Below are 288358 nucleotides of genomic sequence, written 5' to 3'. Positions count from 1 at the left end.
ACTTTTATAGATTTGGATCCAATTTGGAGCATGCAGAAAGGTGAGTCCTTTTTTTCTTCTCCAACTTCGTAGATGGTGCAAACATCATCGTATTCGTCGTCATCAATGTCCACTGGTTGAACCTCAGAGAATCTGGGACGTCTAGAATTAGGATTAGAGTATTTTGATCTGTTGCGACTTTTGCACATTCTTGCGAAATGACCTCTAGACTTACAGTAGTTGCAGAATTGTCCTATGGCGGGACATCTCTTATCCGTTGCCACGTGGCCTGGAAAACCACATTTGAAACAAACCACCTCTTTTCTGAAACTTTGATGTGAGGTAGAAGGAAACATTGGTTTGTTGGAAGGAGATTCAGATGGATTTTTCTTGACATTTTGAACAACAGAAATATTGGGTTTTTCCAAAGAGGATTCTTTAGGCTTTTTATCGGATAATTCTTTGATGCCCAACTTCATATCTTCAAATCGGTGTGCAATGTCAAGTACCTTAGAGAGTGATAAATCCTTTGCATCGAGCAATTTCTCTTGGAGTTTCACATCAGAAACGTTATGCACAAGCTGGTCTCTTACCATTTGATCATGGAATTGCTGATAGTTGCACTTGGCAGCCAAAATCCTTAAATCCTTGACAAATGAATCAATTGGTTCAATGGGAAGTTGTTGTCTACTGAGAAATTTTTGACGTGCCACGACTTCATTGACCTTTTTGATAAACTGTCTATCAAGCTGCATAATTGCATTTTCATAAACGTCGGTTTCTTCTTCGGAGGAATTATCTAAAGTCAGGGGAGGAAGATGAGAAAGAATCTGTCTTCCTTCTGCGCCAAGTGAATGTTTAAGGATGGCGAGTTTGCGTTTGTCGGTATAATTCTCACCTCCAATGGCTTCTAGATATGCTTCAAAACCTTCACGCCACTGTTTCCATTCTAAGGGTGGTTCACCAGGACTCGCCAAAAATGGAGGAGGAGCATTGAAACTCTCCATGAATACCGGCACTCAATTATGGAAAATGAATAGTAATGGTGAAATATTATTTAGATGGTATAAGAATATGTTTTGGTAACAAGAGACAGTGATGTCACACACAACTGTGGCAGAAGTTCTTGAATAGAAAAAAAAATTATTATTTTTTTCCTTTTTTTTTTTTTTAAAGAGAGAGACTCATTGTGACATATTTATAGTCTTTTGTAGAATTAAAATAAGAATTTCCTTGAAGAAGGGCTTTGTGACGTCACAAAGGCGAATAGCCAGGCAGCCTAACAATGTCTCCGTGTTGACGCAGCTTGCTTGTGCTGACGCTGCCAGGCTAGAATGCGGAGCTCGAGCGCATGTGTTTACTCGCGCAGAGATTAGTATCCTGAGCGCGTGACAGTGCGCATGCGTTAACTCGCGCACGGAGAGGTTTTGTTACACAAAGGGATAAAATTGAAAATAGCCTCACCGCTTGTCAGGGAAAGAGCGGGATTTTCAGTAGAGTGCCGATAAATCCACGACGAAGGCTCCGCTAAGCTGACGGAGAAGATTCAGCATCTCACAATGGCAACGGTAATCTTGGTCCGGAGGTACCGGGGCTGCGGGCTCTCAAAACACGTAGGTTCGTTTCTTCCAAGTCGCCAGTGAAGTATTCTGATTATGAATAAGTAGTCTTTGCAGGATATGGTGATTATAGGAGATTTATTGAGTAGCCAAGAAGATAACCAGTAGAGCCCACGCCAACCGCTGCACTGGAATCCCAGGAATCCTAAGCATAGGATTCCACATTCCAGTGCATGCGGCGGGGCGTGCATGAAAGGAAGCATTCACAAGCACGAGGATACAACAGTAGGGCAGGCAGGGGAAGGGGGATGGGGTGAGGCCGGGCGAGGCCAAGTTTAGCAATTGTGGCAGTGGTTTTAAGGCTAAGGGTCCAAAGGCCTTGATAACGGTAAAGTTCCTCTGAGGGGTAAGTTAAAAATTGGGCATAGTGGGGTGCCCCTTGCCCCGGACGGCCGCAGACGGGCTTGCCTTTGGCGCGCCGCCGGCGGGCCCGCTGCGCGCGTCCGCTGCGCGTGCGCATTGGGCGTCGCTTTTGTAGACTAGGTGCGCGATGACTAGAGCGCTATCCTAGAAGTTACCACTGCCCCTCCAAAGATGGCGACCGCAACCCCGTCAGCCCTCCGGAACAAGCGGCACTCAGCCGTGCCGGACCGGGGCTAGGGGAGAGGTAGATGGATTAGGAGGGCAAGCAGCGGCAAGAATAAAGGTACCAACACAGTAAGTGAATATAAAAAGTCCTGCGATAAAATCTCAGAGGTGAGCCCACACGCGAACACAGCAGCCGCGAACCCTACTGCCACTAGGTTCTAGCGCGTCTGCTGCGCGTGCGCATAGGGCGTCGCTTTTGTAGACTAGCTGCGCGATGACTAGAGCGCTATCCTAGAAGTTACCACTGCCCCTCCAAAGATGGCGACCGCAACCCCGTCAGTCCTCCGGAACAAGCGGCACTCAGCCGTGCCGGACCGGGGCTAGTGGAGCGGTAGATGGATTAGGAGGGCAAGCAGCGGCAAGAATAAAGGTACCAACACAGTAAGTGAATATAAAAAGTCCTGCGATAAAAACTCAGAGGCGAGCCCACACGCGACCACAGCAGCCGCGCACCCTACTGCCACTAGGTTCTAGCGCGTCCGCTGCGCGTGCGCATGGGGCGCCGCTTTTGTAGACTAGGTACGCGATGACTAGAATTGCCAGCATGGTCATTTTGAGTATGATATACAACTGTTCATCCATCGAAATGGGTACCTGGTAGTTAGTTGGGTCCGCACCTCAATCTGAATTAAAAGATTCATGCATACGCCCTTGGCTTTCTCCAAACGTCCCCAGTTCTTCTAGGAAGGACAGAAGTGCTTTTAGCAGGTCTTCCAATTACACTATCACATTATCAGTGTAGAGGCTGATGGTATGCGCCTCATTCCTGAAACACATCCAAGTGATGTGTAATAATCTTGTACTCTCTGCGACAGCTTCTCCATTTACAACACGAACAAAAGGGGCAACAGTGGACACCCCGGCCTTGTCCACTTTTTGACAGAAAAGGAAGTGGAGGCTATGTGTTGTACCCTGTGCTTTGAGACACTGGCAGCCTTGTAGAGTAGTTTCAAATCTTCTTTATTATTTCCACGTCAGGGTGTTAACAATCATAGTGCAGCCATGTACCAGCTCCTACATCTCCTATATCAACCCCACCAGGAGCAGCCTGCCTAGCTGTTCAGCCCATCTCCAACTGTTCCCACTCCTCCACACAGGCACCCAGGCATTCCACGCATCACAGTCACACCAACATTCCATTAACATTTCTCACTCTGGCTGAGAAGCTAGGAGGGCCAAGGCTGATTACAATTAAATGTAATACTCAGGATATAACATTATCCCTTTCCTTTTAAAATGAAAACACAGATTACAATACTAAAGCAGAGAACTGTACACAAGAGAAGCAGTAATGTTCGTAACTCAGGAATGCAACTAAAAGTAAAACATCACAAAAGAGAGAACAATGCAAATCAAGAAAAGATGGGCAAAATACGACATTTAGAAACATGCATCAAAATCCCCATCCTCCCTTATGAAGATTAAATCATATGAAAGAGTGAAATACATTATCAAATCACAAATGATGTTAAAATGCAGAGAAGCAGACTAACACTGCGTACTTTTGGGAAGGAATAAGGACGAGGACTGGCCCACTGAGTTGAAGAGATGGAATCTGGTTAGTATCCCATGTCACCCGTGAATGTAGCTATATCAGCTGGGCTCAAACAGTCTTTGTTTAAAAACCCCTCACACACCAACCTAGTTGGTGTCATGCTTCATCATCGGGGTCCAACCAGGCAGCCGAGTGCTGCCTGGTTGTGCTTCAACGCCTAGCTACAGCGGAGCGGGTGTCGTGCAATAGTGTGAAGTGGATGAAGGTGAATGTTAAAATACACCTCTGGGGATCCTTGCCTTATAATTTATTCGTGGCGGCCCAGGGTGTCGATTAAAAACTATGTGTTGCAACTAGTAGTAAAAAAAAATTTGATTACTCAGTTGACTTTAGGTCGCGGTCTACATGTTTCAGTTCCTGTAGAATGTGGACGGGAATTTCTTCAGGACCAGAATAAGTGAGTGGCAAAAAGAAGAGCCACGTCTTTTAATCTCCAACACACACGCTAAGGTGTGTGGAAAAAGGTGGTGGAAGGCGCGTCAGCCAGTTACAGGCGCCTTCGTGGGAGCGAAAAAATCCTGTAGGAAAGAGAACAGAAAATGCACACCTAAGCGTTAAGAAGGTTTGTGCGAACGTGCATTTATTAGATTATTACAGGTGTTCTATGGCGTGCGTTGTGGTTGCTGATATCAAGAAGGACAGGTGACAGTAGGTAAAGCACAGCACGCTGTGAGTATTGGCATACCAGTGCTGTGGGCTAGTGGGGGAAGGGAAAAGCACATGTAGTATTTCCCCCTGAGGAGGTAACAGACCACAGGAGCGTAAACCCCGCCCAATCTTTGTGAGTCAATCATTTTCTAGTAATTAACAAAATGAGGTACTCCGCCTATTTCATGTGCTCACTGGAACCACCAACCTCTATGTATGAAAGCAGTTGGCACCCATGAAGCGCAGTCTCACTCTCCTTGATTTGTAGCACCACACAGAAAGGCCACACCATGAAATGTACACACTGCCTACTTTAATACATAAAGGCGGCCAGGAAACAGTTAAGAATGACATCCCAGCTACACCCTTACAGGTAGAAATAAAACCATGCGTTCAAACACTCCACGACCAGCAATTTTGACTGGGATAGTATTTTAGAATAAATATTGTCCGGTTAATTTCAATTAAGGCTGCTTTTAATATATGACTGCTCCATGGAAGAGCGTGCATTTTCTTTTAACTCTGTAGCTTGTTAAAAGAAAGCAACGGTTTGCTCTTTCGGGTGGTTGCATCTGTGGCAGCCTTTTTAGCGCTCCAAGTGTGTCTAATTGAGTTGAGGCGAGACCTGCAGCACGTGTATTTACGTGAAGTCGTGCATTCAGGGTGATGTATGCCAATAAGTAGACTGCAGGGGTATTGATGAGATAAATAAGTGCACATGTCAAACATGCAGGAAATTACTGCAGAGCCAACACACTACCCTAAACTCTGGGTAAAGGTGGTGTGCCTGATCGGTGCAGCCAACCAGCAAAACAGGTCAATGAAACACGTTAGCAAAGAGGACAGCCCCCAAAGTGTCTCCTGGCAGGTCTAAGCAGCTCATCTGGTGCTGTAGGCCTTTTCCTCAGGAGCTTTTAGGATTTAATTGCCCCCATTAAAACCAGGCTGCTAGAAAAGACACACCTTGATGAGCTACTAATACTTAATATGGTGCAAGTCACAGTAGGCCTGTTTTCAAGTGTGCGTTGTATGGGTCTATTTTGCATAAATGCAATGCGTCATTATGACTGGAAGTACGTGTAGCATGGCTCTTCTTTACAAAACATGTTTAGAATATGTTCACTTTACAGTAAACGATTTTCAGATACCAATAAACCACCCATTCCGCTTGTCTGTGTATTCTGGATACTGTAGTTTCGAGTTGTTTCCATTTCGAGAAATAACATTTGAAAGCACCAGGTTACAAAGGAAAGAAATGTGCCTAGTGTGTCCATTACTGGCACACATAAGAAGCTTGGTTACCTCCAAAGGCAGCTTGAGTGCAAGACAGTATTAGTGTACCTTAGACCGAGCAGAGCATATCTGAGATATCTGGTGCAATGTCAGCAGTGCGCACAGTCCTCAAAGTTCACTTTGCATTCTGGGACTTGTAGTCCCGAATTTAGTCAGTAACTAAAGCTATATGACACAGAATGCAAAGAAAAAGGTATGGCTGAGTTAATCACTCACACATGCCGTGGATCAGCTGCAGGGGTGCTGGGAGCATGCATCCTGTTGTGTCCTAAGCTCGGAAGTAAGTGTAGCTGCAAGGATGAAGGGTGGAGAACAGGCAGCCTGTGGTGTCCTCGGCTCTGAAGTAAGTGTAGTTGGAGGGGTGTGGGGTGGGGAGCAGGCAGCCTGTGGTGTACTCGGCTCAGAAGTAAGTACAGCTGCAGGTGTGTGGGGTGGGGAGCAGGCAGCCTGTGGTGTCCTCAGCTCGGAAGTAAGTGTAGCTGTAAGGTTGAGGGGTGGAGAGCAGGCAGTCTGTGATGTCGCCAGCTCTGAAGCAAGTGTAGCTGCAGGGGGCAGGCAGCCTGCGGTGTCCTCGGCTCTGAAGTAAGTGCAGCTGCAGGGATGTGGGGTGGGGAGCAGGCAGGCTGTGGTGTCCTCGGCTTTGCAGTAAGTGCAGCTGCAGGGATGTGGGGTGGGGAGCAGGCAGCCTGTGGTGTCCTCGGCTTTGCAGTAAGTGCAGCTGCAGGCGAGACGGGGAGGAGGGGTGAGGGCGACGAGAGAAACTGAAAAAGACGAGACAAGGGGATAGAAACGATCAGAAAGAGAGGAGGCGAAAGTAATGGAGGAAGGAAAAGGTTTGCACGCGAATGGAGTCGGTGGGAAATCGGAGGAGGGTAAAAGGGAAGAGAACAAGTTTAAAAAAAATGGCTGAGTCCGAGCGTGTGTGCAGGGAGAGAGAGGGGAGGTGCTAGCGGCTGGAGAGGGGGAGGAGAAATGCGAGTAAGGCTGTGCGCGGGGAGAGAGAAGGGAGGTGCTGGCGGCACCAAGCTGGGGAACAGATGGCGATGGCTGGAGATTTGATGCTGTGCACGCGCATTTTAACTCATTGCGCTTGCGCATTGAGCTAAAAGCGCACATGCACTGCACCAAAACGCCAGTCTGGTTAAACTCTGGTTAAGCCCCTATATTCTCGCAAGCTCAATGGGCATTCGCATTGACAGGCGAGACCTAAAAACATTTCTGGCAACACGAGTAAAACCTTTGCGATGTGTGCATCTTAGTTACAGTAGTTAAGCAGGACAGTGTTGCTTGACAAACTTCGATGACAAACAAGATCATCGAAGAGATAGTAGTTTGAAGCAACATGACGTCAACTTAAACTTAGGACGCAAATAATAGCATGGTTGGCAGTGGACAAATAGTATCCTACAAAATAAGAATGAGCCGCCAGTCACAAGATGGCGGCCCGCAACATGCGTCGCACCGGGTGGCTTTCAAGCATGTTGGAGCTCCACAGCGTCCCAAAGCAGATAGAGCTCCATGGAAATCCTTGTGAAAGGTAAGAGCGCTTGCGCAGCTCATGACTCGTGCCTCGGTTTTAAAAACAAACGCGTTGGTTAAACTGTCCTAGTTGGAAGGAGGCTGTGGTATCTGCTCCAGCTTGCTGCTCATCCAATGGATATGTGTGGAATGTTGGTATGGGTGTATGATGTCATAGAGTGTTGTATGCGTGGGTGAATGTCAGTTGAGAGTACGGCTGAGTAGCAAGAAGGCTGCTCCTGTTGGGGTTCGTTCTTTGTACCTTACTTTTTACCAAATAAACTACATTAAGATACCACCTGTATCCAGCCTTTTCTTCTGTTACAACAGAGGCCTCAAATGAAAATAAAAAAATTAACAGACAAAAAATGCTGCACCAGAAATATCCTGCTTCTTCAGTTGGCACTTCAGAGAAAATAAAAACGTGCCGCCAACACAACATGAAGGCAAGTCCCCAAGCTCTCCTCAGTAAGGTTCTTTGTGTGCAGGTTGAAGGAGGGTGAAAAATGGTAGATAAACCATTTCTCCCCCACGGCAGAAGTGAGGACCTCACGCTCCAAAACACACAAAAAATAGCACTTCCATTCTTATATCAGTAGGCAAACATTGCGCAGCGTAAGTGAATTCCATGGGTCTATTAAGTATTTCTTAGATTCAAATAGATCCCCAGGCACATTACTTCTACAGCGTTCACCGACAATGGTAGAATTTTCTATGTGCCAACAAAACACCAATCTTTGGAGAACCACACCTCTCCTGTGTGGCACCTGTAAATTTGTTTCACAGAGTTTATTTATTTAATTTATTTATTTAAACAGTTTTATATAGCGCTGGCTAGACCCAGAGGTATCAGAGCGCTTTACAGGGGTTGGAAGTCGAAACAGATTACAGTATTGTATTCATACAAAAAGGAAAACGGTGTAAAAAACATTATAATCCAAATGCAAAGAACAATAAATACATGGACACGAAGATCAGAAGTACAGAAAGTTCATCACAATGATTTGGATAATTGTGCAAGCGTAGCTAGCAAGGGATGATGGGGGGAAAATATGGGGGTAGGGAGGAAATGAGGTGGGTGACCTGAGAGGGGATAGAATGTAGGAGTAGCTGGAGGTTAAATGAGGGTTAGTAGAAGGAGGGTTGAAGTATATGTGAGGAAGAGAGGCGAGAGGACAAAAGTCAATAATAATGTGGAGAGGAGTGTAGCACTCTCATGAGCAGGTTGAGAGATCCTATAAGGTGGCGGGATTAAAGACCCCAGTATTTATGGAGAAGATGTTGCTTGAGACCTTTTTTGAAGCTGAAGTCGGAGGGGTTGCAACGTAGATATTTGGGGAGTGAGTTCCAGATAGTAGGGACATTACCGGAGAAAGCGTGAGATTGGGTTGACTTCTTGATAACCAAGGGTGGTATCAGCATGAGAGTATTTGTGCTCCTGAATTCTCTGGCACATCCCGCTTTGTGGAGTTTTTGTGAGAGATACAGTGGGGTTTGAAGATGCAAGGCTTTATGCGTAATGCACGCATACTTGTAGAAAGATCTGCCATCAATAGGAAGTCATTTGAGAACTTTGAGGACGGAGAGATGTGATCAAACCTCTTGCAATTGGAGATAAGCATTACCGCAAGGTTAAGGACTGACTTGATTGGGGCTAAGTGGACTTTAGGTGTGCCAGAGAGGATGGCGTTTCCATAGTCCAAACTGGAGAGTACTAATGATTGGACAACAGATTTAAAGTAATCAACGGGAATGAAGGGTTTAATTTTCTTGAGGTGAAGAAGAGAAAAGAGAGCGCCTCTAGCTGCGTTTTTTATGTGGGGAGAGAGGCTGATGTTTTGATCAATACTTATTCTGAGAGAGTTAACTGAGCTAGAGGTGGACAAGGAGCAGTTACGGGCTTTAAGATCAGGGATCCAATGTTGTATAGGGAGTCCATTATTTTTAGGAGCAAAGAGGATGACTTCTGTTTTTTTAGGGTTGAGTTTAAGGTGATTGTGATGGAACCATTTTTTGTATCTTAGTCAGGGCATCACTGAGGTGAAGAATGTCTGCATGGGAATTTTATTTTATAGTAGAGCTGGGTATCATCCGCATAGAGGTGATAGTTGATTCCGGCTTGCTTGTGAATGAGGGTTAGGGGTTTCATAAAGAGGTTAAATAAAGAAGTTAGTCCATAACTCACATCTTGAACAGCCGCAATTCCTTTACGCTGTTGATACATCCATGCAGCAGATACCAAAGGAAGTGGCAGGGGGAAACTTAGAACAGACACACCCTAACATACAGACCATATCTGTGGTCACATCCATGGAGCAAGTTCAGGCAGGATACAGGTTGTTGGGGCCGTCCGATGACATGGACGCTGGTGGGGCTGGCTTGCCTGTAACTTCATAGCGCATCATATAGGTGCTTCCTTTTCTTGTAGTTTTGCTGGTTACTGTGGTTTCTTTGTTTCTGCTAAGTCCTTAAGCACACTTGGGTCCAGGTTCGCTAGTCGCCAAATAAAATGTTGTACCCTGCACATTGAGACACTGGTAGCCTGAGTAGTTTCAAATCTTCTTTATTAGTTCCACATCAGGGTATTTACAATCATAGTCCAGCCATGTACCATCTCCTACATCTCCTACACCAGCCCCACCAGGAGCAGCCTGCCTAGCTGCTCAGCCCATCTCCACCTGTCCCCCCTCATCCACACAGGCACACAGGCATTCCACGCAAGACAGTCACACCAACATTCCATTCATCACAGTCACACCAACATTCCATTCATCACAGTCACACCAACATTCCATTCATCACAGTCACACCAACATTCCATTCATCACAGTCACACCAACATTCCATTTATCACAGTCACACCAAGATTCCATTCATCACAGTCACACCAACATTCCGTTACCATCCCTCACTCTGGCTGAGCAGCCAAGAGGACCTAGGCTAATTACAATTACATTTAATACTCAGGATATAACACTATGCCATTAACTCGCACTGTCCCTCATGGAGATTCATAGTTGCTAAGAGTTCAAGGCCGGAATCTGTCTTCGATGCCAAAATGGGCCATCGTCACTTTCAAATAATGCCAATACACTGGATGAAATGCTTTTTCAGCATGGATAGTGTTGTATATTCTTACTTGGTTCATTATGACTACTTGGTGTCTGTAGTCCTTTCTTAGTGTTCCTACCTTCTCTATCTCCCATAGTTCCTAAGTGTGTTCTATCTGGTGTGTGTGGATTCCAGCCTTGGCAGTTGGTCAGGCAGCTGTGGGGTTTTACTGCTCTGCTGTCTTATCTTATCTTGTGACTTAATAAAACCCTCTTAATAACTGAAGACGTGTCCTGCTGCCTACTTAACTTATTTACAACATTTTGGCGACATCTGAAGCTGACCAGACCAGAGGAGCAGACCCAAAGAGCAAACCAAGAAGAACAGCGCAGCATGAGTAGTACCTCACAAGAAAGAACCCACCTAACTGCGGTGAGGAACAAGAAGTAAAGAAACCAGAAACCTGTTCAACGTCAGAAAATAAGAACTAACTAGACGCAAGTTACTGGAAAGCATTTCAAGAAGAAGAATTAAAAGAAGTCTGCTGCAAGTAGTTGTAAAAAAAAACAAAGGAAACGAAGGAAAAAACTAACCAGGAGGACTTTTACACTGCTTTATAGGTGCTTGGTTGTCCGCCAAGTGACGCCTCCGCTTAATCCGAGGTGAGAAATTCTGCCCTGCGCTGCTTGATTCGTGTGTGAGGGCTGAGCCAGTCTGCCTTCCCGTTGCTGGTCAGAGAGATCCTTCTGCTGCGATGATAATTTCTCACTGATGATGTCATAGAGTTTTCGGGGGTACTAGCGTAGTGACTGCAACTTCCTTGTCACTCTTTCACGCGCCCAGCGTCTTTGCGTTGTCCTGGTTTTCAGTGCGTAATCGCGCAACGTCAAGTAACGCTGAGCGGCCATTTTGTGCCTTTGTTGCTATGGTTATGGGAATAGGCTTCGGAGCGCACTTCAGTGAAGACAAGAATTTATTGGTTTTATTCCCATGGTAACAGGTGTTACGGGGCCATTACTCGACATTGCCCATGTCCTGCTGTGGAGGCAATGTCCTTCGTGTGTCACCATCAGCCCTCATTACCTCGCCGAGCATCAAGTCAGTGCATGAAAGTCAAAAGGTGAGAGAACGCATGCAGCGCTATGTGGTGGGTGTATTATCAAAGCCCTAGGAAGTCCGTTCTTGAGAGCGTCTGTTTTATGATAGAAGAATACAGGGGCTTTATTTATGAAGGACTTGCGCTGCCGGTGCGTCACTTTTAACATGGGAAAAAGTGACGCACCGGTGGCGCAAGTCCTTCATAAATAAGGCCCCAGGTGCGCTAGTGAACACACATTTGTATCTACATTTTCAGTCGTGCTGTTTATGTTGAATTGCACTTCGAGTATAAGTTTCAGAAAACGAGTTGATAAGACTATAAATCTTTGTACGTGACTGCCACTGTTAAGTAATGCTCATGGAGACTCGCATAGGTTCTATTCTGTGTTTATTCCGGTATTAAGTATTCAGTAAAACACCCACAACCAGAGCCGTCCAGTCTTGAGGAAGCCAACGTCCAAAGTGACGTTCAAGGAATCCTCGAGACTGAACATAGGAATTCTAGAACAACATTGAAGATCTCTCGTGCCTGCAAGCACGAGAGGACAAGGAGAAACAAGCATATGAATATATAACATCTTCCCCACTACGAAGGGAAACAAGGAAAACACATGAGAGTAAACTTGAGCAAATACAAAATAAAGCAGAATTATTCTAAGACATAGTCTCTCAATCTGCATGATAACTGTTTTAAACGAAAAGCCCTTTTTGTTGCCACTTCAGAGGTTTCCTGTGAAATCAAATCATGTGATACGGGTAACTCTGCAGAAACAGAAGTCGGTGGTAAGGCAGAGGTGGAAGGCAGGGCATCTGGGATTTCAATAACTGGATTGGAGGAAGATTCAGCAATTGGATTGGATGAGGGTGTTTGATCATAAAGGAAATCAAACCAATCACAATGCTCGGAATCTGAAGTGGCATGTTCCCTGATGACATGGGCTTGAAGTGGAGAAATCTTAACAAGAGCTCGCTTGTTCCACCACCCACTGTCATCAAGAAGGGCTGAGGTTTTACTAACTTGTGTAACCAAATTTGGGGAAGAAAATTTAGACCTTCCTTTGGAAACCTTCTTGGGATTTTTGACAAGAACAATATCACCTTTCTGCAAAGGTTGATCAACAGAATGTTTACCTTCGTCAAAACGTGATTTCATTGACAATTGTTTAGCACTCACACGATCTTGAACAGAAAAAGAAGAATTAGGCAAACCACAATCCTTATGTAACCAACTAGGATTGAGAGCAGAATGAAATCCTCTTTTACGAAGCAGGCTAAAGGGTGAGACACCAGTGGTAGAATGTGGAGAGGTATTGTAGGCCCACACTTTGTCATGAACGAAAGCCAAAGGGTCAAGCCTAGAAGACAAAGCAGTCTGAACACCCTCCTTAATAATGCGATTACATCTCTCTACTAGACCATTCGAGGATGGTGAATACAAGGCAACTTTGAAGTGAGAAATATCGTGACACTTGAGGAAAGAGCACATTTTTAGTGAGACAAAATGAGTACCATTATCAGTAACGATGGACTTGGGAAAGCCTTCGACATCAAAAATAGACTGCAAAAATTTAATGGCATTGTCAGTAGAAGCAGAATTGCAAAAGGAATAATAGAGCCATTTGGAGTAATAATCAACAAGAAGGATAAGAAACTTGTGTTCAAAAGGTAAAACATCATATGGACCAGAAAAGTCCAAAGCTACTTTGTCCCATGGGCCAGCCGGTAAAGGAACAGGACATAAAGGAGTGGAAAGAGTTTTCCAGTGCTTATCAGAGAGAATGCACTGTGTGCAATTTTCAATCATTTTCCTAATGTGAGAGTCCATGGAAGGCCACCAGTAGAATTGTTTGATGCGTTGACAGGTTTTAACAATACCAAGGTGACCCTGATGGGCAGAACGAATGATATGATCACGAACAGACTGAGGAGGAACAAATAAATCATTGCGCATGACCATATCATTAACTAAGGAGAGTTCGTCTGCAACATTTGCAAAACCTCTTAGCTCAGGAGAAAGGGTTCTAGTTTCGGGCCATTTGTTGACAATGAAATCTTTAACCTTGGAAAGAACAAGATCATTCTTATAAGCCATATTCCATTGTGTTACAGAAATGGGTTGACATTCAGCAACTGCATCAACTGTGGCAACAACGCACTCAATATCATCATTAACAATTGAATCATCAGTTAAAGACATTCTTGATAGGCAATCGGCCCTGAAATTCTTACCACCGGGAATGTGTTTGATGACAAAATGAAACTCATGGAGTTTGGAGAGAAGACGAACAAGTCTGGCAGAAGCTCTATTGGAGGTACTGTCAGACAACATATGCATAAGGGGTTTGTGGTCTGTGTAAATCTCGAACTCCCGACCCCAAATGTAAGATTTGAACTTCTGAATTGCCCAAACCCAAGCCAGAGCTTCTCTTTCAATTGTACTGTACCTGGTTTCGGCCGGAAGGAGAGTTCTGGAGGCAAAGGCAACTGTGTGTTCTTTGCCCTTGACCCATTGTCCTAAAACGGCACCCAAACCAGTAAGACTGGCATCTACAGTAATAAAACACTTGGAGCCGTCACAAAAAGGATTTAAGGCAGGTGAATCTTTGATGATCTTTTTGACTTGGTCAAAAACTTTCTGCAAGTCTTGAGACCAAACGAATTTAACACCTTTTCTCAAGAGTGCTCTTAAAGGTTCAACAATCTGAGCGTAGCCATGAACAAACCTGGCGTAGTATTCAGATAAGCCCAGGAAGGAGCGAAGTGCATCACGATCCTTGGGGGGTTTAGCATCTCAAATGGCTTTGATTAAAGAGAACTTGGGTTTAATGCCATTAGGAGAAAGAGAGTGGCCCAAGTAATCTAACTCTTGAACACCAAATTTACACTTGTCGTGTCTAACAGTCATGCCAGCTTTTTCTAAAACTTGTAAGACAGTATTAAGAGTGTGATTATGCTGTAAAGAGTCGTTGGCATAGACCAAGATGTCATCCTGGTATGCCTGCACACCAGGAATGTCTTGAAACAGATTGTCCATTAGTTTTTGGAAAATACTGGCTGCCGAAGCTAAACCAAAGGGGAGTCTGAGGTACTTGTAGGCACCAAAGGGCGTGATGAACGTTGTTAACTCTTGAGATGTGGGGAGAAGGAGGGAGAAAAAATTAGCTTCACCCAAATTAGCCAAAAGGTCATGAATTTTGGGAAGGGGGTGGCAATCCACTATGATATTGTTATTTAGTGAGCGTAAATCAGCACACAATCTTACCTCTCCGGACTTTTTGCGAACTAAAACGATAGGGGACACCCATTCAGACGAGTCACAGGGGGCAATGATTCCTTCGTTGCAGAGACTTTTCAGGACACCCTTAAGTTCATCTCTAGCACTCAAGGGAAGAGGACGAACTTTGTGAACAACTGGCTGAGCATTGGGTTTAAGTCGAATTTCATGTTTAAAACCAAGCACTGTGCCAACCTTATTTTTAAATAAGTTCGGAAAAGAACTCAATAAGGTGTCCATTTTGACTATGGGAAAGGAAAGATCTGAAATATTGAAGGTCCCAGAATCATGACTAGTATAATAGTCATCAGGAATGTCGCCTAGGGCGATGGGTTGATCAGATCCAGGTTTGAGGATCAAACCCATTCTGGCTAAGTCGAACCAACCTACAATATCCCTGCCCTTAAGGGCAACATAGACTTTAGTAAATGTGTATCTGCCTAGGCAAGCAATGTCAGAATAAAAGAAACCTAACATATCGATGTCCTTTTCGCCAAAGGCCTTGGGATTGACGTCTGACTCTGAAAGAACAACATGACTCCAATTAGCATAAAACGTAAGGTCGGATAAAATGGTGATAGGAGACCCAGAATCAGGTTTGACCTGGATTGTAATTGTGCCTATCAACAATTCACACAAGGGACTCTTAATTTTAGTAAACTCGATAGAATCACATTCAATGGATAACATAACATCATTGAGTCTGGTAGAACAAGACTCTACATTTTCTTGAAACTCAATATTATTGACTCTAGTGAATCTTTTGCGACCTCTGCAAACAGAGGGAAAATGTCCAATCTTCTTGCAGGAAGAGCATTTTTTGCCAGAAGCAGGACACGTAGGAGAATTGCCAAGATGATTCCTGGATCCACATCTGTAACAAATGAGTGGTTTCTTGTTTGGTTGGCTTGAGGAATTGTTGACAAGGTCAATGGAAGTGAAACCAGAAGCTTGATCAACTAAATGGACGGAGGGTTGAGATAGACTTTCTTGTAGAATTTTAGATGAATAAGTTGCACGTTCAATCCCTTTTGCGATATCAATTGTCTCGGATAAAGGAGGATTTTTGCAGCTTAACAAACGCTCTTGGACTTTCTTCGAGTAACAAGCCAATATAAATTGATCCCTGATGTAGATATCTGTACTAGCACCAAATTCGCAGGTAGAAGCTAAGATTCTGAGTTGAGCGATATAGTCTTCTACACTTTCGTCAACACTTTGTTTACGTTTGAAAAAATTATGACGTTCTAAAACAATACTAGGTTCATCGTCGTATTGTTTATTGAGACGAGCAATGGCTTCTTCATAAGCATTCCAGCCGTCACCTGCTTCACCAGTGGGAGCAGAAATATTGGGTAAGTTTTCAAAAACTTGCTGAGCAGCAACTCCCAAACATCCATAAAGAATAGCGACCTTGCGAGGAGGATCATATTTGGTAGCATCAATGGCCACTAAATAGTTCTCAAAACTTTTGAACCAATTGCGCCAAGCAAGAGTAGGTTTTCCGGGAGTTTGTAGGAAAGGAGCTGGTGTTTGAAACTGTTGAGAAGAAGCCATGGTGAAATGTTTGTGATGGACAATGAATAATGTCTATCACTATGGTAAATGAAAAGGCTCTAAGTGTAAAGTAATAAGGTGAAGTAAATATGATAGGCAGTAAAGCGTGTCTATCGCTGTATTTACTTGAAAACTTGTAATGACAATGAAATGTCAAATGAACATGGTAGGCGGTAAAGCGTGCCTATCGCTGTAGTTACTAGAAGACTTGTAATAATGAAATGTCAATGAGGACAGTAGGCTGTGAAGCGTGCCTATCGCTGTGTTATAAATGAAATGATGAAATCAAATAAACATGGTAGGCAATGAAGCGTGCCTGTAGTTGCAAATGAAATTGACAGCGGTAAAATGTGTTTAACGCTGAATGCTGGACAAAGGTCGCTGAAAATGGCCGCCGGCGTCGTTGTCAAGGTGACAGGACAATGTGATTTTCTAGAGGCGGTGGGCTTGTCTGGCGGTGAATGCGTAGTGCGCGTGAAGTAGCGCGAGCAGGAAGTTGGAGCGTTGCGCGCGTGACTGAGCGCGAGGCAGCAACTGACAGAAACAAGCAGCGCCGGGGAAAATGCCAGAAATGAAGGAAATCCGCACCGGGAGCCAGGTGATGGACGAGATAGTGTCCAAAAGCATACGACCTGTGATAGGGCTGGACTGGAGGCAGGTTCAGTTGAAAAAGGTGGAAGACGAACAGTGCCGAGTTGTCCTGGTGAGTCTTGACTGGCGGTGGGTGCGGAGAAATCCCGATCGTCGCCAAATATGTTAAGTAATGCTCATGGAGACTCGCATAGGTTCTATTCTGTGTTTATTACGGTATTAAGTATTCAGTAAAACACCCACAACCAGAGCCGTCCAGTCTTGAGGAAGCCAACGTCCAAAGTGACGTTCAAGGAATCCTCGAGACTGAACATAGGAATTCTAGAACAACATTGAAGATCTCTCGTGCCTGCAAGCACGAGAGGACAAGGAGAAACAAGCATATGAATATATAACAGCCACCCAGTGGAATTTTGTAGGCACAACAGAGATTTGGAACTAGTCAGGAAGCGTGTCTAAGAGCCCATATCAAAAGGAAATGTAATTTGTATTGAGTAAGAAACCGTATTATTCGTCGTGATGCACATGCCGCCTTGGTATCACCCGTCTAAGTGCAACAGATATAGACCCTTTCTGCACCAAAAAGCCATCGCATTTACTAGCGCGTCAGTCACAACCACAATAGGTGCCTGCTTCGCATAAAGAACCCAATGACAGGGTAAAGAGTTGGATTAAGTCAAAGCGAGCACAAAAGCGGGTCGCTGGACCCAAACCAGAGACTAACGTTCTACAACTGGGTGCTACCACGTCGCATAAAAACAAGATTTGAAACTGTATTATTGTAGAGACTGCACAAAAGATGCAGCTAGATTCATCAAAGTCCCGTTTTGCGAGTCTGTAATAGCGATTCATAAGGAATCGCTATTAAGGACATGCAAAACGGGATTCATGTAGGAATTGCAAAAAATATTGCGATTCCTACATCTTCCTTAATTGCGATTAGCAAATTGCTCATCGCAAATAAGGAATAACTCCCCATTCATTCCTATGGGCTAGGCCCATAGGAATGAATGGGGAGTTATTCCTTATTTGCGATCAGCAATTTGCTAATCGCAAATAAGGATGCGATTTCAAGGGTGCCAGGGGTGTCCAAAGGACACCCTGTAGCACCCCTGAAAAGCAAATGTAGCCAGATGTTGCGCACACACATGTCCAAAGGACATGTGTGTGTGTAACATACCACTCAGAAAAATGCACTAAAGTGCATTTTTCTGAGTTTTCGCTATTTACCACAAAGTTACAATTCGTGGTAAATAGCGGCCAAAAATTACGAATTTTCAAATTAAAAATGGTTAATGAATTGCATTAAAGGAATCTCAAATAGAGATTCCTTAAATGCAATTTCTCGCAAAAATGCGAATTCTTAATTAGCAATTTTTGCATTTGGGATGATGAATCCCAAATGCAAAAACTGCACTCGCAAAGGGCTTGATTCTCAGAATCTGGCCCTTTGCGAGACGATTTTTCGTTCATGAATCTAGCTGATGGATCCCAGAATCTAACCGGGAAAGGATAAGGATGTCCCAGGACCGGAGGGGGACAAAGGTTCCAGAACTAGGAGGGGACAAAGGTCCCGGAAGTAGTCTCAAGTGGAAGTGGGCAAACGCTCCAGTGCCACGACAGTATGTCCCTAGACCTAGATGGAGACTCCTGTGGTCTAAGGAGACAAAGGTTCTAAAAAAGAGAACAAAGGAGAGATGACAAAGCAAATTCCAGGACCTGCAGAACCAAGAAATGGGAGGGGACAGAAGAATGTCCCAGGACTGGAAGGGGAAAAAAGTTCCAGATTTAGAACTGGGAGAGGACAAAGTACGTCCCAGGACTGGAGGAGGACAAAAGTCCCACAATCAGTACCGTGAGTGGACAGAGGAGGTCCCAGGACCGGAGGAGTACGAAAGTCCCACAATCAGTACCGGGAGTGGACAAATGGAGTCCCAGGACCGGAGGAGGACAAAAGTCCCACAATCAGTACCGGGAGTGGACAAAGGGAGTCCCAGGACCGGCAGAGTTCACGACCAAGGTTCGTGAAGGACAAGAGCTCCAGTACCACGACAAAGTTGTGACGAGGTGGTTCTCTGAACCGGATAAGTATTCCGCATTTTGAATCAGGCTTATAGCCCACAGTACTGAGACAGCTTGTCCACAAAAGTATTGACATTTTTAGGGGAACTTAGTGGTCCGAACTACAACTAGAGGCCCACAACCCGAGAAGACCCAGAACCTAGACACCTGGTTCAGAACTAGATTTTGGACGGTAAGAAGTCTGGATCCAACTTTTTCTTCGGGAACATCCTTCCAGAACTGTTGAGCCTTGTAGGCACTTGTTGATCTGTTCTGTCTTCAACAATTGGTGAGAAGCCGCGATGACGAACATTGTTTGGAGAAAGGGAACTCTCTATTTCTGTTTTTGATGGCCACAACGACGGATTGTAGAGAGTGGACTGGCTCTTCATGTTTTGTCGATCGAAGGGGAGAAGGTGGTCATCATCATTATCATCTTGATCCTAATTCGCTTTCTTGGAGTTCTGAAAGTTCATGAGGTCGCTGACCTCCTTAGTGTTATATGTTTCCTTCTTCGTGTTTCTCCATCCTTTAACTCTTAATATTTGTTTGAGTCTTTCATTTGTGTTTTGTCTGTAAGGGGAGAAGATGTGTTGTATATTCTTACTTGGTTCATTATGACTACTTGGTGTCTGTAGTCCTTTCTTAGTGTTCCTACCTTCTCTATCTCCCATAGTTCCTAAGTGTGTTCTATATGGTGTGTGTGGATTCCAGCCTTGGCAGTTGGTCAGGCAGCTGTGGGGTTTTACTGCTCTGCTGTCTTATCTTATCTTGTAACTTAATGAATCCATCTTAATTACTGAAGATGTGTCCTGCTGCCTACGTAACTTATTTACAACAGATAGCTAAGAGTGTTGACTCCTTGCATGAGGGCAAAGCCTTATCTACTAAATGCAGGACCCACTTGGTGTTGTCACAGCATTTGTCGTGCTGTATGAATCCCAATTGATCGGGATCCTCAAGTCCCAGCATATAGAGTGCCAACTGGAACACTAGGATACTTGTAATAGCTTTACATCCATGGTCAGAAGCACGATGTTCCCGATAAGAACAGCACTCCTTCCTGTCTTTCCCAGGTTTGGGTATATTTACAATGGTAGCCTCAAGCATGGATGGCGGGAGTGTGCCTATATCTGCGAAGGAGTTAAAGAGTCACGCCAGAATAGGGCAAGAAGAGCAGCTGCCCTATGTCCTGCTGCTGCTGACGACCGTGGAACCGGATCCGACGGCCCGCTTGCTGCTCCCGATCTCCAACAGACGCTGGCGCTGATGCTTTGCCTCACACATGGACGTGGAGCTCCAGTTGCTTCTGTGGCGGTGTGAGCGATACACGGGGGCAGATTTACAAGCCCCCTGCACCACCACTACGTCATTGTTCGTGACGTACTGGTGGCGCAGGGGGCTTCTCCATATTACAAGGAGAGGGAAAGCCACCCTTTTCCTCTCCTTGTAAATATGGCCCCTTGACACGGAGCACAGTGCGTGGAAGCGGCGTTCCATGGGTGTTGCTGTGGGTGTTACCACACAACACCCATGGAACAAGCACATCTCCAGATTTACGAGAAATCGTAAAACTTGAGATGCGTGTGAATGCTACACCACCCTAGAGGTGGTGTAGCGAGGCACAACAAGGAGAAATTTTTTAATTTCTCCTTGTTTTTTTCTCTTTCAATGCGAGCTGCATTCTACAGCATGCATTGAAAGAGGAAAGAGCCTCTTGTGGTGCAAGGGTCCCTGCGCCGGCGCATGGCTGCAGTTTGTGCACCAGCGCAGGGGAAAGCACAGAGATGCAACATATTCTTGTAAATATGTTGCATCTCTGTGCTTTCCAAACTAACGCAGCACAGCGCAGCAAAATGACTTGCTGCACCGTGCTGCGTTACTTTGTTGTAAATATGCCCTAAAGTGTAGTGGAGATTGATTTCGAAGCTGTTGCCTGGAACCACGTCTGGCTTGGCTCTATGAGAGGCAATGGAAAGGCATTCTGAGATCGCCGTTGTGAACTGCGGCAGTCTGTCACTGCGTGAAGCAAGGTGAAAGGATTCGGAGGTTGGCTGTTGTAGTTGTGGCAGTTTGGCTCTGCTGAGAGCAGACTGAAGGAGTTATAAAGAAGGCGAGACGAGATGAGAGAAAAGATCGATGGCGGATTTTTCAGCAAGTTAAATAACGAAGGAAGTCCACGGCTGTGGCTTTTCTTTAAGTTTGTGTTTCCTGGTCCTGATGAGAATCCCAGTATTGATCGGGGTTTGAAACGCGTAGACCTCTTTATTTACACTACCAAACAATTGTCTTTAGCATTTTGTGATTAGGGTCTGGTGCACACTGAAGATACATTATAGATCCTTAGTAACATAGAAACTGCATGGTGACTATTTTATGTCATGGTGTTTTGCATGTAGTCAAATCGGAACCTATTATTGCTTTGTTTGGTGGCTGCAAGGGCCTTCATTTAAGTTGAATAATTCATTTTGGCCCAAAAAGGACTTTGTGGTGTGTGATGAGTGTGGTTAGTGTTTTATTGTAGATATAATGCACGTGACAGTGTGTTTACAATAGTAATGGTAGTGATTGAAAATTGTAGTTTGTGAAGGTATTTATTACATGGTTTTTGTATTATATGTATGAATATGTTCCCTGTATGTGTTTCTCTATTGAAGAAATGTTTGAATTTTTTAAAATGAAGGCTACTAATGAGCTTATGGTTGCTTGGTTTGGTTATCCTTGCACTATTCATTTAATTGTTTGAAATTTTCCTCAGTATTGGCATCTTGGTTGTTTTTGGGTTTAGTTGACTCAGCCTTACTGATCAGAGTCAGGCCCGTTATTGTTATACATTGTAAATGCGGCGCATCCGTGGTGGCGCAAGGGTGGTTTTGCGTGTCGCAAGTTTCCTGGTGCATCCCTGCTGATTTGCTGGGATGCGCCAGTCCTTGTAGATCTGCCCCTTAATTTCAAGTGGTTTTGGTGCAATGAACGCCTTTATCTATTTAACAAATGGATAGCATCAAAATAATTTCATGCAACGTGAATGGGTTGGTGAATTCAAGCAAAGTAAGCCCAATGTTGACTTGGTTGCTTTCTTTTTCCCCACAAGTGTTGTTCCTACAGGAAACTTATTTTAGGGCTAATACACCTACATGTATCCTCCCTAAGGGGTACAATCAAGCTTATTTTCGTTCTGCATATATGTCAGTTAATGGGCTGGCTATTAGATTTTCTAATAACTGCAACTGCCAGGTACTAAACTTTAGTTGTGATGTTTAAGGCCGATGGATTTACATACAAATTAACCTTAGAGGTACAGTGTTTGATCTTTTGAACTAATACGGACCTATATTTGATGATACTTTGACTTTGCTTCAAATTTATGATTTATTGGTTGTTTCTGAGGGTTCCATAATTTGGGGTGGAGAGATTTTAACTTTATTCAGGATATTCATCTGTATATTTCTAATCCTGCTAAGAAGCAATTAAAACCTAAATCAAATAAATTGATGAACATGATGAAGCAAGATTTTGCTCTGCTGGATCCCTGGTGTCAAAGTCATCCAGGGCAGTCAGATTAACATGCTATTCCTCAACTCAGCTCAGCCCAAGCTAAAGCATATAAATCAGAGCTCCACATCCTGAGGTCGGCGAGGAATTCAAGGCTAAGACTGGAGCTAGGTTTGGCAAGGCTGAATTTCATTTGACGTGCCAGGGGGAGATCATAAAGCTATACCTAATGATTCTAAGGGCTCCAGTCAATTACCTAAAACATCAATTGAGATCTATCTTCGAGAGGCCACGCTCGGCCTGGCACACCAGCCTTGGCAAAGCGATTAACACACTGAAGATTGAGGAAGAGAGTATACCGCTGCTGGAAATTTCACTGAAGGCTTGGAAAAAAGCAATAAATAGACAAGTGCAAAAAATTTCTTTTGGTCTGAACTTCAAATCTCTCCACTCAAGTTCACACTTAGACCGGCTGAACAACTCCTACATTGTAAGTAAAGCACAACCCTACCTAAGCGAGACCCTCACACCTCAAGCCCGATGCACAATCCTTTTCATGAGACCAAGCACATTAGGAATTGTCGACTTTAACCCTGCATGGGCCCGCAAGGGGGAATCCACAAATTGCAGACTGTGCTCGTACATAAGGGAATCCTGGCTGCCCTTTTTAAGTTGCTGCCCCAACATCAACAACGAATGCCAGCGACTCCTGCACCCGATTTGTATCATCCATGGAATAAAGTCTTGTAGTGAAGCGTCAGCCTTGTGCTTTAATGCCACAAACACGATGACCCTAGCAAGACTAGGGAAATTAATGCATCAGATCAGGATCGGCCTGAAGGCTGCAAAGGAATAAAATGAAACTTCGGTGACGACCCCTGCAATTCCAGCGGAAGAAAGCAGTCTGGCCCCCAACATGCCCTAAGACTACTGTCCCCCATCACTCGCCCCATTAAGATTGCACTATTTAATGGACTGTACTCGAATTGCCAAGGCGAACGGTTCACAGACTTTCTAAGCACACTATATATTTGAAGTTTTTACCATTTTTTGTCCTTTTACCTTTCTACTTGTTGATTGTTTTTACTGTAATGATTTTAATTAATTGTACAGTCAATAAATAAATTCAATTCAATTCAATATTCCTCCAGGTACAAGACCGCCTGATTGATAATCTGTTCTGTTATCCTGAGGGGAAGCTGATATCATTTCCAATGCCTTTTCTGATGATTCAGCTATTTTCGTCAGAATCAAGATAAATGTAGTACGTCCCCTTAATAACACGTGCTGGTATTTTGATGAATGTCTTTTTGAAGATGTGAAGTGGATTGCTGCAATGCAGTCTTTTATCATGCATTTTTTGTTAAGTTAATGAGAATTCCGCTCTAGTTTTTGCTGTGTGGGAGGCTATTGAAACAGCCTTCAGAGGTCAGGTAATAGCATACACATCTGCGGCAAATAAACAACGTTCTCAGTAGATACTTTCTGTTGGACCTAGGGAACCCCCAGCCACATAGGGTAGCTTGGCACTAGATGGGAAGGCCTAACTCCAAGGAACATGTGCTAAGTTTGCTTCGCACCCATCAGTAACATCACCTCCATCCACTCAAAAAGGACACTACACCAAAATTTTGTAGGAAAATACGTGTCTCTTTATAAAATCATCTATAGCAATTTCGTTCTATTTTTATCACAACCTTCCTGGATTATAGCACAAATCACTGTTATCACTTTCTGGGCTAAATCCAATTTTCAATAAGCAGCATTAATATTTATCAAGATAAATGTTCTGGGACAATTCCTACATCCAGAATTCTAGATACATTTACTACTAATTTTACTCCTCAGTGTGACAAGTTTATTTTATACTCACTAGGCTCCAAGGCTATTGCAAGTAGAGATTTACAGGTTCACAGGGTCAATTCACTAACAGGCCCCTAGAATCAGGGCCCCCTCAGCTGGCTATCTAGGTAAAGACAGGCAATTGGGGTTACATATATTAGCTGACCATACACGTTTTACTTTAAGCACAAGATAACATTTGTCTCTCCCAGAATCTTACTCAGGCTCTAGAAGCTTCGTTTTCAAGGAGACACCCTTCTCATTTATTTCCCTTGTTTTTCCAAAGCAGCCCCTAGACCTTGACCTTCAGGTCCAGTACAGTAGTTTAGTCAGATACCCCTGTTTCTGGGCACGTTGTCTCGCAGTATTAGGGATTATCTGGGCCACGCGCCTCGGTACCACTGTCCCTGGCGCCGTTATTTAGTGAGATTCTCCCACCCAGTCACTCGATTCTGAAGTGACTCCCTCGGCGAGGCAGACTCCCACGCTACCGCTCCCAGGCCGAAGCAGACACTGTCCACTCTGGGAACTCCGCTCCTCCCTCCCGACCTTACCGGGTTTCCGCTGAGGCTGTCCCGGCCTGCTCGCTGTGTACATCTGACCCGCTCTGTGAGGGCTCCGGACCTTGCGCTGCCGGCTCTCACGCAGCTGACAGGGCCGGACTGTGGCGACTCTCTCCCGGCGTGCCTCGGTCTTCGGGACACGCCCATGCCGTAGCCGTCAGAGGCGGAGGAGGAGGAGGCTTCTTGGCTGGTCCTGGGCGTCTTCCCGCCCCCTTCTTCCGGGTTCCTGCGCCGCCACTCTGCCACACGTTGGATTCCGAACCTGCCGCTTGGCTGGTCCGCACCAGGCGCTCCGTCAGCTTTCCTCTCCAAAGACCCCCCCCCTTGTTGGGCAGACGACCGACAACAGGCAGTCCCGTCTCTGGCCCCGACAAGGTAGGATTGCTGCTCTTTGCTAATGTCAGACAGCGGGGATCCTGGGGATACGAGGCAATGACTAACTCCGGTACTTTTCAGTGGCAGTCCAGGCAGGTCTCTCGAGATGGGGAGAAGCAGATGTCTTCTCTGCGTGCCTATTCACTACGAACCTAGGGGATTGTTCTACCGCTCCTCAGCTAGTGATTTGGCACAGTTAGAAAGCTGGTGATGATCGGTGCTGTGAGGGCTCCGTCAGTAGGCGGGGGTTACATCAACCGGGCAGGGTAATTAACCTAAGACACAGGCTAATCCCTCCCTCAGTGCGCCTTCCTTCCCACGCTAAAGCTTAGCTCCTGACCAGTCTCCACCCAGGCTCTCTCTGGACACTCTTTCCACCTCTAAAATGGCCGCCCTGTTGCTGGCCTTATATAGGCTGGTTTTGGCTACCAGAACCCTCCAGAAGGTTCTAGTACCTTCTTAATGTAACCCTATGGTCCCTGATCTAGAGGTGACAGTTATGGCAGTTTATGGCGACCATTTTGTGGGTCTCACAAATCTAGTCAGAAGAGGCACCTAGGCCTCAGAAAAGAAGACTATGAGGGCAAAAAGAGCATCTAACCCCTGGGTCAAGACCTAAAAAATCCAATGAACATAAAAAGATAAAAGGGTTTTGAGGGGCAAAAAGGGAACAAAATAAATAATTATTAGGAGGGACTACCCAAAGGCAGACAGGTCTAACACGCGTCCCCCCAGCTGAAAGTGGGGAGAGCTACCCAACCCCTTGGGAGTCCTCATCACTAAGGCGGAAATACCTGGAGAGACCGTCTGCATTGGCGTGGTCCACTCCAGGCCGGTGTTCCACCCAGAAGTCCATTCCCTGTAGGGAGATGAACCATCTCAACAGCTTGGGATTTTCCCCCTTCATCTGCATCAGCCAACGAAGGGGGCGGTGGTCAGTCTGAACCAGGAAGTGTGAGCCAAACAGGTATGGCTGCAACTTCTTCAGAGCCCACACCACTGCAAAAGCCTCACGCTCAATTGCACTCCACTTCTGTTCCCGGGGAAGTAGTCTCCTGGATAGGAAAACTACAGGCTGATCCAGACCCTCTTCATTGAGTTGCGATAACACTGCCCCAATGCCATGTTCTGATGCGTCTGTCTGGACAATGAACTCTTTGGAGAAGTCTGGGGCCCTCAGGACCGGTGCTGCACACATTGCCTGCTTCAACTTTTCAAAGGCTTGCTGACAAGCCTCTGTCCAAACTACCCGTCGAGGTTGTTTCTTTGAGGTAAGCTCTGTGAGGGGCGCTACAATAGTGCCATACCCCTTCACAAAGCAACGGTAATATCCTGTGAGGCCCAGGAAAGCTCGGACCTCAGTCTGGGTCTTGGGGGGTTCCCAGGCCATGATTGCCTCAATCTTTGCCTGCAGGGGCTGCACTGTTCCCCTACCCACCAAGTGTCCAAGGTACACAACCGACCCCTGCCCAATCTGACATTTGCTGGCCTTGATGGTCAATCCAGCTTGTTTCAGGGCCTAGAGAACTGCTTGCAAATGTTGCAAATGATCCTCCCAACTGCTACTGAAGACAGCAATGTCATCCAGATAAGCAGCGGAGAAACCCTCCATTCCGGAGAGGACCTGATTCACCAGCCGCTGAAAAGTGGCTGGGGCATTTTTTAGCCCAAAGGGCATCACACAAAATTGGAAGTGTCCCTCAGGCGTGGAGAACGCTGACCTTTCCTTTGCTCCATCTGTCAAGGAGATCTGCCAGTACCCTGAAGTGAGGTCAAAGGTACTTAGGTATTGGGCAGCTCCTAGCCGGTCAATTAACTCATCCGCCCTAGGGATCGGATGAGCGTCAGTTTTTGTAACTGAGTTCAGTCCCCGGTAATCCACACAGAACCTCAGTTCTGGAGTGGTGCCTGGTGGAGCGGCTTTTGGCACTAGAACCACCGGACTAGACCAGGGGCTGCTGGAAGGTTCTATAACTCCTAGCTCTAGCATCTTGGTAACCTCACCATGGATGCTAGCCTTCACCTTGTCGGACAGCCGGTAGGTCTTTGACTTCACTGGTGAGCTGTCCCCTGTGTCCACATCATGGGTACACAGGTGAGTCCTTCCCGGGACAAGGGAGAACAACGTAGAGTACTGCTTCAGTATCTGGCGGCAGTCCTCCCGCTGTTCAGGAGTTAGGGATGGGGAGAGAATCACTCCCTCCACCGACCCATCCTTTTCCTGAGACGAGAACAAGTCTGGGAGAGGTTCGCTTTCCGCTTCCCCTCCTCCATCAGTCACCATCATTAAGATGACCTTGGGCCTCTCATGGTGGGGTTTGAGTCGGTTAGCATGTAGCACCCGTAGGGGCTGTCGAGGGGTCTTAAGGTCCACCAGGTATGTGGCCTTACCCTTCTTTTCTAACACCTCAAAGGGGCCTGACCAGCGATCCTGGAGGGCACTTAGCTCTCCAGGCTCCATCACCCACACTTTCTGGCCAGGCTCCAACTCCACCGGGTGAGCGTTGTGGTCATACCACTCCTTCATTACTGCCTGGCTGGCCTCCAAGTTGTCAGAAGCTTGCTTCCACAACTTCGCCATTTGGCTCCTGAAGGCCAGCATGTAGCTCACCACATCCTGAGGGGGTTTCCTGGGAGACTTTTCCCATCCATCCTTCACCAGGCTGAGAGGACTGCGTACAGGGTGCCCATACAGAAGCTCAAAGGGGCTAAAGCCCACTCCCTTCTGTGGCACTTCCCTGTAGGAGAATAGCAAACAGGGTAGGAGGACGTCCCATTTCCTCCGCAGGCTTTCAGGCAGACTTCTGATCATGCCCTTCAAGGTCTTGTTGAACCTTTCTACCAGTCCATTGGACTGGGGGTGATAGGGAGTGGTGAACCGGTAGGTCACTCCACACTCCTTCCACATTGCCCGCATGTACGCTGACATAAAGTTGGTCCCCCTGTCGGACACAACTTCCTTGGGAAAACCCACTCGGGTAAAGATCCCCATCAGGGTCCTAGCCACCACAGGTGCAGTAACAGTCCTCAGAGGAATTGCCTCTGGGTACCGTGTGGCATGATCCACCAGAACCAGGATGAACCTGTGACCAGCTGTTGTTGGTGGATCCAATGGCCCTACAATGTCGATGCCCACCCTTTCAAAGGGGGTGCTAACGACAGGAAGTGGTTGCAGGGGAGCTTTCAGCTTCACCCCTGTTTTCCCACTGGCTTGGCAGGTTACACACGTCCTACAGTAGGTGTTAGACGCCACTTTCATCTGAGGCCAGTAAAAGTGGGGGACAAGCCGAGCAAAGGTCTTGTCCTGACCTAAGTGTCCTGCCAAGGGAATTTCATGAGCCAATTCCAGCAGAAAGGCTCGGTACCGTTGCGGGACTACCAAGGCCCTTGATGAACCAGGTAAGGGTACCTTGGGTTCACTGTAGAGGAGTCCATCCTCCCAGTAAATGTGGTAGTGTCCCGCAACGTCCCCTGCTGCCTGGGCTTCAGCCTGACGCCTCAGTCCCTCAAGGGTAGGGCACTCCTTCTGGCCCTTACAGAACTCTTCTCTGGTAGGCCCCCCCTCCACATGCCACTCAGCAGGGAGGGGCAGGTCCTCCAGAGAAACTACTCCCCCCTCCACGGACTCCTGGTCCACCACCGCAGGTGGCCGGTCTGTCACATGGGGTGTGGAAGCCTAAGCAGGCTTCTCCTGTCTTCGGGTCTGTCCCTTTTTGGCAGCGGGTTGGGCCATTATTCCAGGCTCCAACCCAGGCGAACTCCCTCTCCGGGCAGTCGCAGACCTTGTGCTTACACAGGCCCAGTCAGGTGTACCTAGCATCGCTGAATGCGTCCGGTATTCCACCTCTCTCCAAGCGTTGTGCTCCATGTCATTCCCCAACAGACAATCAACTGGCACGGCAGGGCTTACGGCAACTCGAAGTGAACCTGCAACCCCTTCCCACTCAAAGGGAACCTTGGCCACGGGGTAGTGGCCCATTCTGCCGTCAGCCATCGCGGCGGGGTGGAGTACATTGGGAATCACCTGCTCTGGAGACACCAGTTGACTTCTCACCATAGTCATACTGGCTCCTGTATCTCTCAGAGCCTCCCCTCTCTGGCCATTGATGGTGATCCATTGCCCATACTTAGTAGTATTTGGGGGCACCTGAATCTTAGGAACCATCTCCCGTTCTCCCAAGGACACTAAGGTGACACCCGCCCACTCACCCCCCTTATCTAAGGGCAACTCCTCCCCAAGCGCTACACTAGCTACTCCCGGGGCTTTTCCTCCGGTGGGAGGGGGTGGTCTCTTTGGGCATCTGACATCTCCCTTATAATGTCGAACACCACCACACTCAAAGCAGTGGACAACCCTTGGCTGCTGGCTCTGGCCAGGATGAGGGTTTCTGGGCGGGTTAGCCTTAGGGGTGAAACCTGTTCCCTTTCCCTGGAAACTGTTTTGGGGACCTTTAGAGAACTCCCTCTTTTTATCTCCCCCCTCCTTCTTCTGAGGGGTGCCCTGTCCGGCCTTTTGGGAATCCCCTCCAGTCCCCTTTGAGGACACCCGGGTACTTGCCCAGATGTCCGCCTCCTCTGCAAGCTTCCGGGGGTTAGTCAGCTTGCTGTCCACCAGGTGTTGGCGCAGCTCGGGAAAACATGTCTCGAGTAGATGCTCTTTCAAAAAAAGATCATACAACCCCTCATAATCCTTCACCTCACTGCCCTGTACCCAGCCCTCCAATGCCTTCCTTGCATAATCTAGAAAGTCCACCCAGTTCTGGGTGCTTAATTTGTGGCTCCCCCTGAACTTTTGGCGATACTTCTCCGGGGTTAGCCCAAACTTCCTGATCAATGCTAACTTCATGGTGGGGTAGGTGGTCTGCTCCTCCGGTTCTAAGGCTAACAAGGTGTCCCGACCAGTAGGAGGCATATATTTGTACAACCCACCCCCCCAGTGCTTCTCCTGGATCCCATGGGCTCTTAGGGAGACCTCATAGGCAGCCAGCCACTTGGCTATGTCATCCCCCTGACTATAGCTGGCAATTATATCCTTAGGCAGGTAGGGTCTGGACTCCCTGGTTGATTCTCTGGTTTCGCTGCCACCATTTGGAGTTGGGAAGGGTTCCCGTTGCAGGGCCTGGAGTTCTAACTCTTTTAGTTTGAATTTATGAGCCATTCTCCGCTCTTCCTTCTCCTGTTCTAACCTCCTCCCCTCCCTCTTTTCTTCCAACTCCATTTTTGCTATTTCCCACCTTAACAGTCTTTCCTCTCTCCTGTCAGCTAACTCGGTTTCTGACAACCCTCTCGATGACCCACTGCTGCCCTCCCGTGAGGTTGCCTTGGGGCTGATTGACATCTCACCCACCCCCGGGGGACATTCCGCAGTCCTATCAATGACAGTACCTCTGTCCGATTCCTCCTCCTCCTCCTCATTGCGCGCTTCCACCCAAGCCCTCAAACTGGTCTGGAGTTCCCCCTTCTTGGCACCACGCTTAAAGAACACTCCCAGTAGCACTTACTTCCGGAATCTTCCGGGTAGTGAGTCCTGGGGGTTCCCATGGGAGGGGGGGTCACGGGGGGGAAGGGGGTGGTAGTATAAAAAAAAGAAAAATATCCATTATCGATAATGCTCCAGTCGACACATTTTGTAGTTATTTTTTTCCAATTGTTTATTTTTACCATAGGCAGATTTGTTTGCTAAGATTGATAATCAATTTTTATTTTAACCCCTTCGACGCTCATGACGAGCCCAGCTCGTCATGGTGTTTCCATTGATTTCAATGGAAATTGCATGAAAGTCCTAAAATAGCCTTAGCATCCAAGTGGTTAAGAAACATGAGCAGGCCTAGGATTCTGTCCTGGAATGTTAATGGTCTCCGCACCAAGCCCCGTGCTAACAAAATCATACAGTACCTTCGGGATGCGGATGCTGAGATCATTATACTCCAGGAGACACATTTAACCGAAAGTGAGATATTCGAGCTAGTAAAGAAAAATAGGTGGATAAATTCCTCTATCTCAACGTCTCAATCATTAAACACGCGGGGGGTTACTATCTTTTTTTAAAAATCTTCCACCTTAAATTTAAAAATTCTTCAACAAAAAGTGGATAAGGGAGGGAGATGGGTCATTACAGCTGTAGAGATAGGAGGGGCGGCTATAACATTGGCTGGTTATTACGGGCCCAATTGCGATGATCCTTCTGCGTTAGAATCCTTATTCCAACACCTCTTGAACTTCCCAGAGCCGGTGATCATAACTGGTGATTTTAATATTACAATCAACCCTTTATTGGATAAGTCTACAAATAGCAGACAACAAGTTCCCTCCAAATCAAGAAATTGTTTATTGGGTTTAATAAAACAATATGGCTATGTTGATATTTGGAGGCTGAGAGAGGGCCAAAAACAGTGTTTTTCTTTTAAAAATCTAAAATATAGACACAGCTCAAGAATAGACTTTATCCTAACAAGTAGATCGTTGGTAGACTCAATCATTTCAGTAGATTACATTCCATCTCATCTATCGGACCACTCAGCGATGAAGCTGGAAATGGAGTGGGGAACTAAGTCTTCTGCCCCGAAACTTTGGTCATTTGACAGGTCATTTCTTACATCAGTAGAAGATATTGAATTCCTCCGATCCGAGACTCGCAAATTCTTCACTTTCAACACGGGTTCAGCCTCAGTAGGCATAGTATGGGACACCTTTAAATGTTCACTAAGAGGAACAGTTAAGAACAGGGTAGCTCACAGAAGAAGGCAGTATAGGGAAGAAATTTCCTCTATTGAGAACAGTATGTCAGCTATCCAGTCTTGTATAGATACTGACAGATCTATAGACAATCACAATCTATCCCTGAAACTAGCAGAACTAAACAAGCTTAAAAATAACTTGTCCTCGATAATGGAGAAGCGAGTCTTGCAGAAATGGGAGGCAAGCAAACTCTCTCATTTCCAGTATGGGGAGGGTACGGGAAGGCTGTTGGCCTGGAAAACTAAATCAGACCGGGTCCGTAATAACATCGCCTCAATTACATCAGATAAGGGTACTTTTACCAGTGACGCTGAAATTAGAGAGACCTTTAAAACATTCTTCCAACTAATATATCAGGATGACCTCAATATCAGTACTAACGATATTGGCAACTGGCTGGAGGGCATTCCCCTTCCCTCTTTGTCATCAGAACAGAGCAAACTTTTGGAAGAGGAAATAAGTGTAGCTGAGGTAGAGCAGGCTATATGAGGTTCGAAAGGGGGCAAGGCGGCAGGAACCGACGGTTTACCGAGCGAGGTATACAAACATTTGATCTCTGAGATATCCCCAATCTTAACAGTCTTGTTTAACCAAATATTGAGGGAAGGGGTAGCACCGCCCTCCTCTTGGGATAAAGCCTCTATAACGCTTATCTTAAAGCCAGGGAAGCCCCCTTCCGACTGTGGCTCATATCGGCCTATTTCAATCTTAAATGCCGACTATAAAATCTTTGCCACAATATTAGCTAAACGGCTTGGTCAGGTCGCTCCTGATATACTTCATTCGAATCAAAAAGGTTTCATAAGAGGGAGGCAACTAAATGAGCTAACCTACGAGCTAATAGGATCCATTGATGTGGCCATAAAGGAGATTCTCCCTTTGTCTGTTCTGACGTTGGATGCTACCAAGGCCTTCGACAGGGTTAATTGGTTGTACCTGTCGGAGGCCTTGAGAAAGTTTAACGTTGGAGATAGATTTCGTAGGGCAATAGATCTCTTATATCGAAGTCCTTCTGCTTCAATTTTGATTAATGGGGGTCTTACAGCGTCTTTTAATGTAACCAGAGGAACCCGGCAGGGCTGTCCCCTGTCTCCTCTCCTCTTTGATTTATATATAGAACCTTTTGCACAAACATTAAGAAACAGCGCACTTATTAAACCTTTTATTTTTGGTGATTGGGAAAAAAAGGTGGCACTTTATGCCGACGATATAATGATCTTCACGTCAGACATAAATACAGCTCATCCAGAAGTGATAGATCTTGCTCTTAAATTTGGGAAAGTTTCTGGATACGAAGTAAATGCTTCCAAAACAGAGTCAATGACCTGGAACACAGTCTTAACTACTTTTAACGAGTCATCTAGTCCTCAATTACGTTACTTGGGGGTAAATATAGTTAAAGACATTGATCGGATCGCCTCCTTAAATTTTTCTTTAATAGCAGCACAATGTCGTAAAAATATGAGGGATTGGTCACATCTTCCACTCACTATCCTGGTTAAGGTTAACTTGGTAAAAATGTGTATTCTGCCTAAGGTTTCCTTCTTATTCAATCCCACTTTCTTTTGATCCTAAACTAATTTCTAAACTTCAAAGTGCGATTTCAACCTTCATTTGGAAAAGTAAAAATCCAAGAATTTCTTGGAAGAAAATACGACGCCGCAGAGAGAAGGGATGGTTAGCGGGGCCGGATCTTCAGATTTATGCATGGGCTTTTCAGCTCTCACACACTCGAATGTTACTAAAAGTACCAGCAGCAACAGTGGTCGGCCAAATGTTCTCTATGTTATTGAACTGCGAAGGAATTGGACAGAGCAGTTTTTTGTTCAAATTTGGAGACCCGAAATTTAAAAAAATAAATAAAACTAAAGACCTTAAAAGGGATAGCTTCTACATGGTATAGAATGAGGCAGGCAATTAAATTAGGTTACTATCCAGAGAAAGCTCCAATATGGGACTTGCCATCTCCCCCAGCCTGGGCAGAAGATACATTAACCCAACCATTAAGAGCGGCCGGCATTAACACCTGGGGCGATCTGTTTATGGACGGTTCACTGCTTCCTTGGGAATACTTAAAAAACAAGGTGGGGCCAAGTTTGTCTAGATTCAAATTTATACAAATTTCAAGCTGGTCCCACGCATACAACATACAGACATCCTGAAGCAGTAGTCTACCTATAGGAGCCAGTAGTGATTTAGTAACGTGTCTGCTAGATAGTCCCCCTGCAAAAAAAGAAATATCTTTGTGGTATAAGAAGATTATAGAGGAATTAGATGGTCAATTTTGCCTCCCAGCTACTTTATGGGCTGACGCATTGCCAGATAAAGATTTGGAGGAGCTTTGGTCAGCTTCGTGTGAGGTTCTGTGGGATCTGGTGAAGCCTGCTTGGTTGCGTCGGAACCATATCTTCACAATTCACAGGGCCTATTATTCCCCGTTGAGACTGTCAAATTTTTCATCGACAGGCCCGGTCTCGTGCCCGAGATGCCGAATGGTTGCCGCATCTGATATCCATATGTTCTATGAATGCCCAGAGATAATAACATATTGGAAGTTAATAGGAAGTGATTTATCTTTGGCATTGGGCTCTCACCTTTCTATAGATCTTGCTCTTGTTATTTTTGGCCTGAAGAATAAAGTACGTAATGCAGCTTCCAACCTCATATTCTACTCCATTTTGGCAGCTCGCAGAGAGATCTGTAGATATTGGAAGGATGCTCAGCCTCCCACAATTCATGAATGGCGAACCTCAGTACTCCAAATCTCCAAACTCGATCTAGCTAGAGGTGGAAATCCGAGTAGAAGAGCTTTTTGGACACAGTTGGCACGGTCATATTGAGCCTGGGTTTTTTTTTTTTTTCCCCAGGAGTCCTATGATTAATGCGAGCATTGCCAACCATTGTTTTCTTTCTTAAACAAGGAACAAATGGGGCTACGGTTTCACGGGCACTATCTTCCAACGAACAGCCCTAAATGGGAATCTCCAGGTCTGTGCGAATGTACTGATGGGATTTTGCTTCCACTCTCTCCAACTAAGATCTCCCTCCCAGCTAATGCTGAGCTGGTACTGAAACACAGCCGGTTTTTCCTATCTCTGTGGCATATTCCGGATTGGAAAGATTGGAGCTATGCACGCAAATGAGGATAAAAAAAAAAAAAAAAAAAAAAAAAAGAACACTCCCATTTGTTGACAGAAATCTTTTAGCTGGGCCAATGAATAAGTGTCCAGTTTTTCCAGTGCAAATTCCATTTTGCAACAGGCAACACAAGGTTAAGCACACAAAAAGAATAGAGTTGCAAGGGCAACCTGAAGCTACCTCCACCCACCACCAGGAATTAATTTAGAAAAAACAAAAGTAGTAATTAGGAAGTCCGCCAGGAGAAAACTCCAGGTGTAGGCCTGTGGGGTATGTTTTGTTACTTCAGAGTAGACGCAAACACAGTTTTTATCCCACCGCTGGACACCAATTATGTTGGACCTAGGGAACCCCCAGCCACATAGGGTAGCTTGGCACTAGATGGGAAGGCCTAACTCCAAGGAACATGTGCTAAGTTTGCGTCGCACCCATCAGTAACATCACCTCCATCCACTCAAAAAGGACACTACACCAAAATTTTGTAGGAAAATACGTGTCTCTTTATAAAATCATCTATAGCAATTTCGTTCTATTTTTATCACAACCTTCCTGGATTATAGCACAAATCACTGTTATCACTTTCTGGGCTAAATCCAATTTTCAATAAGCAGCATTAATATTTATCAAGATAAATGTTCTGGGACAATTCCTACATCCAGAATTCTAGATACATTTACTACTAATTTTACTCCTCAGTGTGACAAGTTTATTTTATACTCACTAGGCTCCAAGGCTATTGCAAGTAGAGATTTACAGGTTCACAGGGTCAATTCACTAACAGGCCCCTAGAATCAGGGCCCCCTCAGCTGGCTATCTAGGTAAAGACAGGCAATTGGGGTTACATATATTAGCTGACCATACACGTTTTACTTTAAGCACAAGATAACATTTGTCTCTCCCAGAATCTTACTCAGGCTCTAGAAGCTTCGTTTTCAAGGAGACACCCTTCTCATTTATTTCCCTTGTTTTTCCAAAGCAGCCCCTAGACCTTGACCTTCAGGTCCAGTACAGTAGTTTAGTCAGATACCCCTGTTTCTGGGCGGGTTGTCACGCAGTATTAGGGATTATCTGGGCCACGCGCCTCGGTAACACTGTCCCTGGCGCCGTTATTTAATGAGATTCTCCCACCCAGTCACTCGATTCTGAAGTGGCTCCCTCGGCGAGGCAGACTCCCACGCTACCGCTCCCAGGCCGAAGCAGACACTGTCCACTCTGGGAACTCCGCTCCTCCCTCCCGACCTTACCGGGTTTCCGCTGAGGCTGTCCCGGCCTGCTCGCTGTGTACATCTGACCCGCTCTGTGAGGGCTCCGGACCTTGCGCTGCCGGCTCTCACGCAGCTGACAGGGCCGGACTGTGGCGACTCTCTCCCGGCGTGCCTCGGTCTTCGGGACACGCCCACGCCGTAGCCGTCAGAGGCGAAGGAGGAGGAGGCTTCTTGGCTGGTCCTGGGCGTCTTCCCGCCCCCTTCTTCCGGGTTCCTGCGCCGCCACTCTGCCACACGTTGGATTCCGAACCTGCCGCTTGGCTGGTCCGCAACAGGCGCTCCGTCAGCTTTCCTCTCCAGGGACCCCCCCCCCTTGTTGGGCAGACGACCGACAACAGGCAGTCCCGTCTCTGGCCCCGACAAGGTAGGATTGCTGCTCTTTGCTAACGTCAGACTGCGGGGATCCTGGGGATACGAGGCAATGGCTAACTCCGGTACTTTTCAGTGGCAGTCCAGGCAGGTCTCTCGAGATGGGGAGAAGCAGATGTCTTCTCTGCGTGCCTATTCACTACGAACCTAGGGGATTGTTCTACCGCTCCTCAGCTAGTGATTTGGCACAGTTAGAAAGCTGGTGATGATCGGTGCTGTGAGGGCTCCGTCAGTAGGCGGGGGTTACATCAACCGGGCAGGGTAATTAACCTAAGACACAGGCTAATCCCTCCCTCAGTGCGCCTTCCTTCCCACTCTAAAGCTTAGCTCCTGACCAGTCTCCACCCAGGCTCTCTCTGGACACTCTTTCCACCTCTAAAATGGCCGCCCTGTTGCTGGCCTTATATAGGCTGGTTTTGGCTACCAGAACCCTCCAGAAGGTTCTAGTACCTTCTTAATGTAACCCTATGGTCCCTGATCTAGAGGTGACAGTTATGGCAGTTTATGGCGACCATTTTGTGGGTCTCACAAATCTAGTCAGAAGAGGCACCTAGGCCTCAGAAAAGAAGACTATGAGGGCAAAAAGAGCATCTAACCCCTGGGTCAAGACCTAAAAAATCCAATGAACATAAAAAGATAAAAGGGTTTTGAGGGGCAAAAAGGGAACAAAATAAATAATTATTAGGAGGGACTACCCAAAGGCAGACAGGTCTAACACTTTCCTTGCAGTTAGAGGTTGAAAAAGCTAGCATTAATTTAAAGACAGCTAGTTCCCAATCTTAAACAAATAGTTTTTTGCAAGATCTAGCTGCAGCCAAAGATAAACTGAAGCAATTTTTTAATCTAAAAGCAATCAAGGGGATTAATGCCTATAAACAAAAACATTATGAAGAGAGTCAACATATAGAACGTCACTTGGCCTGGGCCACAAAAATCAAGGGTAGTCAAAATACAGTCACTCAGATCAGATATCAGGTTTTATATGGCAGTAGATTCTAAAGATGAAATTGCAGGAGTATTTCTGCGGCATTTCAAAACGATCTATGAGGAGATGCAGGAAATTACTCAAGCATCACTTATACATTATTTTGAATCTTTGGAAATGCCCTCTATCTCAAAGAGTATTCAAGATTCTCTTGATAAACTTATCTCACAAGCAGAAGTCTGTAACGTATTAAAAACTACAGGTAATGCAAAAGCTGGCCTCAGGTAATGACGGTATATCTGTTGAAGTTTTTGAGACCTTTGAACCCTTGCTTTTACCCTTTCTTACAAAATGTTATAATCTGATAAAAAATGGTAAACCTATATTAAAAAATTTCAAAGAAGTGGTTGTGGTCTGTTTTCTTAAGAAAGACAAGGAGCCTACTGCTAATGACTTATATAGACCTATAGGTCTTTTAAACATAGATTATAAAATATTTATGAAACTCTCTGCAGCAAGGTTGGCTCCTGTTGCACAACAGGTGGTCCATCACGATCAGACAGGTTTTATATGTCATCGATCAATGGTCTCCAACACATATTTTTTGACTGAAGCACTTGACTACATGTCAGTCAACAAGTTCAAGGCAGCTCAATGCAGAAAAAACATTTGACCGTGTTGACTAGCAGGCTCTGTTTTTTATATTATTTAAGATCGGCCTGCCTGAGCACCTGGTTAAAAATATAAGAAAATTGTATTCAGGCTCAGAGGCTAGAATTGTGATCAATATGGAATCAGTAGGTATAGTTTTTAAGTTTCAAAAACCTTTATTGTATTTAATAGCATGGTACATCAATGCAATGTAAGCGAGATTGTATATAGCATATAACACAGCATAATAGTGGCATCTTCCCATGCAAGCAGAATACATCAGAATATAATTATCATGGAGTTTACAGTAGAAACAACCCCAACACCCTCCCACAGAAAAATACTCCCTATCGGAGTGCTGATTGGAAAAAACATCCGAAGTGGTTAAATATGGAATAGTCTGAAATACTCCGTCCAGTGAGGACAGCACAATCCATTTTCATATCACATAATGATAGCACAGTCCAGTGGGCCTAAACACTCGATAGCATTGTCTAAGGGGAATCACCAGTAGGCAACAGCAATAGGATTCGGTAACGTCAAAGGCCTCAGGTATACAATGATAAAACAAATAGCACAGAGCCTTGGCATACAGTAGTAAAACATGCAGTACTGAAATTCCCAGCCCGCAATATCTAGACATTGTCCCCTCCATCCGCCCCATCAGCCTCCTCCTCCCTCCAACGAAGCAGGTATGCTATGAATGGCGCCCAGATGTCCTTTGGGCGCGATCGTAAGGGCAGGAGTTCTGCATAGTCGTGCAGTCCTTCCTGCCACATAGTCATGGAGCCAAGCCAGCACTTAAACTTGGGAGCTCTCCCCCGCCCCCACCTACAGGCGACTAAGCGTTTGGCAAGTAACAGACTGAGGGCTAGGAATTTCCCGTGAACAGTAACCACGGATTGTGTAAGGCCAGGAAGCGCCTGGCGAGGGCAAGGTGGCAACGCCGTCCCCAGCATGTCAGCAAGGCCCTTAAAGACTTGTTACCAGTAAAGGGCGACTCGGGGGCAAGACCAGGCCAGGTGAAAGAAGCCAGCGTCGGCTGCTCCGCAGCGTTCGCAGAAAGCTGTTTCGCGTAGGCGAAATCTATGCAGCCTGACCGGAGTATGGTCCAGGCGGTGTAAGAATTTGTAATGGATGAGCCTTAATCTGTTGTTGCTGGTAACAGCGCTTGTGTGCATACAACAGTTATCCTATTGTTCATCAGTAAGTGATTCAGTTAAATCATTATCCCATTCCTTTCTGACCATGAGATGTGTGGAGGTGGGAGCAGCCTGTACATGTTTGTATAGCATAGAGACAACATGCCGCGGGGCCTCTGATTGAGTTATGGTATGGTGTGGTGCAAAGATATCAGGTTCAGTAGGAAACGCAGGGGTTAGGGCACGAACATTTTGTCGCAGTCTGGTGTATAAAAAGGTATCCATAACAGAAGAGGACGTATCTCCAAGGGGGTGTGGCTAAGGCGCCGATGGCGGAGGTCGCCTGAGCGCTCGGCTCCGCGATCGAGCCGCATTAATCCTGCTTTAACTGCTCCAGGGGCTCCCCGATCCCACACCGGGGTTCGGAGCAGGGGCGCTACGCGGAGAGCCGCGACTTGAGAGCTGCGGCGACGTGAGAGGTGCAGGATCGGAGCCTGACCGAGCGGTCGTGGAGCGAGCGGCGCCGATTCCATCATGGCACCCGCTCTGGCCCGGAGGTCTTAGAGTGCCCGGCGGCCCTCGTGGGTTGCGGATCCGGAGGATTCCTGCGCTCTGCCCCCTGTTCCTGGCGGGGCGCAACGGGTGCCGGCCGCCTGGATTTCCGGCGGCCCTGAGCGCTCTGTGGACATTGCCGACTGCGGTGGTCGACCGGTGGGTCCCCCCGGGGCACTGCGGGACGGCGGAGCTGGGGAAATCCTCCTGCGCCCCCGCCGGGCCTGGGATTCTGCTGCCTGCAGCTCCGTGCCCGTTGAGGACCTAAAGACCGGACCTGGCCTGGAGAGTGGGGCGAGAGAGCGTGGTGGGCTCGGGCTGGTCACCAGGAGCGAGTGAACCGGCAAGGCGGGGGAAGGAGGCCCGCGCTCTCAGATGGCGACGGAGGCAGCTTATGACGGAGGTTCCTAATTAGTGGCGAAGGGAGTCCAGTGAGGTGCCCGGCTCCCCTCCACGTCTGCATATTACCTCACCGAGGGCGAGGTCCTGACCCTTGCAAGGCTGGTCATGGCGAAGACAACTACACAAACCGACACAGAGAGCCCTGAACCACGTGGCCATAGAGGAGGCTTCAATCTTGGCGTTACTTGAGGTTGATTGCTGGTGAGCCCATTGCATTGACTGTCGAGACACGACCAGGATGCCCACTGATTGCTTGACCTGAGCCAGGGAACGGCTGTGTTGCTCCTGGCCGACGCATAGCCGCTGGCTGGGGATTCGCGCCGGGGCTGATCCAGGGTCGTGGACCGGCAGGGAGCCATCCGGGTGCTGGGCGACGCCACTTCTTGAGATACCAGACCGTCTCGCGGCTGGTGCTTGGGACCATCATGGGTAAACCGAGGGGCGCTAAGGGGAACGCGCAGGCCACCTCCGACACGGAACTACCGGACAAGGGTGACCAGCTGGACCCGGAGATGCCGACCGACCCGAGTCTTCAGCGGCAATTGGACAACATCTTGGCAGCCATAACAGACACGAGGTCAGCACTCCAGCGGGACATCGCCCAGGTGGTGACGGGCTTGGGCTTGCTCAGGGCTGACCATGGCAAGCTCTCGGACAGGGTCAAGGAAGTAGAGGATTCGGTTGGAACCCTAGAACCGGCGCAAAAGACATTGGCAGTCGTCATGAAGGATGCACTGACAAGAATAGATGCTCTGGAGAGGAGGGCGGAGGAGGCAGAGGAGGGGCGCAACAGAAGGAACAACATCCGCGTGGTGGGCCTGCCCGAAAAAGTTGAAGATGGCGACATGGTGTCCTATCTAGAATACTGGCTCAAGACGGGAAGTGGCGCCCTGGGGGCTTTCCTCCTTCTACACTCTGGAGCGGGCGCACAGAGTTCCATCCAGACCGCCTCAGCAGGGACGCCCACCGCGCCCAGTGGTGGCGAGATTGTTGCATATCCGCGATAGGGACCTGCTCCTCAATAACGCCAGGAAAAATGGGCCATACCAGGTGGACAACAGCAAGGTGAATATTTTCCCGGACTACACCTATGAGACTCAGCGCCAGCGGACCTCCTTCTTGGCAATTAAACGCGAACTGCGCAACAAGGGTCTTCAATATTCATTGCTCTTCCCGGCGAGGCTCCGCATCATCCTTGATGGCAAGACCAAATTCTTTGACACCCCTGATGAGGCGTGCGGCTGGCTGGAACTCTATAGGGCTGGCAAGGATGGACCTGGTTCTTCTTTCTAAGCTACTTCAGAGGTTGGACTGCAACGGAGATCTAAGAGGGTCCGCAACCGTCGCGGTGGTTTTGGCCGTCCTTCCAATGTGGTGACTACGGCGGAACGGCGTGGAGTGCTCGAGATGTTGTCCAGCATATCGGGTTCCCAGGGAGAACCACTGACCGAGAAACCAGAGCCTGGAGGTGGCGGAGAACACTCAGACACGGAGGACTCTCAGGCTGATAGCGTGACCCTCCCTGTGGTCACCCTAAATACAGCGGAAGAACTGCTTGATGGCCGAGGGTGAACTTGGGTGAGTCGTTCCTAGCGGAGCTAGGAGAGCTGTGCTGTATGGAGATACACAACCCCTGCTGAGACTGTTGAATAACTGGTTGTTACATGGGTTGGGGTTAAGCCCAGGACCTGTACCTGTATCTTACGGCTCGATCACCACTAGGTGGCCTGAGTGCGGGAGGGCCCTCCTGTCGGTGCTTGGCCCCTTCCTTTGCCCCTAAGGCATACCTGCGGTGGCTACCGTCAGGTTAGTTTTCTAGTTTTTGGGACACGGTTTGGATGGGAACTGGGGGGCAATCTCTGGGTCCTGTTCTGGGGGGGGAGGGAGGGAAGTCATGGTTAGGGGTTCAATTGTTCTGGTTACAGGGGAGGGACGCCATCGGTGCAGAGCGATTATTGTATCTTCTCCTGTTCAAGGGAAATGGGGGGGAACACACAGGAACACAGTGGGACAATGGCTGAACTATCCAACTTGAAATGCATTACTTGGAATGTACGCGGGCTGCACACTATGTCCAGACGTCACAAAGTACACGCTTACCTGAAGCGCAGGGGTGTTCAGATTGCGCTCTTACAGGAAACGCACCTCACGAAGGCGGAGGGTTTAGCCCTACAGCGTAGATAGAGGGGACAGATCTATAACACCACATATTCGGCTTATGCTAGGGGAGCGCTGATTTGGGTGCGAGCCGGGGTTCCCCTGCAGGTGACGAAACACACGATTGACCCAGAGGGGAGGTTTGTCGCTATTGCGGGTAAATTAGGGGGGAGAGAGCTGAACATGTGCAGTGTTTATGCGCCCAACGTGGACCAACTGGCCTTCTTCGCGACGCTCTCGGGTTCGCTGGCCCCCACTACATGACGGGGCCGCTCCTGATTGGGGGCGACTTCAATTCGGTGGTGGATGTGGATCTCGATAGATCCCATCCTCCCCTGGTGACTTCGCCTACATACCGAGTGGCTAAGGGTAGGTTGGACTGGCAGACTAAATGGGGACTGACGGACATATGGCGAGCCCAACACCCACACCCGGGACTACTCTCATTACTCTGGACTGCACGAGCTACATGTGCGGCTAGATGCTCTGTTGGGGTCGGTAGACGTGGTGTCCGCGGCTGTGAGATCCGAGTACTTAACAAGGACTATCTCCGACCACAACCTTCTGCTGGCCGACCTTAGGTGGCTCCCAGGCACCCCATGTGTCCCAACGTGGAGGCTGAGGCCCGAGCTGTTAGAGGATCAGGTATTTCAGACTGAACTTGAGGACAGGATTGCTACCTACTTCGAGGAAAACGAGGGTTCGACTGCGGCCAGGGCCACCGAATGGGATGCCTTCAAGGTGGTTGTAAGAGGCTACTGCATAGCTAAGAAAGTGGGGGTACGCCGGGTCCTATTAGAGGACCTAGACAAAGCAGACCGGACCCTTCGAGAGCTGGAGCTAAGACGCCCCGGCAGACCGGAACTCGGTGAGCGGGTGGCGGCCGCGAGAGAGGCGGTAGCAGTGGAGGTTGAAAGGCTACGCAGTTTTGATTACAAGGCCTTCCTCACTAGATCGCTAGCGGAGGGTGATAAATCGGGGGCGCTCTTGGCCTGGCTGTCTAACCCTACGAGGCGTACCTCTACCACAGTGGCCATGTGCGATGCAGCGGGAGTGGATGTCTACACCCAGCCGGAGATCCTGGACTGCCTCACGAACTACTATGAGGTATTGTACCAGAGTAGGGCGGACGAGGATGCTGACCCCATTGATACCTTCCTGAAAGATTTGCCAATCCCTATCCTGGAACCCGAACACGCCAAGGCGTTGGGGAGAGAGGTGGAGCTGGGGGAGATCCGCAGCGCCATCAAGCGGATGGCACGCAACAAAACCCCGGGTCTCGACGGACTCCCGGTTGAGTTTTATGCCACCTATATAGACCTCCTCGCCCCGCGCTTGCTGCTGATTTACAAAGAGGCGAAGCACCTGGGATACCTCCCGGGATTGATGCGGGAAGCCCTAGTGGTACCCCTACCCAAACCAGGTAGGGAGGCTAATGACCCGGCGTCGTATAGGCCGCTGTCGATGCTCGCGGTAGATTATAAGATACTGAGCAGCATCCTGGCGACGAGGTTGTTGGGGCACATGGGCTCCTTGGTACACGAAGACCAAGCGGGGTTTATCCCCAAGCGTAACACCACCATGAACATCCGCCGTCTGCTTCCCCTGCTTGAGGATAGCCATGAAGAGGCTTCCCAGCCCCTGATTCTATCGATAGACCTGGAGAAGGCTTTTGATAGCCTAGAATGGGGCTACCTCCATAGAGTGCTTGGTGCGTTTGGATTGGGGGAAGGTTTCTTGCGCTGGACCGCGGAGCTTTATGCCTCGGCGGTGGCGAGAGTGAAATCGGGCCCGTTGATCTCCTGGCAGTACTCGGTAGAGCGCGGCACAAGACAGAGTTGTTCACTGTCTCCTCTGTTGTTCGCACTGGCAGTGGAGCCCCTAGCGATATCGCTTCACACCGGTGCCCACTACGGAGGGCTGCGCACCGTGGTGGGGCAGCAGTTCATCTCCCTCTATGCGGATGACCTGCTGTTATTTCTGGAAAATGCTGGGGGTGCACTGGCTGCGGCCGATGCAGTGCTCACGTCTTTTGGTGAGTTGTCGGGCCTAAGGGTGAACTGGTCGAAAACTTGCTTGTTCCCGGTTCGTAACGGAGAACCCCGGCCTACCACAACTAGGGCGATTCGATGGGCGCCCAGCTGCTTTAAATATTTGGGAGTCCATATTTACCACTCCCCCGCCGATGTCCTAGAGGGCAACATATCTCGTTGCGTCCGGGCATTGAAGGGCAGCATGTCATTCTGGGCTACTCTGCCGCTGTCGGTGGCGGGACGAATAGCGTTGCTCAAGATAGTGGCACTTCCCCGACTCCTTTATTATTTCAGAACATTACCGATATGGATTCCACTGGCTGAATTCAGGCACTTAAAATCACTCAAGGTTACATTCCTTTGGGGGTCGGGCCGCCGCAGGGTGGCGCTTCAGACCCTTATGAGACCAAAAGCGGAGGGGGGGCTTGCGGTCCCGGATTTTGAGACGTACTACTTAGCTGCCCAACTACAGGTTTATACTCAGGAGGTGGCGAGGGAATTCCGAGGACCGGAGGAGAAGAGAGGCCTGGGTTTTCCCCGGCACGTCCTCTCTTATATTGCGCTGCGGCAGAAGATAGCAGTGAGGGACCTCACGCAGGAGGAACGCACCATTAGAATGTGTTGGAATCGTGCTCAGCGCAAGCTGGGAATAGGCCACCCTTACGCCCCCGAGATCCCACTGGGTATGCTTACTGCGCTCCCCCACGGCGGCGATTGGTCTCAGTTGCGTACCTGGGAGGAGGCGGGTAATCAGGTCACAGGGGACCTGTATGAGGATGGAGTACTCCTACCCTTCCAGACACTATTGGATCGCTTTGACATCCCCAGAGGGGACTTCCTACTACATGCGGCGGTCACGAGAGCGCTGCAAACACATTGGTGGACCGGACTTGAGGAACCACCGTTGTCCTTGACATGCCAATACGTGATGATGGCAGCCGGAACGGTTAAAGCCGTAACGTGCTTATTTACTAGGATGACCCAGGAGCAGATGACTCCACTGGAGGCGCTTAAGATCAAATGCGAGAAGGACATAGGGAGACCCATCCCGGAGTCCACATGGGCCCAGCTGATGCGCCGGGCCTGGAAGAGCACGCGCAACGCTAGGTTCCAATTGGTCCACTTTTACATTCTGCTCCGTGCATATCTCACCCCGGAGAAAATACGGAAGTATTTTGCCTCTGCCCGAGATGTCGGACGATCGGAGCGGACCTGGCCCACATGTTATGGTCTTGCTCTGCCTTGTCCTCTTACTGGACGATGGTTTGGGACACCCTTAAAGAGGTAACGGGGCGATCCCTCCAGTTTGACATTGCAGTGACGCTTCTGCACTGGTTCCCGCATACCCCTGAGACGCGGGTAACCAGCAAGTTTATAGACATGGGACTTATCCTGGCAAAACGGGAAATAACGCGTCGCTGGAAGGCACAAGTTGGTCCGACGGGCACTAAGTGGCGCACTGAATTACTCAAATGGGCGGAGGGGGAGAGCACCCTGCGTTACCAACTGGCGAGGAAAATTGCAAAAAACACAGTTGATGGACAGAATGTAGAACAATGTCATACATTCACCCCAGTACAAGGATCTAGGCCTAAATCCATCATTTTTTTGCACTCCACACCACCCTGGGTTAGACACTGGCTATATGCAAATCAGCTCTGACCCTGTGCCTCATGGGAACAGTCCAGTCCGAACTACCAAGCCATGTCTTTCCCAGACCGGAATCAAGCATCCAAGGACCGGTTTCTGGCTATCAGCCTTCATTCAGCCTGGATAGCTTGACTCCAGTGGTGTGGAGAGCCTGGGACTCACGTCTGAGCATACCCAGCCCATTCGGGGTGAAAATTGCAAAAAACACAGTTGATGGACAGAATGTAGAACAATGTCATACATTCACCCCAGTACAAGGATCTGGGCCTAAATCCATAGTTGTTTTGCACTCCACACCACCCTGGGTTAGACACTGGCTATATGCAAATCAGCTCTGACCCTGTGCCTCATGGGAACAGTCCAGTCCGAACTACCAAGCCATGTCTTTCCCAGACCGGAATCAAGCATCCAAGGACCGGTTTCTGGCTATCAGCCTTCATTCAGCCTGGATAGCTTGACTCCAGTGGTGTGGAGAGCCTGGGACTCACGTCTGAGCATACCCAGCCCACTCGGGGTGAAAATTGCAAAAAACACAGTTGATGGACAGAATGTAGAACAATGTCATACATTCACCCCAGTACAAGGATCTGGGCCTAAATCCATCGTTTTTTTGCACTCCACACCACCCTGGGTTAGACACTGGCTATATGCAAATCAGCTCTGACCCTATGCCTCATGGGAACAGTCCAGTCCGAACTACCAAGCCATGTCTTTCCCAGACCAGAATCAAGCATCCAAGGACCGGTTCGTGGCTGTCAGGCTGTCAGGATTTTGGCCCAGATCCTTGTACTGGGGTGAATGTATGACATTGTTCTACATTCTGTCCATCAACTGTGTTTTTTGCAATTTTCACCCCGAGTGTGCTGGGGATGCTCAGACGTGAGTCCCAGGCTCTCCACACCACTGGAGTCAAGCTATCCAGGCTGATGAAGGCTGATAGCCAGAAACCGGTCCTTGGATGCTTGATTCCGGTCTGGGAAAGACATGGCTTGGTAGTTCGGACTGGACTGTTCGCATGAGGCACAGGGTCAGAGATAAAAAAAAAAGTATCTCCAAAAAAGTGTTCCGAAGTGCGGAAGGTACCCTGTGTATATAAATCACCCAGGTCCGAAGTCCCAGCTTCTTGAGCAGGATATCGCAAAGGACTTTGCAGATAACTTGCAATCGTGGGTCGTCAGTCAAGGGAAGGTGTGGTGAATAGTAAAATGAGCAGTCCAGAGTGTGCGCTATACAGGTCCAGGCCTGAACAGTGCAGTCCACAGTGGAGGGGTCTCCTTTCCTCGATCGTACCGAGGTGTGGATGTAGCCCGAAGGGACTATTGGGGCCATGTATCCATCTTCGACAGCCAAGTGTGCCATATAAGGAGGAGGATGAAACCAGTAGACGGCGAAGTGCGCCTGGGCACAGGTGTAGTATTTTTCAAAGTTGGGCACCTCAAACCCTCCCTGATGAAAGGGCAGCATAAGTGTGGTGAGGCTGAGTCTAGCTTGTTTCCCACCCCAAATCAGCCTGATGATCAGGGAGTTTAGGGAGCGGAAGAAAAACCTGCCAGGGTTATATGGGATATTAACAAATAAATAAAGTAGTTTGGGTAAAATCACCATCTTGATAAGCGCGATATGACTTGCCATAGATAGGGGGAGATGTAGCCACTTTGAGACATTGTCAGTAATTTTATAGAGCGCCGTGCCATAGTTGGCCCTCATCATCGCATCTTTCGAGAGATTCGAATGCCTAGATATTTTAATTCGTCCTGTTCCCATATGAGAGGGTAGTCGAGTTGGAATGGGGACGTGTTGTCTGTGAGTGGGAAAATGGCAGATTTGGACCAGTTAATTTGTACCCCCGCTATACCTCCAAATTTAGTTATTTCACGGAGCACCGGATTCAGATTGTCTCGGGGTTTTTCTATGTAGAGTGTCATATCGTCGGCATATAGGGAAATAAGTAATTGACGGGATGGATATATGAGGGAGGGGGATTGTGTTTTTGTCGGAGCGTGGCAGCGAGTGGTTCGATCGCTATTGCGAAGAGGATGGGAGATAAAGGGCATCCCTGACGGGTGCCCCTTTGGACAACAAATGGAGCGGACCTGGCGCCATTAAGTAACACCGTAGCCGTGGGCTGGTGATATAGCAGTTTCACCCAATCTATAAAACTAAAAGGCAGTCCCATGTATTGCAGTGTACCGAATGGGTAATCCCATTCTAAAGAATCAAAAGCTTCTGTAGCGTCTAAAAACACTGCCACTGCGTCGCATTTAGGGTTAAGGTCTTGCAGCACAGCATGGATAGTGCGAAGGTTGTGGGAGGTCGCACGATTGGGCACAAAGCCCGCCTGATCTGGCAGCACCAGTCTCTCCATAAGGAGGTTAAGGCGAGTGGCCAGCACTTTAGCAAGAATTTTGGTGTCGCAGTTAAGTAGGGAAAGCGGGCGATAGGAGTCACATTGAGTAGGATCCTTGCCTGGTTTGAGTAGTGAGGTAATAAGTGCTTCACGCATAGTACAGGGAAGACTGCCCTCCTCAAACGCTGCGTAATATACCTGCTTCAGTATCGGGCCAGAATGTGGGCAAATAATTTATAAAAATCGATAGGAAGGCCGTCAGACCCGGGAGCCTTACCTGATTTCATACTCATAATAGCATCCGTTATCTCATCAAGTTCTAATTCCAGATGCAGGAATTTCTGTTGGGTTTTCCCCAACCAAGCTAGTGCAACCTCCTCAAAGTATGTAGACAGGTCAAGAGGCTCCGTTCTATGAGTAGAATACAATGCCTGGTAGTGGTCCCGAAAGGTGTGAAGTTGATCAGAGAGGTTTCTATGTATATTCCCTTCGGAGTCATGTATCTGAACGACATAGTTGGCAAATCTAGGTGGTTTAATAGAGTTTGCCAATGCTTTCCCAGGCCTGTCTCCCTCGCCATACACCCGGGCCATGTGAGGGCGACACAAGAATTTACACTCCCTATCGGCGAGTAGTGTGTATTCAGACAATTTGTCGCGGATTTGGGCATTAAGTGAAAGGTCCGCTGGATTGCTGCTGCGTGAATCTTCTAAATCTCGGAGTTCAGTTTCTAGTTTGTGCAGGTCTGAGCGAATGGACTTCAAAACTCCTCCTCCCTTGGCTATGCACCATCCCCTGACCGTTACTTTAAACGCCTCCCAGACAGTGAGGATGCTGTCCACTGAGGAGATGTTTCGTTCAAAGAACTCTGTCACATCTTGTTCCATCTCGGCCTTGAAGGCCGAATCTCGTAGATGCGCTGGGTTGAGCCGCCATGACAAATAAGGAGAGCAGTCTAAGGGGAGACGTAGTTCCAGAAGGACTGGGGAATGATCGGAAAATGTATGTGGCAGATGGGCGGCTCGGGTTAGCCAGGGGGTGACTCCAGCCGAGACAAAGATGTAGTCTAGACGAGCCCAGGTAGAGTGTGGGGAAGAGAAGTGGGTGCCTTCCCTAACTGTGGGGTGGAAGTGTCTCCATGTGTCAAGTAGTTTGCCGTCCTCAATAATGCCCCCTAAAGTTCGCTGTGAGTTTGTGTAGTGTGAGGGTAGAGGCCGTGATCTGTCTGTACCTGGGTTGAGGGCAGTGTTGAAATCACCACCCCAGATCACATGTGTAGTTCCTAACGTCTGGATTTTGCCCTAAAAATGAAAGTAGTGCAGCCGGATCATCTACATTGGAGCCGTAAAAACTGGCAAGCAGGACGTCATGTGTATGAATTCGCCCCCAAACCAGACAATACCTACCCTCCCTATCGGTTTCCATCCCACCTAGAGTGAAGGCAATTCCGCATTTGATAAGTACAGTCACCCCTCTGGAGTAACTTGAATAAGATGAGAAAACGCGCTAGTGGCCCATCGGGTGGCAAAGCGTGTGTTGGTGCGAGGGGCGAGGTGTGACTCCTGCAAGAGGGCTATATTAACTCCGTGTCTATCAAGATAGCTTAGAATTTGCCTACACTTCCTAGGTTCATTTAGGCCTCTAACATTCCAGGAGATTATTTTAAGATTCAGCTCTGCATTAGTGACCCCCATTCCTCATAACATAAGGTACGACCTGTAATCGTGAGTATACCCACGTGGAGGCTGTGGCCAGTATATTCGTATGGGCCCTGATTTCAGACTTAAAGCATGAGAAAGACATATTCCAATCTTCGGCATATTGTAAATGAGCAATACAAACCCCCCCACCCCCCCTCCCACACCGGCGACCCTAATTTGCCGGGAAAATAGAGCCCTCCCCAACTATTACAGTCCATTCCAACACTAGAAAGGGAAAAAGGGAAGTGGGAACCAAAAGTCTCACAGTAGTCCAATTTAGGAAACAGGGGAATGCCCTGATATGAAGGGGGGAGTAGATTCACTAGGGGGCGCTCGACTGGCCCGCCATCTCCTTCTTTCACCCACTAGTGCCAAGGCCAAAGCAAGGCACGTGGCAGTGGGACGGAGATGAACCTTAGCCGCATTAATTAGTTTGAGGCAAAACATGTACAACAAAGATAGCACGGTGGGAAATATAAACCATCTTATACGTTACCAAGGTGTAGCATGGCATCGGAGTCAGGCAGCTAGCAAAGCGTCCATGAAGGGTAGTCTTTGGCCAGCAAGATCAGTCTTGCTGGGATAGAGGAGATGGCGACCTGGAATGTCTGCCTGGTGCCGCCGGGTCAGAGGGGCCTTTGTTGCACCTTTTGATGTAGTCCTCCGCCTGCTGGTGCGAGGTGAAGAAGATTTGTTTTCCGCGGTGTGTAATCTTCAATTTCGCGGGGTAGAGCATGGCATATGGAATCTCCAGAGATTGCAGTTTTTTCTTCACTCCTGTGAATTTATGGCACGCTTCCTGAACATTGGGGGTAAAATCCGGATAGAAAGAGAGGGTGGTGTTGCCGTATTGCACCTGTTGTTTCTCCCTTGCTAAACGTAGAAGGGTATCTCGATCCCGAAAGTTCAGAAACCGCGCAATGATGGGCCTGGGGGGAGCCCCTGGAGGGGGTCGAGCAGCAAGAGAACGGTGGGACCTTTCGACTATTAGGTGTGCGGAGAACGGTTCTTTCCCAAATAAGTCTCCAATCAATTATTCAATGAAGTCTTCCCTTTTGCCTGTATTTGTCGATTCCGCCAGGCCCAGAATGTGGACGTTGTTGCGTCTAGACCTGGTTTCTAAATCCTCATTTTTTTCTGCAATGACTGTCAGGAGCCTGTCCATTTTAGTGAGTTGGCATTCAGCAGAGGTAGAAGCGTCTTCAAGATCCGAGATCCTCGTTTCGGCTTCTTTTAGGCGTGTGTCATGCTGGTCTACCTTGCGCACCACTGCATCCATTCTGGTGGACAACACATCCATTTTAGCGTCAATGTTGGAAAGGCTTTGTCGCATTCCCAGGAGTATAGTCTTCCATTCCTCCTCGGGGGGTGCTGTGGCACCAGCCAGTTGCTCCACTCTCGTCTGGGAGTCAGTCGTTCTACGAGTTTCGTAAGGCAGTTTGGACTGCCTAGGGTCATTCTTCCCCATCGTGTAAGTATAGAAATGGGATGGCTAAATGAGAGGCTTCCGGGGCGCGAAATCACCAGGCTGCACACAGCAAAGTACACGGTCTAGTCCACTGCCCTTTTTGATGTATGTTCCGGACCAGCGCTTGGGAGGATGAGTGTTCACCGATCACACAAGCCCCTCTTCCGCAGTGGAGGTGTTGCAGAGTTTGAGAGGAAAGGCAGTCCCAGTCCCACCTCAGGAGCGCTATGAGGAGGTGCCTGAGCGGGAAGTTCAATTTCACAGCACGCTACAGCAATTAGCAGAAAATGGCAGCATGCAAGGTGAACGGGCCCAGTCACCGGTAATAAGCCTTAAATCACCACGGGGCATCTAAACTTCAAACACCCAGGCCCCTGGGTGATAGGCGTTTGCAGGCGTCTTACTGTGCGGGCCGTCCTCGGGGGACCAGGATCGGCCCGTAATTGCACGTCTGTATGATCGGAGCGGGCGGCCTGTGAGCGGCGCCGGGGCTCGCGTAAGGCCTGCAGCAGCCCGGGGAGTCTGAGCGCTAGAGCGCGGGCGGAGATGCACCACTCACTGTCGCGGCCCGGCGGGGGAAAGTGTGCTTACTGCACTGCCCGTGCTCTCCCGTCCGCCACACCCGATCAGCATCCGGTAGCGGCTCACCCCAGCGAGGCAGCCCGTCCGGCAGTACCGCTCCGGCGATGTGGAGGTCACAGGCCCGTGCAGGCCCGAAGCCGCGGCGTTAAATTGGCAGCCACACGGTCCTGGGTCCAGGCTCTCTTCCCCGGGCCGTGCAGGGTCAGCGTATCTCGGCGTTCGGGACACCTGTAGCGACGTGTGTGGCAGCGACGTGTTGGGTGTCCTCACGAAGTCAACGGTGCCATTAAATCAGCGATTATATGCCTCAGGATGATCTGGAGGATAACATAAAGCTCAGGCGGGCTGGAGCCTCACGACAGTGTGGCCATCGCAGTTAAGCGCCACCTAGCGCCCCCCGAATCAGTAGGTATAGTTAAGATCCGCAAGGGACTAGACAGTGATGCTTGCTGTCCCCTCTTTTGTTTTCACTTTTTATAGAGCCTTTGGCAATAAAAATTCACAATAACCTCTATTTGCGGCTGTGACAAAGATTAAACTATTTGTAGATTATATCATTCTTTATTTATCAGCAGAGTCGTCTAATATCCTAAATGCATTTGAGGAAGTAGCAGGTTTTACACAAATGGGTGGTTATAGGTTAAATATAGCAAAAACTAAGGTGCTTTGTTTTAATGCTCCTTCGGTATCGCTGCCATTTCTTCCTCAACAGACTATGTCTAAACCTATTAGATAGTTAGGTTTATATGTAACTATCCATTATGATCAACTATGTAGGCTAAATTATGGAAACACATTGGAAAAACCTAAGAGGGTTTTATATTGAAGGTCACTTCTTCGTTTAACTTTATTAGGCCGTGTATCTTTGGTTAACCCCTTTTGTGCTGTTGACGAGCTCAGCTCGTCATGAGGGACGGTTGAGCTGCCCTCATGACGAGCTGAGCTCGTCACAGCCGTTGGAACGTTCACATGCGGGGATAATTACCCCGCTGTGCTGAATGTTCTAAAAACGAGTGTGGTGTGACAAGTTCAGTTCGTCACGAGGGCAGCTCCGCTGTGCCTCATGACGAGCCGAGCTCGTCAACAGCACAGCGGCGCCACGCGCGGCCCCCCTCCTGCCGGGGGAAACACCCCGCAGCCAAGGGGATAAAATGTATTTTTTACCACTATTTGTATTTTTGTTTTCCCACCTTCCGATTAAAATTCCTAAATCATATTTTTTGAGCTGCATAGATTAATTAGGCATTTTATTTGGACATAGAAACAGCCTAGTGCTTTGTTATCAATTTTACAATAAGATATATCTTTGGGGGGAGGCTGCATTATTGAATTTCTTGGTTTAGCTCCCATTAGTAGCATTTCAATTTGAAAAATGTATGCTAAATACTATATTGGATGAGAGTGCAAGTCAACTACCCATCTATCTTCGTTCCCCGAAATGTTAAAAAAAATCGATGTATAAGTCAATATCTTACCTAGCTTGTCGCATACAAGTATTTTTTAAATCACATAACATTCCCAGATATCACTTATATTCTAAAATCAGTGAATGCCAGATTTTCGGCTTGTAGCTTTCTAGGCGGTCTTTGTAATTATGGGAAGAGGTAGGTTTATAATGCCTGGGGGATTTTTTTAGTGTAGCTAATATGATTACCAGCGAGATGTTAACCCAACAGCTGGGCCCTAGGTTTGCAGCTTTGTCATTTAGTTTTAATCAAATATCTAGCTTTTTAAAAACAAAATTATGTGGTGACTAATAATACAGCTTTATGGATATTAAATCAATTATATCTTCCGGGCTTAAATGGAGTCAGCAACTGGTATTCTTGCTTAGTGCAGCTAGGGGAACAGAAAGTGCTCGATAACTTTGTTTCCTAAATTATGAAAAGAAAAGGCTGTAATGTTGGCGAAAAGGAATGGCAGATTATTTGCAAAGTAGGCCACAAAGTGCTGAGAGCCGACAATTATAAAAGAATGGCCTTCCTGTCAAGATGGCTAACTTATTATATGCCAAAAGACTGAATATGATGTTCCCGGCTTCCTCAGAGTTCTGTTGTAGATGTGGGGGCCTAGAGCTAGGGTCGTGAAACTGCATTTTTTTTATTGTTCCGGGTTATATCAATTATCGTGCAATATTTTTCAAAGGCTTAATCAATCTCTAGCACTAACAGTCCATATTATTCCTACTCTTAAATCAGCTCTTTTTGGGTGTTCAATGGAGGTTCAGTATTTGTCAATAAATCAGCAATATTTTTGCTCAATAGCTATAGCAGTAGCCAGGTCATTAATTCTACAGAATTGGAAGTCTGATTAGTCCCCTTTGATCCTGCTTTGGGAAGAGAAGATGGCCAAGACATACCTTAGTGAAGAAACATATGCCAAATGGATAGGGTCTCTTCGAAGATTTGCACTGACCTGGTCTATGTTTTCTAACTAGGAAACCAATATGGATTCCGCACACACTGATTTATATGTCCATTCAAGATCAGTTAAACACAAATTGATGACGATGTCCTGAATAAATTCCCAAGTCGTTTTGTTCTTTTTTTCTTTTGTACTTTATTCTTTATTGAGAATGGTGAAATACATCAAGTTGATAAAATCCAAGATTCACAATCCATTAGCCGATGCGTTTCTTCCCCATAGGGACTTCTTCAAGGCTATAGGAAAACATATACACAAAGACATTTAAAATGTATACATATGTGCAAAAGCAAACGCAAGATCATTACTTAGTGAATTATTTACATAAGTGATAAGTTACACGTGAGTTATCCATATTAAAATGACTGTTAATGTCCTCCATATGGGACTAATAAGTTCATTGGTCAGAGACATCCTCTCATAAAATTACACAGCAGATATTTTTATATATCTCAGTGGACCACTGCCTGTTCTTTGATAAGTTTGACATCATGTACACAGACTTCAAATGCTAAGGATTCCACAACTATTCTCTTTCAATATGTGCACTCTGTCACTCCAATAACATACCGCAAAATGTAGTTCAATGTGATTATTCCTTTAGAAAGCTTTGTTTCAGCATTACCACTCTTGAGACACAATTCTTAAAAAATGTCAATGTTGTTACCTAAAACAATAAAAATATATATACATTGTTCCTTCATTCTTAGTTGTACAATCTGAGTATAACATTGTATTTTTTTAAGCCAAGAAAATGAAATAAAGTGAGCAAAGAACCGATAGTTCACATTTTAGTAAAAGCCACATATTCTTACATAATGTGCATAGATCAGTTAGCGCCCAACCATGTTTAAGAAGGCTAGCACCATCTTTAAGCTATCACACAGCCATTATGGGCTGGTACATCTATATGTCTTGGACTCACAGATTTAATAGTAAAATGGTGTAAACTTCAGACATTTATATGAAGTCTGCACCAACAACAAGCAGAACTCAGTAACAATGATATATATGGATTTATCTTGCAAAATTACACATTTTTCAAGGAACTAATTATACCAGTTCCTAGACGATAAGACCAGGAATGCTATCTTAAGAAAAATTTGATAAAGTGCAGGATAACATTGATCTATTATGTTAGAAGTTTAACCAATAAATTATCTTTGGGCGAGGAAACCACACTATTTTAAATTGTTAAGGCATATAACTGTGAGAGAAACTGAGAAACAATCTGCGCTTACACAATTTACATAGCACAATCATTCCTGTAAGGAATCTCATAAAAACAAACTCAGTATCTAAAAGACAAGACGTCATCTTCAAAAGGTGCACATTATGTTATTGTGTTCGACTGTAGAGCAAAATATAATTATTAAATAACTAGAGGTAGCCACATATAACCTACAAGGTTAGTCAGGAACTAGTAAACTATGTAAATAGTGTACGCGCAGATTGTTTCTCAGTTTCTCTCACACTTATATCCTTTTTTTTTATAATCAATTTTATTGAGTTTAAATCACACTAAAACAATACATTGGTAGAAGAATCAAACACATTGTGACGATTGTTTACAGCCACACAACTGGAGACAGAGGAGCATAAGGCATACTGCAGGGTAAAATAATGCCTGTAAGGGACATTGAACCTACACATCCACAACCCCTTTAGAAGATTAGGTTGAACCATTTGCCCCACACCTTCTGAAAAGGTTCAGGGCAACCACTGGCTTCAAAGAGGGATTCCACTTGGGTCCCACACCAGTCAACCCCCCGTTTCGATCACCGGATGCTAGGAGGCTTGGCCTGGGACCAGAGTGCCGTAATGTCTTGCTTACCCACCGCCACCTCTGTTCTGAGGAATCACTTATCTGCTCGGGAACCGTCTAAGCCAGTGGTTCCCAAACTTTTTTGACCTGTGGCTCCCTTGACCTAACCGGCAGTTGGCCGTGGCTCCCCACCATTTTTTTACCAGTGGGTGGGTGGGGGGTATGTACTTCCTGTTGTCTTCCTTAAATCAATTGGGACGCAATGAAGGTATTATAATGGTTGGAATGCTTGAATTATTAATCTTATCTTTCACTTCACTCATCTATCCATCCTTTTGTCCATAAAACCCCCTTTCACTCACTCATCAATCCTTACATCCACCCTTTCACTCATCCATCCATTCACCATTCACTTATAAATTCATCCATCCACCCATTCACTTGCCCATCATCTACCCATTCATCCATCCTTTCACACCCATCCACCAATTTACTCGCCCATCAGCTGCCCTTTCACTCATCCATCCATCCTTTCACACACCCATCCACCCATACATCCATCTGTTTACCTTTTCTCTCATCCATACTTCCACTAATTCGCTCATCCATCCATTCATCCTTTCTTTCATTATCTATCCATTCCCCCCTTACATTCATCCATTCATCCTTTCAGTAATCCATCCAGCCATTCAGATATTCCTTCACTTATTTACTCACCCACCTTTTCACATTATGAGCTGAGCCTTTGTCTGCAGAGTTGCAAGCAGAAGAGGCCTATCAAGAACGAACTACAGCAAGGGGTGGGGTGGTGGAGAGTTCACTATGCCCCTGCACATAGGCAGACTGAAAACGTAGAAGTCATGAGTCACACATGATGCACAGTGCCAGGATGTGAGGTGACTGTAACATGGTGTTGTTTCCACGGCTTTAAGTGGTGTAAAAAAGTTGGGGGGTTTCTTCAAAGGGGGTGTTGGATGTAATTAAGAGCATGGCTTAAAACACCTAGGCAAAAAATCTGCGCTTAGCATAGTGTTGCGCCCGACTAGTATTATTTTTTTTCTGTCATTGCATCCATATATTTAATACAACAAACATCATTACACCAACAAGAAGCCAGGACTATTGGCTTTGTCATGGTTGCTAGTTCCTTAAAATAAAAAAGAAGCAACCATGCTTTGTTGCATATATTATTGAAAAGACTTCAGTTCTAAAATGAAGAGACAGAGAAAGAACGATAACCCCTTCTTTTTATTAACTTGTTTTACAGGCTTCTTTAAATGAAGCGTTCTCTAACATTGCAGCTTGGGCGTTTTACCTTTTTTCTAAGATTGCCCTGCTGTACACTGAGGCAGGAGGAGGCAGCCACATGCTGTCACACCCCAGACTGCCCCATTGTCATTCTGTGTGTGGCAATCAGCGGCATACTGAATGACAATGGGCGGGAGGGGCTGCTCTTGTGCTCTAGGAGGAGTGCGAGGGGGCTCCATCAGCAGGGGTGAGGCCTCTCACAGGGGAGCAGCGCTGCTCCCTGTGATGGCCACAATTACAGACAAAAGGCGTACGTTAAATATACGGACGGTTGGTCACCCTAGTGTGCGCGGCGCCCCTGGCACCTCATTATGGCGCACCGGGGTGCCGCGGCGCACAGTTTGGGAACCACTGGTCTAAGCCATCAAACACCCCCAGAAGCAAGCGCAATGGGTCATGTGGGACCTCCCACCCCAGGGTCAATGTAAGTTCCAGCTCCACCCCTGCCCAGAACGCCGCCAGGACAGGACATAGCCAGACCATGTGGTTGAAGTCTGCAGGCGCATGGTTTCAGCGTGCGCAACTGGGGGAGGACCGCAGTCGGGCACTGTGAAGACGTGCAGGGGTGAGGTATGCCATGTGCAAGTAGTAGAGTTGAACTAACCTCAGCTTGGAGGAAGTCGTCAGCATTTTAGGGGATATAAGTGTGTCCATCCAGTACGCATCCTGCAATGAGCCCAGCCACCCCTCTCAGTGGGCACGCAGCAAGTCTAAAGATGCAGGACCATTGTTCACCAGGGAGCGGTAGATCCAAGACACCCCTCTTCTACCCAAATTAACCATCATCACCTGGGCTTCTAGAGGACTGAATTCCGGGAGGGAGGTGGGAGATCGAATGTGTAATCTGAGCACATGTCTGAGTTACAAGTATTTGTAGAATTGAGAGGGGTGGAGGGAGAAGCACTGCTGCATGTCCGCAAAGGATCTGATTTGGTCCCCCACCCAGAGATCGCCGAGAAGCGAGATCCCGATGCTGTCCCATTGGTTAAAGTCCAAAAGAGATGAGGCCTCCCTCAGCCACCTACCACACCACAAAGGCGTCTGCCTAGTGAGTTTCCGGTCCCACTTTGTGTGGCGCAACGCCATGCGCCAATCCAAGAAAACTGTCCTGGTGACTGGGGGAGGTCACTTATATCCCTTAAGAATTTAAAATAGATTGGTTTCCTCGCCCAAAGATAATTTATTGGTTAAACGTCTAAGATAATATATCATTGTTATCCTGCACTTCATCAAATTTTGCTAAAGATAGCATTCCTGGTCTTATCGTTTAGGAACTGGTATAATTTGTTCCTTGAAAAATGTGTAATTTTGCAAGATAAATCCACATATCATTGTTACTGCTTGTTGTTGGTGCAGACATGATATAAATGTCTGAAGTTTACACCGTTTTACTATTGAATCTGCGAGTCCTAGACATTTAGATGTACCAGCCCATAATGGCTGTGTGATAGCTTAAAGATGGCTCTAGCCTTCTTAAACATGGTTGGGCGCTAACTGATCTATGCACATTATGTAAGAATATGTGGCTTTTACTAAAATGTGAACTATCGGTTCTTTGCTCACTTTATTTCATTTTCTTGGCTTAAAAAAATACAATGTTATACTCAGATTGTACAACTAAGAATGAAGGAACAATGTATATATATTTTTATTGTTTTAGGTAACAACATTGACATTTTGTTACCAATTGTGTCTCAAGAGTGTAAATGCTGAAACAAAGCTTTCTAAAGGAATAATCACCTTGAACTGCATTTTGAGGTATGTTATTGAGATGACAGGGTGCAAATATTGAAAGAGTATAGTTGTGGAATCCTTAGCATTTGAAGTCTGTGTACATGATGTCATACTTATCAAAGAGCAGGCAGTGGCCCATTGAGATATATAAAAAATATCTGCTGTGTAATTTTATGAGAGGATGTCTCTGACCAATGAACTTATTAGTCCCATATTGAGGACATTAACAGTCATTTTAATTTGGATAACTCACGTGTAACTTATCACTTAAGTAAATAGTTCACTAATTAATGTTCCTGCGTTTGCTTTTGTACATATGTATATATTATAAATGTCTTTGTGTATATGTTTTCCTATAGCCTTGAAGAAGTCCCTATGAGGTTGAAACACGTCGGCTAATGGATTGTGAATCTTGGATTTTATCAACTTGATGTATTTCACCATTCTCAATAAAGAATAAAGTATAAAAGAAAAAAGAACAAAACGACTTGGGAACTTCTTGAGGACATCATCATTAATTTGCATTGAACTTATCTTGAATGGACATATAACTCTGTGTGTGCAGAATGCATATCGTTTTCCAATTTAGTTTTGGGTTTCCCAATAAGGGAGAGGAGAGGGGTGCACTCCCAGGTTTTCCTGCACCAATCATAATTTTCCTGATTTTCTGACAGGTGCGGTTGTTTGCCTTTTCCTCTGACCTCTTTCTGTTTTCTGTAAAGGGTTTTCTAACTATTTTATTTAAAATGGTTGTCGACTCTCATATCCCCAAAGAGTCACAAAGCTATGCCATTATATAGACGGCATTTGCTCAAGAGGAGATCTAATTGTTGTTTAATAAGCTGCACTGTATTGTCTTGGTTTTAATTGGATATTAAAACAAAATGTTACCATGAACATAAGTAAAAGAGTTAATCGCTTTTTCACATATTTTAGTGATATTTGTACTTTAGCCTCGATTTTCTACTGTTAGCACCTTATTTCCATTGTATTAGCACTTTATCGTTGCATTCATGAATTGATTATCTTAGTGGATATAATCTGTAATCAATAAAGCTACAGTTTTTTCTTATATTTTGTTGATATGCCTCAATTCCACTCCTAGCACTATTTCTTCATTGCACTAGCATGATGTATACCGAAATTGATTTTTTTTATTGGATACAAGTTGCAGTATTACTTTTCTTGTTGTTTTCATTTTTCTTTCTGTTGGTAATCAGCACAATAAAAAATAAATAAAAAAAGTAACTTAAAAATAAAGAATAGGGCAAGAATCTGGCACAATTATTTGTAGAATAGGGTGGAGAAACCATTTGGGACAGGCGATTTTAGCTATTTCTGGTGAGCAATGGCCATCACTACCTCTCAGATGCGTATGTGGTGGTCAAAAATGGTAGTCTGTTGGGGTGTTAGATGGGGATTATGCTCACCACGTATCAAAACCTGTGACTCCTCTGGTGACAAGTCTTTGGCCTAATATTGCCATGTCTTTTAGCATAGTCTCATCATGTATACCCCATTTTTACAAACATTGCCCCATTCACACTACAATAAAGATTCTGACAGGTGACCTTTTGCCTAGTAGCTTGTTCCTGTCTCTTCAACACCAGGCTCTAAGTATTCTATCATAATCCCTGTCCCCAGGAATGGCAGAATTTTTCTGTATAAGGGTCACCACTTTTTTTCATCCTTGTCCAACAGCCAGCTGTGCATTATCACACTTGTCTATAAAAGCATCAGTAATTGTTTTCAAAACATTTATGATTGTTTTCAAACCATCCATGGTTGTTTTAAGAACATATAGATCCTAGAAAAAAAACATGGAGTGGCCACTTTAGTATAAAAGACCCTTACTCCCCCGTTTTTATCGGGACTGCTTCTGTTCATCTTATTAGCACTATGGTAGAAATGTATCTACTATTTACTATACTGGTCCTAGCAATCTCTTTCATATGCTTCTGTCTCCTAATTATCGCAGCACATATGTTTTACACGAGGCTGTCACTGGAACAATAAATTCTTATTGAAACTTCCTAATCGCCATCCTGTGTATTTTCTGGGAGAAAGCAATCATGAGTGTTGGAGTGAAACGTACTGAACTGTTTTCCACAATTCCTGAGGAATCAAGATTGTCATGTTCAGCGGTTGTCAGAAACTACCTACACCACTGTAGAATACAGGGGGTTGGTAGTGGCACTATTGAGCTAGCTGGTCTAACGGCTGACATATCCTGTGGGGGCATCCGAAGTGTTTGGGACACCAAGCCCTGAGTTTAGGTCACCCAAAATGTGCATGTCCTGGGGGACTCAAAGGAATTACCCAACATGGTGCAGCAAACGCTGGTTTGGTTCTTTTATTAAAAGTTAAAATCTGAGTAGTTCAGTTGTGCTTTCTCAGAAAGCCCTACTCACACTTTTCTGAGATGTCTGAAGTGAGAAAGAGAATCCGCCTCATCTGAGAAGATATACTCTGTGTATTGGCTGTAAGGTTAGCATGCTTGTAAGTATAAAAGGTCCCCTATATTGTGAAAACCCTACCTCTTTCTTCTCTTCTAAAATGACTGACTCTGCTAGTAGCTTTGGGGAAGACGAATTTGCAAATGCTCTTAACATCACAGAGAACTGCAGACATGCAGTAACAATAAAGCTGTTAGACCACGGCGTACCAGCAACAGGTGGCTGTGCTACCTTTGTGTTGCATTCTGTGATTACTTGCTCGTAGTTGGAGCAGGTAAGGGGTGGTTTGCTTTTACCTATCTTTACTTATTTCTTTTTTTGTACGTTTTTCTAAATTGTGGTTCTTTGTTTGGTTACTTCTACGTTCTACTTGAGGGACCATCTAAATAGTGTCTGGCCCTTTGTGGGAGAGCAATTGGGTTTCCTCCGTAATTGAAGTGGAGCGAATATTGACAATAAATATTCTTTCACATGAGTATACACTCATTAAATTTGAAATACACGTACTTAAGCCCCTATATATTTGATTAATTTGTTTCTTTTTTCTGTGCTGTGTGCTTAGGTACATGTTTTGCAGAACTGCACCTGGATTACATGCCAGTGGAGCCCACTACTTTTTTTGCGGTGGACTCGTTGTGAATAGGTGACTGAATCCAGAGGTTGTTTCCAGAACTGTGTAGGAAGCACGCTCTTTCTCATTTTCACTCTGTCTACTTGGAGTCCAAAATCACTATGTTGTTTCTTGATATAGCTTTGATAATTTTTCAAATCTACTCTAATTTTTCAAATCCACTCCGGTTTTACTCATTTGGCCCTTGACTGAGTTTGTGACTAATTTTGTCACTATTTATTTGGGTGTTTTATCTTTTTGAATTATTCCTTGGTGGTTTCCTTACATTGGTGGTCCTTATTTTCTCAGTCTTTTCTGCTTGACTCTTATGCTAAGCTGTGACCCCCTGGTCAATGTTTCATAACCCTGTGTTTATGCACTTTCTCTAGATTATATTACTGGATTTTTCTATTGGACACTCTGGTATTGAATATTGTTTGTCCTGATAAGGACAAACAATCTCTATTATATTACTGGATTTTTATATTGGATGCTCTGGTATTGAATATTGTTTGTCCTGATAAGGACAAACCAAGTTTAATGTGGTAGATGTTGAGCTTTCACCCCGAGGCTGCTGAGCTTGTTTCTTTTGTAGCTGCCAACTCCCAACTCCCTTTTGGACTAATCAGGTAACAAGGTTTTAACTCTTGACTACTCAGATTTTTCCGCAAGGGAAAGGGGAAGTGGAGTGAGAAACAAAAAACAAACACTGCTCTCTTGTCTGGTCCAGCGATGTTTCTCAGAGTAAGTGTGCCGGGCCTTCGATATTGACTTCTTCTGTGATGCAAACAATTATTATGTAATCACTGTAATCAGTTAAACCTTCCTTAAATAATTACTTAACATGAGCGTAGCAAACATACCTCTTAATTTCTGGCCCTGGCTTACACTTCAACAATTATCAAAGCTCCTTTTATTGAGACTGAGCCTTTAAAATAAAATACACAGTATAAATCTTAAATCACTATGATTATTTGTATCATATAATAAATGATTCACACATTGAGTTAATATTATTAGTTTTGGTTTAAATCAACATTAACTAACTGTCGCATACCTGATTAATTGTTTTCAAGAGGAAAATTATGGGGTTCTGATCTGAAAAATAGAAAATAGGAAAAAACAAGAAAATACCAAGCATCTTAATCATAGCACTCTCTGTGCCTTACCAATGCTTGTTTTATCAATTTCACAGCATTGAATCAAGTGCCAAGTAACTCTAAATACCAAACGTTTTCACATACAGAACCTTAACATAAGACTGATTCAGTTTAAACAACCTTTTCTTGATTTGGTTGTACCAATGTTTGTTTTCCGTGAAGATCGAGTCATAGAATGATTATTCTCATTCCTTAATCAAGTAGAACCCAATGTTTGTATGGTTTTCACAAGGTTTAAAATCATAATGCTTTACAGTCTTAAAACAATCTCTTTTCCAATGGTTAGCAGTTTTCAATAATTAACAAGTCTCTATGTTCGTTTTTTTCTCGCAGGAGGAGAAAGGGTTAATCTTACTGTGCTCTGTAGCCAGAGGCCGGGGGTGACGCAATGCTGGAAGGGAAGCGGAAATATCCGAGAGATGCTCCAGAGCTCGGGGAGGAATGAAGAGGCGCGTCCGGAGGAATCCAAGAAGCTCAGGTAAGTTGAAAGGAACACCGGTTTTCCAAATCTCGCTGAACAGAGATTTCCTAGAACCGGTCTCAGCAGAAGGACGGAGGGAATTCTCAGCTGCTCTCGTAATGACGCTCAGATGAAGCAAAGCGTCTTAGTCTTGTTTTCGTCTGTCAGATTCCTTCTGACAGTGGTGAGTTTTTGGATACCGAGGCAGTAGCCTCATTACTCCACAATCATTTTGAATTTTTTAGTCGCTGTTTAGGTTGTCTTATTGATGTGTGACGCTTTGTCACAGTTGAGGTTGCATCACATGGTCTTCTCAGTGATTGCAAGCTGGCTTTTATACTTGCTGGCTTTCTGGAATCACATGCTGCACGCGTAAACGGAGAAACTGTTTACACGTGCGGCTAAATCAACGTGCATCTTAGAAACCTCTCTTCATTTAATGCTTGACTGGAAACAGGGTTTAAACAAGCATAAGCCAATACAATTACACAAAAATGAAATAATAATGCTGTAATCACTATTCCTGATACTAAATTTCCATCAACAGAATAAATCCTAACAATTAAGACATTGCCTAACTGAATAAACTCTGAAAGCGCAAACAATACCTAAGTGCACTTTAATTCCTAACAGTAGAAACTTCGTCGACGCCGACATGTGGCCTTGATTGAAGAGGACGCATTTTCTGCTATTCTTCTTTCTTGTTTTCTCCAAATTGTGTACATGTAATTTTCCTCAGCCACTATTTATGTTTACACAGCTTATTGTCTTTATGGTTTTTTTGTGTACCTTATTAAGCGCCATTTTTTTTGTTTGTTGATTTTTTATTAACTGTCTTATCAAACTTTGTAAATTTTTGAATTTGTGTAGGGGTATCATCTGTCAAACGTTTTTTGATACTTTTCTTGTTTAGTTTCATGTGATCAATATTTTGTATTTTTACGTCATATGGAATATTTTACTTGAACCCTTGTTAGGATTGCAACCTTCATGACTGAGGCATACGAGGTGTTCGGATCAGAGGTTTTCCATTCCTGGGGTAAGTTCCCACCTGCAGATCCAGTGACTAAATTGTTCCACACATACGTTGTGGTTGAACAACCAGAAAAATACATCTCTTACGAAGACATTAAAGTCCTGTTAACTTATAGCAGCATAAAAACTGGTTTAAAGGCACCGTCCCACACAAAACATCTGTTGTGAGACTCGGTCAACTCAGCATAGAAGGAGCGTCTTGGCCGGTCTTAGCGACATACACTCCACATCTCGAAACGGATACACTACTAGTGGATGACCTCTGTGCAGTATACAAACACATAGTCAGGCTATACAGACACATTACTCATTTTGTCATGCGAACATTAACAGGCCAACCTGCGAGACATGCTCCAGCCGGTTCATATCAAGCAATACCTAAAATTAACCCACAGACACTGAAATCAGTAATAGGGACAATACCTTCTAAATGGGAGCAAATTCAGTTCTGGATAGCATAAAAATTTGCACAGCTGGAAGCAGTAATTCCCCATACTGGTCTGCAGGAAAAACACCAAATGCTAAATATTTGCTTGCCAATGGGGATTGTTCCCTTGATTGAAGATTGTACCACGTGGGGAACAATATTTGCTGCCGTTTATGTCAGAGTACACAGTACCCCTTCCTTAGCAGTTGTTCCTGATGTATTGAAACAGATACAGAATGAATATGGGGCAGGACCTACCCTGGACTTAGGAATGAAGCTGATGGGTAATTCTGCCCAAGTCTCTGCAATAATGCCGAGTAACATAAAGGGGGAGGCAGCAGCAGTGGCAATACATAGCCACCTAAGGGAAACAGCTCCCAACAATAGGGAGTGAGAATTACCAAAAATTATTGAATAAACATATGCTGCTTTAGGTTAGGATATTTTGGGAACCAAACTAGGGAAGCCACAAATGGCACGTAGTCCTGACAAAGACAACTCAAAGCAAGCACTCGCTTCTTCTCGAAAGAAATGGGAAAACAAGAATTCTAAAAATAATAATTCAGAACAGAATTCACGATCCAGGGATGGGTCTCCCCAACAGGAGTACCTCGATAAGAGGTACAACCTTAGGAATCGTGACAACATTAGGAAACCTGATAGGAATCAGGACACTCATACATGTTTCTTTCATTCCTTCCAGGGTTCATCAAAAAACTCGGAGAGGGACGGGCAAGCAGAACAAAAGACTGAAGATCGACCAAAGACAAAAAGGTACACACATCAACCTTCAGATTATATTATCAAACAGTAAGTGCAACCTAAAGCAAGACCTAATTTCAAAAAGAACAAAGTAGCTGGCTTAAAGATTAGACATGCCCAGGTTACTGAGGACTCAGCTTCTGAACGGGGAATGGGCTCTGAGGATGCTAGACTGCGCGGCAGAAGTAACAATATCTTGCCAGAACCTGAAGGATTTTCTGGTGACAGCAATATTGAATGAACATATCACAGTGGAAACACCTGATACCAGAGTGAGTGTCCCTCATATACTATACGAAATTACACTACAAATAGAGGGGATATCTCAAGTAAAATTAAAGTTCTCTTTTGAGAAAATTTGACATCCTGTTAGCAGAAAGAGCTTGACCTCCTGAATTTGGGATGGAGTGCCCAGAAGGTGAACGCATCATTTTGCCTGCTTTCTCCGACATCAACCCAGAATCTTTAAAACATTCATACGCGCAGGAGTGGGCACTAGTGCTAGCTCCAGCATTATACTGCAACCATGTAGGGTGGGACGTGGAGTCTACCTACCACAAAATCCCATTAAAAACTGCTCCAAATCCACAGAGACAACACCCTATTAAGAATGATGCTAAGAAACAGGTCAAAGAAATCTTAGACCAACTTGAATATCAAGGTGTAATTGAAACTTGCACCTCCCTCATAAATAATCCTCTGTTTCCAGTAATGAAACCCGACAACTCATAATGTTTATTTTTAGATTACCAACATTTAAACACAAGCACATGAACATTTGTGGTTCAAAATGCACATTAATGAATAACATTGTGCGTAAAAAATACAAAATGACATTAGATATCTCAAATAGATTCTTCTGCCAAAATATAGCTCCAGAAAGAAGATATTTGACAGCATTTTCTGCTCGGTGGCGGAGAAGAAAACCCAGAACCCATGGGAACCCTTAACAGAAAGGGTATTAGTTGCGGGCGGTAGTTGGGTCAATCACCTATACAGGGTCCAGAGGGCACTGAATAATATGCCAAGAAAATCTTCGGGAGGACGTACCCCCTAAGAGATTCTGTTTGCGACAGACATGTGGGTACCTGACCTCAATTGTGCCAGCAAATTGGCGGATATAAAACCATTTGAATTGTATTGTAAGATTGTTTGGCTGTTTTACAGGAACTCAATGAATTCCGGCCATTACAAAGCAACATCCAAGTAAAACGCACCACCACTGGGGAAGTGAAACCTGATCCGGCACGACCCAAAAGTCAGGGACCTGTTCAGAGAAAATATTGTGGACAAAAAGGAGTTAAGGCCATCCTACTGAACACCTGTACCTGTCTTGGCGATTCAAGGAACAAGAACAGAACTTCTTCCGCCTCTTGCCGGAAAAAAAGAAAAAAGATATGTCTCCATTGATCTGACCAAACCACACTATGTGGCCGATTCTGAACAGCAGGCCATAGGGAATCCTGAGTAGCTGCCAATCACCTCTTACTACTGCGAAAAATGAAGGAGTATCAAATAAAGGAGTACAAATTTCACCTGTTGAAATTGAACAACATACAGATGAAACTGAAACGCAAATTGCAATTCGGCCCAACAATGAACTTTACATCAATGTGCCTTTACAAGAAGCAACTGCCAGTTCTACAAAGCCTGCTGAGCTCCCAAAGATAGATCAAACTGCGTCTGGTTGCTTCATCAACTTTGATTACTTTTCTTTAGATCCAAGTGAACCTGAGCAAATGCCATCCATCTCTAAAAAAGTGCACCTTCTACAATTCTATCTCTGGCTGAAAAAGACTTACTTAGTATCACCTTGGCTGCATCTTTGGTTTGTATTAGGGATCCTGTTCTTGTTCATTTGGATTGGTATAGTAACCAGTGTTCCCTCTAACCCGCGCGGCTGCGCGGCCGCGCAGCTTTAAGGCACCCGAGCGGCAAGTGCCCCTTGTGAAGCGCGCACTTGTTCTTGCTGCCGCCCGGTTTTAAAACACGAGCGGCGAAAAATGGCAATTTACCGGTGGCCTGAGGCCTTTGTCAAAGTATTCCTGTTAATCACAGCGCCCATCATGCGCTGCAATTAACAGGAATAATTTCACAAATGCCCACAATAATCTCGCAGCCTCACTCTATTGAGAAAAGACATTCAGCAAGTCCAAAAGCACAACGTGTGCTTTACACGTTGTGCTTTCAGACGTGCTTCATTTCTTTTCTAAATAGAGCGCAGCTGGGTGCCGATTGCGGGCCTTTGTGATAATATTCCTGTTAAATGCAGCGCATGATGGGCGCTGTGATTAACAGGAATCCTTTCAAGTAGTTTTTGGGCTTTTTGGGGTCCCCTCTATTTGTGTGCTGGATACATTAAGGAGCCCGGCCCTGCTTCTGTAAGAATGTCCGTCTGTAGTATGTTAGAGACAGGCTGTTTCTAAAACTGGAAGGTCTGCTACAAGATGTACTGTTTGCGTTACCACCCTGGGCAGCAGGGTGTAACACGACAGGCCTTACCCCCAGACTGTGACCAGAAAGAGTCGTGTGAGGGATGCTATGTGGACAGCAGACTGGAGTGTGAGCGATGCTTGTGAGCTCAGAAAAAACAGTCTGAGAGACAATTCACCCACGCCTGCTCGTTGATGTTTACATTATTTGCTCTGCGTGGCCCAAACTCCTTTCACTTACACGTCCACCTGAAAGAGCTCCTTTTTCAATGTACTCCTCTGGGATCACTTCTGCTTTTAGAACCTTAGACAAGGGATTTGCTCGGAACGGTTGCATGAGCCAGTTTACATTTTTCTTGGAGCACCTCGCTTCATATGGGTGCTACTGTGTTGTCCAAGCTTTGAAATCGTAGCCTTGGGTGGAGTACTTTCTAAGAAATGTCATTATAATATATATATCTCATTAAATCTTGCCAACTTTATGGTATCTTTTTTAACTATATTTTCAAAAATAAAGCATGCACAGCTATCAACAATATATTCAGCAATTACTTCATTTGACCAAACCTTATGCAATTCACTGTATATCTATTCAACAGTATAGTTTTGATGCAGTTAGAACTTGTGCATGTGCTACCAAAGAAATGCAAATGACCTTGGGTGGTAGATGGCCGCTCTGTGGACGCTGATCGATACTGAACTGCTGAATCGGATTAAATAACTTGATATTTGCTAGGGTATAGTCCTGGTATGCAATGCAGCCGTTCATAATTTTCGTCGATGCTGGCTCACTGTCACCAGAGAACCGACAGTCTAGAACCATAAGGCCTACTGAAGTGAGAAATCTACTAATTTTTTTCCTAAGCGATCAGGGTGCTTCTTTGGCAGGGAGACTTGCTTTGGAATGGCCACCTGAAGGCCCGTCTCATATACGTCAATGTCTTATTCTTGAATGCAAAATAGATTGAGGTTGAAGTGACCTGTTAGAAACATGTATGTATTGGTATGTGCTTCTTTCAGATCCATAATAACTTTGCATAACTTTAAAACGTCCAATCTTTTTTTCTTTAGGGAGTGGATTTAAGTAAACATTCAAAAGGATCAGGGCAGGACCGGGGAAGTACTGTAAGGAAACCATGGGTCAGGGTGAGGGAGGAGGCCCGTACCATTAGACTAGAGCTGATATAAATCGAGAGGCCCCCTCTACAGCAACCTAACTGACCAACTTTTGTAGTCGAGCAAGTATATTCAATATATTGCCATATGATTCATAAGAAAAGCCAGAAGTAATCATTCCACAAGATTAGAACCAATATCCCCTTACATTTCATGATTTACTCCCAAAATCGTCATCTGGTAGTAAAAGAGAGATGGCTGTGGGCCCCCCATGCCATTAACTTAAAACCTTTCCCTGGCCAGGCCTTTCCAGGTCTCGTCTATAGACAGCGTTTAGCTGTTGTCGAAGTCATATTGTGGACACAGGGGTAGGCAAAAAGCAAACTGAAATACACCCCCCCCCCACCCCCCACCAATTCGATCGGTACCTCAAATACCATCAGGAGAGGGAAGCTAGTAAGGTTTGTCCTCCCTAGAAGAGGTATTCATCCCGCCTATCTAATAATCTCTCCACCCTTTAAGCCTTTCATCCAGCGTCCATTTCATCTGTCTATTCATGCTCCCATCCGTCTGTCTTTTCATCTAATCCATCCATCCTTCCTTTACCATTCCATCCATCCATCCATCATTTCACCCACCTTTTATCAATCACCCAGCCTTTCACCCTTCCACCCAGGTTTCATCCATCTATCCAAACATTCATCCTTCACTCCATTCTTACATGCACCCACCCATGCAAATATAACTTTACTCTTCTATCTCTCAGAACTTTCACCTTTGTATCCATCCTTTTATTGACCTCTCCTTCTTGTCGCAGTGTCTTCCTTCTTTTCATATTTCCTATATTTCATTCTTCCTTTCTGCCCTCCCTTTATCTTTCCCTCTATTTTCCTCATTCTTTCTCCATCTGTTATGGTTTCTACCCCGCATTTAGAAAAGAAATGCAGAAGGTTTTTAGATAGTGCGAAATCAACCCAAAAGTATTGGAGCACTTTACATGATTTATTATTATATGTTTTTTTGTATGCATGGGGAGATTAATTGATTTGCCCAGAATCACAGGATGTTAGGCTGACCCGAGACTAAAAACCCATCTCCTAAACCGATAGCTCGAGCATTAGCCACAACCCCAACCACAAGAGCGGAAGTATTTTCAATATTATATACAACTTGATGCAAAAAACACGCATTGATAAAGCCAATAGTCTTGGCTTCTTGTATTGTATATCTGGATGCAATGACAGAAGCAGCAAAATATCAGTAGGGTGGCACACTATGCGATGCACATCTTTTTAGTGTAATTGCTTTTAAGCCACACCCTTAATTGCATCGGTTACGCACCTTTGAAAGATCACCGAGTATTTTCATCCCACTCAAAGCCCTGGTCTACACACGCGGTCAGGTTCTTGGCGCACATAGCCTTGGCTGCAGCGCACACAGACCTTACTCTGTCGCACACAGAGGAAAATAATTAGAGGGAACATTGATAGTAACTGTCTTTTTCCTACTACTGAATGGACATTACCTCCCATAACGCTCTGCAATACAATCTGTGCTATTAGTCTTGAAACCACATACATCATCACACCGTGAGCAGAGACACTTGTCCCTAATGACCATTTCAGCATTTCCAGTACCAGATGGTATAGTTTGGGATAGGGTTTCTTATGATGTATTTGGTCCTACTGAACATTTTAAAATTATATGTTATTATATTATGTTCAAAATTTCAATGAATGACTTCATTACCTTGAGTTCACTTTCTGATGATTTGGACATTGAGACTGTAAATACTATGCTTTCAGATTTAGAACAGTCTGCTGCATTTTCCTACAGGGAATTGTATGAAGATACACCTATGACAGCATGTTTTGTTACCAGCATTATGGTATTCCCTTTTTTGCACAGATACTGATCCATGCACTGTAAACCCTTACCATCAATGGTAACATTACCCGACACCACCTGAAGGCAGTTCTGCCACATTCGCACAGAAATGTGCATACTTTTCAGGGTTCAATACATCAGATCCAGCATCATACTATTATAAGTTAGTACCAACTAATGCAACTGCAAAGAAAATTATGTTGACAACCAACAGGCTCATTTATTCAGTACCTTTCATCTCCCAATTGTCTATACAAAGTTTTGACTATTGGAGGGACACAATAGACACAGAATCCATCTGGGGGATGAAAGATTGGCAGGTTCAGGGAACTGATGCTTTATTTAGAGCTTGCCTCATACCATTACAGATAATATTCCTGAACAGAACAGTGCAACAAACTACCTGCTACCCATTTGCAAAAATAAAAGACCTAACAACACCACACAACCAGTTACCCATACCTATTGAAGGTATATTAAATGACAACTTGATAAGTGAGGAAATGCTGGGTGAAATGGTACAGAATGGTACTTACAAATCCTCAACTCCCAATTGGAAGGGATGGTTGGTTTGGCCTCTTGACACAAACAAGTGTCAAGCTTAATTTAAGGGTACCACCAGTGGTTTCAATATCAATAGGCCCGACCCACGCTATGTACACACAGATGAACCAGGAGTAGTGATGTCATATAGTGTTGTACCTAGAATGGCTAAAAACCCCAACACTACAACAGATGAAACAACACTTGTCCCTTCTTGCTGACAACATGGATCTTAGGGATTTCTCGCTAGGTCCCAAGACACAGATTAAGAAATGCTTCTTATATACCTTCTACAATGAACTGTGGAAAGTCTCCCAACAGGATGCTGCTGAGAGATTACGTGAAACTGACAGTGTTAACTTAGAAAAGGCCCTGGTTGTGGTAGACAATGGTATGACCACACTTTCTTCACATATCTATTCACTAGACAACTTTGTGTCCTCAACAATTGACATAACGGAACAAGATTTGTCCAATCTACAACATGGGGAATCTCAATTGCGCTCCATTATGCTTTTAAGCTGGGCGCTGAAATCATTGCATTCAGGCAACGTCCCATGGAAATACATTATTAACACAAGTTTGTTTTCGGATTACAATCTGACCGACAGACATTTGACTATGGCATGCAGAGATACTAAGTACACCATGCTGCTCGTTGAGAAATAGGAGAGTCACTGTCTACAGAATTGTTAATTCAGGGCTTTATCACACTGCCAATAACAACATTTCAGTTCAAAATACTGCCTTAGATACATCCAAGCGGGCAGGTGAAGCCTTGGAAACATAGGAATTGCCATATAGATATAGGTACAGGAATAAGGACACTGAAGTTTTCTTAAGTGGTACAGACTGTGAGAATGCTTTATGTGGGTCTTTGGTGTGCAAATAAGTGTTGCTTAATGGAACATGTAATGTGTCGAAGCAAACTTATCTTGCTACTTGAAAGGCTCCACAGTTGCAGTGATTCATCTAGTTTTTTAATTACTTTTGAATGGAAGTTATTTGATGCTGAGTGATCAAGGCTTTTGTGGTATGGTGCCAGGCATTGCATATCTAGACATGGTAAACTTCAGGGGTATTTGCTATAAGCAAGGATGGTTTCCCCCGGCCCGCACAGTTAGGGAGGCACCACTGTGGCCTTCATTGAATGTTTCTAGTATTAGGTAGACCTGGGTGGTGAAATCTGCTCTGTTCGCAGAGTATGCAGAGTTTTCTGCACTCCACGCTCCGCAGAGCTCACGGAGTGCAGAAAACTCCACTTCGCGTAGTGCAGCAGAGTTTTTTCCCCACTCGTGCGAGCTGCTGCTCACGTAGAATTTCTACCCGAGCCGCAAGAAGACATGCATGAATGGCAGTTCAACCTGCACTCTCCCACTTGCGGAACTCTGCAGAGTTTTTTGTAACTTCGTGGAGTCCCACATAGCAAAACTCAGCGAACTACACCCAGGCCTGGTATTAGGTTTGATTCGCTGAGTACACTGAAAGCCATGTTGTTTCAACAAAATGTGACCTTAACTTCAGCTCGAGAGATGTTTGATCTACATGTTGCAAGGTCTTCAGCAGAGATACAGGCCCTGCCCGTACGAATTTCCCAATCCATTTCAGAAAAATCGTTCATCGTATGTTTAACATGTCTGATATGAGCGGGACAGCACACTTATCTAAGAAACTTTGATCAGGTCTCTTGACAACATTCCAGGCAATTTTTGGAGTAATTTCAGCTTTTATACACTCCATATTTGGAAGCGTTTTTGGAGGGCTTGCTTTGGTCCTGCTCTCGGCAGCGGGCATCCTGATTTTAATACTCTTGCTTTGCATGGACGTCACAGTCTCTCACAAAGTTGTTGTAATCCTATGGTGTTCTACCTGATAATGCCTCAGTTTTAAGAGCTGAGTGAGCATTAGTTCCTTTCTTTCAGACCTCTTCTGTGGATTCGGCTGTGTGTTGCACCTGTGTCTGACACTTCCATCGGGTGCACTGTCGAACATAGAAGCGCTACTGGTGCCTTTGCAGGTCCACACATGCAGTTGTCCACAGTGTATTCCCATGTTGATGAGCAACCAAGAGATGCTACAACTCCTGTTGGAAGGTATATCAGCTCTGCTCCAGAGGTTCAGTCATCGGATTCAAGCATGCAGGCATCTAACTCCCAATGGAATCAGAGATGACCATCTTTGCTCATTGGACATGACACTGGAAGTTCTTGAGGGACTGGTATCTGTGGATACGATGTTCAGGGATGTTGAGGTCTTCAGCTCAGGATTTTAAAAACAATCTGCCCTCTCCTGTGCTGGGAACCGTTTGGCAACTTTTTAAACATTTACTGAAATTGATGGTCCAAATTAACTTTGTTTTAATTTTTCTTCTCAGCTCTAACTTAGCTTCATGGCTTTCAAGGTGTTTAGTGCAATAATCACAATATATACAAGTTTAGAGGAACTTTTGAATGTTTTCTCAGACTTTTAAAGTGCTTTTTAGTATGTTTTATTACAAATGATTTTTATTTCTTTTTAATAATGTTAACTTTATCATTACCTAGCTGACCCTGTTGACCTTTTGCTGAGGAGTGGGTGCCATGTCTTTTAGGACAGTCTCATCATGTATACCCTATTTTTATATACATTGTCCCATCCACATGACAATAACGATTCTAAATGGGTGACCTTTTACCTAGTAGCTTGCTCCTGTGTCTTCAACACCAGGCTCTAAGTAATCTATCATAATCCCTGTACCTGACATATATAAACATGTCTCCAGGCACGGCAGAATTATTCTGTATAAAGGTCACCACTTTTTTTCATCTTTGACCAACAGCCAACAGTGATCACACTTGTTTAGAAAAGCATTGGTGATTGTTTTCAAAACATTTATGATTGTTTTCAAAACATCCATGTTTGTTTTAAAAACATATTGATTATAGAAAAAATCCTAGAGTGACCACTTTAGTTTGAAAAGACCCTCCCTCCCCCCTACAAATTAGAGGAGAATTCCTTCCAACCTGAGACAGGGGTCCTGCATGCTCAATCTTCGACACTTGGCGGTCTGACATCCCTTGCAGGTTGTCATCATCGACTCAAAGATGAGGTTCTTCATTCCCAACCATCAGGTGAGGGGGCTCGTTCTTCCCTTGAGGTTTCTTGGATACAGATACACATATCTATACACACATTCACCTACACATCCAGGTTAGGCTAGGTACATTTTAGGCAAAAGACTTAGGGCACGCATTTTTAAGAATATAGAAATGCTCCTGATTTTATCTGAACTGCTTCTGTTCATCATATTAGCACTATGGCATCTACTATTTACTATATTGGTACTAGCAATCTCTTTCGTGTGCTTCTGTCTCCTAATTGTCGCAGTACATATATTTTACACTAGGCTGTCGCTGGACCAATAAATTCTTATTGAAACATACTAATCGCCATCCTGTGTATTTTCTGAGAGAAAGCAAGCATGAGTGTCTGAGGGAAATTTACTGTACTGTTTTCCACGATCCCAGAGGAATCAGGGTTGTCATGTTCAGTGGTTGCCTGAGACTACTACACCCCTGTAGAAAACAGGGGGTGGTAGTGACACTGTAGAGGTAGCTGGTCTAATGGCTGACATATCCTGTGGGAATGTCTGGAAGTGGTAGGGACACCAAGCCCTCAGTTTAAGTCATCCATCCGCCCATTAATACCCTTTGGTCTGGGGAGGTCATCACATCCAAAGTGGCTCGCTAAGGAACTGCTCCGGATTTACGTTAGGAACATAGTTGGAGGCCAGAGAGAAGGTTTGATCAACTAAGTGGATTTGGTAGGCTAGCAGTCATCCCCTCAGTTCCGCCATTTTACATCCCACTGTGTCCTGAAAGGAAAACATTAATAAAGTAGCACCCTCCCAACCCCCCTGCTTTAGTAGCATTAGAGGAGAAGTATTGTCGGGAGAATTGGCAGAACTTTAAATTAAAACTGTTCCAACCCTTTTACCACTCCAATCACAAATCAAGTGGATAATGAAGAACTGGTTTTTCACGTCAACGATTCTCCAAATCAATACCAACGATATTATATGGGTTTAACTACATCGGTTACGGACGTTCCGCTGATTTATTTTGTTATCAGGGATTCATGTGTTTCATGTATTGCGGATGTTTGTTAATTTGTTCAAAAGGGCATTATAGGATATTGAGTTTTTTGGTAGTGGCACCAACGAGGGTGGTCCATCATCACTGTTGAAACTCTTGAGGGGTGGAACATGGGAGCCATACATTATTAATTGAATACAGGTGGAGGAGGAGGTGTTTAACACAAAAAAATAAGCCGCAGCAAGACCACGTTTAGTATGGCACCAGAGTTCTGGGGCGAAAAGACTGCTTGTATAATCGCCAATCACCAACAGGTAGTTACTGGGGAATGAAGTGTTTTTTGTATGAGTTCAGGGGGAAGACCAGGGAACGGGGTGACTGTTTGCGATATTGGAGGTTTTACTTGAAAGGGCACGAGCAAGTGAAATTTTGTTTTTGTCTACCACAAGGTTTATTGAATACGCAACCAGGGGGGGTGCAAATTATTGTTTGGTGGGGTGAGCTTTGGTGCATGGGATTTTTGAACATTTTAATTTTTACATGTTTGAAGCAAAGATCATGCATTTTGTTGATGGGTTTATATCGGATATGTACAATGTACTTGACATCAAGAATGATTAGTGAATGTTAATTTTATGGGACTGACATATATTTTTTAATCATCGTTTATACCCCTGAAGAAGGTCATTTAAAGACCGAAATACATTGGGTGAATTTATTGTGGCGGAGCAACAGAGTGTGTTTATGTGCCAGTGAATAAGCCCGGATGGGCAATTCTTGTGCAATTGAAGATGCGAGAAATGATGTAACTCTGTTTCTTTGGCGTGCCTTATCAAGATGGAAAAAAAGTGTTCTAAATAAACTGGATGAATTGTGACAAACAGTATTGAGTACTTGGATAGCTTATCACATACGTGAATCAGGCTGTGCTACCCTTCTGTGACATGTAAAGTTCGTGTCACCTCCTTGTGAGGACTTTAAATGATGCCAGTCTCCTGCTGGTTAGTGTGTCTCCTGTAAGAGGGAAACATCACCCCTTCGCTTTCCAAATAAGACAAGATGGCTTTGCGTTTAACTGGGCTATTCAGCCACTTCACATTTACTGTGATTATCTTCAAATCAGTGTGCAGCTGGAAGGGAGGTTTTTGATGTGGGCTGCTGCGGGGGAGGATGTGCTAAACCATGACCACATGCCTGAAGTCTATCCATCTCTGACCATTGAAGGTGGCTGTGATTCTTTGTCTCATAGCCACAATCCAAGAAGCGAATGACTGTCCCTCCCCTAGAATTCCCAAAGAACCCATTTTGGGAGGAAAACCAAAATATTAACAAAACAATGTCTCTGTGCACTGGGCTAACCAGTAAAGTCCCATCGGGGCACCTGAGTGAATGTCCATCTAGGTCACCTCCCAGAACCTGAGATGATGCTGCCGGCCACCCTACCCCAGAGCCTGGTAATGGCACTATTAGTGCTAGAATATCCTTTTGGCCCTGACACCGAAGAGACACAGGCCGGTGCTGCTCCAATTCACCAGCCAGCCTGTCAAGCACTGCCTATTGCTCCATCATCATGGTAGGATGATCCGGTACACAGTCAACCTGAAGGATTTTGGATCATTTCCTACTGGTTGCAGAATATCTCCCTGTATTTGGTGGTTCTATGTGTCGAGGTCTCTTCACTTTTCTCTGAGAGATTAAGGAGGCAGCAGCTCTCCGCCAAGGTAATGAGTTAGTGTATCTTGTAATTCCAGTAGAAGATAAGGCAGAATGGATGTCCACATTTGTGCGGGATGCCTTTGTTCAGCAGGAAAGTAATGATAGCTTAAAAGTCCTGTCATCTCTGGAGAGTGATTACTGCCAGGTCTTGATATAATGTTAGGGTATGTCCTCTTTACTGCAAGGGTTGTGCATCGCATGCTTTGCTCAGAATGGGCTCCTTCAGCTGGAAATCATGTACGCAGATAAGAATGTTTTGTGGGCACCCTGTCTAGGTGCACCTCAGTTCCTGATTGTGCACTCTGGATGGGCAAGAAGAGGTCCTTCATGTAGGCCTTAATGGCTGAGCCATCCACCTTGTTTGGAGCACTCCAGATTCAGGAGTTATTTCTTTGGGAGAAAAGTTCAAGATCGGTCTGTGCTTGCAGGCCCATTTATTATTCTGTTAGTTGGATCATTTCCTTCTGCAAAAGCTCAATCCCCTGGTCGTGGCCAGACTTGTGATCCTCAAGAGTGAACACCCTGTCTTCCACATCCGTCGGTTTCTGTTTGACTTCCTTTAGGTTTTGGCAGAGCTCCTTCTTGACTACATGAATATCCTCATGAAGAGATGCAAAGTGTGCTACCATAAAGGATTTCATTAATGGGGCCCTTCTCTTAGCCCCCCTCCATCTCTATGGCTAAGCTCAGAGCCAGTGTGCCCTTCCCAATCATCCCTGGCAGCCATAGTGACTGCCAGGGATAATTTTCTCAAGAAGGTTGCTCTTGAGTGTCACAACCATCCGGGCCCCTTTCCATAAGCACCTCCTCTGTGTGCCCTCACCATGTCTTCACCTCAGGTGTCACAGGCTGATGATCAGACCCACTGGTCAGAGGAGGCATAGGAGTGCCGCCTCCGATGGACAAATGCCTGTGTAAGCCTGTGTGGCAAGGGAGGGGCTCCAAGCCTTTAGCACATAAACGTTTCTCAGGAGATACAAGATACAGAAAAGAAATCTCCACTGGGCAGTTACTGTCGGCATGGATTCACAGGTGGGTCACTACATACCCACAGCAAGAAGTGCATCAGATTGCAGACTATGAAGTGCAAAGGCATCCGGATCTGAGACAACATCACTGTATCCACCAAGACCGCCTCAACAGTTATCTGATTTAGGAAAGAGTTGAAGAACACTATGTCATAATGCTTTAACTGTCCAAACTAGGTGCCTCTCATATCACTCATTGAATGTATGCTTGCCTTTGACCCCGTACAGCACCAGCTGACTTTTGACTTGGCTATAGAAATACTTTTGACTTTTGGCTATAGAAATACTGCATATACACATACATGCATTCTGTATTTTCCTGCCACTTGTATGTGAAAAAAGCATCCTGCAGATGCACAGAGCACGTCCAATCTCCATTCATATGCTGTGGATATCGCTGATGCATTTTTTGTTTCCTGGTCCGGTGTTGACTTGTCTCAGATCAAGGATCGGCCTGAACGCCTCTTTGGGTTTTTCTTGGAAGCCTTAAATATCTGGCATAGACTTCTTGTCCATTTTAAGATTAAGGAACCAGTTCTATTGAATGTTTAAGGAGCAGTGAATGTATTTACCACCTTCCTTAAAAGTGACAACTGATGTCTTAGAGTTGGTTTTAGATGGATTGATGGAGGAGCTGATTTGATCTTAAGTTTGTTGCCATCCTGCATGATCTGTGGGATCCATCTGTCGGTGGTAATTAGCCTCCTCTCTGGCGGGTGTTTTTTTTACCCTCGCTCCCAGTGGAGTGGCAAATAGAGTAGAAGGACTGAAGCTTTTACTGTTTAGATTGTGAGAAAGACTTCCCTAATGAGTAGCAATGCTGCTGTTGCCCTATTCCTCGACTGGTACTGCAATGGTACTGGGCTTGCTACTGCCATTGCTGTCATTTAGCCTGAGGATAATAGGACCGTTAAATGGATTGCCTTGACTGGTACCTATTATGTCTGTGTCTGAACTTGCAGAAGTAAAATATCTCCTCTAACACCATTGCCTTTAGTATTTTTTCCTCTTTCTTCACACGCTCCACCTGCTCATCCGCATGAGATCCTAAAAGGACTGCCCCGGTAAAGGGGAGATTCAATTTTTTGAGTTCTGTGTCTTGACTGGGGTGGTTAGACTCAGCCAGGACGACTGAAGGAGTGAGATGCTGTGACAAAACTCAGTGACAGCAAGGTCTGCAGAAGCCTTAGTGGCACTTATTAGGAGACTATCTGGCTTTCCTGTACTGCCTTAAAAAACTATGTCTTCTATTTTTTGGCAAGCCATTTGCAAAGGCCATAAGAGATTCTCAAAGAGATCAGTCATATTGCCCCAACAAAGCTGATGTGCTAGGTGTAATGTAAGCTACAGCCATAGAATCATTCACTTTGCTTCCTATTGCATCAACCCTCTTACTTTCTCCCTTCTGGTGGCACTAATTTCAGGAAAATAATGGTGTCTCTTTCTTACAGTCGAGACTATCACTAATTCTGGCTTAGATTCCAGTCTCAAATAAATTGGTTCTGCTCGGAGGGTCTGTGTTCATTGAGATCTGATTGTAGCTGGAGTCAGGAACTCTTCTTAAGCTAACTCTGCAAAGTCGAGACCAATGGTAAGGTGGGTCAAGTGAAAGCTCTTGGTTGCAAATAATAAATTATTATTGAGACAGCCTATTTGGGGGCCTCCATTAATTTTTTCAGCTTTGTGGTCACTCTTATCAGGACATCTTGAAAAGTAAATAAATCATCCACAGTAGACAGTCTTATAGAAGTCGCTGCTGGAGATGTTTGTATGTGGGACATATTGTTGTGTAAACAGAGCCTCTGGCTCATCTCTTCAAGGTTTGCTTTCATTTTCAAAGTTTTTAGATCCACAAACATTGGACTAAAACCAAATGTTTTTGAGTATTATTTTCTTTTTAATTCATTCGATTTATTCAGTATTTCTTTTGACACATATTATTATTTTACATTTCACCTATTTTTTGCGAACATTTTTTGACCTTATGTACAAAACCTAAACATTAATATTCAAAAAACAGATTTCTAACAAAATCATTGAAGCTCTCAACCATACTCCACTCATACTATTACAGATAAAATACAGCTGGAAATGAAATGTTCACAGCAAAGCCATATGACATATGTAGAGATTCAAATTTATTATATAGTCTTTTGATCTGTTCGGTCTTTTCAATGGCTATCAACAGTCTACGCGTTTCGAACTCAAATTTATTTATAGAGTTCTCATCAAGACCGTAGTCTGTAAAAGAGGAGAACACCTTGTTTTAGAAAACGATACCTTGGTAGCTGCACGCTAGGCACTTCAACACTATCCACCTCCGTATCTTACCTCTTTTAAATCAGAGCCTGGGAAGGTTGGCAATTTACTGACGTAAAATCACTTTTAAGGCAACCTGGTGCACCAGAGAGAGAAGCTGAAAAGAACAATGCACAATGTCAAGGAAGGCTTATCTCACCATTTACAGCCCATTCATACTGTCATGTTTAAGTGGCACTTACTTATGCTCAATTGACGGGGGTTTAGGTCTTAATACTCTGTGCAACCTAAAACTGTACCAGGGAGACAAAAAGAAAGGGGAATGCATTCAGTATTGGTTGTTTGCGCCCCTCTGCCACAGCCTTTACCGATATCATTCAAACACTGTACCTGGGTCTTGGCTGCTTGCTTATAATGTCTGGGGTCCAGTGCTCCCGCCTACATGAAAAAACGGGATGAGGTTAATAGCCGGAGGGCACAGCGTTTTGTGCGGGAATCAGTTCAATCGCAATCCGGTAATTACCTCTGTAGGTCAGGGCACCGAGCATTCACTTCGTTCTTCCCTCGGTGTAGATGCCACGTTCAGTGTAGCGTTGACTTCCGGGTTTCCCAGGAATCATGGGAGATGTAGTCCTGGGCAGCGGTGGTGCCTTAAATCGGCCCAATATTTCCTGATTTCTTTTTGTGTGGCTGCATGTTTCTTATATTTTCGTTCTGATTAGGATAATAACACACTGCGCAGAGGTGTGTCTTATCATGAGTGATTAATAAAGTTTTGTTTATTTATTTTACACTTTCTCGAGCTGAAATAATTACGTGCGGTTCAGGTCGTAATCTTGGCGATATTTGTCTTATTATTCAGTTCCATCACTGGTAGTATATGTCCAATCTGGTGCTTCATAATTATCATTATTATAGACTCATTTTTGCACTTAGAGGGTTCCTGTGCATACTGTCCTCCTATGTTGATTTTTGTCGACCTGTGATGTCGCTCAAACTTAATGAGTGAATCATGGAAGATGTAGTCATAGGCAAAAGGTGGTTCTTTAAATTTGCCCAGTGTTATCTGATTTCCTTTTTATAAATGGCTGCATGTTTCCGTTCTGTTCAAGATAATGACACACTTCGTGAGGGTGTGTCTCATTATGTGTAACCAATAATTTTTGTTTCAAATTTTACAATTGCTCCCGCTGAAACTCATTATGCGAGGATCAAGTTGTGATCCTGGCGGTGTTTATCCTTTTATTCAGTTTGGTCAATGATGTAGCATAACAAATCTGGTGCCTCATTTTTCCGTTGTTCGAACCTCATTTTTTCCTTTGCAGAGTTGGTCTGAGTCCTGTCTTCATATGCTAATTTCTGTCAGCATGTGGTATCGCTCAAACTCAATGGGTGCAAAACCAACCACAAGTCCTCTTTATCCAGGGATGCCCCAAATTGTAGGTGGGCGACAGTCTGTGTCTTCTTAACCTAATCTAAATAATTCGGTTAGTTCATTAAGGCCCTCAGTTGTGGAATTGAATTTCAAAATCAGCATTGCCTCCCTTCTCGAGAGTTTTGCTTCTAGGTCGCCTCCTCTTTCGTCATTGTCCACTTTTGAAATAACTGTCCAGGTCAGCTCTGTATCTTTATGATTCCTTTCAAGCCAATGATTGACAAGCTGTTAATTCCTTGTTTTTAATCCTTGATTTGTGCTGTTGGATTCTGATTCGTACCTCTTGGCTAGTTTTACCAATGTAAAGTTGATTACAGGGACATAATATTCCATATATGACGAACCGAGATTTAGAATTCGTAAATGTATCATGTTTCCTTTTTATATTTCTGTGTTCAAACAGACTTCCTTCCTTTGTTGTCTCGCAACATGAACATTCACCACATTTGTGGTGTCCTTGGACAGGCGGTAGGCCCAACATTGTTCTTAAGACTGGATATTTGCTTTTTTGTGGCATTGCTGCTCTTACCAGTTGATTGGCAATGCTGGCATTCTTTTTGAAAGCAAATAGTGGCTCTTTACTGAATACTGTGTCTAAATTTCTCAATAGATGCCAGTTTTTATTAACTAGTTTTTTCAATGCATTTGAATTTGGACAGAATGTGGTCACAAAAACCATTCTTTCATTTTCTTTTTGTGGTTTTCTTTCCAATAAACTTTCCCGTGGTGTCCACCATTCTCTTTTGACGGACCTTTTCAATAGTTTTTTTGGGTAACCTCGCTGTAACAAGTTGTTCGTAAGGTTTTCCGCGTGTCTCAGGTACTCGTCCTTATATTGGCAATTCCTTCGAATCCTTAAGTATTGCCCGTAAGGCAAGTTATCTTTGAGGCTTCGAGGGTGGTTGCTTTTGAAGTGAAGGGCTTTATTTTGGTCAGTTCTTTTTTTGTATAATATTGTTACTAGTCCACCTTCAGAGGGGTATACCTTGACGTCTAAAAATGGCACCTTTTTCTGGGAATGTTCCATAGTGAATTTAATAGTTGGTACTTTGTTGTTTATCCAGCCATGAAATTTCTTTAAGTCATCCTCTGTCCCTGTCCAGACAAAGAAAATATCGTCGATATAACGATACCAGTTGTTGATCCATTGTGAAAATGGGTTTTCCCGATGGATAAAAGTATCCTCGTATTTCGACATGAATAAGATTGCTAATTCTGGGGCGAAGGGGCAACCCATCGCCACCCCGCCCGTTTGGAAGAAAAAATCTCCATTGAAATTAAAATAGTTCTTTTTAAGTGCGAATTCAGCAAGCCTTAAAATGAAGGAAGTTGGTATTTGATGGGGTCTTTCTCTTTCATCCAGAAAAGTTTCTAACACATAGATCCCCTCCTCTTGCGGGATCTGTGTGTATAGGGACGTTATGTCCATCGTCACCATTCAATGAGTATCAGCATTAAATTCAATTGTCATCGGTTTGTTTATAAAATCTGTAGTGTCTTGTACAAATGATTTGACTTGTGATAGAAAGGGTTTTAGGAAAAAGTCAACAAACTTAGAGATGAGTTCGAGTAATGACTGGCAACCTGAAACAATTGGTCGTCCCGGAGGTGTTTTTTCATCTTTATGTATCTTTGGTAAGACATAAAAGATTGGGATTCTTGGGTACTTGATTTTTAAATACTCCATTTCTTTTTTGCCCAGGAACCCTGCTGCAAAACCCTCATCAATGATTTTATATAGTTCATGTTTTATTTCCGATGTAGGGTCCTTGTTAATCTTCCGATAGCATGTACTGTCATTAAGTTGTCTTTCTACCTCATGGATATACAAGGCCTTGTCCCAGATCACAAGGGCTCCCCCTTTATCAGCCTGTTTATCAGCCTGTTTTATTACGACTGAGGTGTCTTTTTTCAAATTAAATAGTGCTTCTGATTCCATTTTGGATAGATTATGTTTGATCCATTTCTTTTTTGTTTCCATTTCCGTCACTCCAGATAAAATCGTTCTTTCGAAAGTGATAATTTCTTTTGGCATCTTACTACTAGGAGGACAAAAGACTGATTTATTTCTTAATCCTGTGATTTCAGATGGTGATTGATATATATTTTCTGCAAAAAAGGATTTTAATCGCACTTTTCGGCAGAACTCGATTACTTCAGTTTTTAGTTTTACGAAATCTGTTTGTCTGGTTGGCACAAATGTCAGTCCTTTTTTCAATACCTTCTCCTCATCATTTGTAAGGCTTCTATTCGATAAATTGAATATTGGTGATAGGGTTAGTTCCTGTAATTCTGTCTTCTTGTGGACATTTCCCATGGTTGCGGGTTGAATCTTGTTTTGCCGCGAGGTTTTGTTTGGCCCCTGCCTAAAAAAGATGCTCCCTGATGTTGCTGTTGAAAACCTCGGCGTCTATTGTTGTTCATCCGCGGGGTTGAGTTTTCACCCTCACTGCTACTCCCAGAAGAGGATGTGTCCGAGAATGTGATGAAGTTATTCTGTGATCTTCCCTGATATTCCTGAAGATGCTTTCTTGCTTCTGGTCTTGTATAAAAATCCGGCTGTAGGAAGGGGTATACTATCTCTAAATTAAAGTTCTTTTTGTCCTTTTCAAATTGTGCTGTTTTCTGGTTTATAGTATAGTCTTTAAACTCTCCAATATCTTTTTGGACTTTTTCAAGTAAAGTTTTTGAATCCGATATTAGTTAGTTTGTTGAGATTGCGGATTCTAATGCCTCAATTTCCTCCAGCTGACAGTCTTTGGGCTGTTTCAATGGTGAGCACCATTAGATCTCGGCTACATTTTGTCTCTATGTAGCTGTAACCCTTTTTATATATGGGGTCTTCTGTGAAGATAACCGGCACGTTTTTAATCTGTAGCCCACCTGGGATCGTTCCACTTCTTAAGTGCTGCACTAAGAAGTGGCCATGCAGGTCAGTGCAAATTTGTTTTTTCTTTAATCGTGTTAGTTTGTCGATTTCGTTTTGATTTTGAGCAGCAGTGCTTAGTGACGCAGAGGTAAATAGTGGAGGTGCAGCAAGCAGTTTCTTTATATGTTTCTCACTGTACGCAAAAGTTTCATTTTCAGACATACTAACCCAAATTCACAACTCACTCTTACAAAAAGGTCCACTCACGAAAGCCTAATCACACGGACGCAGAACCCTAGTTCCTGCTACAGTGCACACACTAGTTCTAAATCTGATTCAGCTTCCTTCACCTGAGATAAGAACCACACAGGCAGTCGCCTGCAATTACTACCAATATACCACCACTGGGTTTGGGCTCCCAATAGCACAGCTTAGCCACAAGCTACTGATAAACACCAGGTTGCCTTACAAGTGATTTTACGTCTGGAAATTGCCAACCTTCCCAGGCTCTGATTTAAAAGAGGTAAGATAAGGAGGTGGATAGTGCTGAAGTGCCTAGCGTGCAGCTACCAAGGTATCGTTTTCTAAAACAAGGTGTTCTCCTCTTTTACAGACGACCGTCCTGATGAGAACTCTATAAATAAATTTGAGTTTGAAACACGTAGACTGTTGATAGCCATTGAAAAGACCGAACAGATCAAAAGACTATATAATAAATTTGAATCTCTATATATGTCATATGGCTTTGCTGTGAACATTTCATTTCCAGCTGTATTTTATCTGTAATAGTATGAGTGGAGTATGGTTGAGAGCTTGAATGATTTTGTTAAAAATCTGTTTTTTGAATATTAATGTTTAGGTTTTGTACATGAGGTCAAAAAATGTTTGCAAAAAATAGGTGAAATGTAAAATAATAATATCAAAAAAGTTGGGCTCGCACACCGCTCACTCATCAGCTGGATCGCCCCACAGGATCATGGTAATTGTAGTTACATTAGTTCAGAACGTCGTATCTTCTTTTAAATTTAAATATCATATTCTTCGCCATCCCTGGACACGTGTTTCGTGGTATTTGCCACTCGTCAGCAGGGAGCAGGTCATAGCTTCTGGGGTGGCCGATGGCTGCCGCATATCACCAGGTATAGTACCAATACAGAGGCACGCAGGTGCAGAGTTCCCATGCTCGTCAGCCAAGAACCGAAATATCAAAAAAGTTGGGCTCGCACACCGCTCACTCATCAGCGGGATCACCCCACAGGATCATGGTAATTGTAGTTACATTAGTTCAGAACGTCGTATCTTCTTTTAAATTTGAATATCATATTCTTCGCCATCCCTGGACACGTGTTTCGTGGTATTTGCCACTCGTCAGCAGGGAGCAGGTCATAGCTTCTGGGGTTGCCGATGGCTGCCGCATATCACCAGGTATAGTACCAATACAGACGCACGCAGGTGCAGAGTTCCCATGCTCGTCAGCCAAGAACCAAAATATAAAAAAAGTTGGGCTTGCACACCGCTCACTCATCAGCGGGATAGCCCCACAGGATCATGGTAATTGTAGTTACATTAGTTCAGAACGTCGTATCTTCTTTTAAATTTAAATATCATATTCTTCGCCATCCCTGGACATGTTTCGTGGTATTTGCCACTCGTCAGCAAGGAGCAGGTCATAGCTTCTGGGGTTGCCGATGGCTGCTGCATATCACCAGGTATAGTACCAATACAGAGGCACGCAGGTGCAGAGTTCCCATGCTCGTCAGCCAAGAACCAAAATATCAAAAAAGTTGGGCTCGCACACCGCTCACTCATCAGCGGGATCGCCCCACAGGATAATGGTAATTGTAGTTACATTAGTTCAGAACGTCGTATCTTCTTTTAAATTTAAATATCATATTCTTCACCATCCCTGGACACGTGTTTCGTGGTATTTGCCACTCGTCAGCAGGGAGCAGGTCATAGCTTCTGGGGTTGCCGATGGCTGCCGCATATCACCAGGTATAGTGCTAATACAGAGGCACGCAGGTGCAGAGTTCCCATGCTCGTCAGCCAAGAACCAAAATATCAAAAACGGGCTCGCACACCGCTCCTCATCAGCGGGATCGCCCCACAGGATCATGGTAATTGTAGTTACAATAGTTCAGAACGTCGTATCTTCTTTTAAATTTAAATTTCATATTCTTCGCCATCCCTGGACACGTGTTTCGTGGTATTTGCCACTCGTCAGCAGGGAGCAGGTCATAGCTTCTGGGGTTGCCTATGGCTGCCGCATATCACCAGGTATAGTACCAATACTGAGGCACGCAGGTGCAGAGTTCCCATGCTCGTCAGCCAAGAACCAAAATATCAAAAAAGTTGGGCTCGCACACCGCTCACTCATCAGCGGGTTCGCCCCACAGGATCATGGTAATTGTAGTTACATTAGTTCAGAACGTCGTATCTTCTTTTGAATTTAAATATCATATTCTTCGCCATCCCTGGACACATGTTTCGTGGTATTTGCCACTCGTCAGCAGGGAGCAGGTCATAGCTTCTGGGGTTGCCGATGGCTGCCGCATATCACCAGGTATAGTACCAATACAGAGGCACGCAGGTGCAGAGTTCCCATGCTCGTCAGCCAAGAACCAAAATATCAAAAAAGTTGGGCTCGCACACCGCTCACTCATTAGCGGGATCGCCCCACAGGATCATGGTAATTGTAGTTACATTAGTTCAGAACGTTGTATCTTCTTTTAAATTTAAATATCATATTCTTCGCCATCCCTGGACACGTGTTTTGTGGTATTTGCCACTCGTCAGCAGGGAGTAGGTCATAGCTTCTGGGGTTGCTGATGGCTGCCGCATATCACCAGGTATAGTACCAATACAGAGGCACGCAGGTCCAGAGTTCCCATGCTCGTCAGCCAAGAACCAAAATATCAAAAAAGTTGGGCTCGCACACCGCTCACTCATCAGCGGGATCGCCCCACAGGATCATGGTAATTGTAGTTACATTAGTTCAGAACGTCGTATCTTCTTTTAAATTTAAATATCATATTCTTCGCCATCCCTGGACACGTGTTTCGTGGTATTTGCCACTCGTCAGCAGGGAAACGGTCATAGCTTCTGGGGTTGCCGATGGCTGCCGCATATCACCAGGTATAGTACCAATACAGAGGCACGCAGGTGCAGAGTTCCCATGCTCGTCAGCCAAGAAACAAAATATCAAAAAAGTTGGGCTCGCACACCGCTCACTCATCAGCGGGATTGCCCCACAGGATCATGGTAATTGTAGTTACATTAGTTCAGAACGTCGTATCTTCTTTTAAATTTAAATATCATATTCTTCGCCATCCCTGGACACGTGTTTCGTGGTATTTGCCACTCATCAGCAGGGAGCAGGTCATAGCTTCTGGGGTTGCCGATGGCTTGGCTGCCGCATATCACCAGGTATAGTACCAATACAGAGGCACATAGGTGCAGAGTTCCCATGCTCGTCAGCCAAGAACCAAAATATCAAAAAAGTTGGGCTCGCACACAGCTCACTCATCAGCGGGATTGCCCCACAGGATCATGGTAATTGTAGTTACATTAGTTCAGAACGTCGTATCTTCTTTTAAATTTAAATATCATATTCTTCGCCATCCCTGGACACGTGTTTCGTGGTATTTGCCACTCGTCAGCAGGGAGCAGGTCATAGCTTCTGGGGTTGCCGATGGCTGCCGCATATCACCAGGTATAGTACCAATACAGAGGCACGCAGGTGCAGAGTTCCCATGCTCGTCAGCCAAGAACCAAAATATCAAAAAAGTTGGGCTCGCACACCGCTCACTCATCAGCGGGATCGCCCCACAGGATCATGGTAATTGTAGTTACATTAGTTCAGAACGTCGTATCTTCTTTTAAATTTAAATATCATATTCTTCGCCATCCCTGGACACGTGTTTCGTGGTATTTGCCACTCGTCAGCAGGGAGCAGGTCATAGCTTCTGGGGTTGCCGATGGCTGCCGCATATCACCAGGTATAATACCAATACAGAGGCACGCAGGTGCAGAGTTCCCATGCTCGTCAGCCAAGAACAAAAATATCAAAAAAGTTGGGCTCGCACACCGCTCACTCATCAGCGGATCGCCCCACAGGATCATGGTAATTGTAGTTACATTAGTTCAGAACGTCGTATCTTCTTTTAAATTTAAATATCATATTCTTTGCCATCCCTGGACACGTGTTTGGTGGTATTTGCCACTCGTCAGCAGGAAGCAGGTCATAGCTTCTTGGGTTGCCGATGGCTGCCGCATATCACCAGGTATAGTACCAATACAGAGGCACGCAGGTGCAGAGTTCCCATGCTCGTCAGCCAAGAACCAAAATATCAAAAAAGTTGGGCTCGCACACCGCTCACTCATCAGCGGGATCGCCCCACAGGATCATGGTAATTGTAGTTACATTAGTTCAGAACGTCGTATCTTCTTTTAAATTTAAATATCATATTCTTCGCCATCCCTGGACACGTGTTTCGTGGTATTTGCCACTCGTCAGCAGGGAGCAGGTCATAGCTTCTGGGGTTGCCGATGGCTGCCGCATATTACCAGGTATAGTACCAATACAGAGGCACGCAGGTGCAGAGTTCCCATGCTCGTCAGCCAAGAACCAAAATATCAAAAAAGTTGGGCTCGCACACCGCTCACTCATCAGCGGGGTCGCCCCACAGGATCATGGTAAGAATATGATATTTAAAATTAAAAGAAGATACGACGTTCTGAACTAATGCAACTACAATTACCATGATCCTGTGGGGCGATCCCGCTGATGAGTGAGCGGTGTGCGAGCCCAACTTTTTTGATATTTTGGTATTTCTTGGCTGACGAGCATGGGAACTCTGCACCTGCGAGCCTCTGTATTGGTACTATACCTGGTGATATGCGGCAGCCATCGGCAACCCCAGAAGCTATGACCTGCTCCCTGCTGACGAGTGGCAAATACCACAAAACACGTGTCCAGGGATGGCGAAGAATATGATATTTAAATTTAAAAGAAGATACGACGTTCTGAACTAATGCAACTACAATTACCATGATCCTGTGGGGCGATCCCGCTGATGAGTGAGCGGTGTGCGAGCCCAACTTTTTTGATATTTTGGTTCTTGGCTGACAAGCATGGGAACTCTGCACCTGCGTGCCTCTGTATTTGTACTATACCTGGTGATATGCGGCAGCCATCGGCAACCCCAGAAGCTATGACCTGCTCCCTGCTGACGAGTGGCAAATACCACGAAACACGTGTCCAGGGATGGCTAAGAATATGATATTTAAATTTAAAAGAAGATACGACGTTCTGAACTAATGCAACTACAATTACCATGATCCTGTGGGGCGATCCCGCTGATGAGTGAGCGGTGTGCGAGCCCAACTTTTTTGATATTTTGGTATTTCTTGGCTGACGAGCATGGGAACTCTGCACCTGCGAGCCTCTGTATTGGTACTATACCTGGTGATATGCGGCAGCCATCGGCAACCCCAGAAGCTATGACCTGCTCCCTGCTGACGAGTGGCAAATACCACAAAACACGTGTCCAGGGATGGCGAAGAATATGATATTTAAATTTAAAAGAAGATACGACGTTCTGAACTAATGCAACTACAATTACCATGATCCTGTGGGGCGATCCCGCTGATGAGTGAGCGGTGTGCGAGCCCAACTTTTTTGATATTTTGGTTCTTGGCTGACAAGCATGGGAACTCTGCACCTGCGTGCCTCTGTATTTGTACTATACCTGGTGATATGCGGCAGCCATCGGCAACCCCAGAAGCTATGACCTGCTCCCTGCTGACGAGTGGCAAATACCACGAAACACGTGTCCAGGGATGGCGAAGAATATGATATTTAAATTTAAAAGAAGATACGACGTTCTGAACTAATGCAACTACAATTACCATGATCCTGTGGGGCGATCCCGCTGATGAGTGAGCGGTGTCCGAGCCCAACTTTTTTGATATTTTGGTTCTTGGCTGACGAGCATGGGAACTCTGCACCTGCGGGCCTCTGTATTGGTACTATACCTGGTGATATGCGGCAGCCATCGGCAACCCCAGAAGCTATGACCTGCTCCCTGCTGACGAGTGGCAAATACCACGAAACACGTGTCCAGGGATGGCGAAGAATATGATATTTAAATGTAAAAGAAGATACGACGTTCTGAACTAATGCAACTACAATTACTAGGATCCTGTGGGGCGATCCCGCTGATGAGTGAGCGGTGTGCGAGCCCAACTTTTTTGATATTTTGGTTCTTGGCTGACGAGCATGGGAACTCTGCACCTGTGTGCCTCTGTATTGGTACTATACCTGGTGATATGCGGCAGCCATCGGCAACCCCAGAAGCTATGACCTGCTCCCTGCTGACGAGTGGCAAATACCACGAAACACGTGTCCAGGGATGGCGAAGAATATGATATTTAAATTTAAAAGAAGATACGACGTTCTGAACTAATGCAACTACAATTACCATGATCCTGTGGGGCGATCCCGCTGATGAGTGAGCGGTGTGCGAGCCCAACTTTTTTGATATTTTGGTTCTTGGCTGACGAGCATGGGAACTCTGCACCTGCGTGCCTCTGTATTGGTACTATACCTGGTGATATGCGGCAGCCATCGGCAACCCAGAAGCTATGACCTGCTCCCTGCTGATGAGTGGCAAATACCATGAAACACGTGTCCCGGGATGGCGAAGAATATGATATTTAAATTTAAAAGAAGATACGACGTTCTGAACTAATGCAACTACAATTACCATGATCCTGTGGGGTGATCCCGCTGATGAGTGAGCGGTGTGCGAGCCCAACTTTTTTGATATTTTGGTTCTTGGCTGACGAGCATGGGAACTCTGCACCTGCGTGCCTCTGTATTGGTACTATACCTGGTGATATGCGGCAGCCATCGGCAACCCCAGAAGCTATGACCTGCTCCCTGCTGACGAGTGGCAAATACCACGAAACACGTGTCCAGGGATGACAAAGAATATGATATTTAAATTTAAAAGAAGATACAACGTTCTGAACTAATGCAACTACAATTACCATGATCCTGTGGGGCGATCCCGCTGATGAGTGAGCGGTGTGCGAGCCCAATTTTTTTGATATTTTGGTTCTTGGCTGACGAGCATTGGAACTCTGCACCTGCGTGCCTCTGTATTGGTACTATACCTGGTGATATGCGGCAGCCATTGGCAACCCCAGAAGCTATGACCTGCTCCCAGCTGACGAGTGGCAAATACCACGAAACACGTGTCCAGGGATGCCGAAGAATATGATATTTAAATTTAAAAGAAGATACGACGTTCTGAACTAATGCAACTACAATTACCATGATCCTGTGGGGCGATCCCGCTGATGAGTGAGCGGTGTGCGAGCCCAACTTTTTTGATATTTTGGTTCTTGGCTGACGAGCATGGGAACTCTGCACCTGCGTGCCTCTGTATTGGTACTATACCTGGTGATATGCGGCAGCCATCGGCAACCCCAGAAGCTATGACCTGCTCCCTGCTGACGAGTGGCAAATACCACGAAACATGTGTCCAGGGATGGCGAAGAATATGATATTTAAATTTAAAAGAAGATACGACGTTCTGAACTAATGCAACTACAATTACCATGATCCTGTGGGGCGATCCCGCTGATGAGTGAGCGGTGTGCGAGCCCAACTTTTTTGATATTTTGGTTCTTGGCTGACGAGCATGGGAACTCTGCACCTGCGTGCCTCTGTATTGGTACTATACCTGGTGATATGCGGCAGCCATCGGCAACCCCAGAAGCTATGACCTGCTCCCTGCTGACGAGTGGCAAATACCACGAAACACGTGTCCAGGGATGGCGAAGAATATGATATTTAAATTTAAAAGAAGATACGACGTTCTGAACTAATGCAACTACAATTACCATGATCCTGTGGGGCGATCCCGCTGATGAGTGAGCGGTGTGCGAGCCCAACTTTTTTGATATTTTGGTTCGTGGCTGACGAGCATGGGAACTCTGCACCTGCGTGCCTCTGTATTGGTACTATACCTGGTGATATGCGGCAGCCATCGGCAACCCCAGAAGCTATGACCTGCTCCCAGCTGACGAGTGGCAAATACCACAAAACACGTGTCCAGGGATGCCGAAGAATATGATATTTAAATTTAAAAGAAGATACGACGTTCTGAACTAATGCAACTACAATTACCATGATCCTGTGGGGCGATCCCGCTGATGAGTGAGCGGTGTGCGAGCCCAACTTTTTTGATATTTTGGTTCTTGGCTGACGAGCATGGGAACTCTGCACCTGCGTGCCTCTGTATTGGTACTATACCTGGTGATATGCGGCAGCCATCGGCAACCCCAGAAGCTATGACCTGCTCCCTGCTGACGAGTGGCAAATACCACGAAACACGTGTCCAGGGATGGCGAAGAATATGATATTTAAATTTAAAAGAAGATACGACGTTCTGAACTAATGCAACTACAATTACCATGATCCTGTGGGGCGATCCCGCTGATGAGTGAGCGGTGTGCGAGCCCAACTTTTTTGATATTTTGGTTCTTGGCTGACGAGCATGGGAACTCTGCACCTGCGTGCCTCTGTATTGGTACTATACCTGGTGATATGCGGCAGCCATCGGCAACCCCAGAAGCTATGACCTGCTCCCTGCTGACGAGTGGCAAATACCACGAAACACGTGTCCAGGGATGGCGAAGAATATGATATTTAAATTTAAAAGAAGATATGATGGTCTGAACTAATGCAACTACAATTACCATGATCCTGTGGGGCGATCCCGCTGATGAGTGAGCGGTGTGCGAGCCCAACTTTTTTGATATTTTGGTTCTTGGCTGACCAGCATGGGAACTCTGCACCTGCATGCCTCTGTATTGGTACTATACCTGGTGATATGCGGCAGCCATCGGCAACCCCAGAAGCTATGACCTGCTCCCTGCTGACGAGTGGCAAATACCATGAAACACGTGTCCAGGGATGGCGAAGAATATGATATTTAAATGTAAAAGAAGATACGACGTTCTGAACTAATGCAACTACAATTACTATGATCCTGTGGGGCGATCCCGCTGATGAGTGAGCGGTGTGCGAGCCCAACTTTTTTGATATTTTGGTTCTTGGCTGACGAGCATGGGAACTCTGCACCTGCGTGCCTCTGTATTGGTACTATACCTGGTGATATGCGGCAGCCATCGGCAACCCCAGAAGCTATGACCTGCTCCCTGCTGACGAGTGGCAAATACCACGAAACACGTGTCCAGGGATGGCGAAGAATATGATATTTAAATTTAAAAGAAGATACGACGTTCTGAACTAATGCAACTACAATTACCATGATCCTGTGGGGCGATCCCGCTGATGAGTGAGCGGTGTGCGAGCCCAACTTTTTTGATATTTTGGTTCTTGGCTGACGAGCATGGGAACTCTGCACCTGCGTGCCTCTGTATTGGTACTATACCTGGTGATATGCGGCAGCCATCGGCAACCCCAGAAGCTATGACCTGCTCCCTGCTGATGAGTGGCAAATACCACGAAACACATGTCCAGGGATGGCGAAGAATATGATATTTAAATTTAAAAGAAGATACGACTTTCTGAACTAATGCAACTACAATTACCATGATCCTGTGGGGCGATCCCGCTGATGAGTGAGCGGTGTGCGAGCCCAACTTTTTTGATATTTTGGTTCTTGGCTGACGAGCATGGGAACTCTGCACCTGCGTGCCTCTGTATTGGTACTACACCTGGTGATATGCGGCAGCCATCTGCAACCCCAGAAGCTATGACCTGCTCCCTGCTGACGAGTGGCAAATACCACGAAACACGTGTCCAGGGATGACAAAGAATATGATATTTAAATTTAAAAGAAGATACAACGTTCTGAACTAATGCAACTACAATTACCATGATCCTGTGGGGCGATCCCGCTGATGAATGAGCGGTGTGCGAGCCCAATTTTTTTGATATTTTGGTTCTTGGCTGACGAGCATTGGAACTCTGCACCTGCGTGCCTCTGTATTGGTACTATACCTGGTGATATGCGGCAGCCATCGGCAACCCCAGAAGCTATGACCTGCTCCCAGCTGACGAGTGGCAAATACCACGAAACACGTGTCCAGGGATGCCGAAGAATATGATATTTAAATTTAAAAGAAGATACGACGTTCTGAACTAATGCAACTACAATTACCATGATCCTGTGGGGCGATCCCGCTGATGAGTGAGCGGTGTGCGAGCCCAACTTTTTTGATATTTTGGTTCTTTGCTGACGAGCATGGGAACTCTGCACCTGCGTGCCTCTGTATTGGTACTATACCTGGTGATATGCGGCAGCCATCGGCAACCCCAGAAGCTATGACCTGCTCCCTGCTGACGAGTGGCAAATACCACGAAACACGTGTCCAGGGATGGCGAAGAATATGGTATTTAAATTTAAAAGTACATACGACGTTCTCAACTAATGCAACTAGAATTACCATGATCCTGTGGGGCGATCCCGCTGATGAGTGAGCGGTGTGCGAGCCCAACTTTTTTGATATTTTGGTTCTTGGCTGACGAGCATGGGAACTCTGCACCTGCGTGCCTCTGTATTGGTACTATACCTGGTGATATGCGGCAGCCATCGGCAACCCCAGAAGCTATGACCTGCTCCCTGCTGACGAGTGGCAAATACCACGAAACACGTGTCCAGGGATGGCGAAGAATATGATATTTAAATTTAAAAGAAGATACGACGGTCTGAACTAATGCAACTACAATTACCATGATCCTGTGGGGCGATCCCGCTGATGAGTGAGCGGTGTGCGAGCCCAACTTTTTTGATATTTTGGTTCTTGGCTGACCAGCATGGGAACTCTGCACCTGCATGCCTCTGTATTGGTACTATACCTGGTGATATGCGGCAGCCATCGGCAACCCCAGAAGCTATGACCTGCTCCCTGCTGACGAGTGGCAAATACCACGAAACACGTGTCCAGGGATGACGAAGAATATGATATTTAAATTTAAAAGAAGATACGACGTTCTGAACTAATGCAACTACAATTACCATGATCCTGTGGGGCGATCCCGCTGATGAGTGAGCGGTGTGCGAGCCCAACTTTTTTGATATTTTGGTTCTTGGCTGACGAGCATGGGAACTCTGCACCTGCGTGCCTCTGTATTGGTACTATACCTGGTGATATGCGGCGCCATCGGCAACCCCAGAAGCTATGACCTGCTCCCTGCTGACGAGTGGCAAATACCACGAAACACGTGTCCAGGGATGGCGAAGAATAGGATATTTAAATTTAAAAGAAGATACGACGTTCTGAACTAATGCAACTACAATTACCATGATCCTGTGGAGCGATCCCGCTGATGAGTGAGCGGTGTGCGAGTCCAACTTTTTTGATATTTTGTAAAATAATAATATGTGTCAAAAGAAATACTGAATAAATCGAATGAATTAAAAAGAAAATAATAATCAAAAACATTTGGTTTTAGTCCAATGTTTGTGGATCTAAAAATTGTTGTGTTTAATCGACTAGCACTAGCAATCTCTGTTGTTTATCAGTAGCTTGTGGCTAAGCTGTGCTATTGGGAGCCCAAACCCAGTGGTGGTATATTGGTTCATTTTCAAAGTGACACGAGTAAACTTAGTTCAATGTACCAACGCTTAAATGTGAAAGAAAGGTCTTGTGGAACCTCAGAACCCCATCCAATACATATTTGAAGTGTCATCAATGTTTTGGTTTCCTACCAGCCCCTAAATGGAACCAAGGACACTGTGGTGAATGGAAATAAGCCTGTTTTGTTCTTCTCAGTACCACATACACAAACTACACTTAGAAAAAGACACTTGTTTTAGATGTGCTATGTGCCAACACTAGGCAAGCACATTAAGGCCCCTGTGCACCGGAGTAAGTCCTTTATGTTTTTTTTTTACATCAAGCTGCGCAGGAAGACCTTTCAGAGCAGTGGATGATGTAAGCCTCCCTGGTGGCGTGGCGGAAACAAAGGTGTATTTGTTCGGTTATGGGAGCACACCGACAGGGCGGGGTGTAGAAGGAGGGCCACTCACTCTGAGATGCCACACAGCAGGGTGAGTAGGCCTTACAAAAAGGATGTAGCAAACGGAGACGGCACTCTTAGCCCAGCCCCTGCCAGATGACAGGGCACGAAAGAGACTGCAAGGTAGTGAGCTGGGACCTAACTCCGGGGTGAAGGCTACCCCTCACATGCAAAGGGGCATGAAAAACAACAAAGAACAATCTACTAACTTTCAGGGTGATTTACGCCCCTAGGAGATGCAAATAAGCAAAAGACAGAGAAGTGATTTATAACCAGCCAATGATTTATGGCTGATGATTTATGATGATCATGCCAATGATTTATGATAACAAAATGATAACCGTTAGTGACAGAATGATTTATGATACTACGATGATTTATGGCCCGTGATTTATGACTGCTGACTTATGAGGATCAGGCAGAACGATCTATGACAACAAAATGATGGCCGATTGTGTCAGAATGATTTATGATACCCCGATTATTTATGACCCAGGGGTTATGATGTCCCAATGAGAACGGTGTGATACCCTATGTGCAATAGTGTATGAGGATGATTAATGACCCCGGCCACAAGAAGGTTCCCAGGGGAGTTGCACATGAATGACGCATGTAACAAGTAATAAAATTGCGGCCAACAATGACCACCAAATACAACGACTGTTGGCTTTGTTTAGTAATAAAAATACATAAGTAGGGTACCTTCCTGGAATGGGCACAGTATGGACATTAAGGATCTCCCAAGGATTAAACTACCAGAGTTGCAGCGACTAATAGGAGGGCTTCAGGCTGACAAGCATTTATTAATTCATAACTGCGTGTCAATTGGGGTGTTCGACACTTAAAAGGGAGGAACCAGCATAAAGGTAACAAACTGTAATAAGGGACTTTGCTTACATTAAGTAGTCTGATTTGACATCAGTCAAATTCAGACCACCATCCCCATAGAAGAGATATAGAGGCAACAGTAACAACTTGGGCCTTTCCAGATGTAGTTAACCAAATGTTGGCAAATCAAGTCATCCTCAATTCAAGGAGGATAGAGCGACAAAAGTTCAAATCCCACCCGCTACCTAGGACCACTGCTCCTATTAACCCCTTCCCTGCTGATGACGAGCTTGACTCGTCATGGCATACACTGGACATGTGCTGATGACGAGTCCAGCTCGTCATGGGCCCCTCCCTCGGGGGAAGCGCTGGCGCTCCCCCCCGGGTATTAGATTTTGTCTCCAGTAAGGAGGATGGCAACGGAAGAGCTTTTGCTGCCACCCCCGACCCCCCTCATGGGAATCCCATGACGTCAGCTCGCACAGCGCACGCTGACGTCATCAGGGAGTCCCCGACGCTCGGAAAGCCATTTGCTTCCTGAGCGTCATTGATGCAGGTAGGATTCCTCGGTCCCGGGGGGGGGGGTTTGGGGAACACAAGGAGGCATCAGGGGAGAGGAAAGAGATTTTCCTCTCCCCTGATGTCTCTTTGCAGGGCATTTCTGCCTCACGATCGCGCACAGCGTCGCGATCAGTCGGAGGAAATGCCCCCACTAGCACCAGGGATTTAATTTTAGATTGTAGGAAGCGACCTCTTGGGGAAGGGTCGCTTACAGATGGGGGCCAATTTTATTTTTGATTTTCTGCCCCCCTGGGGGCAATTCGGCCCGTTTTTTTGGCCATTTTGTCCCTAGGGGGGGGGAGAAAATCGCCACTAGCACCAGGGATATTTATGGGGGCATTTTTGAAACCATGGAAGCGACGCCTTGGGCAAGGGTTGCTTCCATGTGGGGGCCATAATTTTATTTGATTTTCTGCCTCCCCTGGGGGCAAATTGGCTAATTTTTTTGGCCGTTTTACCCCCGGGGGCATAAAATTGCCACTAGCATGAGGGATTTCATTTTAGAAATGTAGGAAGTGACCCCTTGGGCAAGGGTCGCTTCTAGGTGGGGGCCACATTTAGATATAGATTTTCTGCACCCCCTGGGGGCAAATCGGCCTGTTTTTTCTGCCGTTTTGCCCCCAGGGGGGCAGAAAATGCCACTAGGGACCAGGGATTGTTTTGGTGGCATTTCGTTTTGCAATGGAAGTGACCCCTTGGGAAAGGGTCGCTTCTTAGAGGAGAAATTTTTCAGGAATGATTTTCTGCCCCCCCTGGGGGCGAATAGGCCCATTTTTTCAGCCTTTTTGCCCCCGGGGAGGGCAGAAAAACACTACTAGGCACCAGGGAATTTTCTAATGACAATTTCAATAGAATAGAAGCGACCCCTTGGGCAAGGGTCGCTTCCAGGTGGAGGCCCATATATATATTTTGATTTTCTGCCCCCCCTGGGGGCAAATAGGCCCGTATGTTTGGTTGTTTTGCCCCCAGGTGGGGCAGAAAATGCCACTAGGGATCAGGGATTGTTTTTAGGCCATTATGTTTTTAATGGATGCGACCCCTTGGGCAAGGGTCGCTTCCTAGATGGGACATTTCTTAGGAATGTTTTTCTGCCCCACCCCCACCCCCACCTCCAGAGGCGAAGTTTCCCATTTGTTGAAGCTGTTTATTGGCCTTTCTGCCCCACTAGGCCCTAGGGATTGTGTTTTGTAGTGTGTGGAAGTGAGCCCTTGGGCAAGGTTCGCTTCCAAAGGTGGTTATATTTTTGGATGTTTTTTTCTGCCCGCCCCCCTTGGTGCCAGTTGGTCTTTTTTGTCCTTACTGCCCCCGTGTTAGGGGGGTACAGTAAGGACAAAAAGACCGACAGGCACCTAAGGGGGCAGGCAGAAAAAAACATCCAAAAATATAACCAGTGTCTTGGAGGAAAACCTCACCTAATCCTCATTGGTCTCAGCCCTATATGAAGGCCCATCTGGCCGAATGTCCATTTGGGTGGAGAAATTGTGTGTTATATTTTTTATTGTTATATTGTTTGTGAAATGTAATAGTCATTTTTGTATTTCTCTATTTCATTCTAGTCCAAGGCTTTTGCTGTTTGGATTGTTGTAGGTTGCGGTTCTGTTACTGCTGTTTTTGCAGCTTGTGTAGTCCCATGTGCTTGGTAAGTGAATGTATTTTGTACTATTTACTCTAAAGTAGTTTAATTTCCCTAGATGAATGTGTTTTTGTAAATGGTGTAGTAATAGCAGTTTGTTTGGCTTCTGTGTTTTGATTGTCAAAATCTTTTTTGCTTTATTGCTTGATGTGTACTATGTTGTCTAATGTGTAATTTTTTGTTTTTCTTTGTAGTGAGATATCATTGCTTTTTGCTGTGTCTCAGCAGAGTAGGTGATGGTGAGTGTGCTATCTTTGGTAAGAGTTATATTGTTTTGGTGTGTATAGATATTTGTGTTAAAGCCTTACCTTGTTTACTACTTACTTTGCACAGTGTTGGTTGTTGTTGACTTTTTTGTGCAGTCTCCTTTCTTAGTAAGGATAATGGCTAGCCGCAGGATTACTGCTCAGCAGGTTGTTGGTATGCTTTTTGAGTCTTCCTCTGACCTTGGTTCAGAGACCGACTACGATTCGGAGGCAGAGGTAGGAGGGGAAGATTCAGGCAGTGAGTTTTCTCTTCACATGGAATCATCGGATGATGAAGCTTCTTCTAGTGCTGATGAAGTGCCTGTGTTAGAGGAGGACATTGATGTGCCGGTAGTGTGCCAAGAGGCATCTGGTCTGCAGCCTAGGGCTGCAAACTTTCCCTTTGGTGTACGTCGGCAAGAGGCATCTGGGCTGCAGGCTACGCCCAAAAGGCTTCACATTGCTGTGGTGCGGCAAGAGGCATCTGGTGCTGCTAGGCTTTCTGTTGGTGTAGTGCGGCAAGAGGCATCTAGGGTTGCTAGGCTGCCCATTGGTGTAGTGCGGCAAGAGGCATCTGGGGCTGCTAGGTTTCCGGTTGGTGTAGTGCAGCAAGAAGCATCTGAGACTGCTAGGCTTCCTGTTGGTGTAGTGCGGCAAGAGGCATTTGGGGCTGCTAGGTTTCCCATTGATGTAGTGCAGCAAGAAGTATCTGAGGCTGCTAGGCTTCCCGTTGGTGTAGTGCGGCAAGAGGCATCTGGGCTGCAGGCTGGGGCTGCTGCACTTACCGTTGATAGTGATGGCCTCTGGGTTGCCCCTGGCATGGTGCAGCCGGCATTGCCAGACTTTACTGGTGTTCCAGGGTGTAGAGTGAATACTGAGAATTTTCTGCTGATACATTTTTTTTCAGTTGTTTATGGACGATGTGTTTTTGGCAGAGATTGTAGAGCAGACTAATTTGTATGCAGAACAGTTTTTGAGGGACAACAGTGCCAGGCTTAAGCCCCATTCTAGAGCTACCCGGTGGACTCCCACAAATCTTGAAGAGATGAAGACGTTTTTGGGATTAACTTTTTTGATGGGCTTGCTAAGGAAGCCTTCAATGTCTTCATATTGGTCCACTAGTCCCTTGATGGCAACGGCTATATTTCCAGCAGTCATGAGTCGTGATCGGTATTTGCTTCTGCTTCGGATGATGCATGTTGTCGATACTGGTTTAGCGTTGCCACGAGATCACCCTGATTGTGACCGTCTTTTTAAGATTCGGCCTGTCCTTGATCACTTTGTTGATCGTTTTTCTGAGATCTATGCTCCTGGTAAAGAAATAGCAGTGGATGAGTCTTTGGTGTTGTTCAAGGGCCACTGGGTTTTTAGGCAACACATTCCTAGTAAAAGGGCTTGCTATGGGATTAAACTGTAAGGTGAGGTAACATCGACATTGCCTATCAAAACATTTTTTGGGCCTTTGCCTATGGCGGGTACTTGGGCCTCCCACACAAGTGAGGCACCATTTTTATCGGGAGACCTGGGGGAACTTTGGGTGGTAGGAAATTTGTGTGAACCCAGTGATGCCACGCTTTACCACACGAAAATGTGTGAAAAACTGATTTTTTTTCAGCACAAATTGAGGTTTGCAGGGGATTCTGGGTGAGGGAACGTTGGGGAGTCCATGCAAGCCATACCTCCTTGGAAGCCCCCGGGTGTCTACTTTCCAGAAATGTATAGGTTTGCCAGGTTTCCCTAGGTGCCGGCAGAGCTAGGGTTCATAAACTACGGCTAGGCACTTGACCCAAAAAAAAAATACTTAATTTTTCACTGCGAAATTGAGGTGTGACCACGTTGCGTTTTGCGCTATTTCCTGTCGCAGGCACTAGGCCGACCCACACAAGTGGGGTACCATTTTTCCCAGAAGACTTTGGGGAACCCAGGGTCGAAAGAAATTTGTGGATCTACGCAGATTCCGGAACTTTCTACCACAGAAATGTGGAGAAAATGTGTTTTTTTGTCTATGTTTTTGGTTTGCAAGGGATTCTGGGTAACAGAACCTGGTAGGAGGCAGTCAAGTCACCCCATTCTGGATTCCCCTGGGTGTCTAGCTTTACAAAATGTATAGGTTTTGCTAGGTTTCCTTAGGTGCCGGCAGAGCTAGGGTTAAAAATACTGCAGCTTGGCACTTTGCCAAAAAAAGGGTCATTTTTCACTGCGAATTTGAGGTGTGACCACGTTGCGTTTGGTGCCGTTTCCTGTCGCAGGCACTAGGCCGACCCACACAAGTGGGGTACCATTTTTCTCGGAAGACTTAGGGTGTTTCAGATTTGAAAATCAGCTATTATTACCTATTGAGTTTTCACGCATTTCTCCCTACCAAATGAAAGACATTGTTTAAAAAAAAGTCATTTTGAAAAATTACTAATAATTCTCATGCTAGTATGAGTATTCCCAATTTTTAAAATGTGCAAATATATACTGTTTCTAAACTATATAATTTGTATTCAACTCAGAAATACATAGGTGTCTTTCATATCCTTTTTTCCTTGTATACATTTTCCCAGAATAATTGCTCTATACCCGGTACATAATAAAATACCATTGCAAGTTGCTGCTCAGTTTTTGGCTCTGGGTTCGTCGGGTTCTTGGTGAACCTACAAGTCCTATATATCCGTACAACCAGGAAGATCCAACAAATGTAACGGTATATTGCTTTCAAAGAGCTGACATAATTACAAGAAGTTAAAGGTGAAAAAATTGAGATAAAAGACTGTTTTTTTCAACTAATTTGAAATGTTTTCAATATTTAACTGTTAGTTTCTATAAAGAAACCTTCATGTATTTAGACAAATGAACCCCTTTCTGAATTCAGAATTTTGTATATGTTTCTAAAATGTATAGCTTTCCAGGATCAATTATTGCTTTCATACTCATTTTTACCATTAACTGGAAGGAGGTTGAAAGCACTAAAAATAGCAAAAATAGGCTATGTCCCAGAAAAATGCCAAAACTGTGTGAAAAATGTTGGTTCTCTGACAAAAGACTGTAATTCCCTAAAATCTGGGAAAATAGTGATTTTAGCCCCACAAACCCTTTTTTGATAACATTTGCAGGGAAAAACTCAGAGGCTTGCATTTGCAGCCCATTTTCCAATTTTTCTGAAAAAAACTAAAATTTTACTGTATTTTGCTTAATTTTTGGGACCCCTCCAAGGGAATCCACAGACCCTGGGTACCTTTAGAATCCCCATGATGTTGGAAGAAGAGGACACAAAATTGGCGAGGATACCTTTTGTGGTCAAAAAGTTACAGGGGCCTAAGCACGCACTATGCCAAATAGCCAAAAAAAGGATTAGCACAGGAGGGGAAAAGGTCTAGCAGCGAAGGGGTTAAAGCAAGAGGGAGTTCTGTCCTAAGGGGAGTGGCAGGGCAGGAATGAATCTGAGAACTTTAGAAAACCTAAAAATTATGAAGGTTTCAAGCAATTACCACCAGGGCCAGGTCCATCAGGTGTATTATGACTCCGCTACCCTTAAAACCCAGGCCAGACCTTGGCTTCACAACAGGCAAGTCATCACCCAGTCCTGACAAGAAGAACAAAAGCTCTGAAACTGAGTCAGATGGCATAAACAACTGCTCATGGAGTACACCCGGACTGAAGAATCTGTTACAAGGAGAGGACGCGAGGTAATTTCTCCAGAATACTTACATTATCCTGATTCAGCAAACGTTGTGTTCAGAACCATCACAAATTGTAAGCTATGTGGAGTATCATGTACCGATGACACAGTTTTCACAATTCCAAGGGGGGACCTCCCACGTTCTGTGCTACAAAATTCAACTGGGCCATAGAACAAATGGATCTCGGAGTAACCTGGATATTAGCAATTAAGCTAGAACCCAAGAAGGCATGTCTCATGCCTATAGTAGTGCTCTTTATAAATGTATACATTCACCCCAGCAAAGCAAAAAAAACAGGAAAACATGCAAGCTTTACTCAAAATATTTCAAACTAGGCTAAATATGAAATATTAGGCTTATGTGTTTTCCTGGGTCTGGTTGGGTTTTTCTTCTTGTCTTTTTCTTCCTTTTTTCTTACGTATTACTGGGTGGTATGCTTCACTATATATGTAAACATTTGTATATTGTAGAACATGGCTTCTCAGAGATGCTCACGAGGAAATTCGTCTCTTGTTACAAAACTTTACCAATACTATTGCTAATCTCCCCATGGATTTTGCTCCCCTGAAAAATGACTGAACGTACTATGGTCTTTGCAAAATGTTTGTAACCCGTAAATACATTTCAATAAAGAGATTTTGTCCAAAAAAAAAAGAAATATATTAAAAACATTACAGATACAATACAAGCAAGCAATCTTCATTATCTCCGGTGATTTCAATACAGACCTAAGTAATCTTAGTACAAAAAGGGGCACTCTCCAAGGTGTAAGCAAACTCATAAGGCAGCTGGAAAAACTAGGGGGCATATTATTAAGGGACTATCCTAGGAATTTATCACTCTGTTAGCGCATTATTAACAACGCGTTTCTCCAGGGTGATAAAAATTCTAGAGATAGCGGGGATATCGCCGTTTTGCAGGGAACATCGCTGGTCTTCCAGCGGTGTTCCCTGCAAAACGGCGATAAACTTGCTGATATGACACTGTGGTCATATCAGCATAATCCTACCCCAATGTTAGGGATAGGTAAGTCTGTATTTTAGCTGACGTTAGTTTTTGGCGAAAACAGCGGGTTTATTTAAAAACTAAGGTCTGCTTAAATGCTGGGGCATCCTTGTAAATATCGTGATGTGCACATCAGGGAAATTTGCCAGGTTGTCTGCGCAGTGACGCCCACTTTGCATCTCAATAGAGATACAAAGCGAGCCGTCAATAACAAGGCTGCTAACATGTGCTAATGCATGTTAGCCCTGCCTTGTTAATAGGGCGAAAACTTAAGCTCTGCTTTTTTTGTTTTTTAAAGCCAAAAAAGCGGAGATAATGCCCTTGATAATATGCCCGAGGTCTAAGACTTCTTAAGCGGTAGAAAAAGCTCAACAATTCATCATATGTCCATAAGCAAATCAGCCTTGCCACAGGTGTGTCAGTTTCAAATTCTCCTTTGCACAGAAAGAGAACATATTCCCCAATCTATCCAAAAAGTGTGTAAGATCGAACAGCTGTGTCCAATACAAGTTGTAATCACCTCCCCAGTAAACGTATAATTTAAAAAGTTTAAAGTGCATGGCCCGACCTCTTGAGAAGCTGATGGCAGAGGTTTATCACTGTGCCTGAACTCTCGAGGTCATGGAAATAGAATCTAAAAGTCAAGAAAAAGCAAAAACAGAAGGAGGTGAGCGAGGAAAAGGCCTTGGCAATTCTAAGTGATACACAATTGAAAAAAATTTGCAGCCAAAAAACAACCCAATAAAAGCATAAAAAAAGCCAACATAAATGGAGGTCCAGGAAGACAAGTCTAGTATATCAGGGAGCTATATAATCAAAAATCTCAAATTATAAGAGAAACAAATAAAGTGACAAAGCATTTAAACCAAGGAGACCAGACAAAAGCACAGTACGAAATTTGAGAATTCAATTTACTGTTGGCGAGAAACAATAAGTTCTGTAGTAGAGGATCTCTGTTTATAGTCACAATCTAGTGAATAGTCCCGCCCATGTGTGTGGACCCCGGAGCAATCACAAATAATCTCTTATAGTGTCAAAAAATGCAGAAATGCATAGACACTTAAGAGAGAATTTAAAGACAGATAATGCAGCCTAAAAAGGCTACACTGTCCAGTACTTCAACTATAAATTCCACCACACAAACCACAAAACAGCAAAAGCCTGTACAGATTTTCCTTGCTTTACCAGCAAAATCCCTCAGGAATGATAGAGAAAAGAACCTGGACAGACAAGCCCCATAGGCTGCCATTATGTGGCTCAGAACAGGATACTGTGCCTTTAAGAGAACTTTCCAGAACATCACAGTATCCCAGAATGCCCTGCAGGTCCCAGTTACTTCCAGATCTTTTTTCCGGCTCCTGCAAGCAGGACCCTGGATCATTGTTCTGTACTTGAACCTCCTGAGGCGGAAAGCCGGGAGTCGCGCTAGACAAAATTGATATTTACTGCTTTTAATTTGTGTGAAAATTGCTTTTAAAATCACTTAGCGCCCACTCCCCAGCACCTACCTGATACTCCCCAAACAGCCGAGCTAAACGCTGTCAGGGGCAGGAATCGCTCTCACGCCGCCATCACCAGCCTCGAGGAGCCACGGGACACGCCTACCCCTGTTGGCCACGCCCACCCCTCGCCAAGTATAAAACCACGCTCTGATCACTAGAGCTGCACTGTACTTGAACCTCCTGAGGCGGAAAGCCGGGAGTCACGCTAGACAAAATTGATATTTACTGCTTTTAATTTGTGTGAAAATTGCTTTTAAAATCACTTAGCGCCCACTCCCCAGCACCTACCTGATACTCCCCAAACAGCCGAGCTAAACGCTGTCAGGGGCAGGAATCGCTCGCACGCCGCCATCACCAGCCTCGAGGAGCCACGGGACACGCCCACCCCTGTTGGCCACGCCCACCCCTCGCCAAGTATAAAACCACGCTCTGATCACTAGAGCTGCACTGTACTTGAACCTCCTGAGGCGGAAAGCCGGGAGTTACGCTAGACAAAATTGATATTTACTGCTTTTAATTTGTGTGAAAATTGCTTTTAAAATCACTTAGCGCCCACTCCCCAGCACCTACCTGATACTCCCCAAACAGCCGAGCTAAACGCTGTCAGGGGCAGGAATCGCTCGCACGCCGCCATCACCAGCCTCGAGGAGCCACGGGACACGCCCACCCCTGTTGGCCACGCCCACCCCTCCAACGCCCCGAACTCCTTCCATAAATCATGTGTCAGTTCAGGCAGCGCAGCAGGATAGGCTTCTGGCCCTAAACACACAAAACCACCCCTTCTGCAATTACACCCATACGGGCGACAACCCTTTTACCGGCTGCAGTCTCTGCAATCCTCCTGGCACAGACTCGGTACCTGGTGGACCTCAACTAGGCCTCCTTAACTGCAGGTCGCTCGTTAAACACGCGCATGAAATTAACCTCCTGATTCTAAACCACGCTATGGATATTCTGTTTCTTACTGAAACATGGCTCACTCACAACAATGGCCCTGACATAGTCCTCGCACTCCCCCCTGGCTATCAAATCTGCTCACTGAATAGACCAGATGGTAGAGGAGGCGGCCTAGCCATAATATTCAAGGACGTCTTCACCTGCAGAATCTCTGATGGCAACATCAAAGGCTGTGAAAGCTGCCACTTCTCCATCCAAATCTCCCCAGTAACATCTTTGTCGGGACTGCTTGTATATCGCCCCCCTGGCCAACTCGCCGAATTTCCTAGCAAACTCATCGACCATATCACCATTGAATGCACGACTTCCTCCAACTATCTCTTACTGGGGGACCTCAATATGCACTTTCTGGACCCGGTCGACAAGCAGGCTGTAGAACTCCTACAAGATATCGCCTCCACTGGCCTCGGCCTAAAAAACCCACAGGCTACTCACGACAGAGGACAGCTACTCGATCCCATATTTACAAACATCCAAGAACTGAATACTCGCCCTCACGTCCCCCTCCCTTGGACCGACCACTTCCTGGTCCCCTTCGAATGGCACATCAACATCCCTCCACCTCAACCTCCCAAATTCAGAACCCTTATCAGACGCTGGCACAAACTGGTCCCAGATGAATGGGCAGCCAAACTAAGTGAAGATACCCCTTCCCCCTCTCAAGACACTATCACTGCTGACACCGAATTCAATACATGGGTCACTCAATCTCTGGATGACATCCTCCCGAAATCCAGCACCCTCAAACGTACCAAGAGAGTCAACCCTTCCCCTTGGTACACCCCCGAATTAAATCTATTACGAAAGGAATGCAAGAGAAACGAACGCTTATGGAGGAAAGATAAAACGGCAGACAAGAAAGACATATTTCGGGCCTCCTTAAAATCTTATAAAACGGAACTCCTCAATACCAAAAGCGCTTTCTATGAAGATAGAATCAAAAATGCCTCCTGCTCGGCCCATGAAACCTTTGCCGTTCTTAAAGAACTCCTCCAGGCCCCAGACCCCCCAGCAAAAGCTTTGGATCCCAAAGCAGCGGAAAGCAAATGTATTAAACTTGCCACCTTCTTCGACGAGAAAATTCAAAAAATTCTCGCGGCCCTACCCCCCATCGCTACCGGCCACATGGGCGGGGATCCTCCTAACTCTCCCCTTCACTGCTCTCACTCCCCTGATGGCCCCTCACCCTCTCTTGACACCTTTGGCCCAGTGTCTACGGAAGAGGTAGCCGCGACGTTGGCTACAATTAAAAGTGGCTCCCCTCGCGATCCCGCCCCTCTCCGTTTTCTGAAAAAAGTGTCCAGCACCATCATCCCCCCCTTACGTCCCTCATCAATTCCTCCCTTTCGCAGGGTCTAGTCCCTCCTAGCTGAAAAGCGGCAGTGGTTAAAGGCCTTCTAAAGAAACCCTCTCTAGACCCGCAGGACCTAGCCAACTACAGACCTATCTCCCTCCTCCCAGGAAACAGTAAGATCACGGAGAAGCTAGTGAATAAAAAACTATCACTATTCCTTGAGAGCAACATCTTACTCGGGATCTCCCAGACAGGGTTTCGTCCAGGCCAGGGCACCGATACCGTCCTCCTGGCAGCAGTGGAGAAGGCCAGAAGCATTCTGGACACAGGAGGATCAGTGGCAGTGATCCTCCTGGACCTCCGTGCGGCCTTCGACACTGTGAGCCACCACACCCTAATCCAACGACTGGGAGACATCGGAGTAAGGGGCACGGCCTTGAAGTGGCTAAAATCTTTCCTAGATGGTCGCTCCTTTCAAGTCTGGGAGAATGACAGCCACTCCCCCGCAATCCCCCTCCGTTGTGGAGTACCGCAGGGCTCATCTCTTAGCCCTACGTTATTCAACGTGTATATGTCCCCGCTGGAGAAACTGGTCAACCCGTTCGGCGTCTCGATCATCAATTACGCCGACGATACCCAGCTGGTGGTAACCCTCTCACATCCGCACCAATCTCCCTCTGACCTTCACAGCTGTCTCACTGAAATCCACAGCTGGATGAACTCCTCAGCACTGAAATTGAATGGGTCCAAGACCGAGATTCTGCTGCTCGGACATAAAGGGCCCTCCCTGCCACCTTACATCTGGCCCGACTGTCTAGGTGACCCCCCTGCACCCAAGGAGGAGGTCAAGAGCCTGGGCGTATGGCTCGAAAAGGACCTGAGCTTTAGAACACAGGCCAAAAAGACGGCAGGAATCTGCTTCGGACTTCTCAGGGCCTGCAGAAAGGTCTTCCCCCTGCTTCCCGCCACCTCCAAGAAACTCCTGATTCAGGGCCTCATCCTGGCGAGGCTTGACTACAGCAACGCAATCTACCTGGGTGCCCCCGAAGCTACACTCAATACCCTGCAGAAAATTCAAAACGCCGCGGCCCGCCTACTTACCGACACCCCCGCCAGATCCTCGGCAAAGCCAGCCTTGAAGCTCCTTCATTGGCTCCCAGTCAGAGAAAAGGTTGCTTTCAAGGCCCTTTGTCTGGCCCATAAGACTCTCCATAACAAAGGCCCACCCCTCCTCAAGGATTTCATCATCCCTTACAAAGCGAGTAGGGCCCTCCGTTCAAGCGGAGAGAACTTCATCACTGTCCCCAGAGTTAAAAAAGCCCGGTCCGGAGGACGCCGCTTCTCGGTCCACACGGCCAAACACTGGAACAACCTCCCCCGGAGACTGAGAACTGAACCTAATCTTCTTCAGTTCAGGAAGGCACTGAAGACCCTTCTTTTTCCTTGACCCTTATCCCCTTCCGATGCTGACCCCTCCTGAGTTCAGGTTCAAGCGCTGGGATGCTCTAGGGTTACTACGCGCTCTACAAAACCTTAAAATAAATAAAATAAATAAATTGAGCTCTCCCTTTTCAAGGGTTTTGTTGGTGTTTTTTCACTAAATTCGATTTTGTGTATTTTTAAAGTACTTTGGTGACTTTCTTCTTGGTTTTTGCACCCTTTTGTTGTCCATAATGCCTGCATTATTTGACAAATGCCCGGAGTGCTCCAGGAAGAAGGCCAAGTCAGATCCCCATGAGGTGTGTATCCTCTGCCTTCCCTCTTCCCACATCCCAGAGGATTGTGAGATCTGTCAAGGCTTCTCTGGCAGGACCCTGAAGGACAGAATGAAGATCAGGCTTCAGGGCCTCGAAGAAAGAAGACTGAAGGCTCAAGGTGGGTCTGGAGGGGCTTCATCTGCCCATGCTGAGGCCTCTGGGGGGCTCCCCAGGGGCAGGAAGTCCAGCAAACGTCCCCATTCTCCGTCTGGGTCTGTGGCACCCACTACGACGTCAAGAGAGAGGTCCAAGGCCGTCTCCCCGTCTCCCCAGGGCACGGGGTCGAGAAAACGTCGCCCGTCGACGTCGAGGGAGTTACATAAGCCGCCGTCGAACCCCGTGACGGTTTCCTCGTCATTGTCTTCGACGTCGACGTCGAGTGATCGGCGTCAACGGGTCCGGCGTCGGCGCTCGCCATGGAGGCGACACCATCGATCGCCGTCGAGGGACAGGACATCTTCGTCGTCGAGGGGGTCCTCGTCGTCGAGACCGCCGTCGAAGCGGAAGAGATCGCCAGCGAGACAGAAGCGTTCGCCGTCGAGGAGGACAAGGTCGCCGTCAAGGCGGAAGAGAAGGTCGATGTCGAGACATACGAAGTCGTCGTCGAGACATTTGAAGGGGACGTCGAGGCGGTCACGGTCGCCGTCGAGGTGCAAGAGATCGCCGTCGAGACACGGAGGATCGTCGTCGAGATGGTCCGGGTCGACTTCGAGACATGGCAGGCGTTCGACGCCGAAGCTGATGAGACGGTCAACGCCGAAGGGGCGCTCGCCGTCGCGGGACCTACGGTCGACGTCTGGTCACCGTTCGTCAGCGTCGAGGGACCGTGCTGCGCGGCCTAGGACTGTGGGGGGCTCCCCTCAGTCCGGGAAGGATGGTGGCTCACCGGGATCGATGTACACGGAGGTATATACTCTGAAGAAGTCTATTACGCCTCCTCCTCCATTACCAAGAGGGCCGCATCCGAAGGCTCCAACCCCTCCTCCGTTGCCTCCGCTGCCTGCGCTTCCGACAGGACCACGGACCCCTGTAACTGAGAAGCCTCCACTGGTTCCACCGAGGTCGGTCTCGTTACCCAGGCTACCAACTCCTCCCAAGAAGACTCCTAAGTCGAAGGAACCGCCCAAGCCCAGGACGGCCGTCCCAAGAAAATCGGAGGAACGTCCGAGGCCCAGGAGATCGAGATCGCACTCCAGACGGAGAGAACGATCGAGGAGCAGGCACAGGTCCTCTACCCGTTCTAGACGTCGCCATAGGAGGCATAGGTCCAGGTCCCGTACGACTTCTAGGACCCGCTCCTATTCACCTACGTTGTCCGATTCCCCTGAGACAAGGGTGTCTCCCATCGATGACATCAGTACATTCCAGGAGGTTCTCCTGAGGGGGGCTGCGAAGTTGGGTATCACGGTGACGGCTCCTACACCTACGACGTCCGTGATATTCGAGACTTTGCACAAGAAGCACCTGTCTCGCCCTCTGTTGCCTTTGGTGCCAGGACTGGTTGAACCTGCACAAGAGCTATTTCTTACGCCTGCGGTGGTGAAAGCTGCCCCGTCCAGACTGCTGAAGAAATACAGGGCGCCTGGCTCTGACCCTGCCTTCTTGAGGGTGGACCCAGTGCCCGACTCAGTGATAGTGACGGCAGCCAGAAAACAACATTCTACCTCCCCGTCCTCCACCGTGCCTCCGGATAAGGAGAGCTGCTGGATTGATTCGGCAGGAAGGAAGGCGTGTGGGACTTCTTCCACCACGATGAAGGCTTCCAGCGACTCGGCATTACTGGGACGGTATGACCGTGCGCTGTGGGATTCCATGGAACAGTTCGCGGACCTTGTGCCGCGTGACAGGAAGGAGGACTTCATGGAGATCGTCAAGGAGGGCATGCTGGTCTCGAACCAGGCCATAAGTGCCGCGGCGGATATTTCCTTGCTGGCTGCACATGGCTACTGCCACGGTATTAACCAACGCCGCCATGCGTGGCTCAGGCTTACGTCACTCAAGCCTGAGGCGCAACAGCGAGTGGCCAATCTGCCGTTTTCCGGGGACACGCTCTTCGGTAACCACGCAGATGACGAAATGGCCCGGATGAAGGCCGAGGCGGAAACCCTGACGGCTGTGGGCTTGGAGAAGCTCAAAGACAAGAAACCCTACCGCCAATTCCAACGGCGGTTCGGCTCACAGGGGAAAGGAAGAGGACAGACTTCGGGACAACCGCAGCAACAACAACAGCAGCAGTTCCGAAGACCCTTCCAGAAACGCCAGAGGGGTAGAGGTGGACAGCAGTCCTCTACCGCGAACAAGGGCCCGGCCGGGTCTCGACCCTGAGCGGTTACTTCCCCTTCGTCCGTTACCCGCTCCGGTGGGGGGAAGCGTTCAATTTTTTCTGGCGGAGTGGAGAAAAATTACTCAGGACAAGTGGGTGCTGAATATTGTTTGCAATGGATACAGTCTTCGGTTCATCAGCCCTCCTCCATCGATTCCTCCAGTCAGCTCACAGTACCAGCTGCGAGAGCTGCAGGCGGAGGCCGATATCCTATTAAGGAAAAGGGCGATAGAAGACGTACCTCTGTCTCAAAGAGGAAGAGGTCTGTACTCCCGGTTCTTTCTGGTCCGCAAGAAGGACAAGAACGAGTTCAGGGCCAATCTGGACTTGCGACAGGCAAACAAGTGGATTCGCAGAGAAAAGTTTCGCATGCTGTCGTTGCATCAGATCTACCCTCAGCTGCAACAAGGAGATTGGATGTGTGCCATAGACCTACAGGATGCATACTTCCATGTGCCCATTGCATGCAAACACAGGAAGTTTCTGCGGTTTCAAGTCGGCACCAATCCCTATCAGTACACGGTGCTTCCATTCGGGCTGAAGTCTGCGCCCAGGACATTCTCGAAGTGCATGGCAGTGATAGCGGCACACCTGAGAAAGCACAAGGTGTTTGTCTACCCGTACCTGGATGATTGGTTGATCAAGGCCTCCTCCTTCTCGGAAGCTCAAGCACACTTCCAGAAGACGTGCGTTCTATTGAACAAGTTGGGGTTGCACATCAACATGTCCAAGTCTGTCCCGACTCCGGTCCAGTGCATCCAGTACTTGGGAGCCTCCATCGATACGCTGTCAGTAAGCGTGTCTCCTTCGGAGGAGAGACATTTATCACTCCTTCGGAAAGGCTCAGGCTCTGCTGGCCGCTCCATCTACAACAGTGAGGACGGTGTCGTCTCTACTGGGATCGATGGCCTCTTGTATCTTCCTGACGCCACATGCACGGCTGCACATGAGACCGCTGCAAGAGTGCTTGGAAGATCGATGGGACCAGAGGAGAGGATCTTGGGACGACAAGATACCACTGTCTCTGCATGCTCTTCAGTCTCTGAAGTGGTGGTGTTCAGCGGAGAATCTCCTCAGAGGGGTTCCCTTCTACAAGGACATTCCCACTCAGACTATCGTGACGGATGCTTCTCTCCAGGGCTGGGGAGCGCACTCCGGAGACCTACAGATTCAAGGGACGTGGTCCCCGACGGAGTCCACGTACCACATCAATTTCCTGGAACTCAGAGCTGTTCACTTGGCATTGAAGGCCTTTCATCCGTCCTTTCAGACCAACTCTCTGCTTGTTCAGACGGACAACACGACAACGATGTATTACCTCAACAAGCAGGGGGACTCGAGATCTCGCACCCTGTCGCAGGAGGCGCAGGCGATCTGGCACTGGCTTTTGGCCCGAGGACTGTCGATAACGGCCATGCATCTACCAGGTGTACAGAATGTTCAGTCGGACGAACTGAGCAGACTGAGTCAGGAAAACCACGAATGGGTCATAAACGACGAAGTACTAGGAGAAGTCTTCGCAAGGTGGGGAACTCCAGACGTAAATCTGTTCGCCACCGCCGAAAACAGCAAATGCAGAGACTTCGCCTCCAGGTACTACCAGCCAGGGACGCTGGGGAACGCGTTATGGATCAACTGGTCAAACAGCTTTCTGTACGCTTTTCCACCTATTCCCCTGATTCCGACGGTTCTCATCAAGCTGTCCCAGTCCAGGGTGCGGATGATACTGATTGCCCCGGAATGGCCCAGGCAGTGGTGGTTCACGGACCTGCTTCACTGGTCTCTCCTTCCTCACATGAAGCTGCCGTGCAGGCCGGACCTTCTCACGAAGTTCGGGGGGCGGATGGTGCACCCCAACCTTTCGTCTTTGAGTTTGGCGGCATGGCTCCTGAAATAGTGCAATATGGCCATCTGAATCTCCCTGAGGATTGTATGGACATACTGAAGGAGGCTAAGCGGCCTTCCACTAGGACTTCTTATGCTTACAAGTGGAAGAGGTTTTGCATCTGGTGCAAGTCTAAGAACTATGACCCGACTACATGCAAGGAGGATGTCATCCTTCCATATCTGCTGCATCTGGCGCAGTCCGGCCTTAATGTTCACTCCATTAAGGTTCATCTGGCTGTTTTGACTGCCTACAGGTAAAGTCCTTCACAGACTTCCTTCTTCCAGATCCCTGTGATCAAAGATTTTTTGGAAGGCTTGAAGAAAGTGTTCCCTCCTGTCAGGCTTCCATTGCCTTCGTGGGACTTGAATGTGGTGCTGTCCAGATTGATGAGGGAGCCTTTTGAACCTATTCATAAGGCTTCGTTGCAGCACCTGTCCTGGAAGGCGGCGTTCCTCGTGGCCATTACATCGGCCCGCAGGGTGAGTGAAATTCAGGCGTTGTGTTGCCAAGAACCTTGTACTGTATTTCATGCTACTAAGGTTGTTATGCGTACTCACCCTAAGTTTCTTCCCAAGGTTGTTTCTGATTTTCATATCAACCAGACTATTAATTTACCTACGTTCTTTCAGAATCCGTCATCTCCAGCGGAAAGGTCTTTGCATTCCCTGGATGTTAGGAGGGTGCTGAAATTTTATCTGGATAAAACCAAGGATATTCGTAAGTCAGACCAATTGTTCATCAATTATGGATCGGTCAGGACAGGTCTTGCTACCTCTAAACAGTCCATCTCTAGGTGGATTGTGTCCTGCATACAATTGTGTTACTACAAAGCTAATAAGACCTTAGGGGGTAAACCTAATGCTCATTCCACCAGGGGCAAGGCTGCCACGACAGCTTTGCTCCGTAATGTTCCCATTGCAGAGATCTGCAAGGCGGCCACTTGGAAGCCGGTCCATACCTTTGCTAAGCATTACTGCCTGGATTCTGATGCCAGGGCAGACGCTCAGGTTGGGCAGGCTTCACTGCGGAATCTGTTCGAACAATAGTGGCGTGAATTTTCTTCTCCACCGCCGCTTGGTGTGGGGATGGGCTTGCCATTCTATTCACTAGATTATGACTATACACAGAGATCCCTACTACAGAAGGAGTAGTTTCTGTCCTGTAACTCCAGGTCTGTAGTAGGGGTATCTCTGTTATAGTCATAAGTGCCCGCCCTCCTCCCCAGTGGAGAGAGACACTCATGTAAGGAATGCTACAGGTCTGGCGTGTTGCGCCTTCAAAAAGAACTAAAAGTAACTGGGACCTGCAGGGCATTCTGGGATACTGTGATGTTCTGGAAAGTTCTCTTAAAGGCACAGTATCCTGTTCTGAGCCACATAATGGCAGCCTATGGGGCTTGTCTGTCCAGGTTCTTCTCTCTATCATTCCTGAGGGATTTTGCTGGTAAAGCAAGGAAAATCTGTAGAGGCTTTTGCTGTTTTGTGGTTTTTGTGGTGGAATTTCTAGTTGAAGTACTGGACAGTGTAGCCTTTTTAGGCTGCATTATCTGTCTTTAAATTCTCTCTTAAGTGTCTATGCATTTCTGCATTTTTTGACACTATAAGAAATTATTTTTGATTGCTCCGGGGTCCACGCACATGGGCGGGACTATTCACTTGATTATGACTATAACAGAGATACCCCTACTACAGAACTGGAGTTACAGGACAGAAACTACTCCATACGATGAGGATCTGTCGCACAAGCTCCTCCTGTCCATTAAACAGCCGAGTGGTAAAACATTCTGGCGGCAGATGAATCAGTGCCGGCTTTAGCGCTTGTGATGCCCGGTGCGACAATCATTTTTGGCGCCGCCACACATCATGACCACCTCATCGGATCATCTCCGTACCACCAGGCAAAAGTGCCCCTCATCTCTCCAGTCATAAGTTATTGCTAAACACAGTGCCCCCACCCCTGAATTCAGCGCCCCCTCCACAGGTCAGCGCCCAGTGCGGCTGCACCAGTCGCACTGCCCTAAAGCCGGCCCTGAGATGAATGGGTCATCAACTGGAAAAGCCAGACAACACAATGCAGGGATTGATGCAGTCTCATGGGAAGCCCACGTGCGCGACATGAGCCTGCTCGCAAAACCAAAAGAAAGGTATGTCGAGTCACCGTAAGATAAGTCGGCCAAGTGAGTGATGACAAGCAGAAGAGTTACACAGATTACCATCACGAAACCGAGACTTCAGTAGTGGATACAGAAAGACTGATGAACATCGGAAGATATTAAAACCAGAAGATAGCAGGACCAAACAGAATCCCTAATGCACTATACAAAGGTGACGTAACTTCTAGGGACTATTATTTTGCACAGTTTTTAATGATCTGCATTGTACTAGCTGAAATCTAGATTCTTGGAAACACAACAACTTCAAATCTATCTACAAGTGTAGAAACCCAACCTTACCAACATATATAATAATAACATTAATAATCCATATTGTATCTAACACAAATTACAGGTTTATTGCCTTAATCTGTGGGTTTTTTTAGTTCCTCGCTTACGCTTATGGTCAAAATTGGAAGAAGAGGGCATTTTAAGAAGTGGACAATTATAGAACTACACACAGGAACCTGGGTGCAAGGCAAAATTGGAAATTGCAGCTGAGTTACAAACAAAATTGATACAAAGAACGGCCTTAAACAGGGATGCTTCTTGGCTCCAAGTCTGTTTCACCTATATCTTGCAGGTCTTATAGGCGCCTTCCCACAGGACAACATCCACCCGCCAATTTTGGCTCAAGAGAAACTAGGATGCCTCCAATATGCGGATGATATTGTCTTATGGAGTCAAACTCCAATAGGTCTGCAACACAGTATGAATGCCCTAAAAAGGTACAGAGCTAGAGCTTAACTTGAATAAAACTAAAGTGGTTCGGCTGGTTGATTCCAAATGTAATTCATACTCTTGGATTTTGGAAGGGAAAAAGGTCAAGGTAGCGACCACATATAAATACTTAGGGTTTAACGTGGAACATCAAATGACTTTTAAACATCATCTAGCCGCTATTCACGCCAAAGGATCACTGAAAGAATATCGACGGACAGAATATCGACCATCAAAAATATCGTTGAGAAAATATCGACAGTCAAAATATCGAGTTTCTATCTACAAACAGGTAAGTACAAAAATATCGAGTTAAAAATATCGTTTACAAAAATATAGTTGTAAAAAATATCGTATTTACTAAAAACAGTGTTAAATTAAATTAATATTAATAATTAATTACTAAAATATACTTAAAATTACTTAAATTAACTTATAATAATTAAATAATTAATGAAAGTTAAATAAATATTTTTTTATTTCATATTTAATAAACATATATATATAGTAATAAAATATAATAAAATAATAGCCAAAAACTGAAAACTGACCCTGAACCCTAAAAATACCCCTTTACCCAAAAACTGAAAACTGACCCTGAACCCTAAAAATACCCCTTTACCCAAAAACTGAAAACTGACCCTGAACCCTAAAAATACCCCTTTACCCAAAAACTGAAAACTGACCCTGAACCCTAAAAATACCCCTTTGCCCAAAAACTGAAAACTGACCCTGAACCCTAAAAATACCCCTTTGCCCAAAAACTGAAAACTGACCCTGAACCCTAAAAATACCCCTTTATCCAAAAACCCAAAACTGACCCTGAACCCTAAAAATACCCCTTTACCCAAAAACCCAAAACTGACCCTGAACCCTAAAAATAAAAACGATATTACTTCACTTACCTTAAAAACGATATGACTTCACTTACCTTAAAAACGATATTTTGGCTGTCTATATTCTGTCCTGTCGATATTTTCTCCAAACGATATTTTGGAGTCGATATTATGTCCAAACGATATTTTGGAGTCGATATTATGTCTGTGCACCCACGCCAAAGCATGGTCATTAACGTGGGGGTTTAAATTATTAAAGAAGTTACTGAGCTATCCGTTAGCCATTTGCTCCCAGTAATGCTCTCTCTATGGCACGGAAATCATGCGAGGTCGTGAAAGTCACTCTCAATAAGATCCAAACGAAAGTATAGAAAACCGTGTATCACATCCCAAAATCAGCATCACCAGCCCAGGTGCACCTAGAGTTTGGCTTGAAAAACCAAGCATTTCAATGCAGGAGTGATTATATCAAGCAGTGCTTATGGCTGCATGCCTCTGAGGGCGGCTTAATCAACAACTTATGCTGGCTGGAAATTGAGCAACTTAAAGGGCTCCTGGGGATACCACCTAAACCAGGCTATTAAGGATTTATATATGCAAGAAGCCTGGTACCCAAGAATAGGAACATCTGCATTTTATTGAGCAATAAATGCTTCAACTCGAATGTTGTCTCATTTAACAGATAAAAATGCTCTTGCACAAAGATGGCGCGCCTGGGCAGTGATCAACTCACACAGCAGCTTGCGGCCTCAGGAGTATTCCTCAGAGCACTTTACTCGTGCCCTAAACCATCAGTTCATGTTATTTCATTTTGGCTTCATGGAGACAAAAGATCTCGGGCCATATGTTTTGCGATTCTCAAATTGGGATTTTTGGGGAATCGCAATTAGAGAATCGCAAACCGAAATGTAGGTAGGATTAGCAAATTTTTTTGTGAATCCCAATTATTCCTTATTTGCGAATCACAATTTGAGATTCGTAAATAAGGAATATCTTCTCATTCATTCCTATGGGCTAGAAGGCCCATAGGAATGAATTGGAAGACATTCTCAATTTGCGATTCTCAATTAGAGAATCGCAAACTGAGAATGCAATTTCAGGGTTGCAAGGGTGTCAATAGGACACCCTGTTGCACCCATGAAATTAAAATGTGTGCTCATGTGGCCCACATACATGCCCTAGGACCCACATGGCACTTTGAAAAATACCAAAAAGTGCATATTTCAAACTGCAGTTGGTGGTATTTTGCGATTCCTTAAGCCACAATTTACACAACTTGAGTTCTTCCTAATTTGCAATTCCTTAAATGCAATCGCAAAATAAGGAATCGCAAATTTTGCGATTCCTTATTTTGCGTGTGGCTTTTTGTGTGCTACATAGCACACTGCCCAAATTGCGATCGCAAACGCTGAAATTCTGCGAATTTCAGCATTTGCCATCGCAATTGGGCTACCTACATATGGCCCCTCATCTCCGCTTTGAAAGATCAGTCGCAAAATTGAAAATATCAACTCTGCGGATACAAGCAAGAGTCCCTAGTGCATATCTTTTGTGTGTGTCCGGTGCCCCTGGCTCAAAGGAAAGAACACCTGAAACTAATATTCATAAACTTTAAAATTCATTTTTCCACGCGAGCGTTAATCACTTAGTTAAGTGGGACTTTAATTCCCCCAGCCTGCAAAAGGGGAAAAATTCTGAAGCCAATCTTCAGAGAAATGGACCAAGTGAACGAGCAATCTGCTGCTAGGGGGTAAATGAGACAGTAAGGTTGGTTCATATTTAAGACCATTGAACTCTAGAAGACAGTTGCACTTTATTTGCGATTTGAGCAGCTCACTTACTCAACATTGGATTGCTAGACTCTAGGTTTGCACAAGGCACCTGCACTTTAACTCGTGAAGAGAGGAAGGACAGGCACAAAATATCTGCTGCTGGGGGGGGATAATTAGCAATATAAGACGACTGGTTAGTCCGCTGGTTTACTTAATGCCACTGGTTTACAGGTGCAATAACAATGGACTCGCACCTACATTCACATGTCTTTATTCACAACTGTATTTTACTTGCAGGATAAACGTAATATCACTGAGGTTCACTGTTTATAGCAGAAATGCGTAGCAGAGGTCAGAGTAAAAGGTTTTTAGAGTAGTTATTTTTGTATTTTAAACAAATGTATTAGACATGGTTTTTATTGATATGCAATGGTTTTAACTAACTATGCAAACAAACTTTACTTTGACACACATCACGGCTGGTTTAGAATTCAAGATAGTGTTTGTCTAGTTTGTACCTAGTTTTAACAAGCACAGGAAAATACAGTTTTGCAAACTGCAGTGTTTTTGTTTCAGTGCAAAAATATAACGATATACACAAATTTAAATAATTTGAAATCATCTCTCTCAGCAGTAAAGCTTTGATTGCTAGAATACTAAGCTGATAAAGTATAACCTCAAGGATCACATATTTAAGTCAGTAATAGTTGGTGTTTACAATATAAAACTGTGTGTAAATGATGAACTGTGAACATATCCCAGTACAACAGGACACCTATTCGCTCGTTCTTCATTGGGCTCTTGTGCACTTTTTAGCACATGGTTGAGTGCACAATATTGGCTGCAAAAATATCAAGTCAGGAAGGGATCTACAGCAGTATTGTCAAGGTAAGTACATTGGTAAGTCTAGATTTAGGATCATTTTCCGGAGATCTCATGCAGCTCAGCGTGTCACCTTTCTGTGCTGCACTGCGTGATAGAGAAAGGTCAGGAATGCGCCGTACTTAACACTACATGGCGCATTCCTGTAATTTCCCAGCGCTGGTGCAGGATGTGCTGCCTGGTACTAACGCAGGTACCCTTGATGGTGGGAGTGTGCCTGTGTTGTAAGTGGGATTGTATTTGTGCAGGAAGGGACACCTTCCTACACAAAAACAATCCCCCAAGGTATTTTCCTCTTTCTATGTGTGCTGCAGAATGGAGCACAGATGGAAAGAGGCAGTAAAGAGTAGAAATACAGATATGTCTCCTTATTACGCCTCATGTGGGAAGGCGTAGCATTCTGACGCATTCCCGGGTCTACCAGTAATGATAAATATGGGAATACTTCAGAAGGGTGGATGCGAAGGACCACCCACGCTCCACCCATGGAGTGCCTTCCCAGGGCAGAGTAACACAAAGTAACGATTTGCACACCGTTGTGTTTGTCTGGATTTATGAAGCCACCTAAGGCAGCGCGAGGTGGCCTTGCGTGACTTGATGAATCAGAGGTTTTGCATCGCCGTTGAGCCGCCTTGCATGGCGCAAGGGCAATGCCCAACCTATTTGAATAAGCCCCTTTATATTTTTACCTCCACACCAATGTGCCTTGATGATATACATGTTGTCAAGGAATATATCTCTTTACAATGAATGCGCATCAACGCATTCCATTACAACAAAGTCGTTTCAATAACTTGCTGTAGGGGGCGCGCTGCACTTAGGAATAGTATAATTTACTATTCCTACTCCAGTTTGTGCTACAGCAGGGAAGGTGTTGGATTGTGAATCCAACACCAGCGCGCCCCCTACAGCAAGTTATTGAAACGACTTGCGATGTAATGGATCACGTTGTAATGTAATGCGTTGTAGCGCATTCAATGTAAACAATGTTTTTCATTGTCAAGATACATAGATGTGAAGTTAAGAATAGTAAGTGTAAACACACGGTTACTTATACCTACCTCGAAGATACAGTGCTATCTCATTTTCTGCACTTGGTATTGTTGCAGGTCGATAATTTGCCACTCATTATTGTGCTATAAGTCTCAGGTGTTTACTTGTTTTCCCATTAGATAGTCCTTGGTGTTCAGCTCAGGTCTAAGGAGGATGATGTACACTTTAGGGATGAAGATACAGCCTAGCAGTCCAGAGCTTGAAGTAAGGATGGCGAAGATCTCCACGGCCACCATGTACCTGCCCTTGGTGCTCAGGTACGCTGGGATGAAGGAGACCCAGACGCTGCAGAACACCAGCATGCTGAAGGTGATAAACTGGGCCTCGTTGAAAGTAGCCGGTAACTTTCTAGCTATTGAAGCAACAACAAAGCTAAGAAGAGCCAAGAATCCCACATAACTAACAACAGCAAAGAACGCAGCGACAGAACCTTCGTTACACTGTAGGATCATCTTCCCGGTTTCTGATTTGGTGTCTGTGTCTGGAAAAGGAGCAGAGAGAAGGAGCCACACAGTGCAGATCACCACCTCCCCCATTGAGCAGCCAAGCATTACAAAGATGGACAATCGTGGGCCCACCCACTTTCTGAGTTTACTGCCTGGCTTTGTGGCATTGAATGCGATGATAACTGTGAAAGTTTTTGCTAAAACTGAAGAAACAGCAACAGTGAAAATGATCCCAAAGGCAGTTTGACGGAGGAGACAGGAAGTCTTTGAAGGCCGTCCAATAAACAAAAAACAGCAGAGGAAGCACAGCATGAGGGAGAGGAGGAGGATGTAGCTGAGATCCCGGTTATTGGCTCTAACCAGAGGCGTGTTGCTGTATTTAATAAAGATTCCCAGCACTCCAGCAGTGAGGAGGGAGAACAAACTTGTAATGGAGGTTAAGGTAACTCCCAGCTGATCCTCATAGGACAGGAACTCCACCACTCTTGGAATGCAGGAATTTCTCTTCTGATTGGACCACTGGTCTTCAGGGCATGTTAGGCAGTTTGGCATATCTGCAATGAAAGAACATTGTTCAGTATTACATAAGATGCTTTCAAGCAGGGAAAGATGAGAGAGATGAATGGAATGGGACAGTCTAGTTATTATGACCTGTTCTATGGCTAGCTATGCATCTGTAGGCCCCTGCTTGGAAAAAGTCTCCATACTGTATTTCCACTGGTGCTGCTGGATTGGAACTTCTACCCCTTCTACTGCATTGTGACTATCACAGTTCAATCTAATCTCCTGATCTTACATAAGCCTCAAAAACATCAAGGCCCCTCCACTGCAGCATGCACAGAATCTTGAAATGACTCCTCTCCCTGTTCTTCAACCCCAATAGCTCATTGTACAGCTCTCTTTTTTTCTCTAAATAACGTGTATGTCATAACAATTCATTCATTTAAATAGATAAATATATTACTATAACCATAAAAGTCTAATATGTTTAGACACTGAAGAAATGAGCACAGACACACTTTGTATTTTTGCCAATGTTTTACAATTTCTCAAACACAAGTGAACTTTATAAACCTCAGCAACAGTGTCATTTCATTTGGCCTCTATTGAAAACTAGAAGGCCCAACACACATAGCAGGGTACACACTGGATTTCATATTCAGAAGCTCTCCTAACCTATAGATCGAATCCCCCACGACTCAGATCTGGACAGACCATTTCTCTAACAATATTCCGCTCCATGTGGGAGAATCCTCGGACCTCAATACCGTTTCACCTAGAAAGGTCAGGCGTGGAGAAAGGTGTCTCTACAGTCCTTTACTTCACATTTTACTCCTTCCCTCCCTCCCACTCACAGATATATTAATCTTCCACTGAAGGATTTTGAGGAAGCATTACCCAGACATTAGATCATCACACCTCTAAGCCATGTCTCCCTAATTCTCTTAGGCTCTAAAGGCAGAGACAGCAGTCTGTATAAAGTTAGAACATAAGTGGAGAACCACTAATACTTGTGCAGACAAACTCACTAAGCATCCTCAGGCATTCACCAAAGAAAGATCCAAATAATTAGGAAGTCCCATATAGTGGATTGAATTAACAACACGGGAAAGACGACAAAGGAATAGTATATGATTTCAAATGAATTTACCAAGCATTTGGGATGTGCCTAATCTATCCCAGCATATCAGTCTCTTTGTGATGACTTTGCCAATTGTTTAGAAGTTTAAACTCATTTCATATGCGGATGAGACACAACTTACAATAACCATGGGGAAAAATCCTGAATCTACTAATATCAGTTTCAGAGAATATATGAAGAATGTAGTCCTCTGGTTGTCATCCAATTGCCTTCAACTAAACACAGGATTGATTGATTGATTTGGGATATATATAGCGCTTGAATGTCCAAGGGCATCTTGGCTCTATTGCCAGCAAGAACCAGTAAGCTGCAAATTAAAGAAATAGTGAGTAGTCTAATTAGTAAAAAGCCATGGTTTTTTTTGGAGATTTTCTGAAGGATAATAAATTTGGACTATTATTTAAATCTGCCAGGAGCGAGTTCCATGTTTTGACAGTTTATAAAATGAAACTCCTTCTTCCACAGTGTGATCTGCTGAAGCTGGGGGTCTGTAAGAAGTTACTGTGAGAAGACCTTTAGTTTCTAGAAGGTAAATTCTAAATCAGATGGTTCTTTAAATAATGTGGACCAGCACCGTACAGTGCCTTATGTCCTAAGCAGAGGGATTTGAATTTCATCCTTTTTCCGACTGAAAGCCAGTGCAGTGTTCTTAGACCATGGACAACTGTCTGATATTTTGGGATATCCACAGTGGCGTAGCTAGGAGGAGGCAGTGGGGGCGGTCCGCCCCAGGCGGCACAATATTGGGGGCGGCCGCGCGGCACTGGTGGCCCGTTGTGGCCTTTATCATTTATTTGCGGCCACTGTGTGCCCAAATAAATTATAAAGGCCGCGCGGGACACCAGTGCCGCGCGCGTCCCATTTTGAAAGTGCGCGCTGCATGCACCTGACCTGCTGTTTAACTGCTAGTGCACCAGCGGCAGTCACAGTGCTTTCAAAATTGCGGCCACGACCCGCCACCGCTTTTGTATTTGCTCAGCTCTTGACTGTTGGTCCACAGGTCCGTCCCAGCCTCCAAGGCTATCAATCAATCTTGTAGCGCGCAAGCGCTACCAATGACGGCCCTGGGCGACATTGAATGATTTATTGTGGCCAGCCCTGCCCTCGCGATGAGAACGACGTAGCAGTGACGCGTACCGCGCTTCACCACTATGCGCTCTCGTGCTCATTCTGGCCTGGGGCAGTCAGTGCAGTGCTGCTCTCTGGGCGATTTGCTGGCTCTGGAGACTGGTCTGGCTGCTGATTAAGTTCAGGCCAACCACACCTTCCTGCCATAGAGACTCTGGAGCGAGTCACATGTGAGGTAAGAAGAGAGTTTTCAGAGGGGATATTTAGTTAGTGGCAGATTGGCAGCATAGCTGCCAACAGGGCTTTAAGTGGGATGAAAAAACTGGGGGGTCTCTCAAAGTGGGGTGACCGATTTATTATAAAATGAAACTCCTTCTTCCACAGTGTGATCTGCTGAAGCTGGGGGTCTGTAAGAAGTTACTGTGAGAAGACCTTTAGTTTCTAGAAGGTAAATTCTAAATCAGATGGTTCTTTAAATAATGTGGACCAGCACCGTACAGTGCCTTATGTCCTAAGCAGAGGGATTTGAATTTCATCCTTTTTCCGACTGGAAGCCAGTGCAGTGTTCTTAGACCATGGACAACTGTCTGATATTTTGGGATATCCACTGTGGCGTAGTTAGGAGGAGGCAGTGGGGGCGGTCCGCCCCAGGCGGCACAATATTGGGGGCGGCCGCGCGGCACTGGTGGCCCGTTGTGGCCTTTATAATTTATTTGCGGCCACTGTGTGCCCAAATAAATTATAAAGGCCGCGCGGGACACCAGTGCCGCGCGTGTCCCAGTTTGAAAGTGCGCGCTGCATGCACCTGACCTGCTGTTTGAGTGCTAGTGCGTCAGCGGCAGTCATAGTGCTTTCAAAATTGCGGCCACGACCCGCCACCGCTTTATTTATTTATTTATTTAAGGACGTGGCTTTAGAACACTTACGCTAAAAATCTGTGTTAAGCATAGTGTGCCGCCTGACTTGTATTTTGCTGTATGTCATTGCATCCAGTCCAGTTATGTAATACAGCAAGTAACATCATACCTACAACCAGGCCCGGTTCTAGAGGGGTGGGCCAGGCCCACCCAAGGATTGCCCTGGCCCACCCTGGGCAATTGTGAACTGGAAAATTAAAGTTTTTCATCCTAATGTCTCTCAGTGGCTTGAAGCCCCATTGTGCCCTGCCGCATTGTTTTATTTAATTATTAACCATTGACATGCTCTAGTTTCAGGCCTGGGGACAGGTGTGAAATCAGCAAGGAAAGCAGCTGCTATGATGTGCAAATGAACTGCTCAGACATCCTGAACACTTTCACTCATTCACACTAAAGAGGCTGCAGGCTTCCATCACAAGGTACCTAGGAGTTGCAAAAAGTGATATGAGAGAAACTCTTTACAAAGGATTTCCTTTCCCCCAAAAAGTTATTGAAAATGTGTTTATAATTAGCATATAGATTTACTCAGGTTTTTCTACAAATGTCTTCCTACTCTGAGGCCATTACTAACTTGCAGTATTACATAAACAATAAATTAATGGAAAAAGTCAAACAAAAATATGTTTTAATCTTTCCATTGGCTGAATGAGAAAACATTTTACTCATCATTAATTCACACCACAATAATTTGTATGTATATTGTTACAGGTGATACAATGATTCCTTGAGCAAGGACCTATGGGCAGGGCCAACCGAATTATGTGGTTGTGCAGGTGTGGCATTTTTCGCATAGCTATGGATTTGCCGCATTTGCCACATAATCCATTATCTTCTGCATAATCTGCAGATTTTTGAAGAGGTTGTTTTGAGCTCAAATGGTTAAAAAGTTATAAAATTGCATTGACATGTGATGGCGCTGAGTGGAAGGTTCTTTCCTAAGGTTGACTGGTCACCTTCTGATTGCTTATTGCTAAATTCAGGTGTTAGACTGGTCCCAATGAAGTGCAATCTATGTCTAGTGTTAGCAAGCGTAAAAATATCAAAATAATGAATTAATACTATCACATAATGTGCCGCATTAAGCTGCATAGTTTTTCTTGTTGCACAATTGTCAACACAGCTGCACAATTTGACCCATGCTTCAGCCTGAATTTCCCGCATCTACATTTTAAAGTTGTGACAAGCAAAGTCCTTCCCCTTTCCCAAAGCTAGAAGGGCAACAGAGAAAGTGAAGTCAGTAGCTCTTTGGGTGGAAGTTATTGTCTTAAAATGTCAAAAGAGGACAGATGCCAACACCTAAAATATTGAATCTCTGAAATACTTACTAGAATCCATTCGCCTTCATGGCCCAGCCATGCTTCTTATGGCCTACCCAAAGAAAAAATCCTAGAGCTGGGCCTGCCTACAACAAGTCAGGACTATTGGCTTTGTCAATGGTTATTAGTTTCATAAGATAAATAAGCTGCAACTATGGCTTGTTACATATAATATTGAAAAAGCTTCCACTTAAAGCCCTGGTGACAATGCCACAATGTTGCTGATCTTGCGTTTCAAAAAGAGAAGGGAAATCCAGAGAGAAAATTACTCTTTAAAGGATTTCCCTTCCCCCACAACGCTCCACTAGTGAGAAGTGAGCAGTGCACTTTGAGGCTACTCTTTACCAACTGACATTGGAACTACTCAAAACAACAATGTACAGTAGAATGCTTCTTACTGTGTATCATCTGTGACTTGTCCATTCACACCAATGGTTGAATCTCTTTGGCAGTACCCCCATATAAATCATGTGGATTGCAAAATGTTCTTCTTTAATGTATAATTCAGATGTAGCTTACACAAATTATTTTAACTTATGTTGGTAATATATTTTAATGGGTATATCTAACGGGGTCACAGTAGTGTAGCACAATACAGCCCATCCTATAATCTCCATGATTATCTCATGTACATCCAGGGTTCTACTCCCTGGCTTTACATCCCTTCATTTTCAGTTTGATTGTTATTGTCTTCTTTATTTTAGTCATAATGTGTGGTATTATTTTGACAATATATTTAAATAGACACACCTAACAGCATCTCATGTAAGTTTAGCATAATGCATCCTACCTGGTTTGCTCAAGACTCACCTATATACATCTACTTCCTTTAATCTAGATGTATTTCACTTGTATTTTAGCAGCTGACAATCACACTTAACGTGCTTCATGTCATCTTTGTCTTGTATCTATTTATTTGCCCTGCACATTTCTTTATTTCAAAACATTGACCATTCTTGGCCCACATCACTGTGGTAGAACATGCTTCACCACCTATCAACCATTAATCCCCAAGGCTTGATTCTCAGGTAGCATCTTTCAACATTCCATTGCCTTGTTTGCTTTCTTTTATTGTAATTAATTTTCGAATTACATTTGTGATGGTTAACCCTTAACGTTGTGCTGAATCTCTGTATTTCCACCAGATGACTTTACATTACACATACATTATGCAGCAACAGTGCTTTCCTGCAAGTGTGTTAATGCGCCTCACATGAGTGTTGCAAACAATCATGTCACTGGCCTCCTCCAGGCGACAAACTATCTTATCTTATGCTGCATGCAGTAAATGTTATACTGTGTGTAATACAATATTTAAATTAATTACATACATACTCTGCTTTCTGTCACAGGCTGTGCCCTCATAGCACCGTAAATACAAGTCACTCATCTGTGCGCCAACAAGGATACAAATCAGTGACCCTCCGGCTCAACCAACTGAGTTTTATGGCAGTGCAAAACATTTCCCATTGAGCAAAGGCTAGAGAGCCTTATAGCCATTTGAAGATCCTTATTTTCATTTCTTTACAGTCTCCTGCTGAACTTCCATCTATCGTACCCTAACCCAACCCTCTTTCACTTCTATACAGTTTCTCCTCTGAACAATTCATTGTCTTTCTTTGACCTGCACCTCTTACCTACTTTTCCATTTTCCTTTTCACATAATCCGAAGCCTCTTTTGACTCTGTTTTTATCTTACATTTACCACTCTTTCCCTCACATCTATCTCTTTGAGTTTCCTTTCACCTTAAAATCTTCCCCTTTGCACCAGTTTCCCATTCCGGTGTGTCTTATACCTCACTCTTTCATTCTCTCAGAGAATTTCACTCAATTACAGCTCCGATGCGTGCCTACCTATCTTCTACCATCATTTTAATGCTTCACAGTGCTCTACTCCATTCAACATTAAGTCCAACTCTTAATCTCTTCTTGCCTATATCTCAAATGCATCTTTAAAAGTCTAATTTTCTCATTTCTATTTCTTCCAATTTCCTCACGCTATGCAAATTTATCCTCTTTCTCCACTTTCTTTCACTTCCATCTCTTTGGTTTTACCTCTTGAGTGCAACTAGAACTTGCATTCTATCACATTCCTGTTTTCCTCTCGCTTCCACCTTTTATTTTCTCACATTCGTTGTTTTCTAGACACCCTCTCGTCCCTAGTACCCCTTCCCTCCTCTAATTGCTTTCTCTTTGTTCTCTTCTCATCTCCAGTTGTCTCTCGTTTCGTATTATAGGACGATGTGTTTCTTGTGTGAGTAAGAATACGGAGAATACCAGGCAGAGCTGTTCTGGATCCGCAGATTTAGGTAGTGTGAGTATCACTGTGAAAGACCTATTTATTAATCTCGTGACATCTTCTTGATTCGTTGCCTTTCTGTAGCAGGCTCTCATGGCCTCTATTGTGCTTGTTTGGTAATTTAATGCCTGCAAGTCAGCTATTATGATCACACACATTTGTTTTTATTAGGTATATCATGAGTGCATTTAAGCCCATTATGAGTTTTAACAAATTAGATTTTGCTTTGGGGTTGTGCTAAAAAAGTGGCGCAATCCCAATGCAAAATCTGGGCCTCAACTAATTTTACATTTTTTTTAAAACCATGCCACAAAGTACTTGGCAACAAGGAGAGGCATGTTAGTAAATCTTTTAATCCTAATTGGCTACACAGTCTGCATTTTCTAATATTTTTATAGAGTTAAGGCATCTGCTGCAGAGGTGCCCAGTAACTATCAGAATAATAATTGGTGAGATAACCCTGGATGTTAAAGTATTTCTTAGAGAAATTTTAGTTTTGTGTAGTCCCAGATCTTACTCAAAGTAGTATAGAAGGTTAATGTACCTGCAAAGCACATCAAGGTAATTTGAAGATACCAGATTTTTTTTAATGTAGCTAGGTAAGGTTACTGCTTTGAACACAGATCCTTTTGTTACTTGCAGTTCATAAGTAGTAAGCCTTTTAATATAGCACAGTGAGCTATGTAGGATATGTTACTGCTACAACTTTTAACCCTCACTGACTCAGGCAACACATCTTGTACACTGATTTACATGCTTGCATGGTTTATTTTCAATCTGTATGTTAGATAAATCGCTCTGACACCCTGCATTAGGATTTGTAGCGTTATAAAAGAAAGTAAAATAGTGCTATTTAAATTGTGTGTAAATACTGGGATGGACCAACACATCTGAGATACTTACATTTCATGCACTTACATAAAGGGGCCTAACAAAGTCAAAGCATGCCTCTCTTAAGTACCTGTGAAGAGATAACCAGCTGTGGGCTTTTGTTTCCCTCCGTTGAATTAACATTTAAGTGTGAGGTTCCAGGCCACTCGATCAAACGGAGGCCTAATGGAGATAAATGTGAAAAGAAACCTTGCTGCCTGCACGCTGCTGCTGGGAATGAAAAGCAGTCAATGTGCGGGTGCTGCTGCACGTGTCTAGGAGTCTGAAAATGACACCTGGACAAATTCAGCATATTTCTGTGGGGCCAACTTCTAGGCAGGGTCGACGGCGTTCACCCTGTGAAAATAATTGGTTGCCGCTGTACACCCCGGAATTGTGCCCTGGTTGGTGTCTTTCAGTGGCTGCATGGTTCTTTCAGTCCGAGTCCTCTGGATTCACAAATAGAAACTTACCTAGACTTTTACTTGCACATCTACTAATGTAGGCTCAAACCCTGAGTAGGAACCAAATGGCTATCTATCTATACATCATCATGAGTAGTAGGTAATGCAAAATTAATTTGCACAACCTTTTGGACTTGGAGTGTATTTTTATCCAAGGTAAGGGGTTAGTCGACCGGTGGCTCTGACAATTTCTTTTGGTCATAGAAGTCAAGGTGTATGAAAGCTGGGACTTGATGTGATGCCCCCCTCTGTTGGTAATCAATGTACAAGATGTGCCAGATAACAAGACATTGAGGGTTACAAGGTGTAGGGGTCGCATGCCCTTCATAGCTCACTGTATTTATTGCAATTTAAATGGATCAGACAACAAGCTAACATTTTAAAATGGTTGTATTTATCCGTTATTCTATTTATTATGAATATCTTTCTTTTTCTTATTCTTTCAAACTTAGTTAAGATGAAGTGAATAAAAGAGAGTGGTGCAGCCTTTAGAAAAAGAAAAGGCTAGAGAGGAAGAGTTAATAATGTATGAAGGTGCACTACTGAAATACCTCAGTCGCGAAACAGAAACTACTAGTACTACTACTGTTAATGAAACAATTTCCGATTCTGAATTCAAACCATCATCAAAGTCGGGGTCACCGAGAAGGAGTAAGAAGCAAAGTTATTGAGCAAGTGAAAGAAGCAAAGTTTTTTTCTATGATATTCAACAGCACCCCTGATATTTCTCATAAGGATCAGACGAGCAAAGTTTTACGCTACGTAATGATCACTGGAAATAAAGTGATGGTTGTGGAATCATTTGTCAATTTCTTTGAAACAAAATGTAAAACCGCTGAGAATATTTCAACTATGATTTTGCAGAATTTAGAAAGCAATGGAATTGTTTTTCAAAATTGTAGAGGACAAGCATATAATAATGCTGCTGTGATGGCTGGTCAACATACTGGCATTCAAAGACGCATCAGGGAAATTAATGGAAAAGCGGAAATTTTTGCATGTACCAATCACTCGCTGAATTTGGCAGGTTTACATGCAGCTTCTGTTGCTGTGAATTCTGTTACCTTGTTTGGAACTGTGGAGCTTTGTTCACGTTTTTTTTCTTCCTTGATACATCACTGGGATATTCTGACTTTAGTCACTGGTCAAAGTGTCAAGCGTGTAATAGAAACTCGGTGGAGTACATGGGGACATGCTGTGAGTGTTGTAAAAAAGAATTACTCAAAAATCTTAAGTGCTGTAGAACCTTTAACTGGTGAAGAAGAAAATAGAGTTACCAGGTCAGATGCTGGTGTGCTGCTTGTTGCTTTACAATCTTTTTCCTTCCTGTGCTTTCTTGGCCTGTGGAAATCCGTCCTTGTAGAAATTAACGACACTCAGGTCTACCTCCAAACCAAAGGATTAAATATAAAATAATGTGACATAAAACTCAGGGGCATATTACCAACCAATAGAGATAATTTTTGTCTCTAACTTATTTAGAGACAAAAATTATCGCCGCAAATCGGCGATTTTTATCGCAGATAAACCTTGCTATTAGCAAGGTTTATCGCAAATGCGATAAAAAACGGCCGCAATGCATGAATATCGCTGAAAAGTCCGCGATATTCATGCATTATCGAGCAAATGCTCTTAGCCATGTTATCCACCTCCCATTGGATAACATGGCTAAGAACTGCTCCTGGGCAAGTGTTAGCTTTTGGAGATATTTGCGCTTAGCGCGAATATCTCCAAAAGTTGGTAATAGGAGATAGCGATGTTAGCGACTGTTTTCAGTCGCTAACATCTTGGCACGCCCACTTTGCATGTCATTAGTGATAAATATCACTGACATGCAAAGCGGGGCCCAAGATGGTCACTATCTCCTATTAGCTGTCGCTAACTGGTGTTAGCGACAGCTTGGTAATAGGGAGAGAATTTTATCTCCGCTTTCTTGGCTTTTAAAGCCAAAAAAGCGGAGATAAAGCCCCTTGATAATATGCCCCTCAATGCTTTAAAAGCATTTCTAACTGAAAATAGTTGTGAATTAGTTAACAATTCAGTAGCTTGCGCCAAAGAAATTTGTGATGGTCTTGGGATAGTCATGGATCGTCGGTGTAGAAAGAAGAAACTAATGGCAGGTGAAGAATCACGAGATGCTGAATTGTCATACGAAAGTGAGCTGAGGAGAGAAATGTTTTCTTCACTGGACAGAGTGATCCAAGAAATCACCACAAGATTTCAACAACTTCATGTTCTTGCTGAAAAATATGCTTTCCTTACTCCATCGAATCTTTTGAATGATAAATATGAATGTCAACTAAACCATTATCATGATGCATTGATTGAGGAAGAGTTCCTCATTGAGAGAAAAAGACGTCAGAGTTTTATTTCTGTTGCTGATACGCAACATGAAACAGAGACATGGAAGGACAGTCCCCTTGAACTTTTGCAGTTTATTCTAAAATACAGTCTTGAGAACTCTGTTCCAAATATTGTAATACTACTGGATTTTTTCCTGACAATTGCTGGTTGTGAGAGGAGTTTTTCTAAATTGAAATTGATTAAGAATTACCTAAGATCTACAATGAGTGCCTTACATTTAAGAAATCTTGCCATACTGTCTATAGAACAGGAACTGAGTGATGAAGTAGACTTTGTTGATGTCAATAGAAAAGCAAAAAGAATAACATTTTAGAATGTTGGACTTAAATTTTACTTGAAAAATAAGCATAGTGTTTTCATTCACTTTCCTATACATCATTTTAAATTGTTGTTGTATTTTTGGTGTGTATTAAAAGGGGCTGCAAACTAAAACAATATTTTTTATATTATTACAAGACCTAACAATAAAGTCATATTAACCTTAGTGTTGTTTTCAATTAATTTACAATAATGAATTCATGTCTGTGTCCCCCCCTCACCCTTCTTGTGCAGGGGGCCCTCACACCATGTTTGCGGTACAGATTCTGAGGTGGGCATGCGAAACAGTCTCCAGTGCGCACTGGAGACTGTTTCGCTGCTGACGCTGATCACGCTGTAGCTGCACATCCCATCTTGAGAAAATTGTGACGTTTGTCCAACTGCGACTGAAGTATCAAATTTTGATGACAGGAAGTACAAACTAAGAAAAGTGACGTACAACTACCCACCTCCTGTGATATCATTCAAAGGTTTTCCTATTTTGGAGTCCCTGCCTAAATAACAGAAACATTGTCCCTTCCAATGTGAACATTTGATGTGAATAGAACTTGGATGGTTGATATTTTTTAAGGGTCATCAAATATATGCACAAAACCCATGTCCTGATGATGGTCTTTTGAAATTATTTCGCCAAAGACCGAAACGTCGACTGTTGCGTCTAATTCTGCACATTACTGACCGACTACAATTGATTTTCATTTACATTTGATTTGAAGTCATTGCCTTACTCTGTGTAGCAGTTTAGACTTACCTTTTAGATGTATCATAGGAATATATTATCAACTCCCTTGTACATCTGAAATGCATTTTGTTCTGTACCCTCATTTTTTATTCTGTACCCTGTTACATCAGTAACATCTTTATTCTTAAGAAAATAATAATCTTTTGATAAAAAACCTGGTCTTTGTATTTATTGATTTTGTATTTATTGCTTTTTTTGTTAGTGTGGTAACACCATTTACTGGTCCCTTATCATTAACTTCAGCTACTTAAATCTAACCAATGAGGGTGTTTAATTAAATTGATTCCCCTTTCAGCTGTTATTCAAAAACTTAAACGAAATCCCTTGCTGGTCCATTATTTTTCTATTTAACTTTTGCCCAAACCTGCAAGGGTATATTGGGTTGCTCACCCTATCTCAAAGTTCCGTACATGACACATTATTATAATTTTACTGTTCTTGTACACTTTTAACACAATTGCAGAAAAATGTAATGTTTCTTGTTTCTTCTGAATATTCAAGGAGTGCTGCAGCGCCGGAATCGTTTGTCCCAGGCCTTGGATAGAGTTGAACATGTTCCCATGGCCCCTACAGCTGTGTTTAAGGATTGTGATGATAATGTGTCACCCCTCCCTGTTTTTTAGCTTTGGTCCCCGGGGCAGGCTGTGCACCATGCGTGTACTGAGGCTGCTATGAAGGAGAGATGCACTATTACCAGCTGGTTATGGGTCCCAGGAGCACACGTCTTTTCATTCCCAGGTAGTTGGTTGCTGCTGCTTAGAAGTAATGACAGGGCGCGACCCCTAGATGTTGCCTTTGGGCCACCAGAGTGGGCTTTGTATCTGGTCTGTGTTGGCAAGGTGGAGCTGACTAACCCCTTTGTGCTGAGTTTAGTTCTAAGGGGACACAGTAAGACATTCCCAGTGAATAAATAAAATGCTGTTTTTGAAAGATAAAGAATCACAGGCTTCAACACTGTTACGTTGGTTTGAACCCCCAGAGCATATCATGTTTGTGCGGGTCCCCACTGCTTTAATGGGGGGGCCATGATGTATTGTCATTTAATGTCAGCTGCAGATGATGGATCCCTGAACAGTATCATGTATGTGCATGTTTGCATTGTGCTGAGGGGATTACTAGGTAATTGTTCACGCAGCTCTCTGATGGATGTCACATTTGGTTTTTATGAGACCCCAGATAGATCATGCAGTCTGTGTGTTCTCTCTTGTACTGCCATTCACCGGTGTATTCAACTGTGTACCCTTGGACCGCGTCATGTATGTACATGTAACTTGCACGATCGAGATAACTATTAGCGGCGATGCTACGTGTCTCTCGGACCTCTTTCAAGTGCTCGCCGTCCTTTCCCAAGGGGGCGGCAACCTGAGAGATAGCCCTGGGCGCAACAAGCTCTAGCTACGCCTCTGGATATCCAACAAACATGCAGGAGTATTTTGGAGCCACTGAAACCTTTGCAGATACTGTGTTTGGATATTCACATAAAGAGTGTTTCCATAGTTCAGTTTAGATAGGGCTAATGCTGTCACAAGTGTTTTTTCCTTTCTGAAGGTATGAAAGGGCACATTTTTCTAATCATCTTTAAGATTAAAAAGATTGCGGAGGTGAGGGTGCTGATCTGATCTTTAAAAGTCAGTTTATCATCAAAGATGAAGCCTAGATTTTTAGGTCGAGACCAGCGTAGGCTGCGCTTGCAAAGTCTCGCAGGGAGAAATCTTATGTTGACAGTGGGGGGGCTTGAACCCGCCCCTCTTCTCCATTGGCTGGCTTCCTAAACGGAGGCCAGCCATTGGAGGAGAGGGGCGTCACTCCGTTCAAGCCCCGTCTTTTTGGGATTCGGGGTGTTTTTTTTACTTTCTTTCTCTTTTCTTTTTCTCCTCTTCCCATTGCCTGGAATTTTTCCTTCCAGCCAATGGGAAGAGGAGAGAAAGAAAAACACGACCCCGAATCCCAAAATGAGGCTGCGTTTCTCCGAGGCATTTCTGCATGACCTCGGAGAAAGATGGTTCCAACAGGTTCACTTGGAACAACCAGACACAGTGGGGGACACCACAAGGAGCATAACAGTAGAACAGAGAGCAGGCCCAAGCAAGACAAGACCTTAGTGACAAATTTATCATCACTCACACTCAGTCCAGCAGAAAGCTCCGTCCTGGAAAAAGGTTTGGGTTTTATACCCACCCCCCGCTTCGACCGATTCAAGTTACACTGTGAACTTAATTAGTTATTTCGGAAACTCAGGTTAAAAATCTTTTTTGAACACCAAGATTCTGACCTTCCTCAAACCAATCCGAGTGATACAGGTTCTAAACTCAAGTCTAATTTTATTCCTCCGCCACAAACAGTTCCCCCAGAAATACTAGCTTTTGAGCAAGCTGTCTTTCAAGAGCAAGTGTGATTTGTTTGCCCCGTATACTGTGACGTAAGGGCTGAGACATCTATTTTAAGAAGTTTTCTGTTGGTTCTTTGAATTTACCTAGACGGAGCACAGCGTGAAGATTACCCCTGCCGTTTGAGCCTATGTAACGGGGAACCTGTTTGATTACAGTGAGTCCTTTTAAACCTTGATGATTCAGAAAAGGGGGTGGTGATGAACAGAGTGCCTGAATTAAGCAGACCACTCTTACCCAGTCCAAAGATCAGGGTTTGATCCATCAACGTTTTTTAGCTCACTGCACCATCCCAGCTCAGAACTTGGCTATATGCAAATTAGTCTGTTCCTGTCCCAGTGCATGATGGGAACAGGGCAAACCAAACTACCAACCCAATTCTTGTACTGGGAAGGAAACAAGCTTCCGGGGACCGGTTTCTGCCATTTCAGGCGTCGTCGGCCCGGCTTGCTTGAATCCTGATGGTGCAATGAGCAAGGGACTCACATCTGAGTATACCCTTCCACGCTTATGGTGGACAAAATGATTCAGAAAAGGGGGTGGTGATGAACAGAGTGCCTGAATTAAGCAGACCACTCTTACCCAGTCCAAAGATCAGGGCTTGATCCATCACCGTTTTTTAGCTCACTGCACCATCCCAGCTCAGAACTTGGCTATATGCAAATTAGTCTGTTCCTGTCCCAGTGCATGATGGGAACAGGGAAAACCAAACTACCAAGCCAATTCTTGTACTGGGAAGGAAACAAGCTTCCGGGGACCGGTTTCTGCCATTTCAGGCGTCGTCGGCCCGGCTTGCTTGAATCCTGATGGTGCAATGAGCAAGGGACTCACATCTGAGTATACCCTTCCACGCTTATGGTGGACAAAATGATTCAGAAAAGGGGGTGGTGATGAACAGAGTGCCTGAATTAAGCAGACCACTCTTACCCAGTCCAAAGATCAGGGCTTGATCCATCACCATACCAACACCAACATACCTTGCCAACACTGATGATTTTTCTTCTGATTCCTCTCGCACTGTACTACATGATGAATATGCCTTTCTTCTTTGTCTGAAACAGACTTATCTGATTCCTCCAAAGTATTTTATTTCGATTTCGATTTCACTGCTTTTCCTCTCTGTTTGGATTGGATTTGTTACAGCATTTTTCTTGCTTTTAAATGGTCAATTCCTTCCAGAACTCTCTGCTTCAGAACTGTTTGCCGAGGTATTGAAGTCTCATTCGTCTTCACTTAAAGAGTGAAAAGACCCGTCCTTGTGAACATTTCTGCATTTCCTATCTCTGATAGAATTGTTTGGGATAAGGTACTAATTGATATTTTTGGTCCTAAAGAAATTCTGCAGATTTCTTATGTGTTTAGGGAACCTTTGTACGAAATTATTACTGGTGGCTCCATCTCTGATGAATGGGATGTGGACAGTGTTAAGGGCATGTTTTCTGAACTGGAACAGTGTTTGAATTCTGCTAATTGTGGTGAAATGTTTTGTTACCACTATGACCATCGCTATTTACACAGAAATAGTACTCTATGTACAGTTTTCAATTTCATGCAATAGGAACATTGCCCAACATAATCAGTTTGTGGTTCTAAAATGTATTTTTCATATTTTTCTGGTGACAGTTCTTTTGACTCTAGTTAATTTTATTATAAGCTTACCCCTTCCCCTGCTAAGAAAAATATGCTGACTCACACAAAATTGAGATATTCAGATTAATTTATTTCCCAGTTGGCTATGCAAGGCTATGAATATGGGAACAAAATCAATTTGGGCAACACGACAAATGCAAGACCGGTGCATTGATGCTTTTTTTTTTAGAGCTTTTCTAATCCCTATGCAAATTACTTTATGAACAAAACAGTGCAGCAAACTGTCTGCCTAGGTCTGCCAAAGATTAAGGAAATAACCACACCAACCTTCCCTCGATTACATGTTTTGACAATTGGCAACATCTTACAAATTTTACAGAAGAACAACCGAATAGTATGGTACGGTATGGTACATATAATTCTTCAATTTTAGTTTCCTATGGGTATTGGCCAATACACACTAAGGGTTATAACACTATTTTTTTAACTCCTCCACTGGTTTTAAAGCTAGCAGACCAGACCCCTGATACATGCAGTCACTACATTTAGGAGTGGTAACCACAGATAGATTAGGAAAAGTATGCCAGAAAAAGGCTACAACATTCCACTTTGTCTGCAGTTAAAGATCGTCTTTTTCTCCTATCCAATGAAACTTTCTTGTTGTGTCGTAGTTCACCATGATCTAAGAAATTCCTTTTTTGCCATGTATAATGAACTGTGGAAAACAATTCTCAGCGGGAGGCTGCTGAATGCTTATGACAAATTGACAGGATTAACTTAGAAAAAGCACTGGTTGTTGTGGAAAATGGCATGCCTACGTTGTTAACTTTAATTTATTCTTTTAATAATATTGTATCATCTGTATTAGATGAAATACAGAATGACATGAATCTCCTCCAGCATGAGCAAAGTCAGCTGAGATAGATTATTACACTGAGATGGCCATTGCAGGTTTTAAAATCAAACTCTGTGCAACGGTAATATCTGAAAGCTACAGAATAGTTTTTGCCGTACAATTTAACACATACACAAAGACTAATGGCAAAGAAAGATGGACCTTACACAATGCTAAACATAGCATGTTTAGAGAAATTAACTTTTACAGTAGCTGAGACACCATCAGCTGTATACCTTATCCAAGGTTTTGTGTCTTCACACATTGGATCTTAATGGGATCAAAGGAACCAGAAATGTACAGATCCCTAATAGTCAGAAAATTCCCAATTTCTATGTCTTGCTGTTTAATCAAACAGATCACATGTATCGAATTTTAGTCCTGTATACTCACAAGTAATTGTTTGTAATAAAGCTTCTGGAAACTAAATCCTTTTAGGACAACAACCCTTACTCACCCAAGGGTGACATGCTTCATCATTGGGTTCCCTCCTCAGACCTGGGCTGCAAAGTCAATGGTATGGGCTATGATTTCTTAACGGGGCGGAGCTGAGGTGTTTTGCAAAGAAAAATGATAGAAAGGGGTTAGTGAGGGACAGAGTGCAAAATAAATATTAGGGTGATGGATAAAACTATCTCCAAGGGGCCCACATAGACTCTATTTTATGGCCTCTGAGATAGAGTTAAAAAGAGGACCGGGGACTAATAAAATATGACCCTCTCAGGTGTCAACATGCTACTGCCCATATATGGTCCCATAAATGGATTTGGGGGCATTTGTCAGGACCTCAAAGATGTATAGTCAATTTTCATGAGCTTGTGATAGTGAAAAAAATAGAAGCAATGCAAATATATTGGCCACCACTTAATCAATGTGGCGATGACCCAAATTAATATGTGGGTACCGTCTTTCTGAAAGTGATAATGAAAACAATGGTCATGATTCAATTATCATCACTGTGTATAGGGATATCAAAATGGCAGTTCACTACTAAAATGATCTCGTATCTGTTAAAGATCTATAGTAGTTAGGTTATGTAGAAACTGACATAGCTTCCTGTAGTTATCCATAATTGGTCTTACCTAATGAAAGAGAAGTAGAATCTACTCTCAAACCACTCTATACATCTTGTGGTTCCCAACTGCAAATAAAGAGCATGGCAGTTGCAGACAAAAATGTGTGGAATCACAAACTACAGCAGAGATTATCAGTATGAATCTTGTTAGGTGTAAAGAAATATATAAAATACATTGTCATATCAGCAATGGTGGTATTCACACTAAGGGCAGGAGTATCAATATATTGTGAATATACATATATGTCAGACTGGCAATCTCTCCATATATATAAAACAAACACCATGTTCATGAATTCTCCTTGCTCTTTCTTATATTCCTTGTCTTACTTCACTTTCAGAAAGAGTTAAATCAAGGTGCAGTGGCGCTAACCAAAATCCATGTTAGAGAGTAGGTGGTGCACGTCGACTAGCGTTAACTAGCAGCCCAAGCCGCTGCTCGGAGCCTGAGATTAGCCTGGCTCAGCTATCTATGGTTTTATCTCAATAACTATATCAACATTTCAGTTGTCATCTTTTCTGAAACACTTTCAAGTAGGCATATGTAAAGCTTTAGGAGAGAGCTTTGTTCATGAACCCTGGGTTTTACCCTTTAATTGCAAATGTTTGAGTGGGGAAACTGAAGTATTCATTAGCAGAAACTAATCTGAAACTTCTTTTGGCCATTCATTTGTAGGGAAAACAGGTGACACTTCATGGGGCGTGCAATGCATCCATGCCAATTTGGGCGTGTTATCTGAAGGGTGTTCCTGCCTCCTTAACTCGGCCAGTATTAAAGTTGCTTCCAAATAGAAGTTATTTGATCTTGAATGACCAAGGTTGTTGTCGGATGAAACTGGGAGTGCCATATGTATTGATAGATTCCAGGGTCATTATTTGTTGCAATAACATTCTATTTCCCCCAATGCACAAGATTAAGGAAGTTACCTTATTGCCTTCTATTCCAATTTTAAACATTAACTTTGATAAGTTAAGCTGAATCAAAGCTTTATTGTTTCAATAGGACGTTTCATCAACTGCACGGGAAACGTTTGATTCCAAGTTGCAAGGTCTCCTCTAAAGTACAATCACTCTTGTGCACAAACCTGCCCAGCATTTTGATGAAACTTTACACTGAATATTGGTACACGTGTTTAACGTGATTGGGTCTGTATTTATTTGCACCTTCCAGGCAGTATTCATAGATATTCTGTCCTTTTTATATTCTTTAGTTTCCAGTATATTTGGAGGTATACCGCTAGTGGTATTTCTGCTTATTGCGCTTTTGTTCCTATTTTTGTTTCTCCGCAATGGATGTTCCACCTCAAAGTCAAGTGGTGAAGGACTTACCACACATCCCGATGTGCTGCAACTGCATTATGCAGTGCTTTGGAGTTTCTTTACTCCAGGAAATGAATGACAACAGGTACTTACCCTTTAGACCTGTGTGGTTACACTCTGTGCAGCCTATGTTCTGCTGTCTATTGTGCCCTTTCGAGTGCATTGGATCTATGTCTTGCTTTGGAATTGGTTTGATCTATGGATATGGAACTGCAAATGCATCCATTGAGGGCTGATCTTCAGTGTTGTCAAATGAGATTGCCATGGTGTCTTATGAGACTGCCATGGCTGCAGGATGCTTAATATGAGCTATTATCTCTATCTAGGGACACTGTTTTGGATTGACCTTCACTAGGAGGAGCTGTTGTCTTTCTCCCTCCGGGACCTGCCTGCCTGCTTACCTACTGCTCGCCGGACCCGCTCCGCGGGTCCCGCTTCGCGGTTTGCAGGAGTTTACTTTTTTGTCATTGGGGCGGAGGCGCTGAGGGCAACAGAGGCGAGGGCAGGACTTGTTGCAGGGCTGCGAGCAGTGCCGCAGGGACTCCATCTCCCAGGAGTCCCTGCACAATCCAATCTACTGCACCTGCTCTCCCTGCTTGCCCCGCCCCTGACCACTTCCACATCCTTATAGCAGACTTAGCAATCCGCTGCGCGGGAGCGTCCCGGGAGAAGCCCGGGACAAGGGCGGGCCGTCTGTGGCCGTCAGGGGCTGCAGGAGGCTGGGCTGGGCCTACCCTCTGACATCTGGCTCAGAATTGTTGGACATTGTCTCGTCTTGTTGCAGTGAGTTGTCACCATTTTGAGTTATACAAACTGTTAGTATTACTAGTAAATTACATTGACGTGACTACCTGTGCTGTGTTATCTTGCGAATACGATTGACTTCACCATAGTTAGCTTGTTTAAACATGTCCACGCATTCACCAAATCCCTTACCTTCTACGGTAGGGGTTGCAATACTAGGTCCATTAGACAAATATTTTCTTAGGGCTACCCGTGAGATAGACAGAGAAATTGCCCTCGCTGAGAGACGCGCTGAGCGCCGGCTATCAGTTGAACTCCTTAAACACCCGCTAGAGAAGCGGCCGTCCCTGGGTTTCCCGGTGCCGGCCCTTTCTCCAGCACGGGCTATTGATTCTGTACCGAATGCTTGTCCACTCTTGGATAAATCACTGGCAGCTGCCTTGATGCCTAGTTCTGATAGGGTGGAGTGTATAACTGATCCAGTCCCACCTATTGAAGATGAAGCCCTGGCTGTGAGGTCTAACGTCCCAGTCCACACGCCTGCCCCTAATACCACTTTTAGCCACGGGGAACCCCCTCCTCCACCAGTGATATTACCACGGGCAGTAGCCAGAACAGTCCACACTAAAAGGAAAAGAATTGCTAGCCCACGTAAAGGTCGTCATCCTAACCCCCATAGGAAAATTAGGAAACTTGGCACTAGGGTGGGAGTGATTCAAAAGACCATGGGGGCGGGCGCAGATCATCCACAGGGTGACATGGGGGGTGTGTCAATCGGCGAGTTACCAGCAAAACCATGCGCTGCTCTGACCACGGTTTCTGCAGAGCTCACTCCCCCCGAGATCCCCCTGATTGCTCAGATAGAGAAGATGATGAAATCTCTATTGTCTCCGGTTGTAGAGAGAGTCAAAAGGTTGGCGGAGCGATTGGACAGCTTTGAACCAGCGACACTGGATAACTTCTTCTCCACCAAATCTCTAATCAAACTACACTCCAGGATTAGGGATGAAGACTCAGGGGGGGGAACTTGCTGCTAGGGCGACCTTTGTTACCCCACAGGATTTATCAAATGCAAATGGAACGGTCGAAAGGGTGCCAACGGCAGAGGCTCAAGCTCTACCTGCTGTCACCGCCAACGGGGTCGTCCGGAACCTTGGGCTGGCCACAAAAAATACTACTAATTACCCAGATCCTCCAAGGGCTACAAATACCGACCCTAAGAAGCCTGCACGTTCCGAGGCTACTGGCAAAAATTGCTCTGTTAATTCACATAACCCTGGAACTGGTAAAGTTCCTGAGCTAACCCAACCTAGAAGATCTAGTCCCATTCCTCCTCTCATTATCCAGCCTGATGCACCCCCTCCAAAGAGGCCTCCAGAATACCACCTATGAATTTGCCCCCTGACTGTCACCCTTACGTTGCTGTTCTTACTAACGTACCACCCTTGTTGGCTGGGCAGCCAGAATCCTACCAGATGTTAAAAACACAACTATGTACTGGTTAAGGATAAATAGACCCCTGCCCAGGGAAATAGATGGGTTGATTCTGGGAGTTAGAAGGGTAGGGTGGGTGGGTCATGGGCATAAGCGCTTCGAGGGAGACTGTGTGGTGATAAATTTTAAGGATGATAGGGTTGCCCAGATAATTTGCAATCAGAATCTAGGGATTGGTGGTGCCGGCATTGGAGTAGTAGATTTGTCCTACTTCTACCCAAGATAGCATTAACTCGGTTGGAAGAGGGAGGTGTAACTTTACCCTCCCTGGGAATGATTCCTACCCTATGCCTTACCAGCCAGCCGCATGGCTGGGGTCATATGGGAGGCTGCCAGGATACTGATACGATACTATCCCCGGGGTGGTTCCCCTGTCCCCGGGTACGGGATTTTGGACGGAGCCTTACGTCCTGGAGACTACTATTACTAGTGCGATATCCCCTCCAGCCGTATGCAGTCCCCAAGTACGGGATGCCAATCAGGGTGTTGGGATCAAGCAAGGAGTAAGTACACTTCAGATACTCCCTGAGGGGGAGTGGGTCCCCAACCTCGTACCTTACAGCGAGCCTGCTGTGGCGGATCCAGTTATAAGGATTCTCAGCTGGAACGTTGCGGGTATTTCGAGGAACCTGGCTGTACCGAAATGGAATACCTTTGTGGAAGGCTATCTATTTGTATTTTCCAAGAAACTTGGAGTAGGGAGCCTTGCCACAAGGTAGGCTATTCGTCTTTTTTCCTACCAGCACTGTCATCTCCTTCCGGGAAGGGCCGCCCCTCAGGAGGCCTCCTCATATGGGTCGCCATTTCACTTGGTTGCCAAGTTACTCACCAAGTGTCAAACTCATTTGACCTTCTGAGTACATCACTTAAGGGACTCAGGAGAGGGCTGACCCTAGATATCTACATCATCTATGCCAAGAGCATGAAGGGAGGTTCATGTTCGCCCATAGTGACAGAATTGGAATCCATGCTTAGGCAGGGTACCAATAGTTCTCATGTCCTGGTCGCAGGGGACTTTAACTGTACGTTTGAGCCCCTTGGATTGGAGGACACTTTGGGGACTGTTGATGAAGATACTAGGAGAGGAATACCTGCCCTAACTTTACCTCCCATTAGAAGGTGGTCCCAAGTGGCGGTCCAATTTTACTCTCTAAACATAGAATTTGGCCTTAGGGCGGTGAATGTAAGGACGTCCTCGGATCTATCTGGAGCCCATAATTACAACAGGGTGAACCATACGTCCAGGATAGACTACATCCTCCTTGACGTAAAACTCTGGCGCTATCTACAGGACATGAAGGTACTCCCTTCGGTCGAGAGTGACCACAATCCCCTTTCTCTTGCCCTCCATCCCCTGTGGACGGGGAACTTGGGGGTGCTTACATCCCATTTGGCGTCTGCCCATCAGGAAGTATATCCTTCCAACTGTGGTAGATGTCTAAAATGGAGTAAGCTCATTATGGATGAAAAGAAAGTGTCAGCTATTGCGGCTCTCTTAGATACTGCACAGTCCCAACTGGACTTAATGGTCCCCCAGCCCGAGGGAGTCTCAGTGCTATTTTGTGACACCACCAAGGCTCTGAGTGAGCTTTTCCATCTCCCAAGTAAGGCCCCTCGAGCCGTTAAGAGTGAGAATATGTTGAACTCACATGGTTGGTACACCAAAAAATGTAGAGAGAAGAAATACTCTCTGGTTGGTGCTGTTAAAAGTAAATCCTTGGCTGCCATAAGATTGGCAAAGAAAGAGTATTCGCAGACCACCTCTGCAGCCAAGAGAGAATGGGAGGCCAGGTTCTGGTCGGATCTTAGGAAAGCAAGCTTGGATAGGGATGCTAGAAGCTTCTGGAACCTTATAAGAGCTAGGGATAGGCCAGTTAGCACCTTGATGACGTGCAACATCCCTGCCCAGAGCTGGTTCAACCACTTCTCGTCTCTCTATACCTCTATTGAGTCAATTACCCACACCACACTCTCTCTGGCTGCCTGCCCAGGGGGTTTTGAGAATGTTCCCTTCACTGCTAGAGAGGTGGAGGACGTAATTAAGACTTTGGTGCCCTTGAAAGCAGCTGGGCCTGATGGGATACCGGGTGACCTACTACGGGCAAATCCAACGGTGTCGGGGAAGATTGTTTCATCACTGTGAAATGCCATTAGCAAAGGTGCGCCCGTACCTGAATCCTGGAAGGGGGTAGAGGTTGTCCCGATATTCAAAAAGGGGTGTCCGGACAACCCTGCCAACTACAGGCCTATAAGTCTGATTGACTCTTCCCAAAAAGTGGCAGAGAAGGTGATTCTGGGAAGGGTACTCCAGTGGGCGGACAACAATCACATCCTGTCGGACCTCCAAGCCGGATTCCGTTCTGGCACCGGGACCATTGAACAGGCCTTCAGATTGGCTCTCCTACATTGGAAGGTGGTGGTGCTGGGCGGGGGCAGTCTATATTTGGCCTTTATAGACCTTAAGACTGCCTTTGACCTGGTTCCTAGGGAGGAGGTATGGAGGGTTCTGCTAGATCTGGGGTTGCCCGCGTTCGTTCTCTCTCTCTTGGTAAAATTACATGCTGGCAATTTTGTGCAGGTTCGCTGTGGTACGAAGGGTGAAAAAACCAACAGGATCCCTGTGGGAAGGGGCGTCAGTCAGGGATGCGTGTTAGCCCCCACCCTGTCTTCCCTTTATGTAAAGCATTTGCTACAAAATCCCTCGGACGCTCCATCCCTGGCGGGCAAACGGATCCTAGCACTGCTTTTTGCAGATGATACTCTTCTTATCTCAAAGTCCCCTATGGGGCTTCAGAGCCTGCTGAACAGTTTTCAGGAGTTTTGCCTGTTGAGGGGGTTGGTAATCAATACCGATAAAAATAAGTTCTTGGTTATGAATCCCCAAAAGAAACTCGGACGACCCCCGGCTTTCAATTCCGATCCATTGGAGAGGGTTTCCGAATTTGATTACCTGGGTATTCGCCTTAATGATTCCCTTACCTGGAACCCGCACATTCAAAAAATGCTCCTGGGCCACAAAAGGGTGGGAGGAACTTTACTCAAGGAACAACGCCTCTCCACAAGTAAACCTATAGCCCCTGTAGTGGAAATATATAGAGCCAGAGGGGTTAGTGCCGCCCTATATGGGGCGGGGCTGTGGGGTACTTGCAACCTGGACGTACTAGCTAGATCGGAGAGCAATGTCTTGAAATATCTGATGGCTCTCCCATGGAGCACACCAACTGTACCAGTGCTATTGGATCTAGGTTGCAGATCTATCAAGGACCAAGCGCAACTCCGCCCCTTGCTCCTTTGGGCCCGGCTGTGGCGGGTGCCTGAACTAGCCTCCTACGCGGAAGCGCTATCAGAGGTTATGGCCATGGCAGGTTGGTCCAGGATCAAATGGCTGAGGGATGTTAAATGGCTATTAGCGGAGATAGGGTTAGCAGAAGCATGGGCATCAAGATCTGCCCCACCCAAAGCTATGATCAAAAAACTGTACTGGAACTGGGTCTCCTCCAAACTACATTTAGACTCACGACATTGTAACTCCACTGTAGCTTTTGTGAGGATCAAATTTGTGGTGGCCTATGAACCCTATTTAGATATCATTTCCACCCCTTTTGACTGTACCTTGTACTTTAAGTTTAGAGTGGGGACTCTCCCAGTAGGTGAAGTAGTTGCCCGCTGGAAACTGCCCTATCAATCCTCCCCGTTCTGTGCGTCTTGTCCCACCCGAGTAGAGTCGGTAGCCCACATTCTTTTTGAATGTCCGGACTACCGTGCACCCAGGAGCCGGTGGCTAAAACCCTTATGCAGACTCCTAGGCACCCGTCAGCATACAGTGGCGATGCGTATTTTAATGTCTGACACATCCACTGTGATTGTTTGTGCTGTGTCAACATTTTTAAAATGGTCATGGTTGATTCATGCAAGAAGGCTTTCTTTGTCAATTTAATCCGGTCTTAACTGTTTTTAACATTGTCTTGTTGTTTTAACTTTTTGTACGCATCTAGAATGTGATTGCTATTTACGTTGTATTCTGTATTTTTTGTACAAGCTTTTATGGTATTTTTATATCGAAATAAAGCATATCAATCAAGTGGTGAAGGACTTACCACACATCCCGATGTGCTGCAACTGCATTATGCAGTGCTTTGGAGTTTCTTTACTCCAGGAAATGAATGACAACTGGTACTTACCCTTTAGACCTGTGTGGTTACCCTCTGTGCAGCCTATGTTCTGCTGTCTATTATGCCCTTTCGAGTGTGCATTGGATCTATGTCTTGCTTTGGAATTGGTTTGATCTATGGATATGGAACTGCAAATGCATCCATTGAGGGCTGATCTTCAGTGTTGTCAATGAGATTGCCATGGTGTCTTATGAGACTGCCATGGCTGCAGGATGCTTAATATGAGCTATTATCTCTATCCAGGATAAATGTTTTGGCTCATGAATTCCTGGAATATGGCTTTGCTACAGTAGATATGCTTTCAGCTATCACACCATCAGCATCTGCTTAACGCAATGGATATGACCATGTTTGCATTTGGAATTTGATCTTGAGGTCACTGTAATCTGTGAATACATTGTCTGTGAATGTGGGTTCCTTTCTAGATCCCTCTTTATTCTTGTTATTAAAGTATATTTCATTAGCATGTAACACATTTTAGGATAGCTTTTATGCTTTTAGCTGAGATTTCCTCTGGCCAAGAGAGGAGTGTTGTGATGTTCAAAAGCTCCTGTGGGTGAGATGCAGTCCTGCTGACTCCGACCTCTTTCCTGCAAAGGATACATCATACTCAGGTATGGGGGATTAGTCTGTCCCAAGGGATCTGGTGGAGGGTACTCCTACTATGCTCTCAATAGTGTAGGTAGTGATAGGTAGGAGTATATTCATTGTAATGTCATAATGGTTGAACTGTTTATCTTTTTCACCATTCTTGTAATGCTGGTTGTCTCGTAGGGGATTTCCAATGTATAGTCATAAGCACTAAATTAGTCCCGCCCACTTGTGGGGACCCTGGAAGACATCCTTTAGATATAGCTTCTTAAGTGGATATTATTCACCTTTCTTCAGTAATGCCTGCACATACCCTTAAGAGACAGAGAGACAATAATGCAGCCTAATGCATAGGCTACACTGGCCACATCTTCATCTTGAAGTGAAAAAAGGTAGCCAGTATACTATATTTTGTGATATTTCACACGCAGAAGACTACACTTCACAAAACTCCTTTTTTCATGATATAGAGATTTCATGGAGAGAACAGAACAGCCCCATAGGCTTCAATTAAAAATAGAAGCTATGCCATTAAGAATCCAGAGACCACCAGTATCTTATCATGCGCAGCCAGTGGGTGTTACTTCAGTTCTTTTTTCTGTCTCCTGGTCCAGACACTGGAGCATTGAGCTCTACCTAATAGGTTTTTAAAAAAAAAATTACTTTGCAATTTAACAAATAGCTATTTTACTTGGTTTCTTTGGTCTTACTCTATGTTTTTCTTTCTTTTTCTGACAGGGAATTTTACAAGTTTCACTCAAAAATGCCATCTCTTTTTGATAAGTGTCCAGACTGTGGTTGAAAGAAGTTTTCCAACAAGGCCCCTCATACCAACAGGAACATTCATACCAGGACACATATGGGCCAACTGCTACACCTTCTTTTTTAGGGGATCCCACATGGCCCAACAGAGACCCGGGTAGTGCAGACCCACTAAGATGGATTCAGGAGAAGATCAATCAATGGGGCAACACAAGGGCCAGGTTTCAAGCACAACAGAACCATGTGGAGATTTGAACATGACGCCAGACCTATTGCTGGTAGCAACCCCATCCTTGACCATGCAAAATGACAAAGATCCCATTATCAACATCTCTAACCATGGCCTAAGCAAAGCAGAACATGACATCCTAGCCAAGGGGCTATCATTCCTCCCTACGACTCCGCCCAACACATTTAAAATGAAATTTGAATTATAGCAATTTTTCCGGAAAATCCGCCTCAAGTACTTCTATGTGAAGACAGACGAATATTCCCAAAAATCTGCTGCCACGAATTTCCGCCCTGCATCCACATTCACTCCAGCCACATACCTGATGAGTTAAAAAATCCTGGCCTATGAAAAGATAGTGATGACAGAAGTAATGGACCTACTTGAAAACAATACAAAATACATTAAACATAATATTTCCAAAGAGGAAAGACAAGCCTTGCACTTTCTAAGCAACAACCAGAACGCTGTAATAAAGACAGCCGACAAAGGAGGTGTGGTGGTTGTACAAAACATTAAAGACTACATAAAAGAAATCCATCAACAATTGAGCTGTGAGGTGAGCTATAAGAAGATCAATGGGGACCCTACTAATGGGATATCAAGAATAATACATGAACTCACCACCAACGGGCTCGCTGATGGATTTCTCTCAGAACCTGTCTAGCACATGTTCTTCACCGCAAAGCAGGCAGCGTAGAACAGGTAAGATGTAATCTTACCAGATTGGTCTAAATGACAGAAACCATTTTGTATTAAGTTCCCGTAGATGAGGTATGCCACAAAAGTTGCACTATGAGCTCACTGCACTTTTCGTTTTAAAAGCATGGCTTTCATTCTGCTTAAAGTATCAAAACATATGAAAGAAAGGCTATAGAGTAGACTACCTGACTGTGTGTCAAATCGAAGGGGCAGGGTTTTAGGTGTGAGGTCTAGAATGGGCGCACTGCTAGGTTCGCGCACAGCTAGAAACTAATAAGCAGAAAAGGTGCATGCAGAAAAGGGGCAAAAGCCCTGTAACCCCTTGTGATGTGCTTTGAGGACACACCAAGTAAATAAGAACCAATTTCGCAGCACACTTATAGGAAAGTAACAGTATAGAAGATGTCACAATGGACATAAAGTTCAAAGTTCAAGAGTGAAGGGGTTGTCCACAAGTCAAAGTGTCAAATCTTCTTTTATTTTTCAAACATGCACCAGCCGACACGTGTTTCGTCGTCAGAAACACACCGTTTCTGCGACTCCTCAGGGCTATAAGAGTAGAAGTAAGGGATCTGCAGGTCGCGGTGCCGGTGATAATTCCAACCCGGCTCCGCTCAAGGCCAGGTACTGTTGAGATTGTGCACGGTAGTCACAAGAGTGCAACGAGGTTGTTGCAGGGTGAAATGAAGATCCCTTATCGAAACTTGAACCACAACACAGTTCGCGACGTCAGAGTCAACAAGTAGCGTTGAATTTCTGTGTTAGCGGTGAGGTGGTTAGCGGGGCTTGGGTGCCAGGCGGTCCCCGTAGTGCGGGGAATATTCGGCGGAGACTCTGTTGAGTGCTCGCCTCTGTTCCGGGTGCGGTCAAGACCGGGGACCGCCTGGCACCCAAGCCCCGCTAACCACCTCACCGCTAACAGTTTGAACTGTGCTGTGGTTCAAGTTTCGATAAGGGATCTTCATTTCACCCTGCAACAACCTCGTTGCACTCTTGTGACTACCGTGCACAATCTCAACAGTACCTTACCTGACTGTGTGTATTTGGGGGTCCAAAACTTGCATGTAGCAAGTAACCCTGGAGCTAACTGTTACCAGATATGGGTTTCTTGGCAGCATGCCACAGCAACTCTGATCATTCAACATGAGGTAACTCCCATTTGTAAGTTGACCAAATGTTTGATTAATCACAGCAGCTGGTGTACCCTGCAGGTGGCAGGACAGGATTGCCACAGAACCGTTACAACCCCTAATATCCCAACAAATGAATGACCTGCTCAGTGCATTTTCACAGAATGTACTGCTTAGAAACACTTCACGACCCCTCACTTCAACATCTGTAATCGTAAGGTAAATCCCAGGATGTCTTAATGTATTCTTTACCCAACCTTTCATATTTGCCTGCATTTGTATGAGGCAATTCTGAAAATGAAAAGTAGTGACATGCAGAGTTATTTTGCCATGTATCAGCCATTCTGTAGCTGGATTTTCTGCTACCGTAAATGGTAATTTTTCCAGTTTTTCAATGCTCAGCACTGTATACTTTGCTCCCCTTTATGCCAGTTCAATCTGTTTGTCAGTGAGTTTGTATTCTGTAAACAGAGAAGACGTGTTGATGAAACGCAAAGGCACGTATTCTGCACGCAATGATTGCAGCGTCTAGCTTAATAACATAATAGAATGTAACTGAAATTGGCCTTGTTGTAAAATGGCTAGATCTTCTTCCAGTATGTCAATAGCAGAGGATACAATCTTGCCCAGTGAATATATCCTGAATGACAAAGTTGTTAATCCATTGTCAACCACAGTGAGAGATTTCTCTAAGTTAATACGATCAAGTTCACATATTCTTTCTGTGACCTTTGCCTGTGAAACCTTCCATATTTCATTATAAGCAGCATAGATACTGGCATATATGAAATGTTTTTGACACCGTTTTTTTTGGTCCTAACAAGAAATCCCTATTGTCTGCGCCTTTCTTTAGGTAAAGATAAGTGTTGTTTCACATTCTCACGTGTAGATTTGTGTAACCATTCGAGGTACAATTTTCCTACACTGTATGTTGTTACTACCCCTGGATGCTGTTGTTGAACATGATGTGGGTCTGGCCTATTGACAGTCAAGCCCTGTATTCTATTCAGGAATCTTTCTTGTCAGATGTTTGTGTCTGTGGGCCAGAGCAACCATTTTTCCCAATCAGGATCTGATCTGTTGTTTTGTAGTATTGTGTCTACTGTGACCGCTCCCTGTGTAGTGCTATTACTTGCAGGAGTTGGTACAGAAGGTGTGTTCATGTCTTTGATCTTGACTAATCCACGGCAAGACGTTTGTTGCACAGTGTCATTCAAAAACATTATTTGTTTTGGGATGAAACAAAGCTTCTATCTCCTGTACTTGCCATTCTTTTGAACCCCAGACAGTCTTTGGGTCGATTGTGTCTTTCCAAAAGTCAAACCCTTGTCTAGCAGTTGGGCAATAAAGGCTGCAGAATAAATCTGTTTTGTATTAGTTAACATACTTTTCTGTTCTGTTTTATTTACATTTCTATAGAAAATTGTTTCTGGATAAGATGTACTATATCCTGAAAAATATGGAAACTTATTTGAAAATGTTTTTGAACTACCCTTTGGTGGTGTAGGACAATGTTCCCATTGGTTAAACATAAACACATTTATAGGTGTTGCAGATTTATGCAAAAAATGATGACCATAGTGTTTATAACAATAAAGCTGTTCATAGTCTTATGAACCCTCTAAGTTTTCATTTTTAGAGAACGCAGCAGTACTTTCTAAATCAGACATCATGTTATTTACAGTCACATGTCCCAATCATCAGAAAAGTACTTGAGGTAATAAAGTCACTTAATGACATTTTAAATAAGTGTGGAATCTTCAAAAGTTCAGACGGACCGAATATATCATAATCGGTTTTGTCCCAAACCATACCATCTTGTATAGGAACGGCTGTGATGTTTACTGCTGACAAGTCTCTTGCTTCACGATGGAATGATTTGTGTGGTTTTAAAAGTAAGTTCACATTTTTACTTTCAGTTTGGTTCCAAACTATACCATCTTGTATAGGAACTGCTGTGATGTTCAGTCCTGACAAGTCTCTTGCTTCACGATGGGATGTTTTGTGTGGTTTTAAAAGTAAGTTCACATTTTTACTTTCAGTGTCCAAATGAATATATCTGCCATTCACAAGCACAGTAATAGTCATTACTAAAGCTAGCCAAAGCAGAAAGAAAAATATTCCAGAACATGAAAAAAATCATGTGCTTGTTCTTTGAAAGTTTTTTTGGGTTGGCATTGTTTCAGGCTCACTTGGATCCTCAGAAAACGTATCAAAGTTAATGAAGTAGCCAAAACTAATTCGATCAATTGCTGGAATCGCATCAGGATTTGTTGAAATCGCTGGAACCAGTTCATCACGTGTTACATTGGTGTAGACAGGTGTGTCTGGACGAACTGTTACTTGAGTTTCAAGAGGGATGAGTTCCATAGCATGGTCGCTCAGTCCTCTATTTCTTACTTCTGAATTCTCAATGGTGAAGAGTCTTTCAGTCTGAACCTCTTGGATAGTAGCAGGAGGAGTGTGTCTGCTACTAGGTCGGAGTCCACGAGGCCTACTATTTAGTATTGGCCACATAGTGTGGTTTGATGAGGTCGATTGACACAAATCTTTTCTCCTTTGTTCCAGCAAGGGGTGGCACAAGTATTGTTCTTGTTCCGTAGATAGCTAGGACAGTTACTGGTTGTCTGTACGAAGGCCCAAATTCCTTCTTGTCCGCAATTTTCTCTCTCATTAGATCCCCAAGTTTTGGGATCCAGACAGTGCTTGCTGGGATGGCTGTTTTTTCCCCAGTGGTGGTTGGAGTCAGGAACTTAGTTCATTTAGATCCTGTAAAACAGCCAAATGATCTTGGATATCAAAGGTTTTTTTTTTCCACCACTGTGCCTTTACATTCAAGATCAGAAACCCACATTCTTGTCACAAATAGAACTTCGTATGGAGTGACCCCCCCCTAGAGAACTTCTTGGCAAATTATTTAATGAGCATTGGTACCCATATAGATGTTTGACCCACCCTATCACCCGAAACTAATACTCAAGCTGTTATAGACTGCTTTATGTCCCGGTTTTTCCATTCCAAAACAGAATTTCCCTCAGGATGAAACGGAGAGGAGTACCGCAATGCTACGCCCAAAGTGACCATGGCTTCTTTGTAAGCCTGAGAGCTAAACGCAGGGCCCTGGTCAGAATGTAGTGTGCCAATTGCGTATCTTTAATAACAGTACGAGCGTCAACCAATCGCTGAGGCCACATCCATAAGAACCATGACTTAGTGTTTGTGGAAATGCATTTGTCTTAAAGGAGGCCTGCACGTAGATAGTCTAATGCTGTCTAACAATGGTGTCTGTCCTGGGCAGGCTACTTTGTAGTCTGTTGTCTGATGGCGTTCTGCACTATGCTGTCTATTGCAGTCTCTGCAGTCATTGATGAAGATGTAAATCAGTGTATTAATTCCAGTCCACCAGTACATCTAATTTTAATGTTAATATTGTTTTTGAGAGCCCCTGATGTGACAGACCCTCCCCAATGTGTGCTTCAAAAAAGCTGCTCTACGTTCCATGTTTGGAATTACCCCATCCCCCACTCCAAGGATTCAAGCAAAAGAAACGTTGTTCGCATCAATTACATAAGAGTGCTTGGGTGGAAATTTTTTCGGTAACGCTGCACCACTGCTGTTGCTTGAAGCCTTGACAGCCAACAATATCTCAATGTCTTTTCTCGTTTTTGAACAAGTGATAGCAGCTATGGAAGCCATTTGTACAACCCCTTTGCGGCTTCATCAGCTAATTAATTCCCTGCAACATGAACGCCATCATGTTGATGACTCAGCGTGTGTATCACATGAGTATTTTGTAGTCCGTTTCACAACTGAACTACTTGTTCCCAAAGGGTTTTATGCTTTATTGTGCCACCTTTTGCATCTTTGAATCCGTTTTGAAGCCAATTCTGTAAATATTCATAAAAAAATGGCTGAACACAGTAAAAGGAGTCACACGCTATAAGTGTGGGGAATTCGTGTTCCGTATTTTCAAGTGCCAGTTTGAATGCTTGTAGTTCAGCTCGCTGAGCTATACAATCTCCAAGAGATTGAGTTTTAGTGACCATAGGTCTTAAGATACCATTGCTCATGCGACCTTTAACGATTGTGCATGCTGCACTGTAAGCTTGCTTTCTCCCTATTGCGGGTTGTGCTGAAACGTCAGTATAAATTATCAATTTGTACTGATCAAGAGGCAGAATTTCAGTGGGCAGAGGACATTCATGTTCATATTGCAGGAATGCTTGTGTTTTTAAATCAGGATCCCAAAAATATTCAGTATCTGTTGCAGCAAGAGAATTAACCCATTGTATGCATCTAGGATGTAAAGCATTTGCATTTAGAATGCTCGCTTTTGTAACTGCCTCTCAGACTGGTACTGGAGTCACAACAATAATGCGTTTTCCCTGAGCTAGAGCTCTTTCTTTTGCTACAGAGGTTTGAACTGCTGTTAGGATTTTTTCTGTTGAAGTGAAGCGCATTTCTGCTTGTGTATACAAATGTGATTTGTATGCAATTGGTACTTTTTCACCCTCAATAAATGTTAAATAGGTGAATCCGCATTGACCTGAAATTATTCGGATCACTAAATTGCGTGTATTTACACGTGTTTGTATGTGATTTGTTGCTAACATGTTACCTTGGAGTGAACGCAATATTTCTGTGTGTTCTTGTGTTCAATTTTTTATAGAAAAATCAGGTTTGATTAATTCGTAGCGAGGTTTAATCCTTTCTGCGCAATTTAAGAATGCACGTTCTTCCAAAAATTAGGAAACCTAGAACCAACTGTACATTTTTCAGAGAATTTGGAGGTTGGAGCAGCGCCCACTTTTCTAAAAAGTTAGCTGCCAGGCTTTTGCCTTCACTTGAAAGCTCATACCTAGGAAAAGGACATTGAGATGGGCAATTCTGGATTTTTTAAAGTTGAATTTATATCCCTCAGAGGCAAAGCCCAGTATAAAAGTACTCATCCTGTTCAAGTGCGTATCTAGGTCATTGTCTGTCAGATAGATGTCATCGACATATGACAATGCCTCATCATCATAAATTTGTAGTAATTCTGTTACTCTTGCTGAGAATAACCCCGGGTTGTTCTTGAACGCTTGTGGGAGTCAACAAAATTGACGCTGGGTTCCCATTATTGAGAAAGCTGTAATGTACCTGCTTTCAGGTGCTATGTTTTGACAAAAGAAACCATTTGAAATGTCTAATGTGGCTTTATATTTTTTACGCACAATGTTATTCATTACTGCTGTACCATGTGCATTTTGCACTGCAAATGTTTTAGAACAAGTGTTCAAGTGTCTGTAATCCAAAACTAGACAATATGTATTGTCTGGTTTGGATACAGGAAACAAAGGATTGTTCATTGAGGAGGTGCATGTTTCAATCACCCCATGGTATTCAAGTTGATCTAAGATCTCCCTGACCTGTTTTTTAGCTTCTTGCTTTATTGGGAACGGCCTTTGTGCAGTTGGCTGATTTGTTAACTGTATTTTGTGGTGAGGTGAGTCCTCATCCCATCCTACATGAGTTTTGTATAATGTTGGGGCCTGGGCAACTGCCCAGTTCCTGGCATAAGTATATTTTAGGTGAATTGGAATATGGTTGGAGAAGGCTGGCATAATGATGTCCTCGCCCTTTGGGCACTCCCTGACAAATTTTGGTGGCCAGTCCTGTTCTGCTAGAAGTATATCATAACCCCTTAGAAGTTTCTTCCAAAAGAGTGCTGTCCCTTTTCTTGGTATGTCTCCCTTCATCCGGAGTCTTATTTTATATAACTTTTGTGGAGTACTAACCCTGGTGTCTACAGCCTCTACTGTTATGTACTCATTCAAGTCCACTATCTCTAGAAGTTCCTTCAGGTTCTGCCAGCTATTGTTACTTCTGCTGCACTGTACAGCATTGTCTGAGCCCATTCTCCATTCTTGAGTTGTGTTCTCAGTATTCTCGGCATGTCTGATCTTCAGACCTGCTACCTTCTTCTTGGTGAATTGAGGTGTTGATTTATTTTTCTGAACGAGTTGATTGACTTTGGACTTCACGCGTTCTTCTTTGTGGTCTGACCGTCCTCTTCTTTGGGATGTCTGTGAGGATATTGGAAAGGTACGAGAGGAAAGTGTATCAGTATCCTGATACCTGTCAGGTTTTCTCAAATTATCCCTATTCCTGAGGTTATACCTCCTCTCAGAGGGCTCCTTTTGAGGAGACCTACCTCGGGATTCAGAACTTTTTGTTTTGAATTTTTTTTATTACTTTCCCACTTCTTTTTAGAAGATGTAGTGCCTCATTTATGAAAAATTACGCATCGCTGCAAGAAAACAGCGATGCGTCACTTTTCATTGCGCCCTCCTTGCGACCCCAATGATTCGTCATATTTACAATATGACGCATCATTACGCAAGGACTTACAGATACGTCAGTATTTCTGACGTATCTGTAAGCGCAAAAGTGACGTATTGCTGGAGTGTGTCACAAAAGTGACGCAACTCCAGCAATGCGTCCTTTCACATGGGGCAAACCCCATTTGAAAGGGCCTGCGTCAGTCTTATGCCTGCTGTGAGGCAGGCGCAAGATTTTGACGCAACGGCGTCCTAGAAGTGACGCAGTGAAATCTCATAGATTTCACTGCGTCACTTCTACGACCTTTCATGCGTCAATACGCCCCCCCTTGCATACATTATACCTGGCGCAGGTATAATGTGGCGCAGAGGTTTACAAAGTGACGCATCTACCTAGATGCGTCACTTTGTAAATATGGCGCAACAAGGTGCATTTTTTATGACACTGGTGCGTCACGAAAAGTGACGCACCGGCGGCGTAAAAGTGATGCACAGCCTCATAAATGAGGCCCGTAGGATTTTGTTTAATAGAGTCCTTTTCAGGACCATCAGACAGTTGTAGCTTCAAAGGTTTTCCACCCAAACTGTCTCTGCCTAATTTTGCATAAGATTTTTCTATTATTCTGGGTAGTTCATGTTGATGTTCTGATACATCAAATACCTTAAGAGTTGGCAGATCACCACTGATGCTGCCTCCCCTTTAATATTAGATAATATTATTGTTGAGACCTGGTCGAAATTTTTCGGTAATTTCATACCTAAATTCAGAGCAGGCTCTTTCCGTATTTGTTTTGAATTTGTTTCAGGACAGCTGGTATTACCGCAATTGACGGAACACCATGTGTTTTAGTATAGAGGGCAGCAAAGACTGTTCCCCAAGTGGTGCAGTCTTTCAGTTGTAGTGTGATCCCCATTGGTAAACAGACTGTTAGGATTCTGTGTTTCTCATAAGGACTAGTATTTGGAAATACCGCTTCGATTTGAGTAATTTTTTGAGCTATCCAGAATGGAATTTGTTAACGTTTTGTGGGCATTTTACCCATGACTGCGTGTAAAGTCTGTGGAGTATTACCCTGTTGAGGGGTTTGATTTGCAATGGTCATTGGTTGTTGGACTGTCGAAGTTCGCATGACATATTGGACTAATTGTCTGTAAATTTGTATTAACTCTTTTAGTTGAGTGAGTAATTCATCGTCTGACATCTCTTCGATGTCAGGATGAGGTATGTAGCCAGCTAAAATCGGCCTTGTCGCTCCTCGTCTACCTAGTGGATCGAGCCTGGTAATGTTTTTGTGAGGTTTTAGGGCACCTTTAAACCAGAGATCATGCTCCTGGTGTGTCAGTGGTATTTCAATATCCTCGAAAGGAATATATTCCTCAGGTGGATCATCTTCTTTAAAGAAGTGGATTTGATTATGGGAATACAATCCATGAATAGAATACCTCTGTCTGAAATGATTTGTGTGCCTCTATCACGAAAACTGCTCTACCACCTCTAGGTGTTAGGCCATGTTGTATAAGGTTTAGAGTGATGGCTCTCCTTATATTTGGATGGATAGATATCGCATCCTCATCGGTTTCACTAAAACCAATAGAATTACAAGCTGTTATGACTAGGTCAGCCGCAGCGGTATTACTATCCCCTTTCTGGAACATTTTTTGGGGGAAAATGTAGAACAAGTTTCAGGGAAACAAAGATAAGGTGCACAATATTTTGTAATACTGTATCCTTCAACGTTGAACAGACCAAACAGCTAATATAGGATTTTTGTCCTATTCAGTTTAGGCGGATAATTAACCCTACTCACTCCAGACGTCTTATGGAGTATGTAAGTAGGGGTGTCTTAGAAAAGCACAACTGAGTTACTTCATTATCTAGCGTTAAATTACTGCCTTACCAAACCGTTGGGCGCCATGTAGTTTAGTTCCTATTTCCCTAGTAGGCTCTGCGCTTTGGAATAATATACACTGGTTTGGCGTAGGACTGAGGTCAGTATACCCCTATCGAGTATTTTAAACTTAATTACATTGTGTGCCAGCTAACTCAGAGGCCACTAGAAACTCCTTGTAAACAAGAAGGGAGTAGTTTCTGGCAACCATGACAGCTTTGCTTCCCTTTAGAATCGGAACACTCTCAGAATTGTGAAAACAATAGATAACAGTTTCACTCAGCTAATCGTGCATGCTTAGTTTCTGCAGAGTTACACAGAAAATATAGACAGGCGTTTCAATAAAATTGATTTATTGAACAGCCTTATTTCTCGTGTAAGAGATATCTGCTGTTACAATCATAAGACAGTATGCAAGATATATTATGTACTGCGTAAGCAATAGAAAGTAATAATACTGCGCTAGCATTATCTTTTAGCTATGACACATATATTCATATGCATAAATAACGTAGGCTAAAATTAGAGTACTCATATGATGCGTTCTATTACACCCCAGTGTACCTAAGTGTAGGACAAGGTAAGAAGTAGGTGCTGTATTCTATAGTATGGTATGCTATAGTTTAGTTATGCTAAGTTTGTATGGCAAGAGTCCCTCTAGGTTCTAGTCAGCTCCATACCGTGAGAATGAGAGAGGTTGGAATCTCTTTCTGGGTCTCAAACTCTAACACCTTACGAAGGGAGTCAGAACATTGGAAGCTGGATCCTCTGCAAGCAGGGATGACAGCGTCTTGTCAGTGCGTCAGGCCGGGACACGGGCTCCTCGAAAATTGAGGTCTCCTCCTTGCTTGCCTTACTTGCCGTAGCAAGGGATGGAATATTTATACCTGGTAGGTTGCTAGGATTGCTAGCATTGACGTAAAGTCTGGCAGAGGAAGACGCCAGGAATGAACCCTTAGTGTATAGCGGTTTGTGCATACTAAATGACTTCTCGGAGAAATCAAAAATCCTGGGCTAGGAATACTCCTAACAGCTTATGGGTCTGGTTTCTAAGAACTCGTTGTGAAGTTGGGGGTGGACGGATGTAGGTGATCATGTCTGAATTTAAATACCATGGCTAATGCCTAAATAAGGACTGGTATCTTATGCCTATAAGGACATGTATGAGGAAAACCTATATACGGACACCTAAAGCGGAATACAACAGGGCAGCAGCGCAGAGGGCCAGATGTCTTCCCACCAGTTTTAGCCATGGGATCCAAATAGAGGAATCCCTGTTTTATCGGTGTTGCATTTTAGCTGGCTGCACTGCATCCACTAAGAGACTGCAAGCATGTAGTCCTTGAATGTGGATTCAATCGAAGCTGAAGGTCCATCAGAGGTAAAAAGCAGTTGAAGGGTAAGCAAATATATCTATACTACAGAAATGTAAAATACGTCTGTGGAGAAGCTAAGCATTGTGAATGTGTAATGCCTGTCATGTTTTGGAAGAAGCGCTGAGGTGATTTGCAAGCTTTTCAACATTGGTGTTTTATCTCTTTTGCTGTCAAAGGCTTCTTTAACACAGATTTAATGTTGCAGTATAGGAGGTCAGGTATAATAATGACTTAAAATAATACTGCTCTGTTTTTCAAGTCAATGCATCTGCTAAGTACTCAAAGTGTTTAAAAGCTTTTTTGAAATTAACATGAAGCTCTTTTTCTGATACCTTTGGGGGGTTTTATTAACAGGAAATACTGAAACAGTTCTGAAAGGTACAAGAGCATTTATGTATGCAGCATATATTGGCTAAGACTATTTGATGTATGGGAAAACACCTTGCCGAATTGTTTGTGAGCTAAAGGCCCAGGGCTTTATTTATTTATTTATAACTGAAAAAACACTGTTCTGCCTATTTTCAATGTAGCTCCTGCAAAGGTTTGATTTCACCCTAGTGCCTGGCTTCACATGCACCTTCTTAAGGCTCTATTCTATTTGCTCTCCTAGAGCGTGGGGTTATTGGTTCCTTCACCTACCAGGCAACTGTTTGAGGAATATTTGAGTGTACCTTGCTGTATTTTTATTTCTAGATAGCAAAGTCTTTGATGGTCCTATATGTTGCTGGATACCACTCTTTCATAACATTGATCCTGTCTCTTCTATTGGCATTGATTATCAAGTCCAAGCTGAGAGCACCTGCTTTAAATATTTTTGGCATTGCTTATAACTTGTTATTACTTGACGAGTTTGGCACATGCTGTCTTTCCTGTGACTGTGTGAGGAGAATGTGAAGGGGGATGGCACTAAACCTACTTATTTTTCCTTCAAGTATCCATCCCTTACCATGACTAAAAAGCATCAGAAGGATCTTGATAACATATTTCTTGGGGCTAGTGTGAAAGAGGGAGGTGAATTTTTGCAAAAATACTCTGTTTCTCCTCAAGATTCAGGGGAAGTTTAAAAAAAACTAACACCTCTTACTCTGTTACAAGGTCCAAAAATGATGTGTACTCTCCCCCCAAAATATTTTCCACCTTGATGTTGAAAGATCTTTTGGAACAGATTAAAGCTTTGAACCCTTTTGTTGTTGAAACCATTGCAGCTTTTCAAAGAATAGATGAAAATGGTCTTTTCACAATTCAAGACTATCAGCCATTGAACAGGCAGTGAGTGATGTTGAAGATTCCATACAAAATGTTTTCCATAAGGAAATTGAGCAACTTAAAAAATATCAGATGACTTGGAAAGCAGAAACAGGATAAATAATCTTAGTCTGCATGGTATACCCGAGAGCACTGTGATTATGCGATTATGCGGCTGTGGCATTTTTATTTGCATGATTATAGATCTGCCCCATTTGCCATGTTAGCCATTACTGCTGCATAATTTGCAGTTTTTAACAAAAAATGTTTTGTTTCTAGCTCAAATAATTCAAAGGTTATTAAAAGGACAGCTATGTGTTACAGTGCAGTGGAAGGGTCTTTGAAAAGGTTTACTTGTCACCTTGCTTTAGCTTATTGCAATATTTGTTTGTTAAACTGAGGTGCAACCTTTGCGGTGATAGTGTAAAGTGTAACCAAACCAAACCAGAGGGATCTGAAGGATTCAATATGGTCTCATGTTTACAAATTGCTTTTCAATTCGTTGTCTGCGAGATCGTGGTCCATTCAGCATCCAAAGGGCTCATCACTTGGGCCCTAAAATATCTTCTTCATCGAGGACAAGGCCTAGAGGCATAATCATTCTCTTCCTGAATTTCACACAGAATTGATGGATGCTCTATCAGCAGCTAGAGAACTGTACTTGCTTTCTCAAGATGTCTCCAATGATACAGCACATAGAAGGAAATAACTTCTTTTATTTCACCCACAACTCAAATCCATGAATGCTAGATATGGTTTAGTGCATCCCTGCTTTTTCAAGTTCGCGTAAAAAGATAAGATTTTTACATTTGATGACCCTGTTGAGCTCAGAGATTGTACCAGACACCATAGACCTGAAGATATGGAACTGAGTTTTTCCTTTACTTCATGATTTTGTTGTTTTTTTATCTGTGTAAGAACTCCTTAATTGCATCTAATATGTTTAATCTTTCATGGTTTTTGGTGATCCCATGGCTATTAATAATCTGAGTCTCATTGTTTTTTTTCCTTGATCTGTTTCCACCTCGTCTAGTTGTTCTGCTCTGTTTGAACTTTTTGACCATCCTTATGTCATTATCGGTACGCCTGGGCGGTAAATTCCGTTCTGCTGGCGGAATTTGCAGACTTTGGGTAATTTTGCGTTCTGCGGAGAACGCGTAATTGCCCAAAATTCGGCGATCCGTGGCTTTGCAGAATTTTTTGCTTGTTCTCGCTTTCAAAATGCGTGTCCAGCATTCACGAACAGAGCAAAAAGCATTGCGAATGGGCGAAACAAGCATCTCCGCGTGTTCGCAGAATTTCTGCTAGCCCGCTGAGATTTTTTACCGTTTCGCAGAGCTTAGCGTAGTGCGACTACACAAATTCTGCCCACCCCTAATTATCGGTAACTTAGGAGATTTTTGTAAAAATTATTATTATGATGTTTTTTCCATGTTTCTACTGTTTAATATTGAGCTGCACTTTGCATGTTTTTCTTTTACTTCCTCTTTCTTTTTTTTCTTTTTAATTCATCTCTCTGGTATACGTATTTTTTCTTTCCTTTTCTATCTGTTGGAGTCGCGATCTGCAAGTATGAATTTAGGTGTTCCACAACTCTCACATTATTTGGGGCATTTCAATTCATATCCATATTCTTTTGACTACGTCTAGATAATTTTCTTTTCCTCATTGTCTCATAGATATCTTTGTTAGTCCGTTGGGTATTGTTCCCCGCTTCCAGTTTTCTTTCTTTCCTATTACACTTGCTTGTTTTCCTTTCGTCCTTCTTTTTTCTAGGAATGTTACATAAAATGTATTTGTTAATTCAAGTGTTTTTCAATCAAATTATTTGTAATGAATCTTAGAATTGGTATGTGAAATGTCAAGCGTTTAAAACCCTATAAAGTACCATATTTGGCTTGGCTCAGTGGTCAGCTAGTTGTATTGCAAGAAAGACATCTTTCTGATATTGAGGCTGTTAAACTTAAGAAGCAAGGACTTGGTCAAATATTTTTCTCCTCCTCTGTCTCTAATAAGAATGGTGTTGCTATAATTTATCAAAAGCATTTACCTATGTCTTTTATTTCACAAGAAAATTATTCTTAGGGTTGGTGGTCTTTAGATAAACTCAAAACAGAGTATAATATCCTTTCAAAATTAAATATAAATGGCCCTACTCATCCAGATCCACTTTTTTAAAAATCATTTCACACTAAGGGCCAGATGTAGGTGTCCAAATACCGGTCGTAAACGGCCGAAAATACCGATTTTCGGCCGTTTTCGACCGGTATTTGGACATTGGTATGTAGGGGTAGGAAAAACATACAGATTCGGTAAATTTACCGAATTGGTAATTTTACAGATTCAGTAAAAGTACCGATCGGTAAAATTACAGAATCTGTAATTTCTTATCTAGGTAGCACTTTAAACAGTGCTACAGGGCCTTTAGAATTCGTTATTTACCACCCAAAACTATTGGGTGGTAAATTACGAATTTCTGTGTACCTGCACATCTGTGGCATGTATGTGTGCCACATGGCACACAAGCCTGAATCTGGGGTGCAACAGGGTATCAAAGTGACACCCTGTCCCCCTTGCAATTCGGTAATTTTACCGAATCGGTATTTACCGATTCTGTAATTGCCATTGATTCCTATGGGCCTCAAGGCCCATAGGAATCAATGGCAATTACAGAATCGGTAAATACCGATTCATTAATTACCGAATCTTACCGATTTGGTAATTAATTCGGTAAAATTAGCTACATCCCGATTGCCAGTTCTTAAATACCGAATTGAGTATGATTCGGGATTTAAGAATCTGGGATTACCTACATCAGGCCCTAAATACTTTAACATGCTGGTGCTCATTTTGTGCTAGTTTGAGATTGCAATCAATTAAAGTAACCCTTTTTCGATTCCTCGGCTAGATTTCTTCCTAATAGTGCTCATGAAGTATTTAAAAATAAAATTTTACAAAGCTCCTTTTCTGAATTCTGGAGATTGTTTAACCCAGGTCTTTCTTTACTCAACCACTCAGAATTCTCAAAGGAGAATTGACTATTTATTTTTCAATTGCAAGTATGGTTCAACATTTGGTTAATTTGGAAACAGTATCAATTCCGATTTCTCACTATGCCCCTTTTTAGACTGACCTAGATATTACATAGAGCAGTAATAGGAAATCACAATGGAGATTTAACATTTCTTTGTTTTCAGATTAGACTCAATACCACTTATAAAATCTTGTCAAAGTATATTTTGATAATAGTAATAATACAGGGGTCCACTTTGTGTGGGATGCGTTTAAACAGTCTCCAGAGGTTTTATTATTATTTATGGTTAACTTAAAAAGATAATTGCAGAAAAACAAAATGCATTTATTCTTGACAACTTTAAGCAGTCATAACTGAAATATTATACTTAAAAACATAAGAAATCTGAACTGGATGTGCTGATGGCAGCAAAACTACAATTCAGCAAATGCACTACTGCAAAAGCTTGTGGAGCTCTTCCTAAAATGAATGCTAGTTACAATGGTGGGAGCAATAGAGCTGGTTCTTTATTGGCTAATTATCTGAAGTGCAAAAGGGAAATGTCAGTAGTGAAATATTTTGTAAATTACTTGGGCGAGCAAATGTACAGATATTATGATATTGCTGCTTGCTTTGCGAACTACTACCAAAACGAATGCTCTCCTGAGACTAGTCCTTCTGAGGTGCTCATTAGTACCTACTTTTTTTGGCTTAGGAAAAAGAATCCAGATAATAGAAATTTATCTTTGCTAGAAAACCCGTTAAAAATTGAAGAGCTAAACTTTGCTGTTAAAGTTCTCCCAATAGGGAAATTAAAAGCTCCAGATAATTTCACAATAGAATTTGGATAACACCTAAAAAAAGACCGGATTTCACTTTGTGTAGGAACTACAGACCTAATTATCTCATCAATATTGATTATAAAATATTTGCCAAAAAGGCCTCAGGTACCAATCCACAAATTATGATAGGGGTTCCAGGATTGAGCAATTCCAGAGACTATTGATGTACCTGGAGGTGGTGTTCGTTCCTTGTGTATTTTCGGGATTGTATAGATTTGTGGGGTACTTGGTTCTTTTGTGGTCAGGAAATCTGTCTCCTTGTTGTTCATCCAGCACATTTCACTAGCTTCATCTAGAAATAGTGTGTTGAATGTTCCTTGTTGGGTCAGTGCGGAGGACGGAGTAGTTTCTCTCCTCTTGTAATAGCAGCAGGCATGCTGTCCTGTAGTCTTCCTTATTCTGCATCACAGTAGCTCCATCCTTGTCTGCTGGTTTTATCAGAATGTTGTCTTTTGTACTTAATAAGTTGAGGGCGGCTGTCTCTCGTTTGGAGAGGTTGTGGAAAGTATTTGATGTCCATTATGAGTAACTCTTCAAATGTCACGAACTCTGGAGGGATGGTGGAAGGGGTGATTTTGAAGGTAGATCTTCTCTTGAGGTCCTTGAAACCCTCTTCTCTTACTGCTGTGGGGCTGTTCATGAAGAAGGCCTTGATCTGGATTTTTTCTGAAGACTTCTGGTAGTGAATTTATCCATTCCCGTTGAGGGGACAAATTCTAGTCCCTTGTTAAGAACCCTAAGTTCATCATCTGGGAGAGGTTTGTTAGACAGGTTGACTCTCATATTTACTGGTTGCTTGGACCTGCTTGTGCCTGTTCCCTGGTTCAGCTCCATGTGTTGGCCCCTTCCGTTGCATCATCATGCCACTGAACCCAGAGTCTTTCCTTAAGAAAAGGGTGCCTTTCCCTTCCCACCCATACTCATGAGTTGGTTATAGATTGGATATAGGAACTCTCTGTGTGAGTGTCACTGAAGAGAGAATCATCATATAACAACAAACATCACCCTTCGTGTTTGCTTTCTTCCTTTGTCTTAAAAAAACGCTCACTGCTTTTTCTGAGGGGACACCCATTACGTTTGGACATATACAAAAGGGAGGATGTGTGCCTTCCTACCTCTTTTTCGAGGGCCTCTCTACCTTTCTAGGGTCCCCTTGGGTCTCTAATTGTGTAACATATGCCTCGTAATAAACATTGAGTGAAAGAGCCATTTCTTGCAGCAGGTTGATCCTCAGATATGACTAAGATGGAATTCTTGGGAGTATGGTTTTGTAATTCTATTATTGATGTTCTTAAAACCAATAAAGATGAAATAGTAAAGTATGTCGCCTAATCAATCAATCAATCAATCAATGAGGGCATGTGTTAAGCGCACTACATACCTGTGATGGTCTCCAGGCGCTGGTGGGGGGGGCGGGTGGTGCTGCTACTGATCGAAGAGCCAAGTTTTGAGAAGACGTCTGAAGGCCAGGAGATCTTGGGTCTGCCGTAAGTTGGTGGGGAGGGTGTTCCTGGTCTTGGCGGTGAGGTGGTAGAAGGATCTGCCGCCGGCGGTTGTTCTTCGGATGCGCGACACTCTGGCAAGGGCAAGGTCGGCGGAACGGAGCTTGTGGGTAGGGGCGTGGAAGCTGCGTCGTTTGTGGTGGTGGTGGAGCTGAAGAGGGGAGGCGGACGCTCTGTGTTCTGCCAGAGAGGAAGGATGTGGTCCAGTCCAGGGCCTTCTCTTGGATCCCGGCGTTGTGTAGACGTGTTCGTAGTATGCGGTGGCAGACCGTGTCGAAGGCGGCTGACAGGGCCAGGAGTATGAGGGCTGCTGTTTTCCCTTTGTTGAGCAGGGTCCTGATGTCATCGGTGGCGGCGATGAGGGCGGTTTCGGTGCTGTAATTGCTGCGGAAGCCTGATTGGGATGGGTCAAGGATGTTGTTGTCCTCGAGGTAGCGGGTCAGTTGTTTGTTGATGATTTTCCCAGTGACATTTGCCGGGAACGGGAGCGGGGAGATGGGATGGAAGTTCTTGAGGTCCTTGGGGCTTTGTTGAAGACGTGGTGTGGGCATGGGTCAGACGAGGATCCAGAGTGGACGGAGTTCATGGTCCTGATAGTTTCATCGTCGTTGATGTTGGACCATGCAATCAGGCGGCCTGTGGTTGTATCGGTAGTGGTCTCGATGGTTGGCGGGGTGGTCGTGGCGTTGAAGCTGTCGTGGATGTCTGCGATCTTGCGGTGGAAGTAGGTGGCCAGTGAGTCGGACAGGTCCTGCGAAGGGGGGATGTTGTTGGTGTTGTAGCTGGGGTTGGAGAGTTCCTTCGCTATGCTGAGGAGATCTTTGCTATTGTGTGTGTTGTTATCCAGGTGGTCCTTCAATGCGGTCCTCTTGGTGGTTCTTATGAGTTGATGGTGTCTGTGGGTGGCGTTCTTGAGGGTCTTGTAGTTGTCTGCTGATCGTTTGCGGAGCCAGTTCTTCTCCAGTTTCCGGCAGGTAAGCTTGGAGGCTAGGAGGTCTTCAGTGAACCAGGTGGCTTTCTTTCTGGTGTGGTTGTTGGAGGGTGTCTTGAGCGGGGCAAGGGTGTTGGAGCAGTCGTTGATCCACTGTCGGAGGTTTAGAGCGGCGGTGTCGGGTTCGGTGGGGTCGGCTGGTGGGTTCTGGGCAAGGGAGATGGCTAGCTGCTCTTCAGAGACTTTTACCCAGCAGCGACGGGCATCTGTTGGGTGCGGCGATGAGCTGTGGGTTTCCTGAAGGGGAAGTGGACGCAGCGGTGGTCGGTCCAGTGGGGTTCGGTGTTGTGGCTGAAGGAGACGTAGGGGCTTGCAGAGAAGATGGGGCCTAGCATGTGACCGGCGGCGTGGGTTGGTGTTGTCACAAGCTGTCTGAGTCCGAGGTTTGCAAGGTTGTCGATCAGGGTGGTGGAGTTGACGTCGTTGTTGTTCCCGAGGTGGAAGTTCAGGTCCCCAAGGAGGATGTAGTCAGTGGAGGCGAGGGCGTGGTTGCTGATGAGGTCAGTGATGGAGTCGCTGAACTGTGGTCTGGGTCCGGGGGGTCTGTAGATGAGGGTTCCTCTGAGGGTGGTGTTGGGGTCAGTGTGAATCTGGAAGTGCAGGTGTTTGGTGGTGCTGAGGGGGTTGTCGGTGTTGGTTGAGACGCTGAGGGTGTTCTTGTGGACAATGGCAATTCCACCTCCTGTTCCGTTGATGCGGTCTCTGCGGGCGATCTTGTATCCTTCCAGGATGGCTATGGTGATGTCTGGTGCTGAGGCAGGGGTCAGTCAGGTCTCCGTCAGGAAGGCGACGTCTGGGGTGGTTGAGTCGAGGAGGTCCCAGATTTCGACAGCGTGTGTGCGGGCGGAGCAGGTGTTGAGGAGCATGTACCTCAGGTGGTTGGGTTCATTGGTTGATGGTTTCGCGGGTCGGATACTGGTGAATCTGCAGTTCCGGCAGGTGAAGGGCCCTTGGGTGCGCTTCGGGGTGGCCCGGTAGCATGTGTATTTTCGCTCGGGGTTACGTGCGTGGAGGGTGCTGGCGTCATAGTGTAGTCGGGTGTCATGGTGTCTTGGCCCTGGGCGCAGTCCAGGCGTGGATGTGTGCAGACGGGCTTGCCTTAGGCGTGCCTTTGGCCGCCATATATGGGGATGTGGGAGGGAGGGGCAGGTGGGAGCGGGGCGGCGAATGGGAGCGCGGGGGGGCAGGGCTGCAGGGGGGCAGCGGCGGGAAGGATGGGACAGAGAGAAGCCGAAGGCTAAAAGGGGCGGGGCAGGGGCGCTATACAGCGACTCAGGGCAACAGAACCAGAAGCAGTGAGAAAGTAAAATACAAATGGCACAGTACAGAAAATAAAATAAAATACAAATGGCACAGTACAGACTAGAGCGCAGAACAGGAGCAAAAAGGCACAAACAGTGTTACCAGCGGAGGGGGGGGAGCGGCGAACTCCCGAGGCAGCAGCAGCTGGCTCAGGGGCAGGAGCACACAGGCGGAGCTGTGTGGTGTGGGGGGCGGCCTGACCTGCAAGCCTAACACATAAATGGTCTCTTTATTTGTATCTTGTAGGGTCGCACTAACATAATAAAGATGGTGGTTCTCACAATTGCAAACTTTTTTCCTATGATGATGGTGATTATATTTTAAAAAATATTTTTTGCTACCTTAGATCCTGAGATGTCTGGAAGTGTTAATTGTCCGGATTTCTCCACTTATTAAAGAGCTTTTAAAATTAAACAAATTCAAGTTAAGTTAGTGGATCATGTCAGCAACATTGGCAAGTTATGGTTCTATCTAGAGTGGGCTTTGGTTCTCCATTTTTCTTACAAAAATGTGATTCTTATGTCTAATCCACAGAGGTTTTGCTTGCTGTCTCCTGTATCACACTCTTGTTACCTATTGAAACCATTTATGGTTTCGAATGTATCAACATTTGATCAGTTTGCCAGCAGTCTCATCTGATATGATAGGTTTAATAAGAAAAATGGTAAAACCAGATTGTGGAAAAAATGGGCGTATAAGCACATTTTTACCATTTCACCAATTAGTAAAGGATAAATCTATTGGTTTTTTTCAGAACTATCCAGCACATACATTCTCTCAAATAATATGTTTTCCCAATGTGATGAACTTAAAGGTCTCCTTCACATTGCAGTAGGGTCACTCACCTCTTCTAGCTTTGCAGCTCCTCATGTGCAGAATAGCCCTATTTCTAGGAATATTTTGTCAAAAGTTGCTGTCATATACAAATTGCTCTGAGCACCCAATATGGACAAATCTGTTTCCTAACAAAGCCTTGTGGGAATTGGAGTTGCATTGTACTTGTCCAGTATGCACCTGAAATCAAATCTGTGGGATAGTGGATCACCCGAGTTTGAGGTGCCACGCTGCTGCGCTGCTTATCTACTCTTGTTTTTAATGTGTTTGCATAATTACTGGCACTTTTAAAAAAGAACATTGAATTTGGCTTGCTTGGGGCATTCTTTAAGCTCTTTTAAAAACAGTATTGTGTTTATTTTTTAGCCTCACCTAATTTTTCGGGGGTACTTAATCTCAGGCTCTTTGGTTGGGGGGCCTTTTAAGGGTCTATCGCTCCTTCCCCGGTCCACCACGGCTTGCCGATTGTTGTGGAGGAAAGTGAGTATTCTACTTGGCCCCTCCCCCACATTTCCTGGCTCAGAGCCACGGGTGGCGCTCTAGTCTTTTCCCGGTTCCAGCTACTTAACCACATGCTGGCCCGGACTCACAGCGGGCGCGCCGCTGGCGAGGCGCACCTTAGGCAAGCCCGTCTGATTCAAGTTTGCGCCTTGCACCAGGAACCCTGGCCAATTCCCCCTAAATGCTGATAAACGCTGTGTCTGCCCCAGGGAACAGCTCCTGGAACTGCAATCTCAGGAGCAGGGGGAATGCAGTCTTGTTAACTTTCAGGCTCTGGATGGTAGTCACAGGTTTAAATGTGCCAATTGTGAGACGTCTTTCTTACTGGGTGCAGCTCACTATCCCCTTAAAGCCCAGCCCGTGCCATTGAAACATTCCTTTACTGGATATCTTCTTAATGCTAGGTCCCTTATTGAACATGTCACTGAATTCAATGGCTTTGTGTCTCTTCAAAAACCCGATTGGGTCTTCATTTCAGAAACCTGGGTCAGAGACTGCTCAGGTCCAGATTTAGTGGAAGTAATTCTGCGAGACTCGATAGGGAGGGTAAGGTGGTTGAGGGGTAATGTATAAAGGCATTTACTCCTGTCTTACAGAGGCCCTCACCTCTCATTCAGACCCCTACCAGGCCCTTTATTTCTCCCTGAAGGTTCTTCCAACTGAAATGTTCATTGAGTGGTTACCTACCGGCCTCCTGGACTCAGAGCTCTGTTTCCTCAGAATTTTAGTAACTGAATAGAGCCCTATTTAGCTAGCTCAAAGGTGACATTTCTGGGGGATTTCAACTTTCACTTGGAGAAAACGTTCTGCCCTGAAACGCAGGCTGATTTGGAAGTTATGGATTCCTGTGGTTTCCCTCAACTAGTGAAAAATCCTACGCATACAGCAGGACATATCCTGGATGGGATTTTCTCGCATGATCCCAGATTAAAGGTCATGGACCCTATTCCACTCTCGTGGTCTGACCATTTTGTCATTCCCTTTACCTTGGAAATGTTAGTATCTTACCATGACCCCAACATTAGGAATAGGGTGGAGTTGAAGAGAAATCTCAGACGGATTAGTAAGGAGGCTCTTCTCGACAAACTTAGCAATTATTGCTGCTCCCCCTACACTGATATCAATGCCATCTATGACGAGTTTACTAACTGGTTAACAACAGCTTTGGATTCCCTTGCCCCTTTTAAGAAGCACTATGAGGCAAGAAAACGCCCCTCCGCCCCATGGTTTTCTGAGAGACTGAGAGAGCTCAGGCAGGTCTGCCAGAATCAGGAAAGAAAGGATGGACCCCACTATAGCAGAAAGGGATCTGCATAAACTCAGGGTAAGGGAATATAAGTAAGCTATTAGCAAGGAGAAGGTCTCCTACTATCCGACAATGACAGGATCTATTAGATCCTCCAAGGAACTATTTACTATGCTCAATTCCCTCTTAGCCCCCTCCACCAATGCTAATACTGAGGTCTCACAGGACCTTTGTGACAAAATGGCAGGTTTCTCTTATGCCAAAATCAAGGATATTTACTCCTCCTTGGAGAAGTCAAATTTGGCGGGAGTTAAAACAAATCTCCCTTCTAATCCTTTGGTAACACCCCTGGTGGACTGCCATTTGCTCTTCCTTCCCCCTATCCTTGAAGAGGATACTGAGTTGTTGTTAAGTGGGATTAGATCTGGCTCTCCCCTCGAACCCTGTCCTCTTAAGATTTTGAAACTAGGAAGCAAAGGCTATTGCACCTCCTCTGACCCCCATTCTTAATACCGCCATCTGCTCTGGCCAATTTCCCACTGCATGGAAAACTGCGGTGGTAAAACCTCTGTTAAAGAAGGCTTCTCTTGACCCGACAGAGTTAAAAAACTATCGTCCCATTTTCCTGTTGCCCATTCCAGCTAAGATCCTGGAAAAACATCTTAACCGCCATCTCAGCTCCTACTTGGAGGAATTCAAACTGCTCGATGGCTTGCAGCATGGTTTCAGGAGTGAACACTGTACGAAGGCTGCATTAACCGTTGTCTTTAACAGCATTCGACAACAGGTTGATGCTGGTCACACCCCTCTACTGATCCTCCTGGACCTGACGGCAGCCTTCAATACGATTTCTCCGTGTAGACTGGTTGGCAGGCTTCGTTAAATTGGGATAGAGGACTCTGTACTCAATTTGCTTTCATCTTTCCTTACGATCGTTCACAAATAGTCAAGTTGGGCCAATTTCTTTCTGCCCCTAAACAATTGTTCATTGAGTCCTACCCTCTGTAATATCTATGTAGCCCCGCTCACCGCCGTGGTAAGGTCTTTTGGCCTAGAAGTCCTTTCCTATGCTGATGACACTCAGATTTTGATTTCCATCACTGAGAGTGTCTCAGCCTCAGCAGTACATTTCAAAAACTGTTGAGAATGACCTTAGACTCAATGGGGATAAAACAGAGGTTTTACATTTTGGAGACAAGACGGACATCTGGTCAGAGGCCTGGTGGCCTGTCTCTCTCAGATCTTGCCCCACCCCCTGTCTTAGCGCCAAGAACTTAGGCATCATCGTGGACTCCTCTCTTTCGTTGAGTTCACAAATTAATAGAACTGTCTATACCTGTTTTGGGATGATACAGACTCTCAGGAAGACCTTCTGTTTTCTTTCCCTTCCAGCTCGGAAACAGTCAGTGGTGCCCCTTGTGGTATCTAGGTTAGATTACTGCAATGCCCTTTATTTAGGGATAAACAAGGGACTCCTACATCGACTTCAATTGGTGCAGAATGCCACCGCTAGGCTGGTGATGAGTCTCCCTAAATTTCACTCAGTTTCAGCCACCATCAGCAGCCTTCATTGGCTCCCGCTGGGGAGGAGAATTGTGTTCAAAGCCTTGTGCCTGATCCACAAGGCTGTCCACAATAGGGGTTCAGAAGGCATCAATAAAATGTTTCTAAGATACCTTCCCTGCAAGAACTTGAGATCTGCTAGCAAGAAGAGTTCCCAGTGTTAGGAAAGTCAGGTGGGGGGAGGGCATTCTCGTTGATAGGGGCCAATCAGTGGAATTTGCTTCCTTCCCCAATTTCCACTCTGGAAACCCATTCTTCATTTCGTAAGTCCTCGAAGACCTGGCTTTTCACCTGCCCCAATCTTTCACCTGCCCAAATCTCTTAGCTCTGAAATATATTAATATCTGATACTCTGATCTCTGTCCTCAGCGCCTTGATGCCCCTGGGCTAACTCTATAAGACTTCTATTCATTCATGCACTCATTCATTCATCTTGCCAAAGTGTATTCTATGTCTCACTCCACTGCTTTAACACAAAATCTGCTACTTTCTGTAATCAATTATTTACACTCCACTTTTACTATTTAAAACAAAACTCATTCAACAAGGCGTTGTGATGCACATGGTAGTTCATAATTGCATATGTGTTTTTCTATGCCCTGTTTTTCAGAATTTGTAACTCATGACTCATAACTACAGCGTTAACACTCCTGAGGCTTGAGCCGGGAAATAGCTGCTGTACTCTGTTGTATGCCATTTGCTGCTTGAAATTTGCACACATTTTTATTTGGGGGGAGAGTTTTTAAGATTGTGTTTTTTACTTGCGATTTTGCACATTAAATCTTCTGGTTCCATATGAGGACTCGATTTCTTTTCACTGCCTTGTAACTCCCTTGTATCTGTCTTGACGCTCTGGACCTCTGGATAATCGTGGAGCGCTCACGTAGGCTCCTTTGTGTCTCGGGGGCTCCAGTGTGGTGATTACAGGGGGTCGGCCATCTTGGGGATAGCGGTTGTGAGCAGTCTAGTCTTTCTTACTCACCACGCTATATTTTGGGCTTATGATGCATGGCCGCCAAAATTGGGGACCCTTCCCATACCAGTGGAAAAAGTAAAGAATCTTGGCGTCTTACTAGATGACAAACTAAATATGAATGCTCAAGTTAATGCGGTATCATCCTCTAGGGCATTTGTTTTAAAAACATTAAAAAAATATTTCCTCATTTACCATCTGGAAGTAGGAAAACAGTGGTTACTGCACTTGCAATGTCAAAGATTGACTACTGTAATGGCTTGTACCAAAATGCTGCAGCTCGACTTCTTACGGGGGTGCCCAAATTTACGTCGGTTATAAATGGATTAAGAAAATTACACTGGCTCCCTGTAAAGAAGTGAGTACTGTTTAAAGCCTTATGTATAGTGTATACGGCACTGCAATGTAGGACCTGATTTCTTTCAAAAACACTTCTCGAGGTACTTAGTAGAAAACTTCGCTCATCAGGTGCCAAATTGGTTGTTATTCTATCTACAAAGAAAGTCTCTTGGGGTGGACGGAGGTTCATTTATGGAGCAACCAAGGCTTGAAATAATCTCCCTCTATATCTTAGGGGGACCTCTGATCTTTTGGCCTTTGGAAAGGCCTTGAAAACGTGGTTGTTTTCAAACTAAGACGGCATTTTAGCTGACTCAGGCTTTGCCTGTAAGAAGTATTAACGAGCGCCAGGACACCTCAGGGTAACCGTTTGCGGTTTATAAATGATTTAACATAACATAACATGTTTGGCAAAAGGTTCCTACCAATGTTTCCTCAGCTTTTTAATAAGAGACATTGTTTTTGGGAGGGGTACTCTCTATTTGGTTGTATAGCATATTGCTATGGAAACTTGTGAACATCTTAATAGCAATTGCTTACAGGTCATTACTTCTACCTGGAAACCCAAAGAAAATATGTATGTTAACTGTTGTTGGAATTTAGCATGTCACAACCAAAGACTGCACAGATTTATTCTGACTCTACAGTTTTTATTAATTTATTTTATTTTAAAAGTTTTTATAAAGCGCAAACATGACCCTTACTGGTATCAAAGTGCTGTACAAAGTGGCGAAAGCAAAAATAAAACACAATGGAACCAATGAGGTAGTTAGCATTTAAATGAGACAAACTGTGGTAACCAGCTACCAATTCATTTCCTCATAGTGCCATTGTTAATGCTACTATGCCTTCCTAAGGTTTACTAGTTTGATAAATTTCATCTATATTATGAGTTAATATTCATGTTACATTTGCTCAGATTTAAACAGGACATTTTGTTATCTCTTACTATGTTTTAATATTGTCTTAACATGTACCTGATTACCTTTTTACTTCTTTTTCGTTCACTCTCCTTCTAGCTTTCTTTTTTCTATGATTAAATTACTACGTATATTGACTTTTTGGTGACTTTCTGTTTCATTTTTTTTAAATGTATCTTTATTTTGCATTTTTATATGTTGTTCACATTCTACTATGTTATTGACTATATGACCTACAGGCTTATCTCATGAGTTATTGTTTTGATTCCTCAATAAATAAAAATAAACTACATTTTAAAAAACATTTTGGGAGCTTGTTTTAGAAAAATATAACTTTGGAAAAGTTTGACGGTTGGCCCTCATATTGTTGTGAACGTATCTAGGACCCTATTTAAATATTCCCGATTTATGCGCTTATGCGGTTATAACAAATAATACCCTTATAAAGGCATAAGAATCATATCCATATTTAGTCATGGCCAATGCAGTCCAAATACTGCAAGGCTACTCCCATAGACTCCTAGAAAGTACAACGCGTTCTTTAAACAAACCAAGCCTCCAGCAGCCCGTGAATTCCCCCTGCTTTTGTTTTGATTTGTCCAAGAACTCCTGGAGTCCTGAAAGAACTGTAAGTTCTTAGTGACGTCTTATGTCCAACCTTACGTCAAACTCGGCACCTTCCAGGAATAAATATACCAGCAGCTGCCCTAACAAACACACGGTGGTTTGGAGCAGATCGGCTATCTACTTACCCGAAGCCCAGCTGTAACGAGAGCCGAAGGAAGCTGACCCTCCCATTGAGGCACTGAGAGAGAGACGCTGTCTTTTCTCCTGCCGAGAAATCCAGCTCCAGTGTTTCCAGTCACCCTTGCGGGTTACTGGGAGATGGAGTCCTGGGAAAGAGATACAAGACCTCCTTCATTCTATAACCAAGCTGATTAGATCCTTAGAGAATTCTTGATTCAGATCCTTGGCAAAAACTAACTTAACTTAAACTGCAGCTCACTTACTCCTTCCCACGTACTAGGCTTAGGTTAGGTACACTGTGGTAGGCGTATCTTAGAAGCACCAGTTGAGTACGTTTAGTCAATGATTTTATGTATGTACGTATTTTATCCATTTTAAGTATCTTATGCCTTAGAAACCATATAAATGCTTTTACAGCATTATTTCATAATACTCCTTTTACTGTACGCACTTTACTTTATGATAAGTATTGCAATTGTGGCAATTCACTTTTCTTGCATGAGAAAGAAGACTGCTCAATAAATAACCACTTTTATTGAAAACGCATGTCTCTCTATTTCTCTGCACTCCTGGTAAAACTAAGCATGCACGATTGACTGAGTGAAATAGGTATCTATTGTTTCCGCGAATCTGGAGATAATCTCCTTATTCTGGAGGGAAGTTGTCATGTTTATGCGGTTATCAGAAACGAATCCCTTCTTGTCTATTCAGGAAAGTTAACACCTTCCTGTTTACTCGAGAAAGTTTCTAATGACCTCTGAGCTAGCTGGCATTCATAATTAAGTCTAACATATTCAGTAGGGACCTAGTCGACCTCAGTCCTACGTCTAACATATCATTTATGTTATTCCAATGCGCAGAGCCTATTGGGAATATAGGAACTACACTACAATATCTGGCTGAGCTGTCCGTAAAAGTTTCCCTTCATCTTCAGGATCTGTCTGTATTACACCAAACTTTCTGTACTTCCAGCTTCATTACATTTCTCCCACATTGAGACCATTTGGACGATTCTCGTCTCCACACCTGTATGGAGGGACTGTTGGGGGATTATCAGAACATGGATATGCGTCAGCGAGTCAGAACGTGAGCTAAGTTCAATACATTTGAAGGTAATGATATTGGATTGGGGTGTGGGGCGCAATCTCAGTAAAGAGACAGTCTTGGTCCTATTGCGATTCTGGCTTCTGGCCACATTGATAAGGCATAGCACTGCTTCCCAATAAGATGTGAGGGTCGAGCAGTGCTGCACTCAAAATAAAAGTCTTCCCCGCTTAGCTGGCATCTAGGGAAAACCCCTTGGGTCCCTGGGAACATCCTGTTGATGCACTTTGGGGTTACGCACACCCTATAGAGATAGCAATATTGAATCCGGTTAAAGTGGGCATTGTAGGAGGTGCGATGAGTGTTACCCAGAACATTAAACCAGTCCTTATCTGCCCATGTCCATGGCCCATTGGTCTTGAAGGTGAGCATGGTCACCCTTGGCTTGGGAGAGTCGGGACCAATAAAGGAGCGTAATAGCTACCCAGCTATATGTGGTGAACATAGTTTTGAGGCAATTGTGCTAGGGGGGTGCAAGTCACTCCCCAACCCCATGCCTAACAAATAGGGGCCACCAATGCACATAGCGAAAAAAAGTAATGTGGGGGAAAGGAAAACTTGTCCATTAGTAAAGGAAAGCTCTGTAATTGCTTGTTTCCAAACCAGTCCCCCAAAATAATCATGCCCCTCTGCAACCAATCATGTAGTCTAGTCCAGCCTCCTGTATGAGGGAGGTGAAGTAGGACAGTTAGGGGAAAGTAGAGGATCTTTATCCCAGTGCGTTGTAGAGCCTGGACACATGCAAACCGGAGGGTATATAATAAGGTACCCTCAGTCCCCTCGTGGTGCTGAGTTTGCAGTGTGAGTATTAGGGCCGCAATGGTGGCTCGAGTGGGTACAAATGGCAATCCCTGTCCTGTTTCATCCCAGAATCTATCTGGCTGGTGAGCCACCCATTTGAGTTGCCCTGGAAAGTTATAATGCTCCTTATCCCGTACTGTGAGTCCCCCTCCATCTGTGGGGGAAATCAGTTTGTTCAGGACTGTATGCTGGGAAGGGGAATTGGAAGGGCAGCAAAGTAATAAAGAAAACATTTAACCTATGAGCGAAAAAAGCATGACAAGAAAAAGTGACACAATCGCTGCAGACCCCCTCAGAGCCCACTAGGCCCAACTACCACGCCAATAATTAATTTATTTGAGGGGTTGTCATACACCAATAATCCAACCTTCCCCCAGAGCTATGCACCTGCAAATTAGTTATCTGTACCCGGAGTATACATGGTTCTGCACTGTGCTACATAAATGGAGATTTGTGCACTGACTATGCAAGGTGCTGTACTGTGCTGCAGAAACTGAAATCTGTGCCCCAAGTGTGCACAATAAAGTACAGTGGCAGGAAAATGGGGAATATATACCGGTAAATGGGAGGAGTTTAGAAAAGGGCAAGGAGGGATTTAGGAACAGGTAAGAAAGTGTTCATGAAAACACTCTAATACATAACACACCCACAGAAGAATAAGACCATTGTTATTTACAAATGACATTTATGAATTTGCTATGGCACTAAGGGGGACTAAGCAGCTGCATATATACACCAGAGAAGCCTTGGAGTAAGTTCAGCAACACACAAGGCCATTCACAGGTACTGAATGGGTTAATTTAAAAGCCCATAGGATTTTTTTTTTATAATTACATTATATTGACTTTTAAATTATTATAATTGTAATCCCATTTATATAGCACTTATTACCCCTGCCTAGACATTAAAGCACTTAACCGACTTTACGCCAGGCAGCAGGCTGCTACAAAACCCAAGGTTAGTAGTTAGTCCAGTGATATCACTTACTCTTAGTTCATTCTGTGCAAATGTGTATGTGTTTGTGTGTCTTAAAAAGTGCACACAATTAATATCTAAATATATTATTAGTTTAGCTAATAGTTTACCATAGTAAAAAATATATATTTAAAATTAAAATGTAATATACAATAATTAAATTCAAGTTTTAATTCAATGTGTTTAATACTAATTGAAAATAAAATTGCTAGGTTATGGTTTTTTTTAAATTTAAAAATGTATAATTATTACACTTGAGCATTGTGAATACCCAAATGTATGAAATTCACAAAAGAGTATGAGTGAATTTATGCTCACGATTTACAAGGCAAATATATATATAAATCTAAATTTTTAAAGATAGACCTGCAGTGTGAAGTAAATTCACTGGCCTTGGCTATTCGCCATTTCTGAGTGTAAATATACTACATTGGGGCTGATTACGATGTAGGTCATAAAGCCTCCGACCCTAGGTCATCGTCGGTTTCAATTACGACTGGCTGATTATCATACAGCCAGTCAGAATTGAAATGGGCCGGTCATTCCTGCTGGCGTCTGACAGGCTCAAGGAGCCCGATGTATATGCAAAGTAACAATCCTAGGCAATCAGCATGATAAATAGTACATAGATAGCACAATAAGTACAGAAAAATATGCAATATATAGAGAAAGTAGGCAAAAGAATATATAACCCCAAAGTGCAAATGTATCCAATTTTTTAATAAACAATTTGCTTAAATTCAAATCACATAATTCATTACAATACAAAAAATGATTTTATAGTGTACAATCATAAAATGTTTAAAAGGAACAAGTGGCAGATAAATCACAATTTTGTATCCGACGCGTGTTTCGGCATACAACAAACGCCTTCTTCAGGAATAGCCACAGTATTCTTAGAAAGTAGAGCCCATAACGATATTCTTTATATTGAAAGAGCAATCTTCAATGATCAGAAGAGGCCTTCAATCTATTCACATTATTCTGGATAGAATGCAAACCACAGCTCGAAATATTCGTGTGGAAAGGCACTGAGTCGTGGAAATCTCGATAAAGACGGTCAAAGCTCAAAGTATCTGTAATTATCAGAGCGTGCTTATAGTTTCGATAAGTGGTATCTGGTCAGATCAACCCCAAGGGACAACTAGCGTCTTCTTCTACTTGATAGAATTGTGTATCGGGAACATTGTTGCCCTCTTAGCCTGATACAGCTGCGAGGGTGTTAGCTTTGCTGGGGGTCGCGTATCTTGTCATTCAATGAAATTCTTATACATAAGAGGCGTCCTCAGTAAATGCTGTTCACCAAGGCCTGATATAGCTTTGTGAACGTTAACGCGGTTAAAATCTTAAGTGATAAGAAAACTGATAGTTTTGTAAATACGTACTCCCAGCACATGTTATAAGGGAGAGACGCGTTGCCTGAATTGCGAGGTACTGATGAAACCTGCAAGAACAAACCGCCGGCGTCACAAAGCTGGCCAGCTGTAAGTGACGTCCATGCTTTTCAGTCCAAGAGGAGTCAAAGCAACACCCTGCTCCTTCCAAGAACATTACAGTGAGGTTGACAGTTCACCTTACTCAAGAGGCCAGTCCGGAGCACTCAGCCAGTCCCTCTTCTCTGCTCATTCAGCCAAGGTCAACTGTTTCTGGGGCTACTCTGAAGACAGGACCTTACCTACAGTGGTAGATCACATAGTAGGTGCTTATGCAGAGGAATGCACCCTGTGTTTTTTAGTGGCTACACTAGTGATGTGCTAAGGTGCATGGAGTCATTCTCCAGTAGACTTGACATTCTCCTCTGGAGCTCTCAGCCCTGCCCCGGCCCAGGGCGGTATGACATTGTGTGCTCATTTGCATATTCCTCCGTTGTTTAGTGAAGCTGCTTCTGGATGAAGATATTTCCTGTGGTGTCAAGTGTAGGGTTCTTCTGTGAACTGTTCCTGACCCCCCTCTGTGGGCCTCACAAAGATTGTCTAGTGACGTCTTGTCCTTCATTGGTGATCTGGCATAAATTGATGAGTTGATCATTTCTTGTCTCACGGCATCGGTACAGCTGGATGTTTTTAGCAGTAATTCGACTGATGATTGACACACAGTGCTCCCCTTTATTACTAGGCTGTAAAATATGTTATTTGAGGAATGGTTTAGGTTGAGGAACGTGAGTCCGAAAGGAAGATCTGGAATTACATCTTTTACTGCTACTTAGAAGGATGTAGTTATTGCTTCAGGTGATTCAGTTCGCAGAGCGTAGTCAGTCTTTAACCACTTCCATGCTCATGACAAGGTCAGCTCGTCATGCAGTACACTGGTCGTGTGCTTATGACGAGCTGACCTTGTCATGAACAATGGGAATCCAAGATTATCAGCACCCAGCGGGAATTGCCTTAGCACCAATGTGGTTAATTAATCTGCACAGTGGGTCGTCTTCAGTAGATGATGCAGGCTGTTGTGGTCCTATGCGTTGTGCTCTATGAGGACTTGTGTAAAACACGTTGGCGCTGTAAGATGACCCTTGAAACACTGGTGAGAAATGTATGCTGACTATCCTCTCCCTTTGAGTAAACTTTGAGACTTTGCAACTGACAGATCTTAGATTTTGGTATTGACAACAAATTGATTGAGTAAGAAGGGAGAATTCAAGATTTTTTGACTACACCCGTTCTCCAGAGTGGTGAAATGGGAATCATCTTTGTTGAGAGAGTGAAAGACGTGGCTGCCATCTTACTTGAGAAGGAAAAGGCTCTGCTTTGGCCATCAGGGGAGCAACTGTTAGAGCCAATCAGAGCTGAGACTGTGGTGAAATGTGAAGATTCGCAGTGTTGCAGTAAAAATGCGTTCCCAATATATTCCCAGTATTCTGACAGAGGGGCCTGCAAAAACTAACATTCCCCCTGTGACTGTCTCCTGGCAAAGAAAACTCATTTCACATTTTGATTCAGCCCATAAAGTTTTTATTGAAAAATGAATGATCCATATAAGTCAGAGATTACTGACAGGGGATGCAACATACATCAACAACAGCTGCACATGGCAATCTGAAACCTTGGCAGCTATGCCCCCAGCAGCCCCCGTTTTCCAGTCTCCAGGGGCCCATCAGCACTGTAGCGCACACACAGGCAGCACCACACTCTCGCCAGCGTTGGCTGCAGCAATGAGTTGACTCATAACAGTCCTACCTCATAAATTAAATGGTGCCTGCCGTGTGCGGTGGGTGCAGGTGACCCGAGCTTACAGGCCCAGAAGCAAGCGGGTTGAAGGCAACTCCCTCGAGGCCAGAGACCATTTGCATATTTACATACCTTTGTAAACTGGTTACAGAGGCTTAGTTTTTTTCTGGTTCCAGTACCCCCTGGTCCTCCACTGTGCCTATTCCTTACATTTGAAATTGCGATTCTCCTATTACCATGACCAGAGAATCTGGATTTCATTAAAGATACGGAGGCTAACATTATGCATTAATCCTTTTAATGCAGCTCTCACACAGCCGCTTACGTCACAAAGAAAGAACAAGAACTAGGTGACATCACAGTATCCATAAAGGCCAGGTGCCAAGGGAGATCAGCCTCTTTTAAATGCTTCGAGTGACTGGAGAAGTTGAAACGGAGGAACGAAGCTTGAACTTGAAAGAGGAACTGGAGGCCATCTTGAATTCCAAGTAGATTCATCAGTTAGAATTGTCTGAAATGGAAAGACGAGGTAAATCAAGGAGAAGGAAGGAAAGTGACTTCATGAGAAGCATGAGCAAAACATCACAATAAGAAAGCATTGCAAGACTTAAATGATTGTAAACCAGATTAAATAACATTCCCAATTGCCCTCGGGGAGGGACGGGAGGGATAATGTTAGCCTCCGTGTCTTTAATGAAATCCAGATTCTCTGGTCATGGTAATAGGAGAATCGCAATTTCATTACAAGACAGGAGGCTACATTATGCATGTTGGTAGCCTTGAATAACTGCATCAGAAACATGTTCAATTGGTTTACAGTAGTGATGTGCAAAGGTATAGGCGTTAGACCAATCAGCGGATTTAAGGATAGCATCCAACTTACCACCGGACCAGAAAGATTTGCTGGCCATAGCGCTCCTAAGAGAGTGAGCCTGGAACTTAGACAGGTCAATACCAGCAAGGTTCATAGCAATCTTAACCCACCTAGCGATAGAGCAGGATGAGATGGGTTTAAAGGGACTAACGTAAGAAACTAAAAGTTGATTTGCACCAGGAGGACGAAGGTCGGACATTCTGGAATCATATTCCTTCATGCAATCAACGACACATAGTTTTGGGTGAGAATCAAAACGAGGGTAGAAGATAGAGTCAGACATGGTTTTAGTTCTTCTAGATATTTCGAATTTAACACCAAACATGTCGTAGCATCTATTAGAGATGTCGAGAGCCTTTACATCAGAAACTCTGCGACAGGAGACTAGGCATAAGAGGGAGGCAAGCTTAATAGAGAGACATTTCCTGTTAAGGAGAGAATTATCAGGCCATGAACAAAAAAGATCAAGCAGTAATTTAACATCCCAAACTGATTGATATCTAGGACGAGGGGGTCTCTTGAGATGAATGCTTTTAAGAACTCTGCAGATAATAACGTTTTTACCTACCGTTTTACCATTGACAAGGGCATGGCCGGCTGAAATTGCAGATCTAAAGCAATTAATTGATCTATAGGAGAGGCCATTATCATAGATTTCAACGAGGAAATTAACAACAGAGACTATAGGAGCCTCCACGGGATCCAGGTTCCTTTCCAGGCACCAACTAGACCATTTCTTCCAGATGTTATTGTATCTGTAATGGGTTCCTGGTGCCCATGACTCTCTGAGGAGAGTGAGAGCAGACGACGAAAGTCCAGACAGTTGGTGAGATTGCCTGACACTTTCCAGGCAAGAAGGTTCAAACTCCCCGAAGCGACCAGGTGATGGTCCTCTCCGTCTGCGTTTAGGAGGAGGCCCCGAGTCGCGGGAATCAAGAAGGGAACGTCGCAAGAAAGTTCCAGAGCAGTGGGGAACCAGGCTTGAGACGGCCAGAAGGGGGTTATCAGGACAAGGGAGCATTGATCTTGTCTCACCTTCTGAAGAACCCTCTGAATCATCGCAAAAGGGGGAAAGGCGTAAGGGCAAAGGGGAGCCCAAGGCTGGAGGAAGGCGTTCACAGCTAGAGCACCCGGGTCTGGCATCCAGCTGAAGTACTGGGGAAGTTGGAAGGTCAACCTGCTCGTGAAGAGATCCACGTCGAAGGGACCCCAGAGAGTGTTCAGGGAATTGAAGATTGCCACATCGAGTTTCCAGTCGCTGAAATCTAGGAGGAACCTCGAGTTCCAATCCGCTGAGACATTGGATTTCCCCGGGAGGTATTCTGCTCTCAGAGAAATTTTGTGTTCTAGGCAGAACATCCATAGTTTCTTGGCCAGGTCCGATAGGTCTGCGGACCTCGTGCCACCGAGACGGTTGATGTAAGAGACCGCAGACACGTTGTCCATTTTCAGAAGGACAGACCTGCCCTGAAGTGAGTGTCTGAAACTCATCAAGGCATAAAGTCCAGCGGTCAGTTCTAAAAAATTTATGTGGTGGGAGGACTCGGAAGGGGTCCAAACTCCGCCGGTGTCCTGGTCGAGGAGGCGAGCGCCCCAGCCATGGAGACTGGCATCTGATTCCAAGACGAAGTCTGGGGTGGTGTGGTAAATAAATAAATAATACCTCTATTTTTGACTAGACATAAAATAACAGATAGCTCAATAAATAAGAGTCAAGATTCGAGGTAGCTGGAGTTTGCAGGTTTTAATACAGCATAAAGGACAGGAACAGGACAACCTGCACGGGCAAGATCTGGGATGGCTAGCAACTTTTAATAACAGTGCACAAGCATATATACTAAAACAATTGCATTGCAGTACATACAGTAGGGGTAACAGTGGGTAGGGCTTGTAGCAGTCGCGAAAGATAAGGCACAGAGTGGGTGTAACAGGAGGCGTGTACATAGACATGTGATGTAAACATAACAGAATATGTCATAAATGGGGCGGAAACATGGAGGGGGCTACCTAAGGAGCCGGGACCTCTAACCTAGTGGTGCTCGCAAACTGGCAATGACGTGTTACTAGGGAGAAGCTGGGGGCTATGACTTCTGCGCTAGAAGGAGAGACTGAAGTCTGGAAAGTCTGGAAAGTCAGAGCGACATGTACCTAAACACTATCTAGTATCTGATGTTTAGAGAACATGTTGATAGAATCCAAAAGTTATCAGGGTAAAGGCTAACAGATTCTAAGACGGGTGCATGCATTATTCTACATGTAGTGCGTGTTGAGGAATATTAAATGACCATTAATACAGTATTTCTCTTACATGGAGACGAAAAGGCTAGACGATGACTGAAATTATTGATGCGATTCAGTAGCTTAGGAATGCAGAGAAGGAGAGCTGGACTGATAACTAGAATCATAACATACTCTTGGCAGACTGGAGGCAGAGCCAGGACGAGCCGGGCACTGTGAGGCAGGAAGTAAGTGAAGGGTCAGGGATACAGGTGGGGGCTGTATCGCTCCTTGGAGAGGGTTCAGGAGACAGGAGCTGAATCTGGTGTCCGGGCCCTTTTGAGGCCTAGAAACGGGGACTTTTACTGAATTAACGTGCACACTGTGAAACGTGGCAACGTAGCTTTACATAGGCCTAATACTCGTAGCTTTCACGAGAACTGGAAACTGGCATACTAGAGTTGGACACAACTAGAATTGCGTCTTTAATCGATCATAAGGGAATACATATGCATATTAATCATGCACATATAACATAAGGTGGGGAACACGTAGGGACACAGAACATGGCAAAATTTACTTTTCCACATTCCCTCCTTGTCACTACGTTTCCATCAGGAAACATCTATATTCATGATACCATCTATCATTTCATACAGTATCATTTGTTCGTCTCGAATTTTCTCGGAACGGGATTTAGGACGGGACTTAGGACTAGGAATACAAGAGGTAGCACAAATGCCGCAAATCGCAGGGCCACATTGTATACAGAGGCAGCAACTGAATATGATCGCTACTGCAATACCTAGAAATGACAATACTTTCCATCCCCAGGCAGAAATTATACTCCAGAACCAGCCGGACCATGTCCAGGTGCCTGGATTCTGGTGTAACTGGTGGGCAATTTTATGAAGTCTGGTTATAGCTGAATAAACAGACGGCGCGTTATTAGGAATGAAAATGCAGCAACTAGATCCGATGACTCTACATGCTCCTCCTCTATCGGCCAGTATGACGTCAAGAACGAGACGATTTTGGAGCACGACAAATCTCATAGCAGATTGCTCTTCGGTTAAGTTACCTAGAGCAGAAGCAGTCTCATTCACTACTGCTTCAAGGGTTCTGGTCAATCTACGTATTAACTTACTATTCTGGATAGGTCCTATAAAGAAAAAGAATCCTTTATTGAAATCTGTATACTGTTCCAGAGCAGTTTCAGTTTGATCAACAATCGGGGACTCGATATCCCTTCTATGTCTAATGTGTACTAGATGTGTGTTTCTATGATAATCAGATGGTGCTAGGAAAACTGGTGGCAGTAGGAAGGCAATGTAACAGGTTCCCTCCCAATCGAGGGGCAGACGAACATATGCGGTCTGACCACAAACAAAATAAGAATGACGTGAAGCTTTGAAAATAGATTTCCCACTGTCACTATACTTAACAATAGTAGTACAATCACTGTGTCCTACATGTACGGAACCATTATTTCTGACACATAATTCGCCTTTGACTGGTAGTACTGAAATAGCAGGTAGATCTGGAGTAGTATCAGACTGAACATTCAGGACCATGAAATTCGAAGAATAATTACCTAAATTATAAACTTCATTTTCTAGATCTAACCCTGTTCTGTGGGAAAGACCTTGCTTGTCTGGAAAACATGTACTGTTTAGAAGGGACATATCAGTTGAGGATGACGTTAACATGGACCATGCTCCACACGAACCATTATGTGAAAACGGGTAGGGAAAGAGTGGCAGAACTCCCTTCGGTGTCTGAAAAGGGGGGAGTCGACCACACACCCAACAATTAGTGGCATTGCTGGTCTGGTGTGAATAATGTAACATACGGATAAATGAATTGTTGCGCATAGCAAGACGATAAGATAGTTCATGAGGAGGCAGATCACTAAACGTGTGCTCTACTGTAGCATTAGAAAACTTATTTACATGAGAAATTGGAAAACATAAATGAAATGCATAACTCGTGCAGGTAACCATCAAGCTTAAAAATAATATGAAACTTAGAAAAACGATACATCGGATTGAGTTTTGACTAACTCTCTCACTATGGGGGTCTATTTCATACATGTCAGATACCTGTCTAACCGTTTCACCTAGGGGAGGACTTAGACAATTAAACTGGCTGACTTATTTTACTAGACCGGAGCTTCTTTTTATACTCCTGCTGCGGAGTTTCCTCTAACAGGGAGGGCTTTGAATCAAAGTCATTAGCGGGACAGTCCTTGATAAAAGTGTCTGTAGAAGTGTTATTTAAAGTTTTAGGTCTTAGTCCGTGAAATTTCTTGACGTGAGACAGATGCACCCACCCCTTCCTGCCTTCCAACTTGACGGCAGTACGGGTGGTCAAAAGGACTTGCTTCGGTTCCTTCCAACGAGGCTCCAGCGGACTTGAACGATCAAAATTGCGGACGAGGACCAAGCTTCCTGGAATGATTTCATGCGGTTTCACCTCGGTATTGTCTGGAAATGCGGCGGCAACCTGTGAACGACAAGAGTGTAGGGCAGACATCAAGGAAGCTAGGTAATCTGTCAGCATATTACTGGAAACATCTGTAATACTTCGGGGTCTAGGTATACCCCACACGTTCGGGGGGCGGCCGAATACGACCTCATAAGGAGACAGACCTGATCTGGAATGTGCGACCATGCGCATATAAAATAAGGCGACTGGCAGAGCTACTAGCCAGTCTACACCTTTCTCTTTACAGACTTTGGCGATGCGTATTTTCAGGGTCTGATTATGTCTCTCTACGAGACCGGCTGCTTCAGGATGGCGTACACAATGGAACTTCCACTGGTACCCTAATAAAAGGGAAACGTGCTTCATTAGTTCAGATGAGAATGGCTGGCCGTTGTCTGAATACACGACCCTAGGGAGTCCATAGCGGGGGAAGAATTCACGAACCAACTGCTTGGCAGTGGTCGCGGCTGTATAATCTGGAACTGGATATGCCTCTGTCCACCTGGACAAAGCGCATACAACTACAAGGACATACTTGAAACCTCGACATCGCTCCATCTGGATATAATCCATTTGGAGGACTTCAAAAGGGTGGTCAGGAGGCTGGAATCCACCTTGTTCCACCGGGACACTTTTACCTGGATTGAACTGGCAACATATCATACAGGTACGGACTTTCTGCTTGGCTGCAGCTCGTAAATGCCTGTTGAACCAAATGTTCTGGATACTGTCTAACATAGCTTTTTCTCCTAAGTGTGCAGGACTATGTGCGGTATTGATAATGACTTGAACCATTGAGTCGGGGAGAAACCATGTGGCTTTTCCCTTCGTCAACCATCCTTGATCTGTCTGGACCCCTCCTTGATCGGACCATTTCTTGATTTCTTCAGGAGTAGCATGTGACTGGATGTCTATGACATCTTGAGTGGGGTCCTTAACTGTCATACAAGTAGTCTGTTCTAGAGTGGATGTCGGTATCTTGTTAACTGGTATGTCTGGTGTCTGTGCTGTAAGCTTGGCTGTTCGATCTGCTAGATCATTACCTTGGGAAATAATGTCAGTGACTTTCGTATGTGCTTTGCACTTCATGATAGCGATAGCTGTCGGTAAATGTATTGCATCTAACAGAGCTTGAATAAGGAGACCATGCTGAATCTTGGTTCCATGAGAAGTCATGAAACCTCTCTCCTGCCAGAGCACTCCGAAGTCGTGTACGACTCCGAATGCGTAACGTGAATCTGTGTAAATATTAACTTTCAGGTTCTTGGCGTGTATGCAGGCTTGAGTCAGAGCAACTAGCTCTGCTGCTTGGGCGGACAGAGTGTCAATACGGTGTGTTTCAATAACTTCAGTGTCAGTAGTCACTGCATACGCGGCTACTAGATCTCCTGTACTTGTTCTCATACATGAACCATCCACATAAAGTGTCAGGTCGGGATCTGATAATGGAATATCTGTCAAGTCTTGTCTTGGCTTGGTCATGGTGTTAACTACTTCCACACAATCATGTGTGGCAGGATTTGAAGTAACTGACGGTAACAGTGTAGCAGGATTCAGAACATTGCAGCATCTGATTTCTATGTGTGGATGGAACAGTGTCAGTTCATAACCTGTCAAGCGTGCAATTGTCAAGTGCTGAGTCTGTGTTCGGTTTAGAAGAACTTCCACGGAGTGTGGAACTTGTACTGTCAAGGAGTGTCCTAATACTATGGAATCACTTTGTCTGATAGCTAGTGCTGTGGCTGCAACTGACTTGAGGCACGCAGGCAGAGCCTGGGCTACAGGATCTAATGTGCTAGAAAAATAAGCACAGGGCTTGTATTGTCCTGCTTGATCTTGTGTAAGAACAGATAATGCTGTACCATCACGTTCTGTGACGAAAAGTGTAAAAGGCTTACTGTAGTTCGGTGTAGCTAGAACAGGTGCTTGGCATAAGGCTTTCTTTAGCTCATTAAAACTAAGTGTATGTTCAGATGTCCAAGGGAGGACAGTCGATACGGCTGCCTCCTGTGTCGTTAACTGTATCAGTGGCTTGGCTAGAAATGCATACTGAGGAATCCATTGTCTGCAATAAGAAGTAAGGCCGATAAAGGCACGCACCTCCTTCTGTGTCTTGGGCTGTGGAAGACTCGCTATTAACTGGATACGATCGGGTGTCAACTGCCTACCCCACTTGGACAGTAAGTGGCCTAAGTAGATCACTTGCTGGACACAGAATTGAAGCTTCGAAGGGGACACCTTGTGCCCCATCTCGGCTAGGAAATATAGAACTGTAAGTGATGCTCGCTCGCAGTCACGTTCAGAACGGGCTGTGATCAGTAAATCATCGACATACTGGAGCAGGGCAGTGTCAGTTGGCATGTGAATATTGTCTAGTTGTCTCTTAAGTGCTTGACTGTAAATGCTAGGACTTTCTGTGAAACCTTGAGGAGCTCGTGTAAATTTATAGCTCCTTCCATTTAAACAAAATCCGAAAAGGAACTGGCTGTCTGGATGAATAGGGACACTGAAAAATGCATTTTTAAGGTCTATGACTGTGAAAAACGTAGCTTCAGAATCAATGGCTGTCAATAGAGATGAGATATCTGGTACAACTGGGTACTGGGGAATGATACATTTATTGAGTTCTCGAAGATCGATCACTAATCGATATACTGGAAGTGCATTTGGATCAGTACGCTTCATGACTGGAATGATAGGAGAATTACATACATTGGAGTCAGTTTCTACAACCACTCCTTGAGCAATGAGCTCGTCAATAATTTTGGATAAGGCTGCTACAGCCTCAGGTGGCAATCTGTACTGCCTGATTCGTGGTAACACTACACCTGGTTTGAGAGTCACACGATGGGGTGTGATTTGCATAAAACCAACATCAGTTGGACCTTGCGCCCATAGATGCTGCGGAACATTAGACAATCTCGGATCAAAATCTCGTAAAACATAGTGACCCTTGAAGTCACGTAAAAACAAACGTATTCCTTCTGGGGAGCAACAAATAACTGCACCTAATTCTTTCAGTGTCTTAAGGCCTAACAAATTTTCTGGACATGATTTTGTAAGTAACAGGTCAGTAGTTCGGGACAATGGACCTACTTCTAGAGCAACTGGTTTAGAAATCTCGTTAACAATAGGCTTTCCTGAAAATCCAAGGGAAACATTTCTTGAGCCTGAGAGCGGAGCCCCTGGAACCTCGTCGTGACTAATAGTAGTCCTACTTGCCCCTGTATCAATCAGAAACTTTCTGTCTTTCCCTAATACTTGACTGTGAACATAGGGACCCTCTTGATCTACAGGTATCTCGATGAGAGGCAAGCCTACCTCCCTCTCTAGGCTGTTTCATGAATACTGCTGGTACTCTGGATACTCTGTCTGTGCATACTGGTACATCTGCTGTGTAACATGCTGTGTTGCAGCGATAGGCTGCGGTGCCGTAACTGTCTGTTGTGCATTCTGTGGCTGAGAAGTCTGTGAAACTTGTTCTTGTCTAGGCGGACGTGGTCTTTCTTTAGTTTTACCAGTCGCTATATTGTGTTTCAAAACTGCACTTTCGTTTATAAAATGACCTGGCTGTTTACAATAATTGCATGTCCCTTTAACGGGAACTGCAGGATGACTGGCTTGATTCGGACCCCTCTTCTGACTGTCTTGTGGAACAGATTGTGCAACTAGTACTTTCATTTTCGTGTCTTTCATACGTCTTCTCTCGTGATCTTGCTCTTCTCTGATTCTATTCTGGTGATACTGGAGCATCTGTAACATCTGGGACGGAGTACTAGCTTTCCATGTACTTTCGACTTTCAAAACTCGATTCTTAACTTGTGGACTTGAATTCTCGACTAATTTAGTAACAAAAAGATGAGGGTATGACTCACTACTCGTCTTGAGGCCACTGTTTATTATAAAACATTTCTCAAATCTAGAATAAAAATCACTAGTATCTTCGTCTGGTTTCTGTTTACAGGCTGAGATTGCATCCCAGTCTTCCTTTTTAGTGGCTAATAATCTAGGCAAAACTTGTATTAATAGTTCAGGTAATTCTTTACATTTGTCTCCAAGACCGGTACCTGGTACTCGTATCTTATCTTCAGCTTCTAGAGCTGTCCAATCGATCTTTTTCTCTCCCACCTCCCAATCTTTTTCCTTGAGTTTCTCGTATACCCCTGCGGGCAACAGAACTTTTAGCATTTTAATAATATCTGGATACGTGTATTCTCCCATACGGAGCATGTCTTTTAATTCTCGGTGGAACCCTGCTGGATCTTTGTCGTGACAGGGAATTAACTTCTTCATTTCTAAGAGTTCCATCTTGGTAACTGGGGTGTAAACAAATACTCGTTGCATTTCACCACCCGCTGTCCTAACTGGGTGTACTTCTCGTAACGGATGCTGTCTGTCTATATAAAATGGTTTACTTTCTGGAGGTGAGACATGAACAAAATGCGGGTTCAGAAACGTTCTATATTTATTGCGCTGTTCTATAATGATACTAATTAAATCGGTACCTAAACCTTTCCATCTATACTGGAGTAACTCGTTCAGGATATCATGTAACGGACCTGGATCAGAATGTTGACCCTCATACAGAGTAATGAGGTGCTGGATCATATACATACCCACCAGTCGCTGCTCGGCTGGGGGCAGTTTCAGAAACATTTGTGCCACTATTTCGTCTGGAAAAGTGGTAGAATCAGTAATCCATCGGACTGCTGATCGGGCTAGTTCTTGTTCATGCATGGTACTTAACTCACTATAACCGATTCGTGATTTCAGAATTTGATCGGTAGCTTGAAATACTTGTTCTAGAGAACCTTGTTCTGGTGCTGGAAAATGAAAGACTTTCTTGTGTTCTAGGCGTAAATGTCGGTCTGGAAATCTAGATTTACCTACATACGCTATTCTGGCGGGATTCTCGTCGTCTACCTCTTCAGTAGGAGAGTCACTTTCTTTCTCGCTTCCTAGAGCTTCTTTGCGTTGTTCGTGTAACCTTATTATTTCTTTACGTATTTTCTTGTACATACTCTCTATACTATTGAGTGTCTTGTGCTTACCCTCGGCTATATTATCACTCCACTTTGTCAGAACTTTCATTTCGGTCGGATCTTTAGTCGGGGAATCTTGTTCCCGTATTAAACAATTGATCAGAAACTTTAATAGCATGAACTGGATCTCAGATTTTCTGTGAGACATGACTTCACCGATACTTTCTGGATCTTGTCCTGTACGAATGAAACGATACATTCTGTCTAGATCTTCTTTCATATTCGGTAAGGTGACCAAATACTCGGACACCTGCCTTATACGTACGGAATATATAACCATACTATCCTCGCCTGGGACTGGATCATAACAGCATTCAGTAAGAACTCGCCTGATTTCTGCAATGGACTGATATTTGGGCGTACGCTGTAACGCACGTTCATGTAACTCGACTGCTCCCAGACGTCTATTTGGCGGCGGGGTACCAGGAGGACCTCCTCCCGCGGCCCCTATACTGGAATCATCGACTGATACTCTTCGTGCTGGCAAGGTGACTGATGTGGCGGGGATTTGTACTACGGGCTGGACCGGGGGTACCGTAACAGGTACTGCAACAGGTGCCCCGGTGACTGGAGGACCATGAATTACATTATTTACAGGAGCTGGTGGAACAGGATTTGCATATTCTGGGACTGTGTCGTCCAAATAGGACGAGAGAAAAATATCAGCTGCGGTCGGTTTGTGACGTAGCTTGGTCGGAACTAATGGTGGCGGAAAATTACTGGATGCCTCCGGGGTTGCTTTTGGCAAGCCCTCGGCAAGAAGAGGGTACATACCCTTAATAAGGGCATTCCTCTGTCTGTCTGACTGTTCGGCTTTAACTCGTTCACCTATTTCGATTAGTTCCCTTTCTTGGGCTCTTTCTGTGGATTCTCTACTTAATTCTGACTTTCTGATTTCTTTTTCGGTTCTTTTATGAGATTCTTTGCGCCATAACTCGATGGCATCTTTCTGTGACTGTCTGGCTTTCTTTTTCCATAATGCTTCTTCTACTCGCATGATGCACTCGGCATCCCACGTACCTGATACGGGCCATCTATACTTTTCTTCTAATTCCTTGGTGTACTCCACCCATAAATCTAGATATAATATGGCACTTATGCCATGCTTTTGATACATAAAATGACCTGGACTGTCCCTAGGTGGGACAGGAACTGCTTCTTCGAGCAGACCTTTTCTAGTTTTTAACTGACGTAATTTCGAGAACAGAGGCATGGCTGAACTAGAGTCTAGACACAAAACAATACACAATGAACACGATAATTACTGAAGATACACCACTTTCATACCACGACATTGAAATACATGAATGACATTTAAAATAACAGTTTTGACAGAATACTACCTGGAATACTGAAAACAGAATACATGAATTTCTCGAGAACAGAACGGACTAGAACAGAAACTAGATGCACTGCTAAAACAGTACGAAACTTACCGGTCTCATAAAGAGACACGTCAGGACCCGCATCCACCTAAGTGGACACTTCGTGTTGGATCTGTGTACCCAAACCCACGGACCAGAGACAATGCAATTGACCCTGTCTAGATACTACCCCAGCAACGGTACTCACCGGGCAGGAAGAACGGAAGGCCTCGGACTGGACTGGACTGCTACGACGCCGGACGGACGAACTTCGGACTTCAGTTACGGGTGGGCCTCCGGATACCTCGGACCTTGGACTCTCGGCTTGGGCTCTGGTCGGGACTCGCCGCGTTCCTCCACCGCCTCGTCTGGATGCTGGACCGCAACCTCCGTCTCCTCCGTGGGCCTGAGGGATACTTGAAGCAGAAATATCTGCACGTGCACGGTATGGTTCCGTCACAGCTGCAGAGGATCAGGGGGCTTGCGTGGCTTCTCCGGCGCGTGGGGAAAGGGCAGGTCCCTGTTCGGGCGCCATTATGTGGTAAATAAATAAATAATACCTCTATTTTTGACTAGACATAAAATAACAGATATCTCAATAAATAAGAGTCAAGATTCGAGGTAGCTGGAGTTTGCAGGTTTTAATACAGCATAAAGGACAGGAACAGGACAACCTGCACGGGCAAGATCTGGGATGGCTAGCAACTTTTAATAACAGTGCACAAGCATATATACTAAAACAATTGCATTGCAGTACATACAGTAGGCGTAACAGTGGGTAGGGCTTGTAGCAGTCGCGAAAGATAAGGCACAGAGTGGGTGTAACAGGAGGCGTGTACATAGACATGTGATGTAAACGTAACAGAATATGTCATAAATGGGGCGGAAACATGGAGGGGGCTACCTAAGGAGCCGGGACCTCTAACCTAGTGGTGCGCGCAAACTGGCAATGACGTGTTACTAGGGAGAAGCTGGGGGCTATGACTTCTGCGCTAGAAGGAGAGACTGAAGTCTGGAAAGTCTGGAAAGTCAGAGCGACATGTACCTAAACACTATCTAGTATCTGATGTTTAGAGAACATGTTGATAGAATCCAAAAGTTATCAGGGTAAAGGCTAACAGATTCTAAGACGGGTGCATGCATTATTCTACATGTAGTGCGTGTTGAGGAATATTAAATGACCATTAATACAGTATTTCTCTTACATGGAGACGAAAAGGCTAGACGATGACTGAAACTATTGATGCGATTCAGTAGCTTAGGAATGCAGAGAAGGAGAGCTGGACTGATAACTAGAATCATAACATACTCTTGGCAGACTGGAGGCAGAGCCAGGACGAGCCGGGCACTGTGAGGCAGGAAGTAAGTGAAGGGTCAGGGATACAGGTGGGGGCTGTATCGCTCCTTGGAGAGGGTTCAGGAGACAGGAGCTGAATCTGGTGTCCGGGCCCTTTTGAGGCCTAGAAACGGGGACTTTTACTGAATTAACGTGCACACTGTGAAACGTGGCAACGTAGCTTTACATAGGCCTAATACTCGTAGCTTTCACGAGAACTGGAAACTGGCATACTAGAGTTGGACACAACTAGAATTGCGTCTTTAATCGATCATAAGGGAATACATATGCATATTAATCATGCACATATAACATAAGGTGGGGAACACGTAGGGACACAGAACATGGCAAAATTTACTTTTCCACAGTGGAGCCAAAGATAGCCCTTCCATTCCACGCATCCAAATTGTCCAGCCACCAGGCGAGTTCCAGTCTCGCTGGCTGATCCAGAGAGACCTTGTCTCCATACCAGAGACCGGACCGGAGGGCTTGGGCTTTCACCCTCTGGAGGGCACGGTAGTTTAGAGGGCCCGGGAAGATGGCTTGGATCGAAGAGGAAAGAAGACCCAAGAGTCTGGCTAACTCTCGTAGGGAGAGGGATTGGTGTTTTAGGACAAACCTGATTTCCTTTCTGATTTTCGCGATCTTCTTCTTCGGGAGTGAGAGAAGACAGCTTGAGGTGTTCACGGTGAAGCCTAGGAACTCCAGGCATTTTGAGGGAGTCAGGATCGACTTCTCTCTGTTTATAATGAAGCCGAGATCCTCTATCAACTCCATGGAGACCCTGAGGTCTTCTAGGATTTGTTCCAGGGTTTGAGACATGATAAGGATGTCGTCCAGGTAGATAATTAGGCGAACCCCTCTTGCTCTGAGGATCGAGACGATGGCCCTCATGACCTTGGTGAAGCACCAAGGGGCGGAGGAGAGGCCGAAGGGGAGGGCTCGAAATTGGTAGAGGTGTCCGTCCCAAATAAATTGGAGGAAGGATTGGTGTTCCTTGGCCATAGGGATGGTAAAGTAGGCGTCCTTCAGATCTAGCTTGACTAGCCAATCTCCTTGGAGAAGAAGGTCCCTGAGGAGATGGATGCCCTCCATCTTGAAGTGGCGATAGACCAGGTATTTGTTCACTTCTCGTAGGTTTATGACAGGCCTCCAGCCTTTGTCCTTTTTCTCTACCAAGAAGAGGGTACTTACAAAGTTCTTTTGTGACCAAGGAACCTCGATAATGGCTCCCTTTTTGAGCATAGAGGAGACCTCCTCCCTGGCGATAGCTAGGTGATCCGGGGGGAGGTCCAAGGGTCTCGGAGTCGTGGATTGGTAAGGAATGTCCACGAAATCTATCATGAACCCGCGGACAGTTTGTAGGACCCACGGGTCCTGGGTATAGCTTTCCCAGACATGGTAAAACAATTTGAGCCTTCCCCCGACCTTTGGAGGGGAGGGGGAAGGGAGGGCACTTACTTGAGGTGTTGGTATTAGGTGCTCCACGGGAGGGGAAGCCTCTGCCTCGGGAACCACGAGCTCCTCGTTGGGGGTAGAACTGCTTGTTCGAGGGGTAGTATCCTCTTCCTGCACCACCTCTTCCTCTGCCGGGGTTATAGGGCCGGAAGTTGGCACGGCCGGAAGAACGGCCCCTTCTTCCGGCCTGGTCAAAAACATTAGATGGGAATACTTTCTTCAGGTTGCTCTGGGCCCTGTCGAGCGCCGTAAAGGTCGCGACGTATCTGCCAATTGACTTGATCATATCTTGCCCAAAGAGTAGGCCATGGGGTTCGGAAGAGGGTTCTTTATCGGCCATGTCCCCGAGTTTGGGGTTAATTCTGTTTAAGACAGTTTTCCTCCTTTCCATGTTGAGGCTTGAATTGGCGTTCCCTAGGAGAACGATGGCCCTCTGGCTCCATCCCCTGATGAGCGCAGTATCGAGGGGAGTATCTGAGATGTAGGACTCCTCAGCGAGATCAAGGATTTTGGTGAGGGGGCCTAGGATGTCTAGTAGACGGTCCTGGCAGGATTTGAATGCTCTTTTGAGCCCTTTTCTAGGGTCCTTACCCAGTTTAAAGAGAAATTTGATGAGGTCGGGGTCAAGGTTGGGGGTCTGGCAGACCTTATCCCCAATCCATGGTCTCGGGCATTCAGCACGCATAATGTTCCTAGTATCAAACTCCAAGGAGTTTCTCAGCCATTTGGTTATAAATTTGCCAACATGTTCCTGGGGGGACCACTTAGAGCTATTGGGGCGTGAGATGTTGACTGGAGAAAACATTTCTCCCCCTAGGGGGTCGAGGATGGCATCCTTGGAGGAGGAAGGAGGGTCTAGATCTGGGAAGGAGTTGGGGTCCGAGTCAGAGAGTTGATCATTAGGGTCGAAAATGAACTCGTCGTAGGGTTCCTCAAAGGCCTCCTCCAGGTTAGAATAGGTATCGGAAGGAGCACTAGCACCGTGACCAGACGTGCCGCTTAGGGCACCTTCCAGAGTTGTACCGCCAGGGGTACCCAACCTAGGTGTGCCGCGAGGGGCACCAATGCCTCTTGGAGCGCTAAGGCTTCCCAAATCCAGAGAGGTGCTTGGACCTCCAAAGTTCCCCGCACGACTATCTATAGTGTGCTTTGTTTTCCTAGGTGCTTTGAGGCTTGGAGGGTCATTGGGGTGTTGTCCGAGGTCGCTGAGGGTCCTTTTACGCGACAATACCTCACTGAAGGTATCGAGCATGCATGCTCTCATTTCCTTCTTCAGAAAGTTTTTAAAGGAGTCGCTATTGTGAGAGGGAGAGGAGGCAGTGGCATCCTCGCTCTCCATATCGGACATTTGATTGGTAGGGGGCAACAGAGGGCTTAACCTGCCTGTTATCTTGCTCCTTTTATCTTTTTTTTTTTTTTTTTATGATGGGTAAATGCCACGTTTTTTTTTTTTTTTTGAGAAAATGGCACGTTTATCTGCCTGCGCGAGTTTGTATTTGGGCAGGGTCGTTGTGGGATATTGCCGGAGCAGCAGCGGCAGCAGTTGGTCAGACGCGGGAGCCCCAGAGCAACTGACGTGCTCGAGGCAGAGGAGAGGAGAGGAATGGCCCTTGAGAGGCAGGGGGCGTCACGCCGCCGCTGCCGAGGGTCATTCCTCTAACGCGGAAGGCGCGAGGCAGCGGGAGACACCGGGATGGTGTCGGGAGGCAGCGCGAGGAAAAAACGGGCAGCTAGGGCGGTTTCGAAAGGCAACCCATGTTAGGGTTGAGGCATGCTTGAGGGCCGACTCCGTCGTGGGTAGAGGACGGGGGCCGAGTTTGAGCGAGGCGGGTGTGAGCGTGTGTAGAGGGGGAGGTACAGGGAGGACACACAGCGCGGGGGAGACGACCGAAAATTGGAAGTCTCGTTTAGGGTACACAATGAAAGGGGGGTAACAACGAGAGATGGGAACAGACAGGTCCCTATGGGGTCAGCGCGAGCATGTAGGCAAAAGCGCAAGCAGTATACAGTATACAGTAAGCATACATATGTATGGGCAATAAACAGCGATAAAGGTTAATAAACAGCATCAAGAATTATCAATAAAAATATAAAGTGCTAGCATTAAGAAAGCAAGGAGTGGTAAAGGCAACTTATGTGTCTGAGAGCCGCATTTAAAAGAGGCTGATCTCCCTTGGCACCTGGCCTTTATGGACACTGTGATGTCACCTAGTTCTTGTTCTTTCTTTGTGACGTAAGCGGCTGTGTGAGAGCTGCATTAAAAGGATTAATGCATAATGTAGCCTCCTGTCTTGTAATGAAATTTACATTTACTGCTGTAGTGTTACAGTGAGAATGCATTTCATGAAAAAGAAAATAAAGTAGGGTTGGCAAAAGAAAAATGCCAGTCTATTTCTCTTGACTTTTTCACAGTACTGAGTTTTATTTTGTGTACTTCTCATGTATATTGTCAGTCGAGTTTTTATGGAACTGCAGGTCTGGGTTTGTCTTTCAAAGTTTCAAGTTATTGTCCATTAATGTCAATTCTGTTTCAGACCCTTTATAGTGCTGAAGATTGCAGGGATTTGTTAGCATGAGCTGAAAGTCATTTTTGTACTTGGCACCCATTTTAGTTAGCCGTGTGCTCGCCATATGCTGTTTCCCTCTTCGGAGCCTTGAACATGCTCAGAGAGGCCTAGCTAGTAGAATGCACTTGCTCCTAATATAGAACTGTCAGGCTATTCTTGCTGATGTAAGGAGAAATGACTCTCCTCCCACTTTGTTGAGCAAGCAGATCTTGTAAAATCGAGGCATTTAATTTAAATGTTGGAGGTTTTATATCAAAATATACACGATTTCTAGGTGGTAGGGCAAAGTGGTAGGTGGTGGGCCGGGCCGCTGGGGGTTCAAAGCCCATGGAGGGGGGGGCCCCTCAAGTTTCGTTATGCCAATGAGTGATTGGTGTGCACTACTACCATATTGCAGACCATTACGTACCACATACTTTTTCTTTTTTCTTTTTTGCCTATTTTTGATCTTGCCAGTTTGAGCTTGCTACTTCAACATGCTTGAATCTAGAGCAAAATCAATTGTATCAATGGAAATTGCCTTTGAGGAGGATAGGTTGGAAACCTACAACGTCAGAATTGAAAGCGATTTGCAAGAACCTGAAAGTCCAGTTCAGATGCCTCTCCAGGATGGATGAGCTACAAAAGGTGCTGAGGGCCTGGGTAGCAGCCAGACATGCCAGTGGGCAATCTGGCGATCTCAGTGGAGAGGCGGAGGAGCCTACTTCTAGGGTGGATGTGCTTTTGAGAGGGGGGAACCCTCCAGGCTAGGCAGCAGTCGCTTTGTTCCCAGAGGAGCTGGAGGACATGCGGGAAGCAAGGAAGTTTGAGTTGGAAAAGCTCCGGATGGAGAGGTAACTAGAAGACAAAAGAATGGCCATCGAGGAAAGGAAGATGATTTTGGATCATGAGCTTAAAATGAGAGAACTGGAGCTTGATTGGGAATCCAGTAGGGCTTTGTCCTGCCCATATGATGGCAGGAACAATGTAGTGTCCAGCACTGAGTGAGGTACACGCACACACAGATTTAGGGCCCAGCTTCAAGGAGGGGGTTGACATACACCAGGGGGTTCAGGATTGTGAGGTTACTCCAGTGGTACGCAGTGTCCCTGAGGTGGATTGGGGAACTGGTACAGGGGATCATATCCCTGGAAGTGGGAGGGACACTCTACTGACTCTAGATGAGAGGTGCAGGGAGAGGGGGTTCCCCCATGATAGAAGCCCTGATAAGTGAGTATGGCAACCAGCCAGAAGAATATGGGTTAAGAGACAGCAATAGTCAGACACTGTCTCACCAATCTTGTGAGAATGATGTGGGGTACTTGTCTGAGGCACTGGATGGTTGGGTGAAGGGTAGTTTGATTAACACATGTGTGGGGCTGTGTGATTCAATTGTTGGAGAGCATATTTTAAGTCCCTGTTTTCTAGAGCTATGCCAACACCCGGTGGAGTGTGAGCTCTCTGACCCCAGGGAGCTTGCACTGGAGGCAGACCTTTTGGTGGATTCCAGAGGGTCTGGAGAAGCATCTGGGGGTGACTCGGAAGGAAGTGGCTTAGGTATTTCCCAACCAAGAGTGGTGGGAAAGGCTAGTGATAGCCCAGATACGTCCCAGTGTCGTGGGAAGGGTGTAGGGGCTCACGTCCTGTCTTTACAGAGAAGGGGTGGGGATACCAGGTGAGGAGCATAAGCTGTACTGGCAGGCCACCCATTAAGGGGATCCCCTAGCGTCTGGGGAACTGGGGGGGGGCTGCTGGAATGAGCATCCCACTGGTTCTGGTGTCTGGTAACACTGCTCCAGTTGGGACGGTGCAGAAGTCTAGATAGAGGGGTGAGACGGGGATGCATTCCCCAGTGGGAGGACCAGTGGGTCAGGGGCCAGCCAGAAGGGTTGAGCCTCCTAGCAGTGACCATGGTGACTGTCATGGGGGATCTTCGTGCACTGTCAGATGGAGAGAGGTCAGGAGATCTGCGCCAGGCTGACTATCACACAACACATGAGTCATGTGTTACCCTCGGCGTGGAAATGAGTGCTCCCAAGGAAGTCCTGCTGCGCCGGGCAGGTGCTCAGCTGCAGGGGGTTTAGTCCCTGGGTTGGGAAGCCAGGTTCTGGTCCTGCCTCACTTGGAGGGTAGGACGACTGTAAGCAGTATCCTAACCGGGTTGTCTTCTAGAGGGTACTACTCCAGGTGGGAGGGTGCAGAACTCTGGAATGGGGTGCAGAGGGAGGGGGTCCTCACCTCTGACCCCGGTTCAACCTGAGGGTTTAGACCCTATGTTGGTAGACCAGTTGCTGGAGAGAGGTCCTGAACTGGTGGGAGAATTGGGCAGGACACATGTCCCAGGTGCCCTGACAATTCCAGAAGGACCAGTGGGTCAGGGGTTGCCAGCTCTGAGGTCAGAGCACCCCAGGACTGATCCTGGTGAGGTCACTTCTGGCCTGGGAGGCTTTCATGCTCTGTCAGGTGGACAGGAGGGTGGAGACCTGCTCCAGGTAGACTCTGGCACAACTCATGAGGAGTGTGTTTCCCCATGGGGGGGTGTACTCCCACAGAAGTCCTGGGTTGCCAGGCCCAGGTCCAGCAGAAAGGTACAGACTCTGGGTTGGAGGACCAGGTTCAGGGTGTCCCCCCTGACCTGGAGGGAGGGGTAACTGCTAACAGTCCCCCTATCCGTTTGTCTTCTGGGGGTGCCGCTCCAGGCGTGAGGGTAGAGAGCCTCAGAGTAGAGGACTGGGTGTGGGAGAGTCCACCCTAGTCCCTTGATCAACCCTAGGGTAGATACCCTGGGATGGTGTACCAGTTGCAGGATAGCACCCCTGAACTGGTGGGCAGTTGTGCAGAACACCTGCCACAGGTGACCTGACAATTCTGGAAGGGGGTACTGCTCCAGGTGGGAGGGTACAGAGCCCCAGGAAGGAGGACAGGGTGTGGGAGAGCCCACCCCAGCCTCCTGTCCAGCCACAGGCTACAGTCCCTGGGCTTGTGGGTCAGTGCCATGATGTCATCCCTGACCTGACAAGAGGGAGAGTGCACAAAGTGTGCCAGGCACCGGGGGCTGCCGCCCCCAAATCTCTCACACCACAGAGGTTAGTACGCCCTGAGAGGCATACGGCCTGGGTGGCCTCCCTGACTACTGTCTGAAGCCACTGTGGCTTGGTGTTCTGGTGGACAGGGTTGCCCCTGGGAGGGGGACAGAAGTCACACCCCGGGGGTGGACCAGGCCACACCACTGTGTTGACCATGTGGGTACTCTTGGCCTGTTGGGACACATCTGTGAGCAAAGTAAGTTAAGGCTCTGCACAGATGGTGTTCACAGGTGGGGAGAAGGTTTCCCCATGGGTCAGCTTAGTGGGCCCTAAGAGTATGGATAGAGGGATCAAAATAGGTTCAGGAAGGCATAGAAAGGGAATGAAACCCTTCTGTGCCGGGCCAGGTTCCATGTTCTATTGCCCCAAGCAGGGAAGTCCATCGAGGTATTGATTGGTCTACCGTGGCTTTAGACTGGAAGGGGGTTGTGTTAGAAATGGCCCTTTTTGCAGGGTTATGCCTAAACTTTTAGCTTTTTCCTCCTATTTTTTCCTGACCTGTGTGTGTTGGTTTTAGGACTCTGGGCACTTTACCACTGCTAATCAGTGCTATAGTGCATATGCTCTCTTTAAGAACTGTGTTATGGATTGGTATTTCCATGATTAGATTATTTGATTTATGTGTCAGTCCCTAGGAAAGTGCACTGCAAGTACCAGGGCCTATAAATCAAATGCTGTTGGTGGGCTGCACCACTGGCTTGTGCCACCCATGCAAACAGCCTGTAAAGTATAAATCTGGCCTGCTATTGCAGAGCCTGTGTGCAGCCTGGGGCTGCCATGACGACTTGGCAAGTACACACACTTGCCAGCCCATAAACCTTCCTTTTTCTACATGTGAGTCACCCCTAAGGTAGGCCCAAGGTACCCCCATGGGTGCATTGTATGTAAAAGGTAGGACATGCCCTAGTGTGTGTGGCATGTCCTGATAGTGGATTCCAGTGTACTTAGATTTTCACTATTGTAGGGCTGCCTGTTCCCCATAGGCCAGAGTGGGCAGTTTGATTATAACAACCTATAATCCTAACAGACTCAGGGAACATGGTAGACATTCTAGTTTAGTGTGCCTGAACTCAGAATGATAAAATGCATCTTTTAGTGAATTTGGTTTTAAGATTCTGTGTTTGAAAATACCACTTTTAGAAAGTGGGTATTTTCTGACCTAACCATCCAGCCTGCTACTGTTAGCTTGTGTATTGTCTGTCTGGTTTGTGAGTGACAGGGGCTGGGGGAGACTCCAGGAGACAAGGTGAGTCAACACATGGCTGAATAGACACATCTACAAATAGATGGGTGGGAAGAGTAGCACCTGGGTCTGAATAGTTCTGGGCTTGCCTTCCACAATGCTGGCTCCACCTCCTGTGGGGTGTCTGAAGAACCTGGCCCACACTGACAAAGGAAGAAGGTGCACACTGACAGAATACACCCCAATCTGGTTTGAACTAAGTCCAGGCCCCTCTGCCTTCAAGGGACAAATAAATTGCTGGTATAAATATTGGGGCCCAGAGCCCAAGACTTTAAAACTCGCTGGAATCAAGGAACCTGCCAAGAAGAAGAGCTGGAAGAGCTGCCAGGATCAGTACTTCCCCTTTGCTGTGTTGTTGCTTTGTGGGGTTGGCCTACAGCTGCTGCTTCTGCCTTGGGCAGTGAAAGGACTGGACTGAACTTTCTCTACTTGTGCTGAGTATCTCCAAGGGGAGTGGTCCCAGGATGAATGCAAATAGTATAGTAAGGAATGCAAAAATGTGAAGCAGTAAACAAGAGTGGAAATTACATTTGTTATTTAATCACAAAGTACTGCATGCAGTACTTTGTGATTAAATAACCAATGTTCTTTTCACTCTTGTTTACTGCTTCTAATCTTTCCATTCCTTACTATACTATTTGCATTCATCCTGGGACCACTCGCCTTTTTGTACTTATAGCTACCCATGTCCCCCAGTGACTAGTTTGGGTATACCCATTCACTATAACGAGTATCTCCAAGGGCCTGAAACTGAGCTGGCCTCCTGTTAAGAAGTCTCAGGGACTGCAAAAACTTCACCAACCTCTGGGTACCGCTCCTGGTACTGCTGTTTCAGTTGCCACAGACAAGAGGGAAAAGCGACTGACTCTGTCACTGACTCCGTCGCTGGCCTTGTGTCCTGAAGGCACCGCAAGCCACACTGCCTCGCCCTGCACCGCAAGCCTTGGTCTCTCCAATGCCGTCTGCACGATCAACACCAAGCCGCTGCCTGCACCGCATCGAGAGGACACCGCGACCCGCACCGCCTCGCTTCACTTCGCTGGCTTGGTCTCACCGTCATGATCGCCGCTGGCTCGACACTCGTGACCGCTTCGTCCCGCACAGCTGTCCAGCTCCGCCAGTGCCAATTCCCGCCAACCAACTCTGTCACTTGCATTGGAACCTGCCAGCACCACATCGAGCACCGTCTTGCCAATGCCATCTGCACGAACATCACCGAGCTGATGCCTGCACAGCAGCGAGACAACACCGTGCCCTGCACCGCTTCCACTTTGCACCATAACCGCAACAGATGCCACAACCGGCTCTGTCACCTGCACCAAAACCTGCCAGCACCGCATCGAGCACCGTCTTGCCCTGCACGTCTCACCGACGCCGTCTGGACGATTGCCACTGAGCTGCTGCTCGCACCGCATCGAGCGGACACTGCACCGTGCACAGCTTCCACTTTGCAACGCAACGGCGAAGGATGCCAAGCCCCACTTGCACCTCTGTGTGAGCCGCACTAAGAAAGGTACTGTTAACGAGTCTGTTCACGCTGTTGCTGGCCCGTACCGACGCGGTCAGCTGAAACTGTGAAACTCTGATGTTTTCAGCATCGCGGTAGGATCGAACCAAGCTACCGACTCGTACGAACTGTGTTTTCAAAGTATCTTTGCAATTTAAAGACATCTTGTGAATTAACTATTTTTAAAGTACTGTATCGTGGATTTTTATTGTATTTAGTCGTGTCTTGAGTATATATAAATATTGGATAGTTTTCTAAACTTGTGTGGTGTCCTTTCGTAGTTCTTACACTGTATTACTGTTGGTTATGTGCAAATGCTGTACACACTGCCACTGAGATAAGCCTGACTGCTCGTGCCAAGCTACCAAGGGGGTGAGCAGGGGTTATTTTAGGAGTGTAACTCCCTTATCTTGACTTGGAAGAAGGGTCCCTACTTGGACAAAGGTGCAAGCCCTTGCCAACTAGGGACTCCCATTTCTAACAGTCTGTATAAGGACCTGCCTCTGCTAAAGTGGATAGGGGGTTGTTGAAGTATCAGTGGTTGGCCATTTGTGATACTGGGCTTACTCCAGGTTGAGCTGGAATGCATTTACAACTGCTTCATGGCCTTTATGGCTATGGTAATTACAGAAGTGCAGTTTGTGAATACCAACGGGCTTACTCTTTTGGGGGTTGAATGTTTGAACCTTCCTAAACCTCTCCTTAACTAATTTGCAAAAAACTTTATTTTACCATGAGCAGTGACTAAAGATATCCATTAACATATGGTGATGTTGCTCTGTCCTCTATCGCTGGCGTACCTTATGCTGCCTTGTGCCAATTACACCCTTACACCATAGGGTGAGGGTGATTGAGTTATGTCAAGTAACACATTTATATTAAAAGTGTATACTTCCAGCACAAAATTTAATGTTTGATAAAGTTACCACTTTGTATGCGTAATATATGTTGCAGCATACATGCAAATTAGAAATATTTTCTCCAACTTTACTCCTGCCTTGAGGATGCCTAATTGTTTGATGGCTATCCCTTTCTATTAAAGTTAGTAGATAGGGATTGGTGTCAACATCCATGGGTGAGTGCATGGAAACATCCATGTACTACCCATGGTACGCCTCCATGGAGTAAACTACCTCACATGCAACTTTGTGCTACATAGGGTTACTGTCCAACTCAATTCGGGATCTGCACTGGAAAGTAAGCCTCAAAATAATACTTTGCACCAGGTTTGCACCATTTTTCTGATGCAAACCAGGAACAAACTCTTATTACATCCGCCTGTAATCATAACACAATGATTGTTATTAAAATGGTATTGCTGGCTAAAGCAGTCCTCTTTCCCAACCTTACAATGACAAAAGATTGAGGGGAATAAACCATAAGGTTCTGAGTCGATGCCTTTCTATTTGCATGCAGCATTTTGATGCCACTTCAAAAAGAAAAGGGTTTCTGAAACAAAAGAAATCCCCACTAAGATATCTCCAGAAAATACGAATCTGTGTGCTGCATGTCACAAATGATTTGCAGCAGGAACATTACACGTGGTGATTTGCAGCCGGAATATTAACACTCCAAGCCACTATTTCATGAGTCAAAACTGTGACTAGCTAAATAGCAGATCTCTCCCTGTAGTGCTTTAACCACCATAGGTATCATGCCATTGCAATTATCCCCTGGAAAATTCTGTGCATGCAAAAGATCTCTGCAGGCTGCTCCTATATTGGTTCAGCCTGCCAGGCAGGGGATGCATTCTTGATTTTGGAGCTGGCACGAGGACGTCAGTCACACTACCCGAAAGCCAGCATTGGTTGGAAGTAGGTAGGGAGAGAGAGCAAAGAGAGAGAGAGAAAGGGATTGAGATGCAGTTTAGTTGATGACAATGGACTAGTTCTGGCTTTGGCAGATCCTAAAATAATGGTATAATTCTGTTCAAATAATTTTTTTTCCATGTTTCGGCCACTGAGAAAATATGTAAACTAAATAAATACAAACTACGAAGGCGATTCACAAAGGTAACTTACACTTGTGAGTAATTTACATATGCAAGTCTTCTCCTTTGGGTCTTTGGAAAGGATCATTGGTAGGCATGCAGTGTTTTTTCACCTACCACTCTTGTTGGTAATCTCTCCTTCTGAGCAGAGGGCACAGTCGTAGCAGCAGATGGGCTGGCCCTCCAGAGGGACCTTCCTGTACCCAGGAGGACAGCTCTCACTGCACACAGAGCGAGGGACCTGGAGAGGAGGCGAAGAAGGGCATGTGTGAGAAATTAACTGGGGAAGAGGCAAATGTCAGATCTGACATTATCACACAAGCAGCAGATTGAAAGCCAAATTGTATCTATATATTCATATGAGAGATAAGAGGAGGATGAGATAAAGGGCAGCTGTCCTAGCATCAGTGTGAGCGATATTTGAAGGAAGAGATGTGGGGCACATGTGATTGCATCAGTGCGAGGATCCAGGAAGAACAGATTTGGGGCACATGTCATAGCATCAGTGTGATGGACCCAGAGAGTGAGAGATGCAGGGCACATGTGAAAGCATCAGTGTGAGGGATCCAGGGAGTGAGAGATGCAGGGCACATGTGATTACATCAGTGCGAGGGATCCAGGAAGAACAGATTTGGGGCACATGTCATAGCATCAGTGTGATGGACCCAGAGAGTGAGAGATGCAGGGCACATGTGAAAGCATCAGTGTGAGGGATCCAGGGAGTGAGAGATGCAGGGCACATGTGATTACATCAGTGCGAGGGATCCATGGATGAAGACATGGTGGAGTTGTTATACCATCAGTGTGAGGGATCCATGGAGGAACAGACGCGGGCCAGCTTGTGACCACATCAGTTCACTGGATCCACGGTTGAAGAAATGTGGGGCAGAAGTGATCACATTAGAATGAGAAATCCAGGTAGGAAATGCCACAGGGCACATGATATTACAGAGCAAGGGGCTTGTGGAGAACGAGACACAAGGTACATGCCCTATTAATACAGAACCAGGAGTTCTGCGGACAAGAGGTAAAGAGACTGGGTGCACTTAGCAGGCTACACAGGGTGTCCAATCCTCAGACCTAATTGATTGTGTAAAATTACTTTAAAAATAAGATTTTATTCTGATTAAACAAACTTGTTTGTGGGCATTGACAAGATTTTTCTGACTCATTCCCACATTTTAAATGGTGGAGATTTACAAAAGTCCTGAGCAGGGTTAAATCCATTTCCAGAGTGAAAGTGTGCAGGAATCAACTCCACTATTGCTGAAAATGCAGAGGAAGTGGTTCTCAGCAGTAGTGCAACATTTGCTTTCTAGGAGTACTTCTGAAAATGTTTAGGAATTCTCCCTCCCAAAAAAGGGGAACCTTGTTGGATTATATTTATATTTTAATTTGTGGATGTGACAGTCATAGAACAAGAGCTTGGAGGGAGAAGAGACAAAGATAATCTGTCAACATATAAATAATAGGTATCTGCAATTCAATTAAATGTGTATTTATTGTGTTATGGAATTCAGCAGAGTTCCACGTAAAGAATACAGTAATTCATCCTCATCTTCAATACAACAATAGTAAAGTAAAAAAAACAAAAAACATACCACTACGGTTGAAAGATAAATCGGTTCAACCATACAAAGGTATCACACGGGGATCTATAGGGCATCCCGCAGATGGCCTTAAACAGTGTAATTGACAAATTGAATACAAAACCTCATTCGCTGAGAATATTTACAACCTTATTAGGCACAAATACACAATAACAGTATTGAATACAATGCTCTACCATAAATATACTACAGGTACGCAAATAAATCAATTTAGGCAATACAATACAGTGATCTCTGCTGTAAAGAATGCTGTACACTCTGTTAAAAGGCATCGAGTAAAAGTGCAAATGAGCAAATAAAGTGCTAGAGGGGCAAAGGATTGGCAGAAAATGCAGTGCCTAAGCCTCATTACATCTGTCAAGCATCCAGCTTAACAAAGCATGTAAAGTACTATTTGAGCTTATGATGAGCATAATAACATTTACTGTCCTCAGCAATTCAAATAAAAGGCAGAGGGTAATTACTGATATGATTACAAGATTTAAAATACATTTAAAACATTTTTATATTTTTGTGCAAGCCATTTCAGTTGGGGGGTATGAATAGACATTGGCGAGCCTAAACTGTCATAGTTATGTTATTCTTCAAAGGGAACAGTTTTAGAAATAATGACTTTCCTTGTTCCAGTGATGGCTTGTAGCAGAAGCAGATGGAACCTTGATAACAGAATTATTCTGTTTACTTCGTGTCAGATTCCGTGATATATAGATTTGTTTTATTTTTTTGCAGATGCTCCCCACTTTTATAATTTCATTCCTTACATGCTGTGAACAAAACAGAAAGTCCCTTTTTCATCTCATTGCAATGAAGGATTTTTAACCCCTCCCATGCTGGTGACGGAACTGCTCCGTCACCAGCCTCGGTCGCGCTGTGCTGGTGACGGAGAGGTTCCATCATGGCCCGCTCGGCGCGCCTGCGCGGGACTGCTTTCGCGTCTGCGCTGAACGTTCCATTGAGCGGGTGTGGTCGTGACGGAACCGCTCCGTCACAAGCACAGCACGCCCGAGGCTCGTGACTGAGAGGTTCCGTCACGAGCATGGGAGCGCCGCGCGGCTCCTCATCCCCCCTAGCGTTGACATTTCCCAGGGACCAATTGATGTTTTTACTGATTCTGCACCCCTTTGTTCTAAAAATCATGACTTTACTCTTAGATATGTTTGTTTTTAGACAGTGTTCTTTCGCATATTTCTCCAACACACAGAGGCACCTATGGAGGCCTATCCGGGTTAAGTCCAGCAAAATAACATTGTCAGCATAAAGAAGACATTCAACAATTATCAAACCTAATTTAAATTGGTCCCCCTTTGACAAACTCTACATGGCAAATCATGAGTGTAGAGTGAGGAAAGAAGAGGCGCAAGCAGGCACCTCTGCTTTAGACCATTATGCATCCCCACTTCACGGGACAAACCCTGGTTCCCTCCCATCAGGACCTGGGTCCAAGTAGAAGAGTTCAAGGCAATTATTAAGCATCCGAAGATGATCTGGAATCCCAAGCGCAGACAATGTTGTCCACAGCATCCCTCAGTCATCCCTGTTGAATGCTGTGGAGAAATCCATAAAGGCAGAATACATGGGCCTTCCCCCAGCCAAGGGATACTTTTTGATCAGGGTTTGGAGGGCTGTGATATTATCAAGGGTATCACCATTCTTACCAAAGCCAGTCTGCTCAGCAGGTATGAGCTTACTTTACTTTTGGGACAACATTTGCCTCTCGCATCCAGACGGGCGATTTGTCTATAGCTGGCAGGAGAGGCGTTTGAATCCCTTTTATGTAGGGTACCAAAATACTTCCCTTGCAAGAAGATGGAATATCACCGGACAGATAGCATTGCTGGAAGAGAGAACATAAAAAGGTAGCCCGCAAGGAGGTTTCCTGTTTAATGAGTGCTATCAGGAGTTCATCAGGGCCCATAGCACCTGAGGTTTTTGCACCCTTAATGCATCCCTCAATCTCCTCGCAGGAAGGGGGGCTGTATAGTTCCAGTGAACCTTCTTCAACACTAAGCACAAACTGGCCACTGCGGCTTAAATATTTACGAGAATTAAATGAAGTAGCAGCTTCCCTCAGATTGATCCATTTCCAATCCTCCTCCTTCCTTTGTTAAGACACCTTCAGTCTAGGTCTCATACACTTAAGGAGCTTGATTTCCCCTCTACTTCAGAATCAAGGATAATTTACATTGTTTCCTTACTAGGGAGTTTATTTCACAATTCATCTTTTTTAAAGCTCAAGGGATCTTAATCAGTGACTTGACACTTTTATCTCTATCTTTACTCCCAAATGTTTGAAAAAAGGTCAACTGCTTTTCAAACCAGGAGACAGGGTCATCTAATGAAAAGCCAGAGGGGCCCAGGCTTTCTGTGTAAATACTATGGCCCGGGTTTCTTATGGTGTCCCATGACCAGACAGAAAGTGCACCCATTAGATTTGTTGTAGGGTGCACTGTCTTTCTCCAGGGTTCCAGGAATCTAAATCAATAAACATTGAAAGAATACTATGGCCAATTAAATCAGTCCTCAAAACCTCCAATTGTGTACACACTACAAACATTTGTTAGGATATCACCATATAATTGATTAGGGATTGCACTTGAGTGGAGTGAAAAATGTATGAAAAGTCTTTGAAAAAACTGCCATTTAAAAACATTTATTTGTGTTATTCAGGCTTTCCAGTAAAAGTAAACTCTGCCTGTCTGATCTAACCTTTTCAGATGAAACACCATCAGAATGCACCACACCTCTTCAATTTGGTGAAACTAAAGGTCATGCAGGCGAAATTTGAAACCTTACAGTTGATGTTTCCCACAATAATTAACCAAACGGCATTGATCCAGAATACTAATGCTAGGAACAAATGAAAGCATGGAATCAATTAAAATATCATATGAGACTTCCCAAGGGGGATATGTATGTTTACAAGCAAAAAAGATGATGACAGCCCTTCATTCTCATTAGACAGTGCTAACTTTAAGCACTGGCAACGATTAGAGTGATGAGCAAATACATTTGTATTCCAGTTAATGTCATTACTAATAGGTATATGCCGCACTCAATGTCCTATTCATTGTCTGCTGCATATTCAGCATTAAATGCTTATAAATCAAATAGGCAATCCTGTGGATCAATGTGGCTTCTGACAGTCTGTAAATGCCAGCCTGCTCAGCATCCTGGATGTTATTGTAGTCTGCTGTTCAAGAAGTTGGAGTCCTCTCTGCAGATGCTCCCATGAACCTCATGATGCTGCTGTGGTGGAAGTGACTGCGCTATGGCTCAGATTTACAATAACTTTGTATTGTCGTTGCACCACTTTTTTGATGGAGCTGCGACACAAAATGTTAGTTGATATTTGCTAAGCCACTCATTGTCCGGTCACCTTACGTGGTTTGGTAAACTAAATATAGAACAATAACGCCCTTGTGCTGCGTTGCGTTACACTGCACCTGGGTGGCATTCCATGGGTGGAGTATAGGTGCTCCCAAGCACCCACCTATGGATTTTGGCACATTCCAGATTTACTCCTGTTAAAAATGCTACACCTTCCTCAGTGAGGTGTAATAAGTGGAATTATGATCATCTCTCCTCTTTACTTTCTCTTCCTATGCGTGATGCATTCTCCATCACAAATAGGAAGTTGAAATTTCATTGCAAGATTGTTTTGTGCAGGAAGGTATACCTTTTCTGCACATAAAACAACTGTGCCCCTAATGCAGGCTTTCTTGCAGCATGGTACAAGGAGGCCAGTGTTGGGGCTTTGAAGCACTTTGAGGGAGCTGAAGAGCACCATATATTAGTAGATCTGGCGATATATGGAGCAACATAGAATTCTCTGCACTGACACAAGTAGACTGACGATTGCTTCACTCCCGATCCCACCCCCCTCCTCGGAATCCTGCACTGCCCTAAATTTCTTCTTTATCGATAAAATCACCTCCATCAAGAACTCTATCCCTCACTCGCCCCTCCTTGTCACATCTGATCCCTCCCCTGTCAACACATCCACTTTCTCCCAGTTCCCTGTGCTCGACCCAGAATCTCTCGCTAGACTGGCTGTCCGTGTGAAATCTGGATCCCCCAGGGACTGTTGCCCCCCCTTCGTGCTTCGTGATATCTGCCATACCCTTCCCCACTGCATCCTTCCTTTACTCAACTCTTCTCTCAACTCGGGCACCGTCCCCAGGTCATTTAAAGAGGCCACATTGGTGCCTCTCCTAAAAAAGCCTGGCGCCGATCCAGCAGTCCTAGCTAATTACCGTCCCATTTCCCTTCTACCCTTCCTATCCAAAATCCTTGAGGCTCATGTCACGACTTGCCTCTCAAACTTCATCGAGGAGTCCAGGTACCTGGCACCCAACCAGGCCGGATTTAGACCAGATCACTCCACTGAGGCCGTGATTCTCGCTGAACTGGACAATCTCAGATGCAGCGAGGACAGAGGACAACCCCAGGCATTAGTACTACTCGATCTTTCGGCGGCTTTCGACACGGTGGACCATAACATCTTAATCCACCGTGTCGAATCCGCCGGAATCTGTGGGGCCGCTCTATCCTGGGTCAAATCCTTCCTCGAGGAAAGGTCCCAGGCAGTTAGCTTGGGTCCTTTCTGCGCCACCAGCGTTCCCTCTTCTTGCGGAGTCCCCCAAGGATCCTCTTTGTCTCCCCTTCTTTTTAATTTGTATCTCCAACCCCTCCTTCACTCCCTGGGCAAATGGGATATCACCGTGTTTAATTACGCGGATGATTTACAGATTATTTTTCCCCTCACTTCCCCTGATGCTGCCATTAATTTCCAGGCTGTTATGACACATATCCAGCTCTGGATGAACCAAAACCAACTTAAGCTCAACCCGAGCAAGACTGAGCTCCTCCTTCCGGGGAGAAGCGCCCTTTCTGGGGCCCTCAGTACTGGCCGACCGAGCTTGGAACACCACCTTCCCCTGCTGGATGTGTTAAGAGTCTCGGAGTCTTGATTGACTCCGGGCTCACTCTCAAGGCACAGGTGAGCGCAGTAACATCTTCCTGTATGTTCCAACTCTACAGGATTCGGAAAGTCGCTCACCTCCTTTCACCTGAAGCCTTGCTGCAAGTCCTAATAGCCCTGGTGATGTCCAGGTTGGACTTCTCAAATTCCATCTACTACGGTCTCCCCAAAACATTATTGTCGAGATTGCAGATCGTCCAAAATCAGGCCGCTCGGCTGATCTTTAAAATCCCCAAATGGCAGTCCGCTCAACCTCTTTTACGTCACCTTCATTGGTTACCCGTGAGCGAAAGAATCACTTTTAAGGTCCACTGTTTGGTGTTTAAGGCTCTCACTGGCTCTGCCCCCGCGTTCCTCAAGTCTCTCATCACTCCTTACTGTCCCCCTCGCACCTTGAGATCCACTCATCTTCTGCTCCTTGCCGTTCCCCGTTTCAAACTCTCTAGATCGGGCGGCCGCATCTTCTCCTGCCTAGCCCCCAAGCTATGGAACTCTCTCCCTCTCGCACTTAAGTCATCTTGTTCCCTTCTTTCTTTCAGGAAATCCCTAAAAACTATACTTTTCCCCCACTAACTCCCCTCCCTCCCTGATCCTCCCCTCTTCTCCAGTCCAATCAGCGCCAGGAAACCTTTGGTGACAGCGCGCTCAAGAAATTTGTTTAAAGAAAGAAAGAAAGAAAGAATTTCCAGATTTCTAATGTCACCGTGGATCTGGCGTAGTAAAAGCAATAGCAGTTTAGGAAATGGCAAAGTGCCGGCCCCTCAAAAAAGAAAGCGTCATGTTGATGGGAGTAAACCCACTCATGGTTTTAATGTTCTTTTGTCTTTTAACCATTTTATGAATAATGAATTGTGAGATTGTATGTCCTATCTGATATAGCACTTTATCACAAATTTTCACATCTCACAACTTGGAGGAAAGTAGCCCATTGACACAAGCCAGCCAATGTTCTAGAAAGCCATTATGGCAGAATCAGGATTGTCAATTTTGGCACTTGTGATCCTAAATTTTAACTCCATGTTGTGTAACACTATGTAGAACTATGCTTACCAATACCCTCAACCAATTATTTTGATTATTCCTTTATGTTATAATGCATTTAATGAGCACTTGCACACTCTGTGGTCCAAAATGTCTTGTTAAACATGTATCAAGCCACGCAGTTACCATGTTTTTAATCTTATAGTGTTATTCATATTTGGATTTTAGCTTCTATGATAATGAGCTTTTTATCAATGTATAAATGTTTCAGATCTCTGATGACGTTCATTATGATTTTGAATTTATGTTTTTTAATGTATGTTGTACTTTTATGATCCTGGAGATCGAAATAAAGTTATTATGAAGATGATGATGATGATGATGATGGTGATTTTTTCTTGAGAAACAAAAAGTCAATGGCCCTGGAATTTAAGGATTTTTTTCTGTTGGACATGGCCCTTCTTAGGGGATATTAACCCAAAACTTTTTGCTTTTTCCTGCTAGCTTTTGCTCTATCTTTCTGTCTGAGCTTAGGACTCTGGGCACCTTCCCCCTGTACTGCAGATGGAAGAATTGCGAATCCTTCCTACAGGTACCAGGAAGTGGTGTGTATGTGGTTGGTTTTGGTGCCGCACCTATGCATAACCCATAAAGATGTACCCCACATACCCATAGCAGGTACAACACTAGCTGCTAGTGGGACTTAGCACTGAGTGTGCCACTCACTGGATAGCCTGTCAACCATGTATTGGGCCTGCCATCGCCCCTGCTTAGGTTGACATCACTCACACCTCAACCAGTTCTGAGTGGGCCTTCTAATACAACGAGGACCCCCCCCAAGGGAAGCCCTGAGGAGCGTGAGAGTGGGCTGGCTGAATGCAGGGTGGGACAGATGGCTGTCCTCCGTACAGGTAGTGAGGAGCACTCATACAGGTTTTCCCCTGTCTTGGAGTTTGAATCCCCACGGTGTACTCCTGAGGTGTTGCCAATGCTCTTTTGTGGCCTTAGGCCCCGGGCACGTTCTCACCCTAGAGTCAATTTGAAAGTGCGAGTGCCTTCCTACACGTGTAAGGAAGTGGCACCGGCACGATGTTCTGAGACTTGGGCCAGTCAGCCATAGCAGACCCATGTGTGTACGCTTGTCATTGAGGGCCTGGGCGTGTGCACGGGGCCTGGTGCTGGTTTGAATACGTGTCCAGTCTGCCACTTACATAGGTATCTAGCCTTCCATCACCAATGTGTGCATACCTGTGACAACGAAGTTCCAAGACCCGGGTCAGGCCTGCAGTTGCCAACCTGTGTGTGCTCACTTGCACCCATAGTGTTAGTGACTACTTCTACGGCCTGCCATCGCAGGCCTGTGTGAGTACACTAGCCCTGTAGTGGGTAAACCGTTGTCTGGCCTGCCATTGCATACTTGTGCATGCGCCCAGGCACCTATGGTGCTAGGGGCTATGTGTCCTGAATGCCCTTGCATTCTTGGATGTCAGACTCGCATCTGGTATGTGCGCGCTTGCACTGATGGTGCTAGGGACTACATAACCGGTCTGTCTTGCAGACTTATGTGTGTGCGCTTGCACCTATGCTGCTCATGACTATGTGTCCAAACTGCTCTTGCAGTCTTGTGCATGGGCACCTGCACCCATGGTGGCCTTGACTACATGTCCAGCCTAGCATTGCAGGCCTGTGGGTGAGCACTTGCACCCAGAATGGCTAAACCCATATCCAGTCTGCCATCAGTGGCTCCTGCGAGTGCACTGGCACTGATGGTACAAGGGTCTATGTGTCAAACCTGCTATCGCATGTCTGTTTTCTATCAATGGATTCGCCATGCCAAACCCTTTCCAATGGTAAAGCTTGTTTAGGCATAGCTTGCTTACAAATGTCACTAATAAAATGTGGGCATTTCTATGTTCTAAAACTCTTTGTGTGCCCTTGGGCCAGGCTCCAATCAATTACTAGAGGCCAGGCGACCAGATCTGCACATTCCCCAAAGACAGGTATCAACCAGTGGCATGCCCTGGAATAACATACTTCTGCCATTTCAGGGCAGAGTGGAATAGATTGGTAGGGAACGTTGTGACTCTTAGCCTCTAGTGGCTAGATCATGGCCCCACTAAGGATTAAAACATCTGCATTCCACTGCCCTATTGAAGACAGGCCAGAAATCTAGGGGAGACCTCTGTGGTTCACAGGGAAACCCCATGAAACACCCCCAACTTCAAAGGCACCGTTCAGTATAACTACTGGTGCCGTGCTTCAGCAAAGCAGAGATACACTTGTAGGGCTGTAGGACTGGAGAACCCACACTGTGTGGTTCACACTGTCAGAGGAATCTGTTGTGCGCATGGAGGATAACTGTCTGAATAGTGGCTGGCCTGGGCTAAAGACCTGTTGAAGTGTGGCACCCTGAACTGTGCGCTCCAAGAATGCACTGGGTGGCCTCCTGTTCTTCCTGAGATATCAGGGATGTCAAAGATTTCCTGCAAGGGGCCTTCACCAGTGCTTACTTCGTCTGCTGAATCCGAACCGTCAGCAACGCTGTACTAAGAACTATGTTTAAAGAGAAAATAGTCTAGTGCGGTGCCCCAGAACTTTGTCACCATCTAAGGTGTGTGGTTCCTGTACAGCAGTTGCAGAACCCAATGTGGCCCATTTCTTCTGTGTGGCCGCATCTCTCTCGTGCGTCATTGCGACTGCATGCTCATTGCACCCAGTGTTCGATTCATAGGTGCAACCCTCAAATGTAGGGGTGTACCTGTAGTAGAGCCTCATTCTACCTCTTGCTGCTCTTCTGAACTTGCGCCTCTGTGTTTAACCGGGCTGGTCTGGCATAACCCAAATCAATGTGCACTGGACGTTATGCCTAATTTTCAGGAAGGTACGTCATTTACGAGTCTCATTTTGTGTGATTAGAATTGCCTGGTACAACCCATATTAATGTGAACCGGTCATTGTGCCTCATTTCAAGGGAGGTAAAGAATAGGCAAATCTTTGTGTTTGTGACCTGCAGTGTCTGGTGTGACTCGTACCAACAGAGCACCAGACCTTGTGCCCAGATGCCTGGGTATGACACAGATCAACATGTACCTGAGGGGGTGACTCCTGCATCCAAGAAGCTCTTCTCAGTTATTCTCTATTTATTGTTGCTTCCTACCTGACCCTCATCTCAGCAGACCAACTTGCCTCTTCTCACCTGGCCTCTTCCAAAGACATCATGACACCAGGTAGTAGCGAGACGGATTACCTGGGCTGGAGCAACGCTTCTGAGACAGTTCAGAAGCAGGTCAAGAGACTGCGTGACTCCTTTCTGATTTGAGACCTGTGGGTGATTTCCTGAGTGGCAGCCAAACCCCTGTTGTTTGTGTCCAACTCTTAATTAAACTTGTAACTTTCTTCACCTGTTCCCGAGAACCCATTCTAAGTGGGATCTGGGGATCTTCCATCCAGGGTATTGGGATAGTCAGGGTCAACTGTAGGGTGGAGGGAGGTTTGTGCCGCGGGTCTGCAGAGTGTTATCAGTTGACCTGCTGAGTATCAGTCCACTGCATTAGAGTGCTGAGCGTGTTTGAGTGTAAGAATGTTCCGTACAGACTGGCTGTTATGAGTGGCACTGCATTAGCGGTACAGATTGAATGTCTGTGGAAGTGACAGTGTTTGTACTGCTAATGTTTCACACAATTGGCCAGCAGTGCAGTTTTCTGCATTGATTTCATACCAAAAGTAATTTACATTTAGCACTGGTTGTACTTGCATGGCCCCGGCCCGAGGTGATGCTAAAAAGTGGTCTAATATTCTCCTAAATATCAGTAGAGGCCGGTGGAGGGAGTGCCGCAGGGCAGTGGGGCGGGGCAGGGTGGGGGGTAGTAAACTCTGGCTCACGACAGACCGGAGAAATGTAAAGAAATAACAAATGTCATTGCGCGTGCTGAAACGCATTTAGTGTTTTATTTATTTCTTTACATTACTTTGGTCGGCGGTTAGCTGGAGTTTACTACACCCCACCATGCCCCTCTCCCGCCCCACCTCCCGCGGCACTCCTTCCACGGGCTGCTACTTCTACTTCTAAATATACATGTTTCTGATTTTATTTTGACCTAGGGTCCCCCCTATAACTGTGTGGGATTAAATTATAAGGATTATAGGAGTGGGTCTCAGGTGTACAGCGTGATGCACCTCTTTAGGGAGCTGTGTACTGTGTGGGGGAGTCAGATTAGGAATTGTCCCCAGTTTGCATATTCTTGATACCATCACATCACAAGTGGGCCTAGGACTACACGTAATAATTCCAAGTGTGATTTAAGCCCAAAAGTACATGACGTTGATTTTGCATTGGTTATATACATGTGCTGAATACAAACGATGTTTACATACGTCCTATTTGAAATCTCTTTTGTACCGCGTGGGGTATTTATCATTAGTGAGTGCTGTGCCAATGCTTAAACATTGACTCTGTGATAAGCCTGACTGCTCACTGCCAAGTGTGGTGTCTAGCTGACATCACCTGGAATCTGGAACACAGCTTGGGTTCCGGATTCCAGGGCAGACGGTTTGGCCCAAGCTTATGAGATGGTACTGACTTCTTATTTTCTGCTAAAGAAAAGCTGTTTCCCAGCAGGTGGACAATCTTAATAGGCATTATGTGCACAAACACCGTCATCGTCCAGTTTGGTGTAAAGACAAAGGGGCCGATTCACAGAACTAACTTAAGACAAAATCCTAAACTTAGTACTTTTGGTATTCACAGAAGTTAGGATTTTGTCTTAAGTTTGTCTTAAGACAAACTTAAGACAGACTTAAGACAAACTTAAGACAAAATCCTAACTTCTGTGAATACCAAAAGTAGTAAGTTTAGGATTTTGTCTTAAATTAGTTCTGTGAATCGGGCCCTATCTGTTGGACAAGTGAAGTTTCTTTGCATTTTACTATTACTGTCATGTAATCCATTTACAAGTGATGTTTCTTTGCATTTCACTATTTCTGACATGTAACCCATTTATGCATTGCATTTTTTTCTTTTATTGCTTCTTTTATGTATTCGCTTTTTATTTCTATTTATGCTGTTATTGTTTATCTATTAAGGAAGGGGGATGTGCGGAAGACAAGACGTTAGGTTAAAGGTTGCTGTTATCTGAGCCAATTTAGGCTCTGTGGTTTAAACTCCACAAATATTCCACCTCTAAATGAGCCAGGAACACTTTTTTTGATGCCCCAGCAGCACAGATTGCTGTCCTATATCTACGAGGCAGCGCATAGCATCTTTATGTGTGTTTTCATGTCCTTGTAGATATGAGTAAGGCAAAGCAGTGCATTCCATGGGCCAAGGAGGCATTCCATTGGCAGCGCGGTGGGTGTTCCCACTCCAGACCCATGGATTTCGACTCTTTCCCAGATTTGCAAGGATTTATAATCCTGGAAATGCGCAAGGAGAAATAACTTTATTTCTCCTCATTTTTTCCTCTTTCTTCATTTGCTACATTCGTCAGCACACGCATGAGGAAAATGCCTCCAATGATTGTTTTTGTGCAGGAAAATGTACCTTTCTACACAAAAACAATAATTCCTACAACGCAGGCACCCTTGCACCATGAGCGACTCCACCGGTGCTAGGCAGTCCATTGTGCACCAGCGAAGTGAGAAAGCGCAGGAATGAGCTGTATGTCAGGAATATGATGCATTCCTGCCCTTTTCTTTTGATGCACAGTAGTGCTGCAAAGTGACTTGCTGCATTGCCCTGCGTCAAAAACTAGTACATGAGCCTTTTACAGTTTAGTGGGGCAGCCGAACTTCGATTTATTGTGGTTCACCCGCTGATACAGACTGTCAATGAGGCAACAGTTACTTTTCCATTAGATCATGATTGTTCTTTCAAATCCATACAATTCTCACCTTTTTTCCAAGATTGTTTCCAAATCAGACAGGAGCCATTACCTCTTTAAAGTCGTGGTGCCAATGAATGTCTCGGTCATCAATGACGAACTGTTCTTCCCCGGAAGGGCTTATTTGGAAGCTTCCCACTTTGATCCTTGTGACATTATCGGGGTCATAGTAAATCCAACTGGAAATGTCAAAGTGCGCGGGAGGGTCCCCTCGATCATCAAAGTAGATTTCATCACCAGAGGAAGTTTTAAAATGAAGATTCTGTATGTAATGATGTAACTGGAAGAAGACAGAGAATTGAAAGAGGACACAGTGAATAAATAACCAGAAGCTGCAAAAATACCTATAGGATTGGGCAGTGCAGGACTTAGCTGCTACTTCAGACAAAACATTTTTGCAGAACTGGTTGTGAATAATGAACGTTTGATGGGTCAGAGGTCATAAGAGACTAACCCAATGCAGCTCATGACAATTGCAGTTGTCCAGGTGTAGTTCTGCAGACAGAACGTGCAGTGAAGAGCTGCAGCCGTGTTATATTGAGGCAGTGAATGTGCTGTAGAAATAACAAGATGGCTTCAGTGGTTGGGACCACACTGTGCCTGTTGAAGGGGCGATGGATAATTGTATTCAGCAGAAGGGTACGATTGAAGTAATAGGTGTCGCATCAGTTGTAATAACAAAAGAAGAGATGTCCGGTCAAATAAATATGTGTGCTGTATTAGAAGCTAAAGACAAAGTGAGATCATGTAGCAACCAAGTGAAATGGCACAAGGCTGAGAAACTCCCATCAGCCCACCCTTATGGCGGAATATCATCATGTGGGATACAGATAGTAAATCCAAACCTCGCCCAACCCACCATTCGATGGTGCAGAGATGGATTTCTGAGGTGGAACTCTAGCCACAGTGTTATTCAATTGATGCTGATGATGTGCAGTGCTGTGAAAATGTGTGTGAAATGTTAAAATTGGCTACTAGGGCAAAAAATCAAGTTTAATAAGGGTTGTCCTAGTGTCAAAAAATAAAATAACGCCTAATAGTCTGAAAGTATAACTATGTTCTGGTGCTGTGCAGTGAGGTCAGCATGTTTCAGCCGAGCGGAACAACTGTCCGGCTTTCTTCAGGACCCAGAATGGATAGCTACTGCAAAAAAGTGCAAGTGAAGTATGAAAAATATTACTGTGCACCAAATATTCATTTACTCCTACCAGGAACTTTGGTCCCCAATATAATCTGGTGGGATTGAATTAGTTGTCCATTCCTAAAGGAGAAGAAGGAGAACAGTGCACAAAGTGTATAATAATGTTGTATACATATATCCCCAAATGACATATAGAGACAGTACAGACAACACACAGAAATCGAAGAGAAACGTCTCTTCGTTAAACAGAAGGCTGTAGTCCTTCTGTATGACAAATTCTATTCGAAAAATAGTTTAGTTTGATGTCTTACACACCCAGCATTATGTGGGAAATAACCTCACCTCGCCCGGCACCCGCTCGGGAAAATGAGGCCCCGCTCTGTTATGTAAAAATGAAAATGAGGGCACAATCAATGTCTTATTTATTGTGTCCAGCTAGATTGCTATATCATTTTTACTTTAAAAAGAACCCAGTTGTTACTTAACGACCTTCCCTCTATGAGCAAATAGGCTGAAACTTCGCAGTAAGATTACTAGTGGCATGGGATGATCTACCCCTTAAATGATCAAAAATTCACTTATGGCAAAGGCATATGAAAAACAAAGTAGGGATAAGTTAAAGATGGTGAAAAACCCCAGGTCTCTGTATTCATAAAATAAGAGGAAGATGGTTCAAAGAGTGGCTGGCTAAGAAATTCGGAGCTCTCTTAGTGTGGATCAATATCCTCGAAGAAAAACCGAGACCTACCTAACCGTCGATATCCCTCTCTGGAGTCCGAGAGGAAATGGAGGTAACGTAAAGTGCGTCATCGCGCTCTTTATAGCGCGCTTAATTGGAAAATTAGCTCCAATTAGGTAGTCAATTGATGACAAATGACTGCTGCAAACCTCCCGCTACAGTTGCGTGGAAAGCGAGCCACTGTTCTCATCCAGCAAAGACATCACCTTTCAGCCACACCACCGGACTCCACTGGACGGACCACAGCGGCGTCCACTTCACCTTCAGAAGAACGACGATCCACCACCACCAGCAACAGGTTGCTCGAAGAAGCTGGAACAAGATCACAGCCGACCAGCTCGCCGCTTCCCTGAGCCAGCACCCTCCCGCCAGCTCAGCGAACCCCAGCCAGGCCGCCGACAACCTCACGAAGTGGATCAGCAACTGCGCGGACGAACTCGCCCCACTGAGGACCCCGCCCAACAGACCCGGAAGCAAGAAGGCCCCATGGTTCACCGACGAACTCATGAGCTCCAAGAAGAACTGCCGAGCCCTCGAGAAAGACTGGAGAAGGGAACCAACTCCGGACAACATGACCACCCTCAAGCTTGCCACCCGGAAGCACCACCAACTGATCCGCGACACCAAGAAAACTGCATTCAAGGACCGGCTGGACAACAACGCACACAACTGCAAGGAACTCTTCAACATCGTGAAAGAGCTATCCAACCCCAACGCCGGAAACAACGACATCACCCCTTCGCAAGACCTCTGCAATTCCCTCGCCTCCTACTTCCACAACAAGATCGCGGACATACACAACAGCTTCAGCACTCAACCGACGCACGCCACGACCGAACCACCGCCCCCCACCACCACCCTCCGCGCCTGGACTCCGATCAGCACCGAAGACACCGTCCGCATGATGAACTCCATCCACTCTGGATCTCCAACCGACCCCTGCCCTCACCACGTCTTCAACAAGGCCGACGCTGTCATCGCACCCCACCTGCGGGACATCATCAACACCTCCTTCGACACCGCCACCTTCCCGGAGAGCTGGAAGCACGCCGAACTCAGCGCCCTACTCAAGAAACCTACAGCGGACCCCACCGAACTCAAGAATTACCGCCCCATCTCGCTCCTCCCGTTTCCAGCCAAAGTCATCGAGAAGATCGTCAACAAACAGCTGGCCACCTTCCTCGAGACGAATGGATCCCTCGACCCCTCACAGTCTGGCTTCCGAGCCAACCACAGCACCGAGACCGCCCTCATCGCTGCCACTGATGACATCCGAGCCCTGATGGACAACGGAGAAACAGCGGCCCTCATCTTCCTAGACCTCTCCGCGGCTTTCGACACTGTCTGCCACCGCACCCTAGTGCAGCGCCTCAGCAAAGTCGGAATCCATGAGAAGGCACTGGAATGGATCATCTCCTTCCTACCACCGTACAAGTCAGAGGCCACCGGAGTCATCTGCGGCGTCCCTCAAGGATCCTCGCTGAGCCCCACCCTCTTCAACGTCTACATGAGCCCCCTCGCGGCCATCGCACGCCAACACAACCTCAACATCATCTCCTACGCCGACGACACCCAGCTGATTCTCTCCCTCACCAACGACCCCGCCACCGCCAGAGCCAACCTTCACGAAGGGATGAAAGACGTAGCCGATTGGATGACAACCAGCCGCCTGAAACTGAACTCAGACAAGACGGAAGTCCTCATCCTGGGCTCCTCGCCCTCCGCCTGGGACGACTCCTGGTGGCCCCCGCCCTGGGCACCGCACCCAAACCGACAGACCACGCACGCAACCTGGGCTTCATCCTGGACTCCTCCCTCTCCATGACCAGACAAGTCAACGCCTTCTCCTCGTCCTGTTTCAACATCCTGCGCATGCTACGTAAGATCTTCCGGTGGATCCCCACCGAGACCAGGAAGACGGTCACCCAGGCCCTCGTCACCAGCCGTCTGGACTACGGCAACGCCCTCTACGCCGGAACCACCGCCAAGCTCCAGAATAGACTCCAGCGTATCCAGAACGCCTCGGCGAGACTCATCCTCGACGTCCCCAGACGAAGCCACATCTCCAGACACCTGAGAGACCTGCACTGGCTCCCGATCAACAAAAGAATCACCTTCCGGCTCCTCACCCACGCACACAAAGCCCTACACAACCAAGGCCCAGGATACCTCAACAGCCGCCTCAACTTCTACGCTCCCAAACGCCACCTCCGATCGACCAACCACGCCCTCGCCGCCGTCCCCCGCATCCGAAGAGCGACAACAGGAGGAAGGTCCTTCTCCTACCTGGCCGCCAAGATCTGGAACTCCCTTCCGACCCACCTCCGCCTGACCCAGGACCACCTCTCCTTCAGGAAGAAGCTCAAGACCTGGCTGTTCGAGCAGTAGCAGCACCCCCCCCCCCCCAGCGCTTTGAGACCCTCCGGGTGAGTAGTGCGCTCTATAAATGTCTTTGATTGATTGATTGATTGATTCTGCTCGCGCATGCGCTGTGACCAAGTCTAATAGCGCATGCGCGAAAGTATGGTCGATGTGCACTCGTCTCACGCTGGTGCGTTGTAGCGAAGTACAATGGCGCATGCGCAAAGCTAATGTGCTCCCGACTTGCGCAGCTGCGCGTGACCTTTGAATTATTAAACACATAGTTGTTGATAAAAGCGCTAAATACAACATCTACCAAATACCCGTGCTTTATATTTGTTGATCACTCGAGAGTATGTGTGAAAAAGAGACAATATAGTAGTGTTTCAATTACCGGGAGACCGCAGGAACACAGCAAATCTTAATTTTATTGTATTGTTGTTATGTTTATTACGACGTGACCAAAATGTCCAAAGATATGGCACTTGGTGCTGGCATGTGTCGTAAGTTAAGCTTAACGAAGTAAAAGCAGTTGATAGTTCTGAAATGGATTCTTGTTAAATAGCAAGAAAACTTAGCACCTACTCAGTATTTTAGAAACAATACTGACAGATCTCAAAGCTAGTGAACACTACACTTTTCATTCTTCTGAAAGTAATAGTGGTATAGACAGTAAATTCAGGGGGCCAATGGGAAAATCAATACAAAACCCTTTGATGTAAGATCATAAAAAGATCTGTTGTTTAGGCATCACTTGTGCATTGATATAAAGGTGTATGATGTAATAGATGAGGATCTAAAAGGAATGCCATCATACCAAAGGGATGATCTAATTACATGACCCTACAGTGTTAACGATGTGGTGTCGAGGCAAATCTATTGGTGGAATGTGATTACAATGATATCCACGGGATGTTTAGAGATGTCAGGGTCGGTAAACTGACCCCTTGGACCCTCCTCATCTCTCTTTTTTCAGTCGCATCAGTTGGTCATGTCATGATGGCAATAACAAGTCATTCAGTGGACAGTGTCAGGATCCATGTGGCATGACTTGGTTACTTACGACAGCCCAAATCACAGCCTTGCAGTCCACTGTGTTGAGAAAATATTTCACAGGTGGAGTATGGGTGTTCCCAAGCTTCCCCCATGGATACTAATGTAAACCCAGATTTAATAAAAAATAGTCAGTCAGTCAGTCAGAAAGCTTTATTATCGGTTGATAACCATAAAAGCAGGAATACAAAATTACATAGGACAACATTTTGACCAGCTGTAGGCAGCTATACAAGATATACATAATGTACACAATTTGCACTGTACTAAAACAATAAATAAATAGCATTTAAAACAATTAAAAACTAGCAGATAGAAGTAAAAGCAGCCAGACATGATTAAAGTTAAAAAATTGGTGAACCTGGAGTTGCGCCAAAATGACACCCCTTTCCAAGTGAGACACAATGAGGAGAAATAACTTTATTTCACATTGTTATTTCCTCGTCCAACGTGTACTGCATTCTGTGGCACACATAGAAAGAGGAAAATTCATCAAGGATTGTTTTCGTTCAGCAAGGTGTCCATACCTGCATAAACACAATCCTTTTCTTAAAACAGGCCCCCTTAGAGCTTGGGACAATGGAGCCTGGGTTGGTGGCTGCACAGGAAGTGAGCAGAAATGCAGATATTTTAGTAGATATGGCCCATTTTGACCCTCTCCATGTCATGCAACAAACAGTAAGTTGTCCTGCTGTGTTGCTTTGCATGACTACTTAGTAATTCGTCTCCAAAGTGTCTATGTCTGTGGTCAGGTACTACTCATTGAAGAGGGATGTGAAGCATAAATGGATAGAATCTGTTGTGTTCATGCAGAGGTCATCACAGAGATACTCATGGCTGCGCTAGATCACAGAGTGATGTCTGAAAACATACCTGGGTAGATCTTGCTCTAATCGCCCGGGTATTTGGATATTGGCTTCCCATTAATATATTTATTTGAAGGTTTTGTGAGGAAATACTCAGTTCTGTTTGGATACATCAAAGCTCTGACATAAAGGAGAAAAAATACAACTTAAGTAGGAAATTGGAAGTTAGAGTCTACTCAGCAGGATGAGCCTAGAAACAGTCTTCATAAAACATAGGGCTGGGTTAGCATGTTCAGTCTTTTAGAGGACCCATACATGTATAATGCTTTGTATGGCATAATGACTGAATCTGACAATCAGGGCAGGTTTACTTACAATTCACGCAGTGAGGCAACTTCCTTTGTAGTGCTGCGTGAATGGGGAGAGTTAGAAACCAACATAGCTACTAAAATAGGAAGCTCTTGAGCTTTCTCCCAGCAGTGGCGCACTTGTGGCTGTCTATCACTAATGCATCCATCCTGAAATCTAGCATTCATTGACACCAGCAGTTGTAATGCTGCAGCCAGGTGTGGGAAGCTGTAGAAAAAGAAACAATGGGATCGTAATTAAGTAGGTGGAGCAGAGAGCGGAATACATCCGTATCTGAATCTCTGAACTCAAGTGGTGTTGGAGGTGCAGTAGCGCCGCAGCTCGAGGGAGCAGCGTGTGCCAAGCTGGGCATGCAGGGATGGCCCATAGTGGGTAGACCAGAACTATCCAATGATGGAGGAAACGAGTGGCGGCCAGCATGGCAAACGCGTGGCCAGGCTGGAGGGATTGTTGCACAATATATAAAAAATACATTTTAAAAACGTACCTTGCTGCCGGGTCTTGCGTCTCTGATCCTGATTAGGCCTGGGCAATAAACTCTGCTCCGTCCGTCCGTTCACAGAGTTTGCAGACTTTTCTGCAATCCGCATTCCGTGGAGCTCGCGCAGTGCAGAAAACTCCGCTCTGCATTGTGCTGTGCAGTTATTTCCCTGCTTGCGCTCACAAACAGTAAGTTGGCGGGAGAGAGCTGTTTCTCAAGTAGAATGTCTACCTGTGCGGCAGGAAGATCAGTGCGAACAGCAGTTTGTACTGCACTCCGCCACTTGCAGAACTCCACAGAGTTTTTCGCCACTTCGTGCATTCCGTGTAGTGAAACTCCGTTAACTATGCCCAGGCCTGCTCCTGATCGCCTCGTCAAACTTGAGGAACAGGAAGCACAGCCAGGCCCCACTGACCAATCACATTTGGTCTGAATGTCCTGGTTCAACACTCAGCCAGGGAATGGGGGCCTGGGCATGTTCTCTACACAGGTTGTAATGCAGCCTGCATGGAGGACAGGGAAAGTGCGCATGACTGTTTTGGGCGGCCTGAGAGGCATCATGTGCACTTAGGAGTGGGCAAACCACTCCTCCCCTGCCCTTCTCCGAGATCAGAGCAGCCCGTACTAGAGCAGCACAAAGCATAAAATGATAATAATTCAAATTTATTATCATTTTATGTTTCTACTCTGCACTTCTTAAAAGCAATGTGGCGACGCTCCTCTGCCATAGTGGTGGAGCCGCCACTGGAGGAAACACATTGTAGAGCGTGGGGCTGATGGGTATATCAACATGTTCTACTAACAACTGACTCCGGATGTCAGATGGCTGTGGCTGCAAGGGTAATTATCCGGCCCGCCAAAATGTCCCTGACAAATTTGGTGAGTGGACCATGTCAAGACTGACACAGCGCACTACAAAATAAATGCTAGACATGGAAGCTACACTCCCAGCCACACCAGAACTGGGAGATGAGAGCTAGGGGCCACAGGGAGGGCAAAATGCGATGCAAGGCGTGCTGCGAAATTTGTTTTATTCATAAAATTGTTTACTTACCTCCGTTTATCCATATTCCGGTGTTTAGCACCCCCACCCTGCCCTGCCTTTCTGCCCCACGGAACTACCTCCACGGGCCGCGGCTGCTTAAAAGATATGTTGGTGCCTATCCAAGGCGTGTGCAGGGTTCACTGAATTCACACATGGATTCCGTGACATGGAGAAATGGACTCTCTACTCCAGACTGACATCAAGAAAATGGGTGAAAGGGTCACAGAGACTGAGAACTTGCTGGCCACAATAAAGGCTGATGAAAAGGCCCTTGGGGGTCAAGGGGACCACTTCATGAAAGAAAATGTGATGATAATAGCCCTACACCTAACCATCATTGCAAACATTTTATTTATCGAGATAGGGATGCAATCCTTCAAGTTACCCCAAAAAAACCAATAATAAAATGCCACCATGCATTTTTTCACAGATTTTCATCTGAAAGTACAACACATATGATGGAGCTTCAATGGTATGTAAAAGGTGCTGAGAGTGAAATATCCTTAATATATGATGTTCCCCTGAAAGTATGAGTTTGTGGCAGAAGGGAAGACCTGATACATTGTGACTCCAGAGAAGAGAAAGCCCATGGGAAGCATTTGATGAAGGGATAGCAACACCAGGTTTGGAGACTAGGGACTTCTCTAGTGCTGTTGATTCCAGTAAGACCTTCGAGACTCCTGAACTGAGAGATGCCTTCATTTATCATAGGAGCCTTTGCATAGTAAGGCACATCACCTGGACTCCTCTGGACCTCACTCCTGCTGTGTGAAACCCCAGAAAAGACTAGGAAATACAATGGGATTCCTGGAGTTGAGAAAGACGACAAATGATCAGATACTTGGCACAACAATCTGTTCGTTCTGCGCTTTCTTTGGAGTAACAGGTGCTCTGCATTGTTGATGATGCGGGTAGTTTCAAGTTCACCATACAGGGTTGCAGGGGGGGTAATTTACCAGTGGGAAAGTTTGATTATGTTTGAATCTTATTTTTCACATCCACTGGGAAGAAACCCTAAAGTAGCAATAACTCGTGCTCATGCCATGCACAGTATTATCAACAATGAAGTCATTTCAGATGTGATTAAGGATATTATAAATGTAGTCAATGAATAAGCCATGAGTGATTTCATATGCAAGGGTAAAAGCAGTGCCTGGTGAGGGCGCAAATTATAGTTACTTTTGGGTAAGAGTTATAGTTACTTGAGATAACCATAGATATTGAATTCCAGTGGTTTTGTTAGTTTCAAATGGTATGTTTTGCATGTAATTTTCACCTAACTATAACATTCCTTTAACCGTAGGTTTCTTCAGTGAATTCCTGTTTTTTTTTTTACATAAAGTTAGATATTCTTACAATTAATTTTCAGTTTGTTTTTTTAATGTAAAGTAAGATGTCCATCGTAATGCACAGCAGGGGGGGATGGATGCAGGGTCTGGGCTGGCATTGTCCGTTTTGCTGCCCCGTCAATTAGGGGTAGGCGGAATTTGCATTTACGCGCCACGCAAAGCTCCGTGAAACGGTAAAAATCTTTGCGAGCACGCAAAAGTTATGCGAACACGCGGAATTGCTTGTTCCGCCCGTTCGCAATGCTTTTTTCCTGTTTGCGAACGCTGTTTGCATGCTCGGGGAGAAACATCTCACAAACACGCATTTTGAAAGCGCGAACAAGCAAAAAATTCCGCTAAGCCGCAGATCGTGTAATTTTTGGCAATTCCGCGTTCTCCACGAAACGCGAAATTACCCAAATTCCGCGAGCGGAACAGAATTTACTGCCCAGTCCTACCGTCAATGCTTGTTGCCCAGGCCCCCCTCTTCCTTGTCCTCCATTCCCCAAGTCCATACCTCTTCGGCCTCGTTCAACTCTGTGTGGCCATTGTACTGCCACTGCCCTTCCTACCTGTCCTGTACAGTTAGCTTGCTGTTAGTACCCACTTCCTCCCTTCCTTCTGCTGTCTGAGTCCATATATCTGCCCCCTCCCTCCTGTCCTGCATGGTCCCATGTACTGCCACTGCCTGCTAGTTAGCTTGATGTCCCTGTCAACTAATCCTCCCACCATTGCCTAAGGCTATGCTTTTATCATTGCCCTCCTACTTACCCTCCTTCTCCTGCCCTCTGGTATCTGTGTGCATGCCCCTGCTCCCTCCCTTTTTCCCCACCAAGTTCCATGAACCTGCCACTGCCCCACCTTTCTACTCTGAGTACCTTATTGAGCTGCCAATGTCCCTCCCACTTGCCCAGAATGGACAGATAGCTGTCACGTATCCCTGACCCCTCCAAGCTTCCTTCCATTGACGGATTTTCATGACCCTATCCGCTCCCTCCTGTCTTCCATGGTCCGTTTTGCTGCAACTGCTCCTCCTGCCCACTGGGCGTGGTGTGTTGGGAAATGCCTGCTTCATTCCCCTATCCTCACTTGTCTGTATCCAGCCCCTACCTCTCTCTCCCTTCTGCCATCCAAGGTCAGCTTTACTGCTACTATCCCTCCCACTTTCCATGGATGATCTTTTGTGGTGTCATTTCCCCTCCCATCTTCCTTGTGAGATATGCTTGCTGCCTCTGACTTCTGCCACCTTCCCTATGTTGTCTGTGTGCATGCCATTAAAGTCTCTCTTGTGTGTTCCATGGTGTGGTGTGTTTGAGGTGCCCATACAGCCTACCCTGTATTGTCAGGTTGGTTCATCTGCCCTTCCACCTTGCCCCCTGCTCTCCTTCTGCTATGTGGATACCTCTTCTCATCCCGATTGCTTCCGATGGTCCGTTGGGCTGCACTGCCCTCTCGATTGCCCTGTGTGCTATATGGTGCTTCTGCAACTCCTGGTAACTAACCTGTGAGGTTAGTTTGGTGCCCTCGCCCACTTCCCTCCTGCCCTTTATTTTCTGAATCCATGAACTTGGTAAGATGAAGAGTTTGAAAAAAAGAAATCTGGGGAATCGATTTTGTCCATTGACTTACATTGAAAATTGGGAGTTTTTTAGGTGGGAAACAATGAAAAGTCCTTTTGGGCTTAAAAACATTGTGACCCGAATCGTGTCTATTGGCATGTATGGTTGTACTGCCACTGCTTCTCCCTTCTGCCCTCAATGGTATATTGCATTGCCGTATCCTCTCTTACCTGCCCTACGTGGTTGGTTTGTTGTCCCTGCCTCTTCCCCCTAATTCCATGGTCCATTGTGCTACCACTACCCTTCCTGTCTGCCCAGCTTGGTCAATTTTCTGCCTTTGCCCCCTGCTTCCTGTCCTCAATTGTCCAAGCATATGCCCCTCACCTCTGCCATCCCAGAGTGTTCTAATGAACAACTAGATTGCTAACATCCTATGTTTATTAGAAAAGTGTGGCACGCCTGACTTCATCTTGCTGGAATCAAAACTGTAATACCTAAAGCATTTCCTTTACAAATATTAAACATGAGGCGGTCTTTTCACATAGAAATTATGGTTAGTCCTCTAAAGAAGTAATATGAGCACACATTTCTGAGTTCTCAAATAGCGACAAAGCGTTTTTAAATTATTTGCTATATCAATGTTTTTGCTTGCAGTTGTTCACTTGAAAACTTGTACCTAGGATAGAGGATATAGCATTACAGCCGGAGCTTTAGACTTTGCAACTGAAGAACCAGGTTTGAGTTTTGACTTCGGCTCAACATCCTATATTTCTGGGAAAATCACTTAATCTCCCCATGTCTAAAACCAAAATGAATTACTCCTCATGTAATGTACAATGCTCATTTAAAGCCAGTCAATATCTTTGGGTCAAGTCTGTGTTATATAAAACCCCAACAACCAAAAATGAAGCCTTTTTCACACTTCTGTCTTGGATATGCTTGGGCTACATTCGGATGATATTTGTGCTACATTTGAGTTCTTTTTTCTCTGGGGCCCATCTTGGAAGTTCTTCTGTTATGAAGCTCCCTCAGTTCCTCATTTACTGCAGAATCATCAGTAGAAAATTCTTTCAGTTTTCCACTTCGATTCCCTCAAGATAGCGGTCAGATTTGCTACACTCAGCATAAATTCAGAATGTTAGTAATCCAGTTCTGCATTAGAACACTATGATAAATCTGCTGATCACCAGGGAGTTAACTGGCAGTCTACTACTGGTGTTTAAAGTGCATGATTAATTCTGTATATTTTAATTAAATAGAAGAGTAAGATATTTGAGAACTCATTTAAAATGTGTCCGAATTCTACTTTTCACAGCACGAACCATAGTTTCTATAACAAAATGAACTACCTTGTCGTTTTTCTTTCCAAATGAAATGTTTTAAGTTTTACCAATTTGATTAACCCAAGATGGCTTCAGGTGTGCCACACTTTTGTCATAAGTAAGACGGCTCTAGTTGTTCTTTAGAACACTCTGGGAGGCTGATGTAGAACACTGGGTATCAACTGACAGGAGCTGCTGATGGAACATCATATTTACTGAGAATGTCTGACTTTATTTTCACATGCCCAAGAAAGATAGTGTTAATTTATGGAAAATATGTTCTCATTTTAGCTTCTCGAGCACTTTCCATAACCTCTAATAGAGCAGAGGATTTTTATGAGTAATTTATGACAATTAACACAAAAATGATTATGACTCTACTTCATATGGAAATAATAAACATGTGTTAAGCTCCACATTTAAAGAAAATGACATAACTTAGTTTTGATTTAGATACTGCATTGTAAAAGCATGCAGAATGTTAGAATAATTACATGTATATTTAATAAATAGATGTGAATTTTAAGACTTTAATGACGTGTTTTGTGATTTGATATTGAAACAAAATTAGTAACTGAGTAAAAAGTGTGAGAATTTAACGTTTCAAGTATTAGAGATAAATAACGCATTAAAATGAAATACAGCTCATGCACGATGAAATTGTGCTAAAATATAATTCTCGCATTGCATAGCATAATGTATGAACCTTTCAATTAAAAGTATTAATATCACTTCAATAATATCGCGATTAATTCATGTATGTATAGGGTACTCATAAAAACTTGAAAATGTCACTCAAATTTATTTTTTGTAAGTTTCTTTTGCACATCATACGTTACTAAACACACATGCTTAATGGCACATTAGAGGAACTATTTTACAAGATGCTAAACCCGTGTGGCACCTACTTTTCTTTTGTCATTTTCAGTGCACATGTTACACATTTTAATGCACTATTTATCTCTAATCTGTGAAACGTTACATTCTCACACATGATTTTTCCAGTTACTATTAGCTCATTGTCAAATTACACAATCACATCAATAAAGTGTTGAAATTCACAAATATTTATTAAATATAAATGTATTTATAACCTCATTCTAACAAGACTGTTAGTGCTTTAGTTGTTCTTTAGAACACTCTGGGAGGCTGAAGTAGAACACTGTGTATCAGCTGACAGGAGCTGCTGATGGAAATGAGAACTTCCTAGCTATAGTGAAGGAAACATTTAATTCTATTTAGGACGTGGATGTGAGGATTATGTATACATTTCTTCACTTTTTATTAATAGCAGAATTAAAGTTAAACGAATGAAAAACACAGTCCACACTACAACTCCCATGAGTCCTTTGGAGGAGTCCATGAAAGCGACAATACAATAGCAGTACAGTCCGTCCCAACATAAAATGTGGTCAGCAGTTGTTCATCTTTCTTTATGCAGGAAGTTAAGTCACACAGTGTTACTCAGTTTTGGAATCAGAGCCTACAAATAAAATAACCCATTAAGTTCATTCATTCAGAGGATCATTATTCACATTTTCGTGAATACCATTTACGCAGGATAAGCAGATTAGAAGAACATTTACTCAAAAGCTTGGTAAATATAAACATTACCTGTCAGGAACGTATATAACATATGAAATATAGTGAAACCAGTACAAAACATAACAAGGAAACATTATCATCAGATTGATACTTCCTGTTAGCCACCAGATGTGAGGTTCCATCAGTAATACCCAGGAAACAAAGGGATACTTACTGTAATACAGACCATCGGGCGGGCAGCATATACTCAATATGTACCTCGTGGGATAATTCTCGCCTCTATCTCCTTAATAGAAGTAAACGTTTTCTTCACTTTAGCTAGGACATTTCTTATTCTACAGGTGGACCCGAAGTGAGCATTATGCATGCTTAAAGCTTGCTTACCACCAAAGATGCGGCCTCATGAATTGGTTTGCAATAAAACCTCTTAAGGGTGGATTCTGAAGACCAATATCACACATTCAAAAATTTTTCCAACCTTCCGCCCAATTGAACAGCTTTGGAGGCCATCGCCCTCTTAGCTGAGTGAGCTCCAAAGTGGTGAATGTCGATCCCGGCTTATGCAACTATCCATCATACCCACCTGTCAATGGAAGGAGAAGATATTGCCCTGAATGTCTTCCTAAGAAATATCAGAAATTGTTTCTCACCTGGAGGTATAATCTCTGCTGTCATCTCATTTTAGGCCTTAAGACACCTTACTACACAAACCTTAGACCCACTTCAAAAGCAGGATAATGTACCGACCTGGTATTAGTTTTGGTCCTCCTAGAGATGATGAATGTTACCCCCTCTGGGGTAAATACTTGTGCTGTGATGTCTAGAGCTCTGATATCAGATAGTCTCTTGCAAGACATAAGACTGAGAAGCATGTCCAACTTTGTGGAAATCTCTTTCTTAGATAGGTATTGGTTATCTTGCCAGCCCATCAAAAGGTGCAACACCTGGTTCACACTCCACAAGTCTGATTATCGAGGCTCTGGGGAACAAGATATTTGAATACCTTTCAGCAATTTGCACACCCATTGGTAATCTCCGACTGGGGTGTTGTTAATGGGCAGGTGCCCTGTAGAGATCGCAGAGCGGAAGAAATTGACCATGCAAAAAGTTAGACCGGAGTCAGCCAGTTCCATGAGAAAATTCAGGACATCAGTAATTTGTCTCGCTACACACCAACATATCCATCATCTCCAAGCCAATCTGTATTGCTTGGTAGTCCCTGGGGCCCATGCCTGCTGGATGAGTCTTTCAGCATCATCTGAAAGCCTGCCATCGTGCCAGAAAATCCTCCATGTCATAAGCTGAAGGTGGCTCTGTAGTACCATAGGATGAGGACGGCCCAAGGGATGCTGCAGGATCTCGGGGAATGATGGAAGTCGAAGCGGTTCCATCCATAAGAGCTCCCGAAGGCAGGGGAACCATGCCTGAGATCTCCAGATCTGTGTCACCAGAATTAAAAATGCCTTCTGGTGTCGAACTTGAGCCTCCACTCTGGCTATTAGCAGAAAAGGTGGGAATGCGATAGCCAGCCCCCTCCTACTTTCCTGCAGAAAAGCATCTACTGCCTCAGCTCCCAGGTCCGGTCTCCAACTGACATACTGAGGAATCTGTGTGTTTAGTCTTGATGCAAACAGGTCCACAGGACATGGGCCCTACTGTCCCATCGGCCCATGAGATTACTGGGCTCAGTTTCCCATCGCTGATATCTTTGAACTGTCTAGGGGTTCCAGTCCGCCACCATATTCAGGCAACCCAGAAGAAATTCCCCCGTTACAGAGATCTGTTGTTCTAGGCAGTAGTGCCAGAAGTTCTTGGCCATCTCTGCCAGTACCCCCCAGTCGGTTGATATGCTGGTCCATGTGTTGTCTAACCTCAATAGCACACAGCAGCAAACTTTGTCCCCCGTCAAAGCGTGGATTACAAAGGAACCTGCTAGGAGTTCCAGACAGTTTATGTGTGTGTTCAATTTGTCCTCTGTCCATCATCCCCCCATGGAGACATCTCCACATCTGGCCCCCCAGCGCAGACGGCTGGCAACCAATTCTATCACCCAGCTGGGAGGGAATCAAAGATCACCCTCCAATTCCATGCTTCCATGTGGTCTGTCCACAATTGCAATTCTGTCCTGTCCTCGTCGGTCAACGAGATCAGCTCTGAGTAATTGAGTCCCATCCGGAGATGAGCTACTTTCAGCCGCTGTAGTGCTCGGTAGTGGAGCGGGCCTGGGAAGGTGGCTTAGATTGAAGACGATAATAAGCCAACAATCCTGGCTAACATGGATAGGCGTCCTTTGGCTTACACACCATCCAGTTGTTCGGAAAAACAGATCTACTAGGAGGTGGATGCCCCCATTTTGAAAGGGTGATATACCAGCAATTTGTTAAAGCTTCTGAGGTGTATCACCGGTCGAAACCCTTTGCCTTTCTTTACTATCAAAAAGAGATTGCTCATGAAAACCAGAGGCTACAGGATCGACCTCCGAATTGCTCCCTTCGAAGGAAGATCCTGTACCTCAAAGTTGATCAGCGCGATATCTAAAACACTAAGGGGCGCAGTTTGGATGAGTAGATTGAAGTTCAGTAGAATTCTATGTGATAGCCCCTTACCATTTCCAGGACCCTGCGGTCCAACTTGATCTCTTCCTACTTGTGCGTAAATAACTATAGTCTCCCTCCTAACTCCTAACTCTTGAGGGAAAGAAAGGGTATTTTTTAGCATTAAAACCTCCTGGGGCAATAGCTCCACCTCCGGCTCGGTTGGCTCTGCCTCTTCCAGTTCATTAGTTAGGGTAGAAGGTGCCCTGTCTGCCTCATTCCAACCGTTGTTTCAGTGGGTTTGGCCTCTGTAGGAGTCTGTCTGGGACCCCTGCTTGGAGGAACGACCCATGCCTCTTCTGGCCCCGGTGAAAACCTTCCCTCAGAAAATATTTTTTGATGGAGACCTGTACCTTATCAAGGGCTGAAAAGGTAGCTACAAATTTACCCAGCTCCTTCAGGAAAGGGTCCTCAAGCAAGTTACCCTTTGCTAAGGCCCCGGCTTCACATGAGGAGAGCTCTCCTAGCTTTGGGTCTATTTTTAAAAGAAGGGAACGTCTCCTTCCAGCTGACAAGGCAAAATTGGCATTGTCAAAAAGGCACATTGCCTGTTGTGCCCAACCAGCTACGATATCTACAGTTAAGGGTTATCCTGATTGCTTACATTGTTCAGCTAGTTCTATATTTTGGTATATGGGCCCACCACACCATGTAGCTTGTCTTGACACACCCTCCAGAAGCGGACAATACCGTTCTTTGGGTCCTTCGTGTAATTGGAAAAAAACATACACATCTTGGGTCAATGTCAGGGGTGGCGCCATCTTTCCTTCTATGGATGGTCCAGGGCACTCACCCTAAAGGTGGGACCGGGCTTCTTTGTCCGTAGGTTGGTGTATTTTTTGGGCCACATATTCTGCCATCTTTGGGTCTTGGAGGCCTTCGGAGGATCACGATGATATATCACCTCTGACTCAAACATGTTGGACGAAAGAGTATCCTCTACAAAGGGACTGGAGGTGCGCAGCACAAGAGAAGCCGATGTTCGAGGCTAGAGGGTGTCCGGCTAAACTCTGTAAGGGTTTGGGGCAAATGGCTGTGGCAGATAGAATAAATATGTCTTATTCTAATAACTGTGTGCACTGCATGGGACTCTGTGGGGTCATAATTTGTACACTCATCCTCCTGTATATGTAGGGTGGAGATGTCTTATAACTGCTGTAATATACTGTGCTTGATTATTGCTGGTGCCTTTTTGTTCAAACACTAATAAAATTGATTATCAAAAAAAGATCGCCTATCATGCTTTTCATCATCAAGGCCCAAAATGTCTTGCATCGCTATTCCAACATTATGTCCTCTTGAAAGACTAACGGTCCACTTCAGACATGTTTCTCACTGTCCCTCCATTAAGTCAGTCAAGAAGTGGAGGCTGGTCCTTCTCTGTTCTAGCCGGTGCTATTTGGAATTAGCTTACGCTTGGGCTGCTCAAGATGCCACATGAATCAGCCTTTCATAAAGCTTTAAAAACTCTCCTATTCACATCTTCGCTCAGTAGCTATTTCCGTTTTCCTTACATTTCTGAACTCTAGTACCGGGACACTCCTCGGAGAAGGCCAGCACTTTATAAATCTCAATATTCATTCATTCATTCTTATTCTAGGCCATATTTAGATGATTTAAGTCTGTCTACACAGATTGCACACTCTCAAAACCCCAGTGAATGTTTTTACCTTGCTAGTATTCCACCATGGGACTTGTTAGATGCATTTACATCTCTGCTGAATGTGCTTAAGCCATAAACTACCTAAACATTCTGTCCTAACAACTTAAGTGAGCAAGCTTTACTAAGTGTTTGCTGGTTGTTAATTCCTGAGAGACAGAGTGTTAGACCTGTCAGCCCTAGGGTGGTCTTTCCCAGTGTTTTTTTTGCCCTTGCCTCATTTTTCCCACCATTTTTTTGTTGGCCCTTAGGTCTTCGGGTACCTTTTCATGGCTAATCTATGTTAGGGTGCAGGTGCTCTCTACTTCAAACATGGCTGCCACTGGCCCCTGCTACTGCAGCGTGGTCTTTTAGTGTAGCACCCTAGCTGCCAGGAGCTGGCTGGATCCCCATACAATGTTGCAATGCCAGCCTCCCATCCCCTGTCCATAGGTAGAGTGGGGAAGCTCCTGGAACCTTCCAGAAGAAAGGCGGAGCTGATGTTTGCCGCCTTAGAGAGTGGTCACCTGACCTGGGCATACTTAAACAAGGGAGGGAACTTTTTCTAGTCAGTTGGGGCATCACTGACCTGGGGAACCCACGCAGGAGTTTTAGGCGGGAGGGCCTAGTTAGGAACTTATGCTACTGGGAGTGACAGGATTTAGGTGCTGCCTCTTAAGCTGAGTGAGGTGTCCTAGACTAGCCCCCTGATCTGGTCCAGCGGTAGGGAACCCCAGGGTCCATCTGCAGTGACTGAGGAAAACTCATCCAGCCTCCAACTCACCCCCCCTCTCTCTTCAAGAAACCATCACATAAGGGCGCAGAACCATCCAAGCGCCAGGAAGACTACTTTCCTTTGACTAGAGACTGCTGGGGGATCGACCAGGTACTGGACTGTGCTTCCCTGCGCACCCCCTGCCTGCAGTGGGCCCTCCTTGCCCCACTTGTCTCCCCCTGACTGAACTGCGTTGCTGTCCATTCTGCCTGCAGTCCTTGCCAAGTTGTGTGGAAAGCGCTATATTCTGCTCCCTCTGTGCCCCAGTGCTGTTCTGACTGAGCTAGTTGCATTCCTGACTGGAATTCTTCTCCAGCGCTGTAGCCTGACCCCTCTCTCTGTCAAGCACTGGTTCATAACTGCCTAGAATACCAAGTGCTCCCCTGAGCTATCTGAACTGCCCCCCACGAGTAGCGCTGCAGCGCCTGAACGCCACCTTCACGAGGTGCCATTGAACCCTTTCTCACCGCCGCAGCCCGGAGCTGGTCGTGCCGTCTGAGGCGCCTGGGGAGACCTACTCGTCATCGCTGCTCCGGCGCCGCTCTTGCATCACCCCCGGGGCGCTGCCGGCCTGCCCGCGCGGCTGCCTGCCGTCGCGCTGTGACCCGCGCCGGCTGTGATTTCCCCCTCGGCGGCCCCGTATGCTAGGAGAGGGCCACCGCATCAAGTGAACCAGGCCGCGGTAGGCCTGAAGCCAGAGTGTGCCTCACGTGACCGGGGAGCTCCTCCCCCCGCCCCTGAGCGCCGCGCTGCCATTGGCTCTGGCTGGCGCGCCCTCGAGGCGGGCGACGCGGTTGGCGGGAACAGCCCCGGCCCCTGCTCTGATTGATCCCCGGGCCGGAGCTGTGCCTGAAGGCCCGGAGAAGGCCTGGACTTGTCGCGGAGGGGGCCGTGGAGCCAGGAAGCCCCCTCCGATCTGCCCCCAATGCTGGTCTCGTCTCGTCCCCGGCGCTGGTGCCCCGAAGCTGTACCTGCACCGCACCGGGCCGAGTGAGGCCCCGGGAGGGTTGGTACCCCTCTCCTGCAGCAGTACCTGCGCAAGGGCCCCGGAGGGACAAAAAACCTAAGGTTACCCCCCCGGGGAGGAGGGCGGAAGGCCGGTTTTAGGCCCCGAGTTCGCCCCTCCCCCGGGGAACACTGTGACTGGGCCCTGTAGGCCCCATTGAGCCACAAGCAGTCGTGAGGCCTGATTTACGCATGAGGTGTGCTGGGGCCAAATAACTGTACATGCCTGAAGAGCAGGCCCTATTGAATTAACTGTTTCCAGCCCCTTGGTGATAAGATCGTTCAGGTCGTTGACTGTTGGTGCATGGTAGCCGTCTTATGCTGCCTGTACTGCTCATGCTTGCTGATATGTTTTCAAGCCTGCTGATGAAGTGGTGATCTTTTTCCCTGTACTGAATTTCTTGCAGGAGCGGGCTTCTACAGTTCCTGATGGGGTTACATCCTGATCCCTAGTGATTCATTCCAGTACTATTTTAATGATCTGACTTTGGTTACAAAACTGTTGATATTTACAAGAGGAAATGCTCATAATTGCTTCCTGAATGCTAGTCCATGGTTTATGAAGGTACCCTTTTAGCCTGCTGAAGAGTATAATGCGACAGGCTGTGTTATTTGATGTTTTCTATTGTACTGAGAATACTTAATGAAATGCTTTAATGAGGTACTTTAATGGAATGCTATTGATTTGCTAATGCATTCATTGCTTTGATCTAAAACCTATATAAAAGATCTTGATTTTCAAACACAACTACTGGTGTGGTCTCCATTATTGCGCCCACTTCGTGTCTCAGTGGATGAGTGTGTTAAGTGGCTGCTTTACATGCAAGCCCCTGGCTGCCTTCCTGCTCGAGCCAAGCTACCCCCCGGAGAACTGGTGGTCCCAGTTCTTACACAGAGGATGTAAAGAAATATTGCCTATGTTTAATAGAGCATATTCTGGAGCAAGTAGACTCCCCATTGATTGTGAAAGGAAAGAGACCTCCCTTTTTGGGTAAAGTGCAAGGGGCTTTAAATAATTCACCCACCCAGAGCACCAAGGCGGTAAGCAAAACCACATGTACGCGAACAAATGCCAGAGGGCATCAAGGCGCGAATGAGGCTAGTCTAACTCAGCGCAAGAGCATCATCCCTACACTAAAATGACATAACGAGGCAAAAAGCCAGGTCTTCAATGACTTACAGAAAGGAAACTGAGCATACAGGCAAGAGATGGATTGAGGGAGGGTATTCCAAAGCTTAGATGCCGTCTCAGCAAAGGCTCTCACTCCCCATCTTGCCCTCCGAAACCTAGGAATAACCAACAGGTTATAACCAGCAGAGCGCAACTATCTAGTCTGAACATACCATTGAAATAGATGCTTACCTCCCTCAGGGCCTGAGTTGTGAAGTGCCTTATGAATAATGCATAAGGCCTTAAATGCAATTCTGTTGGCAGCCGAGAACTAATGCAGCTTCTGAATAACAGCAGAGATGGAATGTTATTTAGGAAGATCCAAAACAAGTCTTGCTGCAGCATTTTGGACAAGCTACAACTACTCAATGGCTCTCTTATTAATGTCCTGGTAGCAGGAGTTACAATGATCCTTCCTGGACATATTCAGTGCCTCAGTGAAAAAGAAAAGATGAATAGTTACCTACAGTAGTTTGATGCACTTTGTTTTGCCAGTGGTACCTCTCCCATTGATCAGAACAGTAGTGGATGCCAGAGATTCACAACATACATCCAGGGCCGGCTTTAGCATTGGTGGCTCCCTGTGAGACAATGTCTGTTGGTGACCCTGAATGACCACCTCTGCCACAGATTCCCTCACTACCACCATTTGACAGTGCGTCTCAAGTCTCCATAAACACTGTCTCAGATTAATTTAGTTTTATAGCACCAATCATACAAGTTTAAGGTGTCTGAACACTTTACATCACACACACATTGCGCAGAGACAATCATACATGTGTAAATCAGTGTATAGGAAATGTTACATAAGACAGAGGCCTACAAGGTGTAGGAGTCACATGTCATCCATTCTGGTAGGCAGTATACTTTGAGTCCCTGGTCTGGAAAAACGCAAATTCAGAAATTAAAATCTAACATCATTGTTAGTTTTTTTTTAATAACAATAATAATTGATTTCTACCTAAATGAACCCTTTTTGCAATATTAGGATAACAAAAGACTGGGTAAAAAACACATAGCTGTAATACATACCTTGCAGTTTGCATGCAGCTCTTTGATGACAGTTAATATGTAAGATTTTAACTTATAAACTGCAAGTAATGAAAGGATCTCTCTGAGTAAAGCGGTAACCCATTGACCAATTTATATTATATGCACTTTGTGATCTGAGTGGGACACGTTCTTTGCAGCAGGCACATTAACCCTCTGCACTACGAGTCAAAGTTTCTTAGACAAAACTCAGTTTTCTTCCCAGGAAGAACATTCATCAAATGAGTTCTCTTGACATTTTTATTGATGGAACTAGGAACAAGGCATAACGTGCTTATAGAACAATAAACATGGCGCCCCTGCCCCAAGTCAGCACCCGGTGCGATGACACGGATCGCACCGCCCAAGAGCAGGCCCAGCATGCATCCATGAGGGAAAGAGCCAGAAGCCAGACCTATTATCTTCATAAAGCTAGAGAACCTGGCATATGCTGGTTAGTGTATCTGTAAGAAAGTGGGTTATTAGTTGGAGTGGATGTGAGTCTTCCACAAGGTCCAAGGCTCCTAATTTGTCCAAGTAAAAGACAGTTTCAATCATTTAAATGTCGGCTCCTAGTAGCTATGCCATAGAACAGACAGGCTTGACAGAAGGAAATACATAAAGAATTTAATAGTAACAAAACAGTTAAAAAGTTAAACCATAACACAATGAAAACCCCATAAGTAATTTAGTAAAAGAGAGAAAAAAGACATCCGAAAATGCCAAAAACCCAATAAGGAAAATCAGCGATAGGATTTTTTAAAGATTTAAAGTGTTGTATATCGTTTTAGATTCCGAATGGATTTTCTCAATTCATGCCCTTATATGGGTACAAATCACGCTGTCCTTATATACTTTTAACGAAGGAGAAGAAGTAACAATAGCTTACAAATCACACTTGTACACACAAGCACAAATGAAATTAATTTCTACGGAAAAAATTCTGACAGCGGTTCAAACTGCAGTAGTAAAAAAGAAAGCCCTCGCACAGGGTAAGCGCATTATGTTCATTACACCTATACCTGCCTTAGAGGCAGTGATGAAAGCGAGCATTCCTAATGCTAAAGCTTTACATCCGAGATTAATACAATGGGTTAATTATCTTGCTGCAACAGACGTTGAATACGTTTTTGATCCATATTTGAAAACACAAGAATGTCCTCTGCCTACTGAAATTCTGCCTCTAGAGCAGTATGAATGTATAATTTATACTGACGGATCAGCACAGCCCGCTACGGAGGGTAAAGAAGCATACGGTGCTGTGTGCGTGATCGTTAAAGGTCGCTGGCGAGATGGCAAATTCCGACCAATGGTAACTAAACTCATTCTCTAGGAGATTGTACAACTCAGGGAGCTGAACTAAGGCATTCAAGATGGTACTTGAAAATAAAGATCGCAAATTCCCCACACTCATAGGGGTCGATTCTGATTCGGGAAACGAATCCGTACGACGATTCGTATTCGTAGCCATTTCCGTACGAATCATAGTAATCCGTCTGAATCGCGTAGTAGGATCCGTTCGCTCGAAATGCGTACGAATCTTCGCAAACCTTACGAAAGTCAAGGGTGAGTCTGTACGATATAGACCCGCACAGTAAACCGTACGAATCGTAAACATGCCGCACGACCCGCCAAGTACGATCCGGACCGGGGAATGGGGACGCGATTTGTACGGATACGTCGGGTATGAGCAATTCGTATGGAGATCTACACTATCGCATAAGCACCGTACCCCTAAATTCAAGGGGAGTACGCAGGGGGTGTACATACCATACACGTACGACCTTAGGGGGTACGGACCGTACCCCTATGCACCGTATACCTACATTCATGGGGGGTACGCACGGGGACATAGGCACCGTACCCCTGTAATCCAGGGGTGTACGCACCGTACCCCGATGCACCGTACCCCTGCAATGATGGGGTGTACGCACCGTACACGGGGGGCCCGTTCCGTACGCATTTCGAGCCAAAATCTGGTTTTCTGGACGATTTAAACTCCCGTAGCAAAAGCGTCGTACGGAGTGCTGTTGACACGAATCGTACTTGCTGGGTCGGAAAAAGCTGCTTCGAACTGTACGGACATCGCGTACTGCGTGTTCCGAATACGATTCGTACCGATCATTGAGTCGTACCGTCTTTGGTACGAATCGTACGGAGAACTGCATTGGGTACACATCGTACTACATCGTACGTACGGGTACGGTTCTCCGTACGATTCGTATGGGAAAAAGTCTCCTTACAACGATTCGGATGGAATTTTACTGAATCTGAATCGGCCCCATAGTGTGCGATTGATATCATTGTGTTCAATCTTACAATGAATACTTGCAGAACTGGATTCAAAACGGTTACAAAGATGCAAAGGGTGGCACAATCAAGCATAAGTTGCTTTGGGAACAAATAGTTCAGGTACAACAAGAACTACAAAACACTAACGTGATACATACACTGAGTCATCAACATGATGGTGATCTGTTCCCGATTCATGCCCTTATATAGGTACAAATCACGCTGACCTTATATAGGCATAAGAATCAAGCCCTTATTTAGGCGTAGCCCATGCTATCCAAGTACAGGCATGGCTACTTCCATCCGTTCACCAAACGTCACAACGATTTCTTTGAAAACCAGCTTAAGCAGTTAGGGACTTCCCCTTGCTTGAATATTGATTTCTCCAAGAACTTCGTTAGTCTTACAATGAACAACTATTCCCCAGGGGTTCATTCATGATGTTCATATGCCCGACTTTACGTTAATGATGGCATTCCTAAACACCTTCAAGGTATAAATACACCTTCACTTGCTATGGCAAAGCATGGTGGTTCGGAGCAGTTTGACGACCTACTTGCCCGACGCAGCTCGCTAAAGCAAGTGCCTAAGGAAGCCGACTCTCCAGCAGATGCACTGATCAGGAAGCTGCCCTCCTCTGCTGAGAAATCCAGCTCCAGTGTTTCTGACTCCTCTTGCGGGGTGTTGGGAAATCGAGTCCCGAGACAGAGATACCAGACCTCCTTCATTCTAAGATATGGAGCTGATTAGAACCTAGAGAAACCTCTGGTAGATTCTTGGCAAAAACTAAATCTATGCTAAAGACCATACTTACTTCTTCCCTCGTACTAGACTTAGGTCAGGTACATTGGGGTAGGCGTATTTTAGAAGCACCAGCTGAGTATTTTAGCCTGTGTATTTATGTATGTATTTTTATATGGCTTAGAAACCATACAATGGTCTCACAGTATTATTTTATGATACTATTCTTGCTGTACGCATTATACTTTGCATTCTGTCTAACTATTGTAGCAGTTCACCTCTCTTGCATGAGAAAGAAGACTGTTCAATAAACCCTTTTTATCGAAAACGCCTGTCTCTCTATTTTCTCTGCAACTCTGTAGAAACGAACCATGCACAACTGACTGAGTGAAATACTTATCTTCTTCTTATCATCTTTATTTTGGCAGCATGTGCCATAAAAGGTACAGATACCATACAATATAAAACAGTAACTATTAAGATATGTACAGGCATAAAAACATAAGACACAATATGCAAATATAGACATTCTCAAACTATCTAACTCGGGATTTTTCGTTGTGACAATTTTATTTTATAAGTCCCCATTTAAAAAATATCTCCTCTTGTGCCAAACAGACCCCATATGACCAGAGAGATCAGTCTTTAAAACCCTATAAGCTTGCATGCAGCGGGAGAAGCCCAAGTTTTTGCACAGTGGAACAATCCATTTTCTCCGCGCCTGGACATACGCTTTACAAAAAAACAATATGTGCAAACCAGTTTCTTGGTCGGATTTGCATCCGGGGCAAAAAGACGGGGATGAATCGGCCCGTTTACTAGTAAGGGCGCGTAACGGTAAACTACCATACCTCCATTGAAGGTACAGTTTCCTAATTGATGTTGGAGCTATGATGTCTAGTGCAGTTTCAAACCTATATCTGTCCTTAATTATTAAAAAAGATGACGTTAAGGTGCCGTGAGAAGTTCCTTGCATATGGCTAGCCAGTTTGGTTTCCTGGTACTGGATGATAAGCTGCCTCCTTGTAATCCCGGGACAAGATCCCAGCGGGTAAGACCATAGGGTGGGAATCCCCAGTTTGATTCGTTCTTTCTTAATAAAATTTAGCCAGGGGATTTTCCCGATGTTTGGGAAAGCAAGAATTTCTTGCAATTCTGCCCTATAGTTGACTAGCTCAGGAACTGTCCAAATCCTACGCCAGAATAACAGTGGCCGCAGACCCATGTCTTCGTCCAGAGGTCTCAGGGCCATGTCAAGTCTAATAGGCAGCAAGGGTGTGCTGGAAGGAAGTAATAGCAGTTTTCTAATAAAATTGTTCTCGATTACTACCAGATCACGATTGCACGTGTGGCCCCAGAGTTCACTACCATACTTAGCCGCTCCCCTGGCTTGCGCTCTGTAAATCTCTAAAGCGGGGCCCACCGGCTTAAAAGTGGATTTATTCTTGGTGACTAACTTGGTGATTCCGCCTGCTATTTGGGCCGCTGGGGGTCTTATCTATTGTTTCCACGACTATGAAGGTAGTTATTACAGTCCTAGGGAAACAGAGTTGTTATGTTTATGCGATTGTCAGAAGCTAATCCCTTCTTGTGAATTCGAGAAATTTTCTAGTGACCTCTGAGCTAGCTAGCACTAAGTTTAGTATATTCGATAGAGTCCTACTGACCTAAGTCCTACGTCATATCTTTAGGATATACTATTCCAGAGCATATAGGGAATATACAGCCAGATTCATCAACGGAAAATCGGCTCGCAAAGGGCCAGATTCTGAGAATCTGGCCCTTTGCGAGCGCAATTTTTGCATTTGGAATTTATCACCCCAAATGCAAAAATCGCAAATTGCGAAATCGCTAAATAGCGAGGAATTGCATTTAAGGAATCTCTATTTGAAATTCCTTAAATGCAATTCATGAACCATTTTAGAATTGCGAGATCGCTATTTTTGGCCGCTATTTACCGCGAAGTCTGACTTTGGACATGTGTGTGTGCAACATCAGTCTACATTTACATTTCAGGGGTGCTACAGGGTGTCCTTTGGACACCCCTGGCACCCTTGAAATCGCATCCTTATTTGCGATGAGCAATTTGCTAATCGCAAATAAGGAAGCTGTAGAAATCACAAATAATATTGCGAATTCTGCATGAATTCCGTTTTGCGAGTCTTTAATAGCGATTCCTTAATAATCTCTATTAAGGACTCGCAAAAGAGGACAATGAAGAATCTGGGGAATAGTAACTACACTACAAAAGTACAACATGCTAGGAAAAAGTAAACCAGAATGTAGGCACAATTTCAGAATGACGGCGAGGGAGCACGGGTCAGATACATCAAACGGTTCATCCGAGTCAAAGATTTTACCTTCTGATTTATTGTCTCAAATTGAAGCTGCAATCCTTCAGCAGGAAAATGCTGCAGAATGTATCAGCCAAAGTTGTCTCAAATTCGGATAGCCACCGAGTTAGGGCCTCCTAAGGTTGTTGGCTTTAGCAGGAAAAGCTCAGAGTGGGAGCAATTCATATTTCACTGCTGATAGTCCTCGTTTCAGGGGGATATTTTTCGTGCCATCACCTAGTTAAGAGTTCTACTTTCAGGCTTATTGCCTGAGTTAGTGTTTGAGGGACAGAGAAAAGGATGACAGGGTAGCAGAGGACTTTACCCTTGCCACCCTACCATTAGTACACCCACTACATTAGGAGAAGTCTGCCGGCTTTGCAGATATATCTATAGATTGGCATGAACTGCTCTTGTGGAAGTTCCTGCCAATGAGGGAAAAGTTTAACTTTCGGCCTTCAAACTTTTCTAAAGCTTTTTATTTTCAAATACAAACTCTCAAAGCAGGAGTATTTAAAAGAAAAAACATTAAAACTAAAGACACCCACACCATTGGAGTGTTCTCCCACAGTGTGGCAATCTTTTGTTTATATTTAGTGTCCTTTGTTGGAGAATAAAATATACTGCCATCCACCTACCCACTCTAAAAATAGAGTAGATTATCAGATGGCTTAGCTGCCTCAGGTCAACAGGAGAAAGTTTGAGTAAATTGTACTCTGTCAGTGTAAATCTGGCAGGTAGTCCACCTCTATATCAGATGAGCAGACCAAGGGATTGGAAGAAAGGGTACTTGTCGCTGCTGTGATGGAGTATCCTCTCTGCCAAGCTCTATATCAACCCCTTCTTTTATGGAGCTCAAAATCTTCCAGTGGGACATGCCTGAAGTTGTATCTGACGAAGTTGCATTGAAGGTGTGAAGTCCCATTGACTCCCAAAGTTCTTGGGAGTCAAAAAAGTTCAGAATTTCTGGGGCATCTCCTCATGGTAAATTATAAAGTCCTCAAGACCTCAGAGATACCACTTAGGCACAAGACCCACTTCATCAGAGGCCAAGAGCAGGTTCAGGTCCAGTTTCAGTCACTATTAGTCAGCTGGGCACTTCAGGAAATGGGCCTCTTGCAGCTTCTTGTGTCCCTGTAGCCACACTGGGGGTCAGCCAACTGAACCTTGGAGTCCACATCTTAGACCTGGGCAATAGTGGGAGCAGGTCCAGCACTTCATGTCATTAAACAGGTCTCAAATAGTAGTTCGGACCACTATAATGCGCTGTGGGTGAGATATAAAGTTTGGAGATTTATTAGTCATTGAGTGGGGGTGACTTCTAGACACTCTTCAGCCAATGAGAAATAGTCTCTGGGAGCAACACTTATCACTTTTACAGCGCATCCTGTTTGCCTTACTGTAAACTATTGCACGTTACACCTCTGTAAGAGAAATTCAAGATAGCACAGGCCTTCTGCACCTGAAGGGAGCCTGTGGGCCAGCCATGGTGTGTTTAGAGTAATGAGCAGTCCAGCCCTCACCAGGTACCCCAATCCGGTCTGGCACAGTGCCTCTCCCACTGTTCTGGTGACCAACTGGCTATAGAGGGCTTCAATTCTTCCCTTACACTTACCAGTGAATGGACAGACATTACCCTGGTCTCTTTCAGAGTAATGAAGATCCTGTTACATACCCATCTGTCCTTCCTGGAATGGGATGAGTCCCCTTTCTTACCCCAGGTCATCCAGCTAGCAAGTATAAGCCTTGATCTTACTTTGGGAGTAGCTGTCACGCCACAAAAGCAGGCACGGGCAGGCCATCTGCTATTTGGATCTGAAAGAGACACGTTAGTATTAGATTCCTTACCTTAGAATATCCCCAGGCGTCAGACTGGATCCGGATTTTTTTGCGTAGCAGTACCCTTGCGCGTCGGTAGGCGTCGTCTGCGGCTCCGCGTCCGTCGTCGGCGTCGTGGGCGCCGTGATGACGTCATCGGAGTACTTAGACGCCGCCTCCGCGTGCTGACATCAGTTCTTCTTTTTTCCGCGCCAGCAAGCGCAGATCTGGAAAAAGCAGTAACCCTACTCACTTTTTGACTAACTTTTTGATAATTTTTGATTGCTTTTCGAAGTCTCTCGACTCCGAACGCTGCCGTAGGGATGCCCGGCTTCAAGCACTGTGACGATTGCGACCGCCTGATGTCGGTCACGGATCCTCACCGCGTGTGTTTATCTTGTTTGGGCGTCGACCACGACGACAAGGCCTGCTCCGACTGCCGGGCCCTCTCTTCGAAAGACAGGCGGGAGCGGTCCCGCAGGCGCCTTGAGCTCCGGCAGTCGGTCCCGCGCCGTGAGAGGTCCCGATCCCATGGGAGGTCGAGGGACAGGTCGCGGGCTCGGAGCCACCACAGCTCCGAGAGTAGGCCGCACTCCTCCGGGTCGAAGTCGTCGTCAGGTAAGAGGCGCAAGAAGTCCAAGCGGCGTCATCGCTCCTCGGACTCCCCCCGACGCTCGCGCGATGCGGCCGGGGGTTCGGGTGACACCCCCCACGCGGCTCCGTCGGAGTCGCGGGCGCCGCGTGCAGCTCCACACCCTCCAGTCCCTGGGCTGAACGCGTCGCATCAGGAGATCGAGCGCTTCCTCATGGCCATGAGGAAACTCTCTCCTCCGACGGGCTCCACGGCGCCTCCGGGCCCAGTGGACCCATCTGGGGGCCCTAGCGGGTCGGCGGCTCCGGCCCCGACGCCGTCGGGTGCTTCGGCCCCGACGCCGCTGACGCCTTCGGGCCCGGCGCCGCAGGCCCCCGTTATCCCGACGCCGCCGGCGCCGAGGGCCCGGCGCCGAGGGGTCCAGTTGTTCCGACGCCGCCGGCGCCTTCGGGTCCGGCGCCGCAGGACGCCGCTGGTCCTCCTTCGGGATCTGGTTCGTCGCCGGTGGATCTCACGACCTCCCCGGCGTCGGACCCTCAGGTGTCGCCTCCGGCGCCGTCCTCGGGCGGCGCCGGCCCCGGTCCTACCTTCGTTCCTGTTCAGCCGTCGGGACGGCCCCGATGGGCGCCGCTCCAGACGTCGTTTGGTGAATTTCACTTTTATGAACAGGCCCCATTGGTTGAGAGCCCTGAATTTCAGGAGATGGGTGATGAAGAGGACTGGGAGGGGTCTGAAGACCCTCTGACCAGAGAGTGTCAGTCTCATGAGGACTGGACAGGAGACCTGGGGGAGGCCAGTGGCCTGGACACCTCTCCAGACACTGGTTTTGTCTCCCCTCCTACCGTGGCTTCGGAGGAGGGGGCAACATATAGTGTGGTGCTGATGAGGGCTGCCAAGGCCTTGGGCTTTGAGCTCCCCGTCGCGGCCGTGAGGACTAATCTCCTCACTGAGGTCCTTAAACCGCAGTCAAGCTCGGCCGAGCCTCTGCTGCCCTTTAATGAGGCCTTGACCGACGTTCTTCTGGGCACTTGGTCCAAGCCCGCTACGGGTTCGCCCATAGATAGGAACGTGGCCAGACGCCACCGCCCAGCCCCGGGCGACCCATGTTTCCTGTCCTCCCACCCTACCCCCGAGAGCCTGGTCATCCAGGCCTCCAATTCCCAGACCGCATTCCCGTCGGCCCCGCCGGACAGGGAATATAAGAGGTATGACCAGTATGGGAAGAAGATCTTCTCATCCCTTAGTCTAGGCCTGCGGTCTTCCAACACCGCCTGCCTCTTGGGACGTTACACCCACTCTGTGTGGGATAAGGTCGCGGAAGTGCTGCCAGAGTGTCCATTGGAGGTACGGGCCAAACTCGGCCAAGCCCTTGTGGAGGGCCGGGATGCAGCCAAGTATTCTATCAGGTGTGGGCTGGATACCACCGACTCGCTAGGTAGAGCGATGGCAACGACGGTGGCGGTCAGAGCACACTCATAGACATGCCGTTCGATGGCCGTCGCCTCTTTGGCGACAAGGCAGACCATGCGCTTGAGCGCTTTAAGGACTCCAGGGCTACGGCCAAGTCCTTGGGCCTCTCGGGCCAGCGCCAGCAATCGGCTGCCTTTCACTCCTTTCATGGCCACGGAAGGGGTGCACCCACACGCGCCGCCAGCCACGCTCCGCAGGGCAATACCCAACGCGGTGGCGGCCGTGGGAACCGCCGTCCGGGCGGTTGGGGCAGCGGCGAGGTCAGTCCACCCCTTCCCCCGCAGCATCCGCCTCAAAACCCTCCTAGTCCGTGCTTTCAGGCCCATGTGACGCCAGTGGGGGGCAGGGTTCGCCATCACCACCTCCACTGGCGCACCGTCACGTCGGACAGGTGGGTGCTGCAAATCGTCCGAAGGGGCTACTCCCTCCCCTTCGTGGCGACTCCTCCAGCCATGCCACCGCAGAACCACCGTGTGTCGGGGGATCATTTGCGACTTCTGCGGGAGGAAGTTACGGCCCTCTTGGCCAAGGGGGCCATCGAGCGCGTTCCTGGGCCAGAAGTAGGGTGTGGTTGCTACTCCCACTACTTTCTGGTACCCAAGAAGGGCAAAGGGGGCCTACGCCCTATCTTGGACCTAAGGAACGTCAACGGCTTCCTCCGGAAGGAGAAGTTCAAGATGCTGACACTGGCTCAGGTCCTGGCTGCCCTGGACCCAGGAGACTGGATGGTAGCGTTGGACTTGCAGGACACTTACTTTCATATCCCCGTCCTGCCTGCCCACCGGCGCTACCTGCGGTTCATGGTTGGCCACGAGCACTTTCAATTTACCGTGCTCCCCTTCGGCATTACCAGCGCCCCACGGGTGTTCACAAAGGTGATGGCGGTGGTCGCAGCTCATCTGCGCAGGTTAGGGGTTTCAGTCTTCCCCTACCTCGACGACTGGTTGTTGAAGGCGGGCTCCCCCCACACAGTCGTCAGCCACCTCCAGACGACGGCAGACCTCCTGCACCAGCTGGGGTTCTCCATCAATGTGCCGAAGTCGCACCTGTGCCCCTCTCAGAAGCTCCTCTTCATCGGAGCGGTTCTGGACTCGGCGCGGTCTCGGGTTTATCCGCCCGAACAGCGGGTCTGGGATATTCAGGCTCTGATTCCCATCTTTCAGCCGTTATCCCGGGTTTCGGTCAGGTTGACGCTGCGGCTTCAGGGGCTGCTGGCCTCCTGCATCCTTCTGGTGCATCACGCCAGGTGGCGGATGCGGGCTCTGCAGTGGGACCTGAAGTTTCAGTGGGCCCAGCATCAGGGCAACCTGTCCGACCACGTCCTGATCTTGGAGGGCACTGCGAGACAGCTGCAGTGGTGGCTTACGGACCGCGATTGGGTCAGCGGCAGATCCCTCTCCCTTCCCCAACCGGAGCACGTAGTTGTGACGGACGTGTCCCTCCAGGGCTGGGGAGGCCACATGGGAGAGGCGGAGATCAGAGGCCTCTGGTCTCCGGCGGAGACCCGGCTCCACATCAACCTGTTGGAGCTCAGGGCGATTAGTCTGGCACTGAAGGCATTCCTCCCCTCTGTCCGGGGGAGTGTAGTGCAGGTGTTCACGAACAACACCACCGCCATGTGGTACTGCAACAAACAAGGCGGGGTGGGGTCGTGGATCCTTTGTCAAGAGGCTCTTCGCCTTTGGCAATGGCTGGAACGCCAGGGTGTGACCCTGGTGGCTCAACACCTGGCAGGTTCTCTGAACGCCAGGGCGGATGAGCTCAGCCGTCGGTGCATGATGAATCACGAATGGCGTGGCGCAAGGCCTCTTTCAGCGATGGGGAGAGCCTTGGTTAGATCTATTTGCCGCCGACGAGAACGCGCAATGTCATCAGTTCTGCACGTTGGAATTTCCAAGGCGGCACTCGCTCGGAGACGCTTTTCGTCGCGAGTGGAGTTGCGGTCTGTTGTACGCCTTTCCACCTATACCACTTCTGCCCAGAGTGCTGAAGAAGATCAAGCGCGACCGGGCCCAAGTCATCCTTGTGGCTCCAGACTGGGCGAGAAGGTACTGGTATCCAGAGCTGGTATCCAGAGCTACTCAGTATGTCAGTTGATCCCCCGGTTCATCTGCCTCTTCAGGAGGAACTTCTGTCGCCGCAGCAGGGGACGGTCCTCCACCCGAACCTGTCCGGTCTCCACCTCCATGCTTGGAGATTGAGCGGCGACAGTTGAGGCCATTTGACTTGCCTCCTGAAGTTTGTAACATCATTCTGGCAGCCAGGCGTCCCTCCACAAAGTCGGTATACGCCTGCAGGTGGAACAGATTTGTGGCATGGTGCACAGCAAAGGCTGTGGATCCCCTCAATGCCCCTCTTTCTGAGGTCCTTCTTTTCCTTCTTTCTCTTGCCCAGCAGGGCTCTGCTCTGGGCACTATCAAGGGCTACCTTTCTGCCCTTTCAGCCTTTCTCAGGCTGCCTGATCAACTTTCTTTGTTCAAGTCCCCTATTGTTAATAGATTTCTTAAGGGCATCACACACACGTTTCCTCCTGTTCCGTTTGTAATGCCTCAGTGGGACTTGAACCTGGTTCTTACATTTCTGATGTGCGCTCCCTTTGAGCCACTTCACAACTGTCCTCTTCGCCTTCTGACTTTGAAGACTGCTTTCCTGGTTGCCATCACCTCTGCCAGGAGAGTGAGTGAGCTCCAGGCCCTTTCTTGTACTCCACCTTTCCTTTCTGTCCATCCGGACAAAGTGGTGCTGCGTACCAAACCTTCTTTCCTGCCCAAGGTTGTCACGGCCTTCCACATCGGGCAGTCTATCACCTTGCCAACCTTCTTCCCGCCACCGCATCCCTCTAAAGAGGAAGAGCGACTCCACCGTCTGGACCCAAAACGTGCGCTCTCATTCTACTTGGATCGCACACGCCAGTTCCGGGTGGATGACCAACTCTTTGTTGGTTACGTGGGCGCGAAGAAGGGGAAAGCGGTGCACAAGAGGACCATCTCCCGGTGGATCATCTTGTGTATCCAGGCATGCTACTCGTTGGCTAGGAAGGAGCCCCCGGCTGGATTACGGGCTCATTCTACCCGAGCCACGGCGACTACCACTGCCCTGGGCAGGGGTGTGCCCTTACAAGACATCTGTCAGGCAGCTAAGTGGGCATCGCTGCACACGTTTGCAAGACACTACTGCCTGGACAGCCAAGTCCGGAGGGATGGCTTCTTTGGCCGTTCCGTCCTCCAGGACTTTCTGGTGTGATTATTGGTTCGCAGACCCACCACCGGGGTTGGTATTGCTGGGGTATCTATTCTAAGGTAAGGAATCTAATACTAACGTGTCTCTTTCAGATGCACAAGTTACTACTTGTGTAACGATATATCTGTAAGAGACATTAGTTAGTATTAGATTCCTCCCCGTTCTGCGAACCAATATCTAGGGTTAGGGTTGTCCCCTTTCAGGGCCCTAGTTTCAATGGCACCAGTGTTGGTTTTTAACATGGCTCTGCGTTTGTGGCGCGTAAAAGCTGTGACTAAGAACTGACGTCAGCACGCGGAGGCGGCGTCTAAGTACTCCGACGACGTCATCACGGGGCCCACGACACCGACGACGGATGCGGAGCCGCAGACGACGCCTACCGACGCGCAAGGGTACTGCTACGCAAACATTTCCGGATCCAGTCTGACGCCTGGGGATATTCTAAGGTAAGGAATCTAATACTAACTAATGTCTCTTACAGATATATCGTTACACAAGTAGTAACTTGTGCTTATTGCTAATTAGCCAACTGAAGTCTCGGACAATAAAAGTTATGTTTTCTAAATAGTTACAAAACATCTAACTCTACTAATGAATTGGATTGTATTAAATATTAAAAATAGGGGTATACTTAGCTCTGTAGCTTGTGGCAAACAAAAAATAGCAAATCAGCTTCTATCTGAACTGCGGTACTTTCTCATATGACAGCTGTAGCCCTAATAGTAACAATAGGTTTTTGGGGGCTAATCAGTGTAGTAGCAAACAAATATAAAATCCTTAAATGTTCCACTTTTAAGTACCAGGTACCCTCCCGAATGGCTGCAAGGACTGATTTGGGGTGACATATTTAATATTTTTAAAAGTAAGGTGTCCACGTTATTTTGACACTGTCAGCTGCAGGTGTAAAGGCTGCAGGGGTCAGACTACAGTGGTATGCCTGAACCCATGATTACTTTTTCAGCTTACTGTATGAAACACCCTGTGCTGCAGTCCACAGGTGACATTTACCTTTCCATGCCCTTAGTGTAGTTCCTGCACCATATACTTTGGCCTTCATGAGGAGTTACATTTTCCAAGTAGGAGTTAGTCAATTTATTATCTTTTTGAGGTCAGAGCACATACACTGGAAAGGAGGGCCCCAGTGTGCAAAGTCGAAAAACCACAGCATTAGTTCACAATAAAATGGGATGCCCACACCAAAATTGGACGTTCTTACAGTATGTGAATGCCTTAGAAAAGGAAGGGGAAGATGATGAACTATGAGTGCCAGCCTGGCTTCAGATCATGCAACAACATGGACATCAATGGCTTACGCATTGTAGGTAAAGCCCTCCAGGTCCTAGTTGAGGATTACCTTGCCTCCCTCTCAGCTGCCTTCAATGTTTTCCACCCTCCTATACTCATATACACCCTAGAGTCTTGAAGAGGATACACCAGCAATGTCTGTCACGGGTACTCCTCCTCCCTTCCTAACCAGCACAAGTTTGTTCCCAATGGCATTTCCAGGTCCAAAAGTTCTGTATCACCTGGCGGGTATCTTGGGTTCCATACAGTCCAAAGTCATCTTCAACATCTACATGCTTAGTACTCTCCTCATAGACCACAGCATCAGGATTTACCAACATGCTGATGAAACACAACTATACTTCAACGCCTCCTTTGTTTCAGACATCCAATGCCTCAAACACTGCCTGAACATCATCCCTACCTAAAGCTCAGTTCAACCAAGACACGGTTCCTGTTACTTGCCAAGAACAACCAGCAATATCCAGTACAAACCTGCCTCATTGAAATGAACACTGATGGTTTCAAGCCCCAAACTTCACCAAATGCAAAGGTACTTGTATTCACTCTGAACTCCAGCCAAACCCTCAGCTCTCTCCTCTAAAGAAAGTAAAACTGTTTCTTCAAGAAAACAACTTCAGAACTGCTGCTCGAACCCTTATACTCTCACATTAGGATGACAGCAAACCCCTGTGCCATGGCCTCTCAGATGCCCCCGGGGCACCACTTGGGAGCTTCCCACATGCTGTAGCATGTTTCATTAAGGGCCTGAAGAAATATGATCACCTTGTCCCTATCCTGGTGGACCCTATTGGTTTTCCCTGTAGGCCGGCAAAATCTTCAAAACCAGCTGCATCAATTACAAATCCATCACGACCAGCATCCCGGTTACCTTGCAGACAATTTCACCATCCCTGGCGCATCCATGGCCAGGACACTGTTAGACTACAGATTAAGAAATGTAAAAAAAGAAAAGAATAAGGCAGCAGGCTATTTCTATTTCTACCCTCTAGCTGTGGAACAACATTCATGTATCCATCAGGATGCCCCTGATTTCTCCAATGTAGTAAAGAGTTAAAAACGGTAAACTCACATCTCTAAAGAACACCACATCACAATGCAAAAATAGGCCACAATCAACTGCCTCTCTTATGGCTCATGGACTTCATGCTGGTCTACAACCCTTGTACAGAGCTCTACTGCTCCTTGGTTACATTTACACTAAGGAAGTTCCACATGCATACAAACATACATACATACATACATACATGATTGCCTGTCAACTGGGGGAGCATATTGGATACAAATGTGGCTCTGGATAACTGTATTTGGGAAGTATACCTTTGCTGGCTTGTACGGAGCTTCCCCATTGGTTACTATTGTCAAGCTGCAATCTTTGCATCTCTTGGTGAAAGCAATATCATAGCTGCTGGCCAGTTTGACAAGTCATTAACTCCTGAATGACACCCACTGGTAGCAAAATATTATATTCCCAGGCATGTTTTACTTTAATCAGAGGATGGTGTGAAAGAATTACAACTTCAACTGACTCAAACATTACCTCTCTCTCTCTTTCTCTTGCTCTCTATGTTTTAGTCTAAGCCAGACTTCTTGATTCTGGTCTTACACAAGGGATTCACAGTCTAAATGTGGCCACATCAGAAATCTGCAGTGTGATTAACTTGTTTCCTCTGGAGTAGTCTGTAAAGTTTCTCTGAAGGCGGTGTTGATCTCAGCATCAATTCATTCTCCCAGCCAGAACATTGACAGTTTTGGTAGGGATTGTGTCCATGTGGTATTAGTGTGAGCAGGGCTCACTGAAGGCACTGGGAGCATGCATCTTACTTGAAGACACTGCCCATGCAGGTATGTGAGATCCCTTCTTGGCCCTGGATAGAAATTAACGCCTTGGAGCCTCATTGTAGGAAAGTGCCGCTTTTTGCATCGTTATCCCTACTTTTTGCCTGACATCTGGTGCAACTTGACTTGATGTGCCCTGGGCCCCTGCCAATCCGGTTCCAAAGGACTCTGTTCTTTCCCAAAACTGTACCTTTCTACCCACAATTGGCACATCCCTGGCCACAGTGAAGGAAGTGGCCCTTAGGGGCCACTCGGGGTACTTACAACCACCTGCTATGCCTTCCCAGGAATAAAGAGTCCGTCAGACAGAAGAGAATACAAACAAGCGTTTATTAGCAATACTCTGCAGAGGAGTCCAATCTGACCTGCACCCTAAGATGTCTGCTAAGGGACTGACCCCCCAGCAGCCTACAACACATAATCATTCCTCCAAGAACCTCCACAGTAGCAAGTTACCGGCCTGGGCAGAACATGAACAAAGGAGGCACAGAAGGACGGGCTACCACCTGCCAGATGGGTACATGCTATCTGTAACTCAAGGCTACCGCGCTGAGTTTCAGCATCTCCTAACATGGGAGCAGGATTACAAACTTGGGTTGGGAGGGTTGCGACAACACAATGGCCTATTCATTAGTAAGTCAGGAAGCAGCCTTGAACAGAAGAGAACACTGAAGTCACAGAGCAGGCACAGCCTAAGCAGCCTAATAGGCATTACAAAATGGAGTCACAGTCGCTAACTAAAGCTTACACGTTGCAGGGATAGTTCAGTGGGTTGCTTAACGTGAATACACTTGGTGTCCATTCAGCCACACACTGCTAACCTAAGTTAACATGAAACAAGTGCATAGCAGGAATGGGGTTTTCAAACCTAAGAACAGGTAAGCCCTGTGTAAAAGGGACCATGGGAACCAAGGGAACTGTGACCAGGGAAAGCCTTTAAGGGCTGTAGTTCCTCCTGTGCCACACCTAGAGGCCCAGCACACACACACTGCAATTGCAGGCTGAGCGTCTTGGTGCACAGACAATTGAAGAGTCAACATGGCACACCTCATGCCATGCATACAACTCACTGCGTGGGGCCTTGGTAAGTCACCCCTGCATCAGGGTACACTAGCCCTCAGGTGAGGGTACAGAGGTATGAGCTCTGTACCCCTACAGTGTCTAAGTCCATTCTAAGACACTGCAGGAGAGCCATAATGAGTACACAGTCCTGGGAGTTGGTCATTACAAACTACACAGCTCCATAATGCCTTTACTAAAGCCTGGGAAGTTTGGTAGCAAACTTCTCAGCACATTAAACCCACACTGATGCCAGTGTGGGATTTAATATAAAATGCAATCAAAGAGCATCTAAAAAATGCCCCCTTAAAAACCACTAGCCCTGGTGCGGTTCCTGAATGGCTGCCCACCATTTTCCACCACTAGACAGGTTTCTGGACCCCCGTGTAGAGAGCCTCCGCTCTCTGGGTCCAGAAACAAAGCCCATCCTTGGCAGAGGTGTCATGCCTACAGCCCACGAAGGGGAAGCTTCAAAGGACTGTTGCCTTTGTAAGCTGTCCCTGCCTTTTGCTGCTCCCAGCAACAGGCTCCACCGGCTCTGCCCCCTACTTTGGGGGGAGAATCGGCCTCTTTGGCTAACATTGGGCCCGGCACTCTGCATCTGGCTGCCACAATGCCGCTGGTGATACAATTTGAGTGCCTACCTAGATCTTGGGTAACCTTGGTCCTAACCCCCAAAACTCCCACTCATAAGTTGTTTACTTACCTGAGAACTGTTAATCCTGTTTCTCCCATAGGAACCAATGTTACGAGTTTTGTTCCTAAAAATGTTTTGTTGCGTTTAACTTTGTATGAATGAAAAAGTAACTCGATTGCAAACCTGGAAAAAGTCTTTCTTACCTTGTATTGTGAGATCCCCTGTGTGGTATCTAGGCATTCTACCTGAGTAGTCAAAGTAGTGCAAAAGTGATCTAAAAGTAGTCCAAAAGTAATTACTGTGTAATTTAACCTGTTTTTGAATCCCAATACAAACATCTAAATATTGCAATTTCATCTACAGCTGCATTTCCTTGTAAAGATTTGCATTTGAAAGTATATTTTACTTACCTGTGCCAAGTCCTGCTTGATTCTAGAAATAAAACAGAAGTATATATTTTTTATACTTACCTAATTGCTTTGAATTCTGTCTCTGAGTGGGTGTAATCAGCCCTTGATTGAGTGAATAAAATAAATGCTTAACACACCCTCTGGTTAAGCCTAACTGCTCACCCGCACAACCACAAAGAGAGCTGTTAGCACTTCTCTAATGTAGCCTCTGTTCTACCTCTAGGGACTCCCTGAACTCTGTGCTTGTTATAGTATAGGCAAAGCCAGCTTCCTACAGTCATCACTGGACAATGCCCTTTTTCAAAACTGAGTTTGTTTGATCCCACAGAAGGGCCCATGTCTAGACATATTGAGGGCAAAAATCAAGTGTGAAAGTGAGAGAGTGGAAAGTGAGTGAGTGAATGGAAAGTGAATCAGCGAGTAGAGAGTAAGTCAGTGATCGAATCATTGAGCATGTAAGAGGGTTAGCAAAACAGTAAGGGATGTTAAAAAACAGTACTAGAGAGGCCAAGCAAGTGAGTTAACAAGTTAATAAGTATATCTGTGACTAGGGGGTCATTTAGAGTTTGGGAAAGCAAGTGGAATGTCATAAATAGGCAATGCACCCATCTGCCAAACTGACTGTTCTGCCACCTTGTCTAAAGGTGAGCGACCTCTGCGGTTCCATCGGTGGAGTTTCAGCTGCTTCCTCTATCAGAAACATTTGACCTACTACTTGTCCTATTAGTGCTTGCATCCCTTGATTAAGATGAGGCAAAAATCATTAGATTTCCCTTTCTCTGATCTCCATGGGAGATGAACCGCCCCAGTAGAGGCGTAACGAGGAGAAATATCTTTATTTCGCCTCATTACTTCCTCTTTCTAGAATTAGAATAACTTTATTGTGTAGTTAATATAAACCATTACAAAATACTAAATATCACAATGTTTAAAAAGCAGAAAGTTAACACCGCTGTATAAAAGTTAAAATATTGTAAAATAAAGCAGTCAATCAAATTTTTTTTAAATCTGAACATATTGCTGGTTCAAATCTTTACCAATGACAGTCGCTTTTTCTCAAAGTTAGTAATAACTTTGTCTGCTCTGCAAATAAGTTGTGAGTCTACCGAACATAAGATTTGTACAATCGCAGACCGTCAAGTGCGAATACCAAGTTTATTCTCCAAAAAGTCAGACCAGGTTTCTGAGCACAGGTCCTTCTCTTTAGTGAACGTTTTGAGTTGTTTCTTAGTGTCTGACGCTATTTGAGAAAGTGTGTTGCTCGTCCACCTTAAACGCTTCAGATTGATTGTTGTGGCTGAACCTGCTTTTATTGGTGCTTTTAAGTGCCTAGAGGCGGTCAGTTTCATCTCAATGTGTTGCATTGAGTGATCGCTGTCTAGTGAGCAGAGTATTTGAAAGTTTTTGATAAGACTTAGCAGGGGTAATGTTACTATTATGTAGTCTAGGATAGAGTTTGCATTGTAACCTGTATACTTCCTCTTTCTATGTTTTCTGCATTTGCACACATAGATAGAGGAAGATGGAGGAATGTGCCTCTCAGGGTTGTTTTTAAGCAGGAACAATCCTGCATGCAACGCAGGCACCCATGCACCAAGGTGCAAGAGTTCCTGCATTTACCCTAGGCTGCCAAAGGAGCACCCACGCGTAGAGGAAAAGGCAGGAATGTGCCGTGTTGTATTGAATACAGCACATTCCTGCGGTTTCCCTGTCATGCAGCGCAGCAAGGTGACTTGCTTTGCTGCACTGCATGACATTTTCATAAATTGGCCCCTAAATTACCAACATTTAAAAAAATACATTTAAAAATGTAAAGATTCCATATAATATTCAGGAATAGAAGGCCATAGGAGTATATCTACCAACTGACTGTACTTGAAGGAGTAGATTCACTATATTTTCATACATCCAGTCCAGCAACCAAATTTGCTGCATTTAATTGTGTTGACCATAGGGAGCAGAACTGCATCAAATGTGCTACGGCCTGGTGCTGTTCCTCTCTCTCTATGTGGTACTTCAATTTAGGAAACCTTTGTGCCAATGTGCACACTCACACACTCTTGAGGGTTTGTGCCTAATGTCAAGCTTATTTTTTGCTGGAAGGAGACTCTTCCTGTACAAAATACTGTGCTTTTGCCAAGTTGAACACTTTTTTGAAGTTTATGTGTGTGTTGTACAGTGCAGCAGACATGCAAAGCTGAACAGTGTTTGAGAAATAAAGCTTTTCTTAAACTTTATGCCTGCCTCGAGGAGGCATTCATTTTTGGTGCAAAGTTATATTTGTGTATAAATACATAGGTTGATTCCTGGGAATGCCAATGTACCACCTTGCAATGCCACCTTCATACAAAGTGCTACTCTCACTTACTTTAGGACAACTTTCCATCTCATGTCCAGGTTTGCACTGGACAGTAATCCCTCCTTAATCATCTGTTCCAGTTTGCATCACTCGCGGTGGCGCAGCGCTGTCGCAAAGGCTTGATGAGCTCTCTTTGAATCATGAACCTGTGTATACCAGTTAGGACGGGGGCCAAGAAGTCAATTATCCAATCAGCATTTGTATAGCGCAGCACTGTCACCCTTAGGGGTATCTGTGTGCAGTGGATGAAACATCTCCATCAAAGAGCCAGGTCAGAAACAAGCGGAAAGGGAAAAAACAGGGAGTAATGAGCAGAAAGAGGAAAAATAAAGGTCAGAATCGAACCAAAAGAGGTAAAACTAAGGTCAGAAACAAGAACAACGAGATAAAATAAAGGTCACAAACGAGCAGAAAATTGAAGGCAAAAAAGGGAGCCGAAAGTGACCATAAAAGAAGGTAGAAAGCAAGCAAAAAATGAGCAGAGGATGCACATACCTACGGCAGCAGAGAAAAATGGACTGATGGCAAGCTGGACAGGAGAACCGTCGCAGGGGTCGATGGCACCAGGACCTCAAGAAGTGACTTTAACGTGACAGGCAGCAGGGTGCCTAATGTCAAGTACGAAAATTTGTTTATCTCTTGAGGAATTGCATATAATGTGCACTATTTGAGTCTAACTCTATTTGGTTGATATATATTTAGAAATAAAAAAGTGCCTTTCCTACCTGCCATGGTTGGAAGTCCGTGCTCAGACTTTCACTAACTGAGGAATGTCCTGAGTTGGCTTTGGCTGAGATCATGTTGTGTAAAGCGTGAGCAGCTGCGTAGACCGCAGTGTAAACACTGTACGTATTGTGGAAATTGTAAACATCATATATAGTTTTTTTCAGCTTTCGCATCGTCTCGTTCCCTTTACAACGAGGGTAGAAGGATTCGTAGGCAAAAGTCCCAACCGGCAAAGCAGGAGCGCACTCGAATGTTAGCACCCACAAGTCCACAAAATAGGAATTGTCTGAGAAATTTGAAGGATTCACACTGTATAGGAAATCTGTCAGTCCAGGAATCTGTCCCTTAGGAATGGAAAATTCCAGTGAGCCATTGAAAAGATTCCATCCATAGACATAGCTAAAATCTTTCAAATGTGATGTGACTGCAGAAGCGATCCAAACTTTGGCAGGCAGTGTTTCCAAGTATCTAATGAGCATATTATCCATGTAAGCTCTCGAACAGTGAACAATCACCACATGGACAGAATAACCACGGATTGTTTCAGCTATTTGCCTCATCTCATTCCACCCGGTGTAAGGGGGCTTCTGAAGTCTTTGTAGGAAGGCCACACAACCCCCACTGTTGGTGATGTCTCTCTCCAGCTCCTCACCAGCCCTCCTGCCGCTGTCATCATCTGATGTCAGGATCCCAACCCAGGTCCAGCCAAAGTGGTGGAGCAGCCGGACAATGGCACGTGTCTCGTAGATCTCATTGGGGACAGTGCGGTAAAAGGATGGGAAGCGATGTCTGTCATTGAAGATTGGATCCGTGGCACCATAGCTGACCTGAGGAAGACAGAGACATGAGCTATTAGACACATAGAACGACAATCCACTAACATGCATCACTGGCCAATGGTGCATTGCTTGTGGATCTCATTGGGGACAGTGCAATAGAAGGATGAGAACCAATGTCTGACATTGAAGATTGGATCCATGGTGCCATAGCTGGCCTAAACATGAGATAGACATGAGCTATTACAGGGAGGGCTGGATGTTTAAAGTCAATGTGTTTGCTGCAGTTTGTGAAGATGCAACACATCCCTTTAGGTCCAACATGCTTTCTCACTCCAGGAACAGAAGTCTATTACTACTTCACAGTGAAATAGATCAAACATGTTCAGGCAACTTGCATTACTTGATACCCAGACAATTGTGAGCATTTATCTATCCCAATTACATATGTGAATGAGTTTCTTTGTAAATCCACATACCTGCTCCATAGTTTAATACATCACATAACATTAGATTAATTATTTTCCGCCTGATCTGCCCGATGTTGTGATGTAGTGTTAATCATCTAACTAGAAACTCTTTCCTCTTACCTGCAGCATTCTCATGCTCTGCCGTCTCGGGATGGGTGGTGGTATATTTACTAAGATTTTGTGCCATGTGTGTGTTCACAAAAGTGACTCAAATCAATGCAAAATCTTTTTTCTTAAATTTACTTTCCAGAGCAAAGCTTGTTTTGCACTGGAAAATCTCTTGAAAGTAGCGCAAAGCAGCATGTTCCCTGGGGGATGCATGGGCATTTCCTTGCTACCACCCTAAGGGGGTCATTAGGATGCCGGCGGACAAAGTCCACCGCCATCCTTTTGGAGAGTGGGACCGCCCGCCAATGGTGCGGGGATCCCGTTGGTGGCATTAGGACGTGCCTGCCACACTGGAGGGTGCCTCCTGCATACTTGATATTGTGGCGGGCAGTGCTCTCAACACCGCCCGCTGCAATGCCAAGAAGGCATGTCGTGCACTTCCATGCACAACGTGGCAGGTACCGTGTGGTGCCTGCCATGCTGTGCATGGATCTGCAGTGGGGTATCATAGGTACCCCCCATGTGCACCCCCAACCCCCCAAAATCCGTGGGGGCCGGCTAAGGGCCCGCAATGGTGAAAAACACCTGCCTTTCCGTGGCGGCATTGACTCCACAAAAAGGCACAACCCCGCACATATGCTAATAAGGATTGCGGTGTCTCCCAGGGTATACACCCGTTACAACGGATCTTTTACTCCGCAGACCCATTACAACGCGACCATTACTCCGCATACCATTACAACGCATTGCGCTGGGGGGCGCTCTAGGATAGGGAATAAGTATAATTTACTATCCAACACCTTCCCTAGGGTCCACGGGGACTGGAGTTAGAATAGTAAATTATACTTACCACTATCCAGCGCCTCAAGGCGCTATGCGTTGTAACGGTATGCGGAGTAAAAGTCGCGTTGTAATGGTCTGCGGAGTAAAAGTATGCGTTATAACGTCATACATCCGTCTCCCAGACCATGTTAGCAGCTTCCCCGCCCGGGCGACTCTGCGACCGGGCGGAAAACCGGCGGACGGTCTTTCCATCCACCGGGGTCCTTCCGCCATGGTAATGTGGCGGGGTAAATCTTAGGCTTGCGGAGGTTTTTAGCGGGTGGATCGCCACCGCCATACAGGCTATCCAGGCCTGCTATCCAAATGCCCCCCTAAGTTTTTTACGCAAAACCCTATTTACTAAAAAAATAGACAGGGTTTTGCATCACAAAATAGTGCCCACTTCAACCAGGCGCTATCACGGAGAAGTGTTTTTATTTCTCTCTTCTTTTCCAACTTTGCATGTGTGCTGCTTCGTACTGCACACATACAAGGTGGAAAACGTTTTAAAGTTAGTCTAAGCATTGTGGCGCAGATTTATAAGTCCCTTGCGCTGCCGTAGCATCACTTTTTGTGGATGCCTAATAGGTCGTGAAGTTCCTGTTCCCTGTCAGGATGTCCGCCCAGTGGTGTGTCTGCAGCTAATGGGTGCCCAAGAGGCCGGTGGTGCTGTGCATACGGTGCTGCAGTTGCCCCCAGAGAACCTCATACTCCCCTACAGCGCGATCCTTCTGGGGCCTGCTCCCATCATAGGGGGAAGGTGGTACTGCACCCAAAAGAAGAGCACAGCCACCTCTGTTTCACCAAAAATAGGGCAGCTCTGCACTCTCGCCATTGGTGTTGCCCGGGGATGCTGCCTGATTCTTCCATTTGTGTCTAGATTGGGAGAGAGTCAGACTGGGATAGAAAGGGAAACAAGAGGACTGAGAGGATAGAGAAGACAGGTCAGGAAAAGAAAACAAAAACAAAGTACAAAAAGTCACAAAAAACACACGCAGAAAGGTAAATGCACACAGAGAAAATCGGAAAGTAATAAATAAAGAAAAGGGGCGATTATTAAGAAAAGTTATCAGATGGGATGATTGGATTGAAGGAGCAGGACAGAGCCAGGATAAAATAGCAGGAGTAGGCTAGATAAAATAAAATGGCATTGCGCTTGTGCTCCATGTTGTGTTGTTCATTCATTGAGGGACATGCTACCAACAGTAAATCTCTGTCCAACATGCATTTTCTGTCCACTTGTGGAACCCCAAAGGATCTTACAGAGTTTTATATAACTTCATGGAATGCCGCTAAGTGAAATGCAGTGAGTTCCTCCCAGGTCCATACTAGATATGAATACAATTCTTTTTTTCCCTCCCCTGAGCAATTAAGTAGCCTAAAAACCCTACACTTTAGTTTTACACACAGCAGTCTCCTGGAGCCATGTAAACTCAAGGCAGAGAATTTTGAATCTGGTCCCAGTATTTCACTGATCCCAAATTGCATGTTTACTGGTATTTTCAACAGAAACTATCAGTGAAGTGTTCCACCAAAACACACTGATTTGACTGAAGCATTTGTGAAGCACAAAGCCCTGCTCATATCTAAGCAAGCTCTGGCAAAGAAATTACATAATTGTGTAAGACACCATTGGTTCAACAGTAAGTAAAGGCTTGCAAACACCACTTTGTTTGCAGCAATTAAAGGTACTACTTGAGATTAAAATAAAACTGTAAAGCACAGTTTTAAAGGTATAGTGAGTACATCCAGAGATGGGTGGGAATATGCTGGATAGCTGGTATTACTTGCAACAACTAGAAAATGGGACCAGTGTGTCTTCTACCACATTTTTTCCTCAAGAAAGAAATGTAGCTATATAAGATCTGAATTTTTATATCACAGGGGCTGTATGGTAATCCCACGTTTCATTAATACATTCCGCTCCAGAGGTGGCTTCCAGCCGTTTAATTCACACAATCGAGACCGAGCATCTTGAGCCCCTTACATTGAAGGAGTTGTTACATTAATTTCTTGAGCAATGCAATCCTGAGTGGAGCACCAGAGCCTGCATCATGGTTAGAAGATGAAATTGTTCCTCTTTTCTAGCAAAATGGCAGAAGTAGCCTGGGAAATTGTCAACTGATTAGCCTCCAAGACAACATATGAAAACTGTTTGCAGGTGTACTATTGTCTAGAAAAGAGAATCGGTGGACGGCAAACAGATCCTTTCCTATCGCCAAGGTGGTCTTCGAAAAGAATTAGGCCCATACTTTAGTCTTTTGGATTTGTACTTCTGTTAGTAAATTATGTAGTGTTAAGAACATTGCTTGTGGATCTTCAATGCATCTTTGCTGACAATATAGTGAGATGACGTTCAGTGACATCGTAATGTTTTAACTGAAAAAAAAAAAAAACACCAGTTATCATTATCTCTAGTAACTGTAATTTGTGCCGTAAGGTAACTTGAACCCTCACCATGCACAGCTAATTACTCCAAATAATATACCACTCATGACATGTTGATGATGATGATGATGATATGGGGCTTATAAAACGCTCGATTGCCGAGGCGTCTTGGCACTGATAGGTGTAGACAGAGGCAGGGGCTCAGCTAAGTCGGGTTTTCAAGGCCGTCCTGAAAGCCAAAAGGTTGGGTTGTAATCTTAATACCGCTGGCAGCTTGTTCCATAGTTTAGCCGCACAGCACAACAGGGATCGGCCACCCCATCTGGCCCTTCGGAACTTAGGAGTACATGTCAGGCCAAGATTGGCCGATCGTAGATTTTGAGAGGGAATATAGGGCCAAAACATTTCCTGACAGTCGTCTGAGCCCCCACCATTTTTTGCTTTGCGCACCAAATAGAGTGCCTTAAATTCAATTCTCTGCCGCACGGGGAGCCAGTGCAATGCTCTTATTCCAGGAGACCGGGGTGACCCATTGGAAGTTTTAAAATTAGTCGTGCTGCCGCATTCTGCAACGATTGCAGCTTACTTATCTGGTGTTTGTCAATACCCAGAAACATCGCGTTGCAGTAGTCCAATTTGGACCAGAAAAATGGCCACCATTACCGTCTTCTGTAGCTTGGGGGGGATGAAAGGGAAGATTTTACAAAGGTTCTTGAGCAGGAAGAAACTGGCCGTCGTTAGGCTGTTAACCTGTGCTGACATATTGAGTTTGTCATTGAAAATGATTCAGAGATTCCTAACCTACCAGACCGGAAGTGGGCATTCCCCCACCTCTAACGGCCACCAAGACTTGTTCCATAATGACGTTGTCCCACTTCCGAACTCAATCACTTCGGTCTTTCCTCTGTTTATTTTCAGAAAACTCAAAGTTATCCACTTCATGATATCCTTTAGGCAGTAGTGGAAGCTGGTAGCTGTTAATTCAGGCCTATCTGACAGGGATATCACAAGTTGAGAGTCGTCGGCATACGACACAAATGTGAAACCATGTTTCCTAACTAGTGTTGCTAATGGTTTCACATAGACGTTAAACAACGTCGGGGACAGAGCAGATCCCTGCGGAACACCACAGGGCAGATTGAAGCTGTCCCACTCTAAGCCGTCCCACCTCAGGCTCTGTTTCCTATCCTGCAGAAAGGAGGAGAGAAGGGCCAGGGCCGAGTCTTCAATTCCTACCTCCCGTAGTCGCCGCACTGTGTGGTTCACGGTGTCGAATGCGGCCGACAAATCAAGGAGGACGAGGATTGCCCTACCTCCACCATCCACTACTCTCCGAATCCCCTCAGATACCACAGTCAGGGCCGACTTTGTCGAGTGTTTTGGCCGAAAACTATGTTGGGTGGAATCTATTAACCTGTTTGCTCTCTAAGTACTCTGTCAGTGTCCTATTAATGGATTTTTCGAGGACTTTAGCCACAAATGTTAAGCCCGAAATCCGGTGATAATTATTAGGTTCAGTGGGCTCTAATGTAATTTTCTTCAAAATTGGCCTAATGCATGCAGTCTTCCAGGCCGTGGGGTAGATCCCTGATGCCAGAACTTGGTTAATCAGGGGTGTAAGAGTCACACTAATCCTCTCAGCGGCCAGGTGCATGATAGCAGGAGGGCAGGGGTCATTCCGAGATCCGGATTTAATCGACTTTAGAAGATTAGTGACATCCTCAATGGGAAGGGGAGTAAAAGAAGTTAGCTTAGATTGCACTACCTCTCCCATGGATGAAGATTGGGGGTCGACTGCCTGAACTTTTAAGGAATTAGCAAGGCTATCATAAATCACTTGCAACTTATTCTGGAAAAAGACGGACAACTGATTACAAAAAGCCTGATCAGGTTTAAATGTGTTGGCCTGCTGTGGTTTGGCTAAAATGTTCTCAGATTTAAAAAGTTATTTGGCTGAATTAATTACCTCTTGAATCTTAACTGTGAAATATGTTCGTATAGCTCCCAGAATAGCCTCCTTGTAGAGTTTAAGAGCTTCATTATAGGTCTCTTTCCTTTGTCTGCTGTACTCTACTTTCCAAAGATGCTCGAATCTCCTGCATTCCACCTTTAGCCCTTTAAGTTTAGGGCCATACCAAGGTGTCACCACCGGACGCCTCTTTGCTGTCCTGGTATGTTCAGGGGCAATGCTCATATGTTGTTTACTTACCTGAGAACTGTTAATCCTGTTTCTCCCATAGGAACCAATGTTACGAGTTTTATTCCTAAAAATGTTTTGTTGAGTTTAACTTTGTATGAAAGAAAAAGTAACTTGATTGTAAACCTGGAAAAAGTCTTTCTTACCTTGTATTGTGAGATCCTCTGTGTGGTATCTAGGCATTCTACCTGAGTAGTCAAAGTAGTGCAAAAGTGATCTAAAAGTAGTCCAAATGTAATTACTGTGTAATTTAACCTGTTTTTGAATCCCAATACAAACATCTAAATATTGCAATTTCATCTACAGCTGCATTTCCTTGTAAAGATTTGCATTTGAAAGTATATTTTACTTACCTGTGCCAAGTCCTGCTTGATTCTAGAAATAAAACAGAAGTATATATTTTTTATACTTACCTAATTGCTTTGAATTCTGTCTCTGAGTGGGTGTAATCAGCCCTTGATTGAGTGAATAAAATAAATGCTTAACACACCCTCTGGTTAAGCCTAACTGCTCACCCGCACTACCACAAAGAGAGCTGTTAGCACTTCTCTAATGTAGCCTCTGTTCTACCTCTAGGGACTCCCTGAACTCTGTGCTTGGTATAGTATAGGCAAAGCCAGCTTCCTACAGTCATCACTGGACAATGCCCTTTTTCAAAACTGAGTTTGTTTGGCTAAAATGTTCTCAGATTTAAAAAGTTATTTGGCTGAATTAATTACCTCTTGAATCTTAACTGTGAAATATGTTCGTATAGCTCCCAGAATAGCCTCCTTGTAGAGTTTAAGAGCTTCATTATAGGTCTCTTTCCTTTGTCTGCGGTACTCTACTTTCCAAAGATGCTCGAATCTCCTGCATTCCACCTTTAGCCCTTTAAGTTTAGGGCCATACCAAGGTGTCACCACCGGACGCCTCTTTGCTGTCCTGGTATGTTCAGGGGCAATGCAATTAGCCGCGTTTAGGATCCACTCATTAATCTGGGAGGAAGTGGCCTTGTTGTCGCTGTCCCTGGTTGGTTCGGGGTGGGAACATTTCTTTAGGGCCCTAACCCTGACCTCAAAAAAGACTGTCTTATGATCAGTCCAGGGGAGTGACTCAGCTCCTTCGAATTTAATATCAGGATTGTTTGAAAAGAGCCCATCCAGAATATGCCCCCCTTGATGTGTAGGCTCAGACACTAACTGGTCCAAGCCGTACGCCTCCAAGTGGTCGAGGAGTGTGGCAGTGTGAAAATTTGTACCCAGCTCCAGATAGTAATTGAAGTCTCCAAGTATTGTAAAAAATTCAAAAACTATACAAGTTTCCATATAAGTCAGGCGGGCCTGGGAAAAAGCTTCTAAGGGACCCGGCGGTCTATAGACCAATAGGCCCTGAGACTTAAAAGAGTCCTTGAGCCTTGCGCAGATGTACCTAGCTTCCGCCGGAAGGTCCCCCACTGCCTCCACTTGAACCTTCAGGAAATCCTTGTAAATAATAGCTATGCCACCCCACCTATTTTCCCTTGTCTATCTTGATTGCATAGTGCATAACCAGGTGGCAGGACAGTGTTCCAGAAGTGGGACAGAAGTATCATCCATCCAGGTCCCTGTGAGAAAGACTATATAGGGGTTATGTGCGTTTAAAACAAATTCTAGTTCATATGTATGCTTGACCACAGAACGTGTGTTGAGGAGTATACAATTGAGGCTCTCTCCTTGTGTATCAACAGCACCTCTTATCAGCCCTTGATCACCAGAAGTAGAGCCAATGCTACCCTCCATCTGAGATCCCACCCAACTCCCCCCTCCGCTCCCTTCACTCCTCCTCCCATCTGTGTAACATTGATGTCAAGTTCCCCCCTACCTGATAGAGCCAGTGTGCGCAGGGCAGCGCTACCATCTCCTCCCCCAAGCTGAAGGAATCGCACTCAACGCAGCCTTTGCCCCGAAGCTTCAACAGAGCCTCTCTGGTGTAGGACAGAACCCTAAAATGGCCAGGGGTCCTGGCACTGGGCATGCTGCGGGCGCAGACGGGCTTTCCTTTGGCGTACCTTCGGCGCACCTGCTGCCCGTTCATGCCAGCGTACATTCCAGTCCAGCGGTCGGAAAGACTAGACCGCTGACCCTGGCTAGGCGGGCCCACTCTTACAGACGGGCACCGCGGGTCATGCAGAAGAAAATAGCTTTAGGGATCAGGTTGAGCAAATGAGTATGTGCAATACGGCAATTCCTAGAAACAGTACAATTAAGTGCAAGTCAAGTTTTAAAATGAAAGTATAGATGCAGTTTAAATTTTAAAATAGATACAGCATATAGCAGCCTGACAAAATTATCTTTTATGTGAATAATCTACTCGCGGCCGTGGTGACAGCCTTACAGACCGAACACACCAAGCCTCAGCCTAGCGTGCTTTGTAAACCGGTGGGAGGGAAGACTAGACCGCTGACCCTGGCAAGACATGCTCTATAACATCAATGATTATATCAAATGATGACAATATTGAGCAAGGCGGGGGCGTGAGGTATACCTTAGGGTAGAGTAATAGCTTCTAGAGATAATTATAACTGGGCAATTTCAGTATTTAGTTTTAAATTTAAAACATTAATGTTTTCACTGCAATATCCACCTAACTGAAATGTCAGTTTCAGTTTTTAATGGAAAATAAAATATCATTATTATACCTTACTATCAGTAGCGGTCGGTGGTGGGAGTGCAGCAGGGCGGTGATGTGGGAAGAGGGAGGGGCAGAAGGGGGGGTAGTAAACTATAGATTACGGCCAAATGCAGGTAAGTAAACATTTAAATACATAAAACAAATTTCGTTGTGTGCACTGCATCGCATTTGGCGATGCATTGCGCAGAACAAAATTCATTTTATTTATTTTTATGTTTACTTACCTGTATTTGGCCGTAATCCATAGTTTACTACCCCCCACCCTGCCCCTCCCCACATCACCGCCCAGCAGCACTCCCACAACCGACCGCTACTGCTTACTATAATGTCATTTTAACCATAGTTTTTTTTACAGTGAATACGCACACACACACACACATAAATACACACATGAATATATATAATGAATTATTTGTTTTATACCATTATACTATAGCATAACTTATACCTATACATATATAATCACACATATACATTTCGTTTTCCTACATAAACCAAAGCAGCTGGAGGTGCGCTACTTATAATACTTTGAAGGTGGTGGTTAAATTGTAAATGGAACTTATAGGTACAACTTTAGGATTTTTAAAGTTTGTATAGGGGAAAAATTCTAACTAAATGAGGTGTTGTAGCACTTTTCGGTGAGCCGCACGCTATTCTGAAACACAAAAAGGATTAGTGGTGAATTAGTGTAGCAAAATATAAAATGAACTTAATTTGAGCGGTAGACATGTTAGTCTGTTATTTGGATTGTAAGAGGAATAGAACAGAAGAAAGGGTCAGGAAAGATTTTTTTTGTTCATAACGGTAGGAGGGTGTTTGGGATGAGTAAAGTGGAGCAGGAGTGGAAAAGGTCAGAGAGAAGTGTTTAGAAAAACTTGTTTGGGAGATCTGAATAGTAAAAGAGGTATGAGATGATGCAAGGAGGGGTAGAGGAGGGAAGAGTCTAGAAAGGCATTTGGGGGATCCCAGTGGTGGTATGGAGGTTTGGGATGAATGGGAGAGTGATGGTAAAGAATATATTGAGAGAGATATAGAGTGAGAAATAGGTTTGAGGTGAGTCGGAGTGGGGGTAAAGGATATATTGCGAGAGATAAAGGGGGAGATATAGGGTAGTGCATTGGATATGCTGAATTAGAATTAAAGTAATAATTATAAGGATACATAAGTACATGGAAGGTATATCTTAAGTACATGGAACGTATATGTGTGCAGTAAATTGGAGTAGAGTAGCACACAGTTGAGCAAAGTGTCATGAAACATGAAGCAAAACTAAGTACACTATTGGACTATTTTGAGGATACATGGGTCGGCAGACTACATAGATCTGGCCACAGAAGAAACCCTAAATTCTTAATTCCCCAGTAGAACGTATACAGAAGCACATTAAATGGGGAATCCAAAACTAATAACGCAGTTGAAGGATGGCATAATGCCTTCCTTCAATCAACACGGTACAAAATGGGGTGGTGATGGACGGAGCATCTGAACCAAACAAACACTCACACCCAATCAACAGATCTGGGTTTAATCCATCACCGTTCTTTAGCCCACTCTGCCACCCCAGTTGCAAATCAGTCTGACCCTGTGCCTCATGGGAACAGTCCAGTCCGAACTGCCAAGCCATGACTTCCCTGGACCGGAAACAAGCTTCCTAGGACCGGTTTCTGGCATTACAGCCGTCTTCAGCCAGGCTTGCTTGAATCCAGTGGCAAAGTGAGCAAGGGACTTACGTCTGAGCATACCCTGCCAACTTATGGCAAACAAAGCGGTACAAAAGGGGGTGGTGATGGACGGAGCATCTGAGCCAATCAAACACTCACACACAGTCAACAGATCTGGGTTTAATCCATTACTGTTCTTTAGCCCACTCTGCCACCCCAGTTCAGATATGGCCATATGCAAATCAGTCTGACCCTGTGCCTCATGGGAACAGTCCAGCCTGAACTGCCAACTCATGCCTTCCCTGGATGGGAAACAAGCTTCTTAGGACCGGTTTCATATACAATTGTTAGACTTTTATATGATATGAAAACAGTTTGAACTTTCTTTGTATGAATATATCCAATACCTATTACTATATTACATAAATTTTGAAACACAAAATTATACTGTTTTGTTAATAATTAATATGTACTAAAAATAAATGTAAAAAGTATTGTAAATGGACATAACATATATTCTGAAATTCATGCAGTAATATGTTTCTATTGAAATATAATGTAATAAAGTATTTTACGGTTTTATCCTACTCAAATTAATAAACAATCAAAAATTATAACAACTAACATAAAAATGTTGTGGTTTTCGAATTATTTTTATTTTGCTTAAATTATCTATATTTTACATATATAAAATACTATTTTCTGCTCACAACATTATAATACATACATATTTTCAAATTATTACCTACCATTACCCATTTGTAAATGCAAAACTATCTTATATATTTTTTTCTAGTAATAAAATGTAATATATTAATGAACATTACATTAAAACTGTGATATTATTTATAATCCTATACTATACTTATTTAATTAACTATTACAACTCCAATTTAGAATAATTACATTCAATTGCAGTGCACTAACATATTTTTATATACTATTCCTACTCCAATATAAATTAATTTGAGCAAATGCTGGACACTGAACATATTTAAGTTACTATAACCACTCCAGTCCTCATTAGTTAAAGTAGGTGCTAGACAGTAACATTAAATAATTGTATATTCCCACTCCTATCTAAATTAATTAGAGTAGGTGCTGGACACTAAACATAATTAATTTACTATTCCCACTCCAGTCTATAATATGTTAGGGTAGGTGCTGGACACTAAAAATAATTAATTTACTATTCCCACTCCAATCTATAATAAATTGGGGTATGAGCTGAACACTAACAATAAATAATTTACTATTCCCACTTCAGTCTACAATAAATTAGGGTAGGTGATGGACACTAAACATAATTAATTCCCTATTCCCACCCCAGTCTATAATAAATTCGGGTAGGTGCTGGACAATAAACATAATTAATTTACGATTCCCACTCCAGACTATAACAAATTGGGGTAGGTGTTGGACAATAAACATAAATAATGTACTATTCCCACTCCAGTCTAAATAAATTGGGGTAGGTGCTGGACACTAAACATAATTAATGTACTATTCCCACTCCAGTCTAAATTAATTAGGGTAGGTGCTGAACACTAAACATAATTAATTTACTATTCCCACTCCAATATAAATTAAAATAAGCTATGTACTGATCACTCAACATTATCAATTAACATCCCCTAAAAAAATCTTTTTAGAATGACTCCCCACCCTTATCCCATATTAGGCCTAAACCAAATCCTAAAATTAATTTTCATTTTTTTTCTTAAATTAAATATGTATTCATATATACATTCTAAATTTGACAAATGTTTTAATAATATTTCATTAAAATTATATAGCTTTTTAAAACACTCCCCATCCTCATCCCCTATAAACCCCAAATCCTGCTCCTAAAATTGTATTTCAAATTTAAATTTCAATATACCTTTTTTAAAAATAAATTCGACATTTATTTTAAAAATTATAATATTTAATTTAAAATATATATTTTTAAAAACTCCCCACCCTTATCCCCTATAAACCCAACATCCTACTACTAAAATTATATATGAAATAAATAAAAATATGTAATATATAAAAAAATATTTTAATACTTTCAAAATAACATATGTACAAAAAATTCCAAAATATAAAAAAAATCTCACAATACTACACTTTATCGATATTTTGTACCATCGATATTTTAAATTCAATATTTTGGTATTTCGATATTAACATTTTGATATTTTTACTGCTCACCATAGTGAAGTAGTGAAGAGTGTAGTTACATACAGTGGAGTGCTGTAGACTGAAGTGGTGTAGAGTAGAGTGGGATAGAGTGTAATACAATTGTGCAAACTAGTGTAGAGGTGTGGTGCAGCAGCCAGGGCAGCTGACTTTCGAGTACAGGATTTAAGGTTTGATTCCGGCGGAAACTCAGCTCAGCACCATGTGACTCTGAGCAATAGCTCACTTAATTTCCACGACGGCCCCCAGCACCTTGAGATCGATAAGGGTGAGCAGTTTACGCTTTACAAATACAGATTTACATTTTATTTTTTACAGAGTAGTGAATTCCAATGGAAAAGCATAGAATTGGTGCTTGACTGATTGATTCTTTATTATTCAATGAATTAAAATGATTGCAATATACTACATTTTCCATGTGTGGAGAAGGAAGGAAAAAGAAAAAAAGTATTGCATTCATAACCACCATGCACACTCCAACTGGGGTAACCAGGTTTGCTAAAAACTCTAAAATCGTAAAAGCAATAGTCCGAACTAGAACTAAAGTGCTGGTGCGTAAGGATGGCACATACGTCTGGAAACCCAGTTTACACATCCTTTAGGTGGACCCTTTGCCCAATATTTTGTTTTGTATGCTGTTTGGTCATTGTCACTCAAGCTTGGTGGTCAACTAGTTGCAGCTTGTGACTTTAACGGTATGTGTCAGTGCAGCCTGAATTGCTTTAATGAATATCCCTAGAAGGGCCATAATTTGTGCTATGTTGCCAGAGAAGCACAGGTCTGAGACTTCTCTACAGTGTCTAAAGCCGTGAGACCTGCAAAATGGGAGTAACAGGCAGCACTGCTCTCTTGCCATCTTTGGGCAGCAGCACAGCAGGTGAAGCCAAGATTCACATTGGTAGCTTCATGGAGGGCAAGCGGTTGAGTTGTCTTGGCGAGCCCAGGATGGAATGAAGTCCATGATGGGCAGTACGAGAAGTCTCATATTGGTGATTCTTTTACAGGCCAGGACTGGCAAAGCTTGCTCATAGAATGGATTGGCCTAGAGTAGAGTGGGCTAGAGGGGAATACGATAAATTAGAGAGCAGGAAGAGTTAAGTTGAGTACATTAGAGTAGCGTAAATTGGAGTGGCATACATTACATTACAGGGAAGAGGTGTGGCGCCGTAGCCAGGGCGACTGACTCCGGAATCTGGGGATCCTGGTTCGATTCCCGGCACTGGCGGCAGATTAGCCCAGCACCATGTGACTCTGGGCAATAGCTTGCTTAATCTTCCCGACGGCCCCCAGCACCTAGAGACCCTTACGGGTGAGTGTGCGCTTTACAAATGTGGATTTGTATTATTATTATTTATTATACATTGGAATAGTGTAGAGTGGAGTGCAGTGAAGTGGCATAGAGTGGAATAGTGTAGATCTGTGTAGAGTAGAGTGGAGTAACGTAGCCTGGAGTGGCATTCAGTGGAGTGGGGTAGATTTGAATAGCATACAGTGGAGTGGTGTGGAGTGAAGTGGCATCCAATTAACTAGTGTAGAATGGAGTGGTGTAGAGTGGAGTGGCATCGAGGGAAGTAGCGTACAGTGTAGTGGCATACAGTGGAATAACATATATCAGAGTGGCATAAAATGGAATGGTGTAGAGTGGAATGGAGTATAGTGGAGTAGCGTACAGTGGAGCAGTGTAGACTGTAGTTGCATACAGTGGAGTGGGATAGAAGTAATAGCATACATTGCAGTGGCTTGCAGTCAAGTGGAGTCATATAGAATAGTGTAAAATGGAGTGGCATAGAGTGGAGTGGCATAAACTGGAACAGAGTACAGTTGGGTAGCGTATATTGAAATGTTGTAAAGTGAAATAGCATACAGTGGAGTGGTATACAGTGGAATGACGTACAATGGAATAGCATACAGTGGAGTAGTGTATAGTGGAATAGCATACAGTGGAGTGGAGTGCACTGATGTGGTGTCAAACATGGGGTGGACTGGCATAGAGTGGAGTTGTGTACAGTGTAATAGTTCATAGTGGAGTGACATAGAGTGAATGTTGTACAGTGGTGTGGCAGCAAGCGTAATAGCGTATAGTGGAATAGTGGGCAGTGAAGTGTCGGACACTGGAGCGGTGTAGACAACAGTGGCATACAGTGGAGTGGGGTAGAGTATAATAGCTTACAGTGGATTGGCCTATGTTAGCCCTGATACTCTTCAGGTAATGTTTTCCTTAACTTTTTTCTTTTTCCTCCTGAGTTTTGCTGATTCTCCTCTAGTTGCTTTAGGGCTCTTGGCACCTTCCCACAGTAAGGGCCAGATGTAGGTAAATCCTGATTACCGATTTTTAAATACCGGCTCATACCGAATCATTATTCAAAAATCGGTAAACGGGATGTAGCTAAAAAATCGGTATAAATTACCGATTCGGTATCATTCGGAAAATGAAATCGGTAAGTACCAAATCGGTATTTTCCGAATCGGTAAATACCGAATCGGTCATATCCATTCGACTCCCTGGCCATAGGAATGAATGGCAAATAAATTTCCCGAATCGGTAAATACCAAATCGGAAATATGAAAAATAACCCATGTGAGCCTGTGAACCAATCACGAACACCCACCACACCCCACAACAAAGCTACAGAGGATCCAACCAATCAGATGCAACCACCCCTCCCCAGTACCTGGGAGTGGCCACACCCATGCAGGTGCAGAGCACCTGAACTGTTTGCAGAGCAGGAGGAAACAGAGAGGAGCAGGCTTCCCTGAGCTTACCTGATCACCAGAATGGAGTCCCAGGATGGCCAGAAGGATGCAGCAGAGCGCAGGAGGAAAATAAAATGTAGCCCAGCAGAACTGCAGGTGCTTGTTGAAGAGGTGGTCAAGCACCACACCCGAATTTTTGGAAAACAGTCTCTGCATGTTGCAGAGTCTGTGAAACGAAATACATGGCTTGACATCCAGACAAAGGTCAATGCCATTGGGGTGATGCACAGGGAGATTGATGACCTCAAGAAAAGATGGTACGACCTGCGCATCATCACAAAGAAGAAAATTGCTGCCCAAAGAAAGGAAGCTGGAGCCACAGGTGGGGGAAAAAACTCCAAGACTAACAGAGCTTGAGGAGCTTGTGGAATCCACCCTGGAGCCAGAACGCATCCATGGAATTGGGGACACAGATAGCTCTGCCAGAGCTGCAAAGAAGCAAGGTAAGATGCATGGACAGTAATCCCCACCCATTTCCCTGTCCCCCTTCCCCACTGTGTGTGTAAGCAAAACACTCCAGAACAGGTTTTACTGATGCCCAGCAATGCATCATGGGAGACGTAGTCATAGGTACCTACATTCAATGCATACACCATAGAATTCAGAAAGGCATGCCACACACAACTTCGAGCAGCTGATGTAGACTAGGCAATTGTGTGAGATAAATGTAATTTAATAATGACACACAGGTGAACGACACCACTGACCCAATGTCCATATCTTTTCACAGGAGAGTCCTCACGCAGTACAACACCAGAAAGGGAGGAGAGGGCGCCAGCACCTAAAAGGAGGGAAAAGAAAAAAGAAAGTGTAGGTCACAGCGCTGTTGAGAAAGATAACACCACATCCCAGGAAGCCTCAACACCTGAGCGAGCCACACCACCACAGCCTCAGTCACCTCTGTTGTTTGGGACACAAGAGTTGGAACAAGCAGCCCTTTCCCCAACACCAACAACACAGTCACCTGTGCAGGGAAGGGCAAGGAGGCTTGATGTGCCCCCTCTGAGGATCCTGCAAACCTCAGATGAGGAGGATGAGGAGGGTGAAATACAGAGACATCCACCTGTGGCTGACAAGGCTAGGCAGCAGAGTACTGCAGGCGCTGTGCGGGCCAGTGTCCTTGGCCGAAGGTCACGGGAGAGAGGTGAAGGCCAGGAAGGAGAGGGGGTCTTCTGTGGACTGGAGGCCACCATGGTAAAGGTGCAGCGCCTGCAGGCGAAGGCAATGTTGGCAGTGCACAGGCAGGTGCGCAGCATCAATTGCAAAATTTCAAACATTGACCATGGAATTGGCAACATTGCTGGGAGCATGCAGGAAATTGCAAAGGGGGTGACAGACATCACACAGTACATGAGTGCTCTGTTTGACAAATTGGATAGAGACCACTCAGAGCGGCACAGGGAGCGCCAGTGTATGCAGCAGCAGTCTAAAGCCCTTAACCGCTTTGCCACATCAACCTCACTGCTGTGCCGGCGTTCTGTAGCAATGCAGGATGCAATTGTTCACTGCTGTACTGATTTATCTAGGGGGATGGGGAGAGTCACCTCTGCCATGGAGCAGATGCTCACGAACCAGGCAGGCACTGCTGGAGACACAGGTGTGGATGAAACAGAAGGGTCCACCAGCAGGAGTGGCTCGAGCACTCCTGCCCCTGAGATGCGTAGGAGCGTCAGGCGCAACATTTCTGACCCAGGCACCCCACCGAAAGTGTTGAGACCCAGCCTCGTGCATCCCGCACTGTAGTGCATGGGCGCAAACGTACAAAATGCCCTAACCCCACAGGACAGGTCACAGTGAGGTGAACTGCGACCACGCAGTCATGGACACAGACATTTTAGGACAATGGTGTTGAATCTTTTACATGCTGTAGTGACAATTAAACTACATAATTCACATACTACACCTGTCTGTGTCTCATTAATTACTTTGAAATATCGACGTGTGATCTCTGCCCGTCTGAATCTCCCATCTGTTGCTGCTTCTCCTGTTGCATGGGGCTCTGTCTGTTCTTGGTCATCATCAATATCCTCATGATGTGTTAGCTCCACCTATGTGCCTTCTTTGGTGGCAAGATTGTGCAACATGGCACAGGTTGCTATTATCTTGCAGCACAGGATGGGGGTATACTGGCATGCACCTCAACTCTTGTGGAGGCAGCGGTACCTGCTCCTGAGGAGTCCAAATGTGCGCTCCACTACGATGCGAGTAGACCTGTGAGCCACATTATAACGCCTCTCACTCCTGGTAGTTGGATTGAGGTAGGGTGTGAGTACAAAGGAATGCAGGGCAGATGCACTATCGCCTAGGTGGAAAAGAGAGGTCCATTAGTTACATACTCATGATACATTCATCTGCCATGACTATCAGGGTGTGTCACAGTTATTTACCGAGCAGGTATCCGTCCCCAAACTCTCCAGCAACAAGGCGTGTGAACATATCACTATTCTGGAAAATGTAGGAGTCGTGGGTGCTACCAGGAAATTTGGCCACAATGTCTGTAATGATGTTGCCAGCATTGCATATCACCTGCACATTTTTTTTTTTTAAATATGTTTATTGCGGAAAACATAGAGGACATGAACAGGCAAAACCTCCCATAAGCATTAAGAGGCAAAATTAGCAATATGCGACATTCAGGATCGTACACAGCCTCGTGGCCCACATCCCGGAGGCCGGGCGGCGTAATGTCAGTGAACGGCACAGTTATAATCATAGTTGTTTGCATACTGTACACGTGCATCTCCAGTGTCCGCTGGTTTTCACGTATTTCCCCTCCTACGTCCTCCATGGAGCTCTACCCCATTCCCTCTGGATAGATACATTTTGTAATAAAAACACAGTCCAACACAGAACAGCAAACAACCCCCCCCCCCCCATACGTGGCATCAGTAATAGAGTACGTGCAACAGCTAGGTCATCCATTCAAGGCCCAATAAGGTGCAGACATCACATTCAGTAGCAATCCTCTGGGAATCCAGACAAATCACAGGGTTATATAATAGGGAACATTAGTGCGCGCCCAACAGGGCATTACTCCGGACCAGGTTCCTCTATCTCGCCTCCCACCACCTCCCCCTTGGATCCAGACCCCTCTGGGGTGAACAATTCAGCACTAGTGGCATCCGAATCATCATCTGGTAACCCATCTGCACACATCAACCTCCAAGCTAGCAAGTCTTCCTGGAGCCTTTCATCGTGACGCGTGCGCTGCATATGCGTCTCCTCAGCCAGGGACCACTCCCTAACATCCTTAAGCCACAGGGAGACCTCGGGGCCCTCTGCCCCATCCAAGTAATGGCCACTCGCCGCCTTGCTAACACCAGTAACAGCTGTAGAAACTTGTAAGGCAAATTCCTCCCTTTAGGCTTGGGCACCAGGGCCAAGAGACAATGAAGCGGATCCAGGGCAATCCGGAGGCTCGTGACACGGCCAAGATGGTCCACCACCTCACTCCAAAAGCTACTGACCTGCGGACACTCCCAAGCCAGATGGAAGAATCCAGCTCTTTCCGCCCCACACCTAGGACAGTTGTCCCACCTATCCACCGAGATGCGATTCAAGGAGACTGGGGTCATGTATGTGCGATGCACAAAATTAAAGTGGATCAACTTGAACCGTGCATTACACGAGACTTTCCAGGTCAGGAGCCCAATATGTTTGCGCTGTCCCGGCTCCAGAGTCATCCCCAGGTCCGCCTCCCAGGCCGCCCAGGACGGTGTGATTGGCGGGGTCGAATCCTGTCGCATGGCCGAGTACAATAAAGAGATCAGCCGCTTCCCTCTGCCACAGGAAAGAAGGATGTTGAGGGTGAGAGTCAGTGGGGGCGCCTCTGGGAACTGAGGCCAGGTTGTCCGTGCCACCTCCTGGAGTCCCCTGTAGTGCAGGTATTGTCCCCTGCTCAGGTCAAAGGCCTCCGTGGCACGCTCATAAGACACGAAGGAGTCATCTCGGTACAGGTCTGCCAGAGTCTCACATCCGCCGTCTCGCCATTCCCGGAAGGACATATTCGCCTCCATCCGCAGCACCGGGGCCAAGATCCACACTGGCAGCTCCCTATGAAATGGGGCCCGCCGCAAAACTTTCTCCACAAATTGCTGCCAAACTCCTGCTGCGTGGTGCACCACATAGGGCAGGTCCTCGTCCGCTCCCCTACCCTGCATCAAAGCCACTCGTAATGTCTTCTCGTCCGCCCTGCCTGCCAGTAGCTGCAGCTCCCAGTTTTCTGTATCCGCGAACCACCTCGCGGCGGGTAGGAGCTGCGCCGCATAATAATAGAGGCCAAACCTCGGGGCCTCCAGGCCTCCCTCCTCCCAGCTCCGGACCACAGTATGTAGTGCAACTCTGCTACGCCCGCCCGCCCGCCCAGAGTAGAGATGTGAGCAGCAAATTGAGCGTGCGAAAGATTTGCGGGGGAGCGGGCAAAAGGTATTTTGCAGGACGTACAACATCCTGGGCAACATCACCATCTTAGCAACCGCTAACCGCCCCATAAGGGAGAGAGGAAGCGTATTCCAGAAGGACACAGACTGGTGCAGGGAGCAGAGCACCCGTTCAGCATTGCGGGCCAGCAGGAGGTCGTCCGATGAAGCCACCTGAATACCGAGATATCGGAACGCCTCCAGCTCCCACCGCAACCCCAGACCTGGGAGGCTCACATTCGGATCAGCAGTACAACCCGCCAGCGGTTAATGCGCAGGCCGGAGGCCGCGCCAAAGCAGTCCAGCAGCCGCATCAAAGCGGGAAGCGAGTCGCTCGGGGAGGTCAAATAGAACAGGGCATCGTCTGCATAGAGGGAGACCACATTCACAGTATCGCCCACCCTAATGCCCCATTGCGCCATCTAAGTACAAACGGAGACCGCCAGAGGTTCTATTGCCAGGGCAAACAGGAGCGGCTACAGGGGGCACCCCTGACGGGTGCCCCTACCCAAGGACCACTCCTCTGAGCAGGCCGAACCAAGCCGAACCCTAGCTCTGGGCGCCCCATAGAGCACTCAGATCCAATTGCAGAGCTCTGGCCCTAGCCCCGCCATCCGGAGCACCTCCAAGAGATACCCCCAGCTGACCATGTCAAAGGCCTTAGATAGGTCAATTGACACCAGTATGTGGGGATCCTCCCTCCCACGCACCTAGTTGAGGATATGGGTCAGGCGCCACAAATTCATCGCAGTATTGTGACCAGGGATAAACCCACAGTGGTCTTGATGGACCAAGTGTGCCATGTGTGGGGCTAGGCGAGTGGCTAATAGTCTGGTGAGGATCTTAACGTCGGTATTGATCAGAGTGATAGGTTGGAACGCCGCGGGATCGCAGCTGTCCCCACCTGGCTTCAAGATCATACAGACCTCCCCCTGATTCATGGTGGGCGGGAGAATGCCAGTCTCCAGGGCCTCATTATAAACCTGTAGGAGGAGGGGGGCCAGGACATCGCCAAACGAATGGTAAAATTCAGGAGGGAAACCATCTCCACCCGGCACCTTAGCCCGCGGCAGGGCGGCCAACGCCACACTAATCTCCCGAAGCGTCAATGCAGCATCTATTTCCTCGGCCGCCTCGTTTGAGAGGGTCTGGAAAGCAAATCCCTGCAGGTAAGGCCGATAGGAGGCCTCCGTGATCAAAGGGTCAGCCGCATACACTGTCTGCAAGTGGGAGCGGAGGATCTCAAGAATATCAGACTCCGAGTGCACCATATCACCAGCTGGAGCCCGTAGGGCAACTATCCGCTCCGGTGCGAATTCACGCCGAAGAATCCAGGCCAGCAGACGACCAGACTTGTCCCCCTCGCGGTGAAGACGCTGTCTATATTGGCCCAGAGTAAATTTGTGGAGGCGGTTAAGAATGTCATGAACGGACACCTGGGCCGCCCTTTCGGCCACCCGATCCGAGTCGCCGGCGTCAGGTAGAGTCTGACAGCGCCGGAGCATATCCTCTGCACCCCGCAGGTCACAGAGCAGTTGCTTCCGGACCCCATATGTAAGGCCCATACAGGCACCGCGTATCACCGCCTTCAGGGCCTCCCACTTGGTGGAGTAGGGTAAATCACAGCTCTCCCAGTTCAGATCTATGTAGTCCATCAGGGCAGTCGCAACATGGTCCTCCCCCACCTGATCCTGCAGAATGTCCGCTGGCATGCGCCAGGTGCGGGGACGCGCAGCCTGGTCAGACCATTGCACCATGCATGTCAGTGGGGCATGATCCGACAGAAAACTGGCCTGGTGGGTTACCGTCAATGAGAGAGACGCGGCAATATTGGCCGCAAGGACGCGGTCCAACCTACTATGGGTGTCGTGCGTCGGGCTGTAACAAGTATACAGCCTCTGCGTGGGGTGGGCCGTACGCCACACATCCACAGCCCCCAGATTATGCATTACTTCCCTAAGGCGCGCTGTCATGCGCGGCTTCGTGCCAGAGCGAGGAGGATGTCGATCCAGTTCCGGATCCAACACGCAATTAAAATCCCCAAGCCAGAGGAGGGGCGCATCCAGGTCCGAGACAACAAGGTCCTGAAGGCGGGAGAAGAAATCAGGGTCGTCAACATTTGGTGCATAAGAATTTAAGAGCAGAAAATCCCTACCATCTAGCTTAACCCGCAGCAGCAGGTACCTGCCCTCAATGTCCGCCTCAACATATTGAACGGCACAGGGCACCCCAGGCGCCACCCAGATTAGGACCCCCCTGGCATAGGTAGAGAAGGGGGAATGGAACATTTGGCCCCTCCATTTCTTGGACAGCCGCTGGGCACCCTCCTCGTCCAAGTGTGTCTCCTGGAGGCACGCAACGGAGACCCCATGTCTCTTGAGGAAGGAAAGGACCCGGTGTCTCTTGGCGCAAGTACCCAATCCGCGCACGTTCCAAGTTAAGAATTTCAAACCCATAGCCGATGATTACGCCCATCTGGGCCATAGAATTGTGGAAAAGTG

At 45.3% G+C, this 288358-nt stretch overlaps 1 protein-coding gene across 1 annotated transcript; it reads right to left on the bottom strand.

Annotated features, from left to right (window-relative positions):
* Nucleotides 1–122951: 122951 nt before the first annotated feature.
* On the bottom strand, nucleotides 122952–285443 carry LOC144784201 (vomeronasal type-2 receptor 26-like). The gene is made up of 5 exons (XM_078662859.1): nucleotides 284907–285443; nucleotides 265430–266257; nucleotides 222700–222927; nucleotides 209314–209437; nucleotides 122952–123859 (listed from the first exon to the last, which is right to left on the bottom strand). Exons 1-5 carry the CDS (start codon nucleotides 285441–285443, stop codon nucleotides 122952–122954), a joined length of 2625 nt encoding a protein of 874 aa, XP_078518985.1.
* Between the last annotated feature and the right edge of the window lie 2915 nt (nucleotides 285444–288358).

Source organism: Lissotriton helveticus, chromosome 10 (assembly GCF_964261635.1).
Source record: "Lissotriton helveticus chromosome 10, aLisHel1.1, whole genome shotgun sequence".
In the NCBI taxonomy this organism is placed as follows: Eukaryota; Metazoa; Chordata; class Amphibia; order Caudata; family Salamandridae; genus Lissotriton; species Lissotriton helveticus.
The sequence above is the reverse complement of the archived record's forward strand: the minus strand, read 5'-3'. Positions and strand labels throughout refer to the sequence as shown.

Coding starts and splice junctions, on each gene's coding strand:
- LOC144784201 (XM_078662859.1), bottom strand. CDS start 285,443: ATGTCCTTCCGGGAATGGCGAGACGGCGGATGTGAGACTCTGGCAGAC. Junction 222,928..265,429: donor CGGACTTCCAACCATGGCAG/GTAGGAAAGGCA, acceptor GTCTTCTTCCAG/TTACATCATTACATACAGAA. Junction 209,438..222,699: donor GGCACCACGACTTTAAAGAG/GTAATGGCTCCT, acceptor CCTCCTCTCCAG/GTCCCTCGCTCTGTGTGCAG.